At 38.0% G+C, this 288,358-nt stretch overlaps 1 protein-coding gene across 11 annotated transcripts; it reads right to left on the reverse strand.

Annotated features, from left to right (window-relative positions):
* Positions 1-9,812: 9,812 nt before the first annotated feature.
* Positions 9,813-136,311, reverse strand: NETO1 (neuropilin and tolloid like 1). Of its 11 annotated transcripts, XR_005985410.1 has the most exons (13): positions 136,024-136,310; positions 133,984-134,037; positions 133,613-133,750; positions 126,831-127,079; positions 65,838-65,879; positions 65,596-65,723; positions 55,542-55,770; positions 32,145-32,258; positions 25,906-26,464; positions 24,843-24,917; positions 15,670-15,757; positions 10,782-11,254; positions 9,813-10,369 (listed from the first exon to the last, which is right to left on the reverse strand). XR_005985410.1 is itself a non-coding variant. In XM_041739286.1 (11 exons), the coding sequence occupies exons 1-10, from the start codon at positions 136,049-136,051 to the stop codon at positions 24,857-24,859; spliced, it is 1,602 nt and encodes a 533-aa protein (XP_041595220.1). In that variant the 5' UTR covers positions 136,052-136,310; the 3' UTR covers positions 14,860-15,757; positions 24,843-24,856. The 11 variants fall into 11 exon arrangements, 8 of the variants coding, with proteins under 8 accessions (XP_041595220.1, XP_041595221.1, XP_041595219.1 ...); XR_005985411.1 differs by lacking the exon at positions 15,670-15,757 and having other exon boundaries at positions 9,813-10,275; XR_005985409.1 differs by lacking the exon at positions 15,670-15,757.
* Between the last annotated feature and the right edge of the window lie 152,047 nt (positions 136,312-288,358).

The following is a 288,358-nucleotide window of genomic DNA, read 5'->3' on the forward strand; positions in this document are numbered from 1 at the left end:
TTTCCAGAGGGATCAAGCAATACTCACACCACATGGTTGTATGTATTCTGGAATCCAAATAGGAAACCTCCCTGGTTTTATTCCGCTTGGTGTCTCTGTGGGCTGGTGAGTGGTAATTTAGGTTAATGATCGTCAGCTGCATTCCAAGCTTTAACACTAACCACCTCTTTTCACTTGTTTTCTCTCACATTAACTATCTACAGATGATTTCACTTGCAAAAAAGGAAATACTTTAAAGTGAGTCATCCTGAAGCCACACTGTAGGGGGTGCTGGTGGTTGTGTTCTGTGTGAGTTTACCACGCCGGAAAACTATTTTGAGTTGATTGTAGAGTACTCATTGCCTGTTGTGTCATTGGTTAGCAGCAATCTTCATATAGTAACGTGTTACTAAATGGTGTATCACCACTACTTAGGATAATGAGCTCATTGCCCGAATTTTCCATAGAAGAGATACTGAGAAGAAATCTAAGGCAAACTTCAATTATCAAAATTCAGATCAGGGGCTTCTGGGTGGCTCAGTTAGTTAAGCGATAGACTCTTGGTTTCAGCTCAGGTCATGATCTTAAGGATCCTGGGATGAGGCTCAAATTCGGCTCCTGAGCACTCAGGGGGAGTGTGCTTGTAGATTTTCTCTCTTCCTCTTCTCCCTCTGCCCTTCCTCTGTTTGTACTTTCTCTCTCTAAATTAGTAGATAAAAAATCTTTTAAAAAATTCAGGTCAACTCTTGGTTAAAAAAAAAATAGAGTCCAGAATCTAAAAATTAAGATTTATTATCTTTCTCAACAATCTACCATTTTACAGCATTTTCATCTTATCTCATGCAGCCTATATTTACAGTCTCATTAATCTTCTAAGCCACATAATAACCACAGTGTATTTTATCTGTTTAATAGATGAAAATTCAGGGAGATAGAGAAATATAAGTGGTCACACAACAGCTAAGTGCCTGCCAGTCCATCTGGTTTTCCTGTTATGCGACACTTGTTCTGTTTTCAAAACCTTTTGAGATGCTTTCTATATTTTAGAAGACATTTATAAAGACTATATCTGCCCTTTGAAGTAGAAAATTTAATTGATGCAGCCCGTATAGTAATTTCTAGAAATATAAAATTAGACATAAATCCATATCAACATGTATACATACCTCATTCCTTTACTTACAACAAAGTGAAAATAATCTGTATGTTTTAATAACTGATACCAATATTTTCTCAGCAAGGCAACAATAAAAAAGATTTCTTAAAAATATGAACAAACAAATACATAATACTTTAGGACATGGTTGAGGTAGAAAGTCAGGCTTTGTGTTGGTAGGATGGCTTCAAAAGAAAAAATCAGACCAGTGGTCATGAGATGAAAAGAGAGAATTGCCTTTAAGCTTTCAAAGAGAAGTTACATAAAAACATAAAAGTGGGAATTGAGGACTGCAGAGAAGATTCAGGGGAGGACAGGACCCTAGCCATTACATGGAAAAATTGTCAAGAAAATCTCCATTTTTGCAGAGTCCAAAATGATAAACAAAATTTAAAATCTCTGCTACGTGATTTTTAATGTTTATTGGGTTCAAAGACCAGAAACACATCTTGTGATCCTCAAGTGTTTGGTTAAGCCTTTCTTACTCACAAATGCTTTGAGTAGAATGTAGTTGTGCTGGATAGAGTGAGAGGCTGGACATTTTCTCTCCTCTATTTTCATGAAGGTAAGCAGACTCAAGGCATGCAAGCAAAAATGACTCTTAAAATATAAGACTTTTTATACTTAAATGGGAAAAATGTTTTAGAGAGAGCTTAGACACCTTTGTCTTTGGGATATCAATGACTAGCCAATGGGGATTTGGGTCTTCAATTTCATTGGCCAGCCCAGAGAAGTATATGTATACATGAGGCCAATGTGTCTTGGACTCTGTACATTTTTCTGCTCAGCCACCTTCATCATGGCGATTTTTTTCCTTATAAAATCAAAATAACCACTTCACTTTCAGACACTACGTTTACAGTCCAAGTGGAAAGAAAAGAAAGTAAAAGTTGTGGTCCACTTGACTCCTTTTGGGCCAAAACCAATACCATTTGCTGAAGCCGCGCTCAGCTTCAGCAAATGAACAGCTTGGGCGTCACTGCCTAGAGCTCATCCACACGGCTGTGTGTAGCTGGGAGGTGGACACTTAGCTGGGCACATAGATGCTCCAAACAAAATTAAGATTCTGTCATTAAAGAGAAGGGATGCAATGACAACACTTTGAGGCTGCGGAGCTCTCCAGGGTACTGGGGACAACATTCCACCTTATAAAAACAATTCTTAAAGTCTGAAAGTCCAGAGAACTGGGAGTTTGTCATTCTGTCCTCAATTTTAACAACGCTCTACGTGTTCCCCCTATTCATACCATAGAGTTAATTAATGCAAACGGTAGTTTCCTGGAATAGACTCATTAGGTAAATCCCAAATGGATCTCAGGCTGCCAGTTAGGAATAAAAAGATGTAGGCTTGTGTACAGCGACTGCATTAATTAGAACCCATCTGGTTTCATGAAAAGACTCCAAAATCTTTACAAGCCAAAAGGATGTGTTTTATCTGCTGTGACAATAGCAGCACCTAAGGCTCTCTGTCAACTGGTTTGGTAATTAGTATGCCAGGGCGTCTACAGCTTACTTTTCTGCTGGCCACCCTCCTCCCCAAAGTTCTCCATGTCTAGCATATTTTGAGAAACCATTAAAGTCCACAACATCATGACTGCAGAGACCCATTATTTCTTTTTTTTCTCTTTTAAAGAGACAATATTTCCCCTTTCAGATTTTGTTAGTATTGACTAAAATATGGTCTTAGGAAATGAAATCTGCTTTGCAGATGCATTAGATCTATCTTGTTTTTTCCTGACAGAGTTCACATGGTATGTGGGGGGCGGCATTCAGCAGACAGCACTGAACTGACAATGAGAAGGAATGAGGTGGTATTCTCTGATCTGTTGAGAGACCTTCAGGAAGGAACTTGACTATTCTGGCTTCCAACTTCTCATCTGCAAAGCCAGGAGTTTGGGCTAGATGATTCTCAGAATACTCTATGCTATGTAGATCATTTGATAGAGGTTCCTTTTATTTGGGGATAAAGAGTTGATTCCCCAATGCTTCCAGGTACTGTCATTCACAAAGAAGACTGAGAAGGGAGTGAGATTTGGGCAAAGACTAAAAAACAAAAGTAATGTAAAAGTGTTAGTTTATGTCTAGACAATACTGAGTACCCACCTTGGTGGGAACTAATGAGAGGCACTCATAGGTAGGTTTAGCTATTAGATCACCCCAATTATTTGTAAATGTATATAAATAATTAAATATCCCCAATCAGGGACAAAAAAGTACAGTATGTACAAAAATGCATGATGTACATTTATGTATAAAAAATACTGGTAGCACTCCATGTGGTCACCCTAATGAGGTGGCCGGGAGAACAGGACTTCTGTATATGAAATATAATATACAGCAATATATGGTAATAGTACTATGTGTCACCCTGATGATTGTGATGCCAGGACCGAAGCATCTTTTTTGTTTGGGTGGCAGGAAAAGAGTGATGGGGTAGAAATGAGTAAGTCTGAAATGGAAATGATAACAAATGATCAACACAAGGGGACTATGCTTAGTCATGTAAATTAATTAAAAGTGATCTCTGTCCTTTTACTCATGCTAAAGAAGTAAACTTTATATCTACTAGAGTTCCATTTATTCCATAAATAAGTCACAAAAGAATACAATAAATGCTGTTAATAATTTACAGAGTTGGGGCTACTGGGATGGCTCAGTCAGTTAAGCGTTCAACTCTTGATTTTGGCTCAGGTCATGATCTCAGGGTTGTTAGATCCAGCTTGGCATTGGGCTCTGCGCTCAGCAGGGAGTCTGCTTATTCCTTTCTCTCTGCTCCTTCCCCCACTCATGCACTCTCTCTCAAATAAAATCTGAAAAAAATAATTTAAGAAGTTGAAGAAAATAGAAGTTAATAAGGAAATAGAACTTCAGTATGCTAACTCCTATATTGAAGTTTTACTGTTTTGTCTCCTCTTGTCCCCTGAAATGTGTATTTTCTAAAACCAGGTATTTTCATTATCGCCTCCAAGACCCTAATAATCTTTATATAGTGACTATTATAATTAGTATGATTAATGTTGACCAACAATTTAGTTACTTAGGGAAGATTATTTTTAATTTAAATTCACTCTGCTATTTCTCTGGAAGAATACTGCTTTAATCTTCAGGTTCCAAAAGAGATTAAAAACCTCATAGCATCCACCTAATTCTTGGGAAACTTTTATGACAGAAAAACAAATAGACCCAACCACTCCTTCTCACATGGTAATGCAGTTCAGATGGGTTAATTGATAAAAAGTGTCTATTCATGCATAATGCAGGATAATTATTCATAAATAAAGAGCAATTTTGGAAGAGACATGCCAGAAATCATGACTAGAATACTTAGTAAAGTTTTGGCTTAAGACTGGGTGGAAGAAGTTTGCTAATACATTCTACAAATACTTATTAGACATCATCTGCATCACTCTGCTAGATTCTACTGATAAAATATAAATAGGACCATCCCTCATTGCAAATATCCAAATTTAATGGAGAAAAGCAACCAACAAAAACTGTTATTGCAATGACATATTGTGATACATTAATCCAAGATTCTGAAAGCAGACTGTAGCAGTGGCCACACCAGACTGATAAAGTCAGGCATACTCTGGAATGCAAGAAAGACAGTGAATCTCCTCAGAGATTGCCAAAAGTCAATTTGGCAAACAAAGGAGGTAAGATGATCCTAAAGACCCCAGGTTAAAACAGAAGTTACTGTAATGAAACTGGGTCTCTGAAATTCCAATTTGGCACCAAAGAAATATTTAAGTCAGCATGTTCTTTATCAAAAGGAAAGGAAATTAATGTAGGATGTCCACTTAGAAAATTTATATGCCTGAATGTCAGTAATGGCAATTAATGGGAAATAATATATATGATGACTAAGAAAGGAAGGGCCAGAGAACCTTCAAAGTCACTTAAAGAGGGATTGTCTTTTTATTTATTTATTTATTTATTTAAATTTATTTATGATAGTCACACAGAGAGAGAGAGGCAGAGACACAGGCAGAGGGAGAAGCAGGCTCCATGCACCGGGAGCCCGACGTGGGATTTGATCCCAGGTCTCCAGGATCGCGCCCTGGGCCAAAGGCAGGCACCAAACCGCTGCGCCACCCAGGGATCCCCAAAGAGGGATTGTCTTTGTTGAAATTTGGTCAACTGTAGTTTGAACTGATTGAAACTCAAAGGAACATTAAAAAACCCTTGAGGTTTACAGGACAAGAGATGGGGTTGAGGGTAGCATTAATGGCTTATAGTATTAGTAGCTTATGGCTACTTTGAAAAATGGATCCTGAAAACTCTGTCCAGAGAGTGACAGAAATTTAGGTAATTTCCATATTCAGAGCCCAAGAACATCACTGAATTAGGTTCAGACTAATTCAACTCAGGCTTTCTGCCCTACCTGGGTGGCTTCTCTCACATCAACCTTCCAAGAATATGATCTTGTTTTCCCCACTGTGTTGCATTGGTTTGCGTGAACACTCAATGACTTTCTTCTCTGCTAATGACCATAAGCTTCTCAAAGTCAGAGAACCACTCTCTTTTTTGTACATCATTGTCTCTTCAGATCTGGCATGACACTAAGCAAAGTTGCAAGAGTTTGAGTTGCAAGAGTGAACGGTGAGTGAATATATTAATTTACAAGAAGATAATCTGAGCAGGACCTTCATGATGAAAAGTGTACAACTCGACCTCTGCTTCCTGTCTGGTCTAACCTCCCAGGCAGAGCATCTGGAACGGACTGCCCCCTTCTCAACCACTGGCAGCACTCCTCCTCTTTGGAAGGGCCTTGGCAAGTCTTTCCCAGAAAACATATTTTCCTTTGACTCCCAGCTTAAGAGTCACTGGAGGGGCATACGCTATGTCTCCAGGCACACTACATTTGAATTATGCCACTGCCAAAGAAAGTTTGTCATTGTGAGGTCACAGGAAGGCAATGTATATTTAAAAAGAGAGAGAGAGAGACCAATTTCAGGCATGTAGAAACATATCATTTTAATATTCTTTGGGAACTACTGCTTTCACAATACTCAATTTATACTATATTATGCAACACAAATAAAATATATTTCTTTGTAGCTCAAATCTATGGTTTCTTTCTCATGAGAACATGAATGATCATACCTACATTTCTAGCTCTCAGGAGAAGTGTCTAGTACAGATCCTATAAATAAATGTCTATTTAATGTATGACCAGATGACTGAAAGACAAAGTGGTCAAATAAATATTTTCTGAAACACAAAAATGAGACAGTTTTACATGGGCATAATTAAATCACTTTATTGCTGAACTTTGTTATACATATATGAAATGTACATATATAATTATACATGTACTTTTTAATGCTTTACATATTTGCCATAAATATTTTGTTACTGTTGCTGGTCGAAAGTCACACTAATAAGCACTCTTGATTTTTACCAAAAGCCTGATAAGCAGTATAGGAAAATTGTCATGATGCTAGGCAAAATCCATATGTACAGCATTACTTGCATTTGTTAATTAAAGTTTCGTATTTTGATTTAAGTTAAGATTCATTTCAGAAGCAATCTGTCAGATTATTCAAGTTGGAAGACAGTACAAACAGTCACTTTATTCTGAGATGCTTTAAAAGAATGTGGGTGGGAGAGAAGAGAGATTCTTCTTCAAGAACAAAATTGAAAAGTTGAGTTTCCTGTTGCCAGTAACTATATTCTTACATAAGTTTCTCTATGTCTTTGCTATGAAGAAGGGTACAGGAAAGGACAGAAAGGATGACAGTGACCTAGCAGATCTCTAGAGTTAAAAAGGAAAAACAAAACCACTCCTTTATTTATACCGAATACTGTAGGTTGGGAGAATATAGTAGATACAGAAGCCAGTCGAACCCTAATCCCTGGAGGTGGGAAACAAATACCCAGCTTTCAGTATCAAAACCAGTTGCTGATGAGTAACTTAGGCGTGTCCTTGTTAAAAATGCCAAGAGAAGGTGGATTTCAGGAGGCCAACAGGTACTGGGCAAAGCAGTGAAACTAAGTGTTGATCCTAGCATGAAGACATTTCAGACAAAGGAGAAGAGGGGGGCGGTGCTGCTCTAAATCTGGAGCTGTCCTTGGAATTTTTTTACATGTTGTTATGCAATTTGCATAACAACTTTACAAGGTGGATACCTTAGTTCAATTTTTTTTTACATATCCTGGGACTAAGATGCACAGAGGGCAGGTAACTGAAACTTATAAAGGTTCCAGATATATTCACTGGAAAGCTTGAATTCAGTGTGTTTGATGCCAAAGTACTTTTTAAAATTTCTATAATTTCAATTAAACATTTTGAATAAGGAATTCTGGACCTTGAAAGTCATACTTAGAGTGGGGGGTTACTTTCTGAAATATACTTTACAGGAGAAATTTTATAGAGAAGTGAGGTGGATTGCATTATTGTTGCCAATGATTTGCTCCCCTTTTCTTTGTCATTTTGCATTCTTCCCCACAGATCTGGGTCTGGCCATTATTATAGGTTTGGCCAGTAGAATGTAGCTAATATGAAATAAACCAAGACCAAGCAGAAACTTCAGAAATATCACTTGAATGTCTTCCAAAGATCTTGTTTTTACCTCCCCAATGAGAATCACATGTCCTCAGTGTAAGCTTCTCCTCCAAACCAGCTGTGGAATGAGAAATATGGGGAGCAGAGCTGCAGAAGCCACTGCCTCTGACATTGTAAGGAGAGTGAGATATAAATGTTTGTTTGTATGGTTCACGGATCATATCTTACTACTGCCAAAATGACTATTATAGAAGAAAAATGTCTTGGTGCTGGAAGCTACAAGGTCCCTTGATGTGAAGAAAGAAAGAAAGCAAGAGAGAGGAAGGAAGGAAAGAAAGAAGGAAGGAAGGAAGGAAGGAAGGAAGGAAGGAAGGAAGAAAAGAAATTATTATTTAAAAAATATTTTATCTAAGTCATTTATGTTTTCATTCACCAAATATACATTGATAACCTGCTATGTTCCTGGAATTATATTGAATATTGTAGATAGGGAGGTAATTGAAACAAACAACACAGAGCTGCTGCTCTCCATGGAGTTTCCCATCTAGAGGGATGACTGTTTCCTTCACTAATTGTTGGCCCTTTGGTGTAATGCTTATGTCACTGGGGAGGTGGGTTGAGGAACACAAGTGAGCACCACCCAACAGGGATATAGGAACATAGGTACTGAGAACTGACTGCAGACCAGTGACAGATGGTGTTTCAGCTGAAATGAAGGTCAAACAACAAGGGACAGTGGATATTTAGAAGCTGTAAAATCCAGTAATCAAGACAGAAGTCTCACAAGAACACAAGAACGTATTTTTTCTGACACAATTCTTTTATTAAGTTTATACATTAAAACTTGGCATGATGTTGTTGAACACATGTAAAGGCAAACACCGCCAGGTAAGTCTCCTCTTGGACATTTGTGCAACATCACCATTTATGATAATTCCAAGAGTTTCAACATTTCAAGTGAGAGAGGCAGAAACCAGGTGTCTTTGTCGTCACCGTAAATGACATTCTGAATTGGGAATCGTCTCCAGATACATTCTCTGTGATGCTGTGGGGAAGGTTCATGACACATTCACCATACTATAGACCTAGCTCTTTTTCATGCTATTTTGGAAATATTATACTCAATAAATCATGTTTTGCATTCAAAAATCAGTATTCACTTGTGTCTAACAAAATGTTGTCTATAGTCTGGTTTAGTCACAGATAGACAGCATGGTGTATCACTGTTTTGATTGAATTATTAAGAGTCAAATAATATATCTGTGTATACAAACAATGCATTTAATATTAATTCTATTCAATAATAAATTGGCAGCAGTATTATGGATAAAGATTCTTTTATCTCTCAGAGACATAGACAGAATAAGTAACATCTGTAACTGACAGAAGGCTGTTAATCTTTATTTAGTAGGTACTGATAAATGGGGCTGAATCTCATAACGAACATTTAATAGCAGGTTTTGTTTCCAAAGGGCTTCCTCTGCATTAATCTTTATGACAGCATCAGTGACAGTGCCATCATTTTGTTTTAGGTTTGTATATCCTGCACACATGAAGCTGCTTTTTTTCCCCACCAAATATAGCTTAATGTGCTGTCCCTTGGTATGTAGTAAGACCTTATATTTATGATCTATGATTTAAAAATCCAGGCTTTTAAAAACATTTTCTTACCTGAATATGTCATTTTCATATGCTTGTGCTACATTACCTATCACAAAAAAATATATGTAATTTCTTATAAACTCAGTGGGCTCAAACTCTGTACAGACTCAACAAATGGTAGCCATATTGATAATAAAAAGTAAAGTACATTTTCTAGAGTACAGATTTTTAAAAATATAGTCAGTATATAACATACCAATATCATTATCAACACATTAAATCCTTAGTCTCATTTCCAGACATTGAGAAGAAAACTGTTTCTATTTTTGCTTGTATAATGTCAGAATCCTCTTGCCTATGGGTGTGCAATCCACTTGACATCAAAGCCAACACATGCCATTCCTGTTTCTTGTCCTCCTACTGGCACTACTCCACCAGTCAAAGCAGTTAGGGTAAATATTCACTGTATCATTTCCACAGGCTTATTTGCCCATGTTAATTCTCTGATGCCTTCTATCATACCCCCCACCCTCCCCGACCCACAGTCAATTTGGTAGAATGAAGTGAATTTATTGCAATATACATAATTTTTAAAATTTCAAGTGTGTTCCACCCAGTGGCCAAGAATCACTGCACCTTTACTGGCAATGACACAACTTAGATTAGACCACAGGACAAATCTTCCACCTGTATCCATCAGGGTTCAGTCAGGAAAACAGAATTTCCATAGAAATTATAAGAATGAGGAATTTAGTGTGGGAGTTGGGGATCCCACCAATGTGAGAGGAGATGACTAGTGAAAGCCTGGAAGAGCAGCCACTGCACCGCAGGAACTGGAGAGAAGCCAAAGCTCATGGGGATTGTTGGAGCCTCTACATCTGGTCACCATGATGGAGAACTGGGAGCTCACAGATGTGGCTGAGAAACTGCTACATCTGCCCACTGTGGCCTCCTAAGAAGAATGACTTCCACTCCATCTTCCCCTCCAAATCCTTTATGAGTTCCTCTCATTGACAAACTCCAACTCAGAGCTAGAGAGGGAAGGGATACTTTTAAACCTAGTTTGCAATCCTAGTAGACAGTGTTGGTGGTGCTTCATTAACAACAGACAATCCAACATAATTCCTATAAAGAGAAACCAAATAAATAACTACTGATGCGGAGAAAAATAGTTTTCATAGAGATAAGGATGCATATATATTGGTTTTTTGTTTTGTTTTGTTTTGCTTTTACCCTCCAAATGGTTTTAAATTCTTTCTTTGGCATTGGTCATTGAACATCACTAAGCATCAATCCTCTCAAAAGAAAAAACACAGGGCTAGTTATACTCCCCCCAAAAAATCTGGTTCCAAAGGTTGAATTTGGAAAGTGCATATCAAGCATTAGCCCATATCTGGGGCTCAGTATATGAAGTCAGTACTTTGGTAGCAAATGAGTGTGTCAGTAGGAAGCTTACATGAGAATCTGGGAGTCCCTCCATTCATTGGCTGTTAACTGGATAAATTGGTTGACTTCTTTTAAGATTCAGTTTACTTACCTGTAAAATGAAGAATGTAATAATATCTTCCTTCAGAATGACAGTCAGGATACAATTAAACAAAACAATGTGTGTCCAAGAATCTTCTTTAGTTAACCTTATCTTACTCGTAGCAACTTGTCATGTTCATGATGAATGCTTATTCTAAGTCATGAGAAAGCTAAGTGTCTATTGTTGAAAACCAGACCCTCTTAACAGATGTGTGTGTTGCTTGCCTTTGCTGTGACTGAGCTCCAGCTTCTGGAGCAGGTATTCTAACCTGCCCAGCACCATCAGGTAAAGAGTGCTCCATGGAAAGCAATGGCATAGAGTCCGGTTCTAAATAGGGTTTTGTTGTGATTGCATTGCTGTTTTATAATAAGCACAATTTCCAAAATGTTTTCTTGGATAGTCCTTAGATATATCCTTTCAGAACTTGACAAGAAGATTGAGCTGTCTATTTACAAAGAATTGCACCAAAAGTGTAATGGTATCTGAAAAAAATACAAGCATATCAATTCCATTATACTTGGTAAACCTTGAGAATACAAATCTCTAATCTTTTCTTCCCAAGTCCACCAGGAATAGTTGAAAGATTCCCTTGATTAAACAGTAAGAATAACAGAAAAAAAATGAAATGGTATACTCCATATAATCCACAGCTGTTTCAAGCCTTGCCATGCCTTGTATACCTTCTTTTTTAAAAATCTTGCCTCTTATATATTTTTCTGCTCTTCACATTTATTTATGTTTTATACTCCCTTCACAAACTACCCAAATTTGAATCATAATTCTATGCGAATAATTTCTCTAGTGTAAATCACTTTAATATACACCTCTCCACTTGTTCATATGGATTGTCTCAAGAGTGTTGGCATTCAATTTGCCCCATGATAATTTATTATGGAAAATTTTTCATTCAATCAAAAAGTATTTATTGTGCATCTAGGATATTTCAGGAAGGTGCTATATTCTGGGGATACAAAAACGAAAAGGATTTTCCTTCCTCAACAAGCTAGTACACTAGTAGGAAAGAAAGATATCAAAATATACAACTTAGTTATTGTATAACAAAATTAATTCGGTAAACCCCTGCTTCCGGAGGACAGTGTTAGATCATACAGTATTTATCTTATCTCTACATCAAGCCATTGAATAATGAATGACATATGAAAATTACTTTGAAGGCAATTTGACAAAGAGATAATAATTCCAGGAATTTTACAAGGTACAAATGAAGGATAGGATTTTTCAGTGATAAGCACTTGTGCGAGATTCGACTGGAGGAGATAAGAGGGAGGCCATTATTCTCCAAAGGCACTTGCAGCCAGATGCATGTTTGATACTCACATATGTGCAGGCATGTTCTTCAGAACTACCTTCCCCACTTGCCTTCTGTAGCCTCACATAATTTTGTGGCATTTTTCAGAGAATCTTAAGAATTGTAGAATCTTCCAGGCATCATCAGGCTAAGAGCTTTAATGTAGCTTCTCTGACCTTTACTCTTCAGGTTTCCCAAAGGGTATTTAAGCCCTTAATCCCTACATATGTTTTAATGCCTTGAATACATACAGTGGCTTTGGTTTTCCTGACTACACTGACAGACATGCCACACTTGCTTCATCTCTCAGCTGCACCATTGCATTTCCTCCCCCCTTACTCCTTTCCAGACTATTTTCAACACAGCAGACAGAGCAGAGCTGGAAAAGCAGAGCCATGTTGTGCCAGTGCTCTTCCAAAGCCCTCCAGTGGCTTCCCATTTTAAAACAAATACAGAACAAAATCCATATTTTCCAGCATTACTTGATGACCTTTACCTGATCTTACTCCAGGCCACTCCCCTTCATCGCTTCCTGCCATCTCTCTCCTGCTCTGTCCCCACTCATGTCTTCTCAACCACACCCAGCACACTCCTGCCAGAAAACTCTTCCCTCAGATATTGACAAGTCTCACTACTTTACTCCATTAAGATTGTGGTCAGACATCACATTCTCAGAGACGCTGCCCAGGTCTTTTCCACACGAAATGCCAATTCGGTTTCTCAACACTCTTGTTCCCTAACAGCCTTATTAATTTTATTTTTGTCAAGGCACATTCACAACATGCCATATCATTTTTATTGTTTTCACATCTTTGTTCTTTATTTTAAGTTTCCTTCACCTAGATTATGTGACACAAAAGGAGTATTTTTGTCCGTTTTGTGACTAAAACAGCTCTGTGCACATAGTATGGATTCAATAAATATTTATTGAACAAGCTGCTGTTGCTTGTGATGTGTTTATTGAATAAGTTAACAGTGCTCATGATAACCACTTACACAAGCCAAAGGAGCATACAGCTTTGGCATTGAAATTCTTGGAATTCTCAAAGAATTTAACTGTAGGAAACTCCTTGAGGAAGCAAAAAAGTCAGATTTCAAATCAGACTTACAAGAATCACATATTTCCTACAGAATCAAAATTCACCAATAATTCAAAGAATTCAGGTAATTATGAGCTAAATGGAATGCATATGGAAACATGGCTGTACAAACCAAACTCACTAGGCCCTTGAAAGCATAGCATGGTAGGTGAACCCCAACACAGTTTACATACAGGGACTCTCTAAGTGGTGTCTGCAGAACATCACTTACACAAAGATACTTTAGTTATGAAACATTGTCATTTATTACTGATAGAGTCACATGCTGACTCTTGACAGTTTTTGGCAGATCTTGAACCATACATAAATCCATAAATTCTAAATGCATGTACCGTAAGCAACCAAAGGAGACCATGCCAAAATCATTTCATAGATAAAGATTCTCCATTATTTTTCTCCAGGATCCTTATGGGAATGCCTAAAGTATGCCTTCAAGGAGAAATGACTATATTATTTATAACGCCTGAGCCTTGTCTTTTCTGTCTCTGTACTTGCAAGGTTAGGAAGAGTGGATTTAAAACAGTGACTAAGGGCAGCCCCAGTGGCACAGCGGTTTAGGGCCGCCTGCAGCCCGGGGTGTGATCCTGGAGACCCGGGATCGAGTCTCATATCAGGCTCCCTGCATGAAGCCTGCTTCTCCCTCTGCCTGTCTCTGCCTCTCTCTCTCTTTGAATAAATAAATAAATAAATCTTTAAAAATAATAAAATAAAACAGTGACTAATTCATTAAAATTAATAGATGGGAAATCAATGAGAAACAATTTGATTCATGGTTAAGACTATAGATTCCGTGGGCACCTGGGTGGCTCAGTCGGTTAAGCATCCACCTTCAGCTCAGGTCATGATCCCAGGGTCCTGGGATCAAGTCTCATGTCAGTCTCCCTACTCAGCAGGGGGTCTGCTTCACCCTCTGGCTCTGCTCCCTGTCCCCTGCTTGTATTTTTTTTCTCTCTCTCAAATAAATAAAATCTTAAAAAAAAAAAAGACTATAGATTCTATATCCAGACTTCCAAAGTTTAAATCCCGACCTTATGATGTATTAGTTACAGAATCTTAGGAATGATATTTAACTTCTTTGGACCTTATTTTTCTCATCTGTAAAACAAAGCTAATAATAACAATCTTGTAAGGCTGTTGTGAGGATTACCTGTGTAAATACCTGTAAAATACTTAGAACAGTGTCTCATACAAACTGAACACTCAGCAGTGATTACTTATGCAGGGCTCCTGTTTTGCTGGTTCTCATTCCATTGAGATAAACCTGTTCTTTCTGTGCCTTCAGAAACGGCTACATTTGCTAGATTTATGAGGGAAAACATGTGAGTGTTCTGGGCAAAGTCTGGATTGAAGTAGTGTCAAGAATACTTTTTGTATGAAATGAGTTTATCATAACTAGCTATGGTTTCATCTGATTAAGCCAGAAAAATGGATCTTTTCCCCCTGTATAATCACAAACTGCAGAAAATCACAATTTAAATAGACCACAGACTGAGTCAAAATTAGTTCACCTATGAGCCACATTTCGTTGTCTCCTTGTTCCCTTGACATAAAAGTTTGATGGTGGTTGACTTAGATGAAAATTCTTACCACCAGGTGATTAGATTTGAAGCCTTTCCTTGTGAAAAATCGAACTTATAACATTTAACTTTTAAAGCTCTGTGGCTGATTAGTTAGAATTTAAGTTATTAGCCCCTACAAAATGCTCTGAAATTTCTCACAGACCAGAGCAGGATCTCTAGGCTCTCCTAAAGGCATCAATAGGCCAAAACTGCCCAACCATTTTGACAAAAACTTTATTCCTAAAGAATAAAGTAAAATTTAAAGATCCACAAAAATTGATTATGGTGCACATAAATGAATTAAGAATTTGCCTGGAGCTGGCTAGGTCAGAAATATGAATGAGAAAGAGGATCCACGATGATTTTCATTTCAATGTCATGTCACTATAAATGATAAACCTCTTCCCCCTTATAAGTCCCAACAAGATTTGAGAAATGCCCAACCCATGAAAGGGAACACTTGTTCATTATAAATATATGCATTATAGTCACGTAAATTTTAACAGTTCATTCTCTAGAACTAATATTTCAGAAATAATTTTGTCAGTGTATGAAATTTAACTAGGCAAAGTGTCGCAAGGTAAGCAAAAGAATCTCAGGTAAGAATTTTAAAATGCTCTTAGCAAGGACAAGAATGTCAGTTAAAATCCATCATAATCCTCCAGCCAGAAAAACAGAAAACATATCAGATACATTGAGAGGGACTGTGATACAGGGAATCTATTGTGTAGGGTTGAAAGGCCACGAAAACAAAGAAGTAATAAGGAGGTAACACAAGGATCCTAAGTGATGTGAAGGCTGACCAGGCCTCAGACTCAAAAACCAATAGGAGACTGAGGTTTTCAGAATCTAGAATCTAGACGGTATCCTGAGGAGGCAGGGCTCAGCAGTGCGGTCTGAAGAGGGCATGCTTTTGCTGGTGCAGATACCTCTGAGGGATGCTAGGGGGCGTGGTCTCCAAGTGCCTCAAGGAGATGGAGGCTGCTGTTGAATCCAAGCAATGATGCTTGGATGACACTGATGGAAACAGGAAGCAAAAAGCAAGTAAGTCCCTGAGGTCTTCAGCCGACTCCATCCTTCTCTACTGCCCTCTTAGGAGATCTGGCGGGGACCCTCTGGCAAAGGAAAGGACCAAAGTGCAAAGTCCCAGGCCTGGTGATTCAGAGCCATCAATTGGAAGGTGAGATAGTTTATCTCAGCCACAGGCCCAGTCCTGAAATAAATAGTACTTATTTACAAGAGACTAAAGGATAAGCATCTGGTCAGAAAAGACTTACATACTTTATAAAAATGATATATAAGTGTTGGCTATAGAAAGGGAGTAGAGAGCACTTTCTCCCAACTGCATTAACAGTTTATAAAATACTTTATTAGCAATTAGTGACTTAATCATTTTTAACATATAAAGACTGTTCTTTCAGAAAGTTGGACAAGTTTATTGTAAGAAAACGTGTTCATGGGTTACATCTTAACAATGCTGATCTACTTGGAAAAGCTGCGTTTTAGAGTGATATTTTTTAAAAGACACTTCCATTCACAGAGTTGGCATATATGAGAAATTAAAAATCATGAATGGCCCATGGTTCCCAAGTATACTGAATTGATATGTACTTCAAACAATCCTATTTAAATGTTATTCTAAGTTTTTGTACCTTAAGACTTACCTTTTTTTGTTGTTGTTGTTGTTTGTATTTTGTCTCTGCTTATTTGGAAAACACAACCTGCTAATTAATAATTTTTTTAAAAGCTAGCATGCCAGCAATACCAGTTATAAAATAGCATTTCTTCAGGCATACTTGAGAATATGACTTAGTTCTATAACTTCTAGAAGGAAGGGCTACATAAATAGAGGCCAGGGTGGCAAGTTGGGACAGTGCTTCTGTGACAAAGAAATTTAATTATTTCTCAAATGAAATTGTTCTACTCATTTGCTCATTTAACCGACCAACACTGACTGTGCACTTAACAATTATTTTTGAAAGATACCCAGATTGGTCTTACATTTTCTTATATTCTATGGGCTTATATTCTAAAAATCAGAAATTTTCAATTTCATATTGTTAATACTAGATCTGTATTGGCTTCTCTTCCAGCATCCTCCTCACTGAGGTTGGATGGTAATAGGCAGTGTCTGACTCTTGTTGCCACCTAACTAATCACTCCATTCCTGCCATTTGGTCCATCCTTCATAATCCCTCACTCACTGATATCAGTTGATTAGCACCTCTGAAAGGTGAGATCTTTTCCTGAGTTTTCTAAACCTTTGCGAATCACAAATATGGAGCACTCCTGTTTAGTTAGCAGTGCCTGATTCACAGATTTATGAAAGTGCTTTAGACTAGAGACTAAATTTTTCCAATTTAGAGTACAAATTACGGTAAAGCACAGTGTAAAATCTTCAGCCCCCAGGTTGGTTATCACTGATTTCGTGTCATTGTTGGATACCATTATCTCCAAATCTCTCAGCAACTTTTTCATTAGTGATAGGCTCTCCCTTTCACAGATAAAGCCTTCAAAGCTCAGAGGGTTCAAACAGCTTTTTTTTTTTTTTAAGAGCAAATAAGTAGTATGAAGTGAACCTGAAGTTTGAATTTGAATTCTTCCTGTTGAGCGCACCTGGGTGGTGCCAGGTGCAGATGTTTAAGCATCTGCCTTCGGCTCAGGTCATGACCCCAGGGTCCTGGGATTGAGTGCCGCATGGGACTCCCTGCAGAGCCTGCTTCTCCCTCTCCCTCTGCAGCAACCCCTGCTTGTGCTCTGTCAGATAGATAAATAAAATCTTTCAAAAATAAATGAATTTTTCCTGTCAAAAAAGGATGCACTATTTTTAGTACATTATACCACATTTTAAAAGTGTGGCTCAGAAACTGTAATTGTCTATGTAACTGTCTATATGCTTGCTTATCCAGTATTTATATCATGCAAATTTATATTGAACAATTGTCTAGGATTGAAAACAGGATTTTCTTTCAAGCGTGGGTATTTCTATGTATATTGATGACTAGGGTTTTTGGAGTCACCTAGGGCCTCTAGAGTTCAGTAAGATAATGCACTAAAATAAGCATCAGAGAAAATGTCATTTTAGTGAATAACAATCAGTGAGTTCTGAAAGTGAGTCATTTCACTGTGAATACAAGAAGACTGGAAATCATTCTTCATTACTGCTCCTTTATAGAAGATGTGCTTGTTTCATGCCGATTATAAATGAAGTTTACACATGACTTAAGAAACACTACGTATTCATAAGGATATATAAAAATATCTTCCAATACAGTCATTTTATTCTTAAATGATACAAGGTGAAGAGAAGTTGCTATAATATATATTTTTACAGATGAGGAAACACAGAACTATGGAGTTACTATGAATACAAACTGACTTCTTTCAGCAAAACATGCTGTGTTGACTACCAGAGAGCCATATGCACATAGGTAAGTGAGGATCGCTGGCTGATTTGGGCATTAATCAGACTAGGTTTGGTGCCAGATTTATCACTCCCTATTGTGCAGTCTTAGAAAAGTTAATAGAAAACTCTCTTTAATATCTTTGTAAATAAATGGAATAACAATCACAACTGTAACAATGAGTATTGTTATTACTAGTGTTAGAACTTGGTAAGATGATCAATGGAATACTTGACTGTAAAGCACACCAAATGGTGTGCAGCACATAGGGCTCAATGGGTTGGTTAGTCAATCATAATCTTAAGAGTTAAAAAAAAATACAGCAGAAGATAAACAGAAAAGCAAGACAGATGTTTCTGGATATAACAGTTATTCTTTCTTAGTGTTTTGTTTTGTATTGTTTTAACGTCCTTTACTCATTCCTATCTCAATGGAGAAAACGCTGCCATCAGAAGATTCGACCTAAAGTATAATTCATAAAGCATATCACATTAAGAAACATTAAAATACTGTCCTTATAATAAAATATGAATGCCTTGAGATGAAACTACATGCGCTCAGAAATCATGATGCAAATGCCAACCTACTCTTCCAACTATATTTACTATTTCTCCTTTTGTCTACTCCTACTCTTCAGCTAAGTCAAAAAAAAATACATGGCCTCCCAACTACTCCCTGCTCCAATTTCTCTAGGTGACAATCTCTCCTTGCTCCAGTATTTGATGATCTCCAACCTTCAAGACCTGCTCAAAAGGACAACTATTCATTAAGCCTTTCTTGATTTCTGAGAAGATATTTGTATCCCATATTTATGCTACTGACTTCTTTATTATAAAACATCATCTGGAGGTACTTGTGTAGTGCAGTCAGCTAAGAAGCTGACTTTTGGTTTCAGCTCAGGTCATGACCTTGGGGTTGTGGAACTGAACCCCTCATTGGGCTCTACACTCAGCTCAGAGTCTGCTTGAGATTCTCTCTCTCTTTCCTTCTGCTTCTCACCCTGCTCATGCACATGCTCTCTCTCAGGTAAATAAATAAAATCTTTAAAAAAATCATTTGCATTGTATTCTCTTGACAACTGAATATATTTTATCTTCCATACAAGATTATGAAGGCGAGAACCATTTAGCTTTTTAACATGAAAAACTTGGCAAATAACTTTGGTCTTCATTTTTTGGATCTAGCTCCTCTAAACACCTTTCATCCTCTGAAGCTCCATAATCCTATTCCCCAAGACTGCTGCCTTTTTTTTTTTTTTTTTTAACCATCCCCAAAGCATTTAGGAAGAATCCCAGTATATAGATTGTACAGGATCAAAATGACTGGCTATGTTGATATTAAACTTAACTGGTGAGAAAGTGATGAGAGAGTACAAATTTCATAACGTTACATAATAGAAATGTCTTCTTTTAAACAATGTATACATTGTGTTTTCTGTTCACTGTTACATTTTGCATCTACATCTGTGACCATTAGGAGAGTAAAAAGATAACTTTTCAAAGAATCTATCAATGTAAAATGGCATGCCTCAGACTTTGGAGAGATGGTAGAAAGTTGAGGACAAACAAGAATATTCTGACTGCACATTTCCTAGGAATATAAAGCAGTGTTTTCACTACATAATTGTGCTAGTGCAGAAATAAACAATTTTCTGGAAACCAACCCTAGACCCTTGTAAATGACATAAGTCTGAAGTAGGTAGAGTTTATTATTCTTACTCTGAGGAGTTAAAGTCATATTAAGAGGGCATTTACTTCTTTAATAATGCACAAAGAAGTACAGAACCAGAGGCCTTACCTACACAAAAATAATGATGATGTATTAAGAGTGCCTGACATTGGTCACTCATGTTTGGTATTTCTATGACACCACTGGATTTATTCAAGTGACATTAGTCAGTTAAATTTGTAGTACAGTTTAAGCAACTCATTAACAAAACTAATCAAGATAAATCTATGTTAATAACAAAGGGCCTCAGATTTGTGGAACAAAATTATTTATAAAACCATATTTCTGGCTATTTTTCTGATATATTTTACTTTGCTACTTTTTTCCAAACTTTGAGAGAGGAATGGGAAATATTAATGAAATATGATAAAATATTTATCATAAATTCAAGGCTTCATTCTTCTATTCTTCATATGTAACAATTCGTTGGCTGGCCCCCCATGCCATGAATGTGACAGATAGACACAAGCAAAGGGAAGAAAGAACGCAGAAGTAGACATGATATTGAAACTGACTCGCTTCAGTGAAGTTAGAAAAACCTGAAACTCGCTTTTCAAATCATATACATTTAGGATTCAGAGAATTTTAGAGATTTTATTTATTTAACCTCCCTCTAGAGTTGGAATCTGACAGGACTCATTTTCATCATTGAAATATACAAACTTCATAATAAGATAAAATGCTATTAATTATTTTACCACCAAAACATCAATAAATTATTTGCCATTACTTTAATTAAGGTAACAGGAACCAGTACCATATTTTGTCATTTATTATGATATTCTGAGGTCAAGGAAAATTCATTCATGGGATTTTTTTTTAAAAGCTATCAAATTTGAGGAAAACTCAAATTCCTAAGGGAGGAAAAACATAGAAAAAGTTGATGCAACAGCTTATGTAAATATTCATTCAGTTTTTGTCAAAGTCCTAACTTTATTAAACACCAGGAATAACAGTTTATGGAGTCAGACCCACTGAAATATTTTTAGTGGAAAAAAAAATGATGCAAAACAGAAAAGTCAACATTTCCAGTGTGGATTGTTCTCCTTTAAAAGTCCAAAGACATTTATCTACAGTTATGTTTATAGCCACATTTTAATTATCTGACCAAATGAAAGTGATTTATGGAAAACCAACATCACATATGTCTACTTTGCAATATGATGCATAGCAATTGCATGTATATAAAATCAGGTACAAAAAATTTTGTTTCCAAATCAGCACACCAACCTTGAATTAGGCAACTGAAATGCACTTGGACAAAAGTAAGAGGCTGAATGCAGGTTTTCACAGGTGTTGCATAGACTCATGATATGTCTCCCAGTTTTTGAAAGTGAATTCAAAAATAAAGGAATAAAAGGAAAACAGCTATTTTCAAATTAACTAACATAGTGTGTAATTATGTTTTTGGAGAACATTTTGTGGAATTAATAAAGCACTTGTGTAAGCCATATTTGAATTCACTTTATCAAAAAATATAATTATTTATTAAAATAAGTTGATTTGAAACATCTTGAAACATCCTGAACATCTTGAAACATCTCATTCCTTACCTACGATGTGTCTTCCCATTTGAATGTAAATGAAAAGTTGATATTCAGGTGATAGGGTCTGATGTACCAGTAAATAGGAGTTTTTAATATATGGATACATTTCAGTACTGGCTTTTAAAGAGCTTCTTCCAGGAGCCTCCGAGGTATAGTGGAATCCCGCACTTTCAAGGTCCTGCATCTAGAGACCTTGAGGGCTAATGTAAGCCATGAGGTCTCTGCCCTGACATCACACTACCTTTCTTTGTGATTCATCGTGACTGATATTAAATATTTTTAGTATGACCACTGAGGAGACCTAGTCGTCATTTGAAATATTTGTGCTCTCCCCTGGAGCTGTTGTGTATTAAATATACATAAGAAATCCATTTTTATCATTTTTCTTAGTGTGTTTGGATTTTGTTGTTTCATTAGTGGATTTCTAGTGCAAATATATTTTAAGCAGTGAACCAGCAGATCAGAAGCATCTGCATATTTAGAACTGCCTGTGCACAGCTATAGGGCAAGTGAATGGCAAGTGGTTCACCTCATTTATTTTCCTTTTTTTTCTGTTATAGATAAGTCTTGACATGAATATCATACTTTTGAGATTATTCATTCAAATTGTTAAGGGTCCTACGAAGATTTCTACATAGGGAAAGTAAAATATGGCTAATCACTTCAAAAATAATCTGTGGATGCATTACATTTGAATTAAAGGGCATAAAAATTGGCGTGCAATTAAATAAATCAGTCAAGTCAAATACTAAAGGCTAAATTATGGCATGAGCAATGTGTATAAAATATGTAGCAAAACAATAGAAATAATCTTTCTTTATCATGTTCAATATATTTTTTTCTATTCATCAGTTTATCACATTCATGGAAGTGATTATTTATGAATATCGACTTTTTTTCAAGGTAGGTTATTCAGAATTGCTATGATAGTTCTTTAATGTTTCTATCATAAAATTTTATTTTCTTTCCCATTTGTTTTTCTAGCATATATGAAGTTGAATTCCTAACAGAGATGTATGTAAGTAATTCATCTATGGATTCGTAAAGCCTGCTTGAGTCACAAAGTTTTAACTGTGATAGACCGGAGTACTTTACTATTTGAAGGACAGACTTCTGTAGAATTCAGCAGTTTTGGAGAAGTAAGCAGATTTATAGTAATTCTGATTTTTAAAATTTATTTTCTAAGAATACACATTGAATATTTAAAAAGTATCCATTTATTAAATCAAACTTTCAAGAGTGTGTATATGATTCAATGGCAATCAAATGTAGTATATGATTTTACTTTATTTATATTAAACACATCATGATTAGTAAGCTTTCAGGTATTATATGTCCACCTGAGTATGAGAACAACTCAGAATGGTATAATTTGGGTCATAAAAGGGCCTGTGATTTTAAAGCATTTAAAAAGATTTTCCTATTCTAAAAGGAGAACATATTCCATAAAATTTGAGAGATCAAATTTAGAGAAGTAAGCCTCAATACTAAAAGACATCCTAGAGCCTAACAGGTAGAAAGAGTTGATATAAAGTGTGCACTTATGTAAGTCAGTTTTTATCACTCTAATAGAAGAAAACATTTTTCTTAACTCAAGTTAGGAAATATTATACATTTTTATATATCTTTATATAAAAAGTTACAAGTAGCAAGCATATGACACAAAGAAATGGAAGCGTAACAGCAGTTTTCGAGAATGCATGCTTTTTACAATGTGTCTAATAAAAAGGATATTTTTCCAACTCAAATATCGAGTATTGACATGCAGGGTATTTTCTCAAACTCTCAATTCAGTCATATTGCTAGCTGCTTAATCAAAAAACATTTCTATTGATGGGTATGGATGGTAAAATACCTGATTTCAAAAACTCTTTCTGAAACTTAGTATCTTCCTTTGATAGAAAACAAAAAAGGAAATTGGGAGGGGGGAACATGTGGGAAAGACCCCCCAAAAATGAGATGTTTCTTATTGCAATCTAGTTATTTTTACTCATGACTTTTGGCTGCATTTAATCATAATACAACAACAGATGTTTATAGTCCATAAAACTCTAGCTGGTGCTTCCATGGTCCATATTTTCACTTCTTAACTGTAGCATGTTCAAAATCCCTCAGGAACGCACTATTTTCAAGCAGTCTATCTAATGAAAACAATGTACATGTAACACAAAGTTCATCCAAAATCGTGTTGTTCACATATCACACAACATACAATTATATAACAAGGACATGAAACAACATAGAAACAAAGTGAAACTAACAGTAAAAATAAAAGTCGGGATAGTCTTAATCAGGAACTAATTTCTTCTTCAAGTTTCCAGTAAATCTCAAAATGTATTTAAAAACTAAGGAGCACTTGGTGGCCAGCAACCAAATTACGAAATGAACATATCATTGTGCAGCGGGGATGTCTTGCCGAAGGAATAACAAATGTCTGGAATTCTTAAGTTTGGATAAAGGCAGTGGAATGAATTTAGAAATATGTCCACTTTTCACAATTCACTATAGAATTTTCGTTTCACAGTCCCCATGTTTGTATAAATAGTTCTTCTCTGAAAATAAAACACAGTTAAAACATTTTCTCCCGATGAAAAATGCATACAAATACACCAATTTATTAAGGTAAGATAGAGCATGGAAATGCATTCCCCTAATTCAAGAATAGTTGATAGGCTTGAAGTGTTTTGAAGAGTTTAGCTGTCAAGCAAATTTAATTGGAGACAAATTAGTCTAATATAGATATAGATTATCAAGTGCTAAAAATAAAAGCTCTTACGGTATTTGATCACAAAATAGATGTACACATAGACAACTAGTATTTATGGAACATTTTACATTGTTAAGCATTCAAAATTGATATCAGAATTTGGCATAACATGCTGCATATAATCTTGATGAAATAAGCTACATATTCATGCAAAAATAAGAGTGCACAGATTGCATAAGTACCACCAAATACTTAGTGTATGAGTCTGAGTAGAATACTGCCAAATTAAATAAGAAAATTACCAGCTTTATATGTTGACTTCAGTTATATTGAGACAATATTCCATTGTTTTTGTTTTGAAAAACTTGCATTTCTTCTGATATTTTTGAAACAAGTTTACTAGGTTTTTTTCGATTTTAACCTTAAATCATGTAAAAATTAACTTGCTAATTTAACATCCTCTTTTACTAACATTGTAGTACAATGCCTGATGGTAAGAATATGAACATTTACTTTAAAGATATGTATACTAAAAATCATCACTCCATCAGCATTGAATCCAGTATATTTCTGGTTATGAAATATTATGAAACACTTATCTCAAGAAATAATGAATAAATAGCACATTCTCTAAAAAATCTACAAGACAGTTGCAACAAAACAAAACAAAACAGCATACAACAAGGTGGGAGAAAGAACCAAGGGCAGTCGCTTACCTTGAATTTTCTTTTTAGACCCTAGTTGTGTTGTATTCAGATTCATGTTTGCTTAGAGACCCAATGAGGCAGAACCTGGAATGTTATGGCTATTTCATTCAACAAAGTAATATTTGCACAAAAAATAAATATGCATACAAGTATTTACTTAAAAGCATTCCTTAAAATTCATGAAACCAAGGAAATAGATTTGTTCCATCAGCATGCAAAAATATTAAATCAACTAAAAATATTTTAAGTTTTGAGGATGCATAATGAATTGAGAAAGTATGTCCATATATAAAACAAACTAAATGCTAGTAAACATGCAAAACAAAACATATGGATTTGGGGATCTAAAATCAATTTTTTTCTAAACTAAATTTTCTTCCCCCCAAATTTTTACCAATTTTAGGGCAAATAATACAATACAGATAATATTATATTTATATTAAAAAGAAAATGAATCAAATTTTTCTATTCTTTCTACATTTAAATATAAATGTTTAGTATTTTAGCATACCATACTATCATATGCAATTTGTAATATAAGTATTATGTGATATTGGAAAAAAGGATTTCAGTATTTTCACTTTCATAAAAAAATATAATACATTATATTGCAAAATATGTTATTTTTACATTAAAATTATTCAACAAGATGGCTTAACCATCTTGGTAAGGCAGTTATTTCCAAGTATCATTTCATATCTGAAAGTATATTATTGATGAGAGCAAAATTCATGACTATGTGGAAGGAAGCAAATTAGCAATACAAATTTATAATATAAATTAAAACCATAATTTTCATAGAAATAAATATCATGTGTGTGTAGAAATAAATGATCTTTGGCATGTGTGTGTGCTTACACACCCACACACACACCTAGGTACACAAACAGGGTTTAGGAAAGATATGGATAGCACTGGAACGGAAAAAAGTGGGGGAAAACTTGAGACACTATGATTTAAATCATTAATAAAAAGAGAAACTGAAATATGAAGCTCAAATAGAACACAATTATTCTGGAGGCATTTCAGTCCTCAGGTTATAGATGTCATCAAAAAATCTATTGATACTGACCGCTGGACGGCTTTGTCGTGTCGGGACAGCCTGTGACTTGTCGTTGGAACCTCCTCGATCTCATCGATGTCACAGGCATCTGCAGCATCTTGCGAGTAGTTGTGTTTCATGACGAGGATGTTTCTTCTGTTCATGGGCGGGATGAGGGGTTTGACGGGCTGCGGGGGCATCTCTGTCAGTACAGAAGCATCTCTCGTGCTGAGGTTACTGCGGCTGCCTTTCGTACTGGACACTTGGGACCCACAGTGATGGTCGTGAACGCACTTGGAAGAGGACCTCCGCAGTTTATGATAGTTCTCAAAGTCATCGGCCACATCTGCAAAGTCAGCGGTAGCTCCTGTCCCTCTGAGAGTACATAACTCATAATGAGGAGGTTCAAACACCTCCTGGAAAACTGTCTGGTCAAAGTCTGATTTCCTTTGGACATATTTTTTACGAGGCTGTTTGATCTGCACAATGACAGAAATGATAATAAGGATGATCACAATGCAGGAAGTCACGCCAATGACAGTCCCACTGGTGTTGGTGAGCTGGTCCAGCAGGCTGGTTTTCCTCTTCTCTACAGGTCGAGGGGAGTGAAAACAACAACAAAACAAGAAACAATCCACCACGCATTAATATGGTAGTCAAAGCACCTACAAAGAAGTATACTGAGCACAGAATTTTTACAGGCTTATAGTTACATGAAAAAATATTTAAAATGAAACAAGAAGCTTCCCTTTCCACAAGGGCCCCATCTTCTAGCCTTAGAGACAGACCTCCCGTTGTCCATCATCCCTACTTTAAACATACGGTTGGAGAAGATCTTACAAGACCTGTTAGCATGACATTTGGGAATCAAGTAGTTATGTTAAAAACAATAAATCATTTTTCTTCTCATAGGGATAAGGAAACATCTCAAACTCTACGAGTGGGAACATGACCCTACCTATATTGTTCTGAGTTTATTCCAGACATAAATAACTGAACTCAAAGTAACACCAATTTCTGAGACCAAAAGGTAATTAAATTTCATGACAGATACTTCTGGAATGGTGGCATGAGTCTGTCTGTGGGCCTTTTCCCCAGTGAAACAACCACAACTGGGAAAAATGATTAAAAATATATATAGTTTCTGGAGATTGTCCTAATGGAAACAGCAAATGCAAGTACATTTATTCAAGAACATTTATGGAATTTCATTAAGAACAGTGAGAGTCTGTCCTTTAAACCTGTTCCCCCACCCCCACTCCAACTGGCCATGATGGAAGCTTACTTAGGGACTTAGGGAGGTTTCAGACAACAGCATAGTGCTTCCTCTCCCTAATACTCCCCACCTAGAGCTACAGTATCTCCCCAAGAGGAGCAAGCCACAAGCATTTCTCCCCAACCCCTGAATCCATAGTGCAGGCAGGTACTCTATTCTAGGCAGGAGAGGCTGAGTTATCAAGGCCTCTATTTCTCCTCCCAGCCCCATTGGTAGGATGGAAGCTCTACACTGGGTGCATCAGGCTGAGGATGTGTGTCTCTGATCATACTCCCCCAAGCTCACTCATAGAGTCTATCTGCTTAGAGAGGCAATCTGAGAAGCCCAAAGGTTACCACCCTCACCCAGTACTCTATTCATGAAGTAGGGGTGTTCCTTTGAGAGAAGTTGATCACTGTTCCTGCCTCCTTTCAACACCCTGAGCAGTAATGCAGAAGTTTTACCTAGGAAGAGAGGCAGGCCACAAGAGCAGAGAGCACTCTAGCTTTCCCCAAGGAAAGTTTTTTTTTTTTTTTAATAGTGTGGAAAAGTTCAAGCCTAGAAATCTAAAACAAAGCCAAACAAAACAAAAACCCAGACATTCTTCTGGTAATCGATTAAAAGCAGACCGTCAAGCTCCTTGGTAGCAACAAACCAGATCCAAGAACAAGTAGAAGCTTTACATAAAATACCAGGAAAATAACAGGTATTTAAAAAAAAAAAAAGCTCTCCTAGTTTAGAACAAATCATAAAGGCTGGACTCAAAGACTAACACCCAGTGGAATTGAATTTAATTGGATCAAACCTTGGAATAATTTATACTCCTGGGAACTGTCCAAAATCACAGAACATTCATTCAGCAATTAGTGGAGACTAATAGCTGGGTATGATACCGACAAAGACAGATAAACAGAACAGAGAAAGGATGGTCAGAGAGCGCCTTATTGAACCATGATTATCTGAGGCTATGGTATGTGCATCTATGGCACGATCTCCCTACTGCAACATCAGGCACAGACGTCACTGAAGCAGATCAGCCCTGTCTATCCCTATAAACACATAAACAAGAAAACGATAGGAGCATCAAGCCCTGGGGAGAGAGGAATCAGTATCCAGAATTGCTACATTATCTAACATGAAGTTTCCAAAAAAAAAAAAAAAAATATCACAAAGCATGTAAAACAACAACAACAACAACAACAAGAGAATGCAATCCACACACAAGGGAGAGGAAAGCCTGCAGAGGGCCAGATCAGATTTAGATAAGGATTTCAAAGCAACTGTGATAAATATGTTCAAGTAACTAAAGGGAGCAATCATTAAAGAAGTAAAGAAAAAGAAGAGGATAAGACTTCCTCACATGCAGAACAGCAATGAAGAAATGGAAATTACGAAGCAGAAAAAAGTGAAAAATCTAGGGTTGGACAACATAGTTACTGAAACAAAAACTTCATTTGAGTGACTCAGCAGTACATTTCATCTAGAAGAGGAAAGTATCAGCAAACTTGCAAAGAGATGAGGGAACATTATGCAATTGAAAGGAGATTAAGAAAAAAAGATGCAGAAAAATGAACAGAGCCTCAGGAAAATGAGGGAAACCATCAACAGCACCAATATAATGGATGAGTAGAAAGAGTGAAAGTAAAAGGAAAAGATTCAATAAATAAATCAATAAAAGGTGAAAACTTCCCAAATTTGAGGAACACATTCACATTCAAGAATTTCAACAAATTCCAAATTAAGATAAATGAAATGATAAGCACACTCTGACATATAAGATTAAAAATGTTGCAAAAAACAAAAAATCTTGAAAGCAACAAGGGAAAAACAACTCCTCACCTAGAAAGGAATCCAATCATATTAACAGCTGATATATCATCAGAAATTTTGGAGGCCAGAAGACAGAGGCATGACATATTCAAAATGCTGCCGGCAAAACAAAAAACAAAAAACAAAACTCATTGATCAAAAACCTAATATCCCGTATGACTAACTTTCAAAAATGGGGCTGAAATAGACTTTTCCAGATAAACAAAAATAAAGGTAATTTAATGCTGAAAGAAATGCCTTAAAAGAAATATTAAAGGAAATTCTTGGTATTGAAAGTAAGTGACTTCAGACAGTAATTCAAACCCAAATGAAAAAATTAAATGGACAGTAAATTAAAGAGGCAAATAAATATTGCCAATAAAGGCAATTATATACATAATTACAAAGGACTGTATAGTTGTATATATCTTCTGCATTCTTCTCTTAACTTTTTAAAAAGAGTAATGTCATATGTATAAAATTGTATTGTTGGGCCTATAACTTAAAGAAATATTATATATTTGGAATTAACATTATAAGTGAGGTAGGTAGGAGCAAAACTTGTCCCGGAATAAGGAAGTGACATCAGATGGTAATGTGAATCCACAGAAATAAAGGAAGAAAATCAGAAGTGGTAAAGAAGAAGGGTTATATAATGAACTATATGAATATACACTAGCTATAAAATTATGTAAAGTAATAATTACAGCAATGTATTATTTGATTTATAACAACTATAAAAATAATGTGTATGAAAGTAATAGGTAAGAAGAAAGAACAGAGTTATATTAAATAATGTCACTGAGATTAAATTAGAATAAAAGTGAAATACATTTTGAGAAGTTAGGCTGTATGTTGTAAGCCCTAAAATAATCACTAAGAAAATAACTCAAAAAATACATTAAAAATCACTAAAGGAATTGAAATGTTACAGAAGAATGTGTTCACTCAGTGCAGAAGAGACCAATAAAGGAAGAAAAGAGGGACAAAAATACATGGGACATAGAGGGGGGCAAGAAGTAAAGTGGCAGATATAAATCCAACTATACATCAATACCAGCATTAAATATGAGTGTATTAAACACTCCAATGAAAAGGCAAATATTTCCAGAATGAATCAAAAAAGTAGACCCAACTATACACTGTCTATAGAAGATATACTTTATATCCAAAGATACAGGTGGACTGAAAACAAAAGGATCGAAAAAGATTGGGCATACAAACTTCATTTATAAGAAAGCAGAATGGATGTGCTAGTATTAGACAAAATTCTTTAAAGCAAAAAGTTATCAAAAATAAGATAGTTTTATAATGATCAATAAGAGGGCCAATCAGGAAAATACAACAATTTTAAACATATATGAACCTAGCAATTAAGCTCAAAAATACAGAAATTGAAAATTTTTCAGAAGTGAAGAAGCAGAAAATTCAACCATAATGTTGGAGACTTCAATAGGTACTCTGAGAAATCGATAAAACAAGGTATAAAATGGAAGCAGAAATAGAAGACTTGAATAATGCTGTAAACCTACATCTCTAGAACAATCCACCTAACAATGGCAACATGCACTCTTTTCAAGGACACATGGGACATTTTCTAGGACACACCATTTGTTGGTTGATGGAACTAACTCCAATAAATTATAGGCATACCTCATTTTATTGCACTTCACCTTGTTGCACTCCACAAATATTGTGGGTTTTTTTTTAAATTGAAGTTTTGTGGCATTGAGCAAGTCTACCAGCACCCTTTTTCCAACAGCATTTGCTCACTTTGTGTCTCTGTGTCACATTTTGATAATTCTTACAATATTCCAAACTTTTTCATCATTATTGTATTTGTTATGGTGACCTGTGATCAGAGATTTTGCTGACAGGGTTCATGATGGTTAGCACTTTTTAGCAATAAGTATTTTCATAATTAAGCTATATAGTACATTGCTTCTATAGACATACTGCTATCACACCCTTAACAGACTACAGTATAGTATAAACAACTTTTATTCCATTAGGAAACCAAAACATTCATTTGACTCGATTTATTGCAATAATTCCTTTATTGCGATGGTCTGGAACTGAACCCACATTTTCTCTGAGATGAGCCTGTCACAATTGATAGAAATGGTAAAAGTGTGTTTCCCTCTCAAAAGAGAATGAACTAGAAAACAAAATACCGGTCTTGCCATCTAGAGAAGATAAACACAGAAGCTCATAATGCATATCCATTCATATTCTCGTCACTCTTCTCTCATGTCAAATAGTCCTTATATATGTGGGAACAAATCCCATTGGGCAAATAAAGCTTATGACTACCAATCATTAACAGTGCCCACTTAAGATTCTACTACACAAATTAATGTCCCATCCATTCAGAAGTAGTTCCTTGAATAATCACCTACCCCTCCCCCCACCATCAAGGCAATTGAGGCTGCATATGCCTTTCTCCTGGACTGTGAACCATGGCTGCTGTGGCAATGCTTCTCTGCTTTTATCCACAGAAAACATGTTAATTGATAATACTGGTCTTTAGGCATGAAAGAGTTTATTGCCTGTTCCTTTCTGCTTGTAAATCAGTTACTATTGAATCTGAATAAAAGAATATGCCTGGCATTTTCAACTTAACTAAAACATATAACATTCATAACTGAGCCAAGGATTGCTATCTACATAAACAAACCTGTGTGTCCACGCTAGCAAAGGGAGCAGGGGCATCAGAAGCTGTTTTCACTGGAAAGGAAGAAAAGTATTTTGATACCAAAACTGAAGTCAAGTTAATTGGCTGGAAGGACAAATCTTCCTTCAATGTGCTTCTAGGGCATGTGCATGTTGTCCAGTGAAGATAGACTGGGATAAATGAGAGCGGCCGGCACAGAGGAAGGGCTATGTTTTTCCCACCAGGTCTGATGGGAAAAACACACAGCACTAAAAGCTTCACTTCCTCTCCACGGCTCGGCAGGCTCTACTCAGATGTTTTTAATGAGCATTCAAGTGTTAAAGGTTCTCTACTGTGCATTAATGAATGAGCAAACTTCTGGTAAAAGCAAAGAAAAACGTATACAAATGAATTATAAAATATACACGAGGTTCAAAAAAGCCCATATACACGTCCAATTGTAAGTCTGTCTGATACATCTCCACGTTGTAATAAACTCCTTCCCACTCTATAGGCAGAGGATTTTTGCAAATGTTAAGGTCTGATCATTACCTTTACAATGATTTTCGTCCCAAGGATACACACAGTTCTGGAGTCCATTGCAGACCAGCGTATTGTTGATGCACATGTTACTATGGCAGAAGAATGTATTGCCTTCACAGGGAGCTAAAAAAATAAGAAGAAAATAAAAACAAAGAAAAAAGTTAGAACTGATCTTCAGTAGTAAATCACTCATATCACAGATCTAAAAACAAAAAGATTAGAATGATAATTTGCCATCAAATTGAGATAAATGATGCGACATTCCATTCTCAGAAGTGTTGCCATGGTGGTAATTATTTCTTGTGTTGCTAACAGAGCTGGCACTTCTCTAGATATGCTCAGTTTGTAAAACTGGCACAGGAGGGTTTCCATCATAAAAATGAAGTACATTATCTACACGGGTTCTTTTTTAATTTTTTTGACTCAGTGCATTCATTTAACAAAAATTTAATGCCTGCTACACGCATAACTCTATGATTTACACTGAAATTCTATCTGTACAAATTGAGTTGTTCAGTGCAAAAAGTCTTAATTACGGGTGCCTGAGTGGCTGAGCATCTGCCTTTGGCTCAGAGCATGATCCTGGGGTCCTGAGATCAAGTCTTGAATCAGGCTCCCTACAGGGAGCCTGCTTCCCCCTCTGCCTATGTCTCTGCCTCTGTGTGTCATCAGTGAATAAATAATTTTTTAAAAAACTTTAAAAAAAAGTCTTAATTAGCACTGAAATAATTTTGTAGAGCACAGGCTTACAAAATACTAATGAAAAATATCTATTGAACAAATCCTTACAACATTATTGAAGCATAGGAACAGAACAAAGAATGTCATGGAAATTCAGGACAAGGGAAAATCCTGAACAACATAAGGGAAGTATATATTATCATCAACATTACACATATATATGGGGATGAAATTAGCCTACTTTGCATGTATTTCACACATTCTAGTAACTTTAGGTACAGTGGTCCATGATTTCCAGATCATAGTGTACATTCAGGGTGCTGGGAGGTAAAGTAAGAACCTACAGAATGGATCCAATACATAGATATGAGAAATGATGAAGAGTTTAATATAGCAAATTATAACATTAGATAGGACTTCAGTATTAGGAAAATCTGTTTCCTTCATTATCAGAGTAACAGGATATTTAGAATAATCTAAATCCATGTGGTAATACCACATTAGGGATTATAGTTTATGAACCATGCTTTAAATCTAACTTTTGTTTTAACCTTCATAATGATCCCACTTGTCATAAAATGTAATGTTAGTGTTTCACTTTTTTTCTCAATAATAGTTCTAAAACCCTTTTAAGGATAGCACTCTAGAAGAAACATATTAGATACAAGACACATAATTTGGTTAATCGATCAGTGAAGGTTAATGATCAGTACTATCTAAATGCCCGTCAAGTTGTAATGACTTTTTCACTTTCAAGACTATATATCACGAGTATTTTAGAAAGTTACCTTCTTTAAATGTATTTGCTATATTAACCAAAGTGTCAGGCAAATAATTTGCACAAGGCAACTTAGTATATTTTAACACTCCTAGAGAAATCCTAACAACAATAACAAAAACAAAAACAAAAACACTTGAGTCTTGAAAATCAAAAATATGGCAAAGATACAGTAGCCCAAGCAAAAATGATTCCTTCTGACTCTCCATAACCTTCCCTGCCACCCCCTTCACAGGAAAACAATTTCTTCTTCCCATGGCTTTGTTTGACTTTAGGTCCCTGACTAAAGATTAAAATCTTTAAGATGTGGTAGTCACTTTGAGAACAAACATAGAGTAGAAAATACTCAGTAGTCATTTTGAAAAGAAACTATCATGCTTAACATGGGCTTGTGACTTGTTAAGCATCATATAAGCCTTTTATAATGTAAAATTTAATGATCTGATACATGATTGCAAAAATCTGCTCTTTAGTAAGGAACTAAATTTAAATTTCTGTAGTCAACCATAATGGCTTTTGCAGAACTGATACGGTCTGTTAAACAGATAATGAATGTTGTCAAAATGTGTACACAGAACAAGAAGTTCTCTACAAATGGAGTGGCTGCAAAATGTCTTAGTAAAGAAAAAAGAAAAAAACTGTAAAAAGTACATATGCACTAATAAATTGGTGGTTCTGAAAATACAGTTATCCATCAAGTAAAAAATACCTTTAAGAGAGCATTATTTATTGCCTTTCCAGAATGAGTTGGAAAAATTGCTACAATTACTATTAAGTATGATGGTTAGTTTTAACACTTTTAAGTATATAAATAAAAATGACATTGCATTCTGTAATGGAATGGAATACAATAGAATACTGGTAAGAGCACTGGAACTTGAATTCTCAATTCTCCAAATGGGATTTTATTTCTAGTTCTGCTGCTTTGTAGTTGTGAACATGTTTCCTAAACTACAAATCAGTGTGTCAGTGTCAGCGATCATTACATATTGGTGGTTTGACTGGTAACAGAACAGGTAATCCAGGACTGTCAACAAATCACATTCCTGACACGCTTCTTCACATCAGATGAGAAGGCAAATGTGCCAGGTAACTGGAATCATCTCACTTTTAAAAATTATTATTATTCCAAGTACTATCTTTTTCTTCTTATTTTTGCCAGAATTTACAGCATTGCTATGCAAACAACAAACAAAAATGAACAAGCAAATCTTGCAATGGCTCAGAAACAAATATCTAACAATTTATATTGGGTTTTGAATGTTCTTGCTATTGTATGTCTGAGTATTTCTCTCATATCAATGCAGACAGGCAAATGGTTCATTAAAGATTCTTATTTCTATCTCCTGCTGAAAAGATGAAATGGCACCCTCCTACCTCCCAGAGCAAGCTACATTCTTATTGTGCTTCAAGGATGTCTGGACCCACTCTACATACCAACATTATTCCCCATGACCCTCAGCACATTCCTAAGATCTGTGGCTCAGGGCAAACACTCTTTCCCCTCTCTCTTCCTGCAATATCCATTCTTCACTCTACTATCCAAATCGTATCAGCATGGTATTATCTGTACAGTGTTGAAATATTATTCCAAGCTACCAGGAAAATTATCTTTTTCTTAAATCCTATTACACTCATAATTTTAAAAAGAGCTTAACACTTAGTATATGCTTATCATCTTTCCCCATGTGTTCCTCGAGGAAAAGGGAATGCCTCCTAAAAATGTTCATTTTTCATCTCTTATATGGTTTAACATTTCTAGGCTTATGGTGAATATTCGACAGATATTTTTAATTGATTAATGTTCCTAAGCAAAATGTTAACTCTGGGGGTGCCTAGATGGGTCAGTCAGTTAAGCATCTGACTCTTGATGTGGGCTCAGGTCATGATCTCAGGATCATGGGATTGAGCCCTGTGTTGAGCTCAGCGTGGAGTCTGCTTGTCCCTCTCCCTCTGCTCCTCCTCCTGCTCACTCACTCATTCACTCAATCTCAAATAAAATCTTAAAAAAAAGAAAAAAAAGAACAGATGAACTCTGGCCAGGGTGCATGCATACCTGAATATCCCAGAAAGCAGGAGACTCTAACAGTTGTGTTTATTAATGGAGATCTAACCTTCAGTGCCATGGTCTTCAGGTATAATCCAATTTGTGATATTCTCAGAAACTATACCTCAGCATCATTTCCTCAGCAATCTTACAATGGCACAGAAGGACACGTTCTACCAGTTTGTGGAGGACTTGTTCTACTTAGAAATTCAATATACATTGTTAAAAGCTCTTGCCTCTTAAAAACCAGCTTCTTCATTTCCTAAAATTACGTGGATGGAATTCAAGTAAGGGTAAGATTTACTCATAGTAACATGGTGGCCAAGGAAGCTATACTCACAGTTCAGAGTACTTCACACTCATAGTTCCCAAAAGTCTACTTATTTCCAGAAGGAGGTTTTCTGTTATTATCAAAATAGGAAAAAAAAATAGCTTCATATTGGCTTTTAAAAAGCTAACTATATAGAAGAAACTATTTTCATGGCTTTTTGCCTCTGAACTCATTTTTTTTTTTTTTGAGAGAGAGAGAAAGAGAATGAAAGAGACAAAGGAATCTCAAGCAGACTCCCCACTGAGCAAGGAGCCTGATGTGGGGCTCGATCTCACAACCCTGAGATCATGACCTGAGCCAAAATCAAGAGTCAGATGCTTAACTGACTGAGCCACCCAGACGGCCCATTGCTGTATTATAAAGTGTACTGAAATATCCGGAGTGCAGCTATTGCAATCTTGCTTTGGTGGGAGAGCTGACAATGTTAAGTATTTCTTTTTAGGAAAAAGACAGAAACTGAATGTAGTAAAATAATCTACTCAGCCAAAGGAGGTCATGTGTACAAACACTGCATTGCTCTTGATTTAAATCATTCGGGTAACAAAGAAAATGGATATTCTAACATCCATCACATCATGGGTCTTACCTCACCGTTCCCACCTCCCTCCTCCACCAATACATACCCTTTCGGGCAAAGCATTATATTTTTGGGTTATGTGAAAGACTGCATATTAGAATGAAGCTTCATGTGTGTTTCTCCAGACACTTCATCCCAAGACGGCAGAGTCCTGACAACATTCCTGGGGGCAGAGCTGCATCTCGGCTGCAAGGATTAATAATCCCTAAGGAGAGATGGCTCCTTCCATGAACACTTACTCAGTTATCACATCTGTAAAATGGGGATGAGGATCATACTTACCTAAGTGATTTCATAATGCCAACAGCTGAGGAGAGTGCCAGCCTGTGGATGCAAGCATTACAGCTGTAACCACAAACTGTTCCAGAAGGCAAGCATTGCTCAGGGGTCATGGATTCAAAATGTCTGGGACTGAAACCTGGATCCATGATGTCCAGATTGTGTGAACCTGAGCCAACATTCCTTAAAATGCCCCAGCTTCCATTACACGTGTGTAAGGGGGGGCTCATCTTGACTACCACATACGGTTGTGGGAATTAAATGTCATCAGTCTTTAAAAATTGTAAACGATATTGTCCAATGATATAGGATAGATGCACATTAGCTGGTTTTGAATTATGATAGTAATTACCAAAAATTAAATCAATAAATGAAATGTACAACATTAAGCAGATAGAGGATACAAAAGTGATGTGACTTAATATTAAATCCCCTGATTTGTAAACTGAGGAAAGTCATTCACAGATCTCTCGTCAGCACTAAATGAGAACGCAGACCTGAAATTCATATATTATAGCATGCAATAAACGGTGTCTAAAATGATGAGTTATACACATAGGTGTCTACTCTCTTGTGTAACAACAAAGCACTGATGTTCTTTAGCTAGTACAACCTTGTAAGAGAAATAATGCAATTAAGTGGGTTTCAGCACATAGATATATAAGCTGTTATATCTCAGGGTAGTATTTTAAATATCTATCAGTTCATGGGAACCAATCAGTCGGAGCAGATGGATGCTGACCGTTACGCCACACCAGGGCACTCCACCACAGCCAGGTCTATAGCCACTTGTAAGAAATTGTAAAATAAAATTATGTATCATGAGACATCTTTTTCTCAAAAATGTCTGGGGAATATTTATCTTAGTAGCGTCTCTCGCATATCTTTCTCCAAGCTGTTATTTCCTACAACACCCATCATTCATCTCATAAAAATCCAATCACAAGTGCTAAGCAGACAACTCCCTTCTAGGAGTCAAAAATGGTTTTAAATTATTTCTAAAAAAAAAAATTCTAATATTACACAAAGTAGCACCAAGATAGATAATACAAATAATTAACTTTGCAACTTGCAGAAATTCAGGTGTTTATCCCTCTTCCACCTTGAAAGTAATTATATGAATTTAGCAATATATTTAAATGTGAAAACAAAGTCACTAATATACCAGAGACTTGAATCTCTGAGTTCTTTGATTCCATATTTATGTATAAAAAGAAAAAAAAATAAGTCTGCAACTACTCTCCCTTCTTTATAGGCAACTACAATAAATACACCTAGGATACATTCAGGACTTTACTGAAACTGAAACTTCCTAAGTTATTTTAATATCTTGGGGAGAAATTTATTTGCTATACCCATGCCTTGTGTAAAATACTACTGAAGTTCAATTCTAAAAAAGGAACAAAATAGATATTATGCATGTTAAATACAACGCAAAATGAGGATTTTAATAAGTGCTTGAATCACTTTACAGGAGGAAGTTTTAGGTATATAAGATAGCTATGATATTCCTTGATTCATAAGATAACAAGACCATCAAGATAATGTGCATTTTCTAACTCTGAATTGAAATGGGAGATATTTAGGTCTCATTTTGGAAAGCCAAGATAGGCAAGTGCGTAGACTAGATCTTGATGTTTTGGCTCCAATATGAAATCCAGGAGTGTTTTTTCTGAAGTGCTTGGTGATCCTATAAACTAAGGCTTGGATGAAAATGACAACATTGTCCTCCAACTGTAGTAATAAAATTTTCAGAACAGAGAAACACAACACACAGATCTAGTATCTGTATCACTTTTGGCAGTGTTGATGAGAACTTAAAATCCAATTTTAAAATTTCAATTTTAAATATCTTAAGTGAACATTTATCCAAATATTCCATGATAAATTCTTTAGAAACATAAAATTTAATGCAACATTTTGCTCTAGTGAGGAAGGAATGTATTGTGAATTAGTAAGACTGAGAAGCATGGTGCACTTCCATACATCAGCTTTTGGTGAACCCTTCCTTGTTCACAGAAGTCTGGCACCACGAAATCTGTTTAGCTTTGTTTAATCCAGATGTTCTGATTGTATCAGTTTACCACTTGATAGACAAACAGGAACAGAAGCAAAAGCAAACCCTTGAGAAGTCTTGCCCCAGTGTTCAAAACTTATAGGGAGAGAAGTCTTATTTCTGAAGGGAATAGAAAACAGCATGGGGAATTACTAAGGTATAAAATTGGATGACAAATGAGGATACAAGAGTATTTTAAATTATAAAGCCTCACAGGCAAATATACATATGGAAGGTTTTACTGGAAATACTAAGCCAAAATGTGGGCAATGGCTATTTCTGGGATATCCACAAGTTATATTTAGCTTTTATTGAGAAACGTTCCATATGAACATATACACATAAAAATACGTATATACGTACTTGGGTATAACACACAGTTAGATGTGTATATACATAATATATATAACATATGTTATATATTATATATACACACACACATATAATATATATAACATATCATATATTATATACATATATACACAACACACATATTTTGTAATTGGGAAACATCTTCTAACTTTTCATGAAATAAAAAAACAAATAGTATTTTTTAAAGTCTGTTTTCTCTTTCATATTTTAGCCAGTAAAATAATAGTTTTCACATAACACTTATACCTTACTATATTTGAAGATAATGAGTGAACTTAGTCTTTCACTGAATTCACGTTCTTTGGGATTGCTTTGAAATCCTCACTTGTTTCCATGCTCACCACTAGGTGGCAAGCGTGCACCGTATTTCCTGAAATAGCATTTCACTCTGTTGGGATGTTTAAATCCTACATGGCATCTGAGACAACACATAGACCTATATGTTGCTGATTTTTAAGAAATAAAAACTTCAGTAGAAGACAACCAAAGTAATTGGGGGCATTAGGTAAGGGAGGACAAGAGAAAGAACTGCAGTCATAACTCTCAACATAAAGTTTTATTTGAAATTTTAAAAAAGAATCATAAACCACATTTGCTGTAACATTAAAGATCTAATCATGAATGTTTCATCATTTTTCAGCATTGTGCCACATGTTCATCGTTCTGCTCTTGTAATTAAAATTTTTAAATTTGTAGTAACTTTTTTTAATGCTAAAATCACTAATGCTCCTTCTATATTAGGGTTATTTCTCCCCAACGGCTTTTTAAAAAAATTTTTATTATTTTTTTCTTTTTCAGTTGTTTTTAAATTTGAGTACAGTTAACATACTGTATTATATTAGCTTCAAGTGTACAATATAGTGATTCAGCAATTCTATAACATTACTCAGTGCTCATCCTGATAACTGTACTCCTCATCCCCATCACCTTTTTCACCCATCCCCCAACCCACTTTCCCTCTAGAAACCATCCATTTGTTCTTTGTAGTTAAGAGCTGGGTTGTTTGTTTGTTTTTTTTTTTTTTTTTTTGGTTTGTCTTTTTTCTTTATTTGTTTGTTTTGTTTCTTAAATTCCACAAATGAGTGAAATCATACAGTATTTGTCTTTCTCTGACTAACTTACTTCCCTTAGCATAATACTCTCTAGATCCATTCATGTGGTTACAAATGGTAAGCATTCTTTTAATGACTGAGTAATAATCCATCGTAAAACTGCCACATCTTCTTTTTCCATTCATCCACCGATGGACACTTGGGCTGATTCCATAATTTGGCTATTGTGAATCATGCTTCAGTAAATGTAAGGTTGCACATATCTTTTCAAATTAGTGTTTTCATCCAACTTCATTCTTTTTAAATAGAGAAATTCACTGAATGCTACTCTCAGGAAATATTAAAACAAAACAGAAATTTTAAAACTGGCAGATTTACCTGGAAACATTGATATTTCAAATATTTGTACTTTATGGTAAATAAAGTTACCAGTAGTAGGTTATTTCAAATTCAAAGAACATGGTACTTCAAGAAAATTTGGAAACAGAAGTGACTCTTGATCCTATTTTCCTTTTAATGATTATATCATCTAAATAACAGTTCAGATACTCCCTCCACATCTTTAAATCCAAATCTCATTCTCTCCAAGCACATCCTCCTACTTCATGCCCTCTTCAGATTCTTCTAACTTCTTTGATGTGAAGTTTGTCAAAAGTCCGCCCACTTTGTCCTGGCCTGTGTGGTGTCGACACACACATCCACGCACACTCACACACGCTCATACCCAAGCCATGGGGTCTTCTATTTCTGCTCATCATTATTCCTCATTAGTCCTCCAATCTGAAGTTGGGATGGAAATGGTCACAGAAATGTGTGGAGCTGTGGGAGGATGAGGATGTAGCTTGGGGGACACTTGCTTCTGCTTTTGAATTCAACTTTTATCAGCCCTGAAGACATTAATTTATTAAAACTTTCTGATACTCAAGATGCTCTAGAGCCTATCATCTTCTTTGCCTGAGAGATGGAAATAAAGCTTAAGTTTATTATAAATATGTAATTGTGATACATATCTGCATTATATATTTAAGCAATGAATTAATACTAAATAGAAAGATCTAGCATACTTGGAAACACAATTACTTTTATTCAATAAAGATTTTAATTGATTTAGATGACAGAGAGGACTTTTCCTCTGCTTCTCAGAACCCTGTAGTCAAGTCTCCTGGCCATTATCAGAGGTCCTTTCTCTTCTCTCTCCACAGCCTTCCCTTTAGGGGATCCCAGCAGATTCAAAGCTTCTGACACTCTATTTTCTCCTGGGCTCACCCTTATAGCTCTGAATTCCATCTGAGGTCCAGATTTATACCCTTCCATCAAATTCCTGCAAAACATCTCCACTAGGGATTTTAAGTATCACATCAAATGGAACATGGCTGGATGGGCTCACAGAAAACAGCTGTCATCTTATCCTTTTTAGCCCTTCCAAATCCCATTCTTCCCCTCACACACCTTCCTGACATTAATAAGGAGCAGGACCCATACCCTCAGCTATTAAGGCTGAAGGGTTGGGGTCATTCTTGAGGCCTTTCTCCCATAACACTCACATCCAAATGGCCTTTAGTTGTGTCAGATTTATCTATCTATCTATCTATCTAGCTAGCTAGCTAGCTAGCTAGCTATCATCTAGCTATCTACTAACTTCTTATTGTGGTCTCCACTGGTACAAGTGGCTCATGGCCATCTGTCACCAACTGTTCTTCTATAGCAGATCCATGGACACAGCAGCCAGAAGAGACTTTCATTAACAGTGTAAATCAGGAGCACATGGCTGGCTCAGTAGTTGAACATTTGCCTCTGGCTCAGGTCGTGATCCCAGGTCCTGGGATCATGTCCCACATTAGGCTCCCCAGAGGGAGCCTACTTCTCCCTCTACCTATATCTCTGCCTCTCTCTGTGTGTCTCTCATGAATAAATAAATAAAATCTTTTTAAAAATAAGAATAAGAAATAAAAGTATAAATCAGACTATGGTTCAACCCAGTTTCAACTCCAAAACTTTACTTTAAAAGTTAGATTAAATCCAAACTCCTCAATACCCCTTCTGCTCATTCAAAATCTTGACCCAGCTGCCTCTTGAACTCCAGTGTCACCCACCATAACCACGGGGCACTGAGATCCACACTCTTCTTCACCATGTTATCTATGTTGTTGTTTTTCCATAATACTTATTAGGACTTGAGTTTATCTTCTTTAATTAACTTCTTTGTACATCTTTTCCCTCCTCTTATAAAAATGCAGAGCAAGGGAGTTATCTTGTGCACTGCTTTCTCACTTGCACTTTGAATAACACATGCCATTTTGGAGATGCTAAATAAATACTTGTTGACTGACAGGTATCAGAACAAAAAAATTTTCAACAGTAAGATGGATGTGAAGTGCCAAATTTCCATTAAATTCTGAAAATGATTTAATTTCTAACAAAGAGCTAAACTTTTCTTAATGAACTTAAGGGAAGAAAATAAAACATCAGCGGTATCAATATGACTTAAGTATCTGAGTAAGAATTCAAAAACTTCAAAAACTGCATTCAAAAGTCTATAGCTTGCTGCTAAGTATAATTTTAAGTCATGGCATTCTAATTACAAACACATAAAATGAAAAAAAAATATATTTGGCCTCAGAATTGTCTCCAAAACAAACGTTTTGTTTTTCCCTAAAATAAATGGAAAAATTTCCCCTGCCACCATACTTTAAACTTAAAAGGGCCCTCAGGCTCTGCAATTAGAGAAAATGACATTTTATTTGAAAAATGTTGACCAGATTTCAGGCCAGAAATAGATTTATGCCTCTTCTCTTCATCTCCTTTATCATCTTCATATATTTTTTGAAAGATCAATATCTGCCTTTAAAACTCTATGTTCCAATGTGACTTAGTTATCTGTCAAAATATCCAGTATTATTAAGATACATTTTAATCTCTTTTTTTAAAATACAAGAAAATCTATTCACAAATTTCAATTTAATCCCACTCACATTTATTAGATTCCCCCAATCTTTCTGCTAGAATCGTATAGAATTGTACATTGCTATGGCTCCAAAAAGACATTACATTAAGAAAAGAAAAGCATCTTCATGAGGAAATTATATTCGATAGATAGAGGCCATTTCTTTCCTCACATAGGACATGAGCCCCATCATGACTTATCCATTCTGTTTGATTCCAAGAATGAGCATACATTTTTATACTATAATTATATCTGCTTTGGATCAGCTACATGACGATTTCTTCACTACCTGCAATTAGACAAAGCTATAATGACCATAAGGAATATATTATATTTCTTTGGAGGAATCTGTATTCTGATTATTATTAGCACTTGGACGTGTGTCTCAGGCTTTGTTTTCATGACTGCTGTACACATGCCTGCAACAGTTGGTTAGACCTGCTGTTCTGTTAAAGTTACTATAATTGGTTTCATTGTTGAACATTCCAAGTCCCTAAAGTGGGAACTGAGGTAAATAAAGATTAGAGTGGAGAAAACATGGACCATCATAACCTTAAGTTTGTGATTCTTTTAGTTCAAAGGCTAACAATTCAGAATAATAGTTTCCTGTTTCCATCCAACAACTATATACAGTCTGTTTTCAGTGGTAGACACAAACTACGGCAGCTGTAAAGCCAGCATCAAAGGGATCAATATATGCTATCCCCGAGGATCCTACCAAAAATTACAAGGAATTTACTGTCTTTATTCTTGTCCACAGGATTCTTGGCAGACTGACAACTTAACTAGAGACCACGTTGATCTAAAAAATTCAATGGAAATTCTGTGAAGGTTTCTAAGTAATTCAACAAATAAACATAGAAACCAACATTATTTAAATATTTTGGTCTAAAATACTCAAGGAAATTGATTTTAAATTTTAATTATTCCACCAACCTGTATATCTATATGCATACTTTAAAAAAACATAATTGGAGTTAAATGACAGTCAACAATAAATGTCCATTAATAATTAAATTAAAATATTAAAATATTTCTGATGGTTGTTTTTTTCCTGCTACAATTGGACTCAACCACATGCTTAAAAAGAAGGGAGGGTGTGGGTCCCTGGCAGATTATACAATTTTATATTATTATCCCTTGCTCAAAATTCTCATTAAATTTGCAAGTAAGAAACTACTGTGAAGATTTCCATAGGTTGTTATACCATTAACAAACACAAGAGTAGCCACCATTTGCTCTGAACACATATTTAAAACTCACAGTTGTTCTATAATGTCTCCTTCATTTTCTAGAAAAGAAATTGAGGCTTAAAGTCAAGGTGTTACAGGTAAGAAAGGAGCAGAATGGACTGACTGGTACCAAATGGGTACTCTTACATACAATCTCATCCTATTTCAATTTTTTTTTTAACAACAAAACTTGTTTTTTCAGATTTGTAATTCTGTTTTGAAAAATGTTTAACATTAATTTTAGAATTCTAAACACGTATATACTTGCCAAAATTATAGGTTTCTGATGCATCCCCTTTTTGTATTTTTTCTATAGTAATAAAAATATTTAATTTTTAAGTACTTTCATTATATAGAAGACTATTTATTCAGTAGTAGGGCATGAATGGGACATGTGTGTAGATAGACTATTACCACTTGGTGCTGTGTACCTTTGGTCTTCAAGTCAAATACCTTTTTTTTTTTTCATAATTTCAGATGAAGAGTATGTCACTTCAATGAAAATAAATCAAATAAACACAAAATAAGAGCATCAGATCTACTGTGGTAAACTGAATAATGGCTCCCAAAGATGCCCACATCTTAATCCCCAGAATTTGTGAATGCTACTTTTTATGCAAAGGAGATTTTGCAGATGTGAGTAAGAACTTCAAAATGTGGAGATTATTCTGGATTTCTGATGAAATCACAAGTATCTTTACAGAGGGAGGGAGGAGCTCCAAGGGGCAGAATGTGATATAACAGGCAAGTGACGAGATATGAGAGGTTACCTTGCTGGCTTTGAAGGAGGAGCTATATAACCCACAAAGGGAGGAACACAGCTCTAGAAGCTGGGACAGGTGAGGGAATGCACTCTTCACTATGGCCTCCCAATAGAGTGGCCTTGTTGACACCATGGTTTCAGCCCACTGAAATCTATTTCGAATAATAGATTTATATTGTTTTAAGCACTAGATCTGTGGTAATCTGTTACAGCAGCACTAGGAATGAAGCCAATATGCCTATTTATACCAAGTAACTCATTTCTGAGGGTAATCAGAACACGATCCACCAGCCCCTGTAGATGTATGTATGACCACACAATACCACAACGGGGGCAGGAAAGGCCAGAAATAGGAAATGTGAAGAATGAGATCTCTGATGTAGGAGGGTGATGGTTTTCAACCAGGACACCCTGCAACTCCTGAGTCACGATTTGTGAAATGGGTCAAGAGCAACATTTTCTAACTACTTACATCATTTAAAATAATAGCAGAAATTCAATGATTTAATCACATCACCCAGCAGAGGAAGGACTGATGTGACCTCTAGTTCTCCAAGGACATTACAAAAATGCAGGTTCAATCGTCGGCATCTGTCACACTATATAAAAGCCATCAAGTGTGAGAAGGTCTTGGAGGTAAAAAGTGCAGAAATTCTAGTGGAGACCTTGGTAATTATGTAGTCTAAAAGAAGAGGTCATTAGATAGTGACCTGTCCTCACCTACTGGCATAATTACCACCCCCAAAAAAACTCTTGATCAGTTATCATTTCCTGACATTGTACATGGGTCTTGATTTTCTCAACACAAAAAATAACATATGTATGGGGCACCTGGGTGGCTCAGTTGGTTAAGTGTCTGACTCTTGATTTCAAGTCTTGATCTCAGGGTTGTGAGTTTAAGTCCCACATTGGGCTCCATGCTGGGTATGGAGTCTACTTAAAATATATTTATATATCATACATACCTATAAAATATATAAAATTATATATAATTATATATAATATACAATATATTATATATACACATACAAAACGTATATACTTGTGTTCTTAGATTTAATAAATCTCTTCAGAAAGTCATATCAAAGTCTTATCAAAGTTATATTATTGCTTTAAAAATGTTTACCAAAAAAACTGCTCATTGTAGAAAAATCATAAAACCTTGAGAATCAAAAAAACTCATCACCTAAAAATCATCATTATTATGTCACTATTAATACACATGTATTACATATATAATAAATACTCTATATTATTTATCACACATGTTTACAAAAGTATACTTGCACATGTTTTGTCTGCTACTTGCTTTTAAAATTTTATTTTTTCATATACTCAATGTTAGTATCAGTCTAATACATCATTTTAAGGGCGAAAAGAATATATGCATGTTCCAAGAACCAGTTAACCAAGCCACTTAAGCAAGTTTCATTTTTTTAAATGATACTAATCTTACTTATCACTAATATACACATTCCTAAGTATACTCTTTAGATCAGTAGGAGAGACTTTATTTTTATTTTTTAAACCTGCTTTAGAATGCTGACACATACTGCTAAGATACCCTTCAGAAAACTTCCCCTTTCCTACCAGCATACATATATTCTCATTTTACTACACTATCTCAAAACTGGATAATTATCGCTATTTTTTTAAACAATTTGATAGATGAAAATGAGGTCTTTTTCCTATTGGAATTTATATCCTTTTGTTCTTTAATACAGAAAGGTGTGTGTTTCCTGTACCAACAGGCCGTTTGTTTCTCATGGATTTATTTCTCACTTTATTTGCCCCATTTTTATCTGGTATGCTTATATAACTTTCTCTAATCGTCTTATAGCATCTTTACTCCTTTTAGGTTAAGAATATTTACCCCACTGCCTGCTGTTTATGTTGCCATCATTCAATTAAGCTTTTCCTTTTTAAATTTTAATTATGTTTTTATAATAATACATATCTTAAATTTTGGATATTTATATATGTGATATGTTCTCTTATCCGTACAGGGTTTTATGTCTGCTTGAGAAAGACGTGCCAAAATAGGACACATATACAGCAGTCTTCCAGCCTATTTCATATATTACTGAAATTTCAATCTATGCCATCTAGTATTTATGCAGCTGTAGGACAGATATAAGTAAATATTTCCTATATTATGAAGTAGTCTTAAAACTCTTTAAAGCACACCAACTCAAAACTGAGGCATGGAGATCTCTATCAATAAAAACATCGCTTTACATTTTTGTCTGTGTTATAATTGGCAACACTGCTTCCTGTAACAAGCAGCATGTTTTCTCCTTGCATGAAATACATGTAAATACAATGCCTTTCCATCTCACCATTTACTCCAAACTTGGGAATGTGTTTTCCCTTGCTTTTTCTAGAGAAGAGATTAAATATTATTGCTGTGAGTTGATCGTCATCAATATTTCCTGGTGTATAATCTCAGAGTGTGAGTGAACTTGGTGCATTTTCCATTCATAATCAATTATCTCTATACTTTCTCTCCCTTAGAATTCATCAGCTTTAGTTTACTGATGCCCTATGACAAGTGCACTTGCATACTGCAAAACTGGGAACATGCACTGTTGAGGATGGAATGTAAATTATGTACACAAGAGGCAGATGGCATGCCAAAATATGCTCCAAACAAGAAACGATAATAAAACTGAATGGTGAAATAAGAATTGATCACTGTGGCAGAAGAGCAAAAATCCTACTAATAACAAATGCTAGAGAAAGAGCAAAAATCTCCTATGAGAAAAGAATCCAGTGTCTCAGTGGATAATTTGCTGAAATAAAGGACAAAGTGGTGAAGCTGTGGAGCAAAGTACCAAACACAAATGAACATTTTCTGAAGTGAGTCACATACTGGAATTTAGTTTGAGTGAGTGTGGTAGCACCGTAAGAGGAGCAACCATCCACTCACCTCAGTGCCTGGCTGCTCACATGCTTGTGGAAGGAACAAAAGAACAAATGAAGGCATATGAATAAATCATCAAAATGAAAACCCTGATGACTAGGTATATGACATAGGAGTGGTTACTCAACTTTTAGGGTCAAGCTGATGTTGGAGGGATTATTTTTTTATATATTTCCTGCAATGCTATCTTGCCACAGCTCCTCAACTACCGAATCTAGAAACAGCAATAAACAGTTAATAAAAAATAATGTTAGTTACTATATGCAAGTAACTTATGTAGATAGACATCTGGATAATCAATTGCATTCAAAAGCACACCTCATTACAAAAAGAATGTGTTTTGGCTTTCTACTGTTGAGTAACAAATTACTACAACCTTACTGGCTTAAAACAACACCCACTTATATCTCACAGTTCTATGAGTCAGAAGTCTGTGTTGGGGGGTTCTCTCCTTAGGGTTTCACAAGGCCAACATCAAGGAGGCCACTGGACTGGGGTTCATCTGGAGCATGGGGTCCCCTTCGAGCTCATTCTGATTGTTGGCGGAACTCGGTCTCTTGGATTATGGGGCTGTCAACCCCCTGGCTGTCAACTGGGTGACATTCTCAGCTCACAAAGCCCACCCACACGCTGTGCCACATGGCCTTCCCTACAATAGGGCAGTGTGCTTACAGCCACAGGACATTTGCTACAGCTTAGAATGCCTCTGACGTCTCCCATCCCTGACCTTTCCACCTTCTTTCAAAAAAGCTTACTACCAATATTTGCTGTGTATAGTCAGACCCACTAGGATAGTCTTCCTTTGGTTAATTTAGAATCAACTGATTTGGGGATGGTAACTATTATGCAAAATCCCCTTTGCCACAAAACGTAACAACAATCATGGAGTGACATTCTGTGATATTCAGATTCTTCCTGCACTCCAGGGGAGGGGTGTTTGCAAGGCCTGTACATCAGGAGATAGATAATACTGGGGTCATCACACAACTCTGCCTGTCACAGCCCACCAGCTGGCTGACACCCCCACTCCCATGCTTCACTTCCTTCATGGATGCAAAATAGCATCTCTCATTCTGAAGTCTCCCACGAGTGTCACTGCAATGCAGCACCTGCTCAAGGTCCCAAAGCTCACATCTGAACCATGTAAATGTGGTGCAGAAGAGGCTCCTGGGTGCAGTCCTTGAACTGAAGCCCTGGGGCCCATTTCTCCTCCACCTGTTGACCCAGGGAACCAAAGAGACAAGCCACCTGCCCCAATACCCCAAAATACAATGGTGGGAGAGACGCAGCATAATGGCCATAGAGATTCCGGTTGGGAGAATGGAGAGTAAATAGCAATAGTTTTGAAGTCCAGCAGAGTAAATGTTGGATTTCTCTGGACTATGTTTCTAGTTTGAGGAAAAAACCCTCTGTCAGGGTGGGCTTCACCTTGACATTCTTGGTGCTGCTCTAGGAGTCTTTCTTCCCTTCTTTGAAAGGTGACATATGTTTAAAGTTGGGCAGTTCTATCTGATAGCTCCCACCACAAGAATTTTGGGCTTCTGGTGACATCTTCTCACTAGTATTCTGACCCTTCCAGTCCACATTTCAGGTATTCGTTACAGCAACAGCTCCCTTTCAGTACCAAAATCCGCAGTGCTTTTCTACTGCTGTGGAACAACCACCACAAGTTTAGGATAAGATCTTAAAACAACACCCATTTTATAAGCACACAAAGCCAGAAGTCTGAGCACTGGGTCTTCTGACAGCGTCTCCCTAAGGTGCAAACAAGGTGTTGGCTGGGGCTGTGGACTGCACCTTGGCCAGGGTTCTCTTCCTAACTTGCTCAGGTTGGTGGCATAATTTACTTCTTTGCAGTCGTGTGACTGAAGTTCCCATTTTCTTGCGAGCTGTCAGCCAGATGCTCTGGGCTCCCCAAGGCTGCCCCTCTCACAGGCAGGCAGTACACAACATACCTGTCTGCATTCTTCCTGCAGGGCAGCAGTTCCTCTGGCCCATGCTTCCCCTTATTTCAGAGAGCTCACCTGATTACTCACATCCACCCAAGAAAATCTCCCTCTTGATGAACTCAAAGCCAATTGATTAAGGGCCATCTGCATGTTGCAAAATCACTTTTGCCACAGAATGTAGTTTAATTTTTAAAATTTTTTTTAAGATTTTATTTATTTATTCATGAGAGACACACAGAGAGAGAGGCAGAGACACAGGCAGAGAGAGAAGCAAGCTCCGTGCAGGGAGCCTAATGTGGGACTTGATCCCAGGACCCCGGGATCACTCCCTGGGCCGAAGGCAGACGCTCAACCCGAGTCACCTAGGTGTCCCCAGAATGCAGTTTAATCATGGAACCGCTATCCCAAGGGATTCACAGGTTCTGCCTACCTCAAGGGAAAAGGGATGTGAGGTGGGAATCTTTTGGTTCATCTCAAAATTCTGCCTTCGACTCCATTTTCCTTTGAATTTGGGTGCAATTGTATGTATGTCTTCATTGTAAACAAATCTATAGTTTATATCTGACACAGTCTTTGCCACAAATAAAAAATTAAGTAAATTATCTCATTTTAGCAAATTATTACAAACAACATGCTACAATCTTAAAATGGACAGTTTGTTTTTCACCTCTCTGTATTTGTCTGTTTTTAACAGAAATATGCTACTCATTAATCAAGTCTTAAGTGACTGAGATTTTATGATGCAAAACTTCTAAATGAAAGCAGAAGAGTAGCTGAAAACAGCATTTCAGAAGTCAAAACTAGATACTACTTACATTATTCATCCATTCTAGTTATTGCAAATTTATGTTACACAGAAAAAGTTGAAAAAGTTTGGCAGGCAGCTCAATTTGAACACATTTCACTAACATTTCCATTATGTCTATTTATGCAGTTCCATCATGATTGGTTATGAATTTTCATATATAAGTATGCTCAATATTGAAATTATACTAACAATAATCACATTTCTAAAAAATTGAGTGATTTTTTTTAGAGTAAAATCAATGACTTATAAAAAGTGATGCAGGGGCACCTGGGTGGTGCAGTCAGCTAAGTATCCAACTGTTAATTTGAGCTCAGGTCATGATCTCAGGGTCATAGGATCAAGCCCCACATCCAGCACCATGCTTAGCGGGGAGTCTGCTTGAGTCTCTCTTTCCCTTCTCCCTCTACACATTCTTTCACTTTTCTGTAATTTATTCAAATATAAATGTAAAAATATGATGATTTGAAAATATGTTTCTATTTCCATCCATTAGTGTCCAGAATAGTATGTTCCAGAGCCGAAGTCCCTTGTTTAATTTTACATGAGTCTAATCTTCTAGGTCATATGAAAGTGGCATACTGTATGATTTTAGCATGTTTGTAAAAGATGTAGACATAAGATGCAGCAGACAGGACAGAAAGATCAAAATTCAGTTTTTAAAGCACATAAACCACTGCTGACATATCTGAGCTACATGAGTGACATGTAAGTGCTACCTATTGTTATCACCATCTTTATCATCATCATCTTTAGACAATAGAAGCTCTGTCCATTCCTTACAAGTGACAAAGCTATCAACAAGAGAACGTATGAACTCAGGGGCCAGGTCTTCAATCCTTGCCACAGTAGTGTTCAATCTCTAAGCATGGAGTTGAGGGTGTGCAGGGAAATCCAGTTAACTTCCTGCATATTTTCTTATTCTGTTTCAATTCACACAATGTTTGGGATTGGAATAGATGGTCCCTAAACTCTTCTGTAATATCTAAAAATATAAAAAACATAAAGCAGAATCAGGGGATCCCTGGGTGGCTCAGTGGTTTAGCGCCTGCCTTCAGCCCAGGGCTTGATCCTGGAGTCCTGGGATCGAGTCCCACATCAGGCTCCCTGTGTGGAACCTACTTTCCCTCTGCCTTTGTCTCTGCCTCTCTCTTCTCTCTCTGTCTCTCATGAATAAATAAATAAAATCTTTTAAAAATGTTTTTTTTTTTTTTAAAGAATCAGACCTATAAATACAACAAATGAACTGATGGAGAGGTGGGTTGGGAGGCTGGGCAAAATGGGCAAAGAGGGTGGGAGGTACAAGTTCCCAGTTAGGGAATAAGTCACAGGAACAAGAGGCACACCATAAGGACTACAGTCAGTGATACTGTAACAGAGATGTAATGGGGCAGATGGTAGCTACACTTGTGGTGAACATAGCATCATATATAAACTTGTCAAATCACTAAGTTTCATTACCTGAAACTAATGTAACATTGGGTATCAACTATATCAAAAAAAGACATCATATGGTCCCAACATGAGACCTTTTGAAAGATTTTGGAATATTGTTGAGTATGCTATAGGCACCTCTCAACACTGTGTTGGGGATACTACCCAATAAATGTCAACAACCAAGAAAAATATCAAGGAACCAAGAAACATCAAGGTGGTTTCTTATTATTTGAGTAAGACAAAGCTGTCATTGATTTCACACTTCTAATCTTTACTCTGTGTCTGTGGGTGTGTATGGAGTCTGATTAGAGAGATATACTTTAAATATGAATATTATATGTATTATATAATTATTTATAAGATAGTATATTATATATAAACTACATATATGCATATAATATATATTATATAAGTTCTATACCTGTCATCATCAAAAAAACAAAAATGTAACTCAAAATACTCTCTTAGCCACCAGCATCAAATAAAACAATCCCATTTGGGGAACTTGAAATTCCCTAAATAGAATTCCTTTGTTTCCTCATTTATAGCCCTTAAAATGACCCAAACCACTCATTTTCTGAGTGGCAGCACTGATTGAGGTTCACTTCTTGTTGTTTTGAAATTTTCATCTCCTATCTGGAATACTTTGATTTTAATCGAGAAAGACTTAGTCCATAGTGAACCCTTCATCACAGAATGACTTTGATTTTAGGCATATACAGTAGAATTCCACCCAGTGTTAGCCCCCCAAAAAGAAAAAAAAGCAGAATATCAAAAAGCTACATGGCAACATGACACAGAGGATAAATTTGTTCTAATTGAAGCTTATTGTAAAATTTATGAGATGATCACAGAAAATGCTATTGTAATACTCTTCACTGAAATGAGAGTGATAATCCATCCACTGCACAAGAACATAAAAGAATGGGTACTTTCCTCCTACAGAAGAAGAATGTCATGTTTTTTTTTCTGAATTCAACATTGAAAAGTCCACCCACATGATGGAAGACCTGCAGACCATTTACGTGCATGCATGAAAACTCTATCTTTTAGCCCATATAGAAGTATTTCTAATGGCATTTACACAGTATGATATAATTCACCATTTCTTGAATCAGCAGAATTTTAAAGATTTATATAACTCAGTCACGGCTAGAATTTAATTGAACCTTTGAGGTTTATCAGTCCTTTCCCTACAACACAGACATTCCCCTCCACCATCCATGCCATGTGCTGATCTGTTTTCAGAGGGATCACCCTTTATGCACAGCCTATATCCTCTATGGGAATCCACTCAGTTTTGGAATATCCCAGTTCCTATGAGCTAGACATGCTTTTCCTAAATTTCACTCAGACGTTTCCCTACAATTTAACAAATAAATCTCACCTTTTAGACATTAATCCATATCACCAATATAAGTCTAAGGCAATTATCACATTTTGAACAACAACAAAATCTCTAAGACAAACACTTCTCCTTTGGGCTCGTCTCATGTTTCTAGCTGCTTTTACATCCTGGTTAACCTCTTCCAAATGATTACTCGCCTCCTCGTTCATAAAGCCCAAAAAAGAACAGATTATGTAATCTGCTGTTTGACCAGTGCAGCTTTCCCACGAGACTATCTTCTTTGAGTTATTTCACTTTCTTTAATATAAGCTGAGACTGCTAAGGTTCTTTTTAAATAATTGACAAAAATAAAAAGCATTAGCTCATACTGTGTTTGAATGGAATAAAACTTTAGAAAGTTCTAGGCATCAGGGTTCTTCTACACTACAGTTATTTTGGTTGATATTTGAAACATAAATATATAATTTCATTTTATCCTTATTACATTTTATGGTACAGTTTTGGCAAAAATTGAAGATTTTTGTGGTATTTGTAAAACTTTGATAACATACAGGTTAGCCCTTCTATATGTGTATTATTTTAATCAGGAATTCTCAACATATTATCACCCAAGACTGAGAAGAATATTAAGTATCTTTCACCTCTCACCAAAGGCAAAAGCTATTGGCTACTGTAGAGTGATCAGCTGTGAGGACATGAAATGTACTATCTTGTAGCTTGAATTTCTTCCTACCCTAGTCAAGAACATGACTAATTTTTTTTTTTTGGCCCAATACCTTGCTGAAATAAAGATGTGCTACCTCTAACATTTTGATCAACTACTGAAATGAGGACATGATAGTAACTGCTGTTTAAATCTGCAATAACACTGGGAGAGATAATGCACTCCATGATGGTATCAAGTTGTAGAAAGACTGAGTGACATTTGGTACTTCGGGCATCCTAGAATTCTCCAACTGGGTAATTAGAGAGGAATTTCAAGCCAAAACTATTCACTATATAAAAGAATTGTCCAGTATATTTAATATTTGTGAGTTGGAAAAAAAATAGCACATGCTGTGCCTATCACCAAGAAATCTTGAGGATTTCAAAAACATTTTGTTTTTTCTATTTAAAAAATACAGTTTCAAAATACAAGATGCTGATTTCTTAAAGCTGAATTTTTCAGGATTTTTTTTTTCATTTGTATAACATTAAACATGAGCTATTCAGGGTTTCTAAAGAACATTCCAAATATATCTATTAATATGACTCATTATTTGTTAGAACATAATTTCCTAAAATTGCTGTGCTTTGCACATTAACTCTGGATATCACCCATTGTGCCATTTTAAATATTTTCTGAAACTTTTTCTATTTACTCTCTTCCCAAGCAATTCCCTCTCTTTGCCTACTTTAATTGGAACTCGACTGTCTCAGACCTATTTGCAATAAAGGGGACTGCAAGAGAAGCTTACTAAAGAGAGCCTGACCAAATATTTTTGTGCAGGTTTTTAAGATTGAAAGTCAAACTTCATCAGAGTCTGTTTGAAGTCCCATTCACTTCATAAGAGCTAAGCAAAAGACAAGACAAATCATCATTTCCCAGTTGAACAGTGAACTGTCTTAAGGCAAGGCGATGATGCCTGCACCGAAACAGGTAATCAAAATGTCATGTGTAACTCTCCTGTCACTGGGTCAAAATGAAGGAAGGGGAATCTCAGTGATTTTAAGGACTTGTGAGACACACCCCAGTGTGCTTACACTGCCGGGACAAACACCATTAGCAGCTGATGGGCCTTGCAGCCTAAGACCTAGGTGAAGGACAAACAATAAAGTGCAGAGAATCTTACGTTCTTGAAAGGATGTGAAGAGCATCTGAAACCGGCTGTTCCGACTGCCCTCATCGGCCCACATGCGGATGACCCCAAGACCCGTGCGGAGCATGACGTCATTGGCCACAGTGCTACAGAACTTGGCTTTCAGGTCCCCCACTGAGCTGCTGCCATCATACACAGCTACAAAGTTCCTTTTGCATTCGTTTGAATTCTGCATCTCATAGTCCAAGAAGCGTAAGTAAATCTGGAAGATAACAACAAAGATGCAGTCATTTCCTCAAAGCAGAACAGGATTTCTCTTTAGTCTCACAAGGTAGTCCTGATGGCAATCAATCTTATGATTTTTCCCCCTGTGGAGAGGAGGAGGTAAAGCTGTACAACCAAGATCAAACTGTGTTTAGTATTTTTTTTCAGATGTTATTTTCCTTTCTTCACGCACATAAATGTATGGAAATAAATAAGGTATATTACTATTAAAGGAAAACAGAAATGGTATCAGAACATGGTCTCTGATTTCACTTTGTTTAAATCATTTCACACAACCAAAGTTTCATTTTTGAAGGAGAGCACAGGAAAAAAAAAGAAAAAAAAGAAAAAAAGAAAAGAGAAGAAAGGAAGGGAAAGAGCTAATATGTGACTGTTCTCACCACAACATAGAGTCAAGCCATTTAGTTAAGTCCACATAAATAAAAATTATATTAACATTTAATGAGTAAAAATTTCCTATGCAACATACTACATAGATTATTTTTAAATACTCCCAACTACTCTATAAAGCTTTATTGTCCTATTCAGATGGTGAAACAGAGACTCGGGTGGCAGAAACTGGATGTCAGACAAGGTGTCTCTAACTCCCTAGGCTATGACCCTTCCACAATATAAGACTGCTGCAGACATGCTGTTTTATGATCAACAGATTTTATTGGACTCTGTTCCAATGTGCATTACAAAACCACAAGCAATTAATTCAGCCGAAGATAGGTTTGAAAAAAAGTCATCTGTCCATTCACCCACTGGTTCAACATTATCTACACTGTGGCCTCTGACTTTGTCCCAGACACTATTCAAGGCACCAAGGACACACCAGTGCCCAAAGGAATGAGGCTCAGTGTTGAAATTGTGTGTCTATTAATCCATGACACACAGACCAATGTCATACCAACAGAAGGGACATAAAGAAAAAAAATCTGTGCACTATGAGAGGGATTTCTGGAATGGTTCTAAAATGAAGAAGGCATCCTTCACAAATATCTAAGTATTTTATGTTTTTGAACACGAAAGGCTACAGGCTATTTTCTCTCATACACCCCTCCATTAATGTCACACAGGCCTAAACTGGAGACGTGTGTTCAACTAACAATCCATCTCTTTCATCTCTATACTCATTTTTGTTTATTTATTCATAAACTATGAATCCCATAAAACAAACATTTCTCAGGTTCCAGATGTCTGCCTTACATTTAAAAGCTTCTGTATTCCAAATTATAAGAAATTTCTCTTGCACCCTCAATGATCTTACTGAATTGGGCAGCAATCCTTGTAAATTTGACCTTCAAAATGGTTGTTTACATCTCTGCTGAAGGGTCTATGACATTTCAACCGTCTCCCAACTGGCCTGGATATGTCTAAGGTTCTAACTTTCCACTCCACTCCCAAAGCCCAGCCCCGTCAAAGTTATATTTCTAAGAAACAGATTTAATAATCACACTACAATCTTCAACTGGCTTCCAAATGGTTATAATAATAATTTTTAAAAAAGTTTAAAAATCATGAACTGGCAAATTTTTGTTCTTAGGTCTGAACATTTCACCCTTATTTTACAAAATGCCATCCTTTATGCACAGGACTTTAGTTATATGTGAGTAACCATTCCTTATTCTCTGCCTACTGAGTTCCTCCTGGTTTTTCAAAGTCCAATTCAATTGTCATAAGCCCAGTGCAAAATATTCACTGCTCCTACTCCCCAACCACAGCAGAATTTTCTCTGCATCTTCTATGCTAAAATATTATTTTGAACGTATTTTAAGCTTTAGTTACTGGTTCTATGAAATTTTTACTAACACCATGTGTTCCTAAAACACTGGTGCAGTGGAGTACACCTTTTTGAATTTCAAGTGTTAAACCATGTGTTGTATATGTGAGGCACTCCATCAGAGTTTGTAAGAGGACATACCTGTGAATGACTGATTGGTGAATTCTAGTTTGTTATTGATTTCATTTGTTAGCTCCCTATTGATTATTGATCAGGGCCCTATATGGCAGACTGTTCTAAGTGCTATAAATAATAATTACATAGACTAATTGGCATCTTATTATTTGCAGTAGGAAAAATCAACTGCAAAAATCCCCCAAACAAGGTCTTTCTAACATAATTCTGAAACATCAGAGAACCACAAAACAGTCTGCTGCAGATTTTGTAAGAGAAAACTGACTAAAAGTGTGTGTCCCAAGTCAGGAAATACTCATATAACCTTGAGGAAGGAGGACAACAGAGAAATATGAAAAAATGGGCAAAAATTGAGAAACAGTGGAAAGCCCTTGAGCTTCATTATGCTTTGCTTGGTGAGGTTTTCGTATACAGGCAATCTGTAACATTGCAGCTGGAGCTACTCGAAAATTTCCAAACACTTCGATGCTAACTTTAACTGCCATGACTACAGACATAAAACATATGCCCTAAGAAAGTATGCCTATTCCTCACTTTCAGGTTATGTTTTATTTTATCAGAAGTTCAACTATTACTCACGTAATCCATCTGGGATTCTCTCTTCCCAACCAAATATTATGTTCCTGAAAACTATCCGGGAAATCCCAGAATGTCTCCTTTACGAAGGCAGATTTGAAAATTTCAAACCTTCCAAGTTTTCACCAACTACTTTGCTTTTCAAATTATCACATGGATTTATAAAAAGGGGATTGGGTCTTTCCAATGACCTTTGCCAGGAAGCTGAAGCAAAGGAGACCAAGCAGCTCACTCAAGGGATGTAAGCAATCAATGTGAGAGACTTAAATAGGATTAAGATACCTAACTCTTGTTCTAAAGCTCTTTTCATCACCCCATCCTGGCTGAAAATAAACAGACTGGAACCTCTATAAAAATAAAAATACTTACAAAGTCTAGGTATGCTTATTAGGCAATATACACTTGTTAAATGCAACAAAAATCAAGTATGCATTTACAGTCTCAAATATAATACAATCAATCCAACAGTTTATTAGACCTCAAAAGAATATGCAATCACAAATGTAAATATACAAAACTCCTAGTAGGAGAAAATAGTGAGTAGGGTACATAAAAGGTCCTTTGGAATCTAATGTAAAGTAACCCCTCCCTCCAGTGTCCTTTCAAAGCTCTAAAAAACCAAACACTCTGCGCACAGAAAGTAAAACAAGTAATCATTTGACTAACTGAAAGAAAGATATCCAAGAGCCTAATGTTTCCAGGTTGAGTGAGTCAGTGGCCCAACATGCCTGAAACATATTCAAAGTAGCCTCACATTGCCTGTAGAAGCCCAGCTTAAAATGCTAATTATTTATCTGCATCCTATTACTGGCAATAACTTAAGACATTGCGCTAACACATGATTTCGTTCAAATCTCTCAACAACAGACATGTGTTATAACCATTTTACCACGAAAAAGCCAAGATTGGAAAAAACTAAGTAACTTTTTCAAAGTGATCCAAGCCCTCAGGTTAACAAATCAGTCTCGAACTCCCATCTGCCTGGTAGGTAGTTTGCCCCTTCATATGCCCTGCGCAGACTCATGTAATTTTTTCTTTTTAATTCTCACAGACTTATGTTCCAGAAAGAAAGTTATAATCTTAAGGAAAACCAACTGCAACAAAATAAATAAAGAAGCAAGCAAAGCCAAACTGTTTCGATTTTCCTACAGGGGCCAGGAAACATGTTGACAATCAAGATAAAAATGAGATTCACAGAAAATAAATGTGTCCCTCTGAAATAAATGGCTGTTTCAAATTTTCTTTTTTTTTTTTTTTGTTTCAAATTTTCTTAAGTTTGTTTTATAGAAGAGCACTGCTATAGTTAGAAAGTCAATTTGCATATTCAGCGCATGGTTTCTCATTTGACAGCTCATGAGAGCGTCCCCATTTTCCATAGGAGAGGACTAACTGATATTCTTACAATGAAGTTCAATGACTGAGGTCTAAGCACCTTCTCTATTTAAAGGCCATTCTTGGTAGACAGGATACTATTTATAGAGAAAGTGAACAATTAGTCACTAGATTTTATGTATTCACTTCTGAAGCATTCCATTATTATTATTATTATTTTGTACTTTTTAAAATCATTTAAGACAAGAAATAAAATATGCCAGTGGATATTAGCTTTACTGGGTGCAGAGTGGTTGATGCAAAAGCCAACTATCCTTAGCGAGAAGAATGATCAAGCTTCCCTACACTAGCTTTAGGATACATCATATGAAAGCCTTCCTTATATTGGGATTGAAATGATATCCGGCCAGCTTAAAGCGTGTGCCATAAGATCACCACGGGGGAGAATGCCACATGACATGGGTTTTATTTAAGGCAGAAAACCACAGAAAGCTCTTTAGTCTCTGCTGAGAAAAAGGGAAAATGATAAACAGAATCATATATAACTCCAGTAAAATAGTCAGATTACAATCTCCTCTCAGTGAATCATTTTGATGCATTCTTCTTTCTAATCAATCACAAAGAGTTTGAGCTGACAAAATGATTTATTGAACAGGACCAGAGGAGCTTCAGAACACATAAGCAATTTCTGGCAGTATCTGTCTTCCAAATCGCACTAATAGAGCAGAATCCCTCTGGTGTACTTAACGCAAGTAAATTGAGCTAACAATTTACCAAGTAATATATTTACAAACAAACGTTTAATACCAACCTTTCAACCTGGTCCCTCCCCTCATGTCACAATGATATGCAGCAAACAGACACCGTTTGGGGCAATTATTTAAGATTTGCCAGAACAGTTTTCGCCATGAAAATACAAATTAAATGCACAACAGCCCAAGAAACGCTGTCCATGGTTCCAACACTACTCTCCACTTTGATAAATAAAACCACAGTCTAAAAGTGTATAGGACAGGACTTGTGTGCTTACTGTTTTACCTATGACTGGACATGCCAGGCCTTTAGCCATGATATCCCATGAATTTGGACAGTAACAGCACCCTCTCTATTCGGAGGAGAAAACCAGAACATCATACTCTTTTCTGGAATGCTGTAATGACACACCTTACAAGAAATCCCGATGAGCATACTAAAATGATTTTCTGGCCTACATCAGTGAGGATCAAAATATTTCAAGTCCATCTCCAAAATCTGATCATAAAAACTGAGATTTCAGTTAGAAACAAAGTGGAATCACGACATGTTCACTGGTGATTATCTGCTAAAAGTTTCATTTGGTTTACCCAATTTTTATTTTCATTTAGGAGATAATAAAGGCCAACTCAGTCTTTTGAACCCTAAAATTTACCATTGTAAGTGAGTTCAGTTACTACCCTTCATCTGTTGTGTTAGTTTTCTCCTTGCCTCATAATAAGTTCCCAGAAATAGAGCAGCTTTAAACAAGACCCATTTAGTATCTCTGAGTTCTGCAGGATACAAGTAACTGTGGGCTTGACTGTGTTCTCTGCTAAGGGTGTATGAGGCTGAAAACCAACCTGCTTGCATTCTAGGACCAAGGTTCCTGTTTTCTTGATGACCATTTCCCAGGGATCACTTCGATCTCCTAGAAAACATTCTTACTTCCTCTGACTTCCTCTTTTGACTACAGCCAGAAAAAAGCTAGCTTTGGGAACACCTGGGTGGCTCAGTGGTTGAGCATCTGCCTTTGGCTCAGGTCATGATCCCAGGGTTCTGGGATCCAGTCCCACAACAGGCTCCCTGCAAGGAGCCTGCTTCTCCCTCTGCCTATGTTTCTGCCTCTTTCTCTGTCTCATGAATGAATAAATTAAATCTTTTAAAGGAAGGAAGGAAGGAAGGAAGGAAGGAAGGAAGGAAGGAAGGAAGGAAGGAAGGAGAGAGAGAGAAAGAGAAAGAAGAAAGAAAGAAAGAAAGAAAGAAAGAAAGAAAGAAAGAAAGAGAGAAAGAGAAAGAAAGAAAGAGAAAAAAAGAAAAAGAAAGTCCTTTTAGAAGATTCATATGATTAGATTAGGCTCACCTGGATAAACTTTTTTAATTAACCCAGAACCAACTGATTGGTTAATTGCATCAGCAAAATCCCTTTTGCTAGGTAATTTAACATAATCAGGTATGTGATATTTTATATTCACAGTCCCACTGATTGGGCTAGAAATCTTGGTGTCATCTTTAAGATTCCACCTACAATTATGTTCATCATACAATTTACTTTAAAACAACTTCACTATAAGATATTGATCTATGATATTTGTCAAGTTTTCCTCTTTATTTAAAATGCTAATTTGATTCAAAACATTTTGAATCAAGTAACAACACATTAAAAATTAATGTGAAGTTTTAAATGATGGGCAATTACTAAAAGCTAGAAATTTATTGTCCCAACACCTTAATCATGAAGTTAATCATCTTCATTTGTGCACTCTTAGAAGTCTTTGACTTATCCCTTTTCCTATCTTAACAAATTTGACAATATCCTTAAATAGTGTGGTTTTTTGACATCACACTGGACTGGGGAATCGGGAGAGAGAAATCTTGCCTTAGCTCTGTGCTAACAAACCAAGTATTTGTGGAATCACTTAGCATAGACTCATCAAGGTTTGGTCATGAGAGGAGTTTAATATTATCTATGCCGAAGAATTACCTGACTTTTAAATTATTGTGCCAAATCTCTGCCAAACTTCATTTGCATTCTTCCTATGGACTCTAATTTGATTTTTGGAGAGTTTCATTATTAAAACAAAGACCAAACACTTCTTCATACTGAATCAAAAGCTATATTTTCCCAGTTTCAAGCATTCAAATAGATCAGAGTACTTGAAATCATGAAGATTAATCCTTATCCTCCTGTTCCTCTGTCATATGACAGTCCTTTAAATGTCTGAAGATTGCTATGCTACCATGTTCATTTTTCTAGATATACATCAGTTTTTTTATTCCATGAGTTTTAACTGAATGACAGATACTTCACTTGGTATTAGGTAAACTGGGGCTTATTTATTGGCATTCCATGAATAGTTACCATGATTTGATCATCCAACATTCTTTTCTGTTGGTTCTCTTCTGTACCAGATCCAGGAAAAGACATCACAACACCCTTCCTCTAGAGTCTATACAAAGGTATCTCTATATTCCATTATTAACTCATATAAGACTTCATTATTCTGTCTCAGCTTATTGATCTGTTAAATGAGCTAACCAGTATCAGATTTCCAACGTTCTTTCTGGCTCTAGTACGCCCAATTCTAAAAACTCTGGACTAATCACATTCTAATTAAAGGTGATTATCTGTTTTACTATTTTCTACTTGTCAAGTCTGAGAAGCAATATATACTTGATATAAATTTTAGTAGAACCAAAAAAAAATGTTTAATAGAACCCCAGTAAACTACTGAGCACCTGCATTGTGCAAGATGTTTCAATCCCCAGTTATCATTCAAATATTCACCATGAGCCACTTCAAGTTTAACTTGTGCTTTGATAGTCTATTCTCATAAGTTGCTAGAACTCCACAAAAATAGAAAGCCCACATAGACAGTCATATCCAATTCTTGCTTTTCTCCACAGTTATTCAAAGCCACTTCCTATCCTCTAACCTTTAATTTAACGGAGAAAGCCTGTCACAATAGAGTCATCTTTGTCTAGCTCTGCAGGCGGCTTCCCCTTTGGGTCACAGAATGCCAAATTCTCTAACAGACAGGTACACTGGGTATTGTTGCTCTGGAATTGTACAAAAGACAGCCTATTTACAGCTGGGAAAAAAAAAAAAAACGATGTGTGTTTACACTCCCATAAAAACCCTCTCTTCACCACTGTAGTGATAAAGATGCTACTTACAACAATGAGGTGGGGATCAAATGATTCCAGCTAGAAACATTTTTTTAATCTTTCATTCATAGAGTTTAAGAAAAATGACTAGCACTTGCATGTGAACCCACAGATTACATAAGAGAGCATAATAAACTGCAATCTAGCTTCTTTATAATCCAGGGAGTGGGTTGGCTTTTATGTCACGAACAGCCTTTGATTTTTTTTAAAAAGAGGAATACTGTGTCTTTCTTGTTAATACAATAAAAGTTTTCAAAGATTTGCAAAAATGCAAAGAGTTCTGCCAGTGGCAAAGCTGGAAGATGGAGAATGGCTCTGAATCTCTGTAGCTGGAAGTCTGGGGAAAGTATGCCACACTGCAAACTGTATGCAGACTCCAGAAACATCTCCATGGGAAAATCAAGTGATGAAAGGCAACCTGTTTCCTGAAATACCAACATCCTCAAAGATGACTCTATTTCGCCCCATCTTGAATATTCATCCACCAAATTCTCCTCTACTGATCTTGATTATTTCTTTTGCCTATCTACCATTATAAGCTAGCCTCAACCATGGGGATCATTACCACATCTGCCTCCTGAGACTTCTGCTTGTGGTGTGCGCTCCTCTGTCCCTACTTTGCAGGGAAGAACTGTTTTTCTGGAATGCAAAACTAATCACATCATTTTCTTGCTTCAACTCCTCCATATATCACTAATGCCATCACAATGAATCCAGGTTCTTTGGCCACCTACAGAGCTCTTTGGCTAAAAGACTCACCATCCACCTCCAAACTTTATTTGCCTCCATGCTTTTATTTGGTCACATTCAATTACTTAATTCCTAAAAAAGCTCACTGTCTTCTGATTTGATGACCCAGATGCTATTTCTTCTACCTAGAGAGCCCTTCCCTAGTCTACCTAACACAATGTTGTTTCTCATTAAGATTCAGTGGACATCCTGGCTGAATTTGATTCCACATTTGTCTTACTTTCGCAGGTGTATGAAGACTTCTCCCTCTCTCTACTACACCTTATGAACATCTTAATGTTCATGTCTCATTCCTTGGATTATTTTGTTACATATTTGTCTAAGACTTAAACTGGAAGCATGAAGACAAGGGATAACATGCTTTCTTCATCTCTCCAACATGATGTTTGAGGATTTACAGAGCCACTAAGTCTACTAATTAAATAATAAACTCTTTCAATCTCAAAAATAGTCAACAACAAACCTAATTAATCAATACTGCTTGATTGAAACTGTATAGCTGAGGAATGACAATAAGGGGAGAGGGATAAGCAAATGAGCAAGACTCCCCACCTATGACAGTGACTGACACAAAATCATCCCCAGTATTTCTTAAAATATTAATAAGAGGATAAATATGGTTGTTCTAAAGAACTAGTTCCAAAGTAGTGGCCTGAGTCTGAATCTGATCCGTAATATATTTAGTTTAATAAGGTAAATTTACAATTTCAAAAATTTATTGCCAGCATTTAAACGTCAAGGTGATCAACATAAAATCTAGACCCCTAGATGAGAAGATTGGGAGACTTGGTCATCTTAGACCAATACTTTTTCATAACAATAATTTTTAAAAAAGCTTAATAGGCAGTGAATTCCTGCCTGGCTTCTTTGCATGGGCCAAGCTCTCCTAGGTCCTGTTCACCACTGTCCCCCAGTCTTATCACAAGATATTTTATATGCCAGAGATACATGATTTTGCAAGACCTGGACAATTTCTTCCAAAGATACAATACAGTTTGAAAACTGAGCAAACTACAGATTCTGACAGTGAGGGCATATGTGTAATTATACTTAGACCCATGGCTTACGTATAGCACTTTGATCCATTTTCCAGAAAGAGGGAGTCACAGGAGTGTCTCTTGTCCAGGTGATAAAGTGATATCTTCCAAACACCTTCTCCATATTATTTATGACATCAAGACTTCCTTTGATGAGGCAAGACAAATTGCATTTCAAACCCAAATAAAGTAAAAGCTTCTGATTGCACTCTGAAACCCACTAAGCATGTTCGGTCTGTTCAAAGCAGTGCATGCTCCAGACAGTTCCCAAGCTGACTGTCAAATCTGTTTTCACCTTAAGACTGACCTTGGATCGTGGAGGTGCCCGGATGTACCATTTGCAATCCACGGCCTCGCTCGCAGAGGCTTTGCCTTCCTTCATAATTTGTATAGATTCCACGATTCCTTCAGGACCGCCCATCTCAAACTCACATGCTACATAACGAAATGCCAAACAAACATACAAAAATGGAGCTTGAATAATAAACCAAAAGTATATTCCAGAGCAGAAAACAAAGACCTCTGAACATTACGGAGTATTTTACCAACCTGGTAACGGTTTCAAAACTCCAAGGTCCTTAAAGTCAGGATCTTAAAAATTGAGAAAAAGATAATTAGTCTTATTCTGCATTTATTACTTAAAATGATGGTGAGTACAATACCATTAAATTATTCAGGAACCTGCCAAAAAATATATTAAGAGAAATTAAGTGGTTAAATAAAAAACTGATAATGGTAAGACTGAAATGTTAATTTATAAAAAAGAATTATTACCATAGGGTTTTTATCAATACAAAGGAAGCCATTTTTAAAAACCTTCCAATGCCACTCTTCATCTAGTCATCAAATGTAGATATTAACTCCTTATCTCTAAATCCTTAATCGGACACTAAATGTTTTTGTAAAATGTATCCACAGGTAATTCAAGCTTTGTGTAAACTTCTGTCTATGACATATATCATCATTTGATCTGATTTAACGGATTCTGTAGATTGATGAAACACAATTTTCTTTACTGAACTCCCGGAAGTACAACTTTAGGCTGTGAAACTGAGGGCTTCTCTCCCCAGGCAGGATGTACCATCCTGTTTCCATCAGATCTTCTTCCCTAACGTATTATTCCATGCTGGCTTCTAAAGTATTCCCCAGTATTCACTGTGCCCTCTCAACGCCCAGTCCTGCCCTTGGCTTCCCCCTCACCTGCCCCAGGTCCGGGCAGGTGTCTTTCTCTGCTCATGTACTTGGGGGAAGTTTGACTTATCATGAGCCTCAGAAGCATCCTAATTGTTATAAGCCAAAAATGGTGGGCTTGTTTCCATTTCCTGAAGTTGATTTTGAGATAGGTATGCAACCAGTGGAATGTTAACAGTGAGCCAGCTGGAAGGCTTCTGAGAAAGTTTTCTTCAATAAAAAAAGAGAAACAAAGACTATATAGTTTTCTGGCTCACACTATGGTCTGGTTTGTATGGGGTGTCTTTGGGATCCAGCACAGTGGTCAGCTTATGATGTTGACAGGAGCTAATGTGAGGAGATGTTAACTCTCAAGGCTGAGCAGAATAGAAACCTAGAGAAGGGGAATCCCTATGGACCTCACACAGCATCGTATTCTCCTCTGTAGTCACACTTCTTTCTCCCTTTTGCTTTTTGAAACAATGTGCATCCTTATAATTTCAGTTATTTTGAATTGGACTTTCTTTTACTTATAAATAAAGGGGATTAATGGCTCTGATTTCTCTTGGAGACACCTGGCACCCAATTTAAAAAGATGACTGTGGAATTTAATTTCTTTTTACTACTAAAGTATTGGCTGTACATTAAAAATCTTATAAAGCTAGAAATATGTTGAGAGACACTGATAAACAAGAGTCTAGGGCTGAAATATGAAAGGGTAGCACGCTCAGGAGACCATTATTTCTGGATATCAAGACTGTGTGTGCATAGATATCTGTGTGTATCCAAGTGCACTTCTTTGTATGTCTGTGTGCTTGGAAACAAAAAGCCTGTGGCTGCAGACTGACTGTATCACTGTACTTATTTTCATTACATTTTTTTTTCTAATTTTGTTGAACAGTAATGTGTACTGATACACTGAAATTAAAAGGCCTGGACCAGCCAGGCCCAGTTTAGTTGGGTCAACTATTTAGATGCACTTTATTATAGAACACAATTATAATGTGGTGATACATTTGGAATCAAGATGCAAATATCCTTGTATAATTATTTTGAAAACAGTCCTTTTACCTTTTGGAAGAAGGAAGGAAGGGAGGTAGGCAGGATGAAAGGAAAGAGGGAAGTAAAGAAAAAGAAAAAGAGAGAAGGAAAGAGGGAAAGAGGGAGATAGAACACCTGTACACAATTTCCATAAAGATGCAGAAATGAGGACAAAATAGTTAATTTGGATCAGGATACCTCCAAGTAGATTTTTTGCCTTCATCTAAATTAATGTATATTTGGTTATTCTTTTAGAAAAAGTGCATATACATATTTTTTTAATTATTTTTTTGAGAGGGAAAGAGAACGAGTGTGTGCACGAACATGAAGGTGTAGAGGGAGAGGCAGAGGGAGAGAGCATCTCAAGCAGACTCCCCGGTGAGCATGGAGCCTGACATGTACCTCAATCTCATGACCCTGCGATCACTACCTGAGCTGAAATCAACACTCAGACGCTTAACCCACTGAACCACCCAGGCTTCCCTCAAAAAAATGTATATTTAATACTGAACACATGGGGATCCCTGGGTGGTGCAGCAGTTTGGCGCCTGCCTTTGGCCCAGGGCGCGATCCTGGAGACCCGGGATCGAGTCCCATGTCGGGCTCCCGGTGCATGGAGCCCGCTTCTCCCTCTGCCTATGTCTCTGCCTCTCTCTCTCTCTGTGTGACTATCATAAATAAATAAAAATTAAAAAAAAATACTGAACACGTACAATAAAAGGACTATGTTTTGTACAGAATTACTCAAATTGGTTGTCACCATTAAGCAGTTATATTAGTAGTGAAGAGACCTAATATTTTCCCTACTTTACAGCAAGCTTGCCCACTTCAGTTATCCAGATTCTTTATTATTCAGTATATCCTTTTAACTATTTTGCATAATGTTTAATAATAGTTCTTAGTGATTAGGGACACTTGGGTGGCTCAGTGGTTGAACATCTGCCTTCAGCTCAGGTTGTGATCCTGGGGTCCTGGGAGCTAGTCCTGCATCAGGCTCCCTATTCCTGTGTCTCTGCCTCTTTCTGTGTCTCTCATGAATAAATAAATAATATCTTTAAATAATAATAATAATAATAATAATAATAATAATCCTTAGTGATTAGAATGTTTCAAGCCTTGCATGGCTGATTCTTCGATTCTTGTGAAAATGTAGTTGGTATTCCATTTTCTGGTTTGAAGGCTAACATTTGTCATTTTTGCAACTCATGCTAGTCAATGTTGAGAGAAATGCCAATTCTGGGAGTTGAAAATTTATTTTTGTCTTTTTATTAATGGTGAGAGTGCTCATGGTTAAGAAAAGGGGGAGAGGGAGGGAGAAAAAAACTTTAGGAAACAATTGTTTCTGTACTTCCATTTGAATTCGCCACCAGGAATATCATAGTCACAATAATCAGTGGACCCTATGATTTGCAAAATAGGCAGAAAAAAAAAGCAACACAATACCTTGTTAAAGCAGCCTATACCGAATATAAGAACACTAAGATTGGTTTTTCTGTTCGGGGGCAATAATAAGAATTACTAAGCTGGAGAATGGCGATGCCAGACTTAGGAAGTCACCTCCTGCTCTAGACTCCCCAAACCTCTTCTCCACTAGCACCTCGAATAAACTGTTAAAAATAGAAATCAAATTGTAATACTCACCTGGCTTTTCATTGCCTGTAGAATAAAACTACAGCTCTTTTTAAGAGACTGTCATTTGGTGTGTGTTCTTGTCCCTGTGTGTTCTGTGTTCTGCCCCCCGCCTAATGAATCACAGGCTCTCGACTTTGCAGTCTCCTCTCAAAACACGCCCCCCCTCCCTGTTTCTCCAGATGTGAGGCTGCCCACCCCCACCCCCAGCACCCAGGACATCTGTACCGTCTTCCCCACAGGTCTTTGCACAGCTGGATCTCCTTCTTCAGCTCCTGATGGGAGCACTGTCTTCTCCAAAAGGCCCTTCTGGATGAGCCTCTCAGAAGTAGCACTACCTCTCACTCCCTCTTCTCCTGTCATGGTTTCTTTTATCAAAATTCACTATTGTTTTACTATCTATTTACTTTCCTATTGGCCACTGAGTCCCACCAGACTTTAAGGAAGCACACTCTACAGAGGACTTTGGTCTGTTGCTCCTCTCTCTCCAGGGCCTAGCATCCCACTGGAATATATAGTGGGTACATCATAGGTATTATTGAATTTAGCATATTTCTCTGTGTATACAAAAAATACAATAATGAAGAATTAACTTCAGTTACGTTAAATTACAGAGATTTTAGATTTTTTTTTTTGTGTTACCAAAAAGGTCAAACTATGTTCATGATACCACTAAAATGCTCTTTTCACATTCTGTTTCTCAGGAATGTATTGCAGAGTTTCCAGATCCTACATGATATTTGATGACACTATCACTATTGTGGTTCTAAAATATTGGCTTGTGTTTTCAAGAATATTCTAAGGTGGTGGATTTAGGGTATAAATGATGTACCCTTTCACAGATTAATCCAGCCTTTTCTCAACAATGTTACTGGACATTTATTAGCTCACTTCAATTTTCCCTGCTATAATCTCTGTAACTACATTTTTGTCCAAGACACTGCTACTATGAAATCTAGAATTATGTCTTGAACTTACAGGGAAGCACAACTAGAATTTAGGACATTTTCTGTCTTATTTTATAATTACATATACATATATAAAATATTTTACTTTTTTCTAATTTTAAAAATTCTATCTAAATGTATATTATGAAATTCAATTTCCTCTGAAATAAAAGAAATATATCTGTAATATTTCTTCCAGTGCAGGGGAGACATTTGTCAGAGATGAAGGAGACTCAAAGGCTCACTTTCTCCATCACCCTTACACGGTCTATGTCTAAATCTGGAGAAAAGGATGACACTAATATTCCAAGGAGGTCTCTTACTCATCATGAAAAGGAGAAATTTACTCCAAATACAACGGAAAGGCTGTATGTAAAAAATGAAAATATGAAAAAAGCAATAATTCCAAAAAAAAGCAATCATTCCTTCAGTTTTATAGATGTTAATATTTTATTTTCTTGTGATTTAGGTAAACAAATATTTTCTAGTGATTTCACTGAAATGGATCGATTGCAAAGATATTTTAAGATAAATAATTGTTTAAAAAAGTATTGGATATTTCAAATGTAGACATAATTAGCTCCTTAGAAGCTAAAATCTCTTACTATACTTTTGAAACTAAAAATGCTAAAGTCACTGAGGCATCTTATGAAACAAGTTATTATCCTGCTTTGGCTGGAGAAGCACACACAAGAGATGACAGCCTAACAAAACAACGAACTAATGCACGGCTGCCATTGCTGAGTATCTACCGGATGAATAGTCAGGAAAAAAAAGGGGCGGGGGGGATTCTGCTGCTTTTAACCATACAGTAACTTGCTTACTTGCTGATTTAAAGTTCTAGCTTTAAACAAGAAGAAGGAGTTAATATCTTGTCTATAGAATTTTACTTTTCTATAACAGATGTACAGAGATGATTGAATTTGCTTCTTTTGCTTGAGTTCATCCAGTGTCAGCATGAACCAATCACCAAAGACCTTTTTCTAAGTAAAATGCTCAGCAACAAATGTGAGCAATGCTGAAATACTCAAATTTTTGGAGAACTTTTGAATGTTATGAGTTATGCTGGAACATCTGTGTTGACATTTGCATTGACGGTGCAAAAGCAACGGTAAATAAACTGCTGATGCCTTAGCACGATTCAAGACAATGGCACCAGACCATGGCCATCGGTATTCATTGTATAATTCATCCCCATGCATTTGTGAGGATAAAGACCTATTTTATTTTAAAAAGTCTCCTGGATGAAAAATTGCTGCTTTTTTAAAATCTAAAATTTTGAGTACATGTCTTTTCTGCAGAATGAACACTGTGAATCTGTTGACTTAAAGAAAACAACTGACAATATTTGCTGCCAATGATAAAATTCAAGCTTCAAGTAAAGAAAACCATATCCATCCCTGTGTATCTGACAGCTATTCAATATTTAGAGCATTTTTAAATTTTTATTTTTATTTATTTATTTTTTTTATGATAGTCACAGAGAGAGAGAGAGAGAGAGGCAGAGACACAGGCAGAGGGAGAAGCAGGCTCCACGCACCAGGAGCCCGATGTGGGATTCGATCCCGGGTCTCCAGGATCGCGCCCTGGGCCAAAGGCAGGCGCCGAACCGCTGCGCCACCCAGGGATCCCTAGAGCATTTTTAAATGTGATTGTTGATTAAATGAACCAGGATGATTTCTGATGTTCAACGATGAAATGGGTCAACATTTGGAAGATCGCCTAACAGTGATCCAAGAACTGTCAAAGAGTAATGCATAACATTAAAAAGTCATGCATGGGAAAAAAAAAAAAAAAAAAGTCATGCATGGGTAAAAAAAGCCATAGGTAGATGTTAATGAGCAGAAAAGAAAAACTTCAATGATAAAATTTCACACTCCTCACTGCAACTAATTTTTAAGAAACTATGACTTTGGGACGCCTGGGTGGCTCAGCAGTTGAGCGTCTGCCCTGGACTCCCTCCTGGAGACTCGGGATCGAGTCCCACATTGGGCTCCCCACACAGAGCCTGGTTCTCTCTCTGCCTATGTTTCTGCCTCTCTCTCTCTCTCTCTCTCTCTCTGTGTGTGTGTCTCTCATGAATAAATAAATAGAATCTTTAAAAAAAAAAAAACTTTTTGAGGTTTGAGGTAGTATCCATCTGAAAAGGCTATGGAAAATACTCTTCCCTTTTTCAACTATGTATCTCTGTGAGGCAGAATTTTCTTCATTTACTTCATAAAAATACATTGCAACACATTTAATGAAGAAGATGTGAGAATCTAGTTATCTTCTAATAAGCCAAACATTGAATAGATTTCTAAAAATGTAAAAGAGTGCGATTCTTCTATTCCTTTATATTTATAAATTAATATTTTAATATCAATCATGCCTTTGAAATAGGTTTTTAGGTTAACACATAATTAATTTATTGGTATAATTTTTCTATTTATTAACAACTACTTAAAATATTGCTGGCTTGAATGTCTTATACAATAAGTACTGATTAATATAGCCATATAAGCAAAGCACTTTGAGGTCTTCAATATTTCCTAAAGCAGGACAAAATATTGCAGAATTTCCACCTTAGCCAGCCCCACCTTTGTATCATAGATAAATATCTTCTTCCAACAAAATTCAAAGTTGCAGTTTATTAATTCAGGACTGTGCAATGCATTGGTTTCATTTTCAAAAATTTTCACAATGCTAGGCATACTGTTAATTGACTTTTAGTAAATTAATGTTGATCTGATCAGACTATAACTGAATCAAATCGGAGGCATCTTCATTTTACAAACGAACAAAATGGAGGCTCAATTACTTTAGAAAAATGCAACTTGTTTTGACCTAAAACCTAAACAGCTTTATAGCTAACTTAAAACATTGAACCAATCATTAAATATCTCTGAAACTTATTTTCAATTGAAATTGTTGTTGGTCTAGGCTTTTTACAGCTCACATATGCCATTATATCACAAAACACAGTGGTATTCCTCGAACAACAGTTGATAGGAAAACATAATTGCCTGACCTGGCCATGTAGCCATAACTACAAAACCCTCTGATTATAAAACTCAACCTCAATACATGGATATGTTTGCAAGGCACAGCTCAACTACCTGTCAGGCTAGTCTTAAAGAATGTTAATATCTCCCTCAAACTTCCACAATCTCACACATCCTGAATCATGCTATTAGCTACATAATGTCTTCACCTCTCTTGTCCATTTATTCTGGAAAGTCCTGTAATATCTGTGGGCATATTTTTATTCAGTTAGCTCTTGCATGGAAACTAACTGCCATTCCAATGGCCACGTCGCTGTCTCCATTCTTCTCTCCTCACCTGTAATCCACCTCAACATTGGCTCCCTGCTTCCTACTAAGATTGAAAACCACTGACTTTGTGGGTTTTGCAATCAGTTAGTTAACTGAACTTAAGAGGCCATTTTAAAAAATAATTGCAACAAATCCTGACAGCATAGTACTGAAATAGCTTGCATCATCATATTATCTGATTTATTCACTCTTGTCTAGAAGCAACATTGCTCTAACATAAAATTCATAGTATAATATTTTAAACCTTTTTAGGGGAACTGTTATCTATAAGCATAAGACTGGCAATTACAGCTTCACATAGAGTTTCTCTTTCTCAGGATTTTAAATTTGGCATCGAGTTTACATATCATGACTCTGGTTTCACATAAAATTGACTCATATATGGATTTTAGAAATCAAAACTTAAAGAATTTGAAGAAGGAAGTTTGCAAACCCTTTAAATATTATTGATATTTGCATGGCTTGTACAGATGTTCCATTTCCTTGTTTTATTTATTTGGCTGTAATATAAAAAGTTTTCTCAAGATGCTCATATTCACATGTTTAAATAAACTGAAGAAGCATAATTCTTTCTTATAAAACATATGCAAACAATCTGGATTTTGCTTGTGCTCACATTAAACAGACTTTTGCAATGTTTGTTTTTGATAGACAGTCACAAGACAATGGTATTATTCTATAGAGAAAATAGGCATTTACCATTCAGAATAAAGAGAAAATTTGTGGAAAGAAAGGAAGAAAAAAATCATCAGAAGACCAAAAGAGTGTTAAAAACAATTTTTAAAAAGCCTAGATAGTCCGAGACACCTAGGTGGCTCAGTGGTTGCGCCTCTGTCTTCAGTTCGGGGCATGATCCCAGGATCCGGGATCAAGTTCCACATTGGGCTCCTTGCAGGGAGCCTATTTCTCCCTCTGCCTGTGTCTCTCCTCTCTCTCTCTCTCTCTCTGTGTATCTCTCATGAATAAATAAATAAAATATATTTTTTAAAGTCTACATAGTCCAAAGTTGGGTTTTAGTGTTTACATATTGAATGCAAAGAAAACCAGGGAAGTTCTTAATTGATTATTAGCAACTCCCCACCTCCTGCACACTTCTCTCAGAAGCCCTTATTCATTCATCCAGTGAAACACATCCTAAATCATAGGAATCCTCAGATAAACAAGTCCATTTTTTGAACCATCTTTTTTTCATAGAACTGGTTTAGTAAGACATTTCTTGCTAGCACAGCTGGAATGCCAACCCTGTCAATGAATGAACACTTCCGATGCTCTCTTCTTCCCCTCAACAACTTCATATATACTGCTTTCCCAACATCCAGCAATGTTTACCTATATACACAAGGGAAACATGCTTCCAGTTATAGAATGAATAAGTCACAGGAATAAAAGGCACTGCATTGGGGACAGAGTGAATGAGATCGTAATAACATTGTGTGGTGACAGAGGGTAGCAACACTGAAGGTAAGCATAGCATAGTGTGTACAGAAGTTGAGTCCAATATTGTACCCATGAAACTAATGTAGCTTTGTGTGTCAACTACACTCAAATAAAAGAATTTTTTTTTAAGTGTTATTTCATAGGAATCAGGAAGAGGCAAAATTGACCATAAAAAGTTTCATCAATCAAAGACAATTATCATATGACCTCTTTCATATGTGGAATTTAAGAAACAAAACAGGATCATGGGGGAAGGGAGGGAAAAATTAAACAAGATAAAATTAGAGAGGGAGACAAACCATAAGAGACTCTTAATCCCAGGAAACAAACTGAGGGTTGCTGGAGGAGAAGGGAGTGAGGGGATGGGGTTAACTAGGTGATGGACATTAAAAAGGGTATGTGAAAAAAATAAAAATAAAAAAAAATAAAAATAAAAAGGGTATGTGATATGCTGAGCACTGGGTATTTTATAAGATTGCTGAATCACTGACCCCTACCTCTGAAACCAATAATACATTATATGTTAATTAACTTAATTTAAACTTTAAAAACTCTTAAAACAATAGAATAGAGCAAATATCATGGCATGTAGTATGGGGCTTGCATCTGAGGTTTCATACCTAGAAGAGAAAGAGAGAGAAGGACATCATGAGGGTGAAGTGAGAGTCTGGGCCTCAGCCAGTAAGTGTGGTACTCAGCTACAGAGGTGCTCCCTACACTGACATGCCAATTGAAAGTGGGGCTGGCACCACAAATTGTGTGTATGTGTACATGCATGTGTGTGTGCATGCACACACGTGCGCGAGAGCATGCTCGGGGTTGGCATTATTCTCACATCAACCTCTTTTACTCCACTGTGTCACTGTTGCTAAACAAACTGTCATTGAAAATGCAAAACAGATACAAGAAAAAGTTATGTTTTCCTAATTTTATTTAAAAATATAAGTGCTAATATCACGAGGAAGCTTTGTACCTCTCAGCTAACTAACTATACTATGGACATAATAAAGCTGTACAAGCCACGCAAATGTAGCTTCAAGACAACATCTTTCATGCTTCCAGTGGATTTGATGAGCCTTAGCCGGTTCTAAATAGAGCTGGAATGGCCCCTAATTGGAGATTGTGGGGGCGTCCTCTGTTGGTGCCCTTGGCAAGGACACTAGAGTTTTTATGCCAGGCGCTAGCAGTGCACATGGGGAAGTGGAGCCATGATGGGATTGGAAAAAATGAGCAAATGCAAAATGCCAAGTTTTGTCCCTACCAGTAGACTGTTGTGGATGCATGTGTGATGCATCTCTTGATAAATCCTGGAAATGCACATGGAATAATCTGAAGAGGATGCGTTTCTGCCCACCTGGATGAAGAGTTGAAGTTACCATGTCTGTCTTTAAAAGTGTGTCCTTACTTTAACTCACAACTCTCATCTTCTTGGACTAAGGTCAGAATCATTGAACTCCAGCCATCCTTCCAATCCACAAAATCCAGCCACACGCTTTTTATAAAAGCCATGTATGTGCAACGCATACTGATGTGAATGATTGAGATTAAAAGGACGCAAAATGATATTCCCGTCAAGCAATTAAAAAAATGGAAAAAAGCCCTCTGAAACAATATTATGCTAAATAAAATGGCCCTAAAAGCAAAATCAAAATATACATCAAAAAGGAGGTCAAATATTAATTTCATAAAGAAGAATTCACCAGAAAGATTTAATGATGCTAAACCTGTGTTATGTAACAATTATTGACATAATTCTACCTTCTAAGGTATTAATCATCTCCTTTCTAAAAAATTAGGATTAAAAATACCAACTGGGCTTGGTATCAAGCAGAGAACTTATGAAAATCAATTAGATAATGGAGAGGATTAAGATTTCCTAAAATATAAAGTGCTATATAAACTATCCCATCCATATTTAGATGGGAATTTTAGCTCCTGGATACAAAATATCTAAAATATTGTTTTAAAAATATACCTAAAATATTTTTGTTGCTCTAAAACCATTATTTACAAACCAAACCCCATTGTTGTAACCTCACTATCTATTCTGCATATTGCACTTATTTTCTTTTTTAAAAAAAGATTTTATTTATTTATTTATTTATTTATTTATTTATGAGAGACACACACACACACGCAGAGACAGAGACACAGGCAGAGGGAGAAGCAGGCTCCATGCAGGGAGACGTGGGACTCGATCTCAGGACTCCAGGATCATGCCCTGGGCTGAAGGCAGCACTAAACCGCTGAGCCACCTGGGCTACCCTGCACTTATTTCTATTAGAAAGCATCTAATGTTGGAATTAAAGAGGATTTCGTCTCACTTCCTCAAATGCCTGAGATCAACTGGAGAATACCTGCAGAAAACTCATAACATACTTCCTACTGTATATTTACAAATATCCAAATAAGGATAGATATAAGTGAATGCCCAGACATCAACTTTCCTTTAACATATGACAACACATACAAAGTATAAAAAGCTCCTTTATGTCAATTTAGCTCAAAATTTATACCTTAATTTTAGAGAATGGTAAAATTGAGCTTATCTGAATATGTATGAAGGCCATTTAAAAAAAACTTTGTGCCTCATGTCACAGCTGGCGTTTTCAGAGGGCTTCTCCTAGATGCACACACCTGTCTGTGACCTGGAAAGCTCACCATGTACTTGCCTCCTCCATTAGCAAGTAACTTTGGTCCATTTAAGTATAGGGAGATTAAATGATTACAAAAATTAAGATCCAGAATCATTTCGTTTGCATTACTCTCATTTCCTTTTTTCCCCCGGAACTAATTTCTCCAAAATCACAGTGATTCTGAAGTTGGAATGGGTGTCTGAAACCAGTGTTTTGTATTTAAAGATTTATTTATATGACAGAGAGAAAGAGGATGAGTAGGGCAGAGGGAGAAGGAGAAGCAGACTCCCCACTGAACAAGGAGCCGGATGCAGGACTCCATCCTAGGACCCTGGGATCATGACCTGAGCCAAAGGCAGATGCTTAACCTATTGAGCCACCCAGGAGCCCTGAAACCAGTGTTTTTTAATGGTTATCTCATTTGAGATTACAAGTGATCAGTCAGGTACCTGGTTTTGAACCACATGTTAAAAAAATTAGACTACAGCTTCTTACATTCCTCCGCCTCTGAGAAAGAATTATTTCTGGAAAGTTTAGCCTCCATCTTGGGAACTGGGGAAAACTATAAAATGAGCTCCAGACAGAGCTGGGCTGTCAGGGTCCACTTGACCCCAAATGGCTCATTTAAAGATTGCAAGAAGCAAACACTTTTCTAGCTTACATCAAAATACAACTCAGTATTTCCGTTGAAATATAGATCTTAGAATGTTTAGAAGAGCTGTACTGAGTTTTTCATTGGCATTTAACAAATATTTGTGTAATTGTAAAGCTGGTGCTACATTATCAAAACTTGCAATGCTTCATTTGCCTGAGACTGCAGTTTGAGAACTAGCTGTTTATGGAAACACTTACTAAATCCATACTCTCTTTGCTCATTTTTCTGTCATTCAAATATAAGAGCACCTAAAGTTATTTCATTAGGAGATGTGAAGATAGTGCAAGGATTCCCCAAAGTAATGGTCTAAGGCAGTGTAAATCAATACCATAATTTTTAAGTTGAAAGGGGAGAATTAGGTCTCTCTTATTAAGTCAGAGAGTTTGATTGATGGGATCTCATCAGTTTTATTCCCCTAGACTCTTCATCTTTACTAATTACTAGCCTTCTCCTGATTACCTGAGCTGAAAATTTCTAAAAATTAACTTGACTCCTTCACACCTTTGCTTTCATCAAAACAATATCAAGAGCTTTCAATTATTCTTTGTAAAATCTCTCACTACGAGCTCATTACTGTAAAATCTCTCTCTCTCTCTCCATTTCCAGCCTACCATGGGCTTCTTATCCCTGGCCTTCATCACCTTGGGGTAGCAGAATCCTAGTCAGTCTCTTTGCCTCAGCCCCTCCTCCTTCTGGTGCTTTGTGAATAAAATTTGAGCTAAACTGACAGGAGAAGCAGAAATACATCCTCTCATATAAGGTCAAATGAGTTTTGACAAGGATGCCAAGACCTTCAATGTTGGAAAGTCAGTCTTTGGGGCACATGGTGATGGGAAAGCTCGATACCCACACACAAAGTAATGAATTCAGACCCTTACTTAACATGCACAGAAATTAACTCGAAATATATCAAAGACCTAAATTGTAAGTCCTAAAACTATAAAACTCCTAGAACTCATTAGTTAAAAATCTTCATGACACTGACTTTGGCAATGATTTCTTAAATAGGATACAAAAGGCACAGACAACAGAAGAAGAAATAAAACAAATTGGACTTCATGAAACTTGAAAAAAATGTATGCATCAAGAGCATACTGACAGAATAAAAAGTCAACTCACTGAACAAGAGAAAAATTTGCAAAGCAGGTATGTGATAAGGGACTAATGTCCAGTATGCGTAGAGAACTCCTAAGATGCAATATGACCACCAACAAAAACCTAACAACCCACATTCCAAAAATGGACAAATGAATAGACCTTTCTCCAAAGAAGATACATAAGCACATGAGAGGATGCTCAATGTCACATATTAATGATCAGGGAAAAGCAAACAAAACTACAGTGAAATGCCACCTCATGCCCATTAGGATGGCTACTCTCGATAACATAAAAAACGACATGTGTTGTGAGGATGTAAATAAACTGGATCTCTCGTGCACTGTTGGTAGGAATGTAAAATGGTACAGCTCCTGCAGAAAACCGTATGGCAGTTCCTCAAAAAATTAAAAATAGAATCAATACAGGACCCCAACATTCCACCTCTGGGTGGGAATAAAAGACAGAATAGAGAGTTGCTGATCATATCAGATTTCTAGGTGGAAGGAAGAAAATGGAGAGCACACAATATTTAAAGAAGTAATTATTCAGAGTTTTACAAGCTGTTGAGAGAAAATATTTAGAACAGCTAGAGAAAGAGAAAAGCAATTTCTTCAAAGGAGCAAATACTTGTGTTTAACAGAAGCCAGAAGGCACTGGAATGATTTTTTGTAGGATACTGGAGGAAGGTGGGTGCCAACCCAAGTCACACCTGCAAGAAGATATTATTGCCACATATAGCCTTCAAATCCTAATATCCAGTCTCTACAGACGGACAGTATGGAAGAGACAATGCACCATAAGATGGGCAAACGTTCTAAACAGACATTTCACACAAGAAGAAATCCAGGTGTCCTGGAAACATAACACAAGCTACTTAAGCTTATTAATAGTCAACAACTGGACACTGATTAAAACAACTATGTCATCTCATTACACAGCTAACCAACCAGAAAAACAGACTAAGATGGACAACATCACGTTTTGTGAGGATGTGGGTGAAGGAGAACATATCCACTGCTGATGGTGGTGGACACTGCTACTGCTCCAGTTAAAGAGAATTCCATTTTCTGGGGTGCCTGGGTGACTCAAGCAGGTATGGGTCTGTCTTCGGCTCAGGTTACGATCCAGGGGGTCCTGGGATCGAGTCCAGGATTGGGCTCCTTGCTCAGTGAAGAGGCTGCTTCTCCCTCTGCCCCTTGCCCCCTGCCTGTGCTTGATCTCTCTCAAATAAATAAATAAAATCTTTAAAAAAAGAAAGAAAGAAAGAAGAAAGAAAGAAAGAAGAAAGAAAGAAAGAAAGAAAGAAAGAAAGAAAGAAAGAAAGAAAGAAAAGGAGAGGAGAGGAGAGGAGAGGAGAGGAGAGGAGAGGAGAGGAGAGGAGAGGAGAGGAGAGAGAAAGAAAGAAAGAAAGAAAGAAAGAAAGAAAGAAAGAAAGAAAGAAAGAAAGAAAAAGAAGGAAAGGAAAGGAAAGGAAAGGAAAGGAAAGGAAAGGAAAGGAAAGGAAAGGAAAGGAAAGGAAAGGAAAGGAAGGAAAAAGAAAGGAAGGAAAGGAAAGGAAAGGAAAGGAAAGGAAAGGAAAGGAAAGGAAAGGAAAGGAAAGGAAAGGAAAGGAAAGGAAAAGAAAGAAGGAAGAAAGAAGAAAGAAAGAAAGAAAGAAAGAAAGAAAGAAAGAAAGAAAGAAAGAAAGAAAAGGAGAGGAGAGGAGAGGAGAGGAGAGGAGAGGAGAGGAGAAAAGAAAGAAAGAAAGAAAGAAAGAAAGAAAGAAAGAAAGAAAGAAAGAAAGAAAGAAAGAAAAAGAAGGAAAGGAAAGGAAAGGAAAGGAAAGGAAAGGAAAGGAAAGAAGGAAGAGAAGAAAGAAAGAAAGAAAGAAAGAAAGAAAGAAAGAAAGAAAGAAAGAAAGAAAGAAAGAAAGAAGGAAAAAAAAAGAAAGAAGAAAGAAAGAAAGAAAGAAAGAAAGAAAGAAAGAAAGAAAGAAATGAATTCCATTTTCTGCTTTAGGTGGTGGTTGGAGGCCAGCAAGCCCTTGACAAAACTGTCAATGGTAGCTGGAAGGACAGTTGCAAAAACTTTACTGGGCTTTTACACCACTGTGTTATTCCATGGTAGAAAGTGGCTTGGGTAGCACGGTGGCTTAGGTAGCATGGGAATTAGCCAGCACACTCAGTGAGCTGGGGAGGTTAAACTAAGGCGATTTCCAGAAAGAATGTCAAAAGTGCTAAGTGCTTTGTCATAGGTACCTGCCACACGGTACAGATGCAGATGGACCTAAGAAGAAATTTTTCATCATGGGCAGTTTTGCCAACTCAGGACCCCATTATTGTCTATTTCTTCCTTCTCTTACCTGAAAATTATTCCAAAGATAAAACACAGTCTGAGGACAGAGATCAATAAAGAGTGCTGACAGCAGATCCATCCCCTCCTCCAAGGGGGAGCAGTGGGGCTGTTGGCTGTTGGCAGGGGGACGGAGTATCTCAGCCCACTTCTTGGCCCAGCAGGCATCAGAGGACCCTGGGCATATGCCCCCAAAGCATGCTGGTGTGCATGATGTTGTGGGACACAGGAAGCCTCCAAGTTCTGATGACTCTCATACTGGCTTTGATTCAAAGCAGCACAAAGACTTCACAATGAATAGAGGCCTCCAGGGGGCTACCCTCCTCAAGTCAGGAAGAACACTGAGAACCCTGAGAACATGAGCCACTTTGAGGGAGAAGGAAGGAAGACTCCAGAATCAGAGCCCAGAGGCTGGTGGCCAGAGCCACCCCGGGCACCCAGGGGGAATGGGCCCTAGACAAGAAGTCTCTGCTGCCCATCAGAGGACATGGTAACCTGTGTCAGGCTGGATCTGAGAATGCCCATGGCTGACACTACTGTGAGCCTCCCATTTTCCCTCTTTCTAATGGCTTTCATCCCAGACTTACCATTGCATACTAGGCAGGGGGAGGGGGGAGGTGCAGATAATGTGACTTTTTAGCTCACAGATCCTGCTATCGAGGGAACTGTACTTGATCAACTGTGCCAATAGGACGCTGCCATGCAGTGCCACCTACACCTGGACCCGATACAGATGATGGGATACTGGATTTCAAGTTGTGTCAAACAGAGTGACAAGTGGAGGGTCCTGGAAGGGGGTGAGCACCTGTAGCTTGTGGGAGGTATATGTCTAGTTATGGCCAGGGTGCACACTGAAGTAGCCTATCTTCAGAGATGTTCTCCAGCAGAATTCTTCTCCAGTATGGGGATGACAGTTCCCCATCAAGAGGTGGACGTGATGTGTCCTCCCTCTGAACCTGAGCTTGCCCTGGTGCTGCTTTGACCAACAGAATGGAGTGTCATCCTAGACTTCTGAAGCTAGACGTCAAGGGACTGGCAGTGTCTGCTTTCTTCCTTTGCAGCACTCACACTTGGGATGTTCGCTCATACAGAACCCAGCAAATACACTGTGAGGAAAGTCAACAGACCACATGGAGAAGCCATGTGGAGGGCAACCAAGTCTCCCCAGGCAACAGCCCCAGCTGAATTCCCAGCCTGTGGCCAATACCAACTGGTTGGCATGGGCATGAGGACCCTGGACCAACTCAATGCTCAGAGCACCATCACATGAAGCAGAAGAACCAACTAGTCAGCTTACATAAACCAAAGAAATGCACACTGTTATTGCTTTGATGCACTGAATTTCAGAGCCTTTTGTTTGGTTTTGTTCTTGTTTTTACTGAAAAAGGGTAATACCCATACCAAAAGATCCTTACCTATGAAACCTACATACAGAGATTGAAATACCATGCAGTATGGTGGCTCTAGGAAAATCCTGCGTGTTCCCCACTTTCTAGCTAGTATTCACATCCGTGGGCTAACTGCTCCCCCTGCAGCGTGAGCTACAGCTACACCTGTGACTCACTTCTAATAGTGACTCACCTCCACTAATAGTGATGGGATGTCACTTCCAAACTGGTAGAGAGACAGTGGCTTCCATCTTGTTCTTGCCTCTCTTGCTCTGTCTCTGTGTCTCTATGTCTCTCTTATTCTCTCTCTCTCTCTCTCTCTCTCTCTCTCTCTCTCTCATTTGCTTTAAGGGAAGTCTGTCCTCATATTGTGAACTATAGAGAAACCCCATAGCAAGGAAATACTGTGTTAGACCCACGGCCAGTCCAAACAGAGCTTGGTGAATAGCCATGGGTACAGTGAGCTATGAAGTGCAACCTCCTGGAGATGAAAAGGTCACTCATCTACACAACCTTTGGCGTGTGTGTCTTAAATAACATTAGCCTTTGGCTGGCATGCAGTAAGAAAATCCAACCTTTGTACTTCCTGATTTTTAGTAGTTATTGTTAATCAAAAATATCATACCATGATCAAAGACGAAACTAAAAGGATATGGATGTATTTAGCAATAACTGTTTGGAAATTAGCAGGAAATCTTTAGAAAATGGATTTGACCACACCATCTATTCACTTTTAGAAGACTCCTGAAATCAATAAAATTTTCAAGCAGAAATATAAATTCTCTCATGCACTTGTCTCTTGCAGCTTGAGGATATTAAGGAAAATATTGACAATAGCATATATGCCAGATTCTACCTCTGGCAACATGTACCTCCATATTTAAGAAACAGTATTAAAATACAAGGAGTAATTTAGGGCATTCTTCTATGAAGACCTCGAATCCTTGCATGGCAGAGGCATGCTGGGAAAAATGTGGAAGCTTCTCATGTACTTCTTCCTCAAAATAAAAATAGATGGTTTGCTCTTCAGAACAAAGTACTCCTTCTACCATTTTAAGCCGATCCTTTAGAAATTAAGACCTTATTCATCCAGTATTTTCAGATTTTAAAATTAAAACCAAGGCATTAAAAAAAGGAGGATTCCTTGCTAATTGAAATGCTATGACTCACTTAGTAAAAATATTTATATTACAATTTGGGGAAAAACCTATACCATAAAATATTATGCTTACTATCTTTATTTTAAAAAACCACTTTATTGTTTATCTGTCAAAGCAAACAAGCAAGACATTCCTTTGAAACTCCCATGATAGTTATTGCAATTACATGTATCATTTTCCAATATTAATAGCATAAAAATTAACAATTAGCTAAAAAATATAAAAATAGAAGTGTAGTTATGTCTATGTATATATGTGTGTGTATGTGTATATATATTCTATTCCTAAAACACACACATGCCTCTATAATGAATTCCATTTTTCCACTGATGATTGATTGATTGACTGATTGGTTTTTAAAGATGCTGGCTAGTTATCTTTTTTTAAAAATTTTTTATTTATTTATGATAGTCACACACAGAGAGAGAGAGAGGCAGAGACACAAGCAGAGGGAGAAGCAGGCTCCATGCACCGGGAGCCCAACGTGGGACTCGATCCCGGGTCTCCCGGATCGTGCCCCGGGCCAAAGGCAGGCGCTAAACCGCTGCGCCACCCAGGGATCCCCTTTCCACTGATTTAGATGCAAATGTTTCCACACAAACTCCAATGAGTTGTCCTTTCTTCCATTTATTTTCCATCTGCCCATCAGTTTACGAAGCCACAGTGAATCTAAATCACAGCTCCTTGTTCTCCCTGCCCCTTTTCATCCTCCATTCTTCTTACTTTCCTCCTTTTTCTTTGTCTCTCAACATTGTTCCCTATTTGTGTTGAGAACTATTCTGGAGAGTGTAAATGCAAGGCCACAGCAATCATGTGGCAATCACATCCAGCCCAGCAGGCAAAAGAAAGGTTTGCCACATAAAACTGTGCCATAGGGAGACCGCTACGCATTCCAATCCAATGATGAAAATACCCTTATAGCAAACCTTAGTTTATTTATATATTAGGTATTGCTGCTTTACAGAAAATGACGAGATTCTAAAGAGCTCTATGTTTGCTGAAATTCTGAGAATCAACTAACACTTTCCCATTAAGTGATGCTATGATTTCAAAAATATTTGACATCAATATTGGATTTATTTCAAAATGAGATATTTTCATAACATTCCTAAGTTTTTTCCTAGTAAAAAAGCATTTAATTATTGGGAATTCCAACACTAAAACATGTAAAGAACCTGGATTTAAGAGACCCATTTAAATAAAAAACTTGAAAACACTAAAACTCTTAATATAATTATAATTTCATTCCTTAATTTGCATGCTAAAATCCCTTCTCTTGAACACTGATATTTCTATCATGAAAATTTTCACACAGTGAGACATAAAGCAAAAGTAAAATAATATTAGGCCACAGTAACAACATTAAATATAGAGATATTTCTACATAAAATCGCTGAAAGTAAAAAATGTATACTTTTTAAAAAATACATAACATTAATTTTGAATTATATTTGATGTGACAAAGACAGCATTTCAGGATATTAAATTTAAATATTATTTCAGGACCTAATTTTTCTTAGGTAAATCACTCCCAGTCTCTATTGCAAAATTTATTTTGCTGATGAGAGATGAATGCAACAGAAACTCAAACACGTAGACGGCACTACTCTAGCACCAGAAAAATTAAAAGGTTTTCTATTACTGTTTTTGAATGACAAGGAAAGAGTACATTTTACATTAAAGCTATGGGGATTCCTGGGTGGCTGAGTGGTTTAACACCTGCCTTTAGCCCGGGGTGTGATCCTGGAGCCCCAGGATCGAGTCCCGTGTCGGGCTCCCTGCATGGAGTCTGCTTCTCCCTCTGCCTGTGTCTCTGCCCCTCTCTCTCTCTCTCTCTCTCATGAATAAATAAATTTTTAAAAAAATCTTAAAAAAAATAAAGCCACACTGACTGGACAAATTTTAATTTATGAGTACTCTAAAAATTTTTAAAGAGGTTTCTTTGATGTATAGATAGCCACTTCATGTTCATTTAATTTATATACAGACTATGAGAGAAGGATTTTTTTTTTCCATTTCAGAAAAGAATAATAAATGTGGGAAGATGAAATTTTATAAGTCCCTGCTTCTAAAGTTTCCTCTTTAGAATTGCAATGTGCCTCCATATAGACCAGTTACACCAGGAGGTTCATCAGTGGCAAACCACCAGGCAGACTGGAAGGCAAAATCAACTACAGAATACAGAGGCCTGTCTTTGACTTTGCCACCTTTACCTCATTAGGCAATAGAACTCGGTGCCTCTCTCCACCCCAGCCCATCCACTTCTCCTGGTAGTGCCATTTGTTCACCAGACATCTTATCTCCTGGCCACAGCTTTGAAAACATAAGATGTTTGAAGACATAAGATGTCTTGACAGACATTTGGCCACACACGATTTCTCTCTTCTCTGAGGCTGTTTCTGAATGAAACTAATCTCTAAATCTCTAAACATGTAAAAAGATTGCCCTCCCAAACGTGAGTGGGCCTCATTAACTGATACACTGAATTCCAGAATAGAACCAAAAGGGAAACCAGCAGAGAGAACCACTGCCAGACTGCTAGGCTGAGACATCAGTCCTCTCCTGCCTTTGGACTCAAACTGAAAAACTGCTGTTAACTCATGAGCCTGCTTTCTCTGGACTGTAACTATGCCAGTGGCTGTTCTGGTTCTCAGACCTTTGGATACAGAGTGAAACTAAATCAACAGCTCTTAGGTCTCCAGCTTGTGGGATGCAGATCTTTGGACTTCTCAGACTCCATAATCATGTGAGCCAACTCCTTATAATAAATCCACACATATCTAAGTATGTCATACGTGTATTACCTATATACACAGACACATATATTCTATTGGTTCTGTTTCACTTGAAAAGCCTAATACTGATGGCACAGGGCCCTTCATGAGCTGCCCTGCATCCCTCTCCTGCTCAGGAAACAGCCGTAGATCCCCTTTTGCTTCTTGACCCTGAAATAGCTTCCCCTGGCTGACACACTAAATCTTGTCATTTCCTTAGCTCCTTACTTGTCTCCAGGAAATGATATTTATTTGCCCTTTATATCCTCCTTTTATATAAATCAATAAATGTAAGGGAATATCTCAGAAGAATCATGCAATATTTAGCAAGGTCTTACTCTATACCAGGTCCCTGTGTAGGAGCTTTGATACTGATGATCTCATTAATCCTCAGAGTGATACCTATCTTGGAGGGTGGTCATCACCCTCATTGTCAAAGTTGAAGAGTTGAAGAAAGTGAGGCTTCAGGTAACTGAGAGGACTGGAGAAGGTCACGCTGCAAAACAGGTGGCAAAGCCAGAAATCTGAATGTAGGCAGAGGCCATGGTCTTAATTGCCTCACAATTAAAGTCTCCTTCTAAGATCCAGTATAAAGGAATTGTAACAGGAAAGGCATAAGGCAGTCATGGGACTCACTGCTTACCTAGGTTACCTGCTGGAACTTCCCCTGCTAGCATCCTGTGAGTCTTCTAAATTGTCCCTGTAGAGGTAGGGTAGGGGAAGGGAGGAGAAGAGGGACTGGTCCTCCCCTGCTGGGATCTGATCAGGGAAGGAGGAGTCCGTGTGGGAAGGGGAGCCTATGCAAGGAGAGGGTCAAGGGTCTTGTACTCAACCCTGACTTCTCACAGCTGCTGGGGAATCTGTCTCTCTCACAGGCACAGAGAGGATAGTGGGAGTTCTCTGGGAGCTTAGCTGGAACTCTGGTCTCAGAGAGCTAGGGGGCAGAGAGGGTGGACACCAGGGGGACCATGGTGCATGAGCGAGTCAGTGGACTAGGACAGGGAGCCTGACTCCCATGGACTCACAATGCCAGGAAGCCGCAGACTGTCCAGTGTGCCATGTCAGCGAGCCAGCTCTGGGGATAATCCATACCACCAATTAGATTGCAACAATCTAATTGGCAGCTGCATGTCACAGCAAAGGAAACAAAGAAAATAAGGTCAGGACCACTGCCCCCTCATGTTCCCTTGTAGGACTTGGGGAAGTGGAGCCGACAGCAGAAGCCATCTGAAGAAGGTACATCAAAAAGAGTTTAGTCGAATCTTGAATATGACTTAAAAAAAAAAGAAAGAAAATCCACTGGTTAAAATTCATTTGACTACTGCCAAGCACAATTATGAGCACAGGGTGAAGAACAGAATTTTGGTTATAAAATAGGGTGACATGTTCCTGCCCCTGAGTTTTGTGCATCTTGTAACTATAAAACAGAGAATAACTGCGCTACTCCTATCAGAAAAACAGGGATTGTTGTAGGAATAAAAGTTGAAGACTCAACTTGAGGCAGACACTGTCCTGTAAGCTGTTTTATAAATTATCAAATTTGCTTATACAGTCAGATTTCTGGAAATGAAATAAGCAGTAGCAACAAATCTTCCAACCTTCTTCCCTCCTTCCAAACAAACAAACAAAAAAAGATATTCAAAAGAACTTCTTGTCCATCATCAAGTTTACACCCACTCGCTTATGCACTGTCTGGTGCGGCTGACCCACCACAAGGGCTGAGCTGAGTAAATGCCACGGAAATAGTGTGACCCCAAAATATTCACTATCTTGTCCGTCACCAAACAGGAGCTTAGTAATGAAAGAACTCTTATCAAAAAGAAGGACCAGTGGATGGTTTATGGAGTAGTGACTCTGTCTGACCATATTTTTGAAAGATCACCCTGGCTGTGGAAAAAAACTCTGCTGGGAACAAGGGCTTGACTTTATCATACACTTTTATATCTGTATTATAGAATTTTGCTCTACAGTAATAATGTTTACTCATCCTGAACTCCTAATGGATTAGGTAGAACTCTGAAAGTGGGTAGAGTTTTCCAGGTTATTTTAATCTCAGTAAATACAGATCTCAGAATTCCCACCATTTAGCGGGTACTCAAGTAATGATTGTTAACAATCTAATGGACTCAAATCATGCATGGGACTTGGGTGGAGATAACTTTATTTCCGATTATATTTCCACGGCATTCTGTTATTAGTATGTTTCTTCTCTCATAACATTTTTGTGAGCCTCAATCTTAAAATTATGATCTCAAATTGAATTTATAATTACCTGGCTCTGTATACTTGGTGCAGATGAATTAGGTATCCCTTTCAAACAATAGAAAATGTTCTGAAAAATATTAACTACTGAGGATATCATAATATGAAAATAGCTCCTAAGTATTTATTTCATTTCTTGAGATGAGAAAGTAACTTAAATTACCATAAAAGAGATTTGGGATTAAATATTAAATCACGCCTTGATTTTAGAATAATAGAATAAGAAACACTGTCAAATGTTCTTGTGAAAGTTCTAGCAAGTAAGAAATCTCCAGCCATGGACTCCTAAGCCAAGAGTAGCATCCATGGAAAGAGATCAAAAGTAGATGGTTTTTGTTCAGTTAATGCCTATTTTTTATATTCCTTAATTTCCAGCCCTCCTGCAAGTAGGAGAGTGTATTTTAAGCTCAGGTGTGTTATTTTTAAGTATTATGTTCTTGACATTTTTCCTTGGTGGAATCCTCTTCTCACTAGTTTTTTTTTTTTTTAAATTGGTGAATTTACTCTTATATTTATATTGATTAGTAAAACATTGGGTCTATTTTTACAACCATATTTTTGTTCTCTTAATCTTCCTTTTTCTTCTCATTTCATTTCTCCTGCTCTCCTGGCTTCTGGCTTTTCTTTTTGCTTTGTATGATTTCTGTTTCCTGTCTTACTCGTTGATGGCTTGGAAACTACTGACTGTATTTCTGTATCTTTAGCAGTTATCATTTTATTCTCAAATTTGTAAGTTACCTATTTCATAGTAACTTTCTATGTATTTGTAAAGGCTCACTTTCTAAGTTACTAGAAAGTTTCTGTAAACTTTCTAGTATTTGTAAAGGCTCACTAGTAAGTTTGTAGAATTTTATAGTTAGTCCCTCTATATTTTCTTCACAAATTTTGTGAAGAATTTCTTCACAAATTGTGAAGAAAATATATTTCTTCACAAATACTAGAAAGTTTCTGTAAACTTTCTAGTATTTGTAAAGGCTCACTAGTAAGTTTGTAGAATTTTATAGTTAGTCCCTCTATATTTTCTTGATATTTAATATATTCATAACAAAGTAATTTTTGACAATAACTCTGAGGCCTTTGTTTGTTGTACTACTAGTGATTAGGAGTTCAGAGAAGCACCACACATGTGTGTACATGCATGCATGTGCACACACGTGTACACATCTCCACATGTGTGTGTACACACTTCCCCAACAGAAGTCCTGACAGTCACACCCACAGAGGCCTTCCTGGTCTCATCAGCCACAGGATGACTCTCAAGCCCAAACAATCCCAAAGCGATGGGCTGAGGCCCTGTTGTGGTTGGACCCCACTGGACTAGCCTTCAGTAGCTTGGAGAAAAACATCTGGATTCCAAAACAGAGACTCCGAGGAGAGAGGAATTTGGTGAGTAAGAGGCAGGAAAGTGGTCTGAGTGTCAGGTCTGAAACAGATCGTCTCTGATGCATGAATCCTTCAGCAACACTTCTGTGGGGATTTTGAGCATTGGGAAGCTAGATCTGGGAATCTTTTCTACACTGACCCTTTAGGAGGGATGCTGAAATAGTATTGGTCAAGTAGGTGTTCTCTTTTGCTACAGAAAGAAACAAGAAGGATAACAAGTCATCCTTAGAGGAAAGTTTTCCCCAAAATTAGCACACATATTAATGGGAATAGATTAAAAGGACAAATAAAGAGCACACACCCACACATGCACACACACACACACACACACACAAAAGGGAAATCACTGCATGACAGCCAATAGAAAATAACACCCAATAATAGATTCTAGAGTTGGGAATCCTCAAATATAAAATATACTGTTTTTCAAAAGTGGCATTTTCAAAACTAAGCAGATAATCAGAAATGATTTTTAAAAAACCATAGAGACTAAACGTGGAATCTCCATATACAAATTTGTTAAAGAACAGAAATGACATCTGGTGATATTTAAAGAAATATTAGCTCCGAATTCTTCAGCACAGGTGAAAATAAGTAGCCACTGATCTATAAGGTATATCTTCCACGAAAAAAATAAAAGGAAACCCATGCTTCCAGACATGGCAATGGAGTCACAAAGCAGATGATCAAGATAAAACCTTGAAGAGGCAGAAAGAAAGGCCATGTCAATTAAACGAAGTGACAGAATGATTGCAGACATTTCAATGGCAGAAACACAAGTCAACAGACAGTCAAATAATATCTACTAAGAGCTGGGAAAAAATACCTGTCAACCTAGAATTGTCAGTGAGCAAAAGGATCTTTCAAGGATGAAGGGGAAATGAAGACATTTAGAGAGTAAGTAAACATTGAGGGATTTTATCTCTAAGAGGCTTGTCTTAAAGGAAATTTTGATGTAGTTCCAAAAGAAAAAATGATCCAAGAACAGTCTCAAATGCAGGAAAGACCAGTAAACAAATGAAATGGTAACAAGGAACACTCCACATTTTCTGATCACAATACAATTTAAATTAAGTTAATAACACAAAATAAATCCACTTCGTTGAGAAACTGAATACTGCCATCCTTGCGAAAACCAAAGGGGGGCTCAAAACATTTTAAAAGACTTACTGAACAGTGGTGAAAGGCATCAGATAAGACCTGAATAAGAGGAGAGACTCAGCATGGCGCCATGCTCATTAAACACAACGCTCAACATATTAAAATTGCTAGCTGTCCTCAAGTTGATCTATAGACCAATCAAAGCCCCAGAAGTGATTTTCTTCTTGATAAGAAGGAACATGATAAGCCCTCTCATTCTCTCTTGTTCTCTCTCTCTCTCTCTCTCTCTCTCTCTTTCTGGAAGAATATAGAGTCAAAAATAACCAAGACATCCCAACCAGTTATGAAGTCTTACTACAACGTCATTCATTATTATTATCATTGCTGTATTTTCAGGTCTGGCACATTCCCAACACACCTGCCACATTCAAACCTGTGAACTGAGATGTATCCTTTAACACCCAGCTTCTACCGTAGCTGTTACAATGGGTCTATATTTGTTTTACTCCAGTGTCTATTTACTTTTGGAAATACAAGCACATTGTTGGCTCCTTTGCCAAAAAGTTGACTGAGAAACAGACGGAGTGGTAAGGACAGGAGAGGAACCCTAGGGAACCAAACAGATTGGCCAGTTTCTCTCAGACCCAGGCAACGCCCACACCAGTGCTCCGTAGTTGGGAACAAAAGAATACTGCTCTTGCAGTGGATGGCTCTCCAGCACATCCTAGCAGCTGTAAAGGCAGCATGCCCATTATGTAGGAATGAACATCGCCTCACCTCAGCTTGAGGCCACAAGGCATTACCGTAGGTTTTGGCCCAGGCAGGTTAAGACACTTCTGAATATGTTTAGAGTGTATCTATCCCCGGCGAAGTAAATAAACCTCACTGCAAGAATAGAGAGACTCCTGGTTGTACGTATAAAGACGATGGGTGATTTGGCAAGATCACAGTGTATGTCCCTGAGGCTGCCTCATGTCTGTCCCCAGATCTACGTATGTGGCTGGAATCAAAGGATTAAGAGATCAATCTTTCGTCATATGCCATCGTATGGGGAATAGAAGGCGTCCGAGGACTTGGGGAAGTGACAGTGAGAGTGAGAAAGCAGCTATGCTGAGGTAGGAACAGCAGAGCTGTACTGGCAGAGGCGACAGAGGGTGGAGGTGGTGCTGCCAGGATTGGCAAAAACGAGGTGTCTGCATCCACACGCTGAGCATCCTGGACAGGATCCAAACGCCGGAAATGGGGGTGGCAGCTAGGTATGAATTTCAGCAACAGCACCACATGCATCCTCAGGAAACTCTTGTCCTATCTCCTCTACTGGGCACTCAAAGGGACAGAGGCATCTAAATTAAGGATCCCGAGCAAGAAGGAGAAAAAGTGACAAAAAGACCAAAGGCCATGGGGGCTTCAGGTTGGCTTGCAATTCCTCAAAGAGGGAGACAGAGAACATTTTTCAGAAGCACACTTTGTTTGGGGGGGGTATGATGGGCAGGGGGCGGGGGGGTGTCTCACCAGGTAGAAGCAAGGCATAATGACACCTACCTTGAGGCTAATTCTTGGTGGAAGCAAGACTTGCATAAAGAAGGGACAAAAGGTGAACCTTAGAAGCATCCCCTTGACTCTGCACCACCCCTCAAATTCTATCACCTCCCTCCTTCGTGTCACATGCCTGCTCTCCCAGACAAGGACCCAGAAGGGTGAGGTCCCTGCGCTGACGGCCTCCAGTCCTCAGCTTTACCCACCACTCAGGTCTCCATGGTCTGAACTCTACCTGCCCCCTGCGAGGAAACTGTATTGGGCAGGAATATCACTGACTCCTTCTAATCTGAAGACCTGATTGATCATTTATTCCACTAATGTGACTTGAGTAGGTCTCTTTCCTGTGGTTTCCAGGACCCGTCCTCCATCATCCGAAGCTCCCTTTGCCCTAACACTTGCTAGCCACCCTGCTGACGAATGATTTTTTTGGCTCCTCCAACAGCCTGTCTACTCCATTCAAATATCCTGTCTTTCTCTTACTTGACAATTCTTGGATGAGTAAATGCCATCCATCCTCACCCATAGTTTCTACTACCAGCTCCATGCAGAGGCCTGACACATGGTTCCACTGACCAGACCCTCTTCTTAATTTAAAACTCTGTGCAACACATGGAGCTACAATAATGAATGAAAAAGGATCGATTTCTTCAGAGAACTGCAGTCTGGTGTGTCAGATAACAAGTGAAGGTTACTTCACTTCCATATTTCAAAGGTACCTCAAGCTGACGATGTACCAATGAAAATTCACTGTCATTTCTCCTTACGTATATTTGGAAACCAAATGCCACAAATTTTAATATCTCCTTAACACCTGAAGCTACATCTTCCTATTTATCTCCAGTGCTATCCCTGGAACTCGTATTAATTCACCTGGACATCTCTACGGCTTCCCAATTCATAAACAGTTGCAGCCTCTTCCAACATGCTCTCTGGTGATCTGGTGATGTTTCTATGTTTCAACTACGCTCCTATCCATATATAAAATGTTCTGGTGGTTCTCACTGTGTCATGACCAAATTCAAACATGTTAGCAGAGCACACCCTGACTTTCTCTTGGTAACTTTCCCAAACACACCACTCATTATGTTTTTTTGCATAGTCTTTATGTCAACCAAGCCAAATCATTTGCAATCTCTTTGGTAGAAAAGCAAGAGTAACATTTGTCTTAGGGCACTGCAGTCCCAGAGCCTGGAAGCTACGTCATACCTTCCTCCTAAGTGCTTCGAGACCAGATCTGGTTTTCCCTCTTGAGTGTTTCTCTCTTGCCTTGCTTCAGCAGAGTTCAGGGGCTCTTACTTCCTGAAAGCCATATGTTACCTTTATTACGACATATATCACATTGCACCCCCTGTCTCCCCAGGTAGGATATGAGCAGGTTCTCTGAGTTTTATTTATTTACCTCCAGTGCCAAGCACATGAATAAATAAGTAACTGATAGATGAACCACGTGATCTTTAAAATTCCTGCTAGCTCTACAATGTACTTATTCTTAAGTTTTGATGTCATGTGGAATATTTTGTAATTCTTAGAAAATAAAATAAAAACATGGTCCCCAAAACTTATCAAAAAATCTTTCACAACATCATAGAAACTTCAGTATGACTCAAAATATTTTTAGGAGAAACGTTCTTGTTTGCCATGGTTAATAAGTCTAAGATCTGAAATTGGGGAGATTTGCATCATCCTCATAAAGATCAAATTTCTTTCAGGGCAATATCAACACATAAATATTATTTACTTCTATTTATTCTTCAGAAACATCCACTTCCAAATCCTACTGCTAAAGACTAAAGAAATAGTCAAGTAGTCATCCTTGGGCTTTTATTAACCCATACACCACAATAAGCAGATCTTAGAACTCTGTCTCTGGAGATCCTGTGTAACATCTGGCAGTTAATGTTTCTAAGTCTTGTTACACAACATCTTCTGGCTTCCTAGTGTCATCCAATGGATTGATGTGTGGCTAGACTAACCTAATATATTTCTGCTTGCTGCTCTCACTTCTGCAGGCTATTAGAAACGGACAGGCTGAAGTAGTATTTATTATAATTCAGGTTTCCATTTAAATCTTTATAGTTTGAGTGTTTATATGCATATTTTTACTTATATAGTACTGTAATAAAAGCTGTTCTTAATGTCGCTATAGTTTTACTTGCAAATGATACTATTCTATTCCATCTTCTAATGTAGGATTTATAATGTCTGTAACCTGAAACAAATAAAATGAGCAAAAAAAAAGTCAGAAATTCTCTTGGATCATTTGAACATTCTCCAATGTAAATAATTATTATTAATGTAAAATGTTTTTAAATATTTATTCCATTTGCTGTTCTCTGGTCACAAACTTATAATCATTGTGTAGATAGACAGATGATGATAGATGATAGATAGATAGATAGATAGATAGATAGATAGATAGATGATAGATAGATGATAGATAGATAGATAGATAGATAGATAGATAGATGATAGATAGATAGGTGATAGATTCAAAAAGATCCATGGTAAGCACTGAATAAGACACTGCCTCAGATCAATGGATGCTACACATCCCTAGAAATATTTAATACACCAACATTTAATGCTACAGAATAACATACAATAAATAACACTGCCAAATCTGGGGGGATAGTCTATAAGAGGAATGCCACAGGAATTTAAAGCAGAGGAAGGTCACCAAGGATAAGAAGATCTGGGAAAAAATATTTTATGAGAGAAGTAGAACATTTTCTCTCAACAGGGTAAAATGCAAGGAGAGCTGCACTTTGGATGATTAATGATGAGGAACCTGAGAAAAATATAGCAAAGGGTGGTATAGAGCTTCTCAGAGAAAACAAAAAGTTACTATATGATCACACTTCCCTTCCTTCAGTTCTGGCTCCTTGGTTGCCATGACAACCACCAAGGTAATTTTGAAATCATACAAAATCAAAAGAGGGAAAAGACAAAGTAATCATTGATTGAATAAACAACCAGTTGGCAGGCTGCACTTAGCTTAGGACTACAAGTGCCCACTGGACATATTTCTTCCTACTCTGGAAACAGATCCAATCATGCTTCTTGTCCAAATGCTCATTAAAGGTTCAAAGGTTTACATTGAAACTAGCGAAGAAGAGTGATTTTAATATATGCCCATTTTTTTAAAAAAATATTTATTCATGAGAGACACACAGAGAGAGGCAGAGACACAGGCAGAGGGAGAAGCAGGCTCCTTTCTTAATATATGCTAACTAAACAACATTCCATTCATTGTCCTGAAAATTTTGCATGCCTGGATTTGTTCAACTGTCACCCTAACTTGACAGCTTCATTCTGTTGTTCTCACTTTCCAGGTGAGAGATCTGAATGTCACCAAAGCCACCTGACTACCAACTGGTGCAGCAGGATTTTAATCAGACTCCCTGTGGTGAGATACTTCCTTCTAAATCACAGCTTTTATTTTGTAGCAAAATCTTTGGAACACCAGTTAAAAGGCTCTACATAGGGACGCCTGGTTGGCTCAGTGGTTGAGCGTCTGCCTTTGGCTCAGGGCGTGATCCCAGGGGCCTGGGATCGAGTCCCACATCGGGCTCCTCACAGGGAGCCTGCTTCTCCCTCTGCCTATGTCACTGCCTCTCTCTTTCTGTCTCTCATGAAAAAATAAATAAAATCTTAAGAAAAAAAAAAAGAGAAAAGGTTCTGCATTGTGACTTTGTGCCAGATCTTTAGTATTCAATACTAATAATTTTCCCATAGACACAGTCTCTGCTAGATAATAAAATACAGATAAAATACTTGGGCCCAAGAGCCAATTTCATTTTGAAGTTGTGTGAGTTTTTTAAGTTAATCAACTAGTTAAGAAATTGATTTCTTTATGAATGATTAAAAAGTAATAGGAAAAAACTTAGTTGTGAATTTCATATGTTATTGTTCAGATCATAATGAAGTTGAAGATAGAGAAAAATCCACGTTTTATAAATCATTAAGTTATTTACATGTTTACTTTTGGCCCTGAAACCATCTCCAACTTTTTTATTGACTGAGAAATAATATATTATCTTGAGTTTTTACTGACACATTTGAGTAAAAATATGGTACATAGATGGTAATTCTCAGGCACTGCTGATAAAAATATATATATATATATATATATATATATATAGTTTCTAGGCTAAAGAACTCACAATATGTTGGGCAGGCAGTGTGGGGAGGTCTAACATTACAATGAAAAGATTATGAATGCCTGAGTAGGGATAAACATAAAAAGTACCTCACAGAAGAGGGTGGACTTCATGTGGGTTGTAAACTACAAACTGGAATTTGCTAAATGGGAGAAACTTTCTAGATGGAGCAAGTGTTCTCAGACGCACAAGCGGTGGTACATTGGGTGTTCTGAGTGTGGTTCAAGATGCTCAGAGTTCTGGCACTGGAGCATCTAGAGATGAGGCTAGACAGGGAGGGAGATCACAAAACACTCTGTATGTTGTACTGAAGACTTTAGATTATACTCTGCAGACAAAGAGTTGCCAATAAAGAATTTTCATTAGGCCAGCTTCACAATTAGGTGTGAATTTTAGAAAGCCCATTCTAGAAGATGTTCGAGAATTGCGGGGCTGGCGATTCTGAAGTAGGAGCCCAAGCTAAAAATCTGTTCTTCAGTCTCATTGTTAGTGTATAGAAATGCCATTGATTTCTGGGCATTGATTTTGTATCCTGCCATGCTGCCAAATTGCTGTATGAGTTCTAGCAATCTTGGGGTGGAGGCTTTTGGGTTTTCTATGTAGAGTATCATGTCATCGGTGAAGAGGGAGAGTTTGACTTCTTCTTTGCCAATTTGAATGCCTTTAATAATGTCTTTTTGTTGTCTCATTGCTGAGGCTAGGACTTCCAGTATTATGTTGAATAGCAGTGGTGAGAGTGGACATCCCTGTCTTGTTCCTGATCTTAGGGGAAAGGCTCCCAGTGCTTCCCGATTGAGAATTATATTTGCTGTGGGCTTTTCGTAGATGGCTTTTAAGATGTTGAGGAATGTTCCCTCTATCCCTACACCCAATACCATGGACTTTCTTCAGAGACTTAGAACAAATTATTTTAAGATTTGTGTGGAATCAGAAAAGACCCCGAATAGCCAGGGGAATTTTAAAAAAGAAAACCATAGCTGGGGCATCACAATGCCAGATCTCAGGTTGTACTACAAATCAAGACAGTGTGGTACTGGCACAAAAACAGACAATGATCAATGGAACAGAATAAAGAATCCAGAAATGGACCCTCAACTTTATGGTCAACTAATATTCTATAAAGGAGGAAAGACTATCCACTGGAAGAAAGACAGTCTCTTCAATAAATGGTGCTGGGAAAATTGGACATCCACATGCAGAAGAATGAAACTGGACCACTCTCTTTCACCATACACAAAGATAAACTCAAAATGGATGAGAGATCTAAATGTGAGACAAGATTCCATCAAAATCCTAGAGGAGAACACAGGCAACACCCTTTTTGAACTTGGCCACAGTAACTTCTTGCAAGATACATCCACAAAGGCAAAAGAAACAAAAGCAAAAATGAACTATTGGGACTTCATCAAGATAAGAAGCTTTTGCACAGCAAAGGATACAGTCAACAAAACTAAAAGACAACCTACAGAATGGGAGAAGATATTTGCAAATGACCTATCAGATAAAGGGCTAGTTTCCAAAATCTATAAAGAACTTATTAAACTCAACACCAAAGAAACAAACAATCCAATCATGAAATGGGCAAAAGACATGAAGAGAAATCTCACAGAGGAAGACATGGACATGGCCAACATGCACATGAGAAAATGCTCCGCATCACTTGCCATCAGGGAAATACAAATCAAAACCACAATGAGATACCACCTCACACCAGTGAGAATGGGGAAAATTAACAAGGCAGGAAACCACACATGTTGGAGAGGATGCGGAGAAAAGGGAACCCTCTTACACTGTTGGTGGGAATGTGAACTGGTGCAGCCACTCTGGAAAACTGTGTGGAGGTTCCTCAAAGAGTTAAAAATAGACCTGCCATATGACCCAGCAATTGCACTGTTGGGGATTTACCCCAAAGATGCAGATGCAATGAAACGCTGGGACACTTGCACCCCGATGTTTCTAGCAGTAATGTCCACAATAGCCAAACTGTGGAAGGAGCCTCGGTGTCCGTCGAAAGATGATGGATAAAGAAGATGTGGTCTATGTATACAATGGAATATTCCTCAGCCATTAGAAATGACAAATACCCACCATTTGCTTCAACGTGGATGGAACTGGAGGTTATTATGCTGAGTGAAATGAGTCAATCGGAGAAGGACAAACATTATATTTTCTCATTCATTTGGGGAATATAAATAATAGTGAAAGGGAATAGAAGGGAAGGGAGAAGAAATGTGTGGGAAATATCAGGAAGGGAGACAGAACATAAAGACTCCTAACTCTGGGAAACGAACTAGGGGTGGTGGAAGGGGAGGAGGGCGGGGGATGGGGGTGAATGGGTGATGGGCACTGAGGGGGGCACTTGACATGATAAGCACTGGGTGTTATTCTGTATGTTGGCAAATTGAACACCAATAAAAAATAAATTTATTATTAAAAAAATAAAAATAAAAATCTGTTGTAATAACTTGGGTAAAAAACAATATTAGGAGCACCTAAAATTAGTGCTGAGGTAGAATGATCAGGTGGAGATTCAAAAAATCACCAGAAAGCATTTCTGTGGTACATGAGGGTAAAGGAGAGGGAAGAATGGTGGATATAATGGCAGGTCACTGCTTGGCAGACCCCAGGGTTGGCTGTGTCATTATCCCAAATAGGAAACACAGAAGGAAAGCCACAGTTTTCTGAGGAGAAAATACTGATATTCTCGAGTTTGAAGAGGAAATGGGACCTGCAAGCGAAAGCAGCAGTGTGTCGGGAAATAAACGGGTGAGAAGTATATCCTTCCATATGTTGACACTATGGCTAATGTTTGGAACACAAATGTGACTCACTTCCTTATGAATCTCACAGTGTAAAGGGAGAAAAAATATGTAAATAGATAATTACAATGCAATGTGAGAGAGCAAGGAAAAGAAGAGCTATATACCTATAATATACCTATAGGTACACACACACACACACACACACACACACACACACACACACATACTGGAGTGGAATGGAGCCATCCTTCTCTGTGTTGAGACAGGAAGAGGAAAGGTGTAAAGATAAAGTGAACAAGAGAGTAGCATTTAGAAATGATTCATTAATGTTCTCACCACAGAGAAGAAATGATAATGGTGTGAGGTGATGGAAGTGTCAGCTAACAGGACGGTGATAATCCCTGATGGATATATATGTGGATCAAGCAGTGTGGTACACCTTCCACTTCTACGCCATGTTCTAGGTCGGTTCAAACAAACAAATGTTTATCAAGCAGCCTCGAAAGGCAGAGTACTCTTTTTAAATAACAGATCAAACTATGGCATTCCCATATTCCTCAGCTTTCAACACTTATTCATTCTCTTAAAATTTAAATTAGACTTGCTATTATGTAATTCAAAGCTGCACCTAGATTGGTTCTGACTCCCTCATCTTCTGCTACTTCATTTGAGTGAGAGGTGAGGACTCAGTGAGTAGGAAAGAGAAAATCAAATCTATTTCATATGATGTGGACTTGGGTTTCTAGGGGAACCATGGTGCTGTTGAGCAATCACAAACCCTAGGCTTAGGGAATATTCCATATTCCGTCTTAATCTGGGGTGTGGAATTGATGAGCTCAAGGCTGGACATCATAAGTTCAACATCTGGAGTGCATTTAGGGGATGCCTAGTGAGTTGCTCTGAATGCAGAATTGGATCTCTGGAGACAGTGCAGTAACACAAATGAAAGAATACCAAGTAGCCTAGGTTTAAGAATCAATGAATCACTGCATTTCTTGGTAAAATAAAAATTGAGTCAAAGTAATGTTCTTCCTTACTGTGAAGATATCTCTAAGTTTAATTTGTCATTTTAGTTTACACAGGAAGTACCGCATAGGAGTTAAGGCAAGTGTTAGGGTCAGACTGCAAGGACTTTGATTTTTCTGCTGGACTTTGTAAACTGAGTGACGCTGGGTAAGTTTTTCACCTTTTCTTGAGCTTCTACTTTCTTCTTTCTATTAAAGGAAAATAATTATATACAGAACTGATTTGGTGGCTTATCTCATTGGGGTTCAAAGAAAAATAATCTTACTTTATTTCATTTCCCACTCTAGCCTTTGACTGTGGTAGAATTTCCTTTCCGTGTTAGTAAATGAGAGCTTGGGAGGCTCCCCCAGGTTTTTAATTCCTAAGACACCACTTGTTATGAACAGTTAAGACTCCCTTTCTGATATTCCAGCCATTTCAAAATCCAATAGTCACATATCACATTTGACCCCTCCCCTCTCCATCCCTAACACATGTCTCTAAGAGAGCCCTACAGAGGGAGAGGGGAGACTGACTTCTTTCCCTTCCTTCCTTCTTCCTAGCTTCCTCACCCCTCTTATCTCCTGCAACTATCTGGCTGAGTCACAGGTTAAAGGAAAGGAGCAGTTTATAGATTTAGCTGTAGAAATTAGGAATTATCTCGACTATTGAGGAATCCCTGTGAGTGGCAGGCATTTAAATAATGGTTCTCACACAGAGGTCACAGTGTTGAGAGTGATTTGGACTCTTCTTCAACTTGTCCTCTTTGACTCATGCCGTGAGACTGCTCTCCTAAGTCCACTAGATTTTACCTCCCTGATGGTCCACCTGGCTGGGCAGGGACCACCTGGCCCATGGGAAACATACATTCGTGCTACACCAAGATATGAGAGTGCAGGTGTGACCCTCTTCTCCCCTGTATTTCTGCTTCCATCACCAGCCAGTCCAACCAGACCCTAGCCTCTTAAGTTCTTCAAGTAAGAAGCAGGCAGCATTCCCTTGGCTCACATGTGTTTCCAAACCCTTGGGCACAGGTGTCCCAGAACTCTCTGGTCACATGGTGCCAGTTCGTCTCTTGTGACAACTTCCCAGCTCCACTTCTTGTGGGAACTCAAAATTTTTAAGACTCTTTTAAGACTCTTAGAGAATCTCCAACCAGGATGAAAATTCTCCTATTCGAAGACTTTGTGAATTTTCAGGTTTCTTCATAATAAAGTCTGTTGGGAAGTTGTGGGGTGAATTTTGAGGCACAGTCTTGGTCACTTAAGTCCCACATGAATATACCTAACAGTTGTCCTTAGAATTTTAACATTTTTCCTTATTTATTTTTCTCAACTGTAAGGTTTTGACTAAAATTTGCAGGGAACAGAAAACCTTACATCCTGTTATATCTGTAATAATGCTTAAGTGTTTAGGGTTGTCGTGGAGGTTGAAGGCAGTAATGCATAGAGGACCTAAGTAGATTTGCCTGTTATTTTTTTCTGCTCTTTCACAAATCACTGACAATCGCATGAACCTTTAACAGATGTATACTTCTGTTACTATAATGTCAAACAAAAGTAAATAATGATAATTGTCTTGCTGCAGAGCTCTTAAGAACTGAGTATCAAGAAGTTCTGCTGAATATATGAAGTGAAGATTTTGAATCTGTCCTCTCCCTACTTGAGTCAAAAGAAACGAATATAGAATTTGGAGTTAGAAAGAGTGGCTGTCATGGTCAGCTCCTCTAGTCACCAGCTACACCAGGCTGTACAAGGCACTTAACTGCTCTGCTAGAGACTGAATGTTTCTGCCTGACCTCCCAAATGCATTTACTGAAAACCTAATCTCCAAGATGATGGTATTAAGTGGTGGGCCCTTCGGAAGGTGGTTAGGTCATGAGGACAGAGCCCTCATGAATGAGATTAATCCCATTATAAAAGGGACCCCAGGAAACTGCCTTTTCCCTTCTCCATGGGAGGACACAGTGAGGAGGACTGTCTATGGTCCAGGACATTGGCTCTCACCAGATATTCAATATGATCTTGGCCTTCCAGCCTCTAGAACTATGAGAAACAAACTCCTGTTGTTTAGAAGATACCCAGTCTCTGATATTTTGTTATAGCAGCCCAAACGGGCTGAGACAGGTTCCAAAGTTCAAATTACTCACCTATAAAACAGAGGAACAGGGGAAACGATACAAATTCATTTTGAAAAATCAAGCAATCAACGTTTCTAAAAACATTTTTAATGGGATATGAATGATTCTACAATTTTAGAATGTTAGAGCTCCAACAGTCTCAGATGACATCAAGTTCCATACGCTTCTTTTATAAATGAGCAAATGGAAGTCTTAAGTGGGTGAAGGACGTGCTCAAGGTCACATGGCTTGTTCTTAATCCAGGACCCATCAGACCTTGGCATTACATAAGTGCCTTGAAGGGGAGATAACCTTCTCTCATTTTAGTAGAACACCTCAAATGCCTTTAAAATGCCTACTTCTCTAATTTCTTTTCACAAAAAATAAAGTACATACTCTCCCTAAGGTATATAGAGAGTGTAAATAGAGAGATATTATCCACATTAAAGGAACAGAGAAAGGGAAAAGGTTAATTTTTTTCTAAGCTTCCAATATCCAAGAATATTTAAGAACAGTTCTTATTAAGATGTTTTTGTTTTTAATTCAGCCATAGTCCTTTGTATTTGCTTGACTGTATTTGTCTATTTATCTCCGACTCCTGGAGGACACAAAGCAGGTGCTAAATGACGACTGGTTGTGAACGTGGAGTACAAGTAAAGGATTTCCAATGCTCTCAGAGTCAGAAGCTGTTCCTACCCCTTCATCATTTGTCCCACTGCCTAGAAGTATAACCCCCGTGTTTTATTCCCTTGAAACCAGGAAGTTTTTTCAGGGCTTATGAGTCACCATTTGAAATGCAGGTTGTCCTGACTTGGCTTGAGTACAACTCCCCATCAGTAGAGACTGGTTTACAGGAGCATTCTCCAGTTAGGACAGGAGCTCAGAATAAATATCTACATGAAAGAGACACCAGATGAGATTCTAAGGTGAGTTCTGACCTAGGTGGACAAGGGAGGGAAACATGGCAGGTGGAAGCGGGAAAGTGTAATACTGAAAGCTAAGAATGAATTAACCACGATTCTCCTTCTCCATCCTCAGTTTGCCTTTTATTCTCATGAGAAACCAGAATAGTCCTAAAATAAGCACCCTTGATCTAGTAACATTCAATTTCTATGTGTCCAGTGATTACCCCAGATCTGGAAGCCATCACAGACATTGTCAGAGTGCCATCTAAAGGCAAACAACCCAACAAATAAATCTTTGGGTGCCAGTCAAGGATTTCCTAGTTCAAGGATCATTCTTCCAATGATACAAGCAATAGGGGAATAATTATTGTGGATGATTTATAAAGATCTCAGAAAGACTGCTAGTGGACTAAAGAAATTTTCCACAAACATGCATTATATAACCCAATAAGGAATTTGAGCTTGCTCCAACAGCAAATTCAGAGGTAAAGGAGGAAGAAAAAAAAAAAAAAGCTTCTTGAAAATTGCACTCTGGGATTTAACCAATAATATAGATATAAGATTGTGGTTAATTTAAGTTTAAAGGTGGGTTAATTTCCTGGTGACCCAGTGTTTGTTTTAGGGGTTCAAGGTAGAATGATTGACACCAGATGTGATCACGGTGGGAGGGTAATGAAAAGGTTGGTAGACACTAAGTAGAGCAGATGAATGGTGACTACCAACATAGTTAATAGCAGGTTATTAGCGACCTTTTGTAGTGTCCCTGCTAATTCATATCACCCCAGGCAATGTATTATTTTCCAAAGAAGGGAGCCCCTTCCTCACCCCTACCAGCAGCATAAATTTGGGGAACAAATTTATGCTGGTTATTTAACTATTTGGTACCCTTCTGTTTTGGTGACATTTGTTCTTCTAGGTGTTGTTCTGATCATCAAAGGGATGAAGGAGAGGCATCTGGGAGGCAGAGACTGAGTCAGACTTATGGATAGACAAAAGAATGCGAGATAGGGAGAAGGAAAGAATATTTGGAGGGGAAGTAAATATTTAAATAAAATATTCAGGAAATCTGTTTTTTGATATTTGAAATAATTACCTAACCCAGCTCCTTGAGAAACCTTTAGCAAAATTTGCGTGGTGGATCAGGGACTTGGCTATATTTGTGGCTTCAGTATGGAGGGATGAAATGGTTCCCAACAGTTTATAAACAGGCCCAAGGTGAGAAAAGAAGGCTCACAGTGTCCTATCTAACAGATCACATATATATTATCTTACTTAGTCCTTGCAAAATCAGATCAAAGTCACTGTAATAAGCACCCGGCAGACAAGAAATCTCAAGCACAGAGGGGCTAATTGTTTTGTTTTCATTAGTAGCTGGAGAGTATCCTAACTGCAGCAAAACACAGGCTCACCTTACTTCCCTAACCTGTTGCCAGACTTCCCAGAAGTAAAGTCTTAGCTTTGTGCTGCCTGGCACAAAAGTTGTGCTCCCCTTACTGTGTCCCTCGGAGAGGGTCCAAGGTCTGTGGCACTCGGACCTGTTACCACTAACACACACCAGGGGTTGTCCCACTTTGGCACCCGCGGTCAAGAAAGTGCGATAAAGAGAAAAGATATAGAGCTCTTTCTGAAGTTTAATTTAAAAAAAAAAAAAAAATAGATGATATTTCTACTTAATAAAACAGATAAAATATATAAGGAAATGTTTGCAGGCGGGAGGAAAAAGGGTGTCACTACACTTGCAACTTTTCTCTAAGTTTGAAATTGCTTCACTATTTTCATTACAAGTACAAAGAAATATCTATATTTCTTCAGCTTCTGTGGGGGCAAATATACAAAATGAAGATGACTGAGACCTGTTATGATTTCAATATTTGAAACACTCATTTACTCTTTTGTTATTAGCTGACAACACAGAGATTGAGTGAATTAGTCTTTTCCTATGACAAATATGCATTATGATGTACTTGCAATATATTATTTTTATGGAATAAAAATGGACTCATAACATAAATTATAAGCAGTGATATTATTGTTACTAATATTGATGACTAACATGATGATGATGATGATACCAATGATGAAAATAAAATGTTATAATTAAGATTTTAAAAACCCAGGGCAAATGTTTTGCTTAATTATTATACGGGGGGAAATGTTGCTGCTGTATGAAAGATGTTAGACTATAGTGAAAAGAGAAACTCTAGGATCACCAAAAACATCTCAAAACTCCACAATCAAATCACAAAGGGTGAAAAAAAATCAATATTTTTAAGAAGTTAAGCCCTGAAGCAAATAATTTGTTGACAGTGGGGACTAATACCTAAATATTCTTTTGTCCAAGTCTCAGCTTTGGTAGAGAGATGACCTTGAGCATAGTATTTACATTTTTAATCTTTTTTTTTTTCAAAAATCCAAAAATCCAAGAATGGGAATGATATACTACCTATAAAAATCAAATGGGATAATGCACGCAAAGTGCTTAGAACAATGCCTGGTATATGGTAAGAATTCAATAATTCATTATTTTTATTAAGATGAATATCTTATAATAAGATTGTAGAAAGCAGGAATCACTGCCTAATTATACCATTATTTCATATGAATTAATTTTGAATGACTACATTTATCATATATTGTTAAGCCAGATAATTTCACAGAGAAATTTGGGAGAGAGGTGTTTTATCTAATAAATAAATCCAGATACTTTCACTGAGAAAGAAGCTATTTTTTTCTGTAAATATGTAGGATACACATATAAGAATATTTTGCAAAAGAATCCCCTTTCTTAGTCCAACTATCTAAATCATAGGCATCGGTAACCTCTCTTTCAATATCTTTAAAAGCAAACGTATCATTTTCTATTATTTTATTCTCCAACATAAGTTAGGACACAATCACCAAATCACTGAGGATAGCAACCTCAGACATTTCCACCTCTCTTTCTCTACATGCACACCTGATGTGTCATTACATCTTTGAACTTGCTCTTTCACTACTGTGCCACACACGCTACTCAAATCTTGGTTTTCACAATTTCTTCTGTGCAGTGGGAATTATTTTATCTTCATTCTCTGTGCTTTTAGTCTGTCTCTACTCCATCCATCCATTGCAATTCAATTTAAAATATTAGCACATTTCTGACCTTTCCTGAAGTTATGTCTGTGTCATTCACAGAGGTTACAGAACCATTCACTATCTGAATCAGATTATTCTTCTGGTCCTTTCAACTTCTCTCCTTTCAAAGTCACACATCTACTTTCTAAATGGTCTTGACTACCTACCATACATGTTACCAGCTTTTTCATACCTAGTATCTTACTCCTACCTTCTTGGATTATTCAGCTCCACTCATTCATTCATTTATTCATATCCAAGTATTTATTCAAATCAATTTTTTTAAATGTCAATGAATGCTAGGCACAGTTAAGGCACTGGAAATTTAAAGGTGTAAACCAAAGTTCCTTCCTTTTAAGAAGTTTGGTGTTGACAGAGAAAAAGAATATTTCTGTAATGGACTCTACAGGGGCCTGGTAGAGCTATGGCTGAGTAAACATGGGCAGACACACATCTATGTGTCTCCCTCTGTCTAGGTCTCCACCTAACCCCATCCTAGGGACGGAGGGAGGGCTGTGTGGGGAAGTGCCATTGCAGTACAGGCCTCATCCAGTGGCTCCCCCACTTATCCATGGCACTCATCACACTGGTTATAAATACAATTTCTTCAAATACACTAATTTCCTCAAGAACAGAGTCTGTATCTCAACCTCATATCTCAGCATTTAGAATAGAGTCTGAACCAATTATGGGTCAATAATCTTTTATTGTTGTTGAATGGATCTACAAAACAATGAATCAGAGGTTCAAATGTGATCTCAGGGAAAATCACGCCACATGTTAAGTAATGTCAGTATTTTGACTGCATCACTAGGTAGAAAAATCTATAATGATAATGTGTCTAGTACTGGTCTCTCATGAGGAAACTAAAGCTAGGAGATTAAGTAAATTGCTATTGCCAAAGTCACATAAGAAAGTTTCCAAGCCAGAATCTGAACTTAGCCAAAAGCTGGCACTAGGGCCCATGTTTGACCACATTTCATAAAACTAGTATATACGTGTGTGTACTTACATATATATATATATGTGTGTGTACATTAGACACACACACATATATATATATATATGCAAGTCCATATACTATATGAAACTATGCAAAAACTAGGACTATGAGAAAAATGGGCATATGAAGAAATGGAGAACTAAAGACACATACAAATAAACTATAGCAATGATTTGGCATATTGCTAATACTCGCTGAAAGGAAGTAAGTGTCTTCCAACATCTTTTAAAGAAAGACCTAAAATAAATTCTTTTTAGCTGAATATGTATTAAGACTACAGCTTCAAATTATTAATGAGTTAAAATTACTAATATTTTTTCCCTGATGAGGAAATATAAGTTACATTGAAAATAGTCTGAAACCGGAACACCTGGGTGGCTTCAGCAGTTGAGCATCTGCCTTTGGCTCAGGGCGTGATCCTGGTCCTGGGATTGAGTCCCACATCGGGATTCCTGCAGGGAGCCTGCATTTCCCTCTGTCTATGTCTCTGCCTCTCTGTGTGTGTCTCTCACAAATAAATAAATAAAATAAAATAAAATAAAATAAGCAAATAGTCTGAAAACAGTGAGAATCTCTAGAACATGGGTACTTTATAGGCATAAAGGAATGAATACTTCATCCAAAAATAATGAGAAAAACATACCAAATCACATTTTTTTAAAGATTTTCTTTATTTATTCATGAAAGACACAGAGAGAGAAAGGCAGAGAAGAAGGCAGAGGGAGAAGCAGGCTCCAGGCAGGGAGCCTGTTGTGGGACTGGATTCTGAGACTGGGATCACGCCCTGAGCCAGGGACAGGTGCTCAACCGCTGAGCCACCCAGGTGTCCCCAAATCACATTTTTCCCCCAAATCACATTTTTTTAGAGTGACTTTTACCTTCACAGAAGTCGGGCTTTACTGTGGATTACTCTATGTTCTAGAATAGAACATGTAAGCTGTTGTTAAAAGAAAAACCATATTCCAATTTGAAGCCTAGGCAGTGAAAAGTTTAGCACAATGAACATAAGTGCCAACCTTGACATTTCTAACAGAAACCTAACTACCATATTTATTTATATAATTGCTACATCTCTCCTATGTTAGGGGGTCATAAATAGTTCAGATGGAAATGGTATCTGGATCGTTTTTTTCTAGAACATGTGGAAACAGACTGAAACAAAAGCAAAACTAAGAGCGAATGGGACTGGCAGAGTCAGGAAATGCAATATAGGGCCTGGAGATTCCACAGCCTGGAGGAGCAGCAAGGAGAAGGGAGTGGGAGACACACTGCCAGGGAGTCGTCAAGAAAAGAGGTGTGCAGCCACTGGCAGTAAATGGAAAATGCTGGAAGGAATGGGTGGCAGGCAGAAGCAGAGGAAGAATCCAAGAAAATAACAAATGGAATGGTCTAAGTGAAAACCATATAAAAGGTAAAACAGCTGTCAACCAAACATAAGAATGGTTGTATTACTGTTTAAATGCTCATTGTCCCTTAATTTAAAGTTGAGCTATAAATACAGTTTGAAAATTATTATTAAAAGATAGTAATAAAGGCAGCCCAGGTGGCTCAGCGGTTTAGCGCCGCCTTTAGCCCAGGGTGTGACCCTGGAGACCTGGGATCAAGTCCCACGTCGGGCTCCCTGCACGGAGCCTGCTTCTCCCTCTGCCTGTGTCTCTACCTCTCTCTCTCTTAAATAAATAAGATCTTAAAAAAAAAAAAAAATTCTTCAATAAAAAAAAAGATAGTAATAAACACCTGCAACAAAAACTACGAAGAATTTTCTCACCAGTTAGCCAATTATCTATAGCAGAAGGTCTCTGCAGAGCTAATTCATCCTCATGCCCATGGAAGCCCTCGACTTCGGACTTTACTTGCCATCTTGTGACAACTGTCTTCTTTCCTAGTTCCCTCAGCGCAGCCACTGACCATTCTACAAATTCTACTTTGTTTGCCCACCCAATCTGCTACACTTTCCTCTCACACAGGATCAGCAAGTACAATAGTCTGGGAATATTTTAAGGTAGAACTGATTTTCTGTATCACAATTCTCTCTGAATCACTTAGAGAACCTCCTTGGGACTTTGAAGTGCAAATTTCAGGAGAGAAGTTCCCAGGGAATAAAAGTCTTCTGATTTGGGTTCTGATCAATAGAGAACAGAACAGAAGTGACATATTCATGACTAACATGTCCTCCTGCTTAAAAAAGTCAAGTTTAGTTCTTTTGTGGGTACATGACTTGCTGATTGTCAAGAGTCCTACTATATTATTATCACTCTGTAATTCTTGTGGTAGTCTAGTTGAAGGGAGGTGTCTGAAAGTAGTCGGAAAGGGAAAATGCCATAAGGATGTACTGAGGCAGAATTTCAAGCAAGTCAGCATAGCTGTGAAAATGGTGGGAAGCTGGCCAAGTGAGCAAGCAAGAACAGACAGCAGAGCTCTTTTGAAGCAGAGGCATCAGGCAGATACACCGTGAAGAAGCAGAGGCTTCCAGAGTGCCAGGTTCTACAAATAGCTATTATTACCACAAACAAAAATACCACCATCCCATGCACATCTTCAGGAAGGACTGCAAGTCATTACTTTGTTGCGATTTCAGCCATATTTAGGCATAAGGATGGCATTCACATAAAATCAAACGATATATCTACAGATATATGCAAACATCCACATAGAAGGAGACTGTCAATTTACGTGTAAGAGCGTCAAGCTGAAACGATTGGGTATTCTCCCTTTGGAACACGGGTATTTTAAAAATTTCAACTGATAGACTCAAAAGTATAATGTTCTTCTTCCCAACAATGAATCCTTACATTATTTGTTTACTTTCTCTATCACTCCCCAAATTTTAAGACATTTTAGTTAATGACATGCTACACTAATTTCTTTGTGCTCCTATCACAAATTAGCACAAATTTGATGTCTTAAAACAGCACAAATTTTTATCTTACAAGTTCTGGATGTCAAGTCTGAAATGGGTCTTACTGAGTCAAAATCAAAGTGTTGGCAGGGCTATGTTCCTTTTCTGGAGGCTCTAGGAGATACTTCATTCCTTGCCTTTTTCAGCTTCTTGAGGCTGCCTGCATCTCTTGGCTCATGGGCACCTTCTATCTTCAAAGGTAAGGGCCGCTGGAGTCTTCCTCACATCATATCCTTCTGACAGATTCTTCTGCCTTTTCCTTCTGCACTGAAGGACACTTATGATTACACTGAGCCCATCCAGATCATCTGGGATAATTCCCTTATCTTTGGGTCAGCTGATTAGCAGCTTTAATTCTGTCCACACCCTTAATTTCCCTTTGCCATGTAAAAGAATATACACACTGGTTCCAGATTTCTAAATGAAGATATCTTTGTGAGCCATTATTCTTTCTACCATGATCTAGCCTGTGGCCCACCAAGATTCAAGCCCACCCCCCACACAAAATACATTCATCCCATTCCAAGGCACCCAAACATCTCAACCCACTACATATCAACTTAAAGTCCAAATCGCATCAGCTCAACATCTGTATCAGCTAACTCAAGTATGGAAGAGCTACTTCCCAGGGGTACAAATTCTCTCTATCTGTGAACCTTTAACTCAAGACACATCTTCCCTGCTCCCAAAACACAATGGTGAGGCAGGCATAGGGTAACATTTATAGACATTTCTGCTTAGAGGGGTAGAAAAGTAGAAGGGAAAAGAATTCCAACAGTCCCAAGCCAACTGTGAAATCCGTCTGGAAAACTGTACTTGGTTTCAAGGCCTGGAAATTATCTTCTGTGATTCTCAGCTCTACTTCTGGGCTCCAAATCCCATCATCTGGGCTTGGGGTTGTGCCCGCTGAATCAGCCTTCCTCTTTCATGAAAAGTAGAACATGCCTAGGGAGCTGAAAAGTTTTATCAGCAGGTTTCTTGCCCGTAGATATTTGGTGGTCTTACCATTTTCTTTCACTTCATTCTGTCTCCTTCAGTTCAAGATGGCAACATTTCTGCTGATACAACATTCTCCACAACCTCATGAGTCTTCTGTGTATATCACAAGATCCACTCTATTAGCCAAGAGTCTCCTCCACAGGTCTTTTCTAGATAATCCCATGTCTATTTTTGGCTTCTGCTGAGATGACTGAAGAGATTTATGAGTCACACACTTAATCATTTGAAAGAGCCTTTTGTGAGACTGAATATTTTGATGTTTTTATCTTTCCATAGGATTAGGAAAAGGCTGTCTAGCTCTACCTTCATTTTTTTCTCTCTAGAGCATGTCTTTTCAGCCCCATCCCAAGATCCCATAAATGTCAATGGGCAGTGAATCTCTTAATTTTAGAATCGTTGGTAATCTAACAAATCATTAAGCCTCAATTGCTTTTGGTTTAAAAGTTGTTTCTCCAATCTGTCTCTTCCCTCTTGTGTCTTCCTAAAGCATCAAGAAGAAACCAGGCTGAATCTTCAATACTTTCCTTGAAAATCTCAGTTAAATACTCAAGTTCATTGCTTACATTAAATTCTGCTCTCCATATAATTCCAGGACACAATTCTGGTAAGCTATCTGACTTGAGAACAAGGATTCCTTTTCCTCCTGTTTCCAAATACATGTCCCTCATTTTCTTCGGAGTCCTCAAAATTGGAACCTTTCCATTCATATTTCTATCAGCACTTTGCATATGACGACATATGTATCATTTAAGGCATGTATGTTTCCACACAATGCTCTTCACTTCCTCGTGAGTCCTCCTTGGCAACGTTGTGAATACCCATATATCTATTAACAGTCTGTTTAAGGCAATACAGGCTTTTCCCATCATGCTTCTCTTCAAAAATTTTCAAGCTTTTGCCCACTGCCAAATTGCAAAACCATGTCCGCATTTTTTAGATGAGTTTTGCAGCAGCATTCTACTTTCAGGTAGGAAAATCTGTATCTGTTTCTATCACTACTATAACAAATTATTATAAACTTAGAGGATTTAAACAACACAAATGTATGATATTACAGTTCTTAATGTCGGAAATCTAAAATGGTTCTCACTAGGTTGAAATCCAGGTGATGACAAGGTTGTTTTTTCCTTTCTGCAGGTTCTAGGGAAAAATCCACTTTGCATTTTCCAGTTTCTAGGGGCTCCCCACATTCCTTGGTTCATGGTCCTTTCTCCCATCTTTAAGGACAGAAGTGGCATTGGATTCTTTCTTATATCATACTGACACTGACTCTTCAGCCTCCTTCTCTTTTTTTTTAATTTTTTTTTTTTTTTTTTTTTTTTTTTTTTTTTTTTATGATAGTCACAGAGAGAGAGAGAGAGAGAGGCAGAGACACAGGCAGAGGGAGAAGCAGGCTCCATGCACCGGGAGCCAGACGTGGGATTCGATCCTGGGTCTCCAGGATCACGCCCGGGGCCAAAGGCACGCGCTAAACCGCTGCGCCACCCAGGGATCCCAGCCTCCTTCTTTCACACTGAGGATCTTTTGTGATTCCAGTGGGCCCTCCCCGTTGATCCAAATTAATGTCCTTGCATTAAAGTAATCTGATTAGCATCCTTGATACAATCTATTATCTTAATTCCCATTGCCATGCAATGAAATATATTCACAGATTCCAGAGATTAGGTCATAACCATGTTTTGGTGGGGGGAGGGTGGTAGAGGAATTACTCTGTTTACTATAGTCTATCTGATTTTCACTATCTTATAAAATATAAACTCATTGTATGGAGGACAGAATCTTGTATATGCTGTATTTCTACAATGTTTATATACAGCACATATATCTTGTATATACTGCATTTCTACAGTACATTTGTTGAATAAATGTAGTGGCAAATACCGCCTAGTGGAAATTGCTATTCTGTGCATTCACTTTAAGAATAGTTGTATGAACTATACTTAAGTAGCTATAATGGCATACAAATTCTAAAATAGGGAAACACTTTTGGTCAAGAAAAAACACTGTGGGTTGCTTTTCTGATAATTTCTTGATTTTTTTGCATAGAAATGAAACAACAATAGGCCTCAAACAATATGCAAATTGCTATGAAAGATAATATTTTTTAAAATTAGGTAATATTTTCTGAGGCAAAATACAGCAAATGTCTATAATCTGAAATGTATACTTCTTGAGGATGCAATGGTATGTTAAACAGTAGAGCCTCCTAGATTATTTAACCAAGAAGCTTGATGACTCCAGATACCCAGAAAAAAAACATGACAATGAAGACAGAACATATGCATTATTTTTTTCTTTTGGTTTGTTTTTTAAATGTTCCTCTTGCTTAAATGCTATAATTTCTCTTTAAGACTATCTAAGTGAAGGGTAGAAGCTGGCCCTTTGATGCTGGGACTACTGCGTGACTGGGTACAGAGTTGATGTTATTGTGATTGATAGAGGCATACCCTCAGCTCCTCCATAAGACACCTTTGTGCAAATTAGTAAGCGCTATTGACTTCAGGATACAGCTCTGCCCCAGGGCATCTGAATGTAAATGGGATCAGCCCTTCCTTCTCCTTCAGCTGAGTGTCCTTGAGGTACACAACAGTGCATAGCAAGTATGGTGCTGGTGATCAGAAGCAACTGGCATCACAAGAAAAAGCCAGAGACATAAGCAAGGAAGGAGGAATAATTGTGGGAGACCCAGGAGACAGAAATGGAAAATTTCCCTTGAGTATTTCACATATGAGCCTCAGGTTTCGAGTCACAAGAACATTTTACACACAGCTGACCATGTCAATCACAGCAGATATTTGAGAAGAGGAAATGAATCACACACCTCAGGCTCAGATGGGTTGAAAGGGCAGAGTTTTATAACACACTAGAGGGAGAGGAGCCACATCATTACCTCTTTGGTCATTTTGAATGGAAAGACATTTCAGACAACATGAAAAAGATTAATTTTTAAATTCATATACCAGCTAATGGTAAAATGTGATACAGTATTGCCCCCTTAATTAAACTTCTTAATATAACTGTACTAAAAGTGCTTGCAATGTGTGATGTAATGAAAGTCATATCTCTAGGCTTTGAAGAAAGTGTATCAGCACAATTGTTATATAACACATAAACAAGCAGTAACTTAACTTCTACACAGAGTCATAAACCTGGGCAGCAGATTTTATCTAGACCTTTGGTATCTTCATCTTTAAAATGAAAAGGCTGAATGAGGTGAACTCCAAGCTCCTTTCAGATGTAAAGAAAATACACATCTACAACAGAAATATGCCTGAGTCTCCATGTGGTCGAGTCCCAAATGTACTGTAATCAATCTCATGTGCCAGCAATTAACCACTAAATAAATATAAACAACTAAAAACACTTTTCTCTGCCTCTTCAGGAAACAAGTTGAAGAAGGCATTCTTTCTGTACAGGAAACTTCTTAAAAATCTTCCTTCTCCTTTGTTACTGCCTTCAGTATTCTCTGCACAGATGGCAGCTAATCCTGGAAATCCTCTCTCCCACTCTCAACTTCGCTCCTGAACACCCACCAAGACCAAATAGCATTTTGTCTCTCTATTCCTCATCCCTCCCCCTAAGTCCTGTATTGTATAGATCAGATGAACTAAGTCACGGGCTGGGTGGATGAAAGTAAGGAATATACAAAACTGCCCTCACATGAATATGTCAGTGTCCATTACACACTCATAATTTTGTTCCTGCTATGACTCTCAAGTTTTTAATTGTATTTCTTAAAAACTAAGCCCCCAAAATAAATGTGAGAGGGGGTTCAAGATGGTAGCATATGAAGACCCTGAACTCAACTACCCCATGGATACATCAATTCCACCATTAGATATAGAACAATCTTCTCTGAAAAAGACCAGAAAAATATCCAAATAGCTCCTCTAAAACAAAGGATATTAAGAAGTGAGAAGAAGCAGAGACATGATTTTGCCAAGCAGGTGAAGTGAGAAGAATCTCACACATACAGAATATATCACTGAGGAACAAGAAGTCTGAGCCCTACATCAGGCATTCTAACTCATGAGACCTGCACTGGAGTGATGAGTCTTCAAAAATTTTGGCTTCGGATGCCTGGATGGCTCAGTGGTTGAGCATCTGCCTTTGGCTCAGGGTGTGATCCCACAGTCTGGGATAGAGTCCCGCATTGAGCTCCTTGTGGGGAGCCTGTTTTTCCCACTGCCTATGTCTCTGCCCTTCTCCTTCTCTTTATGCCTCTCATGAATAAATAAATAAATAAAATCTTTTAAAAAATTTTGGCTTTAAAAACCAATGGGGCTTACATACAGAGACGCAAAGGGTTGTAAGAAACAAACATCCACATCCAGGAATCCTAGAGAATTCCAAATAAGATAATCCCAAACAGACCTACAGCATAACACATTATAGTTAAATGCCAAGAGTTAAAGATAAGAAAAAATCTTAAAAGCAGCAAGAAAAAAACAACTTTTGGGCACCTGGGTGGCTCAGTCAGTTAAGTGCCTGTCTTCAGCTTAGGTTATGATCCCAGGATTTTGGGATCGAGTCCTGCATCGGATTCCCTGCTCAGCTGGGAGTCTGCTTCTCCCTCTACCCTTCCCTCTGCTTGTGATCGTTCTCTCTCAAATAAATAAATAAAATCTTAAAAAAAAAAAAAAGAAAAAAATTGTTACATATAAGAGAATGTCCAGGGCAGCCCCAGTGGCACAGCAGTTTGGCGCTGCCTGCAACCCAGGGCATGATCCTGGAAACCCGGGATTGAGTCCCACGTTGGGCTCCCTGCATGGAGCCTGCTTCTCCCTCTGCCTGTGTCTCTCCCTCTCTCTCTCTCTCTGTCGCTCATGAATAAAAAAATAAAATCTTAAAAAAAAAAAAAAAAGGAAAAAAAAGAGAATGTCCAGGAAACCACCAGCAGATTTTTCAGCAGAAACTTTGAAGGCCAGACGACAGTGTCATGATGTTTTCAAAGTATTGAAAGCAAAAAAAGTTTTTAACCATGAATATTCCATCCAGCAAGGTTACCATTCTTAATTGAAGGAGAGTTAAGTTTTTCTTAAAAACTAAAAGAGTTCACCATCATTAAATTGGCCTTATAAGAAATGGCAAGAGTGGGCATTCTTGTCTTGTTCCTAATCTTAGAGGTAAAGCTTTTGGCTTTTCACCATTAAGTATGATGTATGAGCTATACATCATGAGAACTACTCTAAGCTGAAAAGAAATAGCATTGATTGGTAGCAAGAAAGCATATGAAAGTAAAAATCTCATTGGTAAAAGGAAATACATAATAAAGATAGTGGATTAACTATTTATAAAAGCTAGCATGAAGGTTAAAAGACAAAAGTAGCAAAAATAAAAATAACCATAACTAAAACAATTAGTTAAGGGATACACAAAATAAAAAGGTGTAAAAGCTGACATCAAAAACATAAAACATAATGGAAGGTATATACATACAGTTTTAGAATGCATTCAAACTTAACTTGCCGGATGCCTGGATGGCTCAGTTGGTTAAATGGCCGACTCTTGATTTTGGCTCAGATCACCATCTCAGGGTTGTGGGATCAAATCCCACACAGGGCTCTGTGGTCAGCAGGGAGTCTGCGGGAGATTATCTCCATCCCCCTCCTCCTCTGCTCCTCTCTGCTCACACTCTCACTCTAAAGTAAATAAGTAAAATCTTTATAAAAAATATTTTTTATCAACTTATAATAGACTGGTATATGTGAAATGATAAGCTTCATGGTACCTACAAAGCAAAAACCTGTAGATACACAAAAGATACTAAGAGTGGAATCTAAACATAACACCAAAGAAAGACATCAAACCACAACTGAAGAAAGCAAGAGAAAAAAGAGAGAGGAACTACAAAACTAGTCTCAATAAATTTAAGAAGATTAAAAACATGTCAAGCATCTTTTCTGACCAAAAATGTATGAAACTGAAAATCAATGACAAAAAAGGAAACTGGGAAAATCACAAATATGTGGTGATTAAACAACATTCTGCTGAACAACTAATGAATCAATGAATACATTAAAAAAGAAATTAAGAATTAAGCTAAGAGCTCACAGGCCTATCTCAAGAAACAAGAGAAAAAAATAAATAATCTAACTTTACACCAATGGAACTAGGAAAAGAGAAACAAATAAAGCCCAAAGTTAGTAGACTGCAAGAAACAATAAAATCAGAGTGAAAAGAATGAAATAAAGACTAAAAAGACAAGAAGAAAGGTAAATGGTTTCAAAGAGCTGGGTTTTTTTTTTTTTTTTGAAAAGATAAACAAAACTGATAAACCTATAGCTACACCCACAAAGGAAAAGAGAGTGAGGACTTAAATAAATAAAATCTGAAATGAAAGAGAAGTTACAAGTGACCGAAGGAATACAAAAGATCATAAGAAGCTACCATGAACAATCATACACCAACAAATTGGACAACCTAGAAGAAATGGATAAATTCCTAGAAACATACAGTCTTCCAAGACTGAATCATGAAGTAGAAAATCTGTATAGACCAATTGCTAGCAGGGAGATAGAATAAATAATCAAAACCCTCTCAAAAAGAAAAATACAAGATCAGATGGCTTCACAGTGAATTCTACCAAACATTCAAAGAAAATTTTAATAGTTATCATTCTAAAACCTGTCGAAAAAATTGAAGAGGAGGAAATACTTACAAACTCATTTTATGGGGTCAGCATTACCCTGAAACCAAAATCAGACAAGAACATCATAAAACGAGAGAAAAAGAAGAAAGAAAAGAAAAGAGAAAAGAAAAAAAAGAAAAGAAAAGAAAAGAAAAGAAAAGAAGAAAAGAAAAGAAAAGAAAAGAAAAGGCCATTACCCTTGATGAACAGAGATGCTAACAAAATATTAGCGAACTTAATTCAGTAAAAATGATTAATATACATACATCAGGATCAACTGGGATTTATTCAAGGTATGTAAGGATAGTTCAATATCGATAAATTTATTCACATAATATACCACATTAACAAAACGAAGGATAAAAATTACATGATCAACTCAAATAGATGCAGAAAAAGCATTTGACAAAACTCAACACTCACTTATGATAAAAACTCAACAAAGCAGGTATAGAGGGAATGTAAATCAACATAATAAAGGACATCTATAACAAACCCACAGCTAACATCATACTTAATGGTGAAAGCCAAAAGCTTTTCCTCCAAGATTAGGAACAAGACAAGAATGCCCACTCTTGCCATTTTTATTCAACATAATGTTGGAAGTCTTAGCCGGAGCAAGAAAAAGAAATAAAAGGCATCCAAATTAGAAAGGAAGAAGTTAAACTGTCACTACTGGAGGACAACGTAATTCTACATACAGAAAATGCTACAGACTCCACAAAAAAAACCGTTAGAACTATTAAATGAATCCAAATCAATAACAAAATTCTGTTGTCTTTTTATATACTAACAAAAAACTATCAATTAGGATAGTTAAGGATCAAGAAAATTCTTAAATTAAGAAAACAACCTCATTTACAATTGCCTCAATAAAAACCCTAGGAATTAATTCATCCAAGGAGGTGAAAGTCCTGTACACTGAAAACTACAAGACATTGATGAAAGAAATTGAAGAAGATACAAATAAATGTAAAGATATTCTGTGCTCATGGATTGGAATAATTTATATTGTTAAAATATCCATATTATCCGAGGTAACCTATAGACTCAATGCATTCCATACCAAAATCTCATTGGCATTTTTCAGAGAAATAAAACAAATAATCAAAAAATTTGTATGAACCGCAAAAGGTCCCAAATATCTAAAGCAATATTAAGAATAAGAACAATGATTAAGGCATTGCTGTGCTTAATTTCAGACTACATTACAAAGAAATAGTAATCAAAACAGCATAGTATTGGCATAAAAACAGACACAGAGATTAACAGAAGGTAACAGAGAGCCCAGAAATGAACTCACACATATACAGTTAATTAATTTATAGCAGAGGCAAGAATATACAATGGGGAAAAAGCAGTGTCTTCAATAAATGGTGTTGGGAAAACTGGAGAGTCACACAGAAAAGAATGCAACTGGCCCACTATCTTAGACTAGACACAAAAATTAATTCAAAATGGATTAAAGATTTGAATATATGACCAGAAATCACACAACTTCCTAGAATAAAACATAGGTAGTAAGCTCCTTGACATCATTCTTGGCAATACTTTTTTGGCTCTGACTCTAAAGGTAAAGGTAACATGGAAAAATAAACAAATGGAATTATATCACACTAAAAAGCTTCTGCACAGTAAAACAAACCATCAACAAAACAAAAAGGCAAGCTATGGAATGGGAGAAGACATTTTCAAATCACATTTCTGATGATATATTTCTGATATATCCCAAATATTTAAAGAAATCATACAACTCAATAACAAAAAACAACCTAATTTTTTAAACAGCAGATGATCTGAATAGACATTTTTTCCAAAGAAGACATACTAATGGCCAACAGGCACATGAAAAGATGTTCAACGTCCCATCATCAGAGGTATATGCAAATCAAAACCACAGTAAGATATCATCTCATATCTCCAAGAATAGATCTTGTCAAAAAGACAAGAAATAACAACTTTTGGCAAGAACGCATTGAAAAGGGACCCCTTATAAAAAAGAAAAGGGACCCCTTGTGCACTATTGGTGCACTATAACTTGGTGCAGCCACTGTGGAAAACACTATGGAGGTTTCTTAAAAAACTAAAAATATAGCTATCATATGATCTAGCAATTCCACCTCTGGGTATTTATTCAAAGAAAACAAACGCACTAATTGAAAAACATATACAATGAACTCTATGTTCATTGCAGCCTTGCTTACAACAGCCAAGATGTGGAAACAACTCAAATGTCCATCAACGAATGAGCGGTTAAAGAAGATAATATATACACATACGTACAAAGACAATGAATTCCCTGATACACACACACACACACACACACACACACACACACACACTGGAATACTACTCAGCCATATAAAGAATGAAATCTTACCATCTGCAACAACATTGATGAACCCTAAAGGCACTACACCACTATGTGAAATAAATCAGACTTAGAAAGTCAAATACTGTATGAGTTTACTTACGTATGGAATCCAAAGAACAAACCAAATGAACAAACAAAACGAAACTCAACTCAGAGATGCAAAGAACGGGTTAGTGGTTGCCAGATGGGAGGGAATTTGGAGGGTGGGTGAAACTGGAGAAGCAGATCAAGAGGTACAATCTCCAAGTCATAAACAGATGAGTCGTGGGGATGTAATGTATGGCACGGTGACCACAGCCACTAATAATGTATTGCATGTAAAACCTTATGTGGTGATGGAGAAACGAGACTTCTTGTAAGCATTTCCCAATGTACACAAATATCAAATTATTGTTATACATCTGAAATTAATGCAATGTTACATGTCAATTGTACCTCAGTAAAAAAAAAAAAAAAGAAGAGGAAACGTGATTTTGTATCATACATTTTCTTTTTGACAGCCTTTGCTGGGCTGAAGTTAGACTATTTGGATCTTCAGCGTAAAGATAATAGAAAGACGACACAATGCCATCTGTCTCAATGTACTTAATCTTTTATTTCTATGTGAAAAAAACAAGTAATTAGACAAAGTCCTTCCTCCAACTTGAACCTTTAAAACATTTTATTCTTTCATCTTTTCGAACAAAGTTCAAATTAAAATTCAGTTGTTAAAAAAAATGGTATCGATAGATGTATGCATTCTTTCCCCTCTCTCACCAGAGCATATATCACAACTCTGATTATGTAGAGGCGAAAATGTAAGAACTTTGAATATGGTTGATACTCGCACATACTTTCACATTTCAGAGGCAAAGAAGAAAAGCACTATGCTAGATAATTAAAATAGCATCGAGTCCATGACGATATTTTACCTAAATAATATATTTCATTTAATATGCATAGAAATCTTTTTAGAACACTCATTTTCAATCACTGCAGTATATCCCTTCCACTGCCTTTGATGTCAATCAGCTTGGAGTCTAACAGGAAGCTAGGAATTGGGCAGAATGTTCCTAAAGCACTTTGAGCTCTCAGATGAAAGGTGCTGTTTAAGTACAAAGTATTCTAATAATCTCAATATATTTAACAACTCCACTCACTTGCACATTAATACCTCACCTGTTTGGTATTTTGAGGCAAAATCCGTGAGTTAAATTTCTCCAATAGGGTATATAACACATTGTTTCACAAAACTCGTTCAGAAAAAAAAAAATCATCAAAAGAGGGAGAGTTCATAAACATTATGTTATATATCTATGATTAGCAGAAAATGTCTCTGCTAAGATGAAAAGTACAAGGCTAATAAAAGATACTTGTTCATAAAGAGATTGAAAAGATTAATTTCCCCAAGAGTAGAGCATCCTAGATGTTTTTCTTCCTTAATATTGAATAAAGCTGCTCATAATGCTACTGGACTGGGGCATACACCAGATGTTACATGTTTTCTCCTTCATTTATATTTTCCAGTGGTAAAGAAAATTGAGGTATGTAGGCAGCTGGCTGGAAGGGAGAATCCTTTTCTACTTGAAAAGCATTCTCAATTTGAGTTTAAAAAAAAAAATGGATGAATGGGATCCCTCTGCTCCAAAAATTCATCTAAAGATTATCGACTATAGTATTTCTCTTCTTTGATATTTACATAAGTAGTACCAAAAATGTAGCATCCTGTAAAAATATGAAAGCATTATTAATAAATGCTAATAAATCTTCACCATCTCATCTATATCCCTTCAACTCATCCTTATTCTCCTCTACCCCCTACCTAGCTAGGCTAATCATTATTCATCTTTCTGCAATACACTTGATTTAAATCTTTCTTTAAGATAAAGAAAATTGTCTTATGAAGATGAGAAAACAATATAATTTTATTACAATGAGTATTTTTATACCTCTTCTCATTAAATTATGTGTAGGCTCCCAAATTTTCCATCATGTAATTTTTACCATTTTCAGGGATTCTAACGCATTCCTCTTCTCAGAATTGGAAGTGCACTGGTGAGGAGACCCAGCAACACAAGTCTGTTTACACAGGAAGAAAAGAGGTTCCCTTACAGACATCACCCTGGAGCCTCCCATCAGGGCTCAGGGTCCCTTAGTCCTTCCAGGCCCCACCCTTGTACTTTGTCTCTGCAGATTGCAGGGTTACACCCAGCTGATTTTTCTCTGACTGCTGCTCAACCTCACAATCCTTATGCATGCTCCACTATAACCCTAGGTGACTCATCAGCACTTCGTGGGCCTGGGGACTGACACAGTATCCAAAGATAACCATAATCCATGAAATAAAAGTGAGAACTAGTCCAATGTATCTGGAGAAACAGGAACTACCCCTTCAAGAGTGCTTCAATGGCATTTTCTCTGGCTCTGCCCTCCTACCCGGCATATTCACAGATGACCTCCAGTTAGCTATAGCTCCCATCCACCACCAGTCCAGAAGTATGGCTACTAGGAACACAGGAGCTCAAAGGAAAAGGCTGGCTTTTTTTTGAAGTTGCATAGGAAGAAAAGTCAAAGAGACTCAGGTATTAAGAAATAGAAACAAATTTTGAGACAAGAGTTGACCCAAATTAGTGTCCCGGTCAGACAGGATGAAAGCAGATGCTGTACAGAGAATTGATACCATGGCAGTCTGAGATGCAGAGCACCCTTGAAAAAATGATCCATGCTATGGAGATGAATCATCATGTACCTTAGCTGGGTGCTACTCAACAGGCATTTATGTAATTAAGTTTTACTATTTGGATTGCCACTCACTACATAATCTTATTATAAACCTGATATCCATGTATGTATGTTTGCTTACAAGAAAAACTGAGCTGTGTGATTCAAAGAATTCTTATTGAGAATGCATGTAGGTTTACATGTGTGTACGTGTGTATGTGTGTGTGTATCAATGTGTACATGTCTACATGCATGTTCAGGCTTTTTAGCTTGGTTGACGTGATTCATTCCTAAAAGTGGGTATATTCTCAGTAAGCTGACTTCAAGTTTCTGAGACTAAGATCCAGATTCCAGACGGGAGTAAGCTCACAAACATAAGAAAGATCACCTGGCCTTCCCACTGATATTTCTGCTCGGACATATTTCACGGCTGCCATCACAAGTAACTACAACCCTCGCATGGAGGCCTAGACCCATTTAAACAAACTAACAGGGAAAAGTGACATCTTACAGGTATGAGTTTTGCACATCTGCCCCCCAAATCAGAGGAAGAGCAGTTATAATCTAAAAGCTCTGTGACACTCATTCTCCCAATATACTATTAACGAGGCCCCTTTGCTCTTAAAGAACACATGATCAAACAAATAAAAATAATAGCAACCAATAGTTGAGATCTCCTAGGAAGTGAAAAATCCACAAATAAGCATTGGTTGGCAAGCCATCAATCTTCGATTAATCCTATGTGGTGGTCAATAGCATCCCTATTTTATAAATTAAAATACTGAGGCACAGACCATGAAGGACTATGTCCACAGTTTACAGCAAGCAAGAAATAAGAAAGCCAGGACTGAGGCCAGATCTGTTCAAAAACCAGCCACAATGGGGTCCAGCTCTCGAAGTAACCTGGTGGCCAGGGCCTCCCCCTCCAATACCCTGTCCACAGGGATGCCCTGGTGATTTCAGCAGTGCTTTATGGCTTAAATCATGAAGCTGACTTCAGGAACTCTACCTTTTCAATTTCCCCAAACCACCACTTGAAGCATACAACCAAATCAAAATTAAGCCCAAATTAAACTGAAGCCTGCCTGACTCCCTAGTCCCTAAATGCTGTCTAAATTATGACTTCATCCCCACCCCCCCCTTTCCTCTTTCATTAACTAATTGTCTTCCTCAATACTGCCTCTTTCTGGAATGAGTTGTAGATGATTGTGCCACTCAGGCAATGGCCTTGGGCCACGGAACGTCAATGTCTGCAGTCATGGAAGTTTTACAAGTCTCCCTTTTATGGTCCTACTGTCCCTTCATAAGCCAAGTGTGTGATTCTCCATGTTCTTACTCTAGTTTATCTAAGTGGAAACAAGCCTGGCTCCATCACTCATCCTCAATTTCATGGAAATCATTTCCTCACGTTTCCTTCTGATTCACTGGTTAATGGCAATAAAGTCTCCTTTTATATACAGATAAAGTGGCTCGAAAGGAACACGGCTCAGAGAACATCGCACAGGGAACAGAGTGGCTTTTTAAAACCCTGGGAGAGCCGAATGAGCTTCAACACTTATGTTCTCCCGGTTAAAGCTAGAAATGTGAACCGCATTCCTTACTTGATAGGGTTGACCCTACAATTTTATACAAAATCCTAGACATTATTCCCATGATCTCCAATCCCAGGATGAAAACAGAATTTATAAAAAAGCCTAGAACTATCTCTGGGTCCTGGTTATACCCGAAAATATCAGTTAAGAAAAAAAAATATTTCCATTTATAACTCTAGCACTAATAAAGGAATCCCAATGTTTGCAACTTTTCAGAACACGTCAAGTTAGTTTGATCGCCAATATGAAATACCCATGCTTTCTGTGAACAATCCAATATTAACAAAGCATAATTAAGACCACGATGTCTCTTAGTGATACTATGAAAACATTCCTAATGTTTAAGGTTAGCACATATGGTACCATTAATATATGATTTACTTAACATAAACCATGATATCACAATGAATCATTAATCATTAATCTTATATTAATTATTTTAAAAATTTCAGTGCTTTATCCGAGCATCTGAGCCCTGCTCTTATACTGCTACCTCTGTAACATGGAATAGAAACTTCAACAAATTTTACGTATATTCCAATTTCATGCATTGCCTGTTATAACCTTAGTAAAACAATTTATACAACCTGGAAAAATATGCAATTACATATAAATAACACGTTTTATGTAAGTTGAGTCATCTTTCCACTAAAAAATGACTTCACTTCATCAAATCTCAAATCGCTTCAGCCTGATGTTGCAATTCAAAAATGTGATAACCAATTTTTATTGTAATAAATGACAACTCATCAAGTGAGCCAGTCAACATCACAGACCCTTTTTTGATATTAGCAGGTTAAAAGGAAATTGACATAGAATGCATAATTGTATAATGACAGATAATTTCTGCAGACCTTGTAAATGAGTATTTGGCCACTATGGGTCTCAGTTTTGCTTTTATCAGAACTCTTAGGAATTTGCATTTCTAAAAAGGGATTATACTGCTTTACACTAAGAACCATTTGCTTTAAAAATTATAATTTTCAGAACAAAAGAATTTTTTATTCAAATTCTCCAAAGATTATTTTGATGGATACATTTTACAATACTACAATTGCCTTTTCAAGTTTATAGGGATTCAATGTATACTGTAATTAGTTTCTTTATTACAGGCTGCCTCTCAAATTACACATTTCAGCATAATGGAAGTCCTTTTAATTAACTGCGCTCCTGACCATCATGCCGACCCCTGAATCACTACACTTCACCTCTAGTGGAGACTAAATTTTAAGGAAACTTTCTTTTCCGTTCAGAATTCACAAAACGAAAAGAGAAAGTACTGTAGATGTGATTTTAAAAAGAGCTAGAAAATTCTTTGAAAAAATATGAAGTTGTCTTACAAAAGTTCTTGTACTACAAAGACAGACAACGAAGGAAGAAAAAAATATAAGGAAAAAACCAAACCCTCACTTACCAGGTGTGAAATTGTATCGAGCTGAAAATCCCATAGATTCCAGCTCTCCATCAGCAAAAAATTTAATCCATAGAAATCTTCCACTGGATTTTATTACAGGTGGATTTTGTTGTCCACAAAAACGTCCAATTATTGGAGAAAATCCGAAAGGTCCATCTCGAACTTCAATATGATCAAATTTGCACTCCCAAGACGGTTCAATAGAGTACTTTTCATCAAAGTAAAGTTCAATGCACTGTCTTGGGGCAGCTGAAAAAAGGAAAGATTCTATCTAGAAGGCCATTTTTTACTCTTTAGTTAGATTTTTGTAATTCTACTTCAGATTTCATCTGTACATCTTCTATCAAACTTTGAGCATGACATGCATGGAAGTGCAAAGCAAGTCTCTAACACTTAGCATTCTAAGGGATAACATTTCTGTAAGAAGTCTTAGGGATGCTCCTTAAAACTCATGATGTTACACACAAGATTATTTGGACATAAAATGACCATTTTGATATCTAACACATTCCTAATAAATCACAGTATTTTTGTAAAAGACCACTAACGTCAGGTTTAGAAAGTTCTACTTTTCTTTTTTCTTTTTGTCACCTTTCCCATATCTTCTTAAGTATCCAGTTTTAAGATCAAAAACCACTTAATGGGTGGCTTTTGCGTAGGTGGGTGGCTCAGTGGTTGAGCATCTGCCTTTGGCTCAAGTCATAATCCCGAGGTCCTGGGATTGAGTCCCCTATCAGGCTCTCTGCAGGGAGCCTGCTTCTCCCTCTGCCTGTGTCTCTGCCTTTCTGTCTCTCTCATGAATAATAAAATATTAAAAAAAAAAAAAACACTTAGGAATTGTTCAGCACAGAGTTATCCAAACATTCAAATGGTCCCAGTCAAACGTCTTGGTTAGACCCAAATGCATATCCAGGGGCATTAAGAATACTTTTTCTAGCACACAAATCTTACCATGTTACCCTCAGGTTTCAACTTATTCAGCAACTCTCTATCAGCTATACAGGAAAATGATCAATGCACTTGACATTGCAGGAGCTTTATGGGTATCCTACAACTCATACTTCCAGGGTCTCTCCACTCCACACACAGCCCAAACTCAGGCCACTTCAGACACACTGTGTTTTCTAAGGCAACAGGTTCTTTCAGGCTTTCATGTATTTTACCACTTTCTGAAGTATCTATCTTCAATTTGCTAACTCCTCTTTATGCAGGAAAATCTTGCTTAAAAGAACCACTCCTCTAAATCTGCTCGCTAAAGACAAAATCTATTCACCTTATTTCAGCATTTAGTACAGTACTTGTCATTGAGGATTTCTCCAAAAAAAAAAAAAAATCTCTGTTGGATGAATAGTAAATGAGCTTATCTTCATAAATGTTTTTTATAGCTCTCTAAAGAGTCAGGAAGAGCCTCATAGGGCCAGCAGCTCTAGAAACCTCCACATGGATGCATTTGCTAGTTCCCTTGCATTCTTCCTTTGCCATGTCCAAAAAAGCTCAAAATCCTGGCACTCCAGACTGATCTTCAGCCAGGATACCCCAGAATAGCCATAACAGTTGTCGAAATATCCGCACACATTTATCCTAGTTAGTAAACAGCTGTTGCCTTGAGTCCTTTGAGTGCTTCCTGGCCATGTGGCCCTCTTCAGAGACCAACACCCTCCAGAAACTTGCAAGTTACAAACTGGCACAGCAGGGTCTGCTCCCCATGTGGTCAGTAATCATTCTGAATGACTGCTATCCACACCACACCAGTTCTTAAATATGTATTGAATATCATCCTTGATTGCTTTAAAATTAAAGCCTTGCATGCATGGATATCAAAAATTTATAGAGAATTGAGATACATGATGACTTGAAATTTAGAGAATTATAGAATAATCGAAGCTCATTCGATTAAAGGTCAATGCATGTGACAAGACTATTTTAGGAATTATTATTTTTTTAGGAATTATTTTTAATCTCTAAAAAATGTTTATGACTCTTTGGACATTGAGAAGAGACATTTATTACTCTTACCAAAAAAAAAAGAAAAGAAAAGAAAAAAAAAACAGGAACGGTTTTACCAACCGCTACTGTACATTCACAGAGGTCAACAAATGTAATATTACCGTAATGGTAGATTTGATGATGTTTCAATGATTTTTTTAAACATCTGGAAAGTATCCTAAGAAATTATTTGGAAAACCATGCTTTTCCCCTTAAAGGCAAAGGCTTAAGAAACTGGACCCTTAAAGGCAAAGGCAAAGGCTTAAGAAACTGGACCTTTTATTAGCGTTAAGTAGATTGTTTATATGTATTAGAATCTTATAGACTGTGCCTGGTTGTTTATCTCCTCTTTGGCAAGCTAGTATGATAAGTTTTAGAGGAAAATAAACAATTTCAGAATGAAGAATGTTTTTTTTAGACGTAAATAATGTATGGCTAGGGAATAGCAAAGCAATGAGGGCAACCTTTGCTAATTTACTTAAATCTCTATTAAGCAATAATATCAATCTATTTTTCCCTATTAAGAAATGCAGGGCCATCGAACATGAGCTCATTTATGTATATCTTCATTTTCACTGTTGCTTAACTTCTGTCCAACATGGACGAAGAAACCTCTCAACATTCCTTCACAACACTTACTATCATCATGGCTTTGGGTAGGCCTACACTTAATGTGGACAGTCCATCTTTCTTTGGTCCAGCACATTGAGCTACACACACTCATACATGAAATTCCACTAACTGAATTTTAGAAGGCAGTAAAATAACGTTTTAAAAATAAGCATGTCATAGAGTTGTTGTAATTAAAAACAATTGATTATAGGGATGCCTGGCTCAGTGGTTGAGTGTCTGCCTCTGGCTCAGGTCGTGATCCTGGGATCCTGGGATCAAGTCTGACATCGGGGTCCCTTCCCTACAAGGAGCCTGCTTCTCCCTCTGCCTATGTCTCTGCCTCTCTCTGTGTGTCTCATGAATAAATAAAAAAAATGGTTGTTTTTAAAAAAGTGATGATAGTGTATGCGAGTCCCTGGAAACTAAGTTCAGCTCCCTACACTTACATTTTCCTCCCTTTCCAATCACTAATGCACAACTGCCTTGCGCTTCTACATTTTCTCTAAGTCATCTTGTATCTAAATCTGAGAGGTCTTTTGAGAGGTCTTAACCCCTCCTAACATGTCTTTGGACACACTGGAACATCTGAGTACTTTCACCTGAATAGTGCACAGAGGTACCAGATATTGCCTCCTATTTGTGGACAAGCTGAAATCCATGAAAGGGATCTTTATTTCTGGGACTAGGACTCCACCCTCATTCCTCAGAACCTGTCTGCCCTCAAGAAACTTGACTGATGACTTAGACCTTTCTTGTATTTTACATTTACCTTTTTCTATCGAATAGGCTACTCTTTTCAGAATGAAACATGACAATATGCCCCCAGAAAGAAGAAAGGACAAAGAGAATTTGCCTTTCTACCTTCGGTCCACCAATATCCACCTCCTACACCTCCATCATCTGTGAGCCAGCCTCTGCCCCCATGAGGGCAACGAGTACACAAATCCTAAGGTTACCATCAGCCTCTCAAAGGCTTCATGCAATAGATGTGTTTGCTTTTTCCTCATCTCTCTTTGCTGTGATAACTGGTACTTTAACTACTCCCTTCCTCCTGAAATGTTACCTGCACTACATGCTAGGTCATCTTTCACCTGACCTCCAGTCCATCTTGCAGGTTTGTCCTACACAGTCCCTGCTACCCTTCTCCTTATGCTCCCAACCCTTACTTGTTGTTTTTCAGAAACCTATCCTATGTCATCTTTCCGCTCCTTCTAGACCAGTGCTCTGGGTGCCACTGGAATTCCAATGGAGAGCTATTATAATACATGAGGCCCACAGCTCCATCAAAGACCGATTCAACCAGACTTCTTGGGGACAGACCCAAGCATCTGTATTTTTTGAAAGATTTAAAACATAGTGCTCCAACTATTCTCTCTGCATCACTTTATTCATACCAAGAGTCTCAACAACAATCCATATTGATGACTTATAAATATCTATTTTCAGCCTAGAGCTCTCCCGTCAGCTAAAGACTCATGTATCCTATTTCTTTACGGGACATCTCCATAAACACTAAAATGGAATTCATTATTTTTTCCTTTAAACCCTTTTTCTCCACCCATGTTCTTTACCTGGCATAGCAACTCCAACTATACATCACCAAGCCAAAAACTTTGGAATAGTCTTGGGATTTCCTCCCTCTCCTCCCCACATTCCATCACTCGTGACTCAGTTTCCCGAAGACCTCTCACTTCTTCCTTTGATACCACACATAGCCAGCGCCACTTGTGTAGTTCAGGCTTTCTCTGTGATTTACATGGTCTTTCACAATAGCTTCTGCTTACATCTCTTCCTTCAATCCAAAATATCAACACATTATCTCTCCACCTAAATTATTTCCATGTCACGCTGCTGTCTATCATACAAAGCTCAAACTGCCATGGCTGGAGTAGATAGAAAACCAAGTTTTCCTTTATCTGAGACTGTCGACTTCACGAGCCTCCTTATTTGTTCCTCTCCTACACATGGGTCCTGATCACACCGTATCTCAAACTTTTGCACAGGCCATTCTGTATAGAGAATTACCTCTCAGAAGTTCTTCAAAACTGAGCAGAAGTATCTCCTCCTCCTGATAGGCTCCTCTCCTCTCTGCTCCAAATACTGCTGATTTGGGGGCCCCTTTAGATTGTTTACGAAAGGGGCATGGTCCTCAGACCATATTATAAGTTCCCCAGGCAAGTTCCATGGTTGTTTTGTTAAAGACTCTCTAAACTGTACCTAGAAGAGTGCTGGTTTCTTAGTAGTTGCTCAATAAATATTTGTTAAATAAATGTTTGGATGAAACAGTGGCTAGGGGCACCTGGGTGACTCAGTCAGTTAGACATCTGCCTTTGGCTCAGGTCATGGTCTCGGGGTCCTGGGATGGAAGCCCATGTCAGACATCCTGCTCATTGGAGAGTCCGCTTCTCTCTTTCCCTCTGCCTCTATCCTCCCTCCCAACTTGTGCTCTCAGCTCTTTCTCATGCCCTCTCTCTCTCTCAAATGAATAAATAAAATAATAAAAAAAAAAAAAAAAAAAGAAAAAAACAGTGGCTGGTAGGAAATACTTCAAAAAGAGTGTAGAAGTATGACTAATAGCAACAGGAGATTCTACTGACTTCACAACTTTAAGTTTTGGCCTTGACATAACTACGAATGAATGTAAATATGTCCATAGATATTAAAATAAAATTCTGGTGATGCTTTTTAATTCTAAATAACTATAAACACGAAAGCACAATTAATATGCAGATTTGCTTCTGAATTAAACCTTTAAATGAGAGAACTAATTGATTTTATTCTTTTTTATAATTCAAAGTTTTAAAATACCATTGCTTCAAAACACAAATTATGTGAATTTAAGCAAGACATTTAACCTCTCTGTGCCTATTTCTTGGTCTATAAAATGAGAACAACAAAAAAACCCTACTTCCTACGATTAAATGTTCTAATACATGCTAAGTTCTTTGAGAGTTATAATATATTTTATATATATATATGTATATATAATACACACTCACACATATGCTTATAATAGATAAGGAATATTAAATTGGTAAAAAGAACCACTAAGTTTAAGCCAGAATTTCCATATTTCAATTTCCTTTTCTATCAATCACATGAGGAATAAAACTGCCAGAGCTGAGATTTCTCAGTTTTATCCTTTTATGAAAGAAGCTTCTTTTTCCTTCTGCTTTTAGCACAGTGTGTCTTTAGTAAAAGTTCACCCTCAAGCACAAAAAGAGAGAGAGGTAGTATCTTTAACTTAAAAGTTACAAAAAAGGAAAAAGAATCATTTCTAGATAAGAATTCTTGGAATCAGTAAAACAGAGAGCATTTCTCTTTCAAAGATCTACCAAATGAACATGCCCCTCATTTAGGTATAAATACTGAGCATACACTGTCTTTTTCATTAAGATGGCTCAATCTGTCTCTGCCTGAGTGGGTGGAGAGATGAAGAAGGGTTGCAGGTTTGGGGCTATTAGGTATTAACACTTACAATATTGAAGTCTTCATCACTAGATGAAATGATCATTCATTTTAGAAAGCTGTACTTAATCGAGTGGTGTCCGCAAGGCTAATGGAAATTGGAAATGTTCAAAGGCAAATGAATCTCTTTTTCAGCACTATTTATCTTTTGAGTTAGGAAAGAAAATGATGAAAAGAAGCATCATAATTTGGAATCCTGACTTTGGCACTGAAGTATGATAATGTCACTTGTTAGCACAAATTAAGGCAACTATCATTCAGATTGTTTGGAAACATGACTATAGATTTATTTTTGACATTAACATGTATTTTTGTACTTGATATTATTAAGGGAAAAAATAACGAATATATAGGTTTTTGTACTGTCAACCAAAAAACACTAGTTTCTAAAATCGTTGTACATTAGGTAGTATTATGCCAACTCTGCATCCATTCCATTAATTTAGAATTCTAAATCAATTAAATCAACTGCAAAATCAACTGTTATCGATTAGCTTTTATTTGCCAGAATGTACTTATTCATAACCCATTACTAATAATTTCAATAATTAGCTTGATTCCAAATTTTACAGTTATTGATTCGTTAAGAGATATTTCTCTGCACGGTCTGCAAAACCAATTTTTGTAACGTCCGTAGGCAATACTCTCCATCTAAAGCATAGAGGTGGCCAGGTTTGGCTTGGAGCTCCCTCCAGCCCTGGCTCTCTCCCCCTTACCTTCTATGATGTAGATGCACTCTCGGTCAGGGGGGTACTTGCTGGGGTAGTTGGGAGAGGTAAAGATACCTCCCTCTGCATGTTTTGTCCAAGTTCCACACTGCACTGACTTCTGAGTTTCCGAGGTGGTTTGCTTTTCTGTAAAAAATAAAAACAGAAGCCATCGTCCAGTTTTCTCTAGGACTAAAAATAGAGAGGACATTCTTATAATATCCATTAGCAAATTAATTTTCAAATGTTGTCTTAGTCAAAATCAATCAGTTATACACACTATAAAATGTGCAGATATTCTGGAATATTAAGAATACAGGGAACACAGGAAAATGTAAATAATTAGAGGTCTTCCACTGCATTTTCCCAAAGAAACACACCTGTTCCTTTCTTGGTTGCCCCAGACAAATGGAAGATGATTAAACTTGCTACAACTGAAACAGAAAAGAAAAATTAGAAAGAGGTCATATTAATTAATACACACTGAAATGATCACATTCTATAACAACATAAGGATCAAATAATATCAAAGCAGATTAATTGTATTACTGTTAACTGTTCCACGTTAACTCAGAATATGCCAAAACTGGTTAAAAATGCACAAATCAGGAAAATTTTGGAATCCCTCCAGGAAGTAACGCAAGTTAAGGATGGATGAGACTCAACCACTGCATATGTGTACCTCAAGACTTCAGAGGCAATACTGTAATCTAGTCTTGTCACATTAGAGTAGGACTTCAGGACCTGTATTTTTTCTAAACTGCCCTTGGGGAATGGCTTTGCTAGGGCCTCTGAAGGAAGAGTGAACCAACTGAAAGGCTGTAAAGACAAAGGATGATGTGGAAGGACTCCATGACTGACCTAAGGTGCTGTTGTATTTGAGAAAATAAATACTTAGGCAAATGTTTAAGGCCGGTGGGGGGAGGGGAACAGGAGAAAAACATAAATGTGGGTTGGAGGCACTAGGCAGCATTATAAAAATGTTTCTTACAAAAAGGTACTATACCACCAAGTAGCCACTTCCTAAGCTATGAAATTAATTCCTTCTCACCTTAACTTCGACTTAATATTTAGTATTACCCAGAAATAGACTCTTACTGTAAGAAAGGTGATTTCTCTGAGGATTTTACTGAGCCAGTTTTTCAGTTACCAAAGAGATGATCTGCAACAAGAGTTAAGTCTGCAAAGCCCCTTGCAAGCGGAACTTCTGTTTTACTTTCACATCTTGATTCACCCGACATTTTTATAAAGCCTGAAACTAGAAAAGTAATAAAACAATCTAGTCTTCAGAATCACTAGCTTTTTCCTCTCTTACTCTGTCCTTGTTATTTGTTTGGTTCCCTAAAAGCTCTAAATTCCATTAGGTGTGCAATCATATTTCCACTCAAAATTAATTTGGGAAAGGGAAGGTATAATTCACAATGATTTCCTAAGCTGAAGCTCTCGGCAGGAGCTTGCGCGTTTGTTTTCAGATTCTTCCAAGAAGAGTGCGGGCCTTTATATGGATACCTGAGAAAGTGTATCAATCCCATTGCTCTGTGCTCCTGCCTGCTCATCTGCTTTGAGATCACAGCGCTGGCCGTGGTGGTGGTTTAAACAGGCAATAATAATAATAATAATAATAAATAAAATGAATCTTATTTTAACTCGCCGTGATTCTAGACACACGCGCGCACAGGTGCACGGCCATCAGGACGAGGACGTACGCGCGGTGCTGCCTTTACTCTGCTTTTCCTGTTTTGATGGAATCTCACGCGGAAGCGAGCGCTAGGACGGCCGCATCCACGAAGCCGGGCTTCGAGCTGCTGGCGCAGGACTCACGCTGGAATCCCGCTTCCTAACGTGAAATCTCCAGCACTCGTCGCCCCACGCCGCCTTGTACTTTGCTGACTGCCGAGGCCGTTCCCCGCCCCACGGCCCCACGGCCCCACGCGCCCCGCACCGCGACACCGGAGGTCTCGGGGCCACCGGCGCCGGCGCTGGCGCTCGCCCTCCCGCAGGCGGGGCGCGCTCGCGGCGCCCGAAAGTCCCTCCCGGAGTGAACCCCGGGCCGGCGGCGCTCGGGGGGCCCCGCGGGAGGACTCGCCCCGCGCTCCCGCCCCCGCCCCCGCGCCCGCGCCCGCACCCGCACCCCTGCCCGCACCCGCACCCGCACCCCGGCCCGCTCGCGGCCGCTCCCGCACGTGCTCGCCCCCGCCCCGGGCCGTCGCGGCGGACGGAGGACGCGGTCCTGCGCCGCCCCCGCGCCCCCCGCGCCCCCCGCGCCCCCCGCGCCCCCAGCGGCCGTGCGGCAACCCGGAAAGTTTACAGGCGCCGGCCCTGGCGGCTGCCGGGCTTTGCCCCGCGCGTTCGGCCACGAGGGAGGAGGGAGGGCGCGGGAGGGACGGCGCGGGGACCCGCGCGGCGGGAGAGGTACTCACTGTGAAACACGCTGCGTCCATAGATCATGTCTGTGCGTTACACCAGAGGCTCCGCGCTCCAGCAGTTCCATCTAGAGACGGGAAGGCGCGCAGCGGTGGGGAGAGGACGGAGTCGGGGGACCCTGAGCGTGCAAACCGCAACCGGGGGGGTCCGAGCCCCCGCGGCGGCAAGATCCGGCTCCCGGCGTCCTCCGCCCGGGCTCGCTCGCGCGCGCTCGCCCTCTCACCGCGAGGCCGGCATCCCCACCGTGACGCTCGCATCACGCCCGGGCGCCGGGCGCCTCCAGCAGCGCCGCCGGCGGCATCGCCCTCCTCCTCGGCATCACCGCCGCCGCCGCAGCTGTCAGGAGGACGCGCGGGCAGCCGGCGCGCGGGCGGCGGCGGGCGCGGGGCGAGCCGTGGGGCGCCCGGGCCGGGCCGGGCCGGGCCGGGGCCGGGGCCGGGCGGCGGGCGCGGCGAGGCGAGGCGGGGGCCAGTCCAGACCGACGGCGGCGACGGGGCGGGCGGCGGCGGCGGCGGCGGCGGCGGCGGCGGCGGCTGGGGCGCGCTCAGTCCCCAGCTTCATACACCACGAGCAGCAGGTCGGAGCAGCGTCTCCGGGAGGACGTCCGGCAGCAGCCCGCGTCTCTCCAGCCCTTGGGGATCTTCCGCTGAGGCATTGAAGGCGGGGGGAAGGGGTCCGTCATCGGCTCGCGGGCTCCGCGCCACCTCTGCGATCCTGCGGAACGACGAGCGGGTGGGTGGGCGTCTGGGAGGAGGGCGTGAGGGGGGCGGCGGGGAACCGCGGCGGCCGAGGGGCGGGGAAGGGGGGGAAGGAGCAGGAAGACGGCGGAGGTACCGAGTGGCGCCTGAGTCACAGCCGCGGGCTGCGCGACCCTCCGGGAAGCCCGGGGCCGGGGCGGACCTGGGCGGCGCGGCGCGGCCGGCGCCCCCGGGGCTGGTGCGCGGCGGAATGGGGCGGCGGCGGCGGCTGCAAGGACATCACACCCGCTCGGCTCCGGGGGGAGGGGAGGGGAGGGGAGGGGAGGGGAGGGGAGGGGAGGGGAGGGGAGGGGGGGCGAGGACCAGGCTGGGATCCGTCACTCGGCCAGCCCGGGCTGAGGGGGCCCGAGCCGAGCAGGCAAACCCGCAGCTGGATCCCTACGCCCGGGGCTCGGCGAGCGAGGGGGAGGGGCCATCGCGTGACAGTCCCCTTTGGGGCTCAGTTTTCACTTTTTAAGGCTTGGAGGTTGCGCCCGATCTGCACCCCACGGATTGCATCTGTCTAGAGGAAGCGGGTTTTCTCTCTCCCGGGGCTCGGTGGGGGCGGGGGCGGGGGCGGGGGCGGGGCGGCGGGGGGCAGGCTCCGCCGGGGGCCGCGCGCGCGGGCTGGAGCCGAGGCCGGGGCGCGCCGGCGGCAAAGGCAGCAGGAAAAGTTTCGCGGTTGGTGGCCTGGCGGGATGCGCAGGTCGCCCCCCGCAAACTGCTTCTGCGAAGTCGCCTTCCGCCTCCCCTCGCTATCTAGAAGCCGCGAGGCGAGCCCGGAGCCCCTCCTACCCACCTCTCCAGGCGCGGACGCGCGCGCGCACCGCGCTCAACTCGGGAGGGGGAAAAAGAGTTGCTGGGAAACAGCCCCGGAAAGGCCCCGGCTCGTAAAATGCGAATAAATGAATAGGAAGGAAGGGTAAACAGCGGGCGGCCGCGGGGGCCGGAGCGCGGGACGGGGGGCTCCCTCCCCGGCCGCTGCCGCAGCACCTCCTCCCCCGGCCCCGGCCCCGGCCCCGGCCCGCCCTCCCCGGCCGCTGCGGACTGGCCGCGCCGCCCGGACCCCGCGGCCCGAAGCCGGAGACCCCCCCGCCCCCGCCCCCGCGGTCCCGGCCCCCCGCACCCCCCCCCGCTTCCGAGCGCGGCCTGGGGCTGGGTGGGGGGTGCAGGCGGCGATTCTTCGGGGACTGGGCAGAACTAAGGAGGCCGGCGGCGGGGCGGCGGGGCGGCGGGGCGCCGCGGGGCCTGGGGTCACCCCCGAAGGCCGTGAGAGCGGGCGGGAGAGAGCTGGCGCGGGGCTGCGGCCTCCGCGGGGCTCCCGGCCCGGCCTCCCCCGCGGGCACCTGCTGCTGCGGCGCGGGGCCTCCCGCCTGGGGGCGTGCGTGCGGGTGGCGGTGCCCGCGCCCCGGCCGCCTGCCCCCCCACGGTGGCCCCCCACGGTGGCCCCCCACGGTGGCCGCTGGGGGCTGGGGGGGGCTCCTGCCCGTCACGAGGCCGAGGGGCCGTGAGGCGACCCCGGAGGCCAGCAGGGCTCCCCGGGTCCAGACCCAACCTCCAGGCTCCTTCCACTGAGCTTTTGGTTCCTGGATCCCAGGCAACTGCGAGTCCTCGACGTGGGTAAAAGTGGCCGGGAGAGGGTAGAGAGGGTGTGTGCGTGTGTGTGTCTGTGTGCGCCCGCGCGCGTGTGTCTGGGTGTCTTTCCATCCATTTCATGAATGGTGGGTAGATGGGGCAGGAGGGAACCAAGAGCCAGAGGGACCGATGGACAGCAGAGACCGCGCACCCGCAGAGCGCCAGCTCCACGCGAACTTGGCGCGGGAGACAGGAGCTGCCAGCTCAAGGGCCCCGGGTTGGCGCATCCACTGGAAGCCTGGAGGAGCGCCCGGAAAACCAGTGTGTACCTGGCCACGCACGTCCCTGTAGAAGGGTCGGGAGGGAAGTAGGCGGGGGTCCCGCGGGAGTCGGGGGACCCCAGCGCTGGGGTTGGGGGTGGAGGGGAGTGCAGTTGAGGAAGAAATGCCCCAACTGCAAAGAAGCACAAGCGACCAGAGGGTGGTCAGGAGGCCCTTAGAGTGGCTGGTAGATGTGTGAGTAGATAGAGGGCGAAGATGCAGGTGCCCCAGGCGGGAGGGCGGCCCTTGAGAAAGAGTCCACACCAAATGTTCATAGTGGAAGGCTGAAGCCTTTAAAACCGGATGGTAATTACAGTTTACATCCGGAAAATACGTCTTCTTTAGGAAAATGATAAAACCATCCAACAGCAGCGATGTTAAAATACATATCTGAAGGGAAATTACTGCATTTCTCGGTTGCCATTTGAAGAGGATAGAAACTTGGTCTTTGCTAAATCCACCCACTCAGGTATGTCTAACATGTTTCCTACTCTTCACCCAGGTCAGTTTCCCAGCACCCCGAATGTTACTGGGCCAAGGAAGTGGCCACCGAAATTTTGCTGCAAAAGGGGTTCTTGCTGGAAATGCAGGAAGGAAATCCCAGAAGAGAAAAAAGGAGGGGATGGCAGGGGTGATACAAACGTTTATACATTTTCTCACTGCTCCACCATAACCTAATGGCTCCGCGTGTCTGTGTTGCAAGTCCAATACTCAGACATAGTGGCCTGTTTGATTTATGAACCCCAGCGCTCTCCTGGGCGTGTCTGGGGCTAAGACACCGCATTTCTGCTCAGACCTCAGTGCTGAGGGCATGAGTATGCACGTCCTGGACCAGGTCCTCTGCTCACTCACCCAGAGACTGAGACTGACCCATGGTGTGGCTCTGCACTATTGCCCTAATCCTCCTGGGCTGTGACTGCAACTTTTCCTTGAAAATTCTATTCATTTTCCTACACAGGCATGCAGAAATACTTTTAACTACCCACCACATTCTGCTCTGTTGGCACACTGCCTTCTCACTTTTGAGTTCAGAACCGCCACTTGCTGAGTAATGCTACCTCCCTAATGGGAACCCACAACATATTTTTTTTCTGAGAAAAACCAACATATGGGAAAAGTTCAGCTTCTCCAAGGAAGGTTATGCATACATATGGTCCAACTTCAAGACATGATTGTTTTGAAATGGAGTGGTTATAAGCGGAGAGCTTTCCTTCAAAGAACTGTCCCAGAAGAGCATGCTTGTCATAGTTCTTCAAAATCAACCTCGAAATAGAGACTGCTTATAGAAGATAAGGCTAAATGCATACTTCTGGAACCCAGTCAAGGTGACAGTGGTTTCCTTACACTTCCACTTTATAACAAAGCCCTTAAAAGAATTGGTTTAGGACACTTGCTCCTCTGATTCAAAAGCAAGTAGTATTTGTCTGCTTGCTCATAGCTCTGTATAGAAAATTAAATGCTCCAGAGCCTCTCGGACTCTTTCCTTAATTCATCTGTGGTATTGGCATCCTCAAAGTCGTTGTCATATGGCTGTCACAGGTGATATTACAAAACAACAAATGAAATAGTGCTTCTGACACACTCTATATTAAACAATTTTATTTTAAAGAGATTATTTTCGTTTATTTACATAGTTACATAAAGTTGTGAGTTCTTTTCATTTTATTAACTCACCAATCTACCCATCATGGTGTTAGTTTATCAAACACATTTATTCATACATAATGTGCTGACAAGTATCAGAGTGTCTTTAAAAATTGTTTGCAATTCTTACATGAAACTGGTTTGAACCAACATGGGAAGCCATTTCCCTTGAACAGCCTGTAAATATATCATGACAGAGTAGAAAATCTTCATTTTACAGAAAATAGTTAAAAGCATTGAAATCTTACATTTAAACCAGGCAAGATATCTTATGAACATGGCTAGAGAAATAAGACATGTTTTTCTTAGAAGTATGAATACGTTGTGTTGTTAGGTATCACAGGACCATTAGCCTCTTGTGGTGGAAAATTATCGGGCCACTATGCTATTTAGCCAGTTTTCATCAGTACTTAGGAGTTGTATGGTCATTGTCCACACTGTTTCATATCAAATGATAGCCGTGCTCCAGGAACAATGTATTATTATCTCTGTCTGGGGAAATGTGAGATGAAGAAAAATAATTCCATGATCCACCAGTCCATGCAAAAATTTAGAAAAACCTTATTTTCCTTCTGACTAGTATTTAGTTGACAGTGGCTTATAAAAATAACATCACAATTAAAAAAAATCACTAGCCTAATGAATAGCTTGTAGTCTATAAATCAGCATAAACAAAAGAGACGTCTATAATGATCATCCTGAGATAGAAAGATCCTGTACTCTCTGTACAGGATCCACCTTTGTACTGACTTAGGCCACAGCATCTACTCACTGTGATTTTGGGGGAGAAAACAATCTCTGGTTGAAAAAGGCATTTAACCACATTTGGCAGATATAAGTTTAGCTGAAAAACAAACGTATGCATTTCATGGCAAAACATTCATTAAGAAATACAAAGTTTCACTTAAAGTTGCTAAATCACATATGTGATTATGGCCTATGGGTCAGATATAATTTTTTATCCTTGGGACGCCTGGGTGGCTCAGCAGTGGATCATCTGTCTTCAGCCCAGGGCTTGATCCTGGAGTCCTGGGATCGAGTTCCACATCAGGCTCCCTGCATGGAGCCTGTTTCTCCCTCTGCCTATGTCTCTGCCTCTCTCTCTCTCTCTCTCTCTCTCTCTCTGTCTCTCATGAATAAATATATAAAATCTTTTAAAAAAATCATAATAATTTTTTATCCTTAATTATATAAGTTAAAAGCATCACTGAAATTTACTTCCTTTATGTATTTAGGACACATATTATTATGATGGTGATTCATTGGGTGTCAAGTAGATGCTTTAGAAAATAGTAAAAGTCAGGATGTGCTTGTTGAGAGTAACCCTGAATATTGGGCTAGGACAGGACTTATGTCTGACTCATGAAATAATTCTAGAGTGAACCACTGTGGTTTATGGAAATGAATGTTGAATCAAAATACTGTCTTTTTTTTAATATATATAATAGCAAAGTCATGTATCTACTCTTCTTTCCTTGGATGTCCGTTCTTTTATATTCAATATGTTATCAGGAAATATCCCAAATGTTTTCATTTCCTTTTGCAAGACAAGAAGAGAAATATAAAATAGCTCTTTCCTCCAGTTTTAGGGCAGACGGAATTGCAAAATAATACAATTTCAGAGGGAGTGATACTGCAGCAGAATTTTTGCCAAGCGTTACAGTTACGATGATTTTAAAACATCAAGGGAAAATGCCATCAATGCTTTTTAGTAAATGTATCATTTAAAATACTAGTCTTCAAAATAGTTTTCTAATTGACATATGTAGTTAATTTTTCAATATATGTCTCTTGGAAATAAAGGATTTATTATAGTTACAACTGGCTGTGCACAGTACATGCCTCCTGCCATAATTGCTGTTCCTTCTAAAAGGATGATTTCTAACTGAGTGGAAGAAAAGAAGAGGTGGCTGGAAAGGATATAAAGCGCTAAACTTCTGAGGGGCACTCTGAAAGCTGTCTTAACACAGTCCTTTGCACAGAATGGCCTTCTGTCAAGGGAATGGATAGGGAAACAGTGGAACAGACCCAGACCGGTAAGAATTATTATATATGCACAGGATACAAATTTGAATATTTTATTCTTTTTAATAGGTTTGCTTAGAGACTGTAAGCTGGATGGCATGTTTGGTATTATAGGAACCAGTTCCCACGAGGTCAGGGTACGAGAACTGAGTAACATCTGAGTTGAGCTAGCATCAGAGAAGACTAAGTTAAAATCATTTTAATTCATAATGAAAAAGCACAACAGTTCTTTCGGTCAAAGGTTAAAATCTGATACTTCTGAGTTATGTATTTTATTAAGTCCAAATTCTTAACGGTCCTTGCTTTACTTAAAAATCATGTTTGGACCACAATTTACCAACGTTCCCAATGTCAGCAGCCCTTGTAATCCAGACGAACAATTGATCACTCACCACAATCTCTGCCATCCTCTGCTACTCTGAGACATGATGTAGGAAATATCCACACTATTGAACCATTTTCACTAACGTAGCTTTACATCTCTGCCAACACTGTTACGACACCACTTTTGACCGTTTGGGACACAAGAGTTAGAATGGTTAAGGCTTATGTGTGTGAGTTAGCAGTACTTGATCTTCTCCCATTTTATCATTTTAAAAATGAAGAAAATGAGAGCAAAGGAAGTGCAGTAATTTCCACAGTGTTACTTTATAACATAGTAACTGTTGGAATCCAGATCTTCTAACTCATGCTGTTCAACTTGAATTCCTTCCCCTGAGCTCAAAGGAAAGCCCTAATCTGCCATTGGTGTCCTTCCTCACTTCTGACCGAACTGTGTTATGCCTCCAGAACCACCACTGCTGAACAGTGTCCATGAGGGTTAGAATTAAAAAAAAAAAAAAAAGGTTCAAGGAGCAATTAAAGATAAGAGCAGGTGCATTGTAGGAAAAAAAGCACCAGGAGCAGAAATGGCTTGGTACACAGAAAGTATAAGTGGGGAATGGCAGAGGTCATTGAACTGTTGTAGTCGTACCGGAGACAATAACTACCTATTCATCCAGACACACACACGCAACATAAGGAGAAAGCGGGTGGGTACGCCTTGCATATAACCAAGCTAAATAGCATCACCTGTTAGAAGACATGACAATTCCTTAAGAAGATTTTTACAGTGTCTAAATGTGATGTGTACAAGTTACGATTGGAGTCAGGAACTTGGTGGTAGAATGCAAGATCTCTCAATTAGTAAATATGTAAATATTACTTAAACTCTCGTAGCCTATTTCTCTCATCTGTAAGACAAGAATAGTAACATACAGAAGTTATTTAATGATTAAACAGATTTGCATACAAAGCACTGAGCCTGACAGGCATATGTAAATAAATGTTGCTATTTTTTTTTTTATTCACACAGTGATGGAAACTACCTATTCTTGTGTCTGGTGGATGGAAGCAATTTCATAAAAAACCTAAGTACCTGGATAATAACTCTACCCATACCTATTTCTGTGTCTATGTCCGTACTATCTCTGAATTTATATCTCAGTCTCTACCAATCCCTATAGTACATACTTCTATCATTAAGACATATGTGATTTTATAATTTAATGTAACAATGTTGATTCATATCTAAGCTGAGAGAGGTTAGCATATATCACAGCCATGCTCAATAACTAATACAAATATTGTGAGATGCTCTTCAAGAAATCAAAGATACTGGTATCCTGACTTGAGAAAGCAGATACACAGCAGGCAAGGGGATATGAGTGTGTGTGTGGAAGGGGGGGGGGGGTTGCTGAGGAAGAGTTTGTATGCCTTTTTTAAAGATTTATTTACTTATTTGAGAGAGAGAGAGAGAGCAAGCAGGGGGAGAGGCAGAGGGAGAAGGAGAGAACCCTCAAGTAGGCTCCCCACTTCGTGTCATGGACTAGAGGTTCCATCCCAGGACTCCAGGACCATGACCTGAGCTGAAATCAAGAGTGAGATGCTTGGGATGCCTGGATGGCTCAGCAGTTGAGCATCTGCCTTCAGCTCAGGCCATGATCCAGGTCTGGGATCGAATCTGACATCAGGCTCCCTGTGAGGAGCCTGCTTTTCCCTCTGCCTATATCTATGCTTCTCTCTGTGTGTCTCTTGTGAATAAGTAAATAAAATATTTTTTAAAAAGAGAATGGGATGCTTAATTGACTGAGACACCCAGACATACCAGAATTTCTATTAATGCCATAAATCTACCATTGTGTTGCTCTGAAGCTTAGGTCAATATACTTTTATTAAAAACATTGTGGGTTTCCTATAGATCTTATTGGAACGGCTCTCCTCCATCAGATAAAAATCACATTCATTAATCTCTTTGAGTGATTTCTCTCTCAGCCTTGGGCTAAGAGTTAGGCACCATAGAACAATGCTTTCCGACCATTAGTTGCTCTCTTGGTCTAGTTGAGAGGATCTACAAGATACGCATAAGATTCTTGAGGCCTTTTCTTCTCTCTGCATTTTTAACCATGATTCTTTTAACTTCACCTTTGATTTGAACTTACTCTGAGGCCTGGTTTCACTGGACAGAACCCAGATCTGACCTTTTTTCGTTTGAGGCCATTTCTTAAATTTGAGAGTATTTTGCTATCTAGAAAGGCTGAGGATGACAAAAAGCTTTGTTTTTTGAACTTAGCACGTTCTAGGTCCTTCATATTCCCTTTAAATTCTGCTTGAAAGATGAACAGTTTCATCTTTAGCTAGAAGACACCTGTTGGCATTTTCTCAGTAAGCTCCTTAGCCAAATTCATTCCATCATTAGGTATATTTTCTACTTGCTACATTATCACAGGTAACAGTTGTGTTACACTTTCTATTACTACACAACACATGCCAAGTTTTCTTCTGCTCAGTAACAACTTACACATTGTCTTTTCAGTTCCTACTGTTGGACCCTGGCTCACGGGTGCCAACGCGTCCCGGTGGACGCCCCAGAGACTCAGACCCCAGACAGGCAGATGCAACAAGCAAGAGGGTTTATTGGACGTTTGCGCAAACGGGCTCTCCGAGGTGGCAGAGCCCCGATTAGCAATTACAGGCATCTTTTAAAGGCAAAAAACCGTGGGAGTAGCATAGCATTCGGGTTATGACATGATTGATTTCTTTGAAGGTCAGCACGACCATGTTCAGGGACTTTCCCAGTCAGGGCGAGGGGAGATAGTTTCTTTTTTTTATCTCGCAAAAACAGAATGTTTTTGTTACTTGAATTCATGGGAGGCGCCTGGATGAGCTGCCTCAGGGTTAGGCCTTGTCCCACTCGCGGGCGGGGGGGGGGGGGGGGGGGGGGGGGGGGGGGGGGGGGTTCTTCACTACATCAGTTTCCTCAGGGTCCTAGGGCCTCCAATTCTGCTCCGTCCCCAAGACAGTGCCATTAGTTTCAGCTCTTTCTTAAAGCAGCACCTGTTCACTTCTAGGTACTAATTCTGTTCTGTGTAACAAACTGCTCCAGGGCATTGCTTGAAAACAAACCATCAGGAAGAGTGTGGAAGGGTGGTTTCGTTCTGCTCTACATAGTATCAGCTGAAATGGCAAGAATTGAGGCTCAGCTTCCACAAAACTCCCTTACTCACAAGTCTGACACCTGTTCCTTCTCTCTCGCTCTCCCTCTCCTTAATGAGATATCCTCCTCCTGTGTTTCCACGTGGCTGGGGCTTCTCACATCATGGTATTCTCAAGATTACAAGCCCTTCTCATAGTGCCTTCTGACTCAACAGGGACTGCAAACTGCAAGGCCAGGGAAAGCGTATGATGCAAGTGCAGAATGATAACATTTCTGTCATATTCTGTTGGTCAAAGTCATGGGGTCCACTCAGTTTTCAGGGAATAGAAAATTAGAATCCATCTCTCAACAGGGGAATGACATGGTTGCATTGCAGAAAAGCCTGTGGGATTGGAGATATTATGAAGACCATCTTTGAAAAATACAATCTGTTGCAACTGCCCCATTGCTGTCCTCAAGCTAGAACACATCAGGGTGAGTGTGAGGCTGACAACACCCAATATCCAGGGAGACCAGGAATGAGGCTATACTGGGGAGCTATTGAAATAGTGCAGTTATCAGCATCTTTTAGTTTAATCCATATCCAATCCTTCTTGGGTTGATCAACTTGGGATAGTGTTATGAGGTGAGCAAAGGATGGGGAAATCAAGATACAAACACGAGAGTTTTCCTCTTCTGAGACACACTCTAAACTCCCATCCCCTAAACTCAGAGAAGAACAAACTAACACTTGGATTTTTGCTTCTCTTTTACATAAGCATCATATCAAAATAGCTGTTAGCCCCAAGAGAATAACAAATGACTTTGTGCAAGCACTCTGAAAGGAAGACAAGGCATAATACCTACACAAGCATAGGAAGAAATATGCACCATAAAAGAAGGTTATTGAAAACTTTAAGAAGTTACAAATCTGAGTAGAATGTTCTCTTACCTGGCTACAATAATTCCTTCCTCTCTCTCCACAGTCCTTTACAATATAACATTGATGCCCCCCCCCCCCATAAAGATCTTGGAGTTCACTTCTCCTACCACCTAAATCTGGTGACTTACTTTGGCCAATGAGACATTATCAAACATGATATAAGCAGAGACTTAGCAAGTACTTACAAATTGGGCTCAACCTCCTGCTGATGAGAATTCTTCTATCATCATTGAGAAAACCTGACAGCCTCTTAAAGGATGATACTACCTGGAACATAGATGAGCCATCCCAGTGAAGGCTCCTAGAACAACAAACTCCCAGCCAAGTGCCATAACCATCTGCAAGATGTCTGTGTGAGATCATCTTAGACCATCCAACACTAGTTGAGCCACTAATGACTACTGTTGAATGGATGACTTCAGACAAGACCAGCTTTAAAACCACCTAACTGAACACAGTACAAACTGCAAACTATAAAATCATGAGTTAATAAATTGATTATTGCTTTAAGCTGCTAGGTTTTGAGTTGGTTTATTCTAAGCTATAGATAACTGACACAGAAAGAGAAGACATTGAAAGTATTGGGTATGAGAATGATCATTGTTGAAATGTTAAAAAAAATTAATGAATGTATTGAAATGGTCAAAATTGAAGTACTTTCTCTGAAGGCATCAAGAAAATGTTAATAGATATGTAGGATAGACATATAAGATTATACATACACCTTGGAATGAAAGGATTAAAAACATGACAAAATATAAGTATTTCAAGTTAATAATAACATAATTAAATAATCTTATCAGACCTCAAGTTAAAAAAACACCTATGAGTACTGAACAGCTTATTTCGGAGAAAAAAATAAAAAACTTGAATACCAATAATAACATTTAATAAAATCAAAACCAAAAGGAAATTCTGAAAGATTAAGAAGAAAGGAAAAAGAAAACAATAACAAACACAGCCCAACAGAAACAAACATAGATCACGTCACAAAAGTAGAATTATATTCACAGCGATCTTCTGAAAAGCATCACTAGGCACAAAAAGTTGATAGAGCTGTATTGTCAATGTTAAAGAAAAACACTGCTTGTAAACCATTGCTTAAATTTAAGAGGGAAAATAAAGATGTTTTTAGCACACCCAATTTTAAAGAATGCTTAGATGTGTTAAAGAAACAAGAATAATGACTTCAGGAGGATATATTACAATATGGAAGTAAAGGTGAAGAAAGTCTTAGGAAGATTTATTGTTCTCTAAATGAGCAATTGACATATATTGCATTATGGGGGAAGGTGGAAAGAACAGAGAGGATAAATGTGCTTTAAGTTTCCTGTCTGGTTTGGATGAAAAATATAGATATTGAATATCACAAGCCGTTGGTAGGGAAGGCAAGTTTAACTCTAGATAAATAAATTAGGGGTAATCACTATATGAGTAGAACAATGTAAAATGTTTGTATCACTTAAGAAATATTCAATCCATCCAACAGAAGATGCAAGTAAAAACAGATAAATAACTAAATAAATAAAGCAAGAAAGCAAAAGAGAACTGTAATTACAATATATCTATAATAATTATTTAAATTATAATTTAATTACCATGAACACATAAGGGTTAAGTATATCAATGAAAGCAGTGTTTCTGATTCAGTATCAAATGATATCAACTAAAATGAAATCCATCAACAAGGTATCTGTAAGGGAAATATTTCACATAGTTTATAGACATAGAATAAATGATTAGCAAAATGCATCACAGTCAAATATGTATACCCAGATGACAATTTTATTTCCCCCCTTTTTTAATTTAAATTCAATTTGCCAACATATAGTATAAACACCCAGTACTCACCACATCTTGGGCCCTCCTTAATGCCTGTCACCCAGTTACCCCTCCAGCAACCCTCAATTTGTTTCCCAGAGTTAGGAGGCTCTCATGGTTTGTCTTCCTCTCTGATTTTTCCCCATTCAGTTTCCCCCCTTCCCTTATGGTCCTTTGCACTACTTCTTATATTCCACATATGAGTGAAACCATATGATAATTGTCTTTCTCTGATTGACTTATTTCACTTAGCGTAATACCCTTCAGTTTCATCCACACTGATATAAATGGTATTTGTCCTTCCTGAGGTCTGAGTAATATTGCATTGTGTATATAGACGACATCTTCTTTATCCATTCATCTGTCGAAGGACATTGAGACTCCTTCCACACTTTGGCTATTGTGGGTATTGCTGCTATGAAGATTGAGGTGCAGGTGCCCCTTCATTTCACTACATCTGTATCTTTGGGGTAAATACTCAGTAGGGCAATTGCTGGGTCATAGGGTAACTCTACTTTTAACTTCTTGAGGAATTTCCACACTATTTTCCAGAGTGGCTATACCAGCTTGCATTCCCACCAACAGTGCATGAGAGTTTACCTTTCTCCACATCCTCGCCAATATTTGTTGTTTCCTGTCTTGTTAATTTTAGCCATTCTTACTGGTGTGAGGCGGTATCTCATTGTGGTTTTGATTTGTATTCCTCTGATGACACGTGCTATGGAGCAGTTTTTCATGTGCTTCTTGGCCATGTGTAGGTGTTTTGGAGAAATGTCTGTTCATGTCTTCTGCTCATTTTTTGACTGGATTGTTTTTTGGGTGTTGAGTTTTGTAAGTTCTTTATAGATCTTGGATACTAGCCCTTTATCTGATATGTTGTTTACAAATATCTTCTCCCATTCTGTAGGTTGTCTTTTAGTTTTGTTGACTGTTTCCTTTGCTGTGCAGAAGCTTTTTATCTTGATGACGTCCCAATAGTTCATTTTGTTTCCCTTGCCTTTATAGATGTATCTTACAAGAAGTTGCTATGGCCGAGGTTAAAAAGGTTGCTGCCTATGTTCTCCTCTAGGATTTTGATGGATTCCTGCCTCACATTTAGATCTTTCATCCATTTTGAGTGTATCTTTGTGCATCGTGTTAAGAAAATGGTCCAGTTTCATTCTTCTGTATGTGGCTGTCCAATTTCCCCAGCACAATTTATTGAAGAGACTGTTTTTTGTTTTTTGTTTTTTCCATTGGATATTCTTTCCTGCTTTGTCAAAGATTAGTTGACCATAGAGCTGAGTGCCCATTTCTGGGTTCTCTATTCTGTTCCATTGACCTATGTGTCTGTTTTTATGCCAGTACCATACTGTCTTGTTGATCACAGCTTTGTAATAGAGCTGCAAGTCAGGCATTGTGATGCCCCCAGCTGTGGTTTTCTTTTTCAGTATTCCTCTAGCTATTCAGGTTCTTTTCTGGTTCCATGCAGATCTTAGGATTATTTGTTCCAAGTCTGTGAAGAAAGTCCATATTATTTTGATAGCGATTGCACTGAATGTGTAAATTGCTCTGGGTAGAATAGACATTTTCACAATATTTGTTCTTGCAATCCATGAGCACAGAATGTTTTCCTATCTCTTTGTGTCTTCCTCAATTTCTTTCTTAAATGTTCTATAGTTATTGGAGTACAGGTTTTTAACCTCTTTGGTTAGGTTTATTCCTAGATATCTTATGGATTTTGGTGCAATTGTAAATGGGATCAATTCTTTAATTTCTCTTCTTCAGTCTCATTGTTGGTGTATAGAAATGCAACCGATTTCTTTGTGATGATTTTATATCCTGCCACACTGCTGAATTGCTGTTATTAGTTCTAGCAATTTGGGGGTGGAGTCTTTTGGATTCTTCGCCAGATGACAATTTTAATATTAACCAAATATAAGTAAAACAGAATAAACATCATGAAGGAAAAATGTTGTCATATATTTGTAGAAAAAGAGAATATGGCAAACTGATAGAATGTTCCTGAACATACCTGCAGTGAAAATCGAGCCTCGGATTAACATTTTTCTAACAAAGGATAAATGAAAAAATAGTGAATTATATTAAATAATAATTGTAGCTTAAGGGCACCTGGGTGGCTCAGTGGTTGAGCATCTGCCTTTGGCACAGGTTGTGATCCCGGGGTACTGTGATCAAGTCCCACACTGGGCTCCCCACAGGGAGCCTGCTTCTTCCTCTGCCTGTGTCTCTGCATCTTTCTGTGTCTCTCACGAATAAAGAAATAAAATCTTTTAAAAAAATAATAGTAGCTTAAAATTCTTAATTCAGTCACCTCAGAAACTTGATTAAATATATCTGAAATTAAAAGATTGAGAACCCATGAATATAAGATCATTTTATTTGATATAAGCAGAAATTTAAATTCAATTAAAATAAAAATATTTTAAACTCCTAGTAAACATTTATTAAAAATAAATGCATGCTATGCAAAAAAACAAAACTGGTAAATTAAAAGAATAAGCATATAGATCAAATATCAGAATACAGTAATATTAGAAACTAATATTAGAAACTAATATGCAAAGTATAGTTTAGTGCCACATAGCTGGAAACCAAAACAATAATATCAGTGACATTAAAATTACTTCTATTTAATATGTGCTTCTTAGATCAAAAATGAAATTACAAGGGAAAGATCCAAATCTAGAACTTAATGACAAGTATAGACAAGCCCACAAATCCCTAAATTTGTGGGCTGCTATACAGCAGTGTTTAGAAGAAAATGAGATTTCTAATACAGAGCAAACAAACAAAAACCCTACATATAAAAAACTGTAAGCTTAAAAGAAGAAAAAGAAAGAAAGAAGGAACAAAGAGAATGCTAGAAATCAGTGAAATAGACCGAAAGAATCGGGATGATTATTAAATCAAAATTCTAGTTCTTTGAAAAGCCATTTTAAATAGATTATCTCTGATAAGATTGAACAAGAACAAGAAAGGAAATAAGATGCATGTAAACAACATAAAAAAAGAAAAGGAGAAAATCAGAGATTAAAAACAAGCCAAAGAATATTATTAACAACCACATGTAAACAAATTTGAAAGCCAGGATGATATGCATAAAGGTAGAGTAAAATATGAAAGACAAACATTTGTGGAAGAAAATACAGAAACTTGGGTATATCAGTAACCGCAAAAAAATTGAATTGTTGATTCTATTCACTACCTCTCATCTCACCACTAACAGAAAAAGAAGGAAAGAAAAGAATGCATACATGCATGAGTGAATGAAGAAATACATTAAATGCATCCCGGGACAAGACAAGATTACATCCATTACAAATTTTACCTCTGCAGACATAATCTAGGTTCTATCCATAATCTAGGGGTTCCAGATTTTTTTTTAAGAGAGGTAAAGCTGAAAATCTCATTTCATGAAGCTGGTATAGCTTCAGCATCAGAACCAGATACAATGAACTCTGGTGCAGCATTATCCTCTTGGGCCTTATCCTGTCGGTTCACACTGGCTCATCTTCCACTGCTAGCACGTGCCAACGGTTTTCAACAGGCTCTCTCTGGAGGCCCACCCTTGAGTAGCTCTCTGCCAGGGGGAAAAGTGCAAGCAACCTTCAAACAAGGGCTGTCTGGAGCTGGTGTCCCTCACTCATCCTGTGGTGGGATCCCCAGGCCCATGTTTGACCCTGACTTCTAGACTTCCCAGCAGTAGCTTGTTGGATAACACACACACAGATGGCTGATTCTTTTCCTAGCCTCAGTAACCTTATACCCTGATAATACTTCCAAGAAGAACCTCTAAAATAACCACTTATGTACAGATTCTTATTCCAGAGGTTGTTTTTGGTTTGTTAGTTTGGTTTGGTTTTGGTTTTGGTTTTCTTCTAGGGAAAAGCAAAGAAAACAATTGGTTTGGTACCCAAAGTGCTCCTGGGATGCTGATCCTAAGGATGGGATTCTGGATTTGAATCATTCACTGGCCATATAGTAACAAATACTCCATTGATGGGGATAATCAGAAGCTTAATGCCCCCCGTGTGGTATAATATCATAATGGTTGAGGCTTTTGCCTACAGAAAGTTGGCATAGAAAAATAATTAAAACGGAGTGCCCTGGCATTTGCCAGTCACGACTGCATCTGTATTAAAGTCAGGCTGCAATGGGAAGGTACTGGGACCCTAAGACCTGTGATGGTCAGGAGGTGGTGGCCTGTGCCTGAGAACTTTGAATACTCAGATTCCTCTAACTCCTCTGGGCCAGCACAAGTGTCTCCTCTACACATGCTAGAAAAGCCTCCCCTTGTCTCAAAACTGCATAATTCCCTACCCTCAGGCAAATGCCATGAGGTGGATAAGTATTTTCTCAAGGTCTGAACCTCAGCTCCTTTCATTGATTCTAAACCAATTACTAGATTAAGGTCTCAGGGTGGCTTAACTGGGGAAGTCCTATCTCTTCTGAGGCAAAAGAGATCATCAACCAAATCTGGGAATGGATCTTAAAGGTGCTATGCCGTACCCTTGAAAGCAGCATCTCCAGATGATTCACTGTAAGCCATCATTCTTTGAAGGCATCAAGGAAACATTCCAGTGGTTTATTATCAGTACCTGCTTCAAGTATCCTTGTCAAATCATTACATTCTGGGTCACGGGAAAGTTCCCTCATATCAAAATCACCTTATTGATATTCATGCTTTGTTCCCAGTCTGGTACCTGCCCATTAATTCCCATTCCCTGCTACTAATTCTGTTCTCAAAACAGTAACAGGAGTTCCCCAGTTGGGACATGTTGATGCTTGAACTTGGTCATTGGTCTGGAAACAAGGAAGGTGAGGGAGGAAGTAAATTTTAAATCATAAGTGATCATGTTATCTTCGGTATGGAAAATAACTGTTTTCCTATATTTGAACAAATATTAGGGTTTGAGGGTTAGGCTAAGTTCAGAAATAAGAAAATGGAGCCAGTCATATTTTTGTTCATGGAATGCATAGTTTGCTAGATTTATACCCAGCTGTCTTCCTTTGCTCCACAAAACAAATTTATTTCCAAATTTGAATGAAGCATTCCTCATGACATGCATATAGCTACCAAGGAGATTCCCCCTGAAATCTTATGCAAAAATTTTTCTCAAAACTGAAAAAGGGAAAAATAATTGTAATAAATATGGCAGCTACAGAAACCTACAGAACATATTAAGGATGATTCGTGAGAATCCAGGGGGCTAGTCAAATTAATGTCAAATAGATTATTTGTGCAGATTTGTGGTCACAACAATTAATCTTTTTGTTTGTTTCTGGAATTTCTACCGAATTATTTTTTTTTCAAATGACAAAGTCCTCAAGAGAAGAGCAAAACTCTTATATATAAAGTCTCTTCTCTTCACGTTTTTATTTTCCTTTTCAAGAAGATTCTGTATTGAATAAACAGAGAGTACATTTGCAAGGCAGTGAGAGAAGGTCAGATTGATTCATGAAGAGCTGGTGTGCTTGCTAGAGTAACGCTTCTTACACAGCCAAAGGGTATGTTTTGCAAAACCCAGGCCAACTGAATTCGGCAGTGATACCAAGAGTGTATAGTACCTTTAAAAAGAATGAAAAAGTCATAATTTTGACCCCCCGTAAATAGGGAAAAAAAGCATTCAATAAATGAAAATAGATTGGATAAACAGGGAAATACATGATGATGATGATGATTATGATGATAGATAGATGATAGATAGATAGATAGAAAATGAATCTTCATGGCAAAATTTAATACCTTATTTTTATATACCTAGACTTTACTTTCAAGCACCATACTATCCATCTTTTTGAAGTGAAGGATTTGCTTTTCCTTAGGCAATCTATACATTAATTTAAAGATGGAACACATTGTCCTTGTTACCCTTAGCAATAAGGATTTTTTATGATTTATTCTTAGTATATACCTTTGACTCATATTCTTTTATTTTAGGCACACAACTCAGGATTCGTAACTACATACATATGGATAGAGGTGCTTGAAAAGAAAATCTGCTCTTCTGGAATACTGAATGCAAAATAAAAGCCCTATCACTGAAAGCAGAGTTTGGAGACTAGAAATGGAAGATGGAACACAGTTTTTAAAGGGATTATTAAAATCTAACAAGTCTGCACTTTGCTTAAGCACTATGAAATGTAAAAAATAGATTGTTCCACTCCTGCCTCCAGGGTTACAGGATGATTTAGGGTCAGCCAACTAATGCAGAAAATTCTATGACCAGAGTGACTGGTCAGGAATGATCATGTGATCAAAACAATGAGACGTAGTGACACAACTTCTGTCAAATATTCAGGTAAGAGTCCGTTGAGGTATCTCCATAGGACAGAAGCCAAATGGATATTTACCTTAGGGTTTTAAGAAAATGGCTATGTTGTCTGTTAAGTATTACTGAACCTGCTCAGGAAGAATAATTTTATACCAATATACAATCTATCTGTATTATACAGGGTAATACAGATGTGCAAGGAAAGATGCATGCAAGCTTTCAGGGTGGGACAGGTGCCAGAGAGGAAGACGTAAGCCTGGGAATAAAGAGAAACCTTAGAATAAAAGCCAATAGCAAAAGAAAAAAAAAAGAAGAAGAAGAAAAGAAGAGGAAGAAGAAGAAGAAGAAGAAGAAGAAGAAGAAGAAGAAGAAGAAGAAGAAGAAGAAGAAAGAAGAAGAAGAAGAAGAAGAAGAAGAAGAAGAAGAAAAGAGAAGAAAAGAAAGAAAAGAAAAGAAAAGAAAAGAAAAGAAAAGAAAAGAAAAGAAAAGAAAGGAAAGGAAAGGAAAGGAAAGGAAAAGAAAAGAAAAGAAAAGAAAAGAAAAGAAAAGAACAGATACAAATTATTCCAAATAATTTAACTTTCTGTATTAAATTGTGTCTTAAGTACTACTCCTGGGCTTTTCAGTGTTATAAGTCAATAAGTCTAGTTTCTCAAAAGTCCGTTTACATTGATTTATCATCATTTGCACAGAAAAGGAGTCCAAATTGATACAATATGATTTAAAGCAATTTTGTCTGAAGAAATCCTGCTCTGGTCGGGTTGATAGCAGGGATAGCCACAGAGAGCCCAGCCTCTGGAGGTGTTGTCCTACAAGGGGGAGAAGCAGACCATGAACAACACAGTTCCTCAGCTGGTTGTTGGATTGTGTGGGATATGCACCCAAAACAAACCCAGTGTTTCTGGATTTTAATTGATTGAACTGATTTTTTTTCTTTTAATTGTAGTAAAACCACATAACATGAAATCTACCCTTTAACAAAATTTTAAGTGAAGAACACAGTATTGTTATTTAAATGCACGTTATTGCAGGGCAGATGTCAAGGACTTTTTCATCTTGTGTGACTGATACTCTATGCCTGCTGATCAGCTGGCCCCCTTCCCCCAGCCGCTGACATCCACAATTATCCTCTCAGCTTCCATGACACTGACTATTTTAGGAACCTCATGTTGATGAAATTATGCAGTATTTGTCCCTCTTTGGTTTGTTTCATTTAGCATAGCATCCTCAAAGTTCATTATGTTAGCGCATACAGCAGGGTATACTTTTTTAAGGCTAACTAATATTCCATCGTGTGATATATATCACATTTTCTTTATCCAGTTATCCATCAACACACGTTTAAATTGTTTTCACTACCTAGCTACAGTGAATAATGTTGCAGTAAACACAGGAGCGCAAGTTATCTCTTCAAGATCTTGATCTCCATGTTCTAGGGTTAGATGGTTGGGTCATAAAGTAGTTCAATTCTTCATTTTTGTAAGGAACCTCCATTTTGTTTCCCATAGAGAGGGAACCATCTCCTATTCCCACCAACGTTGTAAGGAAGCTTCAGTTTCTTACCACAATTCTTATTTTCTATTTTTTGTTTGTATGTCTTTTTTGAAGAAATGTCTATTCACATTTTTTTTTTTTTTTTTTTTTTTTGCCCATCAGGTTATTTGTTTGTCAGGTTTTGTTCTTGCTGGGTTTTTGTTTGTTTGTTTGTTTGTTTGTTGTTGAATATAAGAGTTCCTTATGCATTTTGGGGTATTAACCCCTTATCTGATATATGGTTTACAAATATTTTCTTTCTTAGTTTTGCTTTTTTGCTCTGTGGACTATTTTTTTTGCTGTGCAGAAGCTTTCTACTTTGATGTAGTCTCACTTATCTATTTTTGCTTTTGATGCCGGTGCTTTCCTATCAATACAGAAACAATTAAATATGGCAATTATGAAAACAGTATATCTTTTCCTTCAATACTGTGTATTTATTTATTTGCATTTAACCAAATAATAATGATTATTTAGTCATTATTGAGAACCATGCATTCTCCTAATCAATTTACATATGGTAACTAATACAAAAAGGATAATTCTTTAAGGTATGTGCATTTTATCCATTTTTTTCCAAAAAGAAAAACTAGGGCATGGGGAGATTGAGCTATATACTAAGGAGCGGATTCAAACATAGGCAGTTTTGCTGCAGAAGCCTTACATTTAAACATTAGATCACATTGCTTCTCCACTATGTTATTACTTGTTTAATTCAATAAATAAATATTGGTGTGTAAATGAAATGAATGGTTAAATTAATGAACAGAGTATTGACACGGTAAGAAATTACTAGAATTGCCATTTAGAAATACTTTAGGAATAAGACCTAAGTTTAGAAAATTGTATTAACCAAAATACGCTGTATATGAGAAAGAATTTCTATTATTTGTTTATTTCAAGGGACAAAATATCCTATATCTTATGATAAATTGTTTTATAGGACCCAAAATTGAGTAATAAGGTAATATAATCTATTATTTTTTTAATGATTATATCAGCCTGGAGGCAAACTCACAGCAATTGTAAGCATTCTCATATAAATCTTTACAAGAATGTTTCGGGTTTATACAAATAGGTAGTCACATAGCCACTTTGACCAAGAGGGGACAAGCTTCAGGCTAATGTCAATATACTGAAGATGGTAGTATGAAAAGATTGAAAGAAACGGTTTGATGATATCACTTGGCTGTTGAAATTACCTCCAGAATTTCCAGGAAGTGGAAAATCTATACTATTATTAAGTCATTTTAGTTTTCAAAAAAAAATGCACAAAATTTTCTCTAACACACACTAACATTTAGATTTTTGACTCTAAGGCTTCTTAAATAGTGTTTAGGCTTGTTTGTATTAAAATTCAACATGTGTGATGGAAAACCCTTTCCAGACTATTGGTCCCTTTAAAAGCACCCCATGATACGCATAGAGAAAAGGGTTGGGTATCAGGAAAACAAAGCACCAAATGCATAATTTGCAGCTAGTAATACCCGAAGCCACATCATCTGTCATCCGTTGCCTTTTCCTAAGTCAGCTTCAAGAATTATCAAACAGCAAAGATATCACTGTGCATAAAGTCACTGCCACAAATCGTGTGGGGTAGCAACTTGGGAGAGGAACCAGGTGCCTGGAGAAGCGGAGTAGGTGGAGGAGAAGAAGTGGGGACCCACGAGGCAGGACTAAGGCTGTGGCATTCGCAAAGGCAACTCAGCAGAAACAGGTGGAATGGCAGCAAGCTACAAGACTCTCTCTCTCTCTCCTTTCTTTTAGATTCACTCACAAGCTGTAGGCTTCTTTTCCTGACATAATACATTTCTACTTTCTCATTCAAGGTTGCTGGTCTTGTTCATTTATGGATACATTTAAATTGTAGAAAACTGAACAGATCTTTGTTTTCTTTTCCTGTCACTGTTACCTAAAGATAATTTTTAGCATCTGCTGAGAAGTTGAATGATAAGACTGGATATGTCATTTTGTAGACAAGAGAAGAAGCCCTGCATGGACCACTTGTATATGATGGCTCGCACCCTCATTTATCCAACCAATTTCATACGCTCAGTTGTTGGTCCATGACATCAAAACCTGGGCTGTACAAGCTTCCGACTGGTGATCATACCAGCCCACAGTGACAAGGTGGCGTTAGTGGAATGCAAGAAGGAAAATGGCCATTTTGTTTCCAAATTAGTTCTCGGCGATATTTCGTTCAGACAAGCAAATCTAAGGAAAAACAAAAATTTACAAATTATTGAAAATAATGGAAATAACATTGGAAGATTCTTACTTCGAAAAGTCCACGGTTCTGGAGTTGGCTTTGGACCAACAGAGACATCTTGACCTTCTCTTTACAAAGTTATTTTTTCTCAAATAACATGAACATGGATAGAAATAACATAATCATGAAAGACTTTTAATGAAAAACAACGATCTCCTCCTCCTTCCCTCTTTCTTTCCCTCCAAGGCAATAGGTTTTTCATCCTTCAGCTTTTCGTTTGGGTGCTAACACCCATATCTGTGAAGTTACTTAGGCCACTGTATCCTGAGTTCTCAGAGTGAGACACAGCCCATTTCCTTCCTGTTATGACAGCTAAAGATTTATCTATTGTTCACGGCAAACTACCTCCCTTCCTTCATCTTTTCATAGTATATTTACTTAAATATAAGATGAATATTCGGTGTGTATAACGACATGATGATGTAAATAATGTTTACTCCAAAGTCAAGATGTGGAACATGATTATATTTCTTTCAGTTAGAAATTTTGTTTGTCACTGGGCTTTCAGACTTTCTTTTCCTATTGTAATGTCCCCTTCATAATAAAAGAGGCTTTTAAAAATTCAACCTAGCCAGTGTTCTAGGGGAATCACATTTTTTTTTTTCTTGGTAATCTCTAAACTGGATGTTCTGTCTTCCAGATCCTGATTGATCTAGTTGCCCTCTAGGTTATAAACCTGGTGATATTCATTCATTCCTTTGTTTTTCAATGTACTGTTTCCTGTTTCTTCAGTGTAGTGGGTATTTGGCATCTGTTGCTCTGCAGCCATGAAATCTTTTGGGGGAATCACCTTATTCCACTCTTGGATAATAATGATTTTACTGAGAGTGACCCTCATAACAGGAGGTGGGTTCTGAATAGTCTAAACTTCGTACTCTAATTCCTCTTGTTCCAGCTTTGCTAGAGTAATCCGTTGGGGCCAAGAGGAGTGATCAGGGATTATACTCTTGTTTTTTGTCACTGTTTGTGAGGAGAGAAAAGCTGTTTTTTTCACCCAAAAACATGAGGTTAAGAGGTGTGCCTGAATCCCTGCATTCACTTGTAGTCAAAGGAAGAGAGGATTGAGTAAGCAGATCCAAGAGTGACCTACAAGATGAAGGTCATCAATCCTGTGGAAAGCACTATTTGAGTCTAACACCAACCTCCCCCTTAAACCATTATGCAAATTAGTAAAGAATATCCTTCTCATTAATGCTGCTGCTGTTGTTATTTGCTTATGCTACTTTTGTTGGTATTAGGATATTCAAAGTAAAAAGTGACCTGAATGATACATCAGATCAAAAACATTTTTGGCCTAATATTCAGTTTGGCTGAAACTCTTTGTCATATAATTTCCTGAGAAAAGCTTACAAGGGGAAGAAATTGTTCTGGGTTCTTTCATGACTGGAAAGTCTTTTATTTGACTTTCACTTAATTGATAGCTTTGTGAGGTATAACATTTTAGATTGAAAATATTTTTTCCTTTCATATTTTGAAAGCATTTAGAGTCTGGTATAGAGAATAAGAAGTAAAAGAAAAAAATTCTGAAACTTATTCTTATGTAATTTAACTTTGTTTTTATTTCTGGAAGCATTCTGAATATTCTTATTATTCCTGATTATCTTAAATTTTATGAGATTTCACCTTGGTCTATTTAGTTTGTTTTGTTTTTCTTCATCTCAGTAGGAGCCTCAATGGGTACTTTGAGTTGGAGGCTTTCTCAAGTATCTGTTTGTCCTTACTTGGTTTTATTTTTAAGAATAATGTGATTAAAAGATAGGGGAAATTTGGATACATTTATAAGACTTGTCTATTGTCAGATTTGCTTAAGAATGATTGGAGGCAGGCTAGATGTAATTATGCTGAGAGAGAACCAAATTCTAGACTATGGATTGCTCTTCTATTAAGAAAGTTTAATTTCCCCAGGGACGAAAGCTTGGATCTCCTGCCTAGGGAATGGGAGGGAAGACAGATGCCAGACATGCAAAATTCTGTGCATGAAGGCAGGGTATGACAGTCTACAATTGTATATAAAGGTTTTTCAGTTAATTTTCCTCTTTTCAGCCCAGACGAATGTCCACCCTCCTTTGCATCTTGGATCTCCAGCACTAAGTGAAGTTGAAATGCCAGAATTGTGTAGCAGACAGTGGCCAAGGGATGGAAAGGCTGGGGTAAATGGGCATGTTAGTGAGGGCATACTCTGTAAGACCTGCAGAGGATTACTATCCACAATAAAGTCCAAAGGATCTACCATTAACTATCATCATGAGGAATGAGCTGGTGACCAGAGCTCCAGCATCACCAAATGTTTAGTGGTGGCCTTCCTCTTACACCAGGGCATATGGCAAGAAAATCATTACAGAATTAGGCACACTAATAGCAATGTGGCTAACAGAACCCTTAAACAAAAGAAACCAAGTGGATAGAGTGTCACCATTATCATGTTGGAATGATAGCAGGAAAGAATGTTAATCTACTACAAGTTATGGAGTTAATTAAAAGAACACAGCAACCTTAAGAACAACATAGATGGCAAGTCAGCAGGGTTGGTACTACCAGAATATATCAAGGAGATATGCCTAGGATGCTGAAATCCCCCCAAAATGTCAAAATCTTTTGTTCCATTTCTGGCCCTGAGTCAGCTTTCTGAAGTAGAACCCATGGACTGAAGAGGAGGCCATGTTCCCAGAAAGAAGGATTCCAAATGCTGCCATCGTCCTTGCCAGTGCTCTGCTGCCTCTGGGCCTCTAGAGCCAGGGCCCTACAGTCACATCCTTGGGCCAATGTGTAAGGAGTGTATCAGTTTCTAAGGGCTACTGTAACTAGGCAGCTTACACACAATAAATGCGTTCTTTCATAGTTCCAGAAGCTATAAGTCTGAGACTATGGTGTCAGCCAGGTTGGCTCCTGCTGTGAGGAGAATCTGTTCCAGGCCTTTCCCTGAGCTAGTAGCTTGCTGGCAATTTCTGGTGTTCTTTGCCTTGTAGAAAATCACCCCAAACTCTTCCTTCATGTTCACATCATGCTCATTCTGTGTTTATGTCTGTGTCCAAACCTTGTTTTGCAAGGACACCAGATGAGGGCCCACCCATTCCAGTATACCTCCTCTTAACAATTTTATCTGTGACAGCCTCTTTGCAAATAGAGTCACATTTGAGGTACTGGGGGTTAGTATTTCAACATATTGATCCTATGGGGACACAACTGAACCCATAACACTGAGGAAAGGTCATGTTAAACCATTTTGAGCACCACTGGACACAAGTCCAGGTTGACATTAGTATCTAAAGACCCCACGTATAATCATGACCCCTGTTAGAATGGGGGGCAAATGACATCCAGGTCACAAATGTCATCCGTGGTGGGAGGGCCAAGCAGAAGCCTGTGAAACTGCCCCTTCACCCTCAGCTAAGGCAGTGAATCCAAACTACACTGCATGGGCGGGGGCGCGGGGGTTGCGGGGGATGGCAGCACAACAGAAACAGAGCAACCTTTAAGAATATAAATGAGGAGTAAGCAAACTACAGCTTATGTGCCAAATCCAGACTACAAACCATTATTGCATGGCTCATTGGCTAAAAATGGTTTTATGGATTCAAAGGATCCTGAAGCCAAACAAGAAGATACATCACAGGGATCAGAAGTGGTTCAAAAAGCCTAAAATATGTACTATCCGATCCTTTACAGAAACACTCTGCCTTCCTGTCAAAATAATTCAGAGCCCTAGTCCTTTGCTGTTTAATGACTACTGACCATTCTTGTCCCTGTAGAAAAAGGGCACGTTCTAGATGATGATGGTACACTACTACAGTCATGACCCAACTACTAGGACCTCAGATACATGCCGGCTGTCCATATAGCTTTCTCTATTCCATCGGAAGACAGTATGCTGTCAGCAGACAATACCCAGATGTCAGCTCCTTCAGGATCCGCTCACTAGCCGCCTCCCTGGGTAGCCTGCGGCCCATAAAAGCCGCAGGCAAACTCCAACTGGCAGGTTATGCTCCAGAATGCCCTGTGGGGTGGGCCAAGCCTTTAGGGGATCTGCATCGCTCTTTGCTTTTTCCCTCTAACTAGCCTTGCTTTGGATATAGCAGTTGGTTTTATCTTCCTAGGAAGGTTGATGATGCATTAATTCAACTGAAGAAATAGAAATAAATCAAAAAGTGAACAAACAAATATCTGGCCCAGTTAAAGTCAAGTTGTGGACATTCCTCGGGCTGTAGGTATCTACATCTCTTGTTCTCCCTTCGACCAAGGTGAAGCTGTGAGCTCTGCTGAGCCGCATTCTCTCTTCCTGTAAAATGCCCTGATTCCCTTGATTGCCTGTGGTTTAGATCAAGCACTGACTTGAAGTCTCCAACTCTTAAATATGTGCTTCTGTTCTTCTCACTATAGTTTGAGCAACATCAAAAGAAGCTTTTTACCCCCAGAATCAAGATGTTATGAGCATGAAAGTTTTCCTAATATAAATTTATAAATATTAATCTATGACTATGACCATAAATGTGGAATGTCCCAACTGACTTCAGGACACTCCATTCCCATACATTTTGTCACAATTGTGACTCACATGGAAAGACGCGTGTTCTCAACCCAGGATGATGTTCTTACATGGCTGTTTTCCACATCCTTGAAAATAATTAAAGAGAAGTGCCGATGGCTTTCCTGATGGCACACCTTTTTTTTCCCCTCTCTTTTAAAAGACAGGGGTAGGTAGGATCTTGTCCCCTCGTTATCCAATGCTAGAAGAAATTTTTTTTGGTTTTTTTTGAACTGAAGAAAATAAAATTGGTAAGTCAAGTGGTTTACATGCCAGTTTTGTTTTGTTTTCTCCCAAATCCATGCCATGAAAACAGCCTGGCAACACAGGTTTGCACCAGGTGTAGATACAGAACCACCCTGTAGTCTGGGCCACAGCACTATGTCTGGCATCAGGCTATAGGAGACCTGAATCCTGGGAACCCGTTTCTGACAAGGCCTATACAAGAATGTGAGGTTTTTTGCCTTTGTTGTATCAGCCAGAGGAGAACTTAATCTGGAATGAAGAACATTTTATCCTATTGATATCCATTACTTTTTAAATGTTCTCTTTATTTTGACCAAACCCAAACCTCTTTGATTGGGATAAGGTACACAGGCAGATCTGCTCCATATTATATAGTTCTAATTAAATGCAGTTAATTGAAAAACCTAACTAAGTTTTTATTTGGCAGATTTTATGACTAGAGCATTTTAATTAAGTAGAATTTCCAAGGGATATTGATAATAGTATTGGGTTTTAAATTGAGAACAAAATCTCCTTACTTTGGGAAAATGAAAGGAGCAAATAGAGACCATATTTCTTTTCTTCCTTAATGAAAACTCATGCTGCATCTGTGCATAGAACTTCACAGTGCAACAGATGACTGGTGTATTTAAGCCATTAGATGCAGAGGCAGGGAGGTGATTTCAAGCAGGCACAGGGAGTGGGGGCCCACGAAGAGTTGGCTCATTAGGGTTTTCGACACTCCTGCCAATGTGTTTATCTTGTTCTGAAACCACACGTGCAAAACGGAAATCGAAAAGTTCAAGAGAAATAATTCTCAGCAATTGCCATTTGGGCAAAGGTGTTTCTTTATCTTTGTTTGCTGTTTGTTATCCTCGCCCCTCTAATGGAAACATTCAAGAAAATAAACAAGAGAACCTGCAAGGTGCTAGAAACATGCTTTTGAAAAGCTCACACTTCTCTCTGCACATGCGGCTTTGTTCACGCCACAACTGTCTCGCTCATTTCCTCATTTCACTGGGGACAGGTCAAGCATCCTTCTCTGTCACCTTTGTCCTCTCAGTGAGGACAGGACTGCAGAGGGAAGGGGCAAGATCATGAGAAACAGAATTAGGTGATGAAGGGAGAGTGGAGGATGGTTCACAGATTTCAGATGTGAAAGGGGGGCCGAGGGGACCTCTGTGTCAGGAGCTTCCATCAAATGTTTGCTGTTTCAAAGTCACAATCCATCTCGACGGATGTAGGGAACTGCAAATTATCCTCTAATTTTCAAGCATTGATTTGGATAGACAAACGGATGCCTTAGAGTAGCATGTATAAAAATGAGATTGCGTAATTGTAGTAATATAACAAAATCAAGCAAGCTAAAAGTCATTTTCTGTCTCTCCCTTTCCTCTAGCTTGTTTTGATGAGAACGCCACACCTATTAAGCATTATTCATATTCAGTGTCAAATATTCCGTTTGATATAGTGGGGTCTGACAGTGAAATAAAAGCTGTATTTAAAAGATAGTGTGTTCAGTGACTGTTAGGCTGTATGAGTGTATTATAAAGTTATCCTTTAACATATTACAAAAAAAGAGGATTTTTGAGCTTCTTGCTGTTACTATGGAAACAGTATAGTGTTAAAAACAATAGCAAACATTATCAGAATATAAAGCAAATCTATCCTATCTATACTCTTTATTTCTAAACCTGATAGACACTTCACAACTCTCTGGGCATTTGTCAAAAACACTACTATGTAAATATTGACAATTAAATTCAATAACCTCCTAGAGTTTATGGTATTATATCATATAGCACAAGGGACGATGACATGCACTCACGAGGATTATAATGGAAATTTTGACAGGAACCAAAATCATCAAAATTGATGTAGTTATTTCGAATATTTTTAAATGTATCAAATATATGTAAAAGCCACTTCCTTTCAGAGAAGTTTAGTTCTAAGTATGTTTATTCCGCCTATTTATAAGACTTTCAGTAGCCTACTTGGCAGGGTTCTAATTAAATTACATATGTCTACATAAGGTTGAACATTTAAAAGGATAGAGTGTCAATGGAAACATTTAGAATTCAGTTACCATAGACCATATTTCACCTAATTCAATAAAATGAAGCATAGAGTATTCATGTAATTTTTATAATATTGACTTGTGAAAGAATAAAAATTGACTTTTTTTAAAAGATAGAATGGAAACATTCATTTGGCTCTGTGAGTTCGTGAAATTGTAAGTTCTTTAAATCCTTTATAACATGGGAGATACTTACTCAAAAATGGAATGCTCTTTGGGATCCCTGGGCGGCTCAGTGCCTTCTGCCCAAGGCATGATCCTGAAGTCCCTGGATGGAGTCCCACATCAGGCTTCTGCATGGAGCCTGCTTTTCCCTCTGCTTGCGTCTCTGCCTCTGTGTGTGTGTGTGTGTGTGTGTGTGTGTGTGTGTGTGTCTCATGAATAAAATAAAATCTTTAAAAAAATGGAATGCTCTTTACTCCAGAGAAAGAAACTTGCAATAGAGAATTAATGATATTTTAAGTCCCGGTCTAGAAGAAATCTAGCATCATTAAACTGTTAATGTTAAAGGAGGTCAGATGTCTTTCTACCCATAATTTCCATGCCATCTTTATTATAGATTCAAGTATACAAATTTCGATGTTATGATTTTTATGCTTAAGTGCACAAGTACAATCCAATCTATTCAATATATTCTGCATAAGTGATCTAAAATAAATAGCATTATGCACTCCTTTCCTACGGACCACACAGTATGCTGATCAAATGAAGAAGCAGTACAAGAAATTACTTTTGAGATTCAAAATGAAGTGTTGGGCAGCCTGGGTGGCTCAGCAGTTTAGCGAGGCCTTCAGCCCAGGGCGTGATCCTGGAGACTTGGGATCGAGTCCCATGTCAGGCCCCCTGCATGGAGCCTGCTTCTCCCTCTGCCTGTGTCTCTGCCTCTCTGTCTCTCTCTGTGTGTGTGGGTCTCTCACGAATAAATAAATAAAATCTTTTTAAAAAATGAAGTGTTGTTTTAATTAAAAGAATTATAAATACTAGTGGGTTGCTACTCACTAGTAGCAACCTCACACTTACTAAGAGGTCTTGGGCCATTAGAATGTCATTTTTAAAAAACATATTATTTTTTATAACTAATATACCTAATAAACCAAGAGGATAAGCTTCTTTACAGGCATGGTTTCCACTGAACAATGAGAGCAGGGGTCATACTCTTTGTATTTAGTCTACTTTGTATTGTCTGACAAATTTCATTTTTCTCCTCCATCCTGAACTTATTCCTCTATTTTGCTAGTGACATCACTACTGTCTGCCTCGTGGCAACTTAACCCTTCATGAAAACATCCTAGTTCGTTTGTATGAATACACCATGACTTGTTTACTCTTTAGCATGTTGAGGTACACTTGGATTGTTTCCAGGTCAGGCTATTATGAAGTAAGTGGTTATAAACATTTTTACATAAGTTAAAAAAAAAAAGTCCTGGGGATCCCTGGGTGGCGCAGCGCTTTGCGCCTGCCTTTGGCCCAGGGCGCGATCCTGGAGACCCGGGATCGAATCCCATATCAGGCTCCCGGTGCATGGAGCCTGCTTCCCCCTCCGCCTGTGTCTCTGCCTCTCTCTCTCTCTGTGACTATCATAAATAAATAAAAATTAAAAAATTAAAAAAAAAAAGTCCTAGTTCCTCAAGCTTTCAGTTCATATCTGATTACTGACCAGTCCTAATCTTAAGTGAATATCTGGCAGTTAGCCTTAGATTTTGGGTAACATTGTCAGAAAAAGTAGACCTGTCCCTCCTGTTTTGGTTGTAGATTCACTGAACTTTAAGTCTGTGTCTATTTCCTGCCAGACTAGAGAGCATTATCTGTGATAAATGTTGCTAATTTTTTATTTGCCTGGTGGGTGGAAGTAGCACATCCACTGTTCTGTGGGAGCAGTATTTGATCTAAGGGAACAGTCTTTGTGATACTTCTAATAGTTGTGAAACATCGAAATCAATGATCCTAACCCTAGAATCTGATGTAGGTAGTAGTCTATTGTCAGAGAGAATAATATTTTTTCATTTATTGGCTTTTGATAGATCACTCCATTTTATGGATTCAAAAATATATTCTAAAATGCATTATATAGAAAATACAATTTGCTAAACAAATGAAAGTATGAAAATGATTCATCATATCCAATAAACTCATCTTCTTTACCACCACCAGCATGGATCGATTTTTAGGACAAGAAAATAAACTCTAATTTTTACCACTAATTTTTTCAGGGAAATATTACAAGCAGATTTTAATTTTAATTAATATATTGTCTCCTACAAATTATAAGAAAACAAGGGCAGGTTGTTACCTATAATTTCCATTATAGAGGCATAGAAATACATGACTGAGGTTTCATTCATTCATTCATTCATTCATTTATTTTTATTTATTTTTAATCAGGTCTACACCTAAAAGCTAACTGAGGAAGGATAAATACAAATTAATTTCTGTTAATGCAAGAAATACAAACTAATTTCTTAGACTAGAATGACTACCACTTCAAAGTGTGACAGCTTCAAATTCTAAGAAAGGCAGTCCACATGTGTAGATTCTTTTACAGGTATTTTTTGTGACTTTTTTGCTTTGCATATATTCGTACATTTAAGGGTGAGTTATATTATGTTGTACTTTTTCTCTTCAAATAATCTATAAGACCTATTGATCAATCAATTGCTGCTTTTCCACTCTCCCTTGACAATATGAGAAATGGACAGAACCATTAGCATTATTTCCACTGTCCCCCATGCCCACCTGATTTATCTGGCCCCTCCAGATTATCCCAAGAGGGCATTATTTGAAATGAAGCCTTATCTAAGTTATCTTTCTATTTCCAAAGATGCTCTGGAAAATGGAACTCAAAGACGTTCTCTTTTCATCTTTCACTGATCCTAGAGAGCTCCATTATTTCCTTTCACATGTGTGCCTCTTAAACTGGCTGTTAGCAGTCTGCTGCACAATCTTCCTTGCATTAATGCCACCACATATGGATTCCAGGAGGAGGACATGTTTTTAAAGCATGCATTCTTCTCTTCACAGAGTCCTACGATATATTCTGTGATAAACCTGGGTTCACAGCAACATTCTTCCGCCACTGCGCCCCCTGTGCAGTCGCAGTCACAAGCCTTTCATTGACACAACTATCATTTCAGGCTTTAAGCCACTAAATAAAGCTGAGACAGACCACAGTGATGCACCTGATTCCAGAATCGTGAGCAATGAAGACCAAGGAAAGAATACAAATTTGTCTATAGCCTTATATCACAAAGCACACGAAACAGGAAACCAACCAACTTACTTTGGCCAGCAGAAAGCTACAAAGGTCATATTTTATGTGCAATTATTTCCCCTTAAATACCATATTCTCCAAGAGCCTCAGCCTAACCCAGAATTGAAAGATTCCATTTAAAGACAACATTTGGGGTTTTTTAAAATGATTTTATTTGTTCATGAGAGACACACAGAGAGAGAGGCAGAAACACAGGCAGAGGGAGAGCTCCATGCAGGGAGCCTGATGTGGAACTCAATCCCAGGACCCCAGGATCACAACCTGAGCCAAAGGCACTGACTCAACCACTGAGCCACCCAGGTGCCCCTCAAAGAGAACGTTTAAAGCTCTTGCTAATTTCCACCCTTTGTATAGGGCTACCACCTTATCTCAGCCAGGGACAACATCTAAGATACAGATTAGCATGTGATAACACTCCCTAGACTAGGATGCCCAGTATATGTCACAGCTCAGGGACTCTGAGAGCTATTTTTAGGATTGCTTCCTAAGATAATTAAAACAGATCAATTATGTTAAACTTTAAATTTTAAATCAGATATCAAATTAAGTCATGATGCTCTATTTCTAACATATCATGCACAGAATGATGCCTACACATTTCAAGCTCTTCAAATGCTTCTCCCTTCACATTCTTCCTGTGGTTTTATTTTGGCCACAGTTTCTGGAAAGAGAGAATGCTGACTGTGGGCAAAGATTCTTATTGTCCCTGCCACCCGCCCACATTGAAATCTGAATAATGCTGGCAATATGGAAACATTTTAAGGAAAACTAACTCAACACACACACACACACACACACACACACACACACGCCCCCTACTACACACACACACTTGGGTCCCCATATCTTTAAATTAATATATACATTCTGTAACTTTGACAAAGAATTCACTAAAGGAAAGTATTATTATTAGTGCTACTTGCAATCTATTTAATAGTGATTCTGGCAGGGAAGCAGAAAACCAATATGAAAATGAGGCAACATCGGAGTAAGTCAACTATCTTGCAATTTGGTGTTTCATTTAGAACAATTTAAGAGAAAGAGGGGCTATCAGATGGTCATTTGTTTATAAACCACCGCTTTCAGTTATAGTCATTTATTTCATAGATGTACAGCCACAATAAGTTATAATAATAAAAATAGCTAAGATTATTTTAGAAATAAAGCATAACATTATTCAGAAAAATGAATTAAATATGATGTAAAACTTGGCTGTATATCTGACTCTTAGAATCTTATACTGTTTCAATTTAATTCGCTGATGCAAAATTTAACATATTTTATACCTTTGTTTTTTCTAGAACATTCAGTTTATCTATTACGATAGCTGTTTGGCAAATTAGTTTGTATTTACTTACTCTTTATTTATTATATGATAAGTAAATATTTTTATATATTTCTCACCTACTTCTGTGTGAATTTTTAAATACAGGCTGTTTTATACGATTTCCACCAAAGTACAATGATGTATATATCACAAGTTGTTTAATAAATACTTAAAATTAACTTTAGACCTTTAACAAGATGACATTAGCAAAATCGAGCATATAATAATCATTTTTGGTACTTTCATTTGCTAAATATCCCAAATTAGTGTTTTAAAATGCCTGCAAGTCTCCTGCTCCTCAAAAATGTGGGAGATGGGGGAAAAATCACTTTAAAAAGATTTAGTAAATTATTTGTAATGTTTTTCATATAACCTGAAGAAAATTAACTTCTATGCTATTATAGCCAGTGCCTTCTTTTTTTTTTAAATTTTTTTTAATTTTTATTTATTTATGATAGTCACACAGAGAGAGAGAGAGACAGAGACACAGGCAGAGGGAGAAGCAGGCTCCATGCACTGGGAGCCTGACGTGGAATTCGATCCCGGGTCTCCAGGATCGCGCCCTGGGCCAAAGGCAGGCGCCAAACCGCTGCGCCACCCAGGGATCCCTAGCCAGTGCCTTCTATTAGCTCTCCTGTAATACGAACAAGTTTCTGATCTTTCATTTTCTTTACCACTTTCCTTAAAAGAATATCCTCAGAAGATTGTCAATAGTCCTCAGATTCAGTGCCTAGCATAAAATATCTACTCTGGGTTAGTTCTTGCTAATGTCCACAACCAGCAGCTGTAGCATCTGCCCTGAAAGTTGGTGTATAGACTCTCAAACTTCACCCACATCCATGGACTCATCTGATATGATACGATTCCCAGGTGATTCATGTGTCCTTTCAAGTTCAAGAAGCACTGGGCCATGAGCTAAGACAAGGTTAGCTAAGGTTAGTTGTTTACTAAACTTGAAGAGTTATGTTTTTTCTGATAACGCAGTGTACAGCCGACTTATCTTTTTCCGAAGCTTATATTATGCTTACAATTAACTATTAATCCGGGCTTTTTGTAATGAATTGATTTTAATTTCAGCCTCTTTCACGTAATGATAATGGTGATAATCATAATAGCAACTAATATTTCTAGAGTGATTACTTAGTTTCAGGTACCTTGCTAAGGAGCTCATGCATATTATCTTGTTTAATCCATTTATGAAAAAGGAGACTGAATATTAGGAAATAAGTAATCGACCGAAGTCACAGAAGAAATAGTGATATTTCATTGATTCAATCCCATTTCTATCTAACTCTAGAATCCACTTTCTTAAATCTTGCAATCTTTCCTCATTAAATACACACGTATGCACACACCTATATGCAAGACTGGACATTTTTTTCCTTATGACATTTCATATTTCCTGTTTCAGTCTTTCATTATAGTTTTCCAAAGTCCATTGTAAATTCTGCCGTTGCCATTCTTCATGACAAACTTCTCGCTTTGCACTATTGATATATTTGTTTAACTGGTACTTTATATCCTAGCAAGTAAGTGATAAAATATTACAATAAACAGTCAAGGACAGAACCCATCTGGCTGGTGCCCACACATCTCAAGTAGCAATCTATAGAATGCTTGTTTGTCTAGTAAACTTCACTATGCTATTATTCAATCTGTATATTGGTATATTTCAAGTTGAAGACATAGAGATCTTAATACTTAGAAATCTGCTGCAGAAATGAGGCAGGAAAATAGACAGAATTTAATTTGATGAGAGGTTGTAGGAAAGCTGTGAAGAGACCATCTATGAGGAACAATCAATATGATCAGGAGAAATTTCCAAAGGCTATCGAGAACTCTGTTCAGCACAGAAATTGATGGTGCCTGGTTTTAGAAAAGAATGAAATGTCTTCTTTATTAAGGAAAGGGGTGAGACTTTCAGTAAGTAAGAAGCCTACCCTCAAATCAAAAACTTAGTCCGTCTGAGAAAGAATGTGTCCACCCTGCATAAACCTGCACACTGCATCTGCGCTGCAGCCCAAGGGACAGGACCTGGACCGTTTGGCTCTGATAATCAGTGGGGCTTGCATTCACGAGTCCCACAAGTTTTATTTGGAGAGCAGGAAGACAGAAGCTTCAGATTACAAGCTTTATTTTATGATAAACATTATTTTGAGGGGTGCCTGGGTGGCTCAGTGGTTGACATCTGCCTTTGGCACAGGTCATGATCCTGGGGTCCTGGGATCGAGTCCCACATCAGGCTCCCTGCAAAGAGCCTGTTTCTCCCTCTGCCTGTGTCCCTGGATCTCTCTGTGTGTCTCTCATGAATAAATAAATATTTTTTTAAAAATGCATTTTGAGTAGGAAAAATACATTTTAACTACTCTATAGTGAATATGTGATAAGAAATAGCATATAAATATATCAATTAAATATTAACACAAATTTGATTACAAATAACTAAATAAATGAATTATAAAATTTTTTATTATTCATTTATCCATGACAGACAGAGAGAAAGAGACAGGCAGAGGGAGAAGCAGGCTCTATGTATGGAGCCCAACGTGGGCCCTGATCCCTAGTCTCCAGGATCACACCCTGTGTTGAAGGCGACGCTAAACCACTGGGCCACCAGGGCTGTCAAATTATAAAATTTTACAGAATACAACACATTAGTAAAATTACATATATATTATAATTTTTATGATATATACACATGCATACATTTAAGTTTACTGAGCACCCAGATCAAAAAAGGAAATAACTTATGATTTAGTTGAGAAACAAAATCATGACTGTTTAGGGGGAATTTTTTTCTCATGACCTTAGCTTTGAGGAGTAGAGATCACATGGGGCTTTACTTTAGTCACATAGTAACCAAATTATAACAATCCTTGACATATTTTAACTGTAAAGTCAGAAACTGACTTCCCTTTTATTTTATGCATTAATCTCCCAAGGAAAGTTATTAGTAAAATTCATTGAACTTGTTCAAATATTCTAAATCTTTATCAATCTTTGTATGTAATCACTTACACTGGTTGAAATTTACCACTAACTACATTATATCATCAATTATAATCTTGTATTTAAAAGGCTATTAATAAGACAAATTAATGCATTTGTCTCAAATCATATAGCTTTCAGTATGTAATGGATTTCAGATTCATGATATTTTCTGATGGAATATTTGATTTTAAAAAGTAGAAATTAAATCAAACTCGTGTTGGAAAATTAAACAAAAATGAGTTTAACCTATTGTGATTGACTTAATCCTGTGACAACTGATTTCAAACAAAACAGCATAGGGGACTGAATCAAATATTAATCAAACTAAAAATATGACCTATATGATATTTTTTATTTCATCAAGTTTCATATTAGTGCCTGACGTTTAGATGCTAAGTGTGTGTTGATTAATAAGTCTTAGAAAATAAAAATGGAATGGAATTAACAATTAGTTATGCTAATGACAAAATAATCTAATTATGTAATTCTAGTTGCCTGTCCCTAAAGAGTCTATGTGCCTAGACATAATCTTGAGAGTGTTGACTATTAAATTATACTGTGACCATCACCTGTAATAATGTCAAGGACTGTGAGATTCAAGTGGACATTTTCCTTTGGTTGCAAGTCCCAAAATACTCCATTCTTTAACCTTTAATAGAGGGAGTCATTCTCCCAAATAATAATTTTTGTTGTATTTCAACAGAAGGATACCCAGTACCTATTCCAATTATGCAAATTCACTCTTGGTTCCAAAGCAATTATTATTGTTGGAATTGCTAGTTATCTAATGTCTCATCCCCAGTATGTATGACTATAAGCAATGTCATTGTCATTTTTTACTCATTTTTAATTCTCAGAAAGCGATGGTTTGACATAGCAAGATACATGGGTATCATCCAGTACTTTGTAGCTTTGATCTCATAGTGAGAAAACATGAAGCATTAAAAGAGCATGTTGGATACACTCCTGAGAAGTTTGAGAGCTAAGTAATATTGAGGATAAAGGACCCTCCTGAGGTATGAATGTGAGATGCCAACATTTTCCAGTGGAAAATATCGTTAAATTTACAAATGTGAAAAACTACTCAATATCAAATTAGTGTCTCCTGGTATTATGTACAAAGACAATAAAATGAATAAAAATTATAGTCATAACAAGAAATTATCCAGCACTCTACAGTGAAGTTTGCTGAGAGAAAAGGACAGAAATCGATGGGACTCACATTCAATTTAAGAATGTATGATGAAATTTCAATAAAAAGGCAAATAAATGTTTTTGTATCAAAAGGGATAGTTAAGATATAAATATCACCAAGAAAATTATCTGAGAGTTTAGGAAAATGATAAGGTGATAAAACAGCAATTCATGACACCCCCTAGGCACTCAGCATGTTCATAGAATCAATACAGTGTTCTACCGAAGGTTATACAAATCTTGATCTAGATTTCAGAGCCCCAAACTATATAGATAAGAAATAGCAAAGAATCATTTGTTTATCTTCTTGAAAACAGTTAGGAGATCCAAATCAAACTTTGAATGGCACCTGTTGTGGTCAATACTCACCCTAAGTGGTTCATATGTCCGTTGCTTTATCAATCTAGAATCTGTTAGAGTCACAGAGGCAAGAATTCCTCGTTCTGAGAAAAGCTGTATATCTAAGTAACCATGCTTTTGATGAAGCATTTAGATACATACGAAATCCACCTTCTTTTGATTTTTTGTACTAGTGACTAATCTCTCATGGCACAATTAATCCATGGCATTAACAATTTAACTCATCAGTCAGTGAGTAGCATTTACTGTGCATCCTATCAATAATAACTGGTAATAAATAAAGTGGGGATAAAAAAATAAAAAGGTACATAGCAAAATACATACAGCATTGTGTAGTTTTCTTGCCAACAGTGTTTTAATTCTTTTCTTTTTAAAAAATTTTTATTTATTTATGATAGGCACACAGTGAGAGAGAGAGGCAGAGACACAGGCAGAGGGAGAAGCAGGCTCCATGCACCGGGAGCCCGACGTGGGACTCGATCCCGGGTCTCCAGGATTGCGCCCTGGGCCAAAGGCAGGCGCTAAACCACGGGCCACCCAGGGATCCCTAATTCTGTTCTAAAAATGAGAAAGGACAAGACTTCAAAAAGATGTTATTCTCATAAAATACTGAAAATCCAAGGGACTTCTCTAGAGTTGGGTAAAATAAAGAAACATGAAAAACCAAATGTCACATGTGGATCAGGAGGAAAAAAATTGCAGGGGCTATTTTTGAGACAATTGGTCATATTTGAATATGGGCCTCTGGGATGGAAAGGATTAAGCAGCAATTCTGTGCTTTCCTCTCTCCCAGTAGCAGTGGGAAGCCCCCAAAGAGGGAAAAAAAGATGAGTGAACTATTTGCTTGTAAACATCCTATTATCACATATTCTTGCAAGAAGATAACAGTGTTTTCTAGCAAGACTGTTTATCTGTGAAGCCTTTTAAGCTGGATATACCAGGTTGTCTAGAATTACTTACAATAAACAAGTGTGCATTCTGAAGGTTGGTGGAGCATGGCTCCTTGGAAAACATCATATAAGCTTACAGCAGTTGTGCAAGCAAGTTTAAAATGTTTTCAGAGCAAAATAGCTCTCATTCATCTAAGTAATAGGAGGTGCACAACTTGCCCAGGGACCTTGCATGCCCTTCAAGACCCAAGGATGTCAAGGTGGTGAGAAAGGGCCTTGGAGAGCTGAGATGATGGTTTCAAATCTTTCCTCTGTTTGGATCTCTTGAGTTCAGTCTTTGGAACCATTAACCTTATCCTTAGTAAAATATCAGATTCCTGTGAGTGTAATTTGATAATCTAATGCTGGTAATGTAGCTGATGGTCATCGGGAGACTGCCAGTGCACTGTCCAAGCACCAAGTCTATGCCTCCCTGAGTCCCCCAGGCCAACCCCAAGCTTAGAGGAAGAGAAGACTCACCACACTGGCTCACTATCTTCCCTCCTGCTTATGGTCAGGGGGCCCAGACATATTCCACTGAAACAAGTGTTTCACTACCTTAAGTGAATGCAGACATATTCGGTCCCCAGAACTGTCATCACTCTGGGGTTCTCAAATGACTGTCTCTGCTCTCTTGTCTGGCACAGAGTGGGGAAAAGTCCTAGGCAGGGATAGGCAGGGAATTGTGAGCCCTGAAACTGGCCTTTCTGTCCTCTGTTCCATTAGAATGCAGAAATAGCACCAAGCCATCTTCTGCTCTGCAGATATGGATGGATGTCTTCCTAGGACATGGCTGAGCAGTTCTATAGAATAAACCTGGAGCTCTTAGTGACTCCATGGAGAAGAGTTGCACAACAACCCTGAGGTGAGTAGACATTGATAAAATAGAGAAATAAACATCTCTCTTTTTTAATCCACTGCATTTTGTGATTTTCTTGATTGGACATTTCCTTAATTATCTCTTAATAATGAATATTGAGAATGAATGCCTCTTTCCTCACATTTTGCCAAAAGTTACCAAACTTTTTTATTTCTACTAACTGCTAGGTAAAGATGATATACTGTTATCCTTTTTAGCTTATTGCTTAATATGATGAATGAGATTAATAATATTTTATGTTGATTAAAAGTCATTCCTACTTGCAGAGAACTTTTCTTTCCTCATTTTCTTCATTTTCCCATGGGCTTCTGTCTATAATTATTATTGTTGGTATTTAGGAATATAGAGCTTATGGTGCCATGACTGTCATAAGTGATTTTCTTCATTTTCAACTTTACTTTCTTTTACATTTGTGGTAATATTTTGCCATGCAGAATATCACAACATTTCAGGTAACAACCTTTTTATGTCTTTTTTTAGTGATTCTTGATTTCTGTTTCATGCTTACAAAGATCTTCCATACACCAAATTTTTTACAATCTATATTTTCTTTTAGTGCTTTATGATTTATTTTGTTTTTCTTTCACATAAATTAATCCCTTTGGAATTTATTATGGTAAAAGCTGTAAACTTGTGATTCATTGTGATTCTTCTTTAACTGGCTAGCTTATTATCCCAGTATTTATTGAATAATCCATCTTTCCCCCATAGATTGAAATGACTATGTTATAGTATTAATACTGGAACTTAATATTCAGATAAATATGACTCTGTAGACCAAACATCAGAGTGGAATATCATTTGTAATCATAGTGTAGGATGCCAGTTTAAGTTTATTCCCGCAAGAGATATTTCTCGTTATTAACTCAAACTTTATTGGGAGTGGATATTAAGATGGTGTTGAAGATGTGGAGTAGAAAACAAAGTCAACATTAAATATCTAGATCTAATAAAGCTTTATTTTATTTTATTATTTTTTTTAAATTTCAGTCCCAGATAGTTAATTTATTTTTTTTTAAGATTTTATTTATTTATTCATGAGAGACACACAGAAAGAGAGAGAGAGAGAGAGAGAGAGAGAGAGAAGCACAGACACAGGCAGAGGGAGAAGCAGGCTCCATGCAGGGATCCTGACATAGGACTCGATCCTGGGTCTCCAGAATCACAGCCTGGGCTGAAAGCAGCACCAAACCGCTGAGCCACCCGGGCTGCCCTAAAGCTTTATTTTAGAAGATACTTTGTGTTTTCACATTTTTCCTCCCTCTGAGAAAATATTTCTCAAATATCTAAGTTTTCATTGAATTACCATTTTAGTAACAAAGATGTAGATTATTATCTCTTAAGTATTAATTCTATAATCTGAATTATCTACCTGTACATATAATGGTAGTTTTTATTAAATATATATTTTACTACTTTCAAATAAATTAAGAAAATTCAATCAAATAAATTATGATTGATGGGTATTCACACATTGATTTGTATTGATTTTGCCCATAGGCTTCCTGGATGACTGGCTCATATGTGACACTCTGCCTAAAGATCTATACAAGTTTTTAGATATTGTGTGAACTTTTCTTGTATGGATCTTTTTTATTCAGCACCATGAATGGAATGTGATTGCTTGCTACTTGCTTAGGAGTGAAAGGATAGAATATCACACTCAAATTATTCCACTTCAGACAAATAAATATTCTCAAACCAGGTGAAACTGAAAATAAATAGAATTGTTAATTGAGCTTGCTACATTCAAGGCATTTGACAATCTAAACACTGTTTAAAATTAATTGAAGGATTCGTGAATGAAAAGGGAGTATAATAAAAGCTTTCATAATAAGATACAATTCACACACGGCAGTTACCCACACAAGTTAATAGGGCTTTTGTAGGCAATGGATTAGTCTGTTAAGGTCAGAGGTCACACTGTGTAAACCCAGATTGCATTTTCTACGGGAAGGCATGATTTAGGGTAATAGCATATCCACATCATAATCAAACAGAAGATATTGTTCAAGTGAAGGGATGTGAAAGGGCTCCCTCGTTAAGATTCTTAGATCATAATGCATAATGTATAATCTTGCCTGTAAAATTAGTGACTCCAGCAGTGGATGAGATTTTCTGGCTACAGAGGCCTCTCTACTCCTGAATCCTGACATAATGATCTGACCTGTCCTCCAAATTCCACATAGGCATCTGTGGGCAATGATCCAGAAATCTTTTCCACCCCTTAGATTTCCCATTTCAATCATTCTGAGGCTATGAGCTCTTGATAGCATTATTGAAGCACACCAGTGAAACCGGGAAGAAGGTAAATGTCAACTTCTACAGAACCCATGTTAAGAAGAAATAAGAATTAGTCTCCTTTTGGTCTTTTCTTAACATAAAAGCAGAAAGCTCATGTCTTTATTTTCTCCTGTTTTTTTTTTTCTTTAAAATTGTTTCAACTCTTCTTAAGCTGCAGAACTGTGCATCTAATCCTTGATAGTTTATTCTTCTTTCTTGAATTACTTGACTGCAGTCTGTGGTTCTTTTTTTCAAGAGCTACCATATGAATATGTTTCTGAAGGAACCAGTGATTTACGTTCACCCCGGTGTGGCTGTAAGGCAGATTCCTCTCACTGCCCTCCTTCGGGAGCTCCTAGTTCTTGGGGACTTGTTCTGCCGCTCGGTTTCTTCCACTTTTGCTCTTGGCATTCTTGACTGTCTTGTCAGAGAGGTTGTAAAAGCAAATTGATGTCTCACTCTTTTCTATGCACTTCCTCTTAGTCATTTTTCCCCCGGAAAGATCTCTGGATCGCTGATTTTCTTTTTTTTTTTTTTTTATCCAAATAGAATCTTACTGTAGGAACCTAAAAAATATTATTTCCCTGTATTTTCATGGGGCATTGTGTACTTTCTATTTTTTAAATGTTGAATATTAAAAGAAAAGGATGACACGGAAACCAAGGCTTACTTCCTAGGTTGCTATTTTGCAGTGCCTCAAAGAGAAAGGAAAATGGGCTGCAGTGTTAACTTCTAATTAAGAAGGGACACTTAGGGGCATCCCTGGGTGGCTCAGTGGTTTAGTGCCTACCATCAGCCCAGGGCATGATCCTGGAGTCCCAGGATCGTGTCCCACATCGGGCTCCCTGCGTGGAGCCTGCTTCTCCTCCCTCTGTCTGTGTCTCTGCCTCTCTCTCTCTCTGTGTCCCTCAAGAATAAATAAATAAAGTCTTAAAAAAAAAAAAAGAAGGGACACTTAACCCTTCAGCATATAGGAGTGATACTTTCTGATAATGTATAGTTTTTGGAATCGTTGCTGTTCAAAATAGAATTTAAGTGGCATGACATGTAGTGTCTAATGGAAGATTATATATTGAAACATGTGTATTGATGAGCATATGGTGATAGCAAAGAGAATAGTTCATTCACCCAACAAATATTTATTTATTGGGCAGCTACTATATTCTAAGTGTGGAGGATGCAGCATTGAACAAACACGCAGAGTTCTTTCTTGGGAGAGCTCAGGCATCTAGCAATGCATATTTCAAAGGTCAGATATAGATTGATGCTATAAAGAAAAATAAAAGAGAGAAAGGGCTAGAGAGAGAAGATACATTAAATATTAGCGAGTACTATAGGAGAAGCTTTTCTAATGGGGCACTCTGCTCAGATTCCTGATGGGTGTCAGGCTGATTTGGGAAGCGCTCCTGTCAAGACAGAAGAGACCTCCCAACTCCTCAAGTCTTATCTCTGAAAACATCATCTGTTTGTTCTGAATATGGGATATGTTTTCTTTTAAAATTAACAATAACTAACAGTGAATAACTGTGGGCCCCCACACTGATTCAGGAATCCTAGTCACTTATTTAAATGAATTAGTGCTCTTGACAATGAGCTTATATAAAGAGTCATAAATATTAAATATCTGCAACACAGGAAAACCTCCATTCATCTCCGTGCCATTTCCAGGGAATGCACCTGGCAGCTTGGAAAAAACTTACCATCATCAATTTTAGGAAGTTTCTGACCCCTACCTATAGCGTGGGTGGCTGCGTGGATGGTGTTCTGTTAAAAACAGCTAGCAGGAGTGACTGTCTTTCTCACGGTAAGTGTACAAGCACACATCTGGCTCTGCTAACAGTGTCTTCTGTCCTAAGGCTCCAGCTATTTCCCATTTCCATCATCCCATTGCATGGCACTTCCATTTCAGTGACTGAGAAGCAGACTGTGCCATCTGCTCTGTAAGAATTTCATCTTAGTCAATACTGTCTGTAATTTATAGATAACAAAAGTAAAACCGAGAGGTGCTAAGTAAATGAGCAGATGCCATGTGCACAGTGAGCATAGGACCTGGGATTCAAACCAGGCTTTGATCACTCGGGAGAGCAAGGGCACTACTCCAGGCAGTGGTTCCCAAAATTCAATGTGTATCATAAATGCTCGGAGCACTTGCAAGAATGCAGGCTTTGGGCTCCATCCCAGAGACATAATTCAATCATTCTGGGCCCAAGAATTTGTGTTCCTGACATTCCAGGTGGTGCTGATGCTGCTCACCTCCATTCATCTATTCCATGCCAAGTAGAGGCTCACTTTTGCTTTTGAAAGTTTGAAATTGGGGCACCTGGGTGGCTTAATGGTTGAGTGTCTGCCTTTGGCTCAGGTCATGATCCCTGAGTCCTGAGATCAAGTCCTGCATCGGGCTCCCCACAGGGAACCTACTTTGCCCTCTGCCTATGTCTCTGCCTCTCTCTCTGTGTCTCTTGTGAATAAATAAATACAATCTTTAAAAAAAAGTTTTGAACTTTGAAGTTTTTATCTTTTTTCTTTTAATCTAAGGTACTTGTGTGAAAAAAAAAAAAAAAGAAAGAAAAAGACAGTGACTTGGAGAAGTGTTTTCACCCTCTGGTGATTTGCCCCTTTATCTGTCATGAGGTTGGGTTGATGGGACAGTACAAAGTTTTCCATGGTTGGAAAGCAACAATTCTCTTAGAATTATAGTGTTAAGGGAAATAAACAGCTTTTTTCACATTGACAGTGGCTTAAAAAATGCACTTACCTCTCAGGAGCCAACAGTTTCAAATAATTAGCATTACCAAGTCACTCTTGGTTAGCTCCTTCTACAGAACTTGTTTTAATCTGAATTGGGAACACTGCCCTGGCCACTCGCCAGACCATAGACATTCTAAAGCTCTTAACAATCTCAGAAGGTACATTGCCAAATACTTTTCCTAAGTGACTTACCGCTGTTGAACTTGAGTGAAAATAAAAGGGAGAACAGGCCTCTTGGGTCTTCCCTTCTCAAAAATTATTTGCTAAGATGTCCCGTGTGCAGACATGCATCATTCCTAAGGACCTGAATATACCAGCAAAGATACAGTCATCCAAAACATTTTGCAATTTAACCATTATCAATGAATTTTTCTGGCTCTGTAGCTTAACGAGCAATTTGTTTTTCCTGATAGCCTCTGGGAAGTTCTTGGTGATTGCCTAGGATGGAGCCACATTGGAGGGTATCTCCTTTTGCTTTGGTGTGAAGGAAGGAGGCAGGAAGACTACAATTCCTAGGTTTTGGAGGAAGGGGAGGTCTTTTTATGAAGTTATTGGGTACCATCTCTCATCTTAAATCTGCATTTGAGGTTTTTATTCTGAGTTTAAACAGTTATAAAAGCTGTATTTTGTAAAACTGTAAATGTTGACATTATGAACTATAACTATGTTATCTTACCTAAGTATATGTTGCAGATTATATACAACGATGTCATTCAGTACCGACCAGAGTCTATTTTAAAAAAAGAAAGAAATTTCCTTTTTAAGTTATGAATTTTACATTGTTGCATTTTCCTCTCTGAACTTTTTTTTAAGACTTTATCTTTTTATTTGAGAGAAAAAGAGAGAGAGCACAAGCAGGAGGAGTGGCAGACAGAAGAGGAGGAAGAAGCTGACTCCCCGATGAGCAGGGAGCCTGATGCAGGGCTCAATCTCAGGACCCTGGGGTCACAACCTGAGCTGAAGGCAGATGCTTAACCGACTGAGTGACCCAGGCACCCTTCTCTCTGAACTTCTAATTGCATTTCACCTTTTGTACAGTTATCATATCCTAATACAGTATGCCTTGATTTAAAAAAATATTTCACTGTACATCCATACTATCTCTCTACATGTATGTGTATACACATATATATACATAATTTAAAATGTTCTTGTGACCCTAATTTATTAATCTTTTCTTCTCAGTTGGTGTATCATTATAATTATTATTGGTATACAGATAATAAATATAATAAAACATATGAAATGTTAGAAAATAGCATAAAGAGAAAAATTTGTTGGAAATGCATCTATTAATGAGAAATGAGAAAGTAAAAACTCAGAACAGTTCCAATGACAGCCACCATTCTGCCAACATTCTGTAGGTACATGGACATGAACATCAGTAAAGAACCCAGAGAAACTCACTTACATGCTTAGTGAAGAGAAAGCTGCAGATTGTTTCTAAGTTGGGTCCTGCATGATAGCAACCAGATCTGCCCGGATAAAACTCTTTAATGACTAAAATCTCCATCTCAGTGAAAGCACCCATTCACTTATTTTCCACACTTCTTCCATTTTAATTTCATTTCCACAACGTGGAAAATAATCCTGTAAGGTTTCTGAAAGCAGGACCATGTGGCTTACTCCTGTCATAATTGATCATGAGTCATTTTGAATGTTGTCTTCCATATGGCTGTATATTTCATATTAAAGTGTAGCCATTTTAACTTGCCCAGAGTTCCCCCCAAATGAAATTCGGCCCAATAAATAAACCCATCAATCAATAAATATTACACATGTAAAATTGACTCTATAGAGCACTAGACTTAAACTTTTACAAGCTAATAATTGTCACATTTATGGTCTCTGTTCTTTCTAGGACTGCAAAAATAATATTGAGTTCTTTTAAATCTGTGAGAAAAAGAAAATACACTTATCTGCAATGGATAATAAAAGGTATCAAATCAATAGAAAATTCTCAATTTTATGATTAAAGCAAGGCATCTAAACAAATTCTGTGTTTTTTTTCCCCATAAGTTCTTATAGCCTAGAGTCCCCAGATATACCTGAGATACTCATTCAGAATTTTGAGAGGAAGTGCCTATATATGTTTCCTAATCCCAAGTTAAATTTAGTGTATATAAAGAAATGTAGCACATCTTTCTTTTTCTCTTTGTGTGAATTACACACCACACAAACACACACACACACACAGAATACTTTCAATAGAGAATTTGAAATTGTTAAAAAAGGAACGAGGCATTAATCTATAGGAATATCCAAGAAAAAGAAAGTTGAGATATTTTTTGTTAAAATTATATAAGGTACACTACCATCCATTCTGTGTAATAAAGAAATAAGCAAAGAAAGAATTTCCACTCTATTATGGCAGTGTAGAAATAAAGCATTTCTGCCATGTTCTACAAGAACCTCTGGAAAGTTTGATTTATGACATTGCATAGTAATCCGAACATATCTATGGGACAACAGCCTTCTATTTGTGCCAAGTCAAGTGCTTGTTCATTGTTCCCTCTCATGTTTGTTTCTTTCAAAGCCTAGGAAATAATAGTAATAATAATGATACCAATAACAATAATAATAAATCAATATATCAATGGAAAATAACACTTTATTCATAAACAGAAACAACAGACAGTGAAGTGGTACCACCACTAACTGAAATCACTGAATATCTATTAAAAATGGTGATTAGAGCAAGGCCTTGATGTGAGAAACCTGATAACTTACCAGTTTATCTTTATTTTCTTTATTAATCACTATTTTCAGGGGACAGGACAGTTAATACTTGAAATTATAACTTGAAAAGTATGTTGCACACCTATAGGCCTCTAAAAAGCCATTGCTATGGAACTACCTATCCAGATGCAGAAGCATGAGGATGCATGAGCTGTGATGGAAAAGAGGAAGCAAAGTCTGCAGTTGGGCAAGTCCAGATGGGCCGCAGGGCAGAGGTCTTGACAGCCCAACACCACTGCCTAGAGTACAGTGTGGCACTAAAATCTGTGCAATGAGAAACAAGAGGCACAAAAAGGGAATCTCCATATTCTTTTACTATTTCCTTTGGTAAAGAGTAGTAATCCACAATATTCATAACATCTTGAGATCTCTTTAGAATTATGGTAAATCATCCTTGACAAAATTTAAAGACACAGCCATCCCACAAAGTAATTTTTAAAAATTTCTTCAAAAACCCCCTACTATTGAAAATGTAAAGACACAAGATAGAAATTGCTTTTGATTTTATTACATTATGTTTAATATTAGTTATTTTATAAACTGGAAACAATAGTAGTAAAGATTCTACTTTCTGTAAAAAGCATCTATGTGTTCTTAAAATGTTGGCACAATGAAAACTTCTGCACGAAGTAGAAAACACAGAATGGAATGAGAAATGATATTAACTTCTTGATTTCAATTTTTTTTCCAATTGTTTAATTAGTTGACAATCACTGAAACTGACAAATTATTCTTTTCCTATAACATTAAATTTGATTTAGTTAAAAGCTGGTTTGGTACAATTACACAAAATTCCATTTTAAAATTGATGAGTCACTTGTTCTGATACCTTTAACTTCAGGAGGCTGTTTTATTAGATACAAACATATTTAGATGTTTTATTTGTTTCTAACATTGGTCCTTTCTCATTATGAAATGTCTGTCTCAATAATACATCTTCCGTTGATATAGTCTGTTTTTTGTATGTTTTCCCTCAGCTTTCCTTTGATGAATATTTGTAACATATATTTTACAACATGTCTGTTTTAACCCTCTATCTGTACCTTTAAATTTACAGGATATGTTTTGTATTAAGCTTATAGTAGATGCATTATAAAATTTAGTCTGATAAGACTATAATTTTAATTGGATAATCTGTCAATCTTTAATGTGCCCATTGATAGAAATTTGTGTAAATCGACCATATAATTATTTATGCCCCTTCTTGTCTCACCTGTTATATACTCTTCTGTTTCTTTTCTCCTTTTAATTTTCAATTCAATTTAAATTAAGTTTTTCCTGTATTATAGGTTATTTCACTAATTCTTAGTATTTAATCTGAAAATTACAAAATGCATCATTGAACTTACTAAAATACAATATACAGTAGACTTTTAACACTTCTTAGAAATGGCAAGAAACTTGATTTTATTACATTATGTTTAATATTAGTTATTTTATAAACTGGAAACAATAGTAGTAAAGATTCTACTTTCTGTAAAAAGCATCTATGTGTTCTTAAAATGTTGGCACAATGAAATTGTGAATTTAATTCTTATTTTATTCCCCAAAACAACTTTTAGTTTTCCATATAATTGGGGTCAACTCTTTTGCTTTTATATACATTTACATACTTAAGATTTTATCATTATCATTTGAGTGCAACAGCATTCATTTATATCCTTGGATTTACTTTTAATAGGGCTTTCTATTCCTTGTTTCCTATCTATACTTCTATCTGGGATCATTTTTCTTCTATCCAAAGAACGCTTTATTTCTTTTAATGCAGGTCTGCTCTTCATTAATTCTAATTTTATTTTCTTTTTTAAGGACCTTTTTGCTACATATAGAATTCTGAATTAACAGGGGCACTGGGTGGCTCAGTGGTTGAGCATCTGCCTTTGGCTCAGATTGTGATCCTGGGGTCCTGAGATCGAGTCCCACATTGGGCTCCCCATAGGGAGCCTGTTTCTCCCTCTGCCTGTGTCTCTGCCTCTCTTTCTGTGTCTGTCATGAATAAATGAATAAAATCTTTAAAAAAAGAATTCTTAATTAACAATATTTTCATCTTACACTTTGATCCATCCATTTTCTTCATTTTCCTATCTTTATCTGTTGAGAAGTCATCTATGTCTTTGAAGGCAGTATTTCTCTAGATGCTTTTAAGCTTCTTTATCTTAAATTTAACAATTTTACTATGATATGCTTGTATGGTTTTCTTTATATTTCCCTGCTTGGGGTTATAGAGCTTTATGTTGAGATTTTTAATACTTGGGGGGGAACCTCAGCTATTACATCTCCAAATATTGCTTTGATCTCATTTTTTCTCTCCTCTTTTCTCAAATTCCAAGCACAGTTGTTTCAGATATTTCTGTTATATTCAATTTTAATCTTTCATTTGTTTTTGTATATTTCAAGCTTTTATCTCCATGCTTCGATGTGTACATTTTCTTCTGACTTATCTCTAGTTTACTATTCCTCTTTCCAAGTGTATCTAAACTAATGTTAAAACTATTAATTGACCTAGGGATCCCTGGGTGGCGCAGCGGTTTGGCGCCTGCCTTTGGCCCAGGGCGCGATCCTGGAGACCCGGGATCGAATCCCACATCAGGCTCCCGGTGCATGGAGCCTGCTTCTCCCTCTGCCTGTGTCTCTGCCTCTCTCTCTTTCTCTCTGTATGACTATCATAAATAAATAAAATTAAAAAAAAAAAAAACTATTAATTGACCTAATTAATGTTTTCCAAGTGTGTCTAAACTAATGTTAAAACTATTAATTGACCTAGTTAATATATTTTCCCTTGTAGAATTTCTCTTGCTAATTTTGCATAATGTTTTATTCTCTCCTGATACTCTATATTAATCACGATTATTTTAAAGTTATTGTTGGCTAATTGCAATATTGTGATGTCCTATGGGTCTTTCTCTGAATTTATTTTTATTTTTGTTTTAGTCAATTCTTTACTTTTTTTTATGCATTGTAATTTCCCAATGAATAATGGTTGTGTCTGAAAAATTATAGATAATTTAGGAATCTAGGTGATGTTATTTTTACCCAGAGAAGATGTTATGAAGTTAGAATAGGGGAAAATGATTATTTACCAAATAAAAATTCAACTACTTAAACCTAGCTTTGAGTTTTTATGAGACCTGGTTTACCAAGTTTACTTCATTGTAGTCATTATTGGGTCCAAACTAAAAGTATGATATGCTTATTGAAGCATATGCTCCTTGGAGAATCCTCAATTCAAACTTTCTATGCTCCCAATATTGCTTCTTGAGACTGCTGAAAGCTCTACTCAGTATCAGCTGCTGCTTAAAATCAGCAAATACCCCAAGACAAAAGTACTACCTGAGATGTGACACCCCCTCTCTCTATGACATTAACTTTAATATCAGTGCTGCCTTGGTCATGCTCTGATGCTCTTAAACAGATTCTTTCTTATATATATAATTTTTTAAAGATTTTATTTATTTATTAGAGGAAGAAAGAGAGGAAAAGCAGATTCCCTGTCGAGCAGAGAACTGGATGCAGGTCTTAAATACATTCTTAAAGTCAGTTTTACAGTTCTGATTGTTATTGGTGGAAATGCCAGTCTTACAGAGCCAGAGATAAAATTTTAAAATATCTATTTTATAAAACAATCTAAAATAGGTCAATTAGCCACTATTCTTATTCTTTTTTAGTTCACTACCTGTAGTAATCTTACTTTTAGAAAATATAAGCAAGTAATAAGATAGGAAAATACTAATCCAGTATCGCATTAATTTCTCATGTAACTGACAAATTTTTGAAGTCTTGAGAGGGATTTTGATCAATATGCCTAAGGATATCACTGCTCTCAACTGCATACTGATTCATGAAAAAAGTTGCTAAGGATTTTCAACACTGGATTCAATTAGCATTTGGAAAGTAGGAACTGATCATTATTCCCAGAACAATGTATCTCAAGTCATATGATGTTGAGTTAGTCTGGTAACATTTTATAGACCATTATACAATGCAAATTGGATGTTATGTAAGGACATATGAGAAAATAAAAATAACTTGTGTTTAAGAAATCAAAAACGTGAGAGTCATTATATACTTTACTGAAATTGTGAGCACATAAGAAAAAGGAAGAATTTAGAAAACCTAAAATTACTAAGCAGATTACTTATGGATGGTTGCTTTCATTATAAATTATTTTTCTTATTAAAAGAGAGGTAATTTTACATATCAGATTGCTTGGTATATGTGAATGATTGCTTTAATATTGCTAATTGCTTGGCCAATTGAATGTGAAGAAGAGAAAGCTTAAACTCATAGCCTTATATTAATAAATGGCTAATATTTATTCAGTGTTTTCTGAATTGCATCGAATAATTTATTTATTGAAAGACACTTCACAGAATAACAAGGTTGAATCTCACATTTAACAAATATGTACACTGACATCCACAAAAGCATCTGCTCTTAAAGAGTGTTGATATTTGTCTTTGATAGAAGCAAGATTTAAATCCAGTTCTAATGAGTCCTGTACTACATTTCTCTCCCTTCTGAGTTTCCTGAGTTTTATGGTGCTTGATAATCATTGCTAACTAATTAATAAGGAGAGTATTAATAAAGAGAGTATTAATTTCATTAAAGAAGAAATTCTAGTTGTTCAGTGACTTAGGATGTGTTAGTATATGGTGATTGCTTTTTAAATTTATGGGATATGATAACTTTATAATAATTATAAGGTGAATATGTAAGAAAATATTTTTTACTTTGAAATAAACATGATATATTTTGACGCTTTGTGAGAAGGACTAAACTGGAGGAAAAACAAGAAAAGAATATGATGCAAATATTATATTTTCACAGATAATCATATTTCATGGAAAATATGTGAGGCCATCATACCCAAAGGAAATAAGTAACATTTTTTCCACAAACTGAGAATTTGTACACCATTCATTTGTATGCATCATTTACACATTCAAATCTCACATTTCATATTTGTTGAAATATATATTACAGACATTTTAATACAATAAGTAAGCATCTTATTTATTATTCACCTGCATTTTCTTACCACAAGTTTTAAAAATAATTTGTATAAGATTACCTGAGGTTTATGGTTTTCAGTAAAATAAAATTAAATTTTTATACAGTAGGAAGTGAAATACAATGTCTGCAGGTACATTAATCTTTGACTCTGTATAATTTCCTCCTATAGGATATAGGATATAGGATTTCTGACTTAGCTTAGATTTCTTTCTCAGACTAAATGTGTTCACAGATACAAGCATTCAGCATCACACTAAAGTTCTATGAAGTTTATAACACCATATTCATATTCAGCTCAGAGAGATGAGCACTAAATCTTAGATAAATAAACAAAGTAAAAAAGTAGTCACTTTGATTCTTCTGGTTTTTATTTCTCAAGATCAGAAAAATAATCTTGGATTTTAGCATGTTGAGCTTTAAGCTGTTGGTAATCAAGACACTGTGAGGAGCCATAGTATGTGCATCATCATGGGCACATGTAAATAACAATGACAGTTTCCACTCACCGAGCCATAGCATGTGAGAAGTTCTAGACTAACTACTTAGCATACATGCCTCAGTTCTTATTTATAGGACACCTGTGATACTCATTTATAGAAAGAAATCATGAAATTTAGAGAGGCTAAGGTACATGCTTGAAATCTCACAGCTCTGCAATAGACTTAGAATGCAAACTCCAGTTGTCTGAACCCAAATGCTGAGTTAGAGCATCACGTTACATCCACACTCATTCCTAAATGTTTTCCAGTTTAAACACTGACTATTTTACATACTGATATTCATGTTTATTGATCTCTTTTAACTCTGACAACAAACCTGAGAAGGAAGTAGTATTCTTACCTAACAGGTAGATGTGGGACCTGCAGTCTGAGCATCTCACACACAAAGAAGCAAAAGTTAGAGCTAAAAGCCATGCACCTGCCCAGCATGCCTGTGCCTCTTACAGCTGCCCAGAACATTTCATTTCCCAGCCCCACACTGGCTACTCTGTGCTTGAAGATCTGCCTTTCTGTCATTTCCTCTCTTAAACCTTAAGCTGCTCTACCAATGCACACCTCATTGGAACTATTACTAGAGAAAGCTGTTCAGAGCAGCAAGGTTTGTAATTACCTTGTTTATCAAGGCTCCTGTTGGCTATACATCCCCAGAACCTGGAGAGAGTTTGCAAAGGCTTATACTCAGCCAGGCCTTGGAATTCAATTGGAGTGCCTGGACATGGAGGTATGGAGGTGCACATAGGCATTGACTCAGATCCCTAGTGCATCTAGAGTTCAGAATTGCTGGCCCACCTGCTTCAGTCCATGAGGCTGCCTGGGTGTGGGTAAGTCCTGAGAAATCAAACTGTATATAGTCTGGGCCCTCAGTGAGGTTCCAAAGGTCCAGCACAATTGGTTTTACTTGGGTGAAGGCCATGCCAATCTAGAGTTTGGTTGTTAAGAAATGGTCCAGAGTCACCACAGTGGATTGATCACTCATAAATTAACCTGGAAATGCAGAAAGTAAAGTAATATGAGCACCAAAAGGAAGATACAGGAAAGTTTCAGGAGTTTTGTAGATTGAGTCTAATAATGACAACCATCAATTTTTTTTTTCCACCAGCCCACTCCTTGTCCACCCACATAACTCTTACCACAGAGTGTCTTACTCTTCATGGTTGTGCTCTTGCTCTCAGAACGGGCTGCTTACAATCATCCCTTCTGTCCCTTGTCCATGTCTTCTCATGGTCAGCAGTTCTGATACCCTTGGAACATGTGATATGAAGTTACTACTGGAATAATAACCTAAAATGTTGAGTATTACTAATTTAATTCCTGGATAAATTTTTAGAAGTATATCAAACTTCTTCACTTAAGAAACTTGCCAGCTGACATACAAATCAAATGTCTATAACTTACAATTAAAAATAACTAACCAACCCTGAAAACATGACAATATGGAGTAGATTTAGAGCCATCATATTAGTCGTATTATCTTTCTCCTGAAAATGTGGTGATATATTTCATCCCCCAATTACCCAAAAGCAAAGCCCAAATTTGTAGATTATAATCAAATAAGACCTAAAAAGATACCAGAGCATTTGAAATCAAAGCAAGTAGTAGATCCTTTGATTTAAAGAAATTTTTAGTACAGTTAATAAGTTGACCATGGAACACGTGGGTTAAGAGATGAAGTGGGCAAAATAAAAGCTTGGAAATTGCCTGCATACATGAGGATTTTTTTTATAAATTTATTTTTTATTGGTGTTCAATTTGCCAACATATAGAATAACACCCAGTGCTCATCTCATACAGTGCCCCTCTCAGTGCCTGCCACCCAGTCACTCCCACCCCCTACCTACCTCCCCTTCCACCACCCCTAGTTCATTTCCCAGAGTTAGGAGTCCATGAGGATATTTTGAAAATGGATTGTAAATCAGTCCTTGTTCTTATGATAATTATAAAAAAGTTTTTTCAACCAAGTAATTGCTTGCAGAATTATAAAACTGGAAGTTGATATATGAAATAAGACATTCATGCTTATTTTAAAGACACTTGTAGGTTGAGCCCTAGCATAACTTCTATTTATTGTTTTGTATATATCCTATTTTTTTTTCAGAAATCCCATTAATTATGTTTTCTTTTTCTTTTTTTCTTTGTTTGTTTTTTGTTTTATTTTTCTGTAGGAGTTTTGGCCCTTGTCCACAGAATTTCCATCTATTTCCAGCTGAGCAAGTACAGTACACAAGAGCTCAGGAGAATGTGCAGCATATAAAAAATAAGCTCAGGGTGGCTCAGTGGGTTAAGTCTCTGCCCTTGGCTCAGGTCATTGTCTTGGAGTCCTGAGGTCCCTGCTCAGTGTGGAGTCTGCACACTCCCTTTGCCCCTTCCCCAACTTGTGAACACACACACACACACACACTCTCTCTCAAATAATTAAACAAAATCTTAAAAAAAAAAAAAAAAGTTCATACTGAAAGTTCTCCACAGACAAATGCATAATTTTAGCAATTTTCATTATGTGTTGGGGCCCTAAGGGGGTTGTAGGATTCCACATATCATCACATCTATGGTTATGATCTATTACTATGAAAAAGCAAAAGCAGAATAAACAAAGGGAAAAAGTACATGGGACACAATCAGGGAGAAATCAGGCACAAGGCTCCAAGAGTCCTTTCTCAGTAAAACCACACAGGATGCCCTGAGCCTCTCAGCCTTAAGACAAGACAGCACACCTGACGTCTACAAGGGAAGCTCCTTAGAGACTCAGTGCTCATGGAAGCTACTGGGGGCTGGTCACCTAGATGCCCTCGGACACCATGTGCCCAAATTCCAGATTCTCAGAAGGAAAACAGTTTCAGCATGAGCCATGTTATTTGCACAAAAAGTCTAGGTAGAGTGAGCCACCCTAAATGAGGAATGGTGGGAACTTTGCTGAAATCCACCTTCCCAGACACCATCCGAGGGCCAACCTATGGGCAAGCCTCTCAGGACCCCACTAGCCTTATTGTATTAACTTTTTGTGCACAGCCCCGTCCATCTTCCAGTCTTATTCTACTTAAACTTTAAGGTAAATTCACACGGGAATCACATTTATCCATTACAGGTCTATCAATTAACATAATGGTGGAGGAACAACAGTAATTTCCTTATACAATTTTAGAGGATTTCTTAATATACCCCAGAGAACAAGTTTTTTGTTTGTTTAGTTGGTTGGGATATTTAGGGGGTCAGGGAAGTAGTTGTTTGTTTTTTTTTTTTGTTTTCATTTGTAAAATACGGCATTAACGTTTTCCTTCATGCAGCACTAATAACCTAATTTTTCTCAAAAGTAAGCCTTTTATTTGAAAGGGATTCAGCTGCATTGGTAAAACTGTTCAGGTTTTAAAAAAAATTCCTTCTCCGCATATACTTGCAAGAATTATTTAAAGGGTCCAATTCAAATGTGATCACTCTATTCAAGGGCTTTTATGAGAAAAAAGAAAATGATAAAAGCAGTGATATATATTATGGATAATGGCTAAATTTATGTTGAAAAATGTTTTGGGCCCTCACAGAATAAATCAGCTGGAATTGCTGTATAATGAATTATTGAAGTACTGACTTATTTATTTACTTATGTGACACGTGCAGAGTTTCAGAAGTTCAAGATCTCAAATTAGAAGTTTGATATTGGCTGCATGATCTTCACGTAAATGTCTCCTGAGATGGGTTTATTTTTTACCTTGACCTTTAATTTTAGGATAGCTTTGATTATAATTATTCTCTTCACGCAACTGAAGTTGAGGTGGTACCTGAAGATTCAACATTAATTTCTTCAGCAATATTACATTTTAGCAAACCATTATTTCCCCCCCAAACAAGACTCTAAATATTCTTCAGAATGAAGCATGAGAAACCAGAATTTAGCTGGGTAGAAACATAGATATTTCCTTCAGGATAATTAATGCTAGCTGCTCCAACATTCAAACCACAAAATCTCATTGGCTAAACACAACAGTGCTTATTTCTTACCTGTATAAAGTCCTTCCTGGGTCTGGCAACTTTCACAGATATTTGGGATATTTTTGTCTTAAGACTCATCTTCTTGTCCCGAAAGCTCTTCCAGGCACTGCTGAAAGAGAAGAGAAACAATAGAAACACACTGGAGTTTTAATCTCTTGGCCCCAGAAGGACAGCATCACTATGCACAACCCATTTCCCAAATTAATCAATCCAATTGATTAATAATCAATTAATGATAATCCCAAATTTTAATGGCTAAAACCCAACTTCCAGGAAGACAGGGGAAATGTGAAGAAGCAAATGGAGTATTTGATAAGCAGAATCTTTCTTGTTACTCCTAATTCCTTTTTTCTTTTTTTCGGATGTTGAGCAAAAACTCACTCTTCTCCTTTTCACACCACTTACATTTGGTGGTTTTCATCCAATAGACACCTAGGAAGAAACCCAGACAAGGAAAAGACAATTATCTGACACGCTGGGATCGCTATCATGATGGGCATTTCAACAGCATGCGTAGAAAGAGAGGCAACTGATTGCCAACAGATAAAGTAGTTTACCCAGAGCAAATGTCGTTTCAGCTAAAATGTCATAAAAATACCTTCTCTGTTCTGGCATTGATCTTTGCACTTGAGAAGGCAATTTCCCACACCTCAGCCCAGGCATTTTCCTCTGGCTATTCTTCATACCACCAGTACTATTCCCTGTGAAGAAGTGAGTGAGGAGAGACTAAGAGGTTGAAGGACAAAGTGTTTTCTGTTAGCCTCCAAAATGACCATGAAGCTATTCAAAAAATAGGTTGTTTTGTATGGTGCCAGAAGAATCTCCCTATAATTAAAAATCAATACATACAACATATGTTTCCAGCTGCATTTCTATGTTCCCACATGAAATCCATTTTCTGGCCAGTTTGTCTATGATCTCTTTTATTTCTTTTTTCTTCAAACCACTCCACTGCCCTAGAGTTTGCTTCTCTCCATATTCCATCCAGATTTTAGTTTTCTTTAAGATGCAACTTGAATCCAATATGCTCCCCTGTGTTTTCCTTACTGTGCAATTTTTCAGAACTTCTCAGAACTCCAAAATATCACTTTTAAAGTTTTTTTCCCAGCCTAAACTGTTTTATCTTTATATAATCGCATGTTAATTTTTTAATTGTTTTAAAGATTTATTTATTTATTTGGGAGAGAGAAAGAGAGCAAGGTCAAGTGAGAGAATGGCAAAGGGAGAGAGAGAATCTCAAGCTGACTCCCTGCTGTGTGCAGAGCCCAACACAGGACTCCATCCCAGAACCTATGAGATCATGACCTGAGGTAAAATGGAGTCAGATCCTCAATGGACTGGGACACTGTGGCTCTGCCCTAAATCACTTACATTTTTGAATAGAGTATCAGAATATTATACATAATAGCCCCTTAATTCCTATTGAATAAATATTCAAGTTTTAAAAGTTCAGCACATACTGGCCAATTTTAAAGTTCAATTTTAGGGGGTTCAATATTTATACTTCTCTCTGTTATTGTATAGAAAACCTTAAAATAAATGACCAATTCTATAAGTCAGCATTTGAGTATTAATATTTTGATACAAGACTACAAATGCTATTTTACTGATATATTAATTACTGTGAAGAGTTCTATGTATTTATCGACAAATTATTGGATTTTGCAACTGTGAACCTTACCCACCAAACACAAAGTTATAAATCTATGGGAGGAATATTAAAATCAATATTGTCAGTGAAGTAGAAGGATTTTTAATAGTACAAAAAAATCCAAGGAAATTATAATCTGTGGAATTCAAGAAAAAATTAATTGAAATGCAAAGAAAGCTGACATTTCCGTTTAGAGATGGAATTTTAGGCAACGGTGAATAATTATCTTAAGAACAAATAGCCCATCCATCTCCATACTTATAAATGATTTTATAGCTATATTAAACTCCTTTTTATTCACACTTTTCAAGGCCAAGCATGGTGTTTAACTTGTCATATGACACAGAATGGAAGTGGTGATTAGAAAAGAGGAAAGGAAAGAGCACATTCACATTCTTGTTTGATTTATGCTCAATATTTACAATATGTGGTAGATTTAGAATAAATTTCTTATATTTATGTAGCACTCTATCATTATAAAGTATCTTAATATTTATTATTTTAATTGGATTTGTTTTATGAAGAATAGCTTCTCTATCCTTACATTAGGATCCTTACATTAGGAATGTGGACCCACTCTTCTCATAACCCATTTCAAGACAAGTTAATGTACATCCATATTCAGGCAACAGAAGTTTTAACTTTCTTTTTAGTTCCATTTAGGGGCTGAGTCAAAGTGGGCAGCAATGGTATTTTCCAGGGAACGGATGCATCCCTTCCCTGATCTCAATCCCTTTCTTATTCTGAGTTATTATTCAGATTCATTATCTTGCTTGGTCTGGAGTAATGTGAATAAAAGAGAGTTTAAAATAGATGTCAAAGAGTGCCTGGGGGGCCCAATAGGTTGAGCAGCCTACACTTGACGTAGGCTTAACTCATGATTTCAGGGTCGTGGGTTCAAGCCTAGCATGAGGCTCTGCACTCAGCATGAAGTCTGGTGGAGATTCTCTCCTTCTCCCTCCCCCTGCTCAAGTGTGCTCTCTCTCTCTCTCAAATAAATAAATAAATAAATAAATAAATAAATAAATAAATAAACAAATAAAATAGGTACCCAATCATTTAACAGTATGAAGGTTATGGGTTATTTGTCCTTGAGTTAATAATTCATCATTGCCTAAATTCCATCTATAGACTAAAATACTGGCTTTCCTTGCATTTCAGTCCACTCAGATAGCTAGATATGCATGACAGTGACATAAGGCCACGTCTTTTTCCTGGGGTGAGGTGGGTAAGAAAAGAAGGGTAAGGTGAAAGCAACTTGACTCAAGTGGATATAAAACTCTCCGAGATTTGGTCCATCAGAAATTTTCTCGGCCCCCTTGCAGACACCAGAAAACATCAGTGACAGAGGTGTGAAAAGCTTAGAGGAGCTCAGGAGACGGGACATGCGAATCCTACATCTATCATGCCTCCTGGGCACATGCTAGTAAGTTATAGTCATTTCATCTCATAGTTCTGCTACTGAATAATGTCTACCCGGCAGAGCAGACTCAAGCTCACAAATAAAAACTTCCTGGGGATAGTGGCTCCTCCATGCGAGGTGCCAATTGTTCTTTTAAACTTTGATTTCTTTTTTCTTTGACTTTTTTTTTCCCAAAAGGAAAGGTAAAAGCTGAGTGTATGTAGAGTTCAATAGAAGGAACTCAGTTAGATTTTTCAGGTCTCAGAGTAAGCCCGTCTGCTCTGTGCAAATAGCTGGTGTTGACTGAACACATTGAAGGCTGCTTCCTGGAATGGAAATCATCACGGATGGAGAGTTTCCACATTGCGTGTAGTCTACTCACTTCCAGGAGAGATCTGTTGACTTATGAGTTTCTCAAAAAGGATTAACAGAAAATATGATGAGCAATGTTATTTGAAAATTTTGATGAAATACAAAGAACCATAATTTTTTTTAATGTTAGGAGCTCTTTAGAATAAAACTTTGGAGTTATTAAAGTATAACAGATTCTATTTATTGAATGTCCTGTCCATCTAGTGGATGCAGGAGATACAGAGTGACAAGTCAGGGTTACTTCATTCTGTCAACAAAGTTAAAGTCACTGAAGGTTGAGTGTGTGGTTTCTGGAGAAGACAGCTTGGATTAAGCCCCCCTCTGTCCCCCAAGGCCTGCTGCTATGGACTTTGTGATGTTGGGCAAGTTACTTAACATCTTAATACTTCATTTTCCTTATCTTAAATAAAAAACACCTATTTCGGTAGATGTTGTCTGGAGTAGATGTGTTATGTCATAATATGCTCTAAGCAATGCCTGACTAAGGATATAATAGTTTGTTCACATTATTATTTCAGACAAAGTCTGATGTTACTCCTAGCTTGGACAGCTGTGCGATTTGACCACCACATGCCCTGTCTTCTTAGATGCTTTTTATTTAAAACTCAATTTAAAATTGGTTATCACTCTAGAAGACGGTCTGATTATACAGACTAGTTGCCTTTATAAATGAATAGCTTCTTTGATCATCTGAAAATAATATTAAATATTTAAAAACAAATGAGGATGATCAGTAGAATTATATAAATAACAGGAGGGGAAAATGTAATTCTAGTACATACATAGCTTATTAGATGTAACTTTTATGATACATAATTAAATTGGTTGGAAAGTGATTCAATTGCCATAATCAAGTAGCCCAAAAGAATAATGCCATAAAAAAGAAAGAGTTGTATCTACTCAAGAGAAATGAAAAAATACATTTTTTTTACTACAAGTCTACAAAAACTTGTAGTAAAGGGTTTATAGTTGCTTTATGTGTATTAGCTCCAAACTGGAAACATCAAATCCAATCTGCACCTGGATAGACAAACAACCTATACAACTGAATACTAAAATTCTGGCACCAATTTCAGTTCATGAGGGTGTTTCCCACATCACCAAGCAATTCCCAGCTCTCATAGGTGGAGAACTCAGTTGCACAAAACTCCCCTTGCTTCAGATGCTAATCACAAGCCCCAGTTGTCACCCAGGCTTCTGATGGACTGTCTATAGATAGGAGGTTCCAACAACCCTCTCGTTGGGTTTGATTAATTTGCTAGAGTGGGTCACAGAATTCAGAGAAACATTTTACTTACAAGATTACTGGTTTATTAAAAAAGGATATAACCTAAGCACAGCCAGATGAGATGCACAGGGGAAAGGCATCGAGCTCCCCAGTGCTCTCCAAGAGCACCACTCTGTCTGAATCTCCATGTGTCACCAACCCAAAAACTCCCTGAATTTTGTCCTTTGGGTTTCTATGGAGGTTTAATTACATAGACAAGATTAATTAAATTAGCCATTGTCAGTTGATCAAACCTCAAGCCCCTGTCCCTTACCCAAAGGTCAGAAGGGTAGAACTGAAAACTTCCAATCCTATAATATCATGGCTGGCTCCTCAGCCCTATGATAGGTGCTTTCCAAAAGCCACATCATTCACATGAAAAAACATCGTTATTGCTCTCACTACTTAGAAAATTCCAAGGTTTTTAGGAGCTCTGTACCAGGAAGGACAAAGACCAAATATATATTTCTTATCATGAATTGTAGTATCACAAATACTACTCAGCAATCAATAGAAAGCAACTACTGGTCCATGAAACAAAATGGATGAAACTCAAAATCATCACGTTGCATGAAAAAAAATAGTCACCAAATAGTGCACATATAGCAGACACGTATGTGTGTCATGTGTGCCATATAATACCATTTTTATGAAATATTAATGCATCTATAATAACGGGAAGCAAAACAGTGGTTGCCTATGGCTAACAGCAGAGGGAGGGCAGACTCCCAAGGGGCTGAGGAATCTTTTCAGGGCGATGGAAATATTCTGCACCTTGATCACAGTGGTGGTTTTCTTGATGAAATAACTGCAAAGATTCATTGAATTGATATTTTATGTGGCTGTTTATTTTGCCTGGCACACCATTACTTCTCTCTTGGGTTTAGGTGGACGGTCTGCTTTTCTGGGTAGTGCACTGTCCTTTTCATTTACACACCTGCTTTCCTGGGGAGACTGTGAGCAAGAATACGGGATGTTGACCTTTCTTTATTAATGGGTAATCCAGTCCCTTACAACATAATGTTTGGCTTATGCTTCTTAAAACAAACTAGATATTCAGGGCTCTGCCACAGAACTCAAGAGCCTGATGGGAGAGGCAGCTAATGTGGGGGTGAGTTAAGTGCTAATACAGTGCTCAGCGTGGGTAGTACATGAGAACAGAGACCAATGATTCTCCAAGGTCAAACTCAAAATCCACTTCATTCTACTTCACAGAGTCCCATAGGGAATTTCTGTGTCTGCTTTCAATTTTTAACACGTAGGGATTATAGCATACATCTGATTCTAATGGCATACTGTGAATAGTGTAGTTTTCATGTGTGCGTGACTTACCTTCTACACAAAAGTGAATTCACGATGGGCCTGAGAGTTTCTTTATAGTCCCTTGTGTCTCCAGAAGAGCATTATGGGTCTAGGTGGAGTCTAGTTGCTATCTCTTACAGATGTCTATGTGTTCTTGGTGACAATAATGATAACTCATTTTACTAAATAGGCTCCTATACACTTAAAAGGCTAATCTGCCAAAATGCATTATAAATAGCATGATATATAAAAAGATATATGTGGCTTAAGGTCAGGGTAATTATGCTATGATTAACCATCCTATCTAGATTTAAGACAACTGTGAAAATCTCCTAAAGGAGTTTGGCATTTGAATAAGCTTTTGTGGTATAATTATGCTTAAGTAAATATTTTATGTAAGTTTGCAGCAAAGGAACTATATTTAGTCGTGAGTCTATGATAAAAATACCAACACTCCTGCACTAATTTTGAAATGCAAGTTAAAATTAACTATCATTTTATAAATAAAATTTAACATGAATTATATATCAAATCAATTAAGTTCTGAATTCTTTTTGTTAAATTATGGCATTTTGAGAACAAAATACTTACTTAATAGCAGCTCCTGATATTAGTTAATTTCAGTAATGGTGGTGACTCATAACCAGTTGCAACTATGAGAAGAATTTCTGAAAGTTGCAAAAAGGGCATCTGGGTTTCTGGAAATACAGCCTTAGTGAGCATATTGGTTATTAAGCTTCTGTCTCTCTGTTTCAAACCCATCCTGGTAGACTTTGTGACACAGGGTTGAATTCTTCAGACCACATTATTCCTTTGACAGATATACAGGGTTCCCTCCTTTGAGCTCCTGAATGAGCATCATAGGCAGATAAAGCTGTCCTTAGCCCGGTATCCCACATAGAGAGGCTGCCTTTCAAACTTCAAAATTGTAATTATTCCAATTCCTATCCTTTATTCTTAAACTTTGTAAGAAATAGCTGCCTACTACACAGCCACAGGTATCTCAGTGTTGCCTTTTTGTCTATTCAGATCTCAAAAGCTGGGCAGCAATTATTTGGACATTAAATTCTTTCTCAATGCTGTTAAAACAACTGGTGTGGATTCAGTGTCCTAATTGGACCCTGACAGATAGAGCTAAGCAGGCGTCCTACAGATAAATGTCGGTGTGTTCCTTGGGCTCTAATAAATACCAATTGTGCTGGTTGCCAAGAATGGTGGTTCAATGGCAGGGGACTCCACGTTAGAGTATCTCAGATGTGGATTCAAATCCATTTTCTTTCTGCCACGTGACCTGGGACAGTTACTCAGCTTCTTGCACTTGCAGCCATACTTCCCTTCATGTGTGACAAATATGTTTAGTGATAACCAGATGCAGAATTATCACAATAAGCAAATGTTCATGAAAGCTCTGAGTTTGGCAAAGTAGTATATTGTCTAATCATCCCTTCTGCAACTAGAAATTACTACTTCTTGATTATTTATGTGCGATCCTTTCTATTGCTACAAGCAGATAGTTACAATGCCTCCCTCTTAAGAAGTTAGGTTCACGTTTGAACCGAGGTCGGAACCCAAGCACCTGTCAGGCAACCATTCATTTCTGTGTCACTTAGCCCTTAAGAATGTTCCGTGATCCTATTGTATTGTGGTCATTTCGGCATTTCTTGTAGTAGTAGATGTAAGGTCCTTGGGGGCACAGTTGTATGTCATTGGTACATCTGCTGTTTTGTAATCAGACTTTATCACGTTGGGTAACACCCATCTAAATTAACTGATGCCCCAGGCCTTAAATTAAAAGCCAGTACTTGACTGCAATGTGCCAGTTTAATTTGAGCTGCATTTTCTGTTTGAAATGACAGAGTGGTTGATTTGAGCTGCTGGATTGTTGTTTGGACTCTTCTCTGCCTTCAGCCTCTGTCTTTGCTAGGCTGCTAAAAGCCATAGCCTTCATCATCCCCTGGGCCAACATTCTCTTCCAGCTTGTCTGGCAGATTAAGGGAAATGAAAGCCACATTCAAGCTGGCTTTCATATTTTTATATTCCAATAGTCTATTTCTCTATGTAAACAAATGCTCATTTACGGAAAAATAAGACACTCTAGCTTTGCTTAAGACCCTTATTCATTTTTTTTAAAAAAATATTATTTATTTATTCATTGATTTGAAAAAGACAGTAGGGAGAGGGGTGGAGGGAGAGGGAGAGAGAGAAGCTCAAGCAGACTCTGCGCTGAGCAGAGGAGCCTGATGCGAGGCTTGATCTCATGGCCCTGAGACGACGACTGAGCTGAAGTGAACAGTCAGATGCTTAATTGACGAAGTCACCTGGGTGCCCCTTTTATTCATTCTTTAAAAAAATTCTCAATTCTATAATGGGCACATAGTTGACTCATAAGGAAGATGATAGGAAAGACAGAATAGAAGGAAAATAAGTGGACAGGAACAAAGCAGATAAAAGTAAGGAAGGGCAGGAGGGAGGCAGGAGACAGTCTGATAATTGTTCCTGAAGATTGTTGTGGCTTTTTGTCTGTGTAGTGCTTGTCTGGGCTGTTCAATGAAATCTGTATTTCCTTTAATAAGCAGCCTAATGTTTCCACTCAGTTTTTGTTACTTGTTTATATATTTATTTTTAATTTTGTGTCTGAATTTTTAAGAGAGCCAGTAGCTGGACAGAATTTTACATACCAGTGTGCCCAGCCAGTAGAGCTTCCAACCTCTGTGTATGGAACTGTTTATGTGTAGGGAAGGCATTCCAAACAGGATACTCTCAGGTCTGCCCCATGTGTTACTTTCATTCTTTCTTTTTAAAATAAACTCTTTAGAGTAGTTTCAGGTCATACAAGAATTCCTATATACTTCCTACCCTGTTTCCTATGTCATTAACACATTATAATAAAGTACATTTTTCGTAATTCATAGGCCAACACCTGGGATGCCTGGGTGGCCCAGCGTTTGAGCTTCTGCCTTCAGCTCAGGTCGTGACCCCAGAGTCCCGGGATCAAGTCCTGCATTGAGCTCCCTTTGTGGAGCCTGCTTCTCCCTCTGCCTGTGTCTCTGCCTTTCTCTGTGTCTCTCATGAATAAATAAATAAAATCTTAAAAAAAAATAGGCCAGAACTGACACATTACTAACAAAAAGACTCACTTTATTCATTGGTTTTCACCTGTTCCAGGATCCCATGCAGAATATGACAATATACTTGACCACCAATTCTCCTCAGCTCCTCTAGAGAGTGAGAGTGTCCCAAATTTTCCTTGGTTCAGTAACCTTGATGGTTTTGGGTGCTACCAGTCAGCTAGTATGTAATATCCTTTAATATAGGTTTGCTTGGTTAAATATGGCTTATGGGTCTTGGGAGAAAGAACATAGAACACAGTTTGCATCACATCATCCCAAGAGTACGTGTTATTGGCACGCCTTATTATTGTTGACATTAAACCTGAGGGTGTGCCTGACAGATTTCTCCACTGTAAATCTGCTCTTCTTGTCCCTTTCTGCACTGCACACTTTGAAAGGAAGTCACTACATGCACCCGACACTTAAGAGGTGAGGAGTTGTGCTCCACTCCCTCGAGGGCAGTGTCTACAGCACATAATTTGAAACTCTTTGTGGGAAATATGTTTCTTCTCCTTTGTTTATTTACTTACTTACCACTTTTGTATCAGTATGGACTCATGGGAATTTATTTCATATTTCAGGTGACCATTCAGGAATACACTTTTTATTGCATTGTTGTTCTAGCTTTGTCCTTTGGGAGCTCTTTCAGTTGGATCCATTGTCCCTTGACATACATCCATTACTGTACTATTTTTTTTTTTTGAGCATTTCTTTTATTTCTAGTGTCTCAGGCTAATCTTGTACGTTCTCTGCACCAGCACTTGAATAAGCTATTTCTTCAAGAATTCGTGTTTCCTCCTTGTAAAATGATATGAGAAGCCAAGGTATGTGCACTGGATGCTCAGTCTTACTTTGCACTGCGCCCCTTCAGGTCTCTTCTGCTCATGCATGGTCCTCAGGCCTGGCTAGGAATGTGTAATATCTTGATCTCTGTCGCATCTTGGCTGCATATACACTCAGCCTTAACCAGGACTATGCTTGCTCCAACTGTGATGGCAACCTCAGACTAAGAGAACCCAGCATTTGGCATGCCCCACCACCTGCTTTGCCTTCAAGAAGTCACTGCCACAAACAGATCTGCTGAGCATGGCCATCACCCACTGCTGAAAGATGAGCCTGTTCCTGTTAACTCAGAAGAATCTTGTACTCACTGTATGCCTTTCCCTCTCAGAAACGTGGCACTGCCAAGCTAGAAGCGGGGTGTACAAGCGCTTTCAGGCCAGAGTACCACAAACTCCAATTGTTTTTTTCCTGATATTGAGAAATTTTTCAGTCATAAGGGATTCTTATATTGTTATTTGCCTTTAGTCAATTTCTAGAGCACTGTTTTGTTGTTATCAATTTTGTTCAAATTTATAGTTACTTTTAGGCAGCCCTATTTGCTGATTTTGTCACTTGGCCACAGCTAGAAATCTTGCCTTCATCATTTATTTGGACATAGAAGCCTGAAGTAGAATGGACTCTGGATGCCCTTGTGAGTCATATTTACACTAAATACTGGGAAAGAAGTCCCATGAATATTCAGGGTCCACCTGCCACATCAGTGCAGTTTTTCAGAGTCTGGCAGCCTGGGTCATTCTGGAGCACATCAGAATTAAAAGGCCAAGTTATTGCATCTTATACTGATGAGCACTGGGAGAGAAGTACAGCATTTGGCAGGGCTCCTTGCATTTTGAGACAGCATGCTCTCATCTGCCCATTTATCGGATGACTTGGAAGGCTGCTGGTTCTGAGTGGAGCTGAGAGGAGGGTAAGACCACAGCAGGCTCAGGCTGCAGTTCAAAAGTACCTGCCAGTTAGGCATTTGATGCAGCAGCCCGGTGCTTCTTCTAATGTGGTGATTACGAGGACGCCATGTGGTGTACCTGCCAACCTCAAGAGTTAGACCACTAGGTGTCTGCTGTGAGACCATGCCGTCTGTAAGGAGAATTTGTTTACCATTCTAAAACCAGCCTCTGGCAGCTGTTAGGCCCTGATAGAGACTAAACATCTAACTATGAAGAGACAAGTGACGACGTCAGCAGGGGTGTTCAGCATCACCACATGGCTACTGCCGCACCTCTCAACAAGGCTTGATGGTCAGAGGGCTCAGCTGCAACCTGTTATGTAAGGGATGTTATATATTTGGGATCAGATTTGAGCAGGCTCCAGAGCACAGGAAGCTATACAAAAGAATGGTCCAAACCACCATGTTTATCTACCTCTGTAACACTGATAGTTATCATTCAGCTCCCATGTATGGCCTTACGGGGATAAGAATGTATACTCCAGCCAGCTGACAGAGGAAGAAATATTCCAAATCCAGTTCAAGATGAGCCTCTATATATTATTTCAGACCAAAACCTCCCTGAAGAGCACTAACCTTACATTCAGGGGTGATCCTGAAAGACAGCGGTAAGGAAATTCTCCCAGGAGGCCAACTGTAAGCAGTACACATTGTTATGTCTTGGGAGAAGAAACATGGGTGAGAAAAACATCTACATGTGGACAGAGGAATGGTTTGGCTGGGTGGTCAGTAGCCTTGAAGGGGCAATACTGAAAGATTGGAGACAAAAAAAAAAAAAGCTATGGAGAAGGAGTGTATACACAGGCAAGAGTGTGCAGAGTGTTTGGGGGATTTTCTTTCCTATTGATGCACACGAGAAAGCATCCATGCAGACGAGATAAATAAGCAACCGGGCAGATGGGCGAGCTCATTGAGTTGAGCGGCCAAGTTCTAAACTTCCTCACTTCTATATTTCCATCATCGCCCATGAACGGAGCGACCATGTTGCAGGGATGGAAGCCCAGGTATGAGCCCAGCAACATGGTCACCTACTAGTCAAGGTGGATTTAGCTATTGCCATTGGTGAAAACCTGAGCAGCCAGCAACAGAAACCAAGGCAGAGCCTAGATGTACAAATCTTTGAGAAAATGAGCCAGCCATGTGATGATAGCCTTCTTTGTGTCTATCATCTTCCACCTTGGAGGGGAAGTGTTTGTCTTTACTAAGAATGGGCCATATTCTGGAGCTGCATTCTTTGACTTCAGAACCCCAGCCAGTATCACTAGGCCAGTGCTCTGATTGGTTGTTGTCATGAGATTGTGCCCAGAAGCACCTCAGACAAAGGAACCTGCTCTAAGATAAAGGTCGGACTTTGTGAGCAATTGTCTGGTAAGATGCAGTGTGTAAGTCAATCTCCAGCCAGTACAAAGTAGTAGAAGAGGCATGTTTGAGTAATTTGTGTTTCTTGTCTTGACCACTTCAGGCTGTGCTTGAACAGGCCCTGGTTCCCAGAGGAGATGTGCTGGTACTAGGGCACAGAGTGAGTGATCACAGCATTCCAGCTTATGGCTGGCACCTGGTCATCCTGGTTAGCCATCAGACATATAGAAGAGTCAATATGCTGCTGGGATAATTGACTCAGATTGTCTTGGGAAGAGGAACATGCTCCTTCATGGCAGGGACAGGGAGAAGGATACCTGGAGCTTAGTAGATTCATCAGTGTATCCGTTTGGGCTTTTGTGCCCCCAAATGACTGTATATGTGCAATTACGATGACTATGGCCAAAAACACAATAAACTGGTGCAGAAACCTGGAGGGATGGAGGAGGGCTTGGTTATTCCCCTTGCTTGAGCAACACAAATCAGCAAAGTGCTGGCTGTGGTTACACAGAGCACATGTAAGAGGAAGGAGATGATGGGTCCCAGAAGTGGCCCTGAGACAAACTGAAGCATTGGGAAATGCAGCTTGACCCACAAACCATCTCTGGGGAGATCCTCCTTTTCCTCTGTCCAACAATAACCATTTGGAAGAAGCAGTGACACAACCAGGCAAACATACCTTGAATACAAGTGGATCTACCTGTAGCGAGGGGCAGGTGGAGGCAGTTGCTGTCCGTGGTCTGTCCAGCCCCACAGAAGTCTCTGTAGATCCTGAACTGTGCACAGTGAGGACTGACTGTATTGGTTAGAGATATTCAAAATATTCTATCTATTTAAGGTATACTTTTGGTAAATTTCCATGGGATTTTATATTAAATGATTTTTAAACAAACCAAAAAAAAGTAAAACTGGCAAAAACCATGCATTTACGTATTTGTCCAAAGTTGGCACTGTCCATATATCCAGGCTTCCTCTTAGATTCTAAGATTTTGGATAGCCTAGAATAATTTGGGTTTGAAAAGAAATAATCTTTAAATGAGCACTTGGCAAGTTATTTCCCAGGATGACTTCTCTAAAATCAAAATGTGGCTACTTCTGGGATGTGATTCATATTCTGCTCAGTAAGAATGAATCTATGCTAGCTTATCCTAGAGTAAACATTAGAAAATCAAATACCTTCCTATGTCTGTAAACATCAATCAAACAACCCAAACAATTTATGTATTGTCAACTACACACTTGGCTAACAGTGCATATGTATGACTGGAGAGATAAGATAAAGCAAGCAGCATGACAGTGAGTCCTACGAGTGACAGGCGACACAGGGAGGGCACCTGGTGGGCCGGGCAGTGAAGTAAGCTGTTTCTGTTGAGTAGTGGGACCAGCCCTGTTGTGGGGAAAAGATAGGGTCCAGTGAAGGGAGGGGAAACAACATGAAGAGGGACTGTGAGAACTGTTTCGTGAGTCACAGAGCAACAATACTGTATCTATTCATTCAATTAACATATGTTGAACATCTTCTGTGGTGGAAATACAGGTGGGGTGGGCAAAATTTTACAGATAAGTTCCCCCAGTTGGGTGCCTGTTTGCAGAGGTCCCAAGAGTCTGAATTTCCTCTTGTCCATCTGAAAATGCTTTCAGTTAGGCTCAGAAATCATGATCATTGAGCCTTATGTTTGCTTTCACTGTCAATGAATTCGACATTTAAAAATTCAGTGACAGAGTATAAATTTCAAATCATCATTTTCAATGGTTGTACATGTATATTTGATTAAATATTAAATAATCAGTTCATTCTAAAAGATTATTTCATGTGTAGCTACAAAACGTGTAGCTATTTTGTTCATATGACAAATTTATATCATGCATCTAGTGCATACCTCCTAAAAGCTTTGCCTAGAATATTATCTATAAATACATAACTTCGAATACCTGTAGGTTTATCCTGGAAAATCTATTGACTTTTCAAATTGAAAAAAGAAATCACTTATCTTAATATCATAAATATTTACTATATATACTTTTTCTGGTTATTTGCTTTAAAACAGATTTAAAAGAAATTTTATGCTATTCATTGAGGAAAAATTCCTACTAGGATAAAACACAAGTTTTTGTGGTCTAAATGACCTTTAATATTCTACTTAAAATATACTTGCTAATTATTTATGATAATAAAGAATATATAGAACAGTATGCTTGGTTGATAATAAATTATTTTAAAATAATATCTTAGACCCAAAAGTAATCTATGAAATTATATAATGTTAGTCATGGAAGGGACCTTTGAGTTTTTAAAATTACCATTTTAGCAGTATTGTGTATTTTCTAGAAACTCACAATTCCAAATTCTGTATACTTTAAACTTTTTTTGGTAGGATACCTACAAGATACTACATTTTTGTCTATATGGATGTGCTACTTCAACCTGTGCAGAGAATCACCCCTGAGGCTGCCTGATGAGTGGGGCCCCCCAGAGCAAAAGGGGCTCTGCAGCACGCTGGGCTGCAGTACAGGAACCTCTGCCCCTCCAGCACTGCCAATGATGCTCCAAGTGTTCTTGACAAATAGGAACATCGTATGGAGTCTCTGGCAAACACTAATTCTAGAAGCACCACCTTTCAGGTCTCTCAGATTCTGGAGCAAATCTGCACCCTCTCCCGAAGGTAGCTTTTCCTTTTTGAGAAACAGCTTTTGGCCTTGTAGAAACTGAACCATGGGCTCTCGGGTGACCATGTGAGTTGAGCTTCCATCATAAACTGGCTGTTGTCTTGCCCACCTACCCATATGGTTAGGTGCGTAAGGCAGCAATCTTTTATCAAATGGAAATAGTATGTAAAACGCCCAGCTCAGGCCTGTCCAGGAGGTACAATCAAGTTGTAAAAACAGGTGACCCAGACCCCTTCAACATCAACTACTATGGAACTTGCCTCTTCTGTCTCAATCCAAGCCTGTGGTATTTTTACAACCAGTTTACCAGGGAGCACACTTGAGCCTGATTCACGGATGGGTCTCCATGATATACTGGCTCTACCTGAATGTGGAAAGCTGCATCACTACAGAACCTTTTGGGGATTAACCCTGAAAGACACATATTCTGGATTTGGATGTGCCTTCCCTGTCCAGGATGCTTCTGCAGGCACCGCATCTGTGGGCTCACAGAACTTGAACTTGCCATCATGGCATTCCACACCACATGGTGTCAGTACACATAACTTCACAGCAAGAGAGCTGTGCTTAGAGCCGAACTGCCTCAGCTTGAATCTCAGTGGAGAGCTTAATAAAACAAAAAGAATAAACACTTGTGAATATCTAGGAGAAACACTTTCCAGACAGATGAGCAAGTACAAAGATGCTAAGGTTGGAATGACATTAACATGTTCCCCCCAAACCCCCAGAAAGGAAGCCACTGAGTCTGAAGTGAACTGGGTGGATACAAGTGCTTTAAAAATGAGTTTGTAATGATAGATGGGGGCCAAATCCCATAGAGATTCTTAGATCATGATGAAGAGTGTGGATTTCATTATTCTAAGTCATTACACATTTTTTTGTGTTGTCTTGTTTAGGTTAACTCCACAGCTTTTTCTGTGCCCAGATCCTTTCATGGGATAAAAGTATCCAATTCTTTAACTTAATACCAAGATAATGCTGATTGGCCCTCAGGGGGCTCCTGTTTTCGGTAGTCAGCATATAATTCCACACAAACAGTTCTTATCCTCTTTTGTGTTTATGAAAAGATCTTCTGCCCTTGTGTTCCCCCAAAGAAGGCAAAATTTGCAATAGCAACCTCCCTAAGCTGGAGGCATATGCTCATATGAGAAAAAGAGAGTAAATGTTTCCTAAACCTCTGGTCTTAAACTTCCAAATAGAAGGGATATATGGCTTTTCTAGTATTTCACACATTTTTATATTTCTTTTGAGACAATAAAATGGCTGGTAAATTATTTAGAGGAATACTCTACATTATGCATGGAAACAGATTCATTCCGTAGTGCAGTCAAAAATCAAATAAATGCCTCAATTTGCAACAGTACTCAATATCTTCCAAATAACTGCTTTCTGAATAACAGTGGGAGCAGCTTGATTCCAATCTGGAGCATAAATTCCTGTATTGCTCTACACACCAGTTTGTTGCTGCCAATATGATCTCACATTTATAAGCAGCCCTTCTGTGGTGGTGACTCTTTGATAGATTACTGTTCCTAAGTGTTTTACCTTTATTATCATTGATTTCCTTACAACAAACCAGTGTGGTCATGATCATGATGATCTTCCCATCGATGGGGAAACCAACGCACGAAGCTGGTCACTAGCCAGTTTCGTGTGTCACTAGCTCAAGGTCACACAGGTTACAAGTGGATGGGCCATGATTCAAATGTCCTCAATTTTTCCGGATCCGGCAAAGAGCATGCATATATGCTCTTGATGGTTTTCATAGCTTTGATGTTTTAAAAAATAATAATAAGCATGGATAGTGACAGATGGCTTTAGAATTCTAATGCTTTGGTGGTTTTATTGAAAACATAACTCAGCTTGACAAAGATGTGCAGGGCAGCATAGTTAAAAGAGAAGTGGTCAGAGAATCTTATTCAGGAGGCTTTACTACAAAAAGAAGCACTGACCGGTTATTTCCAGGAAATTATCGCTCCTCATTTTCTTCTCTCAGAAAATAAAGCGCACTTCTCACAACTGGCCAACCATCATCTTTTATAGTTTTTTTTTTCTTTTTTGTCACTGGCATATTTGTTTTCCTAGTTTTTCTTCGGGTTGGTATTGAAGCTTTAGTATAAAGGAAACAGAAATGTAAAGTTATTCTAGACCTTCAGGAGGGTTAAGCCAGGAGAAGGCTGGGAATGGTGACTCTTCATTGCTAAAGACTTGCAGTCACTTAGAGACCTGGGGCCGGGGTCGGGGGCAGGGGCTACCACCTGCAGATGCTGCGATGCCCAGCAGTCAGGGTGCCCGGGGCCCTCTGTTATCCTCTCTGTGTGAGCCCCCCACCCCCACCCCCAATACTGTGCCACCAGGAGCTGCCCCAGCACCACTGCCTGCCCGGCCCCCAGCCCAGCCCCAGCTGCCTGCTGTCTACCTTGCATCCGACAGGTGCCCTGGCCAACTGGGCCCGACAGACTGACTTCCTTTGGGGGTCACAGCTCTGCCACCGCAAGACTCCAAGCCGCATGGGCCTTAGGAGTTTCAGACAGACCCCTTGGGGAACTGATTGGAGGAGGCCGATGTTGCAGTACCCTCCAAAATATGCCAGGTAGCAGATATTTCTGTAATAGACATTCATAGAGCTCATCAGACCAATTCAGTAACCCACTGAATGGAGGGTGCAGAGCCTGAGTGCTTCCCACCTCCTACCTCCTGGGTAATGTCGGGTGCCTGGTTGAAGTCCTTCCAATATCATCTTCCTCATTTACAAAATGTGTCCCTTCCCCTACTAATTTCTCCAATGTCTTTCAAGTATAAAATAAATAAATAAAATAAAATAAAATAAAATAAAATAAAATAAAATAAAATAAAATAAAATAAACAAATACAAATCTTTTTCATATCATAATATAATTATTTGTACCAGCAAGGATGTTAAGAGTTAGATATGGAACATTAACACAAATAAAACTTTGCAAAGTCAAAAGGAGTTGAATCAAGTAATTTCGAGGACAGAAACTTATCAAATTAACTGTTTTAGCTGGAATATTACTGATTTAACATAAGTGAATGAATAAATAAAGTGAATATTGTTTATAAGTGTTAGATAAGTTAATAAAATAAATGAATATGGTTATAAGTATTAGATCAGTTAATAATTACACTGCTTCACAGCACTGTTAACATAGCTCACGGGATCCCTGGGTGGCGCAGCGGTTTGGCGCCTGCCTTTGGCCCAGGGCGCGATCCTGGAGACCCGGGATCGAATCCCACGTCAGGCTCCCGGTGCATGGAGCCTGCTTCTCCCTCTGCCTGTGTCTCTGCCTCTCTCTCTCTCTCTCTCTCTCTCTCTCTGTGACTATCACAAATAAAAAAAATTAAAAAAAATTAAAAAAAAACATAGCTCTCTATTGCCACATCACCCTAAATACCCTCGCACAGGCTTCTCCACAGCCACCCTGTTTTGTTTTATTTTGTTTTAACCATTAATGATAATATATTAAACCTACCAGTGGATATCATGCAACACGAACATATTGGAAGTCCTCACAGCACTTTGGAAGTAAGTAATGAAATATTAGAACACAAACATGATTCTGAAAAGATATATGGAAAGAAGCACATTTGACTTTTATAAAACAAATAGCATCAGAGCATCAGTACTTTCCAAGTTTCATGAAGTCTCTCTAAAGTAGGTCAGCCTAGGTTCGTGTTTCCACAAACCCTTAGAAGGTGAATTTAGAAGAAAGAGCTAGATCCTGGCATGCATTAATCTTGGCTAAAGCTGAGGAAAGACACTTCAACATGAACCCAGTGTTTTCTTCCTGAGAAAAATAACACATTTAATACAATAGTGAAGATAGAAATTTGACCTCTTTCACTGACAATGATATAAAAACTTTTATCTATTTTTTAAACATTTTATTTGCCTTTTCATGCACTGAAATTTGAGAATTATTGATTCCACTCTGCTATCTTCAGACATGGATTCAAATGATAAAACTCAAAAACTAAATCTGCCATCCTAGCTGCAAAATCTTAGGAAAAATACGTCACTTCCTTAGATCTCAACTAATTCATTTGGGTAGTAAGAAAAGATAACTTATTCATAGGACCACGGTGATGTTCACATGCTCGAGGCTTGCAAAGCCTTGATCTTATTGCCTGCTGCCTATTGCATACTCGATAAGTATAGCCTTTATCATTACTAATCCCTTTTTAGTCTTTTCAGTTAAGTAAGTATTAAGGAAAATCAATTGATTCTTTAGGAAAACAATTAAAATATAATGAAATAGCTTCCAATGCAACACTCTTTGGAAAACACCAAAGGAAAGTTGACATTGTTTCTCATTGTAATTTTGTGAAGTTCCATTAAAGACACAGTATATGCACAATGGGGTACTGAGAAGCACAGTCACTAAATTTATTTTAAAATAAATTTTAAAAATTTGTATAGCTATCCTCTAAAATACTTTTATAGAAATTATATATGCTTCTTTTTAATATTTTCCATCTGAATTTTATTGATTTTTGGTGCAGCAATTATTACAACTACAATTTACTTCACACAGTAGCCAAATAAAATTTCATCCATAGTGTAGAGAATGTTAGGTTTGCATATACAGACAGATTGAGGATAAAATCATGTAACATTTTCCCGATTTCCATTGAAATTAAAAGCATAATAACCTACACAAGTGGGATAATAATGAAACGAGATATGAAACGTCCTTAAAATGTTAAATGAGTTCAATTATTGAGTAAAGAATTATTATCACTTCTCCTGGTGTTTGTTTCATTTATACCATTAACAGTAATGGCAGCTACATAATGCCCTTGTGATAATAATAATGACATTTATTTATTTTTAAAATTTTATTTATTTATTTATTTATTTATTTATTTATTTATTTATTTATAATAAAAGAGAGTGAGTGAGAGCAAGAGGAGGGGTAGAGGGAGAGAATCTCAAGTAGACTCAGCCGCGAGTGGGGAGCCCAACACAGGGCTTGATCCCAGGACCCAGAAATCATGACCTAAGCTGAAATCAAGAGTCAGACACCCAACGGACTGAGCTACCCAAGCACCACATAATACTGTCAATTATTAAGAGTCCATTTTGAGCCTGGTTCACTGCTAGATATTTTTTATGCATCTTGACATTTAATATTCTCATCAACTGAATGAAGTTAGTCATACACCCATTTCTAAGTGATGAACCTGAAACTTAGAGCTTTTAGGTGGTGTTTCCAAAGTGCAGAGGAATGGCACAGTTGGACAGGGACCAACTTCCTCCTGTTGTATCCACAGAGGGCCTGAGGCTTGACACCTGGCAGGAGCTTAATAAAAAAAGAAACACAGGGTAGGGTTTCTAGTGCTTCCACCTGCTCCAGATGCTTCTTGTCTGTGCTGTACCAAAGACCCTTGTATTATTAGTCAGAGTTCTCCAGAGAGACAGAACCAACAGATCTTACACAAAGAGAGAGATTTATTTTAAGGAATTGGCTCATGCAATTGTGGAGACTGACAGGTTCAAAATCTACGGAATCAGCTAGCAGGCTAGAGACCCAGAGAGGAGTTGCAGTTCTCATCAAAAGACCATCAGCTGGAAGAAATCCCTCTGCCTCTAAAGAGGTCAGACTTTCTTCTCTTAAGGACTTTAACTGATTGGATAAGGACCACCACTTTACACAGGGCTATGCTCTTTATTCAAAACTTCCTGCTTAAATGTTGATCTCATCTAAACACACACAACACAAACAAAAACAAAAACAATCTTTACAGAAACATCTAGAATACTGTTTGGCAAAATATCTGAATGCAGTGACCTAAGCCAAACTGAGGTGTAATATTAACCATCAGAACCTTGTAGCAAGTCCATGGGATCCAAGCCACACCACTGGATCATTAGTTGCCTTTACGGCAGCAAACCCGGTGTTTGTAGGTTGAATTTCAGAGAGCAGGGTTAAATTTTCCAAAATCTAAGCATTTCTCTCCACCTCAGCTGCTACCATCATGGGCCAACTCCCTCAAACATCTTCCTCTTGCCTTTCCTACTGCTTCTGTATGATTTATACCCAACAGTGTAAAAACATAAAGTCAGTTATGGCCTTCTTCTGCTTAAGAATCCTGCACTGGTTTCCCATTTCAATCTGAAAGTCCAAAATCCTTCCAACAACCTCCCAGGTGATCAGTCCCAAATCCCACATTTCCTCTCACCTCCCAGCTTTCTCTTCTCACTCCACCCCAGCCCCTACCCTCCAGATTTTGCTTTCTTCTCAGGCACTGGCTGTTTCTATACCCAGAACACTCATGCCCCAAATATCCACATGACCGATTTTTTTCACCTCTGGAAATCCTTGTCCCATGGCACTTTTTAAATGAACTCTACCCTTGTCTCTACCCAGATGCTGCAATCCATCCTCATCTGGATTCAGTTCTCATGGCTGTTTAACAAATGACCACAAACTTAGCAGCTTAAGACAGCACCCACTTGTCATCTTCAAGTTCTGTAGGTCAGAACAGAACTGAGTTGGGCTCGACTGAGTTCTCTTCTTAAAGTCACACAAGACAAGTCATGGCATGTCTTTTCAGGAGGCAGCAAGTCTAAGCAACCCTTTCATGGATTTTCTGTAAATGGGAGAGACTAGAGTAGCAGTGGGAGAAAATAAGGGATCAAGATATTTTATTTTTAATGTTATGAGGTTCCATATCATGTTTTTTTATTTTTAATGTTATGAGGTTCCATATCATGTTTTCCTGTTTGTGAAAAACAGAAACTGCCCACTTACGTGCTGAAGGGAAAAGGAGAGAAATATAGGAGCAAAGTCGTGGAGGGGTTCTCAGTGGGAGAGGCCGGTGCACAGGAGAGTATCCAGGTACAGATCAGGGCAGTAGGATGGCTGGGAGAGTACTTGGACATTCCCTTTCCATTCCTTCTTTTTTTTCCAGAGTTGAGAGGAGTTTGAGGGGGCTGGGGTTGCTAGAGGTTTGTGGAGAGAGGAGAAAATGGGAAATACTCTTCCAGTTGAGTAGGGAGTAGGGGTGTATGGTAAGGCTGTCAGAAAGTGAGAAGGTGTCCTCCTGGTTGGTGGCTGTGAATGGAAGGTGCCGTCCTGTACCTGCTGGTCCTCTGTCCCTTGCCATAGTTGCAGGGGTGCAGGTGAGGAAAGGGAGGGTTAAAAGTGATTAAGAGAAAGGTGGTTTGGCTATTAGAAAAAAGAAGTGGAAATCACTAAGAACCGACATAAACCAACATTCCCCTTAAAATATGCAAATACAGAAGCAGACCGATATCTCTATCTATTCATCTGACCCGAATTCTCCCCCATTCACACACACTGTCAACTGTGCCTTCTAAAAGTCACAGTTTCTCTGTTATCAGCAATATTTGTTATTTGCTGTTCCAGAGAAAAACTTTTTGTGGTCAACTACACAGAATTGCAGTGTATATATAAGTTTATATATGCAGTTGAATGTTGGAATATTGGTTTATGCCGTTTTTTTTAAACATTTTTTAAAAAATTTATTTAGTTATGATAGTCAGAGAGAGAGAGAGAGAGCGGCAGAGACACAGGCAGAGGGAGAAGCAGGCTCCATGTAGGGAGCCCAATGTGGGATTCAATCCCGGGTCTCCAGGATCGCGCCCTGGGCCAAACGCAGGCGCCAAACCGCTGTGCCACCCAGGCCACCCAGGGATCCCTATGCCGGTTTTTATAAGGAAATGTTTCTTAACAGAATTTCTCACAGGATCTACTATGTATACATGCCCTCTGATTCTCTAGGCTATTTGCATAATATACAGAATTTCTCACACTAATTTGGCCAGAGGAAATATTTTCCCTTACAGATCTCAGGGGATGCTAACACTCTAGGATGCACCTTTTATAAGGTATTAATCTTTTAATTTTCCCCAGATTGATATTAAATCACTGCTCAGATCTTCTAATATATACACTCTTTCCTCATCTTTTTAAAATAGTGATATTTTGGGGTGCCTGAGTGGCTCAGTGGTTGAGCATCTGCCTTCCCCTCAGGTCATGATCCTGGGGTCCTAAAATTGAGCCTCACATCAGGCTACCTGCAGGGATCCTGCTTCTCCCTCTGCCTATGTCTCTGCCTCTCTCTGTGTCTCTCATGAATAAATAAAATCTTCTAAAAAAGTGATATTTTGAGGCACCTGGGTGGCACAGTCAGTTGAACATCTAACTCTTGGTTTCTGCTCAGATCATGATCTGTGGGTGGTTAGGCTGGAGCCTGTTGTCCAGCTTGGCACTCAGCATGGAGTCTGCTTAAGACTCTCTCTCCCTCTTCCTCTGCCCCTCCCCTAAAACAAATAATTAAAACTTTTAAATAAAATAAAATAATGATCTCTCTTTCTTCAGTTTTCTGTCAATTTCATCTCCTAAATTCCCTCAAAGGTTTGTCATTCCCTTGATGATGACTAAACACTTTTTTCCAGTAATTTACAACTAAATTATATATATATATATATATATATATATATATATATATATATATATATATAAAGATTTTATTTATTTATTCATGAGACACAGAGAGAGAGGCAGAGACACAGGCAGAGGGAGAAGCCAGCTTCATGCAGGGATCCTGGGACTGGTGGGATCACGCCCTGAGCTGAAGGCAGATGCTCAACCACTGAGCCACCCAGGCACCCCAATTATATATATTTTTTAAAAGCACAGGATTAAAAAAAAATAAAAAAAAATAAAAGCACAGGATTATCCTTTTTAAAAGATTTATTTATTTATTTTAGCAAGGGGTGGGGTAGAGGAAAAGAGAGAATCCAAGCAGATTCCCTGCTGAGCACAGAGCCTGGCACAGGACTTCATCCAAGGACCCTGAGATCATGACCTGAGCTGAAATCAAGTCAGACGTTTACCCAACTAAGCCACCCAGGCTTCCCTCAAAGGATTATCTTTAATAGTTTCCCACTGTGTTAGCTTGGTTGCTGTAACAAAGCACAACACAGTAGGTGGCTAAAACAACATTTATTTCTCATAGTTCTGGAGGCTGGAAGTCTAGGATCAAAGTTCCAGAAAATTTATCATTCGTGAGTGACCACCTTCTAGCTATGTGCTCAAGTGGTAGAGAGGACTCTAGTCTCTTCTTGTAGGGACACTAATCCCTTCATGGGGGCTCTACTTTCATGGCCTCATCTAAACCTAATTATCTCTCAAATGACATCAAATATGGTCACGTTGGGAATCAGGGTTTCCACAGATGAACTTAGGGGAAACACAAGCATTCGGTTGGTACTACCCATCTTTCCTGAGCTTCATTTGACAAATATATTCATCCTGCCCCTTTTAAATGTGAGTCATATTCTTTAATGAAATTTTGAGCAAAAATTAGAATATCTATTTTTTCATCCATTCACTTATTCATTTCTCTATTTATTCCCAAGCTTTTGTATGGATAAAGTTAAATGAAATTTCCATTGGATTATTTTCCTTCTTGCACAGCCATGGATATGGTAATACCTTTCTAGTTCAAAAGGAGTTACTTCTAAACAAGTTGGTCTAATTCTCTATGAAATGCAAGCCCACTGCTTATTTGTATACGACATTATTTATTGCATAATCATATTTTTGGGGTAATATGACTACTTCTAAATAAACATCAAAGCTTCTGTAGGCAATTAAATACATCTTAAAATTCCAGTTATCAAATATGCATTTTATATTTTAGGCATTTTTAGCTACCAACATTTATTTTATGTGGTCAAAAGAAAAAAAAATCTTTACTTTGGGGAATTTTATGCATAATATATCTTCCCATGGTTTTTATGAGACCATTAAAGAAGTTTGAATTAAAATGCAGACTTTTGTAGCAGGAATGCCAACAAAAAATATTAAAATAGAGTACTCTCTACAGTTGGTAGCTGGCTATAAAGAACAAGCAATCAGTCAGAAAACAAAAAACCTGGAGCCCACTCATGCTACCTGCCAGTAACTAACAAGGAATTTTAGAAAAGCCAAGCTATGTTGGGTTGGTTTGCTTTTATGTCTTGATGCACTTTGTAAATTGACGATGTGACAATACTGAACATCATTGCCTTTTACGGGATTTAAAAATTTCAGATTCTATAATTTTATCACAAACTTAAATCAGAGTTCTAAAGATAGTCTAGTGAAGATTGTATTATGATACACCTTGAACTGATAAAGTGTAAACTTTACAAAGACCTGTAGATAAATTGTTCCCTTAACTTATCCTGGTAGCTACTGTTTTGTAATGATTAAATGAGGAGATCAATATAGAGAGAACACTAAGTCCATTTTCAGGCACACAGCAGGTATCCAATATTAATAACTGGTATTATTACGCCATTAATGTAATCTTGGAACGATGCTTCTCAGCTCATGGAAACCATGTTTCCTACTACTGGAGCCAGATTCTCAAAGCACTCATGGATACAAAACGTTTGAAGTAATAGAAAATGGGTCAACATCCTTGAGAACTTTGGCTTTTTTCTCTGCTTCCAGGTTAACAGTGGCTTCTACATTTGCTTCCTAAAACATTAATGTATTTCTCATATATTATTTTTTAAATGAGTTATCCTGGGATCACAAAGCCTAGAAATAGGATAATTTTTTATACACAGAGGTATTTTTGATGGTCTTATTTCTATTAGGTTATGCAAGCAATTTCTTGGATTTTTTTTTTTAATTTCTTGGATTTTTGATGAAAATTATCTTTGAATATTTTGTAACAAGAATTTGCAGATAATGAGAGTTTAATAAAATACAGTTTCATTTCATTAAGCCATCACTCTTTTGGGGTATATGAGTAAATTATGATGCATATAGGATTTATAAAGGCAAATTTCTTATTTTTAGAGTTTTACCTAACTACAACTTAGTATGTTTTGTGTTAAGAATAACATACGGTTGTGAAATGCCTCACTTTTTGGGAGAAGCTTCGCATAAGGATGTGAAGTAAAGGTTTTAATGACCTAATTTTTGTTGCTGTATTAGTCAGAATAGGTCAATCTATCTGGGAAAAAACATGATTTGTAGTTTTTATTGGCTTAACACAAGGGTTTTATTTCTCCCTCCACTTAGGGGATCCTCAAGGATGGCTAAGATAGTCCCACAGCTCACTATGCCATGAGCTCAGCCCATATTTTCCAGAGAATAGAGAGTTGTAAAGTCTCAGAGAGCTTTTGTAGCCAAGCCTGGTGTGGCAATTGCCATTCCTGCCCACATCCTTGAGATCAGCACTCAGGGAGTCTGGAAGTGTTATTTTACTATGTACTTAGAAAATGAAAAAGTAAATGGAACTCGGTAAACCTATAGGGTCCTCACTGTACAGATGTCTTGCTTCTGGAAAACATTGCATGGCAAAGTGTCCATTGTTAAGAAATTATATGCAGAAGAGAGATTTCATAGCTTTGCTTTTTTCCTATTTATACACCTACATCCATTAAGCTGTATTTATTCTACAATAGACTTTTTTAATTACTTCTTTCAGCACATTTACATGTAGAGTGACTTTAAATCTCTCTCTGTTAGACCCCCCAAAATACATGACCTATATTTGACCCATGTTCTCTGCTTCCTTTTTTTCCCCATTATAAAGTCTACTATAAGGGTGCCTGGGTGGCTCAGTTGGTTATCCATCTGCCTTCAGCTCAGTTCATGATCTCAGGGTCCTGGGATCAAGCCCTGCATCAGGCTCCTTGCTCAGTGGGGAGTCTGCCCCTCCCTCTTCCCCTGCCTGCTGCTCTCCCTGCTTGTGCTCTCTTTCTCTCTGTGTCAAAAATAAATAAATAAATAAATTTTAAGAAATCCTAAAAACAAAATTTTGAATGGATGTCATTTCCTACCTTTGGAATCATGTAGACAATGACATTTTAATGGGAGTTATACCATATGTGGTATTTTTTAATTGATGGCTGAAGAAATAAGAGATGTTTAAAACAATGTGTAATAAAGACAATGTTTCCAAACTCCTAGAAAATAACCTAGGAGAAAATCTAGATGATCGTGGTTTGGTGTTATCATTTAGATACAAAATCAAGAGCATGACCCATGAAAGAAGGATATAATAAGCTGGACTTTATTAAAATTAAGAATTACTACCTTGCAAAGGACACAGTCAAGAGAATGAAAAGATAAGCCAGATCCAGGGAAAAAAATATTTGCAAAAAAACATATCTGATAAGGGACAGTTGGCCAAAATATACAAAGAAAACAATCTGATTTAAAAATGGGATAAAGACTCCTCACCAAAGAAGAAACAAATAAGCACATAAAAATGTCCCACATTATATGTCATTGGGGAAATGTAAAATTAAAACAATTTGTTAATAGAAATCTAAGATGGTGAAGACAGTTTGATGTTTTCTTACAAGTAAATTAAACATACAATTACTATACAGCCCAGTGATTGCATTCCTTGGCATTTGCCTAAGGAATTTGAAAGTGATGTCCATGCCAATATCTGCATGAGCTTGTTTACAGCAGCTTTATTCATAATTGTTAAAATTGGGAGAAAATAAATAAATAGAAATAAAACCGGAAGACCACCATACTCTCCTTCAGTGGGTGAATGGAGAAACTATGACACATCCAGACAATGGAATATTATTCGGTGTTAAAAAAGAAATGAGCCATCAAGTCATGAGAAAACATGTAGGAAACATAAGTAAAAGAAGTCAGTCTGAAAAGGCTACATATGTTATGTGTCTGGCTCTATGGCATGTCAGAAATGGCAAAAGAAAAAAATAACTATGGTGACAATAAAAACATCATTGGTTGTCAGCGGTTGAAGGGAGGCAGAGCACAGAGGATTTTTAGGGCTAGGAAATTACTATTACTGATTATGGTACCATAATGGTGGGTACATGACATTATACATTTGCTCAGACCCTTAGAATGTACACCACCAGGAGTGAACTTGAAGGTAAACTATAGACTTTGGGTGATTATGATGTGCTGGTGTAGGTTTATCAATTTTTATTTTTATCTTTTTAAGATTTATTTGTTTATTGTGAGAGTGAAAGAGAGAGATGCTCATGAGAGGGAGCGGGGGAGGAGGGGCAGAGAGGGAGAGAATCTTCTTTTAAGAATTTTTTTTTTAATTTGTTTTTCATTTATTTATGATAGTCACAGAGAGAGAGAGAGAGAGGCAGAGACACAGGCAGAGGGAGAAGCAGGCTCCATGCACCGGGAGCCCGATGTGGGATTCGATCCCAGGTCTCCAGGATCGCGCCCTGGGCCAAAGGCAGGCGCCAAACCGCTGCGCCACCCAGGGATCCCAAGGGAGAGAATCTTAAGTCGACTTCCCGCTCAGGCTCAGTCCTATAACTCTGAGATAATGAACTGAGCCCAAATCATGGTCAGATGCTTAACCAACCTCGCCACTCAGGTGCCCCGGTTTATCAATTTTTTTTTGAAACTTTTTTTTGAAACTTTTAAAAAAATAATAAATTTATTTTTTATTGGTGTTCAATTTGCCAACATACAGAATAACACCCAGTGCTCATCCCGTCAAGTGCCCCCCTCAGTGCCCGTCACCCATTCACCCCCACCCCCCGCCCTCCTCCCCTTCCACCACCCCTAGTTCGTTTCCCAGAGTTAGGAGTCTTCATGTTCTGTCTCCCTTTCTGATATTTCCTACCCATTTCTTCTCCCTTCCCTTATATTCCCTTTCACTATTATTTATATTCCCCAAATGAATGAGAACATATAATGTTTGTCCTTCTCCGGTTTATCAATTTTTAAAAAGTACCTCGAGTGGGGGTTGTTGATAATGGGGGGGGAGGGGATATGGGAAATCTCCGTACCTTTGGTTCAATGTTGTTTGAACTTAAAACTGCTCTAAATAATAAAGACCATTAAAAAACAAAAAGTTCCTGAATGGAATCCAGTGTTAATAGCTGCAATGCAGTTTGAGAGGGCAACTTCTCTTCTGGCTTGGAGAGTATCTCCTATAGTGAAGAAATGTTTAGCTACAAGGAGCAGAAATTTGCTTTTATTAAATGACCTCCGAGGGCTGGCAATTGCCCATGGAGGAAGGCACACACATTTTACGGCTCAGCAATGTGAAGACTTGCACCCTGCTTTTCCTGTGGTCACATTTGATGTTGTTTAAAAACAAGATTTTCCACCGTGTAATTTTATTTTATAGCTTCAGTGGAAATAAGTGAAAACAAATTCAAATTTCTTTTTCTTACATATAAAATATACCTTTATGCTATGCTATGTTGAATTCTGTAAAATATATATTGCATGCTTTAGGAACATGCAAAAAATCCAGTTTCTCATCTCCTGCTGACAATTTGCTTGTCCTCTTATACACTCTAACCTCTAAGAGCTGTGCATTTCTGGCAACGGTTCCTAGGGTGATATTTTTGTTGTTTAATCTCATTTTACTGTCCTTGCTGGTCTTGCCATATATGCTGGGAAGCTCAAAGAGGTATATTACCTACATGAAATGATTTGATTGCTCCACTCTTTGATAAACTCTGGTGCTATTCAAAGCAGTGTTGAGATTTCTTTAGAGATTTACTTCTGATCACCCTGTCACTTAGCCATGCCTCTATGGACAATGTTACTGTGCCTCTCTATTGCAGATTTTCTATAAAATTTATATATATTTTGCACTTCTGAATAACTACCAGAAATGGTAGTGAAAGTATTTTAAACATTAATCCTGAAAGAATGCAGAATTTAGAAATGCCTTCTCAATCCTCAGACAAATTAAATTATAAGCGGTACATCTTATTGGCAAAACGTGTAGCATATAATTACATTTTCTAAACGTGTTGAATGACAAGGTTTATATTTGGTACTTATGCATGACTGAACATAGATTAAGCCACAGCTACTTAACCAGGAGAAAAAGAAACTTTTTTTCAAAATAAATTTCATAACTAGACAGTGAAGCAATATAAAAATTAGGGGATAATTTAAATGTGTATGACTCAACCAACAAAACAATATCTATTCAAATGGCCGTGACTCTTCCTGATTGTCGTTCCTTACTGTATGGAAGCTCAGAGCTATAGATTACATACTATGAGGTTATTAGGTTTTATAACTTCTATGCCTAAACCAATTATTTTTCTTCAAAGCCAAGTTGCTAAATGAAATGATTAATTATGGATATGGAAATAAACAAGACCACCCAAGTGAGAACAAGCAGAGGCTATTTATTCCAAGTCCTCTATAGCAAAGGGTTCGGACAACATCAGGATTGGTAAAGACTCAAAGGCAAGCAGGGCAGTGGAAAGAAAAGCTTCATAAAGCTTCATAGTGAAGGGAAAAAAATAAGAAAAAAAAAAAGAAAGTCTTCAGGTCTATGTTGATTGGAGGTTGTTGGCAATGGGGAAGCTGGAGACTGCTACGTAGAAGCTGAGCTTCTTGGTTGGGTTTGGGATCATAAGGGATCATGACTTGCCCTGGTCAGTTCTCACTTGGAAGCTGTGCAGAAAATATGAAAGCTGGCAGTCACTGACCAGGTCTTGAGCATTTAGGGCCAATTACTGTAAAAGCTATGGTTTGGCTTTCTGGACTGATTCCTGCTGATTGTGGGTTAGAGTTCTCTTGTCATATACAGGTTGGCCAATGTCCATTTGTCTACCAGTCTCTCATGGATGCCAGAGTGATTCAGCAAATATTAATGATATGCCAAATATGTGCAACACTTTCTGCCCCAAAATATTTTATCCCTTTTTTCACCCGAACTTTATGAAGAGGCTTGATAAAGCAGTATATACTGGTTTATTAATATGCATTGCTTGCATCTATTCTCAACCATATTAGTGTATTAAATACTATCTACCATAGTCAGTGATCTAGAGATAGTAAGTTGTCATGAGGTTTTCTTCCCAAATTGGTCACAGGTAAATCTCCTCTCTAGTATAGATGCCTTTTGATAATTATGCTTGAAAAAGTTCTTTAATCACTAAATGTATAAGAACAACAACCAAATGTATAGTTTATGTCTGAATCATTAGCCATTCCAAGTATGCTGATTCTCTATTTTCCTCATCATTTGGCTGAGATGTACCTGAAAGACTCCACTATTACTCAAGCTTTCTTTCTTCTCCCTCCAGAGAAATGCTTCTGCTGCAAATACTCTTATCCGGGAGAACCAGCTTACTAGAATTTTGTTATTCAACCGTTTCATGACCTTTGAATGCTTGCATATCTATAATTTTTCCTTCAATTTGTATTCATTAACTAATCCATTGTTTGTAATTAGAATGAGTTCAAGAAATGCAAGATTACAGTACAAAGAAAAATTGCTGAATCACTTATTTATCAATAGCAATTATTGATGTAATAGAATTAGCTTTATAATTAGCTAATTAATTCATTAATGGGGAAGATTTTCAGAAGCTTGTTTTTAAGCTTTCAGCTGATCTTCCCTGCAGATCTTTTTTTTTTTTTAATTCCTCATCCAAAGAACAATAATGTGTTGCTTTAAGTACCACTTTGAATTTCTTCAGCAATTTTTCCCCCAAGATGGGGATTGATGGATGGGAAAGAAAAGAGAATCAAAGACACAATAGATGCATTAATTTAGCAGAAGTGATAAAATGTTCTTATATAACTTATTATTCAAACGGGTTGGTTAACCACAAAAGCTTAGAATGTCCACAAGAGCTTGAATTTCAGACTGCCATTTGCAATTTCCTTGCGTTCATTAGGTGTCCTGTGTTGAAAGTAAGTTTGCTAAGGTCTATTTAGCCTATGGCAGCCAAGTGGAGAGAGAGAGCGCATGTGAGCAAGATAGAAAGCTTCAGTTACTTTAAAAAAGATATATGAAACCAAAAGATATTTCAAACCAAAAGATATTTCAAACCAAATATCTTTAAAAAACATATTTGAAGTTTTGTGGTTGTTATCATTTCTTAACCGTTATTACTTACAATAGTGGTTTTGCTTGTGTGTATAGGGAACACAATAGTTGATTACAATGAAGCTAAGTGGAATTACTCATAAGGTCCTTCAGTGAGTCAACAATTGAATTAAGTATAACCACTCAGATTAATGACACTTACTCTCCAATCAGTGCAACTCACCGCAAACTGAACTCCCCATAAGGTTAAAGCACAGACTTGTCAGCAGAATAACTAACATGCCTGATGACAAATGAGCAAGAAATGAGCTAATCATAGAATCAACAGAAGACTGGGATGTATTTGCTCTTCCTGGACATTTAAAAAAGTATCTGAACTTCTGAAACTTTGTTTATAAAATATATAATGGATTGATTTTCTAAAATTAAATATCAAATATTTACATTGAGATTGAGGGTAGTGTAATAAAAAATGTGATATTTTCTATTCTTTACTAGACAATCAGACCTCTTTTAAATTAAGAGTATCAGTTTCTTGGGCAAGATCTTATATTTCCAAATGAAAAAAATATATCATTTTTGCCATTTGCTTCAACTATATATTGATGTCTCCCTTTGAAATGCAGTAACTGTATGTATTATAGTTAATCTCAAGTAGTAATTGAGTAGTAATCTCAATATTTTCTTCATTTTTTCCTCTATTAAAACTTTGAATGGATTAGATGTTTTTTATTCTATTCAAATTAAGCATAGCAAATATCTTCTAGGTCTATATTTCACATGTATAACTATAACTCATATAGTTTTACCCAAAAAAATAGTAACGGCTCAGATAATTCACAACATTAGGTAGCTAAAATCCTTTTATATTTGGTTCTGCAAAGCATGTTTCCATAAAACTGAAGAATTCTGATACATTTAAAACCAAGTAAGTCCACAGTTTGCCCATTTTTCTCCAATTACATAAGAGAAGTTAATAATCAAACTATGATAAATTCATTTTTTTCCTTTTCTTCTGTCCCACTCTTAGCGTTTCCTTTTGTTCAAAATCAATGAAACTGGACTCAGTACAGTAAGTGGGAGGGTTACTTTGTTTTTGTAATGGAAGGGTTATATAGACCTTTTCATAGGATAATGTCCTAATTTATTGTTTTGTCTCTAATAAGCTTTAAGCAGGAATCCCTTTATTCTTTGTTTATCAATATTACCCTAGGAAAAAAATATATTACAAGGGTTATTATCAAATCATTCATTACCAGAGTATCTTCGAAAGCCACTTCTGTATGATTCTTTTTTTTTTTAAGTCAGCTCCACACGATCATGGGGCTTGATTGAACTCATGACCCTGAGATCCAGCGCTACATGCCCTATTGACTGAGGCCACCAGGTGTTCCCACTTTTGTAGAATTCTATATGTGAAAGCCATCCAGGGCCAGCACACAGCCCAGAGTAGGTGACTCTCTATCTTTTGAGGAAACATCCTGTGTATAAAGAAGGAAATAAATAGTTGAAAGCCACATTTGGAGACCATCTACCACAGGGAGCTTAAGAAACAGTTTCTCACCAAACACCTTCTGAGAAAGTATGTTTTTATTCCCTCAGGCATATTTGATAGTCTAAATTATCCTTTAATTTCCTTCAGATTCTAAAATAAACTTTCTTTCGAAGACTCTGACTCACAGCAACGCGCTTAATTCCTCTCACACCTGACAGAACAACGCCTCTCCTCTGGGTTTCAGTAAAAAAAAAAAAAAAAAAAAAAAAACCTATCAAAGAAATTCATTTCCCTGGGCTATTAAAATATTATCCTGCTGCAAAATAAAAAGCAAATACAGTATGCACTTATTATCTTGTCATCAGAATACCTCATTTTGCCTTTCTTTTAATTAGGACCTTATTCAGGATATTCTTGAGCTGTGAAACACATTTAATTAATTTGGGGATATTAATTGGTTTTTAAATATTTCTATACTATAGTATAGAACAAGAGAAAGACAGTTCTTTATTCAGCATAATTAGGTCCATGTTGTAAGTGATTTACAGTGCTATGGTGGCTAACCGTGCCTATATATATGACTGTATCCAAAATTAAAATGACAATACAGGTATTTGAAAAATTCAATTTTATACCAAATTAAATTTTAATTGGAATCTCTTATTTTTCAGAATTAAAAATATAACGTCTTACATGTAGTAAAATCATTCTAGAACAATTTCTATTAAAGGTTATTAAGCAAATCACCCATGCTTACATACTGTCTAATATTAGTTTAAATGACTCTAATTGTCTATCTATCTGCCTACCTAACTCAATATATATACTTTTTCCATGGTGGCATATCATGGGACCTTTTACTCATAAGCCCTAGGTTGTCACTAAGCCCAATTTCCCCTTATTCATGGAAATTTGGACATTTCCGACCAAGATTCAGTCACTGACTTTGTTCACCCTCATCATAATATCAACATATTAGCTGACATCAAGCACAATCATAACTTGAGAAAATACAAACACACACAGATTGACAATGACCTTTTAGTAAGTAAACACTAATTCATCAACTAAGCTCAAGTGAATGTAAGGACAGTCTTAAAATTTTTTCATCGGAGTGCAAGTACACACGGAGGCATGAATGATGCAGGATAGCACCACTGAACAACTGGATATATGTTTTTAGTAACATATTTTAGCTCAAAAACTTCCTTTATGAAAATATAAACACACATCAAAATTCAATAAAGATGAACCTTACGAAGTTGCTCACATTTTCAACAAAGTTTGCCCCCTAACCAGCAAGAATAAATATAGAGGCCAAAGTAGGTTTTTTAAAAAATCTGAAAATCACTGAACAATGTGTTCACTTCCGCAAAAGAACAAGAATCTAGTGGCCAATGAGAACTACCTCCTGTGAGAACTTCTATATAGAACCTTACTTATTTATCTTTAATAAAAATCACAACTAAAGGCTTTAAGAACAGCTTACATATTTGTGGATTAATCTGCACAAACTGCACATACCAAAGGTCACATTTGTTTAGGAAACTGAAGATTTCCATTGTTTTAGCTCTACAGAATTTTTTCCCTTACAACTGATTTTTAAAATGTCTTTCCAAAGTCACGCCCTCATCTCTTCAGTGTGGATTATTGCAGGAAACTATTACCGTTTCAATTAAATGTGTAAACCTTGATCTGGGCACATAAGATGAAAGAATCTTAAAAACCAATTACCTGAAATCCAGATGAACAGACAGATGCCTCCATTAACAAATTCAACTGATTTAAAAAGCATTGACAAATGTTTTCAGATAGTTACATTTCACGAATTAAAAAAAAAAAAAATGTGAATAATGTGAGGCTGTAGTGATTTTCCTTGAGAAACAAACCCATTAGCAACCTAAACAGAGCAAGTTTCAAAGAGTGACTGGCTGGGAAGGAACTAATACACGTGGCATTGATGAAGCAACTTTGAACTGCAGTATGGCATGAGTGACATGTTGTCTTGTAAGGCTCATTTCAGTGATACATTTGCAGCCTCTTCTCAAGATCAGTTAAATTTCTCCTGTCTTATACATATCCTGTATGTTCCTCCCACTCTACGACCTCTTTGTATCTTAAAGAATGTTCTTTTGAGAGCAAGCTCGATAGCTACATCAGTGCATTTGTGATGTGGATAAACAAGATTGCTCTGCCATAGTAAGTGACAATAATATCATTAAAATGTTGACCTGTAGTCTCTGAGTACTTTGATTACTTGAGCTTTCCACTGTTAAACGGCTTTTTTTTTTTTTTTCTTTTTTTGCCTGGTAGACTCTCGCTTTACATTAATCTAAGAAAAAGTAAATTCCGTTCTTAAAAAAAGTGTTACTGTGAATGTGATGTGGCATAAAAATCCTGTCAGCACTTTAAATCAGAAGTCATATAAAGTCAATGTAGAATTATAGGAGGCTGATGCAGAAAAAAATTACTTGTGAGAAAATCAAATGTCTACCTATAAAATAAAAGGGATATATTTAGGGACGCCTGGGTGGCTCAGTGGTTGAGCATCTACCTTCGGCTTAGGGCGTGATCCTGGGGTCCTGGGACGGAGTCCTGCGCTGGGTTCCCCACAGGGAGCCTGCATCTCCCTCTACCTGTGACTCCGCCTCTCTCTGTGTGTCTCTCCTGAATAAATAAATAAAATATTTTTTGAAAAGGGGGATATATTTAGAAATCCAATATTTCATTTTCTAGAGCATTTTTAAGACATCATTAATGATAATTGAAAATTGAAAGAAAACATAAAGTTCATAATATGTATCAATATATGTCTAAACTTGTTTGTAATAGAAAAGAACCACATAAAAATATTACATCTCGTCAATCTCAGAAATATGTAGAAAATGCAAAATAGTGGTTAGAAGAATTCTGGCAGGTCAGAAGCTACATGTACTGGTGATAATTTAGATGGAAAAATAACAAAATACATAACCATCATTTGTTTCTAGGTCTATGCTCATAAATCCTGTCAATGAAAAAATAGTACAATAAACAGTCTACTCAGATAATGTCAATTTCCAAAATAGTCCATTAAGAAAAATCCCTAAGACTAATATTTCATGTTGATCCTGGTTGATGCTCTAAAATTTCAAGATATGTCATATCCTCACCAGGATTTTAGAAGGAACAAGCATTATTGTTTATATTATTATTACTACTATAATTTTTGAGATTAATATGTGAAAGTTTGAATAGATTAATTACACATTATTTATCATGATTCAGGTCAAGGGTTAACTTTATTCACTATCTGGATTCAATGTCACACAATTAAACACAAGGAGAAGCACTTTCTTACCTTTAGCTGCTCTCTCCATCTAATTTAGTAAAGAATGTTAAAATGCAAATAAAGAGTTCAAGTTAGGAGTTTTCAGTGTCCAACAAGGGTAAAAGGAAGCATTTCTGAGACCCAATGTCTGCCAATATTCTTGGCAGTAAACAATAACAGAAGTCACAAATGTTTCATGGACCAATGCATGTTTCCATATGGAAACCCAACAACATTCTAAAGTGAGGACCATCATGTGGTTTTTCGTTTTTCTAACTCTATGTAGTAATTGGCCAAAATAACTTAAAGGAGACACTTTGTCTCTATCTATACACCTTTCTTGGAAGGAACATCACCTACTATCTCTGTCCCACCATCAGGGGCTATGTTCCTTTATGTAGGATGCGGTGTAACAATAAAAGTAAATAATAGATTTCTCAAAAAAAAAAAAAAAACATGTTTCCTTAGATGAATAAATACTCAACATTTAATATATGAATATCTATATATAACATTGCATATGACAACAGGCATTGTTGTTCTTATATTGCCAAGGTTCCATGCAGTCTCTGTTAGCATGTGAATAGAATAATAAAATAATAATAATAATTAAAAACCTACATTATTCTTCTACTGTTGAAAAAGAGAGAGCTACTCCCAGTTTCAAAATCCTGGAGATGCCTTTAACATTACCTTCCCCATGTGGCCTTTTCATTCTTCTTTTGATACAATAACACCTCATATTTGATTGGGCTACATGGTCTGAAAGCATTTTCAATTTGCTTCTTTCAGAATTCCAGTGAATCAGGAAGGACAAGTGCATTCAATATTAATTCAAAAGGAAAAAATGATACGAAGAACCTATTACAAGGCAGACACTGTTCTAGTTTCCAGACAATAAAAATAAGAATCAAGGGGGGGGTAAGTAAGGCTCAGGTCCCTGGAATACTGTAAAGTACCTAACTTGTTACCTTGACTCTGGGTCATCCCTACTTTCCTCGCCTCCCACATCTGCTCGACTACCTTGCAGAACATGCTGCCTTAAAGACTTAAAATCACCCCAGGTGTCTACATAAGAGTTCTCCAGCATCAACTTGGAATATAGCTCCTGACTGTTTTCCTAACAGGATTTTTAACTCCTAAGGCCCATTCTGATCAGACCGACTTGCTGTCTTTCTCCCATACAATCTGTTTATGTCATCCTTTTCCTCCCACTGACATTATTTCCTCTTCCTGGAATTCCATTCCTAGTCTTCCTGGATTGGATTGTGTAAATCCTATACATTATTTAAAAACTCAATCCTAAAAAAAATTAAAATAAAATAAAAATAAATAAAAATAAATAAAAACTCAATCCTTGGGGTGCCCAGGTGGCTCATGTGGTTAAGCATCCAACTCTTGATTTCAGCTCTGGTCTTGATCTCACAGTTGTGAGTTGGGCTCCATGCTGGGTGTGGCCCTGACTACAAACAAACAAACAAACAAACAAAGCTCCCACAGTCCTTTATGCGTACTGTAGGGCAGGATGGTATTCTGTAGGTCTTAACCAGGTCCAGGAGAGGGTGGCACACTGCTTAACATTTTATTGTTCCCTGATTATTTCATAGGATACATATAAAGAAAATACGTGTTCCTCCTGGACTAGATTGTAAAGCTGACAAAAGATGGGGCCATATGGATGAATACTTTTATATTTACTGGATACCTAGAATGCAATATCTAGTCTATAAATACCTTCTGAATGAGCACCTGATCTTCCCAGACACCAAGGATAATGACTTAGTCCAAAGAGAAGCCCTCACAGGATTTCACATATGTCAGGAATCTGGGGCTTGCAGCGTCTCTAAAGACACATCATATGCCATCCGCCTCTTCTACTTAATATTCTTTTGATCACGTTCACTTAAGACTTTTATTTCTGCCCTTTAACAAGGCTAATCACAGCAAAACCACTCCTGGGAAGAACTCTCACTACCTTCTTGGCAGCAGCTCCTCTTCCTGCAGTCAAGCAAGGAGTTACATCAGAAGTTCCAGAACTGGGTGACTCATTCATACCTACAGTTTGGGGCTGTTACAGTGTGTTTTCAAAGGTAACAAATGAAAGTTACATTAGAACAACACATAGGTATGTCTAAGGGCATTCTGTTAATCCCATACACATGAAAACTTTTTGAAGAAGTGGGAATCTATTTTAAGTGTGAGTCTATTTTACAATGCTGTTAAATTGGCCCTATCAGAAACAAACTGATAGACTTGTATTTTTCCTGTCTGTAAGAATCACACCTGGTTGTACCTGTTACTGTCAGAAAAAGATGAGGAATGGCAGTGGCAGCTAAGAATTGGTGTTAGCATGATTTCAGTTTTCATTTAAAAAGTGTTCTTCGGTTATCATTCTCCAGCATTTTGATTTCCAGATCAAATTCAGTTTCTTATTACATGCATTCCATTTTAATATACAGAAGGAACAGCAGCATCGATAGAGTTTATAAAGATGAAGATGTCTTATTTTTTTTTTACTTCGACAAAAAATTGGGAATTTTTCTGCTCCTTAAAGCACATCTTTTATATCTAATAAAAATGCATGATTTATACAGGGGAAGCTTGAGTGCTATGAAAAGAAATTGCTGCACATTTAGATTTTTTTTTTGAGGATGTTGACAAAATTGAAAAAATTGAGTACTGGGATGGAGTCCCACATCAGGCTCCTGAAAGGAGCCTACTTCTCCCTCTGCCTGTGTCTCTGCCTCTCTCTCTGTGTCTCTCATGAATACATAAATAAAATCTTAAAAAAAAAAAAAAGAAGTGTGTCACTGAGACATTTCCCTGTGTTGCTCTCAAGAATTCACATCATTGTGGATTTTTGGAACAAGTGCAGTCAGCTTCTATGGCCTTCTTCAGAACACCAGAATCAAGTTTCTTGGTGATTTCCTCTTTCTTATTTTTACATAAATATCAAATATTCAGTCTCACATACAAAAGATGAGTGGATGTGAAAGAAAGTGGAGGAGCTCCTTTTTCAGCTATGGAGAGCCAAAAGGTTGCCTCGTTGAGTAAAAAGCAGAGGGAAGTTGCATCCACAGCAGCAGCAGGATTAATATAAGGACTCTCCTCACTGGGCAGCATCTTAAATTGAAAGTGTTCTCAGGTCACCACGGTTAATGAGTCTTATTTACAGGAAGTCATTTAAGCATGGACTTAACTTCCACATCATGCAGAACTGTGCCTTGACCTACAAAGGTAATAAATAAGAGTTGTCTAGATTTATAATAGAAACTGGGGTTACAATGTATGTCCTGTGAACTGGTTGCTGGTAGATGAGTAATTATTTCTTCCCCAGTGAACAAGAGGATGCCAGCCAGGAAAATCTGCTCAGAGAGAAAAATAATATTCTTGAGTGCCCACTGCTGGTTCTATCAGACATGTTAACCAAGTTAAAATACATGTGTGAATATGACACCTGAACAGCTGGATGAAAAGTGAAAAATGTATTAACTACCTGAAGGTTTTATCTGTCAGAAATCAGGATTATTTTAATATCAGATTCCTGAGGGTGCTTCCCACTTTGGGATGCTGCTGAGCAGTGGCGACCACTGACCAATGACTTCTAAGGAAAAGAAGTAGAAGAAATAATGAGGGATAACAGCAAGAAACTGACCTCTGGGCAAATATGATGAACATGCTCCTACCAGCTGTTCCATAACTTGAGATTCAGATGGCAGCAGGGAAGCGACCACAGCATCGACAGTCTTCTCCATGTCATCTGAAGTGACAGTGTGTGGATAATTTCCATGGATGACTTCTATCATTAGAAGCTATTTGAGAGTCCTTAAGCTTCTCAAAAATTAGTCATCCCTTAAGAGCGATGACAAATATTCTCAATAAATTAGATTTTTTTTTACCACTGAGCTGAATTTCTTATCTTGCATACAGTATAGCCCAGAATAATACTTTCCATTCATCTGGGAGGCAATTTTTACTCCCTGTTAAAAATCTCAAAATTCTTCAACCATCATCTCGTCCATATAAGCTTGCTTAAGTCTTACCTTTTCTCCCACTGAGCAGAATAAGATCATTCCCCTCATCTCTATCTCCCTGTAGGAGGCCCACCTGTCAATAGAATTTATCACAATATAATGAATATAATGAATTTGCTTGATTCCTTTTTTAGACAAGGCCTTTCCCTTGCAAGCTTGTTGCACAAACACTGCTGAAATGACCGTGGGTACCTAGCAGGGTTGAGTTGATGAACATGTGCTTTTTGCTTAAGAGAACATAGTTGTTTCCTTTTAATCTTATGTTTTCTCAACATCTGGAGACTTTTCTACTTTATCAGATTTCATACTCCTGAGGATGTGGCATGCATGTGCATGTGTGTGAGCACGTGTGTGTGTTTGCACATGGTGTGTGCCAAAGTAACTCTTGTCTGTGCCCTTCACTGCGAGTCTAGAAAATCAGTCCACAGGCTCATACTTTTAAATGTACAACTCTGATGTGCACATAAAAAGCCTGTGGGACTTGGGTTCACCAGGTAGGGAATGAGAGTCCAGTGTTTTCACTCACTAGCTTTCTAGCTCTGGGGAAGCCACTGAACTCCTTTCAATATCCATTTGCTCATTGGCAAACAAGAGATGAAAGTATCGCCCATCTCAAAGACTTACTGTGATCTTACATAGGGTAACTTTTGTGGGAATCCTTTTTAAAATGAATCTATTTATTAAAGTCAGTTTTTTTTTTCTAGCACAATCCTTCAGACACATTCCTTCATCAATAATATTACCGCATCTTAATTACTATTTTCATTGCTATATCCCAATTATACTGAGAACTTTTCAAGGGCAGAAGTCTTGTTTCTCTACCATTGCAAGGGTGTGTGATGCATGGTAGATAGTAAATATTTGTTGATTAACAGGTACTCAGGTATTTTTTTTTTTTCTATCAAGAAAGAAAACTAGAATGGAATGCTATATTTCAGAGTAGATTATGTAGGTAAAATTTCTACCCCTGCTCTGTAACACTAGCTTCCCTTGGAGTAACTGCGGAAGCCCCAAGCAAAAGAAGTCATCCTCAGGATGCAGAGATGCTCATTCCTGAGCCTGGGAAAGCACCACAGTACCAGCCCCTGGTATAGTGGAGGGATCAGCCTGAAAATAAAATCTATTTAATTTCCAATCTACCTAATTTAATTATATTCAGCTATATAGTTATCATTTATTAAAATATATTTAAGTAGTTCCATAACCTTAATTAGTATAATATTACTTTTAGTTACACCCTGCTGATATGCAGGACCCTTTACCATACTTCATGTGAATTTCGGAAGCTACTTTGAAGAGGGTCACACTAGACGATTGAAAAGAAAACAGGAATTTCAGAAACTACTCCGACCAAATGGTTTGGTAGCAGCTGGGGAAACAGTTGCAATGAGGAGATAAAGTGAGAGTTAACTAGAAAGAGGTGTTAGAAGAAAACGGAGCAGTGAGGACGTCTGGGCTTACAGTGAATGATCACAGAAGTAGGTCATTGAGCATGTGGATTAAAGACACTATTCCTTCAGTCTACAGCAGAGACTATTGCTAAAGGAGGGAGAAGACAGATCCTGAAAAACGATGAAAATCTGCAGATTATATAAACCCTTCTAGTTCATCCCTGGATACTGGAGATGGCATTGTACATTTTACTTCAACATTTGAAAACCTGAGATCCCAGAACCCCGAATCAATCAAAACGGGATGGGACAGAACCGTGAAATAAATTGTAAACTCTTTTTGCAAAATGGACAATAATAAATATTAAAGACAAAATGTAGTCAAAGTGGAGATATTTAAGTAGGAAATAAATAGATAGTAAAAAGATTTGGAAGATCACACCCAGCTATTTGGAATCTAAGGCAACATGGAGCCATTGAAGACTTGAGGGCATTGAGTCCCTGGGACAAGATTGTGTTTTAGGGGCACTTGGGAGACTCTGTGGTTAAGTATCTGCCTTTGGCTCAGGTCATGATCCCAGGGTTCTGAGATCAAGTCCCACATTAGGCTCCCTGCGAGGAGCCTGCTTCTCCCTTGACCTAAGTCTCTGCCTCTCTCTGTGTCAAATAAATAAGTAAATAATAAGTACTATTTATGAATAAATAAGTAAAATCTTAAAAAAAAAAAAGTGTGTTTTATAAAGTCGCCGTAATCACCACGCCAACCTTGGATGGGAGATTGAGAAACACTGCAGAGACTCTGCATGATTTTCATGGCCTGAGTGAATACTAGGACAGCCAGAATTTGTTTAACAGTGTGGTCCCTGGACATTATAGGGGAGATTGACAAGTAAAATATCAGGAATGATTGATAGGATGAGGAATAGGAAAGATCCTATGATTTGTACTTTCTAGAGTGTGATTGTGTTAAGCCCACTCACAGATGGATGAGGAAGACAGAATGATAAATTCAGAATTGAGCATTTTAGGGACCTCATGCTCATGCGTGGCCTTTACATGGAGGTGTGTGGTCCAAAAATCGTGTTCGTCGGTTCAAGAGAGATGAAGACCATAAATGGAAATTTGGAGATTGTATGTATTAAGATGCAAGATGAAACAACGAGGGTCACTCTGACAAGTAGTAGACATCAGGAAGAAAGTCAAAGAAGAGGGAAGTTTGGAATAAAATTGACTTAGAAGAAGTTGAGGCAGAGAAGAATGGGAACATCAGGGTGGGTGTTGGCATGTACAAAAAAGGATGTAATAGTGAAAATCACTGTGAGCAACTATATTGAAGAGTTAGCTGCCATAGCGTTTGGGAATTAGGAAGTAATTGAAGTACTTTTCTCCCCCTAGCTTTATTGAGATATAATCCACGTGGCTTTATTGAGATAAACCTGACATAACTTATGTAAGCTTAAGGTATCCAATGTGATGGTTCAATACTCATATGTTGCAAACTGTTTACCAATTGAGGTCACTTAGCATGTCATTTACATGATATAATTATAACCATGAGGTCCCTTGATCCTCAAAACTTACTAACCTTATAACTGGGAGTCTGTGCTTTTCGACAAATATCTCCTTATTTCTCATGCTCCCTCTCACCAGCTGATGGTAACCCCTGTTCTACTCTCTGTTTCTGAGGTTGATGTTTTTAGATTCCATATATAACATACAGTGTTTGTCTTTGTCTGACTTATTTCACTTGAAGTTCTGTGGCTGTGATAAATGTTGGTGCTTTTTCCCTACTCAGAATCGGTCCCCTTTCTTCAGGCACTACCTCGATGATGTTCCTTTAGATAAGCTTATTTCTAACTAATTATTGGTGATATTGCCAGTGGCAGTGTTGAATGCTGGACTCGTAACAAAAGCTAATCTATCAGAATTTCTCTGAAATGTGACTCCTGAGTGAGAGAGATTGCACATGATTGGAGATGATTCCTCCTTAGAAAGATCCCATGTTAAAAAAGAAGAAGAAGAAAAGAAGAAGAAGAAGAAGAAGAAGAAGAAGAAGAAGAAGAAGAAGAAGAAGAAGAAGAAGAAAGAAGAAGAAGAAGAAGAAGAAGAATAAGAAGAAGAAGAAGAAGAAGAAGAAGAAGAAGAAAGATCCTATGCTGAGAGTGTCTCTTAATTATTGCTGCTTAGTCCCCCAAATCACCCTTTTCTATCTTTTCTGACATGATAAGGCCAGTTACCTCATTTTCTTCCAGTGAAGTCTCTCGATAAATTTGTCAGGTTTCATTTCTGTTACTTACAGTCCTAAAATGCTAAGTGACATAGAAACTAATATAAGCTGGCTGATACGTAGCAGAACAGAGATGTTAAAACGTCTAAGCTGAGCTGGGTAAACAATAAATGAGGATGGTTCTGTGCTGATCTGAAGGCAAGACAGCCGCTGCCTTTTGTATACTAAAAGGCTGTGCAACTACCAGGGTCTTAGACATGAAAATTCAACATGTGGAACTGGATGGGTTAAATACCTGAGCTTGAGAAAGGCCCAGCATCCAAGAGACAAGATGCTATTGAAGCTGGCCAGTCTGGTAACAAATACAAAAGTTTTTCTTTCTCTCTTTTTTTTAAGATTTTATTCATTTATTTATTTAGAGCATGTGTGCTAGCGGGGGAAGGGATAAGGAAGAGGGAGCATCTCAAACATTCCCCTGCCAGGGCTTAATCTCACAACCCTGAGATCATGACCTGAGCAGAAATCAAGAGTTAGGCTCCCAACCAACTGAGCCACCCAGGTACCCCAGAAAGTACTTTTATTCAAAGTTAGGAATTTCTGCTTATGGTCAAAGATCCAAGATTCCTGGGCATCAGATATAAAAACTTAGAGAGTAGGAAAAATGACTTCTCTGTTCCAAGCTAAAGTTAGAGATAGAAAAGCAGGGATGCGGGACATAGGTGCCAAACCCCGACAGAGCCATTCCTGCTTGCACTCTGCTCTGGACATCTGTGCAGGTCAGGAAGAGATGACCTCACCGAGGTGTAGGTGTCCTGGAAGCGACACCACCTCTCTGCTTTCTGAGGAGCAAAAGGAATAGGTGTGAATGAAGAAGAAAAAAGTGAAGCTAGTGGTCCGCAAAGCCAGAAGTTCATGGGAGCAGAAAGGGGAAGAGAAACGGGCTCATTAACTAAGTGTTTGCTGAGACCCAGAGGAATGTTCAGGTAGGTCGTGGGAGCTTCCCTCACCCTCTCTCATCATATGTGTCAGTGCCTAAAGCCAACCCTACTTAACACCATGCTTTATATTCTAGTGTCTCTCCTGGACAAACTGATGGCTTTCTGCTTTCAAAAACACAATCCATTTAATCCTCCCTTATGCAGCAGTTCTGGAGCTTCTGTTACTGAGTGGCTGCTCTGGGGTCTCTTCAGGGAAGGCTCCACCTCTCCCCAGACCCCTGCCAACTGTGGGCCTGAGGGGATGTTCGTATGTGCACTCATGAGTGCAGAATCGAAATGCAGTATGATGTGGTCCGATATGTAACCCAGGCCTGGGGGAAATAAAAAATCTCTTGGAAAAAGTGACATCTGAGGTGAGATGTAAAGGATGCATTGGAATTGTTCAAGGAAGGGATTTAGGAGAAGAGGAACGTGTTGGAGGCAAAAGAATGGCAGGTACGCAATGGAAACTCATAAAGACCACGCTGAGAAAACCAGAACACACCTGTATGATGTAACAACATGTGATCTAAATGTCAAAATAAAAAAAGAATCTGCTTTCCTAAGTATGGCAAGTTTATACGAGACTACCAAATAATGTAAGAAACATAATATGATCAAGTACAACAGTTCAACTGGAAAGTTTACCTTATTAGAAAATGTTAAATTATTTTTTGGGGGGTAGCCCAGGTGGCTCAGCAGTTTAGTGCCACCTTCAGCCCAGGGTGTGATCCTGGCGACCCAGGATGGAGTCCCATGTCAGGCTCCCTGCATGGAGCCTGCTTCTCCCTCTTCCTGTGTCTCTGCCTCTCTCTCTCTCTCTCTCTCTCTGTGTATGTGTGTGTCTCATGAATTAATAAATAAAAATCTTTAAAAAAATAAATAAATCACTTTTTTTTCAAAGTAACAAAATAAGTTATGTTTACCCTACAAGAAAGTGTTATTTAATTTTGTGTAAAGTAATACAATTCCCTCACTAGAGACAATTATTCTGTGACATAAAATGATAAAATTCTGTGTTCACATAGCTATTTATATTATTTTTCTTCTTGCCTATTTTACTTTATATTTTATATGTTCATTATTGTGTCTTACTCTTATATTTTATAGTAATGATCATGTGAACGGGATTTAGAATATAGACAGAAGTACAGTTTGCATTTTATTGTGCTAAAATAAAGGCATTTATCACTCATCGCTAGATTAGAATTCTACATTTTATTTAGGTACTAGTCATTCTTTTGTTTGGAAACTCTATTTATCAATACATTTCCTAGTGTGCTACTTCATTTTGTTTTCCAGTCAGCCTTTAGTATTTTCAGTTTTTTTCTCTTTCAGATTCTTGGTGTCTCCTGAGTCTATGCACACATTGTATCTCCTTCGCCTTTCAGAGAGAATCTCTTGACTTCATGGAAAAGAGCAGCAACTTTGGAGCTAGAGAGACACAGGTCCCTTTTCGGTCTCCACCTTTTTTTGGATGATCCTAGAGAATAACACTTCAGTTATCTCAAGTTTACTTTCCTCATTTCCCATAGAGAAATACTTTTCCCTTCACATAAGTGGACACCTTCTGCTGGGATTAAAAGTTTGTACACCCTATTGAGAAAATCAACTTTGGAGAAGATAACCCGCAGAAATAAAAGCACCAAGAGATCATAAGTATGTGAAAATAGATTTACTTCCAAATTTTGCAAATAACAAGAAACAGAAATAATGTAAATGTTTATCAATAGTGGAATGACTGAAAAATATATTTCATGTGCACGATGTAGTTGTCGTACACATGCATGCTGTTAAAAGCAATTGGTCAGACTCATTGATGTAGAGGACAGTTTTAATAACACATTGAGGTGAAAACAGTAAAGGAAAGCCATTGTCAAATAATAGTTCATTAAAATAGCCACCAAAAAGGAATACATTCATGGACTGAGGTGTGTGCACAGCCTCTAGGAGCCAGACCCAGGAGGGGTCACAAGGGTCAGGGGCACGGTGGTCCTTCTCAGGGATGGGAGATGTGATTTCCCATAAGTGTGGTGGGATGGAGGAGAAATATGAAATATGAATCCACCACCCAGGGCAGTGATTCCTGAATATATGGATGGCATGTCCAGTCAAGTTTAGATGAATATTGCACATCATCACAAAATTTCGTTTTATTTTCAATGATCCTAGAGATAAAAACCACTCTGCAACCTCCTCTCACAGCAGAGCACACAAGAAATAATATTTTACTTCAAAATTAGCTAGAATCGTGGAATGCAGGGTGATCCTACAAATTGTATATTAAATATACTGTGTGAAAACTCACCTGTTTTGTTCTGATTTTTGTCTTTTGGACCCAGACTGGTGAGCACACTGTCATAACCCCAAGATTCCTTCCACCTTCAGTGTTTTATAACAACATGACTTATCTTATCTGCTCATAGTAGATTATTTGAACCAAAGGAGATAAGAGGAAGAATCCAGAAAATAAGCCCAGTTTCTGGAATCAGACTGAAATCATCAACAAAGCTATAGATTCTTAGCTGATCAATGAAATAGTCTATGTTCTTTATGTGACTCTAACCCAAAGAAAGACCCAGGGTCAGAGGATGATACAGGCTGAACTAAAAGGAGAGGAATTGCCTTAGCAGTAAAAATAATGCATCCAGGAACAAGAATGCAAGCAGGTTATTTTACTATAGCCCAATTCAAGCACTAAAACAAAATGAAACACCTCCCCCAGCACAACACATATCCAAGAGGACATAAAGCAGGTATCCTTGCCTAAGGGCATAGTGCACACTGTATGAATGGGCCACATGGAAATCAGATGGCAATGAACACTTGACATTTGCTAAAAATAACCAAGAACAAGGTAATTAATTTTTCCTAAATTTAATTGTGAGCAGACTACTTTAGAGGGAAACACATTCTTCAAATACACTACTGCATCTCTGTTCATGATTTTGGGAATATTGTTAATAGTCTTTACTTTCTAATTAACTTCTGATTTGGTAGCTGAAAATGAAAATAATATATTGGTCTTTAGAATCTCAGGTCAGACTTGTTTTGATTTTATCTTTATCAATTTGTTTCCTTGATTTACCCTTTTCCTTGGGTAGTTGACACACTTGCTTTTACAATATCAACAATATTAAGAAGCAAGAAAGAATATTCTCTCTCTTTTCATAATTCAAGAGTATTTACTAGCTGTCATATTACCTTGGGCATCATAGCAAAATACTGCAGCCTGAGTGGCTTTAACAATGGATTTTTTTTTGTCCACAATTCTAGTCTGTAACTCCAAGACAAAGATGCCAACATATTCTGTTTTTGATGAGGGATGTCTTCTTGGCTTGCAGATGGTCACCTTTCCCCTGCGTTCTCACAGGCTCCTGTGGAGAGAGAGTGCTGGTGTCTCTTCTTAGTAGGATACCAAGTCTATGGGATTGGAAACCTACACTTGTGATCTCATTTAACCTTAATTAACTCCATAAGGCCCAACTCTAAATACAGTGTCATTGGGACTTGGAGCTTAAACATATGAATCTTAGGGAGACATAACTCAGTCCACAACAACTCTGTAATGAGATATTTATGTTATTCAAACTTTTCAAAATTCAGTGAAAACTTGTGAGATCTCTGGTTTGGGCAAATGGGTTGAAAATTCCTAAGGCTAGAACTTTGGGTCCAAATCCCCTTATATTCAACCTATAAACCTGTTGTGATATGTTGTATATTTGATGGCATTAAAATATTTTTTTTTAAAAAAGCAAGCTAGCACGATCAATACATCCATCTTATACAATGACAGGATCATTCACCATAAAGAAGGAGAATACTGGGATCCCTGGGTGGCGCAGCGGTTTGGCACCTGCCTTTGGCCCAGGGCGCGATCCTGGAGACCCGGGATCGAATCCCATGTCGGGCTCCTGGCATGGAGCCTGCTTCTCCCTCTGCCTTTATCTCTGCCTTGTCTCTGCCTCTCTCTATATATATGACTATCATAAATAAATAATAAAAAAAATTAAAAAAAAAAGGAAAATTTATTTAAAAAAAAAAAAAGAAGAATACTGACTGTATAAATTTGGAATCAAATAACAGACAGATGTATACAATAGTTAGGTTAGTCCCCAAGAAGAGCCCTAAATGGCTTTGGTGAAGAGAAATGAAGAGCTGATTGAGCAGATAAAGTGAAAGTGAGGAGACCGACCACTACCACCACCCCGCCCCAGAGTCAACTTGGTCTCTTTGCATAGTGAAAGAATAAAAAACAGGGGCACCTGGGTGGCTCAGTGGTGGAATGTCTGCCTTTGTTTCAGATCATGATCCCAGAATCCTGGGATCGAGTCTTGCATCATGGAGCTCCCTCCAAGGAGCCTACTTCTCCCTCTGCCTGTGTCTCTACCTCTCTGTGTGTCTCTCATGAGTAAATAAATAACAACAACAATAACAACAACAACAACAACAAAAGATTAGAAAACAGATCAGTGTAACAGAATGAGCACCCAGAAATAGGCTACTACAAATACAATCAACTGATCTTTAACAAAAGAACCAAGGCAATACAATGGAGCAAAGATAGTGGTTTCGACAACTGGTGTTGGAACAACTGGATATCCACATTCAATCCATCCATCCATCCATCAATCAATCAATCAATTGATGTAAATAAAGACCTTATACCTTTCACAAAAATTAACTCCAATGGGTCATAGACTGAAATGTAAAACCCAAAACTAAAATTTCTATAGGATAAGATAGGAGAAAACCTATATGACCTTGCATATGGTGGCTGACATTTTTACATACAACAAAGTCATGATTCATTAATGAAAGAAATCAAAAGTGGCATTTCATTAAAATAAAACTTCTGTTCTTTGAGGAAAAAAACTGAGAGAATGAGAAAACGAACCATCAATGGAGAGAAAATATTGCAAAAGACACATCTAATAGAAGTCTGTCATCTAAAATATATGATGAACTCTTAAAACTAAACAATAAGAAAACAAACAACTTGGTTAAGAAAATACACAAATGGCCTGAATAGACTCCTTACCAAAGATATTAGACGGGGAGGAAATATATGAAAAAATGCTCCATATCATATGTCATTATGGAATTACAAATTGAAGCAGCAATAAGATATCACTATATGCCTTAATTAGAATGACCAAATCTGGAACACTGACAACACCAAATGCTGGCCAATATGTAGAGCAACAGGAATTCTCATTTATTGCTGGTGGGGATATAAAAATGTAAAGGCACCTTGGAGGACAGTTTGATAGTTTCTTACAAAACTGAATGTACTCTTACTATGAAATCCAGCAATCCTGCTCCTGGGTGTTTACTCAAATGAATTGAAAACTTATGTCTACACAAATACCTTCACACAGATGCTCAGAGCAGCTCTATTAATAATTGACAAAACTAAGAAGAATGCAAGATGCCTTTCAGTAGGTGAATGGATAAACAGATTGTGGTCCATTCAGACAATGCAGTATTTTTAGCACTAAAAGGAAATGAGCCAGTAAGCTGTGAAAAGACATGAAGGAAGTTTATTATTTTTTTTACATTTTAAAAAATGTTATTTAAATTCAATTAAGTAACATAGAATGCATTATTGGTTTCAATAATAAAGAGATAAAGGTCAATGATTCATAGATCTTATATAATACCTAGTTCTCATTACATCATGTGCCCTCCTTAATGCCCATCACCCAGTTACCTCATCCCCCCAACTACCTCCCTCTCCAGCAACCCTCAGTTTGTTTCCTATGATTAACAGTCTCTTATGGTTTGTCTCCCTCTGATTTCATATTGTTTTATGTTTTCCTCTCTTCCCCTAAGACCTTCTGTTTTGTTTCTTAAATTCCACAGATGAGTGAGATCAGATGATAATTATCTTTCTCTGATTGACTTATTTTGCTTAGCATAGTACCTTCTAGTTCCATCCATGTCATTGCAAATGGCAAGATTTTTTTGATGGCTACATAGTATTCCAACTACTTTAATACAAATTATCACTAAGTAAAAGGAGCCAATCTGAAAAGGCTACCTCCTGTATAATTCCAACTCTATGACATTCTGCAAAAAGCAAAACTATTATTCATTCACATTTGGGGGCTTTTGGGATCACTTACCCTTAGTTTATGGAAGATGCCATTAGCTCTTTCTTTTTACCATATATTTTTTTGTCTTGAATAACAAAAAAAGTGAAAAATATACATTAATGCTAAGATTTGTTGTTTAACGACTGCAGATCTCAGAAATGTCACACATTTCTGTAGCGTGTGACTCAGAGACAGAGGATGGCACTGTAGGCAAGGTCAGTAAGAAGGCTGGACTCCTGCCTCAGCCTCAGTATATTTTGCAAGGGCGTTCTTCCCAAATCAGCCCAGAATTCCCTTTTCTTGGAGCATTTCCTTTGGAAAATTTGAGATTGCACATTCTTTGCCCTCTTGAGATGTAAATCTTCTCCCAGCCTCTTATCATTTGTATAATCCAGGAATGTCATGCTCAAGGACCTGGGAGCAATCCTTTGAGATGAATTATTTTTCAAAATAATCCCTGTTTTCCCAATCTCAGTGGAAGGACAGGAAGCTGACTAGCCATGAGTACCAGTTAGCAGAGGCAGCTGCCAGCACCCTCCAGCCTCCCCTAGAAGTTCTGCACTACTGTCCCCCTGGGGATCCTGAGCTTTCATGGACCCACTTTCTCCTTCAGGGGACTGGAGTTTAGTCTCTCTCCCCTGTTGTAATAGACTTGAATAAAGTCTTCCTTGCCCATTTAACTTGTCCAGAACAATTTTCCTTTGACAAAGAAGATCTTTCACAGGTTTAAAAAGCATAACACGGAGGAATTTTATCTCTGCCTGGCCCTAAAGGGATGATTTTTGCTTTCATGAATTTCTAATTCATAAGGTCATTTTCAAAAGATTAAAGAAAAGTTTTCCTTCCATTTGGGAGCTTGTATTTATATCCCTTGGATAAAGACCACACCAAAGTCCATTACATCTCAGACTCTTAAGTACATACTGTATCATGCTGAATCATGTGCCAAAGCAACTAAGAACTACACTAGATAGACCACAATTTCATATTTTTGAAAATGAAATATCTTAATGAGATTGAGTTGAACTATGGATCAGGAAACAAAGTGATTCAATAATCTAAATCGTTCTGCCCGCACCTAGGAACCCTAGGAAGAATCCCTTTCATGTATGCCTCATATTCTTGATGCATTGACAGGATGAGCCAACAATACCATTGATAGTAAACGCACACACACACACACACACACACACGCACACACACACACACTAAAATAAAAAGACAAGTGTGCTTTCAGAGTTTCTAAGTTTTGGAAACCTTTTGTGAATACCAATCACAAGATCACACCTGGCAGGCAGTTTTATTTAAATTAACTTTCCAAGCCTATCTTAACTACCTCATAGCTTTAGAAGGAGATAGATTGCAATTTTTATTTTGATGTTGAAAATAATAGAAGCTCCATTTGGAAGGCAGGAGCTAGGTAAAGCAGGAAGTGATCTGATTTTCTCTTTTTCTTCTTACTTTCCAGAACCTTCTCGGCATAGCTACTTCGTTTTTCTACTACTCCATATATTTGGACAAGTGAGTTCTTTCAAATTGGGCGTGAGTGTATATGATTCCAGGGCCAACTTTGTACAGCAGCTAGAACTTCCCTCAATTTATTTATGATATGGTCAGACAATTGTTTCCTTTTAAATGGGAAGCAGTAGGGGTAATACAGCTAGCAGCTACTTTCATTTGGGGAATGTAATAAAAGAGACTGTAGAAGGGCTTTTGCATCTCATTATCAAACATTCTACTAAAGTACTTCTTTATAATGGAAAAAAAAGGAGTCTTTCTCCTGAGACTATCCAAAGCGCCATGCTGTTCATTAAAAGGGCTGAACAGAGAGGTCTCACATCTTCATTCAAAACCAACATTAGACAAGTCTTTAAAAAAATTATTAGAGCCCTCTTTGTTACCAGTGCTACCTCGTTTCTTTAACCTCGTCCTCTGGCTGTGCACAGATCCCTCCAAAGTGAGCACATTCAATTCCCTTTACTACAAATGAAGATGGACTTTCTACTGTGCCACATGAATATTAACCAGTCAGTGAGCCCTGGCAATCTGGAAGTGTATGCTGAGTTTATTTCTTTTCACTTCTAAAAGAAGTAAATCCATTAAAAAAAAAAAATCCAAACAAACCCAACTCTAGACCAGGGCATCTGGGCCCAGGAACATCAATTATGAGAGAATTGTAAAGAGAGAATTCAAATAAACTGAGGGGTGAAACATATTCTAATCCTGCCTGGCTGTGGTGAGAACAAGGTGGCAGGTGGCAGGACAGGTCAAGCCAAACCCATCACTCAGAACAAAGTAAGGCCGTTCTTTTTCAGTTCTGATGAGGAGACATTTTCTTCATAAACAGCTGAAACTAACAATGCCATTTTCAGACTCATCGGAGAGTGGATCATCAAGTTCATTTTCTCCCAGGTGAAGCACTCCCCCTGGCCTTTTCCCTTATGCCTAGCACAACAATCCATGCCCATGAATATAAAAGCAGCTGAAGATAACATATTTCATGTAATTACCATTGAAACTGCTGAAAACCCCACCTGGGAAAGGTTCTAAACCCATAAAAAGACTACAAAGTGTTCACATGCTGCTGGCAGCAATAATCTGAAGCTCTGCTATTAAATTTAGAGAATGCCCAGGCACAGGGTCCATGCATAATGAGAGAAAAATCTGACAAAAAGCTGGTTTGTTTTTAAAGCTCCATGTTAATGTGGACACACATAGGGCAGGGATTTGTCTTTCAAATTCTGCTGGCTTGTAGGCTGTGCACCAGGGTGGTACAGCACAGGCCCTAAAACACAGCATGCCCAGGATCAGAGCCTGACTACCACTGCCACCCCTACCCCCCAGCCCCATTCACTGAATAAACAACTTACTTAACCTTTCTATGAATCAGTTTCCCTGTCTAGAAGTGGGGCATGCTAACAGTTCGTGCCTCACAGGACTGCTGAGATAAAAGGAGTTCCCAAAAGATGCCTGAAACGTTTCAGCACTCCATAAACTGCAGATATTATTTCTATTAGCTTGGTTGCACAAGGGCACTTTTTCTTGCCCTCTTCTTTACTTTTTTATTCTATAATCACTGGAAAAATAAATAAATAGGGACACCCGGGTGGCTCAGCAGTTGGGTGCCTGCCTTTGGCCCTGGGCATGATCCTGGGGTCCTGGGATCAGGTCCTACATTGGGCTCCCTGCATGGAGCCTGCTTTTCTCTCTGCCTGTGTCTCTGCCTCTTTCTTTGTCTCTCTCATGAATGAATAAACCTATAAATAAATAAATAAATAAATAAATAAATAAATAAATAAATAATAAATAAATCATACATACATACATACATACCAGTGAGTAAAAAGAAAATAAAATCACCTGAGTTCTCACCAGCCAGAATAGACATTATTGTGAAATATCCCTGCCACCATATACTTTCATTGATTTGACATCTACTGGGGGAGGGGGAGGGGTATATATGTATCATTCTACATGATGTTCTATGAAGGAAAACAAGCAAATATCCTGCCTTCAAAGACTCCGAAATGTTAGTGGATAAGAAATACTGCTTACTGCATACTATACGTGTGAGCATGAATACATACATACATACATACGGGAAATATGAAGGAAGAGTGTCATGGAGAAAAACACCCAGAAAGTGAACAGTGAATGATGAGCAATGTTATCTTAGATAAGGTGATCAGGGAAATGCTCTCTGTGTTGATACTGGAATGCAGACCACAATGAAATGAGAAGAAACAACATGTGGACAATACAAAGAAATAATTCTCTAAGCAGACGAAGGTCAAGGTGGAAAAGTGTGTTTTCATGCTTTGATTTTGGGTGCGGCACTGGAATTCTGTGACAGGGTGAAAGGAGAGCTGCCCCTCAGAAGAGTTGGTTATCAGATCACGTATAGATTGCAGCCCTTTGTAGGGACATTGAATTTTATTTAAGCAGAAGAGGTAGGATTGGAGGGTTTAGAATGGGAGAATATGAATATTTGTAAATATTTAAGAATAATATCCTGTATTGTCCTGTAACAGATACGTGCAATTTTGCAACTTCCTTTATTTTATGCTCTAATGGTGTGCGTAAACACGCTCACCATCGTTGAAACTGAGGCAGTATTGAGAAAAGCAGTGCTCTTAGTAATTATCCTTGGACAAGGCATGAGGTGGAAGTTTCCTGAGCATAGAATTTCCTTTCTTGAACTTGTAACAATTGGAGTGAGAAGAAAGGCAATGTGGCCTGATAGGTATGTATTTTGTTTACTTGACTAAGCCTGAGGGAGAAGAGGTAGCAAGGGACTATGACCTGGAGGCCCTCCAGCACACAAGCTCAAGATATATATATAGACATAGAAATTTCACCCTTCAGGAAAAATGAGTCCATGTGTTGTCATTCTCTTCATGATTCCTTTTATTATATTATTATTTATTCACTATTTTGTTTGGTAAGCAACATAGTTTTGTTAATCTTACCAGGTTGCTTTGTTGCTCATAGAAGTCTACACTTATTATTGTGATAAACACTGCCAAGTTGATGATTTTCACTCCTACTTCATTTCCTACTCCTTCTATTGTAGATATTTTTGATTGTTACCAATGAGAAATATATTACATTTTTAATTACACATTTCCCATTTATTTTAAGTTTTAGCCGAGTCAATGTGCCACTGGAGAACGTGTTTTTGTTCACTTCTGAAGGGTTTGTTCCTTTCCTATTGACATTTTAAAAATGTTGTTTACTTACTTCTTTTTGATTTCTCAGGGACCACTTGTTTCTTGTAGATAGTATTCTATATGTTCATGGCATTAATGTTGAATTATACTCAGAAAGCCTGCCCTCCATCTCAGGATGATACAAATACATATTCTTTCCTATCTTAAAATCTTTCTCTCAAGTTACCCTTGCATTTAGGTCTTGAACCTAAGTTCAAGTTGGAATTCTTTTGTCATATGGTTTAATATTAGGATTTGGCTTTTTCTTAGTTAACATCTTAAAACGCCCAGTTTCCTGCGTTCATGGTGTTTCTGGGGCGTCCTCATGCCACCTCTCTGCAGTAACCCTCTCCAGGCAAGAGGAAGGGAAGCCGGCAACAGGGCTCCCCAGGCCCTTTGTCACCTGCCTTCCTCAAGGCTGTGTCCTCAGAGGCACAGGCAGGACGTAGAAGCTGGGAGATGGAAGAAGCCATGTGTTCTTCTGATCTGATTGAGTTAGAGACAAACAGGGACAGGCAGGGCTGGGTAGGGGGCCACGGAAGCAGGCTCACAGAAATCCCCAAAATGCTGAGGTGTGAGGAAACCGAAGATAAAGGAACAAGCCAGACCACCCTGCCCTAAGTGTGAGCAGGGAGGGTGTCTTGTTAAAACAGCTACTTGTAACCAAAAGAAGTAAGCCGTTAAAGATGTTATCACTAGGGGAGCTCCGGTGGCCCAGCGATTTGGGGCCACCTTCCACCCAGGGTGTGATCCTGGAGACTCAGAATTGAGTCCCACATCAGGCTCCCTGCATGGAGGCTGCTTCACTCCCTCTCCCTCTGCCTGTGTCTCTGCCTCTCTCTGTCTGTCATAAATAATTAAAAGCTTAAAAAAAAAAAGTTGTTATCACTAGTCCTTACTCAAAGGTGCCGTCAATAGTCAATAGATAATGTTAAAAGGATTTAGGTTCCCTGATTAGGCTTTCAATAAAAGACCAACCCTACAAGCCCTTTGGGGAAACCCTGTGGGGACCCCTCTCTTTCCTGAGACCTTTCTCTGCATCTCTACTTAATAAACTTCTTTCCCTTCACTCACAATCCTGCTTCTGCGAGATTCATTCCTCTACTTCGTGAGACAAGAATCAAGCTCTTCCGTATCATGGTCAGCTCCCCCCACCCCCCAGAGCAGCCACAGATGGGGGGGGGGGGGACTAAGAAAGTGTTTCTGAGGCCACATGGCTCCATAGGTGGAGCACAGTGACTTCCTGATCCATTTTGCTCCCCCAGTACATCCTTTAAGCTCTTCCATCTGCACTAATAATAGCTTTTAATCAGTTTTTTATATTATATATATATATATATATATATATATGTCCCAAATAGCCAAAGTGGTTTCTGTTTTCTTGCCTGGAAACTGATGAGTTCTGCCAATGACTTCCCAGGCTGCCATCTTGGTCTGGTACTGAGTCACCTCCACTCTCCCTTACAGCCCTTCCCAGAACTTCCAGCCTTTCAGTGTCCTGCTGTAAACAACCTCCATCTCAAAACCTCTAAATGACCCTTCTGCAGCCAAAAGGATCTTTCTTCCCCAAGGATGAATCTCAAATTGTCATTCCCAGCTTTGCTGAAAGCTTTCAGTGAGTAACCATCTTTTTGGCAAGAAGACAAAGTCTTTGTCTACATGATGCTAAGGGATTGGCCTGTTGTATTCCACTTCCTGGCTCATCAGGGTTCACACAAAGCAGAGCTCCTCCTTCTATTTTCAGGCTGCCCATTCCTCTCCACACCAGCACCTGGTTTGCTTGCTGTTTCCTGTCCCTTGAATTTTTTTTTTTCCCTTTGTTCTTTTTCACTGTCCTGCAAAATGCCTCACTTATTAAATCAAGACTCTAAAAAAAAAAAAAAAAAAAAAAAAAAAAGACTGCTACCTCCCTGATTAGTCAAATCCCCTATTAGAGATCATACTGTGTGCATCTCCTACATTATACCTGGCAAAATTACAAATTTATATTTGCTGTGAATATTACCTGATTAATATCTGCTTTCCCTCAGTCAAACCAGATTCAAAACCCTATGCTTGGAAAAGTTGTCTGCTTCTGCTCATTCTTCGATCCCAGAAACTAGCACATTGCCTGGCCTAGTGAGTTCTATGATTACTTATTGTATGTTATTATTCCTAGATATGCTCCGGCCCTCAGGTGTTGTTCCCTCTCTACATGAAGATGCTTTTATATACTTAGAAGAGAATTATAACATCTTTGGCTACGTGGTACGGCAAGTCTTCCTACAATACTCCTCTTTTTCAGGATTTTATTGATCAGTCTTGCATAGTTTTTCCAGGTGAACTTTATAGTTTTTTTCTGGTAGGAAAACAAAAATTAAAGCAATAATCACATTGAAAGAAATGTTAATCATTAGGATTTGAGAGCTGAATTTCTTAGTATATTAATTTAGGAAAGACAATATTTTTAAATCATCCTTTAGTATTGGGCATTTGATGTGTTTGCAGTTATTAAATAACTGGTGTCCATACACATGCATTTTTGCAGCTTATATTTCTTAAAATTCCAAGAAGTCTAATTGCTAGTAAAATTTGAGGTTTTGTATTCAGATTACCAAAACTAGTAAAACAAGAGAATCTGAAATATAGTACTTCAACTAGGATGGTATATCCTAGACATAATGTAGTTTTTGAACAAGTATTTGAGTTACATCTTTCATTGTCATGTATTAATGAGGAATCTATTTCCCTAGTGGACATAAGAATTACCAGTGATGGGATGCCTGCATGGCTCAGTGGTTGAGCATCTGCCTTAGGCTCAGGGCATGATCCCAGGGTCCTGGGATCAAGTCCTGTATCAGGCTCCCTGCAGGGAGCCTGCTTCTCCCTCTGCTTATGTCTCTGCCTCTGTCTCTGTGTCTCTCAGGAATAAATAAATAAAATCATTAAAAAAAAAGAATTACCAATGACATAACTTCTTTATATCTCTTCCTCTGAATGAGATGACTATATCAATAAAATTTTAGAGCACCTGAAGGTCATGTCAGTGAATACAAATGTAATTCTATAGAGAGGGAGTGGCTATAAATCAGATTTTTGTACCTCATTCTTACTTGTTTTTTGCCACTTCTGAGAAATTGTACAACTGTTGTCATTATCAGTCCCATAGTTATGTGGAAAACAAGATCTTCTTTACTCTTCAGGGATTCATGATGATTTTACCAAATCTGTCTCTCTGTACTTGGTATGGTACTTTTGCATCATGTTCTTCCAATAAAGCTGCAAATTCCAAACTCCAATTCTAAGCCTAGCTTAAGTCTTCATACTGAAGAGTGCTCTTGAAGTTCAAGGAAAATCAGGGATACATCTGATGAGCCTCACTTCCCTGTCTTCCAACTGTCTGCATCTTTGTGGTTCTGGTGGTCAGTAGGCCTCTCTGCCCACAGCTCCCCGAGGGCCTTCATTCCCAGGTAATGGAGAATTTCATGGAATGTGCAACATCATTTGTATCCTACGCTAACCTTAGTCATCAAGTATTCACAAAATGCAGGTGATGATATCTCCAGTTTACTGATGAAGAAGCTGAGAGTCTGAATGTGCAAGAAACTTACCTAAGTTTTAAAAATAAATGTGGATCATTGTCTGGATTTGGAACCATATCTGTCTGGGTCAAAATTCTATACTTTTTTTTTTTTTTTTTACTGGATTACTCTGCTAATTCATTATCTGTAAATGGTTGTCTGGCACACTGCCCATTGCATCACCTAATGATACCTATGAGACCATGTGTGGCCAGCAAAAGGGCAGTGCTTCTGAAGAAACAAGCATGCTGTTTCCTTTCTGATGAGGTTTGGGCACCTTATGTAGCCTCTCTTTCTGATCTATCTGTTGAGGACCTTTGAGTCATATTTCATGTTTACCAGGGCAACTGAATTAACCTTTACTTGAAGCATATTTAGTTTCTCTTTCTTTCCTTGATTGAAATTTCTGTTTCCATTTAATTTTTAATATGTTAATGTTTATGCACAGGAGCTTTGCTCTGAATTACCTCCCTCTTGGAGAGTGGAATGATGGAAGTACCTTTGGTGAAGAAAGCAAACACTATTCATTTTTGTTTTTCTCAGAGTGCAATGCAACAACAACAAAACTCATACCAAGTCTTGTAATAAATCAATAAGGCAAAGGAAATAAAAAATCTTCCTGCGTTAAAAATATAAAATTGTCATATGATAAATAGCAAATATGCCTTGCATTATATGCACAAACTCAAAACAAAGGGGAAAAAGCATTTCTTGGAGTCAGACTGAAGAGAAAACACATAGAGAAAGAGGAAAACTGATGAAGTAGAAGCATGGGGCTGAGGAATACAGGGATGGGTGTACGTGCATGTGTGTGTGCACGTGTACATGTGTGTGCACATGATGCATGTGTTTGTAGGTGTGTGTTTGCATGTTTGTACATGCATTTGTGTGTATGCATGTGCATGTATTCATTCATGACTGTGCACACATTTATACATGTGTGCATGTGTGTATACATGCATGTGTGCGTGCATGTCTGCACATTGGGTTTGTTCTTAGTTCTCTAGATCACTGATTGTTAATATTTGCTACAACACAAGAAGAGGTCTTGGATTCACATGAGGTCAGGATTTGAAATAAAACATTCAAAAACGTTTGTTTTCCATGAAGGTAAATATTGGAAAACCAGTGCAGTGATGTTTAACATATGTTCCAAGAAAGCCTGTGAGTAGATACTGGGGGTAGACAAGAAAATTAAGTATTGTTTTTTTAATGTAAACAAACACGAAGTGCACTTAAATTTGAGACTTTGACTAAACTATTAAATAGAACAAATTTTCTAGTTCACTAAATCTGAATTTTTAAAAAATTTGCTATTTTTAAAATTCATTACCAGTGTGATTACAGAAACCCTAAGCTGAGAAATTAACACAAAAATCAAGCTAATATTGATAATATCTCTGAAGTAATTAGATGAAACCAATTTGGTGGTACAGGCTTTCAGTCCATGCTGCTGAATGCTTCATGCATAAACCATGCTGACAATGAAGCTACAATCTAAATTATAATTCACATAAAGGGGCAATGCCCCAATAATTCTGAGCAGCAGGCACATTAAAAGGTAGAATCAAGGCCAAAGAATAAAAATCAATATCCAGATTATAAAAGGAGGTACTGCTAATAGAGACATACCCAGAAGTACTATTTGTTATAATCATATAGCAAAATATAATGCTGACAACAACTTGGTCCTATAAAGGGAAAAATAGTAAATATTTTAGATTTTGTAAGCCTTAAAGCTTCTCCCACAACTACCTGATTCTGCTTTGAGGAGCCTGCTTCTCCCTTTCCCTCTGTCTGTCCTTCCTCTGTTCATGCTATCTCTCTCTCTCTCTCTCTCTCTCTCTCTGTCTCTCTCATAAATATATAAAATCCTTAAACAAACAAACAATAAAAGAGTCCATCAATGGTAGGATGAGTAAACACAATGTGATACATTCATATCGCAGAATTGCATTATCCAGTAAGAAGAAATAAACCACAACATGAATAAATGTCAAAATCATTTTGGTAAATAATAGAAGCCTCATAAAACTATGCTATGTATACCACATACTTTTGTTCATGTAAAGTTCTAGAATAAGCATCACTAACTTATGATAGACAAAGATGGGAGTCGTGGCTGTATCTGGTGGGTGAGTGTGGACATTGACGAGAAGTACCTTTCTAGGGTGATAGAGATGTTCTTTTTAAAATTTTTAAATGTATTTGTCTTTTTTTCTTTATTAAAGATTTTATTTTTAAATATTCTCTACACCTAACATTGAGCTTGAAATTACAACCCTGAGATTAAGAGTAGTGTGCCCCACCTATTGAGCCAGCCAGGAACCCCTATAGGGAAGTTCTTTATCTGAATAGGGGTTTGGCCATATGATCCTCTCAATAGATGCAAAGAAAGCATTTGACAAAATACAGCATCTTTTCCTGATCAAAACTCTTCAGAGTGTAGGGATGGAGGGAACATTCCTCAGCATCTTAAAAGCCATCTACGAAAAGCCCACAGCAAATATCATTCTCAAAGGGGAAACACTGAGAGCCTTTCCCCTAAGATCAGGAACACCACAGGGATGTCCACTCTTACCACATAGTACTAGAAAAATATTCCGTGCTCATGGATTGGAAGAATTAATATTGTGAAAATGTCAATGCTGCCCAGGGCAACTTACACGTTCAATGCAATCCCTATCAAAATACCATGGACTTTCTTCAGAGAGTTGGAACAAATAATCTTAAGATTTGTGTGGAATCATAAAAGACCCCGAATAGCCAGGGGAATATTGAAAAAGAAAACGAGAGCTGAGGCATCACAATGCCAGATTTTAAGTTGTATTACAAATCTGTAGTACTGTCATCAAGACTGTGTGGTACCGGCACAAAAACAGACACACAGATCAATGGAACAGAATAGAGAACACAGAAATGGGTCCTCAACTTTATGGTCAACTAATATTTGACAAAGCAGGAAAGACTATCCACTGGAAAAAGGATAGTCTCTTCAATAAATGGTCCTGGGAAAATTAGCCACCTGCAGAAGAATGAAACTAGACCATTCTCTTACACCATACACAAAGATAAACTCAAAATGGATGAAAGGTCTAAATTTGAGACAAGAATCCATCAAAATCCTAGAGAAGAACACAGGCAACACCCTTTTTTGAACTTGGCCACAGTAACTTCTTGCAAGATACATCCATGAAGGCAAGAGAAACAAAAGCAAAAATGAACTATTGGGACTTCATCAAGATAAAAGCTTCTGCACAGCAAAGGATACAGTCAACAAAACTAAAAGACAACCTACAGAATGGGAGAAGATATTTGCAAATGACATATCAGATAAAAGGCTAGTACCCAAGATCTATAAAGAACTTATTAAACTCAACAGTAAAGAAACAAACAATCCAATCATGAAATTGGTAAAAGACATGAAGAGAAATCTCACAGAGGAAGACATAGACATGGCCAACAAGCACATGAGAAAATGCTCTGCATCGCTTGCCATCAGGGAAATACAAATCAAAACCACAATGAGATACCACCTCACACCAGTGAGAATGGTGAAAATTAACAAGACAGGAAACAACAAATGTTGGAGAGGATGCGGAGAAAAGGGAACCCTCCTGCACTGTTGGTGGGAATGTGAACTGGTGCAGCCACTCTGGAAAACTGTGTGGAGGTTCCTCAAAGAGTTAAAAATAGACCTGCCCTACGACCCAGCAATTGCACTGTTGGGGATTTACCTCAAAGATCCAGATCCAGTGAAAAACTGAGACACCTGCACCCCAATGTTTATAGCAGCAATGTCTACAATAGCCAAACTGTGGAAGGAGCCTCAGTGTCCACTGAAAGATGAATGGATAAAAAAGATGTGGTCTATATATACAATCGAATGTTACTCAGCCATTAGAAATGATGAATACCCACCATTGGCTTCAATGTGGATGGAACTGGAGGGTATTATGCTGAGTGAAGTAAGTCAATTGGAGAAGGACAAACATTATATGGTTTCATTCATTCAGGGAATATAAAAAAAATACTCAAAGGGATTAAAGGGGAAATGGGGGGAAAATACTCAAAGGGGAAATGGGGGAAAAATACTCAAAGGGGATTAAAGAGAGAAAATGAGTGGGAAAAAACATGAGAGACTCCTAACTCTGAGAAACGAACAAGGGGTAGTGGAAGGGGAGGTGGGCGGGGGAATGGGGTGACTGGGTGACGGGCACTGAGGGTGGCACTTGACGGGATGCGCACTGAGTGTTATACTACATGTTGGCAAATTGAACTTCAATAAAAAGTATTTTAAAAAATACAAAAAAAATTAAAATAATAAAAATTAAAAATGATTTGAGTTACACAGATATATATATCATCAAAACTCATCAAAAGGCAAATTTAAACTTTGTGCATTTTATTGTTTTTCCCTTCAAAAGGATAAAAAAGTGTACATACATAATTGAACCTAGATTATATGCTCGCTAAAAAGTATTTAAGGGGGTGTATCAAAGTCTGCAACTTACTTTGAAACACATCAGAAAATACAAAAAAGTCAATAATTGGGTAGAGGGATGTATAGTTGGATACATACATAATAAAGCAAATTTTAGAAAAAGAGTTGTAAAATATAGATGGTTGGTATATGGGCATTCACTGTAAAATTATTGTAATGTTTTGTGCGTTTGAAATGTTCATAATAAAATATTAGATGAAAATAAATAAGAACTATGAATATCATATTCAAGATAATGGTATTTGTCATCATTATTTTGTTTCTGCTTCCTAAATTATAGTTTTGAGAAAGTTTTAACGAATCACAGTGAATTTATAGAGAAATGAAATAAGGGGTGCTTGGATGGCTCAGTTGGTTGAGCTTCTGCCCTCAGCTCAGGTCATGATCCCAGGATTCTGGGATTGAACTCCATGTCAGGCTCTCTGTTAGATGGGGAACCTGCTTCTCCCTCTCCCTCTCCTGCCTGCCTTTCCTCCTGTTCCTGTGCTCACTCTCTCTCTCTTTCTGTCAAATAAATAAATAAAATCCTTAAAAAAAAAAAAAAAAGAAAAATGGACATGAAGCTATAATTTTACATTTTGCTCAATTTCCATTAATATATTCAAATAAAACTTGCTTACTATTTATTTTCCACTGACTATCAATCTCTTATTCATGGGTTATTCATAGATCCCAGCAAGATTCTGTTAATTCATGTGTATTTTTAAGTATTTTCCTTAGTAAGTAAAAGCATTGTATATTTTCTTATAATCATTTATTCCTGTATTGACCTCCAACATAATTTGTTGCTTTACTATAGTAAATTTGCTCATGTTTTCCCTGTAAAGTATATAATAGATTCTACAATGGCCTTTAATAAATGCATTTATCCAAATATGACTTACTAAACCACTCACATAACTTTAGTAATCAAAGTTGTAATGTAAACATTTCTGGCAATAAGGTTGATATATGTTTAAAGCAATTGCAATCAATTACTTATAATTTGGGTAAACTATTCTCTCTTTTCCTTCTTTTTTTTCTTGATACTGAAATTCTCCATATTAGAAGCTCTAGAATTTAAAACTTCAAATTTTCTAACTTTAAATATATCTAGATCATTTTAAAATAACAGGAGAGGGACTGGTTTTATAACAACATACGGAAAGATCATTAATCTAACCTTAAATTAATGTTGTTTATTTTAATATTATCCATTAGTTTATGTTCTGGAGGTTTTTAAACTCTTCATGTAATATTGGAATTTGATAATTTTATAGTAATTACTATGTCTTTTCCACTGAATTAGTCCCCCTTCCAAAATAGTACGTTGAAGTCCTAACCCTGAGTTCTGACTATACTTGTAGTAGGGTTTCTAAACAAGGAATAAATTAAATGAGGTGATTCGGGTGGGCTCTGATGCCACTTGTGTCCTTATAGGAAGAGGAGCTTAGGACACAGGCACACAGCAAGAGAAGACCATGTACAGACAGAGGGAGAGAAGGGCCGACTAGCAACCAGAGAGAAGCCTGGGAAGAAACCAATCTTGACAACACCTTGATGTGAGACTTCCAGCCTCCAGAAGTGTGAGAAAATAAATTTCTGTTAACTCTCCCAGTCCACGGTACTTTGTTCTGACAGCTCTGGAAGACTAATATAATGATTAGCATTTCTTAAAGTATCCTGAAGAATGAAAAGTTCTTAAAATGCTTTAGATTTTTCCCAAATTTGCATATATATCTTTTATTTTGAAGAAGATGGAGCTACTATCTGGAGAAAATATATTTTGGAAATGGCATCAATATGAGGTCATTTCAGATGCTCACATAGGACTACTGATAGAATGAGTTAAAATAGGACAAAGAACCCCAATCTAGATTTTTTTTTATTCTTTGTATGACATTTCAGTGGTAAAATAGTAAAGATTAATTTTACAAATAGAACAGTAAGTAGCAATATTGTGTAAACTCCTACTATATTAGTGGGTGTTGTGTCTGGATGTCAAAATATCCAGCGACAACATCATGCACAAATTAGAAAAGTGCAGTAAATCAAACAACTTAGATAGGATGGAAGAAAATGTACTCTGAGAAAAAGGTGTTTAATTACTCCCAGTGATGCTATAGATGCAATGTGATAGCTTGCATAAAATTATTTTATGTTAAGAGTGGACATATGTTATATATTTAAATTAAAATTCCATTTACATAATATGATAATTAATACATATAACAAAATCAGTGAATCTTAAAATCAAACATTTTAACTATTTCATCTGCACCCTTAGAATTTAGATACCCAAGTTCACCAAAGACCTCCCATGTGTTAATGTATGTATGGTTCAAGCATTTGAAATAATGCCAAAAAACATATACATGTATATTTATGCTAAACATCTGTCATTCTAAATATCTGATGCATTCTTTTCATCTTTGTAACCAAGCAAATTGTTCTGGGTATTTTTAATAAGATATTTCAGGAAAAAATTTAAAAAGTGCTTAAAAACAGCTTAACTTGTGTTATTGTAAATCCTTGCCTCTGCATCATGTTTGCAATTCCCATGAGCTTTGCAGTAGCAACAAGCAGCGCTAGCTTTTCCCCTTGTGCCAGTCTAGACAGAAGTGACTTCACTTTCTGCTCCTCGCTTGCTAGTGTAGCACAAAGGTAATGGGAAGAATTAATGGATGGATAGTCTGTTGTTTCTGCAGTCTATTTGCTTTGCTCATCACACTTTTCCCTCCCCACCTAGACTTTGAAATCCGCTGACTCAGGAAAGAGAGGCATGGCAGGAATGAAACAGAAGTTAGTGCTCATTTTTAGATTTCAAAAGTCATAGACCTGACCTAAACAACAGCTCTGAGAGCCAACTATTTTAGACCCCTGGGCCCTTGCCTAACAAACAGGGGTAAGTGATCAAATGCTCTCTGCTGGGGAGAACAAGTGTGAATAGACATCAAGGAAGCCAAGGAGGTTGCTCCTCTGAGAAGGGAACTTGTGTCCTAAGTGTCATGAGTCGGGATGAGCTGAGAAGGAATGATGAAACTACCTGAGAAAGTTGGTAATCTAAGGTCACTGAAGATTTATCACTTTTCTTTGCTGACATTTGGTAGAGGGACTGTCCTTCACATCACCCCCGTATCCTGCAGCAATAGTGACATTCAAGGGGTATCCCTTGGCTATTGCCAGCAAGACTCCAAGAGTGACACAAGTCTGGCTTGGGCTCAAGGTAGAGCCCACATGGCCACGCAGGAGGCAGACACAGGCTCTATGGATCTGGCGGGGGAACAGAGGGCTAGCTGAGGACAAAGCACAAGCCCAGGGCAGCATATTAACAAGTTATCAAAACAGGCCGAGGGACATTCCTCTAGGGACTCAACTGCCTGGATGTTCATACTTTGCTAAGGGCAAAAGGCAATCTTAGCCCAATCCCCAGGACCCTGTGAGTCTGCTACATTAAAAAAAAAAATTCCTTTAGAAATGTCCTTTATCTCTAAACCCCCAAAATATATGTTGGCAATCATCAGCCCCCCCAGCCTATGGCCCACCGATATACATCTGAAGGGTCTCATGACTCAGGTTTTATTAGACGGTAATAAGTGACCTTTTCCCAGCAATAGCTAGCCCCCCAAGGTCCTGGGAACCTTGCTTCCAAAATTCCTTAAAGAGTACACTATCTCCAAGCCCCTCCCAACTCCCAGGTACATAATCAGACCACCCCTCACAGGCCCGGGGCACCTGCTCTTCCTGCCCACAGGTTCTGTCCCCGTGCTTTCATAAAACCATCATTTTGCACCAAAGATGTCTCAGGAATTCTTTCTTGGTCATCAGCTCTGCACCTCACCTATATTCCAAAAATTTATCAGATCCATGAGTGGAAAATTATGGGATGCAACAATGCTACAGGTGGAGTGGAGGAGAGAATTACCATCACAACAGCAAATGGACAGTAAGACAAACTCCGGTTTGGTCTGCCCAAAAGAAAGGAAAAACAGGTTGGACTTAAACCATAACACTGACCAAGCCGAGATCATGTGGAAGTTATCAGAACCAAGAACTACAAACCTAAGTGCCAGTCCATCATCACACCAGTCTTCTGGACTTCTTTTCCTCGACTAACTCCTTAGTAGCTGCACGCAGATGGTGTGGTGCAGGTGGGAGGGGCGTTCACCCAGAACATCACCCGCAGGAAGTCACCACCAACTGGGACTCGTCCCTACTGAGACTTCCCTCAAGTCTGCTCTGATAATTTCTCATTGCTTAAGTCACACAGCTCTTGTTTAAGTGAAATATCAGAATTATTACTCTTATAGCAAAACTCTGAGTAAAATTGGATTGAGCAGTTGTTCAGATGCTAATGTTTGGTCTTAATTATTTAGCAGCCAGGCTACAAACAAAGGCAATTTATAAATGTACAAGTGTTAAGTAGCAAGGTTATGTATAAACTCAGTCCAGCTAAACACACATCAATCAGACAATTTATTAAAACAGCTATTTGGTAGACTTAAAAAGAAATCCATTTGTTAGTGAGCCAAATGTGTTTATGTTACAGATACAATAGGGATCCTATTCTGTCCTCCAAACATAACTTTCATCCTTTAAACTTATATGCAAACTTTTATGTAGTAGGAAAACCACATATGCTACTTATAAAAGTCATAAAAAAATCGTTTTCTTTTTATTTTATGACTAATGAACAGACTCGGAGGCAGTTAAAACTGTAGAAGAAAAATTTGAACAGTGCTTCTTCCTACATATTCTCTCCCTAATGTACCAAATGGGCAAGATCCCAGAAGTATTTAAACAACAGATTAGAAATGCCCACCATGGCTACTAAGCCTCATGTGCTCTGCCTGTTACCCCTTGTCTGGCTGGTGTAGGAAAAGACGTTACGGGGTTTGAAACCGATGACCAAAGAAATTCTTGAGCTATCTTTTGTGCAAAAAGGTGATTTTATTAAAGCACAGGGACAGGACCCATGGGCAGAAGGAGTTGCACCAGGGTCAGGACTAGTGGCCCATTATATACTGTCAAGTTGGGAACAGGTTAGGGATGGTATAAGTCTGTAAGGAATTTGGAAGCAAGGTTCCCAGGACCCTGAGGGGACTAGCTATTGTTGGGAAAAGGTCACTTATTACTGTCTAATAAAACCTTAGTTATGGGACCCTTCAGATGTATATCAGTGGGCCCTAGGCTGGGGGGATGATTGCCAACATATCTTGGGGGTTTAGAGATAAAGGAAATTTCTAAAGGAATTTTTATATGTTAAAGTAGACTTATAGGATCCTGGGGGTCAGGCTAGGAATGTCTTTTGCCCTCAGCAAAGTATTAACATCGAGGCATTTGAGTCCCTAGAAGAATGTCGCTCTGCCTAATTCGAGGACGTGTCAGTGGGTTGCAGGTAGGAAAGAAATTTAATAATTTCTCTTCTTTCTTTGTTTCCCACATCATGGCTAAAGCTCAGACCACCTGCTCCCAGGTCCCTGTTCTTCCCAAAATATAGGCCTTTTTTTTTTTTTTAAAGTTCCTCCCAAAGTGCCATGTTCTCTCCCATTTGGATGTTTTTGCATGTGTTATTCTATCTACCAGAATCACTGAATCCTTTCCCACCTTCACAGCTGGCTCCTTTTCCTTTTGTAGATCCTAGATGAACCTCTCTTGTGTCTTCTCTTTGTTTCTCCATTTCCTCATCCCTGACTCCACTTCCATTTCACTCCTTCCCCAACAGCTGACCAATTCACTCATTCCCAGTATGTGTAATGTTCTTCTAGCACTTACCTGATTTTGAGATTATTGCGTTTGCAGAAAAATTATTTGTTTAATTAACATCTACTATCTTCCCCCTAATTTGTGAGATTCTTCATGGATCTTAGTGTATATTTTGTTATCATTGTGTCTAAGTATTGAACATATGGGAGATGCTCATCAAATATTTTTCTATATGGTCTTAGTTTGGGCTTCTATCATAAATTACCATAGACTAGGTAGTTTGAAAAACAAACACTTGCTTCTCACAGTTCTGGAGGCTGGAAGTCCAGACCCAGGTGCTAGCAGATCCATTGCCTGATGAGGGCTTTCTCCCTGGCATGTAGACAATCATCTTCTCCTTGTGCCCCCACCTAGTCAGGGTCAGAAAGAGACTGTCTCTCTCATGTCTCATCTTATAAGGGAACTATTCTTATACATGAGGGGTCTTTCCTCAGATTCTAATCACCTCTGAAAGTCCCCATCTCCAAAAACCACCTCATTAGGCATTTAGGCTTCAATATATGGATTTTGGAGGGACAACACAATACTCCAAAGCACATATCTTCAAACATGGTCAAATGGCAAATAATAATAATCTTAGATGATTCCATAAATCTCTGAGTTCATTATCACACCTTGGAAAGGCACCTTGGAAGGGCAACATAGATGATTATTCCAAAACCACTTTGAACTGTTAAAATCTGCCCAAGTAATTTGTGGAGACAACAAAGCATGAGTGGAAATTATAGGAGTTTCCCCCCTACAGTGTTGTGCCCAAGATTGCCAATCCGAGAAACCACCAAGGAGCCGACACTGAGGTAAGTACATGAGGGTTTATTAACAAGCTTCAGCTTGGGTCCAAGTATACCCGACACAGCGGAGCAGGGACTTGGACCGCGAGGCTAAGAGGCGTAGCAGCTTTATAGGGGCCAGTGGCCAATGAGATTGTAACACACGCAGAAAGCTGCACAGTCATGTGGGTCCACACGCAGGTGGCCAATTGATTTACAATTTACCCTATAGTGACCGTTTGAACTAGCCTATCACTCTGGCCAGAATTGGCGTGCAGGTTTGGCGGGCAAAAGGCGGGCTTTACATTCTTTGGCGGGTAGGGGTTCCGCATTCCTAGCTGAGCCGGTTTCCGTGAGGGTGTGCCCGGGGCCTTGACTAGGGTGGGGCAGCGCCTTAAGCAATAAGCAGGTCATGTGGGGGTCATACATGAGTTGGCGGGTGTAGCACAAAAGGAGTTAGTCCTGCTCTGCTTGTCCTGGGGTAGGGGATTTTTTTTTTTTTAAGATTTTTTATTTATTTATTTTTTATTTATTCATGATAGACAGAGAGAGCAAAAGAGAGAGAGAGAGAGGCAGAGACACAGGTACAGGGAGAAGCAGGCTCCATGCCGGGAGTGTGGAGGCCGAGAAAAATTAAGGCCATTCCACCTCAAGTTTAGCATTAGCACAAGTACAGCCATCTTAGGCCCCTGTGAATAAGAGCTGAACTTTACAGGAAAAACTGCAGAATGTCCTCCGCAGGAAGCCCCATAGCAGAAAGACAACAGAGCCCACGACCGTGGTAGAAAGTCCCATATTAGGGATCCCTGGGTGGCGCAGCGTGGCGCAGCGGTTTGGCGCCTGCCTTTGGCCCAGGGCGCGATCCTGGAGACCCAGGATCGAATCCCACGTCGGGCTCCCAGTGCATGGAGCCTGCTTCTCCCTCTGCCTGTGTCTCTGCCTCTCTCTCTCTCTCTCTCTCTCTCTATCATAAATAAATAAAAAATTAAAAAAAAAAAAAAAGAAAGTCCCATATTACAATGAGAACAGAGCTCAATGCCCTTGAAAGCCCCATATCAGAATGTAAACAGAACTTGAGAAATTTCTCCACCTCTTCCAACAGGGAGCCCGATGGGGGACTTGATCCCAGGACTCCAGGATCGCACCCTGGGCCAAAGGCAGGCGCCAAACCACTGAACCACCCAGGGATATCCGGGGATTTTTGTTAAATTCCTTGGGTCCCACATGCAGGGCCTCTTAACTTCTCCACCACTAAAAATTCTGGACAGTCAGAGAACCTGAACTCCCACCACCCACGGTCAATGAAAGAGATAGTAGGTTTATCCTACCTTTGAGTATTGGGAAGGACGATGACTTTCATTTTTACCACGGGGAAACCCTAGCACCACAAAAAGACCTGAATCCCATACTCAAATGAGGAAAAGAGAAATATGTAACATTCTTGAAATGTTATTTAACATGAAGTCACTTGCCTTAGATCATCATAGGAAAGAACTACATTTTTACAATTTAAGTCTTAGAAATTCATTCTGTCATCTAATTTTTGCCAATTTTTTTTCCCGCAAAAACAAGGATCATTCTGTTCTTACTTTCTGAAGAGCTAATATTGTTCATGTGTTAATCCATGTTTACATGAGTTTTCCCTTCCTATAGTCCACTCTCAATCATCCACAGGATTGGCCTATCACATTAGGTTTATAGCTGCAGATAAATTGAAATAACGCTTTCAAAAAAACAAAACAAAACCACACACACACACAAAACACAACACTGAAGCAGCAGATTGTGGTTTCATATCAAGGAACAATTTGCATTTTACCTCTCACCCATACCTTGCTCATTTTAAAGAAGTTGCAAGTGAAGGAGGGCCCAAAATAGGAGGGAAAAATGAGAAGAAACAACCTTCTGTGTTTAAAACAAACATATAAGCAATATATAGACAATGCATGGTTTTCTGTGACTCTATTTTGTGCTCCTTTTGCTTTTCCTTTTTAACAGTTTTAACATTGCTGTCTTTCATTTCAGAATGTTTTCCCTAGCCTTCATGACGATTCTTGCCACCCTATGGCCCAAGGTCACCTTTTCTGGAACTATAATCTAATGTTCTTAGTGTCTCATCAATTTATTAATTCACAGAAATCAGCCCAGCTTTCAGACCACCATTCTTGTAATAAGGCAATAGATCATTGTGTGCCAGGACGAGTTGTCCTATGATTCAACATCAAGGGCAGCAAGGAGAAGTCAAGTTGGTGGGTGGCAAGATGACCCCAGAGCACTTCAGCTAAATTCTCTCTCCTGGAAGGACACCCATTTCTGTTTAACAAAAGAGCATTTCTTAGGTCATAAGGATATTTAAAAGAAGTCCATTATCATCTTGTTTGTTGTTTATTTCACTTATAAATTGAGTCTCTGGAAGGGACTTACCTCAGAGGGTGTCATTGAGAGCATCATAGTCTGATGCATGCTAAAAGGATTTCTGAACACCTAACTGACTATAGAAATGTGGCCTATTATTCTTGTAAAGCCATTTCTCTTTTTCCACACTATCTGTAAAGGTAACCACGGAAGGCAGACTAATGCCACAGGACAAGATAAACAGCACTGGAACAGACAAGAGTTTCTGCATGAAGGACAAATTGGAAAAGCTAACAAATCAAATACCCAGGCAGACAGGAGACAACCCAAGAAAGAGAAAAAGGGCCAGGAAGAGAGATTAAGAGATTAAGTCAAAGGGGAAAAATGGTTAAATGTTGCTCAGGGGAAAACCATCCACTCCCTTGTGTGTATGAGTGCCAAAAGGGTTTTTATATATAAGGGAATGGATAATTGGAGGCTTAGTTTTATGTGTCATTTGACTTAGTTTTGTGTGCCGCATGTTGGTTGGCATTGGTCCTTTGGGCCCATGGTCAAGAGGAACCACGCTGCCATGATCCAGTCAGGACCAGCCTAGACACTTGTGTGGCGTCTCTCTACATTTCTCCAAGAAAGAACACACAATTATTACTACCTTTACCTCCCAGAGATCTGGCGGGGGGTGAGAAGTGCCTTCTTCACACTTGGACTTAAACTCTTAGTGAAAATACCATCTCTTATGTTTTGAGCAGCCACATATACAATGGAACTTAGCAAATAATAACTAAAAATGAAATATGAACAATTCTGTTTGTGTTACACAGTGATAACAAAATGTGCCTGGAAAAAGAAAGTGGTAAATGCCTCATGACAGCAGAGCATTTCTTTGTAAACCTTGAATTGACTTTTTTTTTTTTTTTTTTTGTCTCATTCCAAGAACGGGAAAAGTAAAAATGCTGTGATTAAGGGCTCAGCAGTGGGCGGTGGATAAATAACATCCAGAAGGATGTACTAATGATGGTGTCTTAAAATAAGTAAAGGCAATTTTTTTGTTGGCCACAAGCCATACCCTATAATTTATTACGTTCTATCAAAACACCGTGTGGCGTGATTCATTAAGAGCAGGGAGAGCAAGATGTGACGTCGGAAAGTATTCATGCTGAACATCAAACCTGAAGCTGAATATTTGACAGAAAAATCACTCAGGGAATAGCCCAACCTTTTCTATTTGAAGCCACTAATTAAATTCAGAGCAAAGCTTCTGTCATTTCCTTGCTCCTTAAATAGGAATAAAAAGACACATTCAAACATTAACTCTAGAAAACATTCTGTCACAATAAGTATGATTATCACACACACAGTTTCTGGTCATTAACTGTCAGATATTATGCTGACTTGTAAATGTAAGTTTTTTAAGGTTTTTTGTTTGTTTGTTTGTTTGTTTTATTTTCCGTGTTAGTTGTGTAAAATGTCTTACACTGAAGTTTTAGAAAGACTGTAGGAGGACAACATATATATTTGTCTCAGCTGCATGTGGTGGCGGTGCCCTAATGTCACAGAATGCTCAACACTGAAATCCCAACTTGTTTTTTTACGTGTGTTCTCTTTCAATTTGCAATCAAGCTTATCAAATGCATACACTTATTTTTTCAGCATCCGTGTTCTAAATAAGAGACAACCCAAATATAAGTGTCTAAGAATATTACATGAATGTTAATACTATGATTACTGCTAATAATAAATAAATCATATTATTTTTGACTCAAATTTTAAAAATAATTTCAGCATTACCAAAGTAAAAGGGAGCTTTTCATCTTATCATTCCTGTTGACTAGGTACCCTAAGAATCGCATAAGGTGTTCTTTACCTTCCAGCTTTCAGAAATCCTTTCTTTTTAGTTCTTTTCTGGCAAAAGTAATCCCAATAAGTAAGGGACAGGTGGGGCTAGGTAGGAAGAAATAGATAGGGGGTCACAAGAATGAGGCTCACAAAAATCCTTAAAATGTGGATGCGAATGGAAACCTGAGATAAAGAAACAAACCAGACCATGCTGTCCTAGGTATCAGAGGTGGGCCCTTGTTATAACAGCTACTGATGGCCAACAAAGAATTACCAGACCCTAAAAAGGAAAAAAGCCATTGAAATTGATATCACCAGTCCTTAAAGGTGATATCAATAGAGATATTAAAAAGATTTAGGTTCCCTGGTAAGCTATTTGTTTTCTTTCTTTCTTTTTTCTTAAGATTTTATTTACTTATTTGAGAGAGAGATAGAGCTTGAGCAGGAGGAGAGGGACAAGAGACAGAGAGAGAGATAACAAGGAGGGGAGGCGGGGTAGAGGGAGAAGCAGACTCCTCAGGGAACCAGTTGTGGGGCTTGATCCCAAGACCTGGGGATCATGACCTGAGCTGAAGGCAGATGCTTTACCAACTGAGCCACACAGGCCACCCCCTGGTTAGCTTTCAATAAAAGACCGACCAACCCTACAAGCCCCCAGTGGCAACCCTGTTGGGACCCCTCTCACTCTTGAGAGCTTTTTCTGTGTCTTCACTTAGTAAAACTATTGGTCTACTCACTCTCCTTTGTCCACGAGATTCATTCTTTGACCCCATGAGACAAGAACCTTGCTCTCCCACTTCACCTAGAGTTTTTATGGATTGGATAATCCTAGAAAACAGTTTTGCTTAGATTTGTCATCTTAGATATAAACAATATTTTCTTAGCACTGCTAACTGTGACTTCTCTATTCTTAAAAGTTTTCTACTTAGATATGTGAAATACACAGGGTAGAAAATGTTGTTTTGATAATATTGAATTCAGCTTGTCAGTCAACTGAGGTGCAGGTGGGAGCAGAGGCTGAGCAACTTCAGAATCTTTTGGAACGTGGACTGTTGATCATTCAGACCTAAATTAAGTTATGAACATCGGTATCCATTCATTCATTCATTTAGAAACTATTTCTTGGGGGCCCAGGAATCATATCATTGTACAATGGACATAGACACAGACAATACCAAACTATTATTTTATTTATTTCCATCTTTCTTTATTGGGGCTACTATATGTTAGTTATTTTGTCTGAAATGACATGCTTAGAAATAGGCAAGATGAGGGGGATAGCATGGTTTATACAGGTAAAAATCATAACCAGTGGCTTTAACTGGTCTATAAAGGTTCTTAGGTGTTTAGGGAAAAAAAAATCTCAATATTAGGAATAAAATAACAGATTTGAAGGAAATTCTCAATGTCTTACTTATAAAATGGCAATGATTATTTCACTAAAGTTTGACAGTCTTTTTTAAAGAAACATATCTTGAATGAAGTAATACCAGTTAGCAAAACAAAACAAAAAAATATTTGTACTATTTAGTACTTACTTATACTTGGTTGTAATAGTATAGTATAGTAATTTTGAAATAATTGAATTATTTTTCAACAGATCTTTTTATTAGATCCTGTACTGGAACATGTAAAAAATCAACTTAAAAATTCTCAGCTACCAAAAATACCTTGATTCTTTGTTAACTGCCTACTTAAAATATAACAGACTATTTGCAAATACTTTAAAGAAAGAAATTATATGTTCTGGGTAACATTTCTCCTGTTGTTAAATTTTCTGTTATTTTCTGGGAAGCACCAAACTCTATTTAAAGGAAGTAATTACAGCCTGTATTTTTTTTAAAAAAGGATTAGGGAATGTTTCAACTTACACTTTAAGATTTCAGAGTAATGTTCAAAAAGTGAGATTGGCCTATAAGCTTCATATGTCAAGTAATCTTAAGTCTGATGATGAAAATATGAAATCATTCACTCACAGCCACATCACATAAATGGAGCCTGGGCAAAATATAAAGAGAATGTGAGCAAAGAGTAAGACCTGTGCACATTGACAGCTGTGATTTGAGTCTTGATATGTATAGGAGGTGCTCACAGTGGATGAAAATCCATAATAAGAAAAAAAATTGGAGTTTCTAAGCACCTTAGCATTGTTGACAGATGAGCTAGTTTGACTCATGACAGACATCATTACTGAAAAGTTATTATAGTGCTATGGTCTCCATGTTTGTGTCCCTTCCCTAATTCCTATGGTGAAAGCCTAAAGTAATGGTGTTGGGAGGTGGGGTCTTTGAGAGTCAGTTACTCTGTGCTCAAGTAAAGCCACCATGGTGGGACTTTGTCCTTATGAAAAGAGAACGAGCCTTATGTGTCTTCCATGTAAGGACATGACTAGAAGATGGCCATCTGCAAACCAGAAACTGGCTCTCATCACACACAGAAGATGTCAACACCTTGATCTTAGACTTCTGAGCCTCCAGAACCATGAAAAATAAATGTTCATTGTTTAAGCTACCAAGTCTGTGGTATCTTGTTATAAGAGTCCAAACTAAGGCATGTAGTTTGGCCAAACTGTTCATATCATCAATTATTCTTATATCTCCATAACATTTAGCCTTCCTGTTCTTCTGATTCTGGGCAGACTTCAAGTGTCTCCTCTTACAGCTACACTGGATTCCTTTTGTGCCATAATCAGTGATTCCATTTTCTGAAATTTCTTAAGCTCTTTTTATTCAATAAAAAATTGTGAAGGGCTCCTGGGAGGTTCAGTTGGTTAATTGTCTGCCTTCGGTCCCAGGGTTATGGGATGGAGTCCCACATAGGGCTCCCCGCTCAGTAAGGAATTTGGTTTTCCCTCTCCCTCTGCTGCTCCCCTGCATGTGTGTTCTCTATGTCAAATAAATAAATAAAATCTTAAAAAAAAAAACAATATGTGAAATGGAGACTGAAACACGTTCATATTTCTGATATCAAGGACAATAAGAATAAAGGTATTTTTATAAGTCAGAGAAATTCTTAAGATGGGAAGTGTACCTATACTGAAAGGTTAATGCACTCTTACATAACTGGGATAAATTATGCTTAATTCATGAAAGATAAAAAGACTCACACTTTGTCCACATGAATTTAACACCATTGATTTATTTAGCACCTTTGTGAAAATCATTAGCCTTTCAATGAAAAGTCATGGAGTGTTTGTTTTATTCAGAGTAACAATTATGACAAAGAGAAGATTATTGTATCATTTTATAAATAAAAATATATAACTAATATAAATGTCATATATGTATTATATATATAAACATATGTTTTCTTTGTGTTACTTTTATTGTTATAATTTATATAAATCATATAATAGTATGTATTATTATATAAATTACTATAGGTTTAACAAGGCCATTGGTGAGTGCTCAGCCAGTCCATTAGCAGTGGGTAGGCCTGGTAACCCTGCCAGTTTCAGTCACTGGCTGACAGCACATCTAGCACAAACATGGTGGCAGAAACGAAAGCACCAAAGGTGGCATTTGGTCAACTTAGCTGTCTGTCATTGGAGGTCTTGAGAAGTGCATTCTTATGTCTCATGTGTAAAATGATATTACCATAGGTTTTCATTTGTCTAGCAATATATGAGGGCTCCAATTAATTTTTCCATATCCTCACTGCCCTCTGGTTTGTTTGCCTTTTTAACTTTCCCCATTCTTACTGGTTTGTAGATAGAGGTGCCTGATTGTGGGTTTGATTTTCATTTCTCTAATTATTCCTTATGTTGGACATCTTTGCATATGTTTCCTGGATAGTTGTATAACTTCTTCTATTAAGTGTCTGGCCAGTTTTTATTGGCATGCCTGTCATTGTTTTGGTAAGAATTTTTTTTTTTTTAGATTTAATGAAATTTAATAGAGTATAATAGTTTGCATATACAATGAAACCTCTTTCATAATTCATTAAAATAACTCACTGACATTTTATAAATTTGAATAAAATTCACAATCTGAGTCTTATATAACTATGGGAAAGCAAGAAGAGAAATTTTCTGTGGTTTTGCCTCACTATGATACATGACATGGCAGGGATTCCTATTTCCAGAATTTATAATAACCAAAAACAGGACCATCCTTGTAGTATCAACAGTGGGAATGAGTAGAAATAAAAATCTATCACACTTGAAGAATTCTTTGTATATTCTAGAAACACTCTATTGTCAGACAAATTTAAATGAATCACTAAACACATATTTTTAGAATTTCTATTTTACCAATATCAATAAATGTAAAACTCATTTGTATCACTATGATACTTTAGACTGTAAAGAAAAGTAGATCTCAAGGCAAAAATTTGAGACCCACCAAATTAAGTTGATGTGATAGACATGTGAAGAAAAGTTGTAAGCTTCTGGGAGTATTTTCTAAAAATAGTTGATAGTTTTTTGTTTTTGTTTGTTTGTTTGTTTTACCTCTTAGATTGGGGATAGGAAAGAAGGAAAAGCCTTGAAGAATAACCCCATAAATTTGGTTGGAGTCATGAAAAAGGAGTGTGTCTTCCTAAGAACGGGGACTGTAGAACAAGTGGGGTTGATGTGTGTGAGAAGTATTGTTCTTTTTTGACATGTTAAATTTAAGACAAATATTTGATATCCAAGTGGGGAATTTCAGTAAACATTTGGATATAATAGTCTGAAGTTCAGGGAAGTAATTTGTACTGACATATAATTTGAAAATTGTCAGCATATTGGCATTTAAATATAGAGTAACTTCATTCATTTTGGGGGATGTAGTTGAAATCCATAAGCACGGAAATACAGTCTCCCCACCTTCACATTGTGGATTGCTTACATATGCTTTGTCTACAACATTCCAGTGTCAAATTCTCTCTCTGTCTCTCTCCCTCTCTGAGATGCCATTAGTAGGAAACTAAAAGATTGTCTTAGAAAAACAGAAAACCCATTCTTTTTTTTTTTTTTTTTAAGATTTTATTTATTTAGTCATGAGAGACACAGAAAGAGGCAGAGACACAGGCAGAGGGAGAAGCAGACTCCCTGCAGGGATCCTGATGTGGGACCTGGTCCCAGGACTCAGGGATTATGCCCTGAGCCAAAGGCAGACACTCAACTACTGAGCCACCCGGGTGCCCTGAAAACCTGAGTTTTTCTATCATGATAACTCTTTGAAAACATAACCATTGGAAGTTAAGAGTCAAGGTTATTTTCATTTTTCCACAAGTGTCAAGTTCTGTTTTTCTGGCTTCTGGGTTCTAAGGCAAATCACAGAACTGGATCACATCTGTGGGTAAGCTCAGTCTTAGATTTTTATCAGAATAAGGTAATTATATACACAAATATATTCACACAGGTAACATATTAACATGTATATTTATTATATGAACAAACACACTGTATGTATTTGTAAAAACATATTTTATATGCATGTACATTTTTTAATGTAGCTGGTTAGCCACTAAAACTTCTAATTTACATGGAAGAGTTTGCATGAGAAGAAGAAAAGATTCTCTTTCTCTATGCTCCAATCTTTCCGTATAAATATACTTTTAATTATTCCAGGCATGAAATTTAAGGTTTTTAGAGGTGTTTAAGAAACATTTCTAAAACCTCTTCTAATGTTTAATGAAGTTCATTTTCTGTAGTCTTTAGACTTTGATTTAAGCTAATTTTCCCTTATTCTCTCAAAGAATATCAATAATGTTAAAACTGTTATTAACAAATATGTAATTATATTTAATAACCTTAAAATTGTACCTTTTTTTCATTTCTTATCTGGGCTGAATAGCTCTATTTTTTATTACTCTTCGTAAGTGTGATTCTAAGATAAGACTTTCTTCAGTGTCTCCTTGAAGCCTATCCATCTTCCTTAGTATATCTTTGTCTATAAAGTTCACAATTGCAGAGCTGCTATCTGCTGAGCCCAAAGAAATTGCATTTCTCCTACAGCAATAGGGATTCTTTACAATGTAATTTTCTGCTCATTGTAATTCACAAGGAATTCTGTAAATTTAAAACACTTAACGTCCTTTTGGAAATATGCAAGATTAGCACTATTGTAAGAGTTTCAGAATTAAAATATATATATATATATATATATATATATATATATATATATATAATGAAACAAAATTCATGCTTAGCTAGGCTGGTCTTTCATGAGAAGTTGCTCTCCCACTTTTGTCCTAGACTAAAAACCATGAGGTTTTTTTTTTTTTTTTTTCAAGCAAAGGGGTTGGATTATAGACTTAAATGTGAGAAAGACCTGAAACTGTAAAAATCCTGCAAGAAAATATAGAGAAAAAGTTTCTTGACATTGGTCTCATCAATGATTTCTTGGATATGCCACAGAAAGCACAAACCATAGAAGCAAACATAGACAGTTGAGATTACTTCAAACTAAAAAACTTCTGCAAAAGAAAACAATTAACAACATGAAAAGGCAGCCCACAGAATGGTAGAGAATATTTGTAAACCATATATCAGATCAGATGGTTAACATCAAAACAACTTACTTACTGACTTTTTGTTACTTACAATTCAGTAGCCAAATAAATAAATAAAGCAATTAAAAAATGTACAAAGTACTTGAATAGACACTTCTCCAAAGAAAAGATACAATGGCCAACAGATATATGAAAAGATAATCAACATCACTCATCATCAGAGAAATGCAAATCTAAGCCACAATGATAGATCACCTTACAGCTGTTAGAATGGCTATCATCAAGAAGACAAAAGATAAAAGCGTCGGTGAGGTTGTGGAGAAATTGGACTCCTACACTGTTGGTAGAAATGTAAATTGAGGAAGCTACTGTCAAAATTGTATGGTGGTTCTTCAAGACATTAAAAGTATAACTACCATATAATCTAGCAATTCCGCTTCTGGGTACATAGCCCAAAGAATTGAAATCAGGATCTTGGAGAGTTATCTCTACTTCTGTGTTCATTGTAGCATTATTCATAATGGCCGCGTTATAATTAACCTGAATGCTCGCTGACAGGAAGGTAGATAAGGGAAACATGGTGTATACACACTACGGAATATCATTCAGCCTTTGAAGATAAGGAAATTCTGCTTGAGACAACACAGATGAACCTGGGGGACATTTCAGTAAATGAAATAAGCCAGTCACAGAAAGGCAAGTACTGCATGTTTCCACTTGTATAAGGTACTTAAAATAGTCAAACTCATGGAAGCCAAGAATGGAATGGTGGTTATTAGCAGAGGGTGAGAATAGGGGAAATGAAAAGTTGTTATTCAGTAGGTATAAAGTTTCAGTTATACAAGATGAATTAGTTCTAGAGTTCTAATGAATAGCACAGCACCTTCCCTGAAAAATACTGTATTGTGCACTTCAAATTTTGTGAAGAGGGTAGATGCCATGTTACATGGTTTTAGCACAGACACAAAGAAGCAAGCAAACAAACAAAAGACCCCAGAGACACATGAGGAAGCTTTTGGCAGTGATGGATATGTCGATTACTTTGATAGAGATGATGATTTCACGAGTGTGTGCATGTGTCCAAACTCGTCAAGTTGTACACATTAAATATATGACTTTTGCGTATCAATTATACTTCAGTAAAAAGGTCATTAACAGGGGCATCTGGGTGGTTCTGTCAGTTAAGTGTCCAACTTGTGATTTTGGCTCAGGTCATGATCTCAGGGTCATAAGATTGAGCCTTGCATTGGCTCCACACTGGGCATGGAGACTGCTTAAGATTCTTGCCCTCTCCCTCTGCTTCTCTTCCCCTCTAAAAAAGAAAAGAAAAAAAAAAAAGATTACTAGCAACAACATACAAAAATCCAGAGTGTCAGCATACACAATTCACAATCCATTCTTTCTTCTTTATAATTTTGATATATATATTAGTAAATGAATTATATATACCTATGTAACTTTTTATGATTTTTTAAAATTTAATTTTTAGATTTTTTCAATGTTTTATTTAAATTCAATTTGCCAACATATAGTATAACACCCAGTGCTCATCCCATCAAGTGCCCACTTGGGTGCCCATCACCCAGTTACCCATCCCCCCCACCTCCCCTTCTGCAACTTTTGTTTGTTTCCCAGAGATAGGAGTCTCTCATGGTTTGTCTTCCTCTCTAATTTTTTGCCACTCAGTTTCTCTCCTTTCCCTTAAAGTCCATTTCACTATTTCTTATATTCCACATGTAAGTGAAGCGATATGATAATTGCCTATCTCCAATTGACTTATTTTACTCAGCATAATACCCTCCAGTTTCATCCACATCAAAGCAAATGGTAGGTATTCATCCTTTCTGATGGTTGAGTAATATTCCATTTATATATATATGGTGTCTTCTTTATCCAGTCATTCTTTGGAGGATATTGTGGCTCCTTCCACAGTCTGGCTATTGTGGACATTGCTGTTACGAACATTCACTTTCCATTCTTAACAGAGCCACATCCTCCTCCATAGCTCTAAAACTCTTCAGGCTGACCATGCTGTATCCATGCCTCATTGGGCCCTCAGAAAACAAGACAACACTCTGACACTGTCCCAAGCTGGGGTCTTTATATAGGTGGCTGGTCTGGGGGTAGGTATAAGTCTCTTTGCCTAGCCCTTCCATAAAACAAACTACATGTAACCCACCTCCAGTAAATGCAATCCAATTTAGATCTAGATGGTGATTTAAATGTTAATTAATTAATTAATTAATTTTACCATTTAGGTTTTATTTTTCTGTTGAAATACTGTTAAAGAAAATGATTGGCTCCCCCAACTAGAATAGAACAGTTACCATGTAACATATCCTTGTCAATCCTGATGACAATACCAGCTTGCCCGGCCCACATAGTTGAAGAGTAAAAAGGTAGAGCTTGCATCAAGGGTTACTAAATCCATAAATGGTTTGAGGATTTGGAGTGCTCTTAAATTTTCCTTCCCATGCCAACACTAGTTTTATGATAGCTCCACACAATCTCCTAGTGTGATGTTTCTACAGGAAGAATGGATTCTTCTGTCGAGCCAGGTAGTCTTGTCAGTGCTCAAGTGCCCTTATACTGTAAACCCACCCCAAGACCGAAGAATTCCAATGTTTAAATGTGATTTAGGCTAAGATTTCAAACTTCTCCCCTTAATGAGAACATATGCAGATACAAATTTTCTGCAAATCTTTAAAGGAAAGCATAGATAAAATGTACAGAAGTGACTGCTGACAGGTGGGGAGGCACCCAGATGCACCTACATATTCATAATATCGTGTCTTGGATTTGTTCCTATTCAATCCCACTGCATTTTATAACTTTTTTTTTTTTTGGAGTGGGGGGAGGGAATCTCAAACTGCTACCAGGCAGGGTTTCATAAGCAGTTTTGACTTGTTATTGGTTGTTATTCCTATCAACATCAAGCATCTCTTTTTCAAGACTCCCAATGTTCTTAGCTGTGGTTCATCTTTCTCACGGGACCCTAATCTTCCTGCCCTAGACACTGGAAAAAATAAAACCTGATGCCTGGCTTTGTTTACTTTACAATTTCAGTTAGTTAAAAAAAAAAAAGGAAGAAGAAGAGTGGAATCCTTTATGTTAATGCTCAGACTAATTATTTGACTCAAGGATTCAATGTGCATTTGCGGGTGAGGCTTTCAGAGATGTGAGCAGCTGCGAAAGAACTCAGGAGATTCCAAGTGGGAAAGGCAATTGGGGAATTTTCTCCCTTTAGGAGCTTTGGAATCTGCAAACGGGCCAGTCAAGTCCAACTGTGAACACACTGGATGTCGTTCTCTGGTCTTCTACACGTGTGAAACCCAGGCCCTGCTCAAGCATCAGCTGACGGCAACCAATGCGCTTTGATGCACCCCTGATGCAAAGACCCCTTATGCACAGATAACATTGCTTGAGTAAAATGTAAAATATCAAGCCAGTAAAAAAATAGACTTAGGTAAATTTTCAATAATGATAGATCCTTAAAATAATACAATTTTTTTTTTTTTTTTAGTTTAAATACTTTTCTTTTCTTCTAAAATGTATCTCGTGGATATTGCATACTCTATTACCCAGGGCATGTCTAGACTTTTTTCACTTTCTTGGCTTTCTGATATTTTCCCCTAGAGAGGTTTGTACAAACCTTTGTAATAAAAATAATCAATCAATTGTGGCCAAGGCAATTACAGAACATGGAGGAGATCGATCAAAAGCTTAGTAGCAGTGTGTGTGTGTGTGTGTGTGTGTGTGTGTGTTTTGTGCAAGCACACATGCATGTTAATTAGCTAAATGGCTGTAGAGCTCAATGATAAAATGAAATGAGTGTCATTTAAATTTGGTGCGTTTCAAGGACAGGAGAGCCCTTATTTTCCCACACCCAACGCCAGCATCTTACCCACTGTAATACCTGTACCTCGATATCTGCCTGTTTTGCTGATATGATGGGAGGGTTCCTGCTCTCATCTTCAGCAAACCACTACTTCTGAGATCCGAATTCTATCTTTTCCTACTTTCTCAAGAATGTCTTCACCACCATTCTTTTCCTTCTCTTGGAACTTCACTATCTGCATGTGAAACATGCTCTAACATCTACTCTTTTAAAACTGCCCATCATGGGCAGCCCAGGTGGCTCAGTGGTTTAGCGCTGCCTTTAGCCCAGGGCCTGATCCTGGAGACCCAGGATCGAGTCCCACATCAGGCTCCCTGCATGGAGCCTGCTTCTCCCTCTGCCTGTGTCTGTGCCTGTCTCTCTCTCTCTCCCTCTCTCTCCGTCTTTCTCTTTCTCTCTCTCTCTGTGTGTGTCTCTCATGAATAAATGAATAAAATCTTAAAAAAAAAACTGCCCATAACCCCACATTTCTCTCAACTCCTAACCTGTGTCTCTGCTCCCCTTACAGGAAAGTTTGTCCATACAGGCTGTGCTTCTTTCCATTCTCTCTCCAAACCTCTCAGATCTGGTAACTCACCTTTGAGTTGCACAGATACTCTGTCATCAGAGGCATAAGTTCCCTCCCTGCTGCCCATACCATGGCCCCTTGGTACTGGGTACTCCTCCTGTGTCAGACTCCCAGCATCTTCTCCTTGACCAGTTCCTCCTTCTTGAAATGTTTTTCCTTCTGAGAGAAGCATTACCTTTTACTGTGTTTCTTTTCCTTTTGAATTTTCTCTAGTACACTGCTTTTGGTCTCTTTGAAGACTTCCATCAATCCAGTTTAAGCAAACTCTAAATATTAGCATATCCCCCACTTTTTCCTGAGGTTTTTCCTCTTTTCTACATTTTTTTTTTTTTAAAAGCAAGTGAGAGCATCAAGCTGCCTGGCTTTAAAGACTATGAGACTATGTGCTAAATATTCCCAAAATATCTACTTGGCATTTCCATTTCAGTGTAAAAAAGGAGTCTCACATTTAATCTATCCAAAACAGAACTCGTGGCGTCTACTCCTCTGAATCCCTGTACCCTCTTCTGCTCCAGGCACCCCCCATTTTAATGTGTCAGCACCATTCAGCTCATGCCCAGAACATGAATTTTTCCCTTCTTTTCCATTTCCCTTGTGGCCAACCAGGTAAGAATTTTACCCCATTTTCTCTGCTAACCACCATAGTGAGAGCTACCATGTTCCTCCTCAAGGACTGTTACATTATTACCTTTGCTGCCATTCTTACCCATTTTAAACAATTCTCCACATAATAACCTGTAGACTTTGCTACTTGAACGTTTCCTGGAAACTCAGACTCCATTCCTAGCCTTTGCACGCCTCCCTCTGTTGTCACAATCTTGTTCTTTCCTTATTGTTCTCTAGACTCCAGCCACCCCTGGAAATCTTTTCATTCCTCAAAGAAACTAACATGTTTTTTTTTTTTTTCTTTTCCTTACTCTGAGATTTTGCATTTGCTGTTGTTAGCTTTTTCCTTTTCCCCAAATCTTTCCGCAATCTGGTATTTGAATAGGTCTCACTTCCTCTTTTGTCTCTGGGTCCTGGGCAATCCTTTTCCTCAGATGCAGCTTCTCTTTGTCTGACAACATAGATTCCAAAGGACAAGTCATTCTGACCTGCAAACACCTGAGAGACAGTGGCAGAAAGCCAGGAGCACCATAATAAAAACTAGCTTTCAGAAGATGGAATATGCAGGTCACACATCAGTCCACAGCACCTGTCAAATCTCATTGGACTGATGTCTGGAAGACTCCCTGCCCCATTAGCCCATCTGTGCTCCTCATCAAAACTCCTTTCTTATTGTTTCCTGTGGTTCTGGCCATGCACACCAGCTGATTCTTCTTAGCCCATTGCTTCACTCAGCCCACAGCACAGGAGGGCACCCCTGAGGGTATTGTTTTGGGGCCCTGCTTGCCTTTGAGTCCTCTTGGTTCAGGTTTAGGGATTTGGGAATTATTTTAGGAATTAAGAGCCTCAAGCAGTCACAAAGCAGGCTTAGAGTTGCTTTGGCAAAACTCCTTCAAGAATTTAGTAGGCTTTGGTCTGATTGGTTTTAGCCCATTTCAGATACAATTAATTATAACAAAACATCTTTACTAGACCTGATGACTCAGGGCTTAAACTTGGCTTCTGAGGTCAGTTTTATCTCTGTCTCTCTGTTTCTGTCTCTGTCTCAAAGTTAAACTTGTTACTGATTGGGTAGTTAAACAATGGGTTTGAGTGCAAAGACAATACCCTTAATCTGAATTTTTTCAGGAGACAAGCTTTCCGCTCTTAATACCTGTGACCACTTTATAGCCTGCTTTTATTGGGTGACTAAAACACATTTTTTCTTATAGTGTTCCAAGTTGTATGAACCTCAATCAACCTGTATTATTATGCGAAATAGTCCTTTGAAGGTAAATTTCATGAGTATAGGAAGTTTTTTTTTCCTGGTTTGCTTATTGTTTTATACCAACTACTTAGAATAACACCTGATACAAAGGAGACATACAATATATATGTTGACTAAAGGAGTGAAAAAATAAATAAAAATGTAATTTTTAATTTATTAAATTATATCATACAGTATACGGGTATATTTATGTGTAACAATGTTACAAAGTATATGCTGGAATAATAAGCAGCAGCTTCAGGAGTGATGACCACTTTGCAAGATGGGAGAATGGATCTAGGTCAGTAAGAGACAGGTGAGGCTAGGTTGGGGGAGATGGGTAGGGAGCTATGGGATCAGGCACAAAAATCCCAAAAATGTGGAAGTGTAAGGAAAGCAGAGATAAAGAAACCTGACCACTCAGTCCTGGGTGTAAGAGGTGAGGTTTCCTTCTAACAGCTTTTTGTGACCAACAAAGAATTCCCAGACTAAATAGGAAGTAAGCCATTGAAGGTGTTAATCACCAGTCCTTAATCAAAGGTGATCTCAATAGAGATGTTAAAAGGATTTAGGTTCCCTGGTTAGCTTTCAATGAGACCAACCTGAAGGCCCTCAGTAGCAACCCTGGTGGGACTCCTCTCACTCTGGAGAGCTTTTCTCTATCCTCATTTAATAAAACAGTGGCTTTTCTCACTTTCCTTCATCCGGGAGATTCATTCTTCAACTCCTTAAGACAAAAACCTTGCTTTCCCACTTCCTAGGGAGATGGAATTTTAACTGTGTTTTATTATTTCCAATTTATTGAAAATCCCAGTTTCATAGCTAATATTTCAATTTACTACAAAGCTAACATTTCAAGTTATTAAAATGCATAAAGGAAACATGGTGAAATGTGAACATACTAATACCTGTAATGTGTAGAAACCTGGTTATTTCATGTATCATTTGCTTTCTTTTCCTTTTTTTTTTTGAGATAGTCCCAATGTAATTGTTTTTAAGCCATGTTATTGAGAGTTAATGGACAGAACTGTACCTATTTAAAGTATACAACTTGATAAGCTTTGACTTAGGATTATACTTGTAAAACTATTACTGCAACCAAGATAATGAACATTTACATCAGCTGCAAAAGTTAGCTCATGCCCTTTTTTAAATGTCATTTTCTATAATGTTAAAATAATTTGAAGCAGCAGAACAGGAAGTCATAGGTAATATGAAATTAGTGCTGGAAACACACTTTACTGAACATCTGCACCACCTCAACAGCGATGAACAGAGCTGCTCAGGCTCACTGAGGACCTGAGAGGTGATGGAGGATTTGATGGGCCATGGGGGTGAGGATGTGGATCCTGAGAGCTTATTGGATCACTTTCTTCACTTCACTTAAATCTCTCACTGTTTTCTTCCTTCTGATCTGCTGCCTTCTGCAAATATGGACAGCTACCCATCTATCACCCCATCTGGAGGAAACTACAGACCTGACTCTCCATACAAAACCCACTCTCTGCTCGGACCCTAGTTTTCTGTATTTCAGCTTCATAAAATGTCATCACTTTGTTTACTCTCTGAAATGTTTTAGGCATATATCACTTCTCCATTTGATATTTGCTTAGCTTGGTTTTCCTACAAGCAAAAGCTGAGACACGTATGTTAGTAGGAAATGAGGCAGAGGGGAGTCAGGAAGGAGAGAGCCTATGCAGGTGCCGTTGAGCACAGGTTGGGGGCTCAGGGCTGCTGAGTTTCTGCTAAGCCCCCACAAGAGCTCACTCCCCCACTCCTAGAGCATGCAATTGGCAACGTGGCTGAAATGCTGTTCCAGGCATCTCATCCAAACTAGTTGGAAGTAGAGAAGAGTTAGGTTAGAGACTAGGAGACATGCAATGCACTTGAACCAGGTGTCCTGGCAGCAATGGCCAGTAAAAAGGGTTGAGTGGGCTATAAACATTGTCTAGCAAGAGTTTTAAGCTCCCTTAAGAATATGGTTTTATTTAATTTATTCCATAAACAAATAAGGTTGGACATTTACTAAATGATGGTGTAGTCTTTTTTTACTGTCTTCTGGAAACTAGTATGTTATTTTGCTTCAAAGGCACTCAATATTAGATTCTAATCATTCCTTCTTACATGAAAATCATCATGTCTAGCTAATATAATTCTCCCTAATATGTGGTAAAATATCCATTTATTAAAATATTCATTTATTGGATAGTCTGATTAATTACAATTATATTGTCAACTGAGAAAAGAAGTTGAGCTAACATAAAAACAAGAGCATTTATTTGGATGTCAAAATTGCAATTTGAAGAACACAGATTTGAGCAGCAATCCAAACAGTACCCCTTCCCAGGAGCAAACTCAAAGCTTTGTGGGGTTTTTTTGTGTGTTTGTGTGTGTGTTTTTGTTTTTTAAAAAGATTTTATTTATTTATTTGACAGAGAGAGAGAGCATAAGCAGGGGGAGTAGCAGGCAGAGGGAGAAGGAAGCAGGCTCCCCAGTGAGCAGGGCTCAATCCCAGGACCCTGGAATCAAGACCTGAGCTGAAGACAGACATTTAACCGACTGAGCCACCCAGGCAGACCTCAAAGCTTTGTTTTTAAAGACAAAATGGTATGCTTTATATGCTGTTTTCAAAGAATTTTAATTGGAGTTGGTGACAGAGAACTAATCTTGGCTGAATATAATTGGTTCTTAAGGCTGTCGCTTAACAGAGCCTCTTGCTGTAGCAAGCTGAGGATATTTGGGCTGAGTCCTCTGGGTATTTGAGGTTTGGCCCCATTGAAAAATTCATGGTTCCTCCCGGTGAATACATGCACAAGGCATACTCCCAATGGCCTCCTGGCACCATTTTAAAACTCTTTCACATACATGATCCCATTTTATTTCCCCTGTCACAATATTAATTAAAATATCTATAAAATATTAGTGACTAGAGATTCACTAGATAAAACATTTGGTAGTAATCACTCATCATCAATAAGGAACCATAGCAAAAAAGTAAATAGATTTTTCAAGAGACAGTAGTAATTACAACAATAACACTAATGTTGATGAACACCAATGCAACATTTAACCTGTGCTGTTATAAGAACTTTACGTAGATTTAATTTAATACTAATAACAACATGAGCTAACTAGTGTTGGTATTACTATTTTAAGGATTAGTAAACTGAAGTATGGAAAGATTAGTAACTAACATTTCAGGAAAAATGAAATATTTTATAAACCATGACAGTATCTTTTTTCCTTTCTTTTTCTTGTGGGACAGTAGATCCTGGCGGTTAGAGGTATACACAGGAGCCCATTTGTCTAGTGGCTCAATTCATATCCTAACTCTGGCCCTTACTAGCTCTGCAACTTTGGACAAATTGCTATTGATTTCTTAAAAAGAAGTATTAAAAAATTGTGTGCGAATGAATAACATTTTATGAAAAATATTTCCCAAAACAAAGAAATTAGCAAGAAAATTGACATTATTTTGTAGTTTTTGGAAATATGCTTAATGTCAGCCTCAAAGAAGAAATCTGTAATCTTCTGTTGGCTCCTGTACCCAACTTGCTGTGATATTACATGGTACTGGCCTCTAGAAAAGGCTACTGTACACACATGAAAGAATAAGGAGAACGACAACTAAGGTCTCATAGTAACCATAAAAATAACTTTGACTTTGTGAACCCCTGAGTGTCTCAGAGATCTCTTGGAGATCCTAAGGACCCACTCAGAATATTGCTGCTAAAACACACACACACACACACACACACACGCATATATGATCAATTTAGACAATTTACTCCAAAGTAAGATTCCCCAGAGGAAAACCATCAAACACTCATAAGATATTATCTAGAACAAATCCAACAACTAATTGGCTACATTTTTCAATTTTCTAGCGACTCTTGCTTATTTATGCATATGTATTGAAATTTTTTATGAAGATAATATGGCCCATCTGGTTTTCAAAAATTAATCTGGAAGATTAGTAATATTTCTTTTTTTTTTTAAAAGATTTTATTTATTTATTTGAGAGAGAGAGAGAACAGAGGGAGAGTGAGAGAAGCAGATGCCCTACAGATCAGGGAGCCAGATGTGGGGCTCGATGCCAGGACCCTGAGATCATGACCAGAACTGCTTAACTGACTGAGCCACCCAGGGCCCCAGATTAGTAATAATACTAAAAGCAAATCATCTTCCCATGGGATATTGAGATACAAAACAAGACAGTTTCAAATACTTCTGAATTCTGGAATACTCAGCTTACCAAAAAAAAAAAAAAAAAAGCAACTTATCTATTTCTCTTGCTGTGAAGCAGATGGGATGTGGGTGTCAGGATTCCATGTCTCATAATACTTGTGCAATAGTTCATTAGGTTGTACATATGAGAACCAATTAAATACTTATTATTAAAGGTCAACAGCCGGGTACAAGCTGCAGATTTGCCTTCCTGCTCTTCAGACAGAACATAAAGAGCGTCATTTATAAGCTCATATTATTAGCCAAGTACCATATATTCTTTGAAAATCTAGTTTATTTTAAGATAACAGATGATATCAATTCACCTTTTTTGTATATATTTATTTCTCTTAATATGTTTTAGATTTTAGAATAAAAACATTTCCCAAATGAGCCTACGTAGAGGTCACAGTGTTTTGGGTTGATAGCAGTATCAATCCTCTCTAACCCTCAATTTTCAACTTCTGTGAATTCAGAGAAGTTAAACTTCTCTTACCATGTTTAATTCAATGGATTGATTATTAAATTGTATTAATTAATCGATTCCCGCTATTATTGCTGAACTTGTATTAGTTCTGAATCAGCTTAAGCCCAGAAACTGCTCTCCGTGCTGTGTTGCCTGCATTCTAAAAAAATGGAAGTCTTACTAGCTCTGCTTTCTACCATATTCATACCCTATAGAACCAATTACACATGGAAGCAAATTTTAATTGCAGTCTCATTTCCGCTGAAGATTCTTGCCATTTTTGTTATTTTAAAAAATATTTATTTATTTATTTTAGAGAGACAGAGAGAGAGAGAGAGCATGGGGTGGGGAGGGGCAGAGGGAGAGGGAGAGAGAGAATCTCCCTGCTGAGCTGGGAGCCCGATGTACAGTTTGATCCCACAACCCTGAGATCATGACCTGAGCCAAAACCAAGAGTCAGTTGGTTAACTGAGCCACCCAGGGGCCCCTCATTTTTGTTATTAATCTAACATCCTGCAAATCATAATTCTGGGGTACAGCCCTAGACCACTTCCCTTCTTTCTTTATCTCTCAGCTTCCTCTAAACATTCTTAAGCCATTCCATTGAAAAAAAGGTTGGAATGAATGTTCAAATGGGAAACATTTGACAAGCTGTCACATAGGCTGAACCATACCATATCTACTCTTGTCCTTCCTATCTCTTTGTATTCATATTCCAAATTGACAATAGTTTTCCAAGAAAAAAAAACATTTTAAAACTATAATTAAAAAGTCAAAGTAAGAAAAGATTATAAATATAATTATGAGTTTTAAAAGATATGAGATGATTCACCATTGATTTCTCTAAGAATTGTAAATTTAAAATTGAAATATGAATTAGGAAACCTAAATAAACAAGTTGAAAATACTGTTAAATAATGACCACCAGTCAAGAAATAAGACAAATATAATTCTATAGATAAGTTTTTTTCAACCTTTAGGAAATCGTAGTACCATCACTTTTCAGCTGTGCTTGAGTGTAGAAACTATTAATGTCTTCAAAATTTGCTGCTAGCATGAGGTCAACAGGAAAATCTTTAAATCCTAGTAACATTAATAGGTTTTAAATCTATTTTTTTTAATTTTTAAAAAGATTTTATTTATTTGACAGAGAATATGTGTTATTTATGTATTTGACAAATAGGGGATTATGGCAGAGGGAGAGGGAGAAGCAGACTCCTGCTGAGCAGGTAGCCTGACTCAAGGCTCAATCCCAGAACCCCAGGATCATGACATAAGCCGAAGGCAGATACATAGCTGACTGAGCCTCCCAGCACCCCCCTTAAATCTTTTTTTAAAAGTAGATACAAAACCACCAAATCTATTACCATCAAATCAAAAACAAGACTGCCTTACAAGAACTTCTAGTTCAAAGACACCTTGAGTATCAGTGATGATAAAATTTTAAGAAATCTTTAAAGCATGAAAACTCTTTGATCCTAAGTAGAAGAAATGGAATTTAGTGAAATATAATATATATTACTGATGGAAATAAATATTTTAATAAAGTTGGAAGAAACACATTCTTCCTTAAGTCATAGTGCTATCTGGCTGAAACAAGCTGCCAGCATGATACCTCCTAGCAAAAAGCTAGCAGCAGTCTGGTCACGTTAAAAAAGAGATATCGCTGCTGGTATTATTTCTGCTGCTATTCATAAATTATGAAAAATAATAATAGATATTAATATCCTTCTTGAAATTTCTATTTCACAGGCATCATGCTAAGCATTTCTGTAGATTCATTCAACGAATATTCATTATCACTGGTGCTGGTGCCACGGATTCATCAGTTAAAAAGAGAGAAAAAAATCACAGTCCTGTGGAGTTGACAATAGGCCTATTAGAGAGTTATTATGCAGTGGCCACATTTTACAGATGAAGAGACAGTCTTGAAGAGGCTAATTAATTTTTCCAGTTACACAGTAAGTGGCAGGATAGATACTCAAACCCAAGGCTATTTCACTCCAGAGTCCAATCTCTTGTTTATCTCTCTTTATCTGGTTTCCTCCATTCTTTGCAAATTTCTAGTAAATTTGGCAATCAAAAGAAGAAAAGCATGCATAGACCTTATAAAGCAGTCTGTAAAAACAAGAATGTGGCCTTTAATACTTCATATCCTCCCCTGGGAGAAAAGGAAAACAAAAAGATCCCGAATTTCACAGAGGGCCTGGCTGTAGAACAAAATATTTGCCCAGGGACGCTTTTGAAGGAAAGACCACCACTCGTACCATCTCTGCTACTTTACTCCTGAGAAAGACTTCTAGATGGTCCTATATGACAATATATATTTTTAAAAGATTTTATTTATTTATTCATGAGAGACACACAGAGAGGCAGAGACATAGGCAGGGGGAGAAGCAGGCTCCTCACAGGGATCCTGACATGGGACTTGATCCCTAAACTGGGATATCACCCTGAGCCAAAGGCAGATGCTCAACTGCTGAGCCACTCAGTTGTCC

This window comes from Vulpes lagopus, chromosome 24 (assembly GCF_018345385.1).
Source record: "Vulpes lagopus strain Blue_001 chromosome 24, ASM1834538v1, whole genome shotgun sequence".
Lineage (NCBI taxonomy): Eukaryota > Metazoa > Chordata > Mammalia > Carnivora > Canidae > Vulpes > Vulpes lagopus.

Excerpts from the sequence above, each read along its gene's own strand:
- NETO1 (XM_041739286.1), bottom strand. The coding sequence starts at position 136,051 with ATGATCTATGGACGCAGCGTGTTTCACA. Across the intron at positions 127,080-133,612 it reads GTGCATCTACATCATAGAAG|CTGCCCCAAGACAGTGCATT; the intron begins GTAAGGGGGAGA and ends TCCTTTTTTCAG. Across the intron at positions 65,880-126,830 it reads TCGATACAATTTCACACCTG|ATCCTGACTTTAAGGACCTT; the intron begins GTAAGTGAGGGT and ends TCAATTTTTAAG.